At 35.8% G+C, this 288358-nt stretch overlaps 1 long non-coding RNA gene across 4 annotated transcripts; it reads right to left on the bottom strand.

Annotated features, from left to right (window-relative positions):
* Positions 1-154935: 154935 nt before the first annotated feature.
* On the bottom strand, positions 154936-246449 carry LOC309844295. Of its 4 annotated transcripts, XR_014300586.1 has the most exons (6): positions 246332-246449; positions 197255-197359; positions 194120-194219; positions 158579-158662; positions 155952-156173; positions 154936-155486 (listed from the first exon to the last, which is right to left on the bottom strand). It is a non-coding gene; the product is annotated as an uncharacterized lncRNA (long non-coding RNA). The 4 variants fall into 4 exon arrangements; XR_014300588.1 differs by lacking the exons at positions 154936-155486; positions 155952-156173; positions 158579-158662 and adding exons at positions 188551-191215; positions 193676-193730; XR_014300587.1 differs by lacking the exons at positions 154936-155486; positions 155952-156173; positions 158579-158662 and adding an exon at positions 185464-185572.
* Between the last annotated feature and the right edge of the window lie 41909 nt (positions 246450-288358).

Genomic DNA, 288358 nt, shown 5'->3' with positions numbered 1-288358 from the left:
TGAATATTTGTTAAAACAGCACGTGAAATATGGCAAATGTTTGTTAAATGAAAAATCACCAACTAGAAGCTCAAGACTTCAGTTTCTAATCTGGCAAATTAGAAGCTAGGAGTCATCACTTGATTCTGACAAATAAAAAGCTGAATTTAAAAAAAAAAAACAACCTTAGATTTATTAGACAAGTGAGATCATAGGGCAAACCACTGCCTGCTCCCCAAATTGGAGAGACAGACAATCAAAAACAGAAAATCACAAGTTACCAGGACAGAAACTCAGCAACATACTACCCCAGAGAAACCAGTGCCAAAGCAGGAAAACATGAAGTATAATTAATGAATTGCTGGGGGCTCAGAATAGACAAGTCTGGGAGCTAAAAGCTCCAAGGGGACTCTATAATGGGGGATTCTCACACATTTGTAAATTTTACCTCTGGAAGTATGATCAAATTCTCACAGTATAGAGCATAAAAAAGTCCCTTCATGCTTCCTGTACGGGTGAGGTGAAAGGAGCCATTTTGAAATACTCCAGAGCATCTGTTCTTCTTAATAAGGTTTGCCTTCTGGAGAAACTAGTTAAATAGAGCCCAACATGCACCCTGCTAGAGTTTTATCAGAGCCTTAATTGATTGCAGGGAAGGGAAATACCCAACCTCAGCTCACTCCAGCCATCCTGCTCCACCTTGGGGGAGGAGGAGTCAACTCAGAAGCACATTCCAGAGGTACAGAGTCATTAAAAGACTGAAGCTACTCCTAGGACTATAGAATACTTCTCTCATCACATCATCACTGCATTACTAAAGGTCTATTTATAGTAGTTCCTTTTACCCAGTACATCATGTCTAGCTATTAAGAGAAAATTATAACACAAATCAAAAGACAAAAAAAAGAAGTTTTAAGAGACAGAGAAAGAGTTAGAACCAGACTGAAATATGGCAAAATTGTTAGAATTATCAGACGGTGATTGATTGATTGATTGATTGATTTTAAAGATTTTATTTATGTATTTATTTGACAGAGAGAGAGAGATCATAAGTAGGCAGAGAGGCAGGCAGAGAGAGAGGGGGGAAACGTGCTCCCCATTGACCAGAAAGCCCAATGCGGGGCTCGACCCCAGGACCCTGGGATCATGACCTGAGCCAAAGGCAGAGGCTTAACCCACTGAGGCACCCAGGCTCCCAGACTGTGAATTTTTTAAAAAGATGAAAGAATCATGATCAAGCCAATAACATTGTCAATCACTAGGAATATGAAGCGTGGTCTCTGTATCTGTGCATTTGTTATTCAGTTGGGAACATGGAACCCATTGGCACAGGTGAAAAGCTTGATTAAATAACTCAGCAACACAGGTACATAAATACTGAGAAAACAAAATCCATGAGACTCTAGACTAGAAGAGTTTTCAGTATGGGATGGTATCAGGAAGCAGTTATAGAAACCCAAGTTCTGGTGTGAGTCCAGAGAAGGCCTAGGAAAGTGAAAGTCAAAGATTGAAAAAGAGGTTGTCAATCTTTTTCACTAACTCAAATCCCTAGAATTACCCATAGTAAGCTAAAGAAACAATTTATATTCAGTCTCTTAGCCCGTGGAAGGAGTTTATGCAGCTTTCAAAAGTAAATAATTTAGACCCAAAGGAAAGCTTACACATTGAGAGGATCTGGTCTGATATTTGAGATGCTTCTGAGAACATCATTTTCTAAAATAGCAGAATACTAAGAAGTCAACTGTGAGAAAGTGAAAATTAACTTATAAGCAACACTGGAATTGTCAACTACTTTACTTCTTTTAATTTTTTTTTTTTTGTCTTCCTGAAAAAGATGAATTTGGTACATGGTAATTAGCTGCTCTGCTTTGCTTCCTCTTTGCAACCTGATGGGCCCTACCTTATGAAACAATTGGTGTTCTGCACTGTAGACATTTCTTAACAAATGGTGAAAGTGTGTGCTCACCCAGATAGATGAAAACACCACTTGAGATGACAGGAAGCTGTGTTAGAGGGCAAGATTGCTGTGGATGTGCAGTTCCTCCATCTCAGGTGTTGGGGACATTCATTCTTTTTCAAATCTTTTGGGAAGGTGGATACAGCAGTTCATGAAAAGAGATGCCACTATTCTGACAAGTTAATTAAGCTTTCACTTCTGAGTATTATATGTATAGCAAAGAAGAAAAACCTTAATTTTCTTTGTACTGTCTGACAAAAAAGAAACACAAGATAAATGCAGGCAGATTCTTTCAAAGTTGTTCTTATTACTGATTCCTAGTCTGCAGAACAGAGGTTTTAAAACCTAAATCAGAACAAATGAAATGTCTCAGCATCTTTTATCTTTTTGTAATTTACATATGTATGTACATATATCAATAGATATAAGGATGTTATTCACCAAAATGTGAAAGCTGAGGAACCCATACTTGGGTTCTTCCCTATGTGTGCTTCCTGCACTTTCACTTCTTTTCACTGGTGTGGAAAATGAAACATCCATCATGGGAAGCAGAATTTTGCACTCCCCACCATCTGATTTTTACTCCATGACGTTTCCTCTGGTTATGTTACCTGGCAAAAAGAAGTTTGCGAATGCAATTAAGTTTACTTTAAGGAAAGTAGCCTAAATTATCCACGTGGACCCAGTATAATCATGAGCCCTTAAGAGCAGGAAAAGAAGGCACAGTGATTCAAAGCATAAGATGAACTCAACATACCTCTGTTAGCTTCAAGATGAAAGAACACATGCAAGGAAATAGGAACCTCAGTCCTACAACAGAAAGGAACTGAATTCTGTCAACAAAGAATGAGCTTGAAAGAATATCCTAAATTCCAAATGAAAACAACCACCTTGACTGACACCTTAATTTTATGATGATGAGGTCCTAGATAATTCAACCAAGCTGTGCCAGAATTCGGACCTATTGACTATGAGCTAATAAGTGAGTATTATTCTAAGTTGCTAAGATCATCACGATTTGTTAAGGCAACAATAAAAAATATGATACATCCAGATTTTAACCAGTGTATTGTCTTACATTTAAACTGATCATATTATAATTTCTTATCCATTTTTAGATATTGTATACTACATTTTGATAAACATATCTGAATGTACCTGTTGTATATACACATATGAGTATGTAGGCAAATTAATTTCTAAAGAATTTTTACCCCTCAAAGGTGTGTCTTCCAGTGAGTCTTCAGGTGAGTTCCAAGCTATTTCTGAATTAGGCCAGTTTACATGAATTAAGGAGCTAACTAAATATAAGGTCTTATTAAATAAGGCTGTGGCTAGGTATTTGAGGTCAAGGACTAAGGATCTAGCAAAGAAGTGCTATAATAGACACCCCTGGTTTGCTGGCTGACATTGTTTCTCCTCTTTCCTGGTACAGAGACTATGTTTCTCTGAAAACCCCCACCCCCCGCCCACCCATAACACACATATGTACACATCTTACCCTCACTATTAGCCATCTTGTTTGGGTAGAACTAAACCCAATCCTACTTCCAGAGTTGGACCCTGATTGCATTAAGGTAATCTGAACACATCATCCTTATGACCATGGTCAATGGTTTAAGAATGGGTGCAGTACTCAGACATAATTCAATCAGCTCTTTGCATTACATGGCCCTCATCCAAGGATATTGGTTTGGTGGTCTAAGTTGGTCCAAACAGAATGAATGCAGAAGATTTTGCTAAGAATGCCAGGACATATACTCCTCCCTTTGTGAAAGACACAAACAAGGAAGCACAAAGCCCCAGTTGTTTCTGGAAGAAGTCTTAGATGTACAAAATGAGAACCTACTTGACATTAAAACCAACATCAAGGAAGTGGAATGCAGGTAACAAAATTACAGAAATAGCCTCATGAACACAGTTAGGCCCCAGTGAATTCTATTGTGCCCCCAGATTCTTGTTAGATGAGCCAGTAAATTTCCTTTTTTAAATAGAACCCATCTTGGTTGGATTTTGTCTTGCAATTAAAGCATCCCTAAATTGTAGGTGAAGGAAAAGACAAGACTAGAAAAGACAAACCTCACACTTCACAATGTTGCCCAGGGCTAGTTAGGCCTTCAGTTATCCCTGCCCAACTTACTTCCCCCAGGTATGAATATAAGTTATACTTTCCCCTGAGTGCATCTTTCCCAGAGTAAACAATGCTGCAAGAGAGTGAACATCTCACGGGGTTTTTTTGCTCATTCTTTCCAGTACCTGTCTTCACCTTTGATTGTGATTTTTGTCTCTAAGTAACATATCTTTCTCTTTACATGGGGCTTTTCATGTGATTATTTAGAAAGAGTCAATGAGAGATGAGAGTGAATAATCATTACAGGGGATGAACTATTGGGGAGGTTTCTTATTTGGGGGTTACATTTCTATTTGGGGATTTTTGTGTTCTAGACCATTTGATTCATCCATTGTCCTTGCATTTGTCTTGCATCCATCTTTCCATCAGATATATTTCTTTCTGTCACATTCTGAGCAGATTTTGAAAAAAAAAAAGTGAATGAAAAATCTCAAATATATTATTGCTAGCTTAAAGTAAAAACAAAACATAATCGTGGTCTCCTGTTGCACATCCACCTGACAATTTGCCCTGAGGCAATCCAGTGAAGCAAATTGAGAAATCTGTGTCACTCATACACAGATTTGAATAGAACTGCTGAAGCTTGCCGAGGCAAGTTTTCTCACTAGGCAAAATCTATTTATGTCAAAACCTTATTCATTTATTTTCAATATTACTTTATGATACTATATATATATTTACACAAATAAACTTTATACATTCAACACTGAAAATCCTTAATCATGGGATATATCTATTTCTTTTAGATTATAAATGATAAGAAATAAGATCTAGCTGAACTTCATATTAAGAGAAATTATAAAATAAAAGTAGATAAAATTAGTAGCAAACCCATATATGGTTTTTGGTTCTGTTTTTCATGTATTGGTCCAATTTTGGTATGGTTTAATATTTTTAGGTTTTATTTTAATTCCAATTAGCATACAGTGTTATATTCATTTAAGGTGTACAATATAGTAATTTAACACTTCCATACATCACCCTTGCCCATCACAAGTGTACTCCTTAATCCCCATCACCAACTTCACCCCTCCCCTACCCAGATCCCCTCTGGTAACTATCATTTTGTTTTTTATAGTTAAGAATCTGTTTCTTCCTTCTCTCTCTCTGCCTGCCTCTCTGCTTACTTGTGATCTCTATCTGTCAAATAAATAAATAAAATCCTAAAAAAAATAAAAATTAAAAAAGAATCTCTTTCTTCTGGGGCACCTGGGTGGCTTAGTCGGTTAGGTGTCTGTCTTTGGCTGTGGTCATGATCCCAGGGTCCTAAAGTTAAAGCCTCACATCGGGTTCTCTGCTCAGCAGGGAGCCCACTTCTCCCTCTCCCTCTGCCTGCCATTCCGCCTGCTTGTTCTCTCTCTGTGTGTCAAATAAATGAATAATAAATAAAACATTTAAAAAAGGAATCCATTTCTTGGTTTGCCTCTCTCTTTTTTTTTAATTTTTAATTTTTTATAAACATATATTTTTATCCCCAAGGGTACAGGTCTGTGAATCGCCAGGTTTACACACTTCACAGCACTCACCAAAGCACATATCCTCCCCAATGTCCGTAACCCCACCCCCCTTCACCCAACCCCCCTCCCCCCAGCAACCCTCAGTTTGTTTTGTGAGATTAAGAGTCACTTATGGTACCATAAGTGCCTCTCTCTTTTTCCCTTTGCTTCTCTGCTTTGTTTCTTAAATTCCACATATGAGGGAAATCATATGGTATTTGTCCTTCTCTGACTGACTTATTTCACTTTGGATAATAACTTGCTAGCTCCATCCACATCATTGTAGATGGCAAGATTCCATGCTTTTTCATGGCTGTGTGATATTCTATATATCTATATATCTATTCTATTCTATATGTAGAATATATATATATATCTTTATCTATTCATCAATAGATGGACACTTGTGTTGTTTCCATAATTTGCCTATTCCAGATAATGCTGCTATACACATTGGAGTACATATATCCCTTTGAATTAGTGTTTTTATATTCTTTGGGTAAATACCTAGTAGTGCAATCACTGAATTGTAGGGTAGTTCTATTTTTAACCTTTTGAGGAATCTCCATACCATTTTCCAGAGCAGCTGTACCAGTTAGCATTTCCACCAACAGTGTAATAGAGTTCCTTTTTCTCCACATCTTTGCCAATACCTTTTGTTTCTCGTGTTGTTGATTTTAGCTATTCTGACAGGTGTGATGTGATATCTCATTATAGTTTTATTTCCTATTTCCCTGATGATGAGTGATATTAGGCATCTTTCTGATGTGTCTGTTGGCCATCCGTATATATTTTTTTGGAAAAATGTCTATCCATGTTTTCTGTCTAGTTTTTAAAAATCATTTATTAACTTAGAAAGAGAGAGAGAGAGAGCACACATGAGAGAGAGCACATGAGTTGGGGGAGAGGGACAGAATCTTCAGACTCCCTGCTGAGCACAGAGCCCCATGTGGGGCTCAATTTCATGACACATGAGATCATGACCTGAGCTAAAACCAAGAGCCAGATGTTCAACCGAATGAGCTACCCAGGCACCCCCTTCTGCCTATTTTTAACTGGATTGGTTTTTAGGTATTGAGTTTTGTTGTTTTTTAAAGAGATAGAACTTTATTAAGTAACTGCCAGGGAGCAGAGGGCAGGAAAGCCAAGGAGAGACTGTCTGTGATAAGATAGTGATGAGGGGCCATAACTATAGAGAGGAGTGAGGGAGTATGGGGACATATGGAATTTCCCCTTTTTTGTTAATCTTCAGAAGTGCACCTGGTTGTAATTGGTTGGTTTGGGCCTATGGCTATTTCAAGGTGGTTGCTTAATGAGCCTGTTCGAATTCACCTCAGTGGTTGCTGAGGTGTTGCCTTGGGTGTTGAGTTTTATAAGTTCTTTGTATGTTTTGGATACTAACTCTTTATCAGATATGTCATTTGCAAATATCTTCTCCTGTTCTGTAGGTTACCTTTTAGTTTTGTTGATTGTTCCCTTCACTGTGCAGAACTTTTTTTTTTTTATTTTGATAAGTCCCAATAGTTTATTTTTGTTTCCCTTGTCTCAGGAGACATGTCTAGAAAAAAAAGTTGTTATGGCTGATGTCAAGAGGCTACTACCTGTGTTTTCTTCAAGGATTTTTATGTCTTCAGGTCTCATATTTACATTTTTAATCCATTTTAAATTTATTTTTATCTTTAGTGTAAGAAAGTGGTCCAGTTTCTTTCTTTTGCATGTAGCTGTCCAGTTTTTAACCTCACTATTTGTTAAAGAGACTGTCTTCTTCCAACTGGATATTCTTTCCAGCTTTGTCAAAGATTAATTGACCATATAGTTGTGGGTTCACGTCTGAGTTTTCTATTCTGCTCTGCTAATTTGTGTGTTTATTTTTGTGTCAGTACCATGCTGTTTTTATCACCACAGCTTTGTAACATAACTTGAAGTCCAAAGTTGTGATGCCTCTTTGCTTTTCTCTCTCAAGATTGCCTTGGCTATTTGGAGTCTTTTGTGGTTCCATATAAATTTGGGGATTGTTGGTTCTGTTTCTGTGAAAAATGCCATCGGTATTTTGCTATGGATTGCATTAAATGTCTAGATTGTTTTGCGTAAGTATAGACATTTTAATAATATTTCTTCTTCAAATCTATGAGCATGCAATGTCTCTCCATATCTTTATATCATCTTCAATTTCTTTCATCAGTGTTTTAGAGTTTTCAGAGTCCAGGTCTTTCACCCCTTCAGGTAGGTTAGTCCTTAGTATCTTAGTGGTGTTCTGAGGTATTATCCTAGATATCCTAGGTAACCTTATTGTTTTTGGTGCAGTTGTTAAAGGAATTGACTCCTTAATTTCTCTTTCTGTTACTTTATTATTGGTGTATGGAAATGCAACAGATTTCTGTAAGTTTATTTTGTATCCTGTGACTTTACTGAACTTAAATATCAGTTCTAACAGTTTTTGGTAGAGTCTTCTGGGTTTTCTATATATTATGTCATCTGCAAATAGTGAAAGTTCTACACTAATGAAACCCATGTATATCTTAATTTTCTACTTTAAGACCCTTCTTTAAGTTTTAATGGCTGCCAAAAATTCCTTTAATAGGGATAGATTTTTTTTTATTTTACAATAATTGGTGAAAGGCTTAATGTACAAGTATAAATTTTTTCACATTAAAGCTTAATGTCAGTTAAACCTTTCTTATGAAGAAGATTTAATAATGGATTAAATCTGTAGAGATGCATAGAAAGAAGTTTAAAAGCATAGAAAAGGGAGTTTAAGAAGTTGGAGATAAATTTCAGTTTTTATAATAAAATTATGTTTTGTACTTTAGCGTAGATAGCAAATTTACACGTGACTGTTTTTTTCTAAAATCATTTGTCAGGATCCTGAGAAAATAACCAAGTCAGTTTCCTCTTTTTTGTTTCAATTGTTATATCCTCTTAAGTATTGCCTATTGGAAGATTAGAACTCATGGAAAGAAAGTAGACTTTTCTTTAATCCTGTTTACATTTGGGGAGCTGAAAATCTTTTTTTGTATTATTAACTTTTAGTACTATCATTTTAACATCTTCTACATCCCCCTCAAGCCAGTTTGTTAAAAACTCATGTTACATAATGACATTGGTCAATTAAATTTTTTTAAAGGTTTTATTTATTTATTTGACAGAGATCACAAGTAGTTAGAAAGGCAGGCAGAGAGAGAGAGAGGGAGAGGGAAGCAGGCTCCCTGCTGAGCTGAGAGCTGGATGTGGACTTTATCCCAGGACCCTGAGATCATGACCTGAGCCAAAGGCAGCGGCTTAACCCACTGAGCCACCCAGGCACCCCTGGTCAATTAAATTTGAAAGTCTCATAACCAGGGCTCTTTGGAGCATCTTTCTCAGGATCTTTACTATGTTAAGTACATTGTGAATCTCCAAAAGGATAGTGTATCCAACGATTTTTGAACTCACAGTATCTTTTTATTTTTTTTTTTAAAGACTTTATTTATTTATTTGACAGAGAGAGAGAGTGAGAGAACAGGAATGCAAGCAGGGGGAGTGGGAGAGAAGCAGGTATCCCAACGAGCAGGGAGCCAAAGCAGGGCTCAATTCCAGGACTCCGGGATCACGACTTGTACTGAAGACAGATGCTTAATGAACAGGTACTTCTCAGGAAAAAAAAATAATAATAAAATAAATATAGATATATAAAAATATATATATATTTTATACACACACACACATACATATATATATACACATCTCAATATAGGTTAATAACAGTCCCTTTTAGATCTAAAAGACTTTCACTACTCAAGAGAAAGGTTAAGCTTTCTCTCAAATTTCTCATTCCACGGTTATATTCTCTACTCAGAATTTGCTAAAGAATTTAGAGTGGGAGATATAAAGTAATATTTGATTTTGTTGATCCAGTCAAATGTTCAGATTTGAACAAAGAATAACAAAATGACTAAAGGTGAAATTAGAGTGTTGATTCCAATTACCAAATAATCATTTAATTTAAAACTTTCCCATTCTTATCTTATTGTATTGGTATTCATGTGTCATTGCTTCTTGCTCATTTCTTTTAAAGTCAGCATTTTTATTTTTTGAAATATTGTCTTATTGTATTGGATTGATATTAATACTATTTTCATTACATCTTTTATTATTTATAAGTGAATGTGTTATTCAGATTTGCAAAAAAGTATGTGTTCAAAAGTACACAATTATAATGATCAAGCATTTAAGAAATAAAAAAATTAGGGGCATCTGGGTGGCTCAGTGGATTAAAGCCTCTGCCTTCAGCTCAGGTCATGATCCCAGGGTTCTGGGATGGAGCCCCACATTGGGCTGTCTGCTCGACAGTGAGCCTGCTTCCTCCTCTCTCTGCCTACCTCTCTGCCCACTTGTGATCTCTCTCTGTGTCAAATAAATAAAATCTTAAAAAAAAAAAAAAAAGGAAGGAAGGAAGAAAAAAATTAGAAGATCAAAGAATTTTAGAAAGAGGAATCCAGAATATCCATACTGTACAAGAGAAATGGGTTCTCAGAAAGCTTAGGATCTAAAGGGGTGTGTGTGTGTGTGTGTGTGTGTGTGTGTCTGTGTGTCTGTGTGTGTGTGTCTGTGTGTGTCTGTGTGTGTCTGTGTGTGTGATGGATCTAAAGGATTCAATATGACCAAAAAAATGCTGATTGCTTCCTAAGGGCATAAAAGACACCATACTGTGTGCCTGATCTTATAGCTGTACATGTGACTATAAACAGAACCAATAAAAGGAAGATTTATGAGATGAATTGTAACTCAGTATAAGTAAGAATGAAGTGCTCAAATTCTCCAGTGCTCAAGAAGAATGTCATAATGTTCTCATCCTTGTTTTTATGTTTAGTGTTAAGTTTTAGTTCTTTCACATTGGTCAGCTATGCTAATTGTGCCATGAACATCATCATTAAAAAGTCCTAATATTCACAGGTTTACACTAATAAAGACCTCATGAATTCATTCCTTCTATTTTTCCAGCTTTATGTGAGGCAGCTCAGTTAAGCTTGCAATCCTCTTATTTCTAATTGTTCTGTATCCAAGACATCCTCTGAAACAATGACTCATTGTTCATTGTACTATTTTTCCAAAGTGTGCAGATTTTACCTTGAGTCCTTAATTCACCTTAGAACCATTTCATTTCTGTTGAAATGGGACTACATATTATATAAATAATAACTTCACATTCTTCATCACTGACAAGCTGCACGGAGGATGGAAAGACCCAGAATGAAGAGTACCTTTCTGCTATTATTTCCTTATAATCTTTCTTTGCTTTCTGTGCTCCCTTCTCCACTGAGAGATGGTTGAAGCAGTCCAGTTTTTAGCACTATCACCATGTCTCTGTGTCCAGTTTGAGCTGTGATTTTTCAAGAGGGCCTGACTTAGAAACATCAATGTGTAGTCTGTTGAACGGAAGAGGATAATTGGAATGAGCCACTCAAGGAAGCAGTTGGACTAATTACAGCACATTAGATAACAAGGGCCATTTACCAATATTGTGTACTTTTACTAAAAGCTCAACAGATTTTGGTTCAAGTGTGCTGAGATCTCTTATCTCTTATCTCTTACCTGATCTGAAAAGTTTCTTCCTATTTATATAAAACACTGAGCTTGCATTTTGGCTAGAGTGTGAAGTCTTGTGGGGCTTCTCTAAGTCTTTCAACACATGCAAAATAAAGAATTAAAAATATGTAAGCCAGGTCAACAGACATCTTAGTACTTCAGGCTCAAATTCTTTCTCCCCATCCGCATATGGACCAAAATCAAGGCAGGGCTCAGTTGAATGTTTTAATGTCTAATGAAAATAACACGAGGTACTTTATTTTGAATTTTTAAAAAAATGCCTAAAGCCCTCCAGAACCCTAAGAAACCCTGATAATCACAAATGAAGGTGTGTAATGATCAGAATGACTGGCATTTAGAATAATAAGAACTTAGATATGACTAAGTTCGAGTTTATCCAAAATATTGAAAGCCATTTCCTAATCTAAATTATCAAAATGGAAAAAAAACAGTGTTAGTGGGAGTGAGAAGACTCAAAGGACATTTGGACAAAAATGACTATAAATGGAATGATAGCAACCTCTGATAATTTTACACAGCTGCTTAGTTTTAGAAATTTTGATTATTATGTCATGGGCTTTTTAGCTTTGACATTTGCTCCCTGTTATGTAAAATAATCCTTTTTTCCTCCCCCATATCTTTTGCAATACTTGGTATAACCGTTTTCCTCAAGTTTGATAAGGAATAGGCTATAAACCAAGGAAAAAGAGAGTTCACTTACAAAGGGAAAGGTCTTATATCTTACTAGTGTAGTTAGGAAAAAATGGTTTATAAGTTACAAAATAACTCCTCCCTAGAAATACTTTAAATTGGATTCTTGCTATATGCTGCAAAGATGTGGTGGAACTGAAATTGCTTGTGTTATCACCTAGCTGACAGTACACAGAACTCTTCAATGCTCCTGTTTGTTTGGGACCTCAAAAATCTTCTGCGCCATCTAATGGAAACAATGCAAACTGCAGCTCGCTTTGGTGGTCAATCCTCTCAAATTCTCCAGCACAGATCAATACAGAGTGGATGAAAGCTATAGAAACTTAATAGATCAAATACCAGCCGCTAACTGTAATGGCTTGGGGGAATTGGCCCTCAGTTTTATAGTGTGCACAATTCAAACATGCCCAGGGTAGTATGATTTCAACATGCAAAAGAATTAAAGTATAATGTATCCATTCATAGCAGCAGACAATGGAGTTAACTCACATGATTTGCCAAACCAAGATCCAGAATATTCCAGGTTTTATTTTTTTTAACATTGCAAGCTAGTGCTGTATTTCTTTTTCACATCTATGCTACAAGTACAATGTCATTTAATTTTCAAGGTGTTTATCACTTTCAAAATCCGTGAATTTCATGAATGTCATGTCAGAGTCTACACCTAGAATTATAAACTCAAATGCAAACAGAGATACGGAAGTAATTTAAATTAAAAGTGAAAACAGTAGAGGGTATGGTGCAGTTAGGTAGGGGCTCTTGGCAAAGTGAAATCACACTCCCTGTCTGAAAAGGAATGAGTGCTACTTAGCAACAGGTGATTGTTGTTCAGTGACAATGCCCAACAGAAGTCAGAAATCTGTACTTTTATGTATATTTCCTTAGTTTTTAAACACTTGTTCACAACAAATGCATCTGTGGTTCAGAGATGACCTCAACCTAAGACCCACCATTTGTGGTTGCTGGTTTACCATAATCCAAGGTAACGTAATGAGGATAGAGTTAGAAGTCCCAGTTACTGGAATCATTTGGGATACAAATCCTTTGAGAAATAAGCGCCCTTATACTTTAATTAATATGCATAGATTTGCCTTAACTCTACACAGTGATAGGGAGTATCGAATCACACATATTGTATGATCTTTCTATTATTCCTGGCCAAGTAGTTTAAGGCTAAACTGCGCTGCTCCCATAGCCAGACTGTCGCCTTCACAGCCCTGGGATAAAAGGCAGCTGTCCAATTTTGTCAAACCACAGTTTCTATTACTCCCAGCCCTTGAGTTGGAGACAAGCACACACAAATGAATGAAAAGTGGATTTCAGCATTTGAAAGGTGTTTTCATGTAATTATAATTACACTTCTATATTTCTTGGGCAAAGAATGAAGAGGAAGTGACAATTAATTAAAATTCAAACATGTAGAAAATATAAAGACTGAGGAAAGATATGAGGTGTTGAATATGAATGAACCCAACCAAAGATGTGTTTTCCCCCTAAAAATGTTTTAGGTTTGAGGGGTTTTTTGGATCCTTCCCCTCTACTTTCTAGAGTGTTGCTTACTACCTCACTATTTTGAATTATTTCTGAAGACACAGAACCTTTAAATAGAATGTGTGTTTCTACGTCTCATAGACTAATAGGCCTGGAGGAACATCTTTCACCAGTCTTGAGACTGGTGAGTGCCCAATCCACACACTTTCTAATAGTACCTTTGACAGCAGATTAGCATCTTATAGATCAAAATATCCCATCTTAATAGTCAGTATTGACCTGCCTCTTCATTGACCAATTGTTCTGAACTGGATCCTGAGTTCAGGAAACACTCACGGTACAATGCACATTAAGTAATTAGCACATCACTGCGCATGCACAAATGTGAGTAATCATTATTTTCACTCAAGGACTGCCAGAAGAGCTGTTCCTTTTTACTTTATAAGAAGCAGGTAGGGATTCCAAGATGGCAAGCTAGCAAGGGTTGAATCTACTTCCTTCCTGTGTGCTCCCTTTTGCATAGTATACTTGGTGTTTGCGGGCTGGAGGAGGAGGGAGTACTTCATTCACAATGAAGAAGGAAAGCAATTCCAGCTGCAGTGACTAGTCCAACAATTACTATTCTCATCATTAAAATAGTTCAAAAAAGCTCATATTCATTTTTGTCCATCACGTTTCAAGTTTCTTAAAGTCAAGAACTATGTCTCTTTTCCTTTGCAATCTTTTCTACATCAACACCCAGTTATACATGTAATACGTTTTCAAAAAATGAGTGAAAATAAAAATACGAGTAAGACACCACTTATTTTTGTTTCATTATAAATACTGTCCTTGAGATCTCAGATGGTTAACAACTTAATTGCAAACAGCAGTTTAGATGTTGTACATTTATATTAATCCTCCTTTATAAAGGTTAGGTTTCACTGATAACACTGCATTACAACCTTAATAAGCTATAAAAATAAACGAGTTATTATTTACCAAATAAAATGATTTTTATACTTGTATTAACCATTCTGTGAGACTTAGCATTGCTTATTTGGTAATATACTGAATTAGTGACCAAAAACTTAAATAAAGTTAAATCATTAACTTTCTTCTTTTACACTTAAATGAGAAATTTGGGTAGATTTTAAAGCAAAATTAGTTATACTTAGAAATGGGTATCTTCAAGATACAAACTACTGAGAGATTCTCCAAATGGTCCATGAATGGCATATGGTACACTCCAGTCCTTTAATCTTATCTGACTTCTCACCTTTGCTATCTCGAATGAAGGCTAGCACACCAGATATATTTTTTTTAATATTTTATTTATTTATTTGACAGACAGAGATCACAAGTAGGCAGAGAGGCAGGCAGAGAGAGAGGAGGAAACAGGCTTCCTGCTGAGCAGAGAGCCCGATGCGGGGCTCGATCCCAGGACCCTGGGATCATGACCTGAGCCGAAAGCAGAGGCTTTAACCCACTGAGCCACCCAGGTGCCCCCACACCAGATATTTTTTAAACTATGACCCAGAAATGCTGATTCACTATTCCCTCTATGAAATATTTTTGCTTTAATCTCAATTTTACCTTGTTCTGTACTCTTCGATCTACTGACCCTGAATTCAGGTTCTGCTTTTAGCTTTTCCTGGTCTTGTTATTAAGTTCATCAACATTTGTGAATCTGAAATATTCATTTTATCCATACAAGCCTATCTCATTATATCCTAAATGTCCCCAGTTCTTTTCTACTTCTTTTATTATTATTATTATTACTATTATTATTAATATTCTCGGTTTTCTAAGTCACAGTCTATTCCCCTCCCCACCACCTTCAGCCCTGTGAAAACCCAGCTTCTATTCCTGGCCTAAGAAACAGTCACACAAAAGAGTTTTTCTGTTCTACCTTGTTAAATAGAATGAAAAAAAATTTTTTTAAGGCTTGAAAACTGTCATCTTGTTTTGTGCAAGGAACCCTAGACAGTTCAATGTTTGGAATTCAGTAAATTTTAGATTTATAAAATCCATTTACTCTAATATATTTTAAATGCCAAAATATTATGGGAAGATAGTTCCCAAGAGTTAGTGATCTGGTTTGAAGGCATAAGTGGCAGAGGTTGCTGGGAAGAGAACTAGAAAAGGCCATTTCTCTTAGCTGAATCATGAGCACTAGGGATTGGCTTAGAATATTTGAGCAGAATGAAGCAATTCCTGTGGAATGAGCCTTGGCCAGGAAAACACACTGCTGTTGGACAGAGGGAATGCAATATCTATGGCTTTAGCTTGTTGGAGCAAAATCTTAATTAACCTGATTCTCTCCCGTTGGCTTTCACTGTCATTTAGATTTGCAAGGAAAGGGGTTATGATATATGAGTACCTGAAAAACATTCTTTCCTCTTCAGGGTTTGACGGCATCTTCCTTTGCATAGAGGATTAAATAATAATTCACATTTATTCTCATGTTAACACTGTGTATTTTTTCAGTTTTAAAAATAATACAGACCCATTATACAAATTGGGAAATTTCAAAAATATAAAGGAGCTAATTATAATTCATAATCTAGATAAAACAATTTTTAATTTTTTGCTGTTTTCTTTTCAGTACTTTCTCCATGTATCTTTTAACTATTTATGAACATGCCATCTTGTCTCTTGTTATCAAAAAATTCATTTAAAATGCCTTTTGAGTATATTTTGAATATGCTTATATCTTTAGGATTTTGCTTATTTCAATAGATTGTATTTACTTCACCATCCTCCTTTATTAACCAATGTGGTTGTAATTATTTGCAGTTATGCTTTATTTTCTCTTCCTTATATAAATGAAGTGTAACTTTCAAGCTAAAGGTAGATTCTCCCATTCTGTGAGCTCATTAACTTGGAATGAAAATGATGTAAGGAGGATTGGGACAAAAAATTTTTGTCTGTCCATGATAAGAGTTCTAAGTTAGACAATGAACTGCTAGCTATTAAATCAGATATCTGTTGTCAAGTCTAATGTCTGACAAATCACTTCAAAATCATCTTTCTTTACATATTTTCAAAAGCATAAGTTCAGGAATTAGGGGGTTTATTATCTGAAATTAACCCCATATTTCATTTGTAGGGTCTATGTTAAGTGTTGTGTAATGGCTTCTTACAGAGTTTCATTAGACCAGAACTCTGGTGCTCTCCATTTACATGTATTTACATTTTTATTTTAAAATACTCTTAACAAGGGGTGCCTGGGTGGTTCAGTTGGTTAAGCAACTGCCTTCAGCTCTGGTCACAATCCTAGAGTCCCACAGCGGGCTCCCTGCTCAGCAGGGAGTCTGCTTCTCCCACTGACCTTTCTCCACTCATGTTCTCTCTCTTTCATTCTCTCTCTTTCTCTCTCTCAAATAAATAAAAAAAAAAATCTTTAAAAAAATACTTTTAATGAATAATCCTTTTATATTTACAATATTAATCCAATCCAATATTTATAAAGAAACAATAGGCATTTTTGTATTTTGTGTTCAATACATTGTTCATATTGAATTCTCCATAGACAGTAATAAGCAAACAATATAAACCCATCAATATTAAATACGAAATCTTAATCACAAATGAGTTGTAATTGGATTCAATTGCAAATGGGTTTTTTTCCCTCACAGCACAATTAAAATCTACTCACAGATTTTTTCATTAGAAAATAAAATCAGCTGCTTAGTTCTAAAAATGTACTGTGACAAGAGCAAGGACATTTTCTCTCTGCTGGTTTTGCTTTTTGGAGGCTATAATACTCTGGGTTTTAGTATGCAGTGTCCATAACCTATTCTGCAGGGTCAAGGACTCTTTTAAGATAAAACAGAGTATAAGACAATGTGAAGTAACAGCGTCATAAACTACTTAAACTTCAGTTGCCCAGAAGTCGAAGTCCGTTTACTCCGAATATATCCTGGGCTCATATATGTTAAGATTAAATCAAAAGCACATTTCTGTGAAAGTTCATGCCAGCCACAGTCCACTCTTCCTATGTGGATTTTGTCTTTGCCATGGACAGAAAAGTAAAAAAACAATGTATCCCTCTTCATTTCTACTCTCACACACACACAAAAAAAAAACAAAAATAAAAATAGAAAAATAAAACTTCATAATTAAACCAAGATCCACTACTCAAACAATCTGGTTGAAACCAGAATGGAGGCACATGATAGAGAAAGATTGAAGTTTGGCAAAAGTGAGACCAAAATTTTTTCACTTCTGGTAAGAAGAGGCCTCCTTTCCCTCTCTCTAAAGTAAAGGTTTTGTCTAGACACTGATAAATGTTGTCCTGGATGATTAACTGGTTAGAAATATTTCTGGGAGACACCCTGCCAGATTTGGGGCAACCAAGAAATTTGGCTAAGCTGAGCCATTCAAAATATGGCTACCAGGGCACCTGGGTGGCTAAGTCAGTTAAGCATCTGCCTTCAGCTCGGGTCGTGATCCCGGGGTCCTGGGATCGAGCCCTGCTCCCCAGCTCAGTGGGGAGCCTGCTTTTCCCTCTCTCTCTGCCTCTCTGTACTCTCTCTGTCTCTCAAATTAATAAATAAAAAAATTAAAAATAAAAAAACCCAAAATGTGGCTACCATTTTTATTCAAACCCACAGTTGCATGTACATCTTTATTTTTTCTTTAATATTTTATTTATTTATTTGGCAGACAGAGATCACAAGTAGGCAGAGAGGCAGGCAGAGAGAGAGAGAAGGAAGCAGGCTCCCTACTGAGCAGAGAGCCTGACGAGGGACTCGATCCCAGGACCCTGGGATCATGACCTGAGCTGAAGGCAGCGGCTTTAACCCATTGAGCCCCCCAGGTGCCCACATGTACATCTTTAAACTAGAGTTTATTAATTCACCTTTTTTGCAGTTACATCTTTCCATTTTGTCCTTTAGCTTCTGTCATTATGCCCTTCTCAATAGAATCCAGATACTGAGATTAAATCTTGAGCTCTGTAAATGTTGAATAAACTTCCATAGATTATGAATGTCAGGGACACAAAAGACAAAATACATGTATGTGTGCATATGTACACACTCATGTGTAGATCGCTGATCCCTTTTTAAGCAAGTATGAAAATGACGAAGGAAGAACGATGTCACTGTTTTGATATCCTTTTTTCTTCCCTTTTAACTACAAGTCTACATGCATTCCCCTATTTTTTTTAATGAAAAAGGCAAGATTCTAATAATAAATGTGAAATGAGATGAAGATTAGCTCTGAAATATAAGTATTATAAAGGTGAGCAATCAGGGCTCTAGGCCAATCTTTTGATCTGCTTTAAAAATATTATCCTCAAATAAAAAATAATTTTCTTGGGTTTTAAAATAGTTTTTGATATTTAAGGAGAATATTTAGTTCTTTAGTGCTATGTTTGAGGCAAAGTTCTCAAAAGCTTTAGAAGAAACTGGTGAATATCTTACTGAACTCTGAAAAGAGGAAAGAGTCTAAGCCTTAAAAGAGAAAAGAATAACTTTTCATCTTTCCCCAAAGATTATATTCTCTGTTGTAAATGAGAAAAGATTTGATTTCTAAGTATAATATTCCTCTCCTCACCATTCCCTTCTTTTCCCCTAGCCTTTCTTAGGTCTGCTTTCCAACTGAATCCTTTAGTGAAGGAAAGGTCAAAGATTAGAGTAGCCTAGGAAAAAAAATAGCTGGAACATCCTTTGGTCTCAAGAGTCAGCTGCAAGTCTTAAAACCCTGTGCCTGGTTACCAGCAAAAATTCCATTCCAGCTGCAGAAAAATCTGTCATGTCATATCAGTGAGAGCTCAGTGTCTTTCAGACCAGGTTTGAATGCATCTAATTGAGTGATTTATGGTAATTGTAGACTTCAGAATGCAAAGTGAGAGGTTGATGTTATGCTTAGTGGTCAAGCCATGTGGCTGCCTATACCTGGAGAAATCCACTCTCAGATCCTAATTGCATCAACAACTCATTTTTGCACCGAGAACTTTCATGGGTTTATTATCTCTAGAGAAAGCATTCAAGAGTTTTATTTTTTCAAACGAAGAATGAATTTATACTGATTCAGTCCAGTTTTGATTGGTTTCCCTTGGCTGGTGACTATTGGTATGCAGTTTGTGATGTCTGTTAAGAGACCCAGAAGAAATTTGTTGCTGTGGAACTCAAGGATATGCCATGACTGGGTTATATGATTACTATATGATACTCTTAGTAAAGACATAATCTGTCATATACACCTAGATGAGATCTAGTTAGGGTTAACAATGTGGATAGACAAGAGAAGATTCTGGCTAGCTGAACCGTAAGTGAGAAGAAGGACTCTCACACTGCTTTGGTCATGATTACAGCGGCATACCAGAACATTTGGGTGCTGATGTCAATGATATCGGATATATATCTGTATGGGAATATGGAACAAAGTAATATGACTCAGTTTCAAAGACGGGACATATCTAACAACTTTCTTTGTCTCTTGGTCCATCCAAAAGGATAAAGTGTTATAATAAAATCATTGCCTGGGGAAAAAACAAACTCAAAGGAGAACCGATAAAAATAGTTTAACTTAATCCCAATCTAAATTGGGTTGACCTTCCTCTTTGCCATTGTTTCTTATGATCAGAAGATGCTGCCTATTGAAAAGGACATTAGATAATGTGCTGGAATAGCTCCTTGGTGAATACATCTATTAAAACTTATCCTCTAAACTCATCTGCCACATGGTATCTGTTGCTGCACTGGCAATAAATCCTCAGGGATAGAGGATGAAAAACTCAGGGGGATCTGGCAAAGTCTGGAAATAGAAATAGACCATCTGCCTCATGGAGAAATTGACAAGAGACTCAGAACAGATGCAGGCACCCCTTCACCATGAGGCAGATGGATAAAGAGAGCAAATAGAACCCAAAGCTGATTCTGGGAGACAAATAAGTAAAAGGCACGGGAGAAGGCTGGTTCTGAAGGATAAAGTACAAATTTATCAGTCTGAGCTTAAAGCATAGTATGGCTCCACTCTGGTTTTCCACACCTATCCTTTACTACTCTCCCTAAACACATCTCTCCAGCCAGAAATACTAATTTGGCAACATGCAGACATGACTTTTGCATTCATGACACTCCTGCCTCCTTTTTGGCAATGCATATTTTACCCACACTTTCCGGCTCTTTCCTCTGCAAAATCTTCCCTAACACAACTCATAATGATCTCTTCCCTTCATAAATGTTCAGCATATATTGTTTATGCTTCCCGTTTTACAATGACATGGTATTGTGCTTTGGATAAAAATTCAAATTTTTTTCACAGCTGAACTATATAAGATTTTATCTAACTGAAGCCTATTTCTCTAATTTATCTTGTGTAAATCTCTGCATGGCCATACACAGCTACATTTGGCTTCATTGGTTTTGAGCACATTATTTTGCTTCCCATCTCAAAACTTTGGCATAAGACTCTACTCAGTTGAGTATCAGAAAGAGGGAAAAACCACTGGGATAGTAAGGTGAAGGAAGCAGAGAGAAGTTGGGGAGGGTTCCATCTCACAGTAAGAGCAAATGTGACTGAGGGATAAAGGGAATGTGGGAGGAATATCTTCAGAGACAAGTAAGCGAAGGACATGGTGGAGAGCCCAGAATTTCCAAAAGCTAAAGAGAGAGCATTCAGTAGAGATTCTGCCAGCTGATAATTGAATTGCTTGATCTTGAAGACCAGGCATAATGTTTGAAGAGAAACAGCTGGGAGCAACAGAGGAGAGAGGGAAAGGGAACCATATTGATAATGATGAACCTGGCATGTTTTGTTTCCTGATATTTAGGTCAGGCTGGGCAGGTTTTCTTCAGCCTTCATCTTCTGGACTTATTTTATTCTATAACTGAGGAATGGACAAGAGAGTGGCTCATGCACACACCTTGGGTATATTTGGTTTTCAAATAATAACTATTGATTTTCTCTATGCCACCAGATTTCACAGGCCTGTGGATAGGAGTAAAATTGCAAATGACATTTATACTACCTGGTACACCTGGAATTGGCATTCCAGTACCTTAACATGTTCTATTATTTCTGTGAGACCTTAGCTCCCTCGACATTTTCCCCTACACCTATGTTCTGGTGGTTCTCACAGTGCTTCCCATGTTTCCATGTAAGGATACTCGGCTGGCCGCAGCCACTTTCTTGTCCATTGTGGGTTGTACCTCTCTGGCACCTGCTGTCATGTTCTCCAGAGTTCTGTGGCCATGGCTTGTACAAACAACCTGGAGAGAATGTACAGATAACCTGGAGAAAAAGAAAACTAAGGTCCCCTCTACTCAGCTACATAATTTCAATTTAGTCTCAGTTACCTTTGTGATATATGTGTACCAGTAGACTTCAAAGAAGTAGGAGCATTGAGTAGGGAAGGACATTTCCTTGGAATATCCAAGATTGAGAGTTGTTTATAAGAATGCCACAGAATTATGTCCACCGTGCCTGCAGCTCAATTTCAAGAAGGCCAAGCTTTTTTTTTTTTTTTTTTTTTCTTCATTTCTAGAAGGCCAAGCTTTCTTTCGGACTCCATTAATAGAACATACGTTCCAAGAAATTGTGTGTAAACACAAGGCAGCAGAATTAGGGATCTACCCCATGTCTTTTCTACACAACCATTACTTTGCAAAAATTATACCACACGTTAATAGCACCTTAAAGGTTGAACAAAATAACTGTACTAGGAATTTAAGCAAAATCTTTTGACTCTATTATTTCTAATCAAGTGATCTAAAAGAATAAGAACAGTTCTATCATCTCTGTCAATGAAGAGAGAAAGAGCTTGATTATGTGCCACACTCTTGCATCATCTTGATTCCCCAGAATGGACTAAATCAATTGAAAGATAAACTCACTGTAGTCAGGCATATGCTGACATGTTGGCCCCTTCACAAAAGCTCATGGACAGATTTCCTCTAGACCCAAACAAACTATGTAAAGAGTCTGTTTTGATTCTTGTTAGCTTTGCACTCTCTCAGCAAGCTGCTAAGAAATTTCAAATATGGCTACTCTTTTGGAAAGAAATGGCATTCCAGAATCTTTCAGGTTTTTTTTTTTTTTTTAATATAAGACAAAGTTATTTTTACAGAACAGTGCTACTCTACAAAGCATTCTTAGGAAGGCATACAGTTCTGACAGTTCAGTTAATTTAGAATGTGAGCTTGATATATGGTTTGAAAGGCTTAAACTAATGAACATGGTATGTACAAACTGACCCTTGATGTCGTGATAGCATTGACCCACTCTGTATTTGAGGAGCCACAGCATGTCACCAATAATGTGGTCTATATGACTTAACTGCCACACTATTCTTAACATAAAATTCTCCCTGGTGATTAAGATTTAGAATTACACAGTTAGTTACATATTTGTTAAATGAAAGAAAAAACAAAATGTGTGTGTATGTGCATGTGTTAGAAAATCAAAGGACTAATTTAATAAAGTCAAGCTTCTCATTTTTCATATGAAAACATGTTTATATGTTCCAGCCTTGGTCAAAAAAACTGTGTGATAAAACTATACATGACTACTTTGTAAAGAAGTGTTTATCTCATTAATTCTTATAACTTTGAGGTATGTGTTAGCTTCCCCATCAGTAAAATCAGGATAATAAGACTTGTTTTAAATGAATTTTTAAGAACACAGGGTTAATAAATGGCAAAACAAAGGCTCAAAATGAGTTTTCTAAATTCAAGTCCCCCTGCCCCCAAATTCCATAGTGCTTTCTAGGTAAGGACTCTGAGTTTAAGAAAGGTAGAAAATTTTCTATTTCTGAGCCCCAATTTAAGGGTTTTAGCAGTATATTCTGCTCTGATTTAGGCAAAGCATTGGCTGTAAATACTCCCTATAATGAGCCCTTAAAACAGAACATAGCCTTTGAGAGAAGACTTTGTGCTGGCACAATGATATAAGAAATCAAGGTCTGGATTATGTCTGGACACACTTCACATTACAAGTTGTGAAATAATTCAAGTATCTTTCTGAAGTGTACAGAAACATCATTCATTCTTACTGTGGAGACAGTTTTTTATTTACCAAAGTTGTTTCAGAGTGATAATTTTCTATTCTAAAAGAGTAGGAAAAAAGAAATCCTACAATCTTTATGCTTACCTGCTTAGAAAGATCCCCACTTTGGAATAAATTTATAGAGCTTACACATCCTCCAAGTTCTCCTATAATAATCTCAGAACAAAAAAAGAAGGCAATAGCTGAGAGTCTACAGTTGTGGAAGCTGTGTAATTCTAAGGACTATACATTTTCCTAGTATTAAGAACAAATAAATCTGTAGAAATGAGTAGTGTTTTCTCAAAAGCATAAGATACAGATAATTTCCTTGACGCCAAGCAGTAAAACAATTATAGGTCACCTGAGTCCTGAATACTGGACATTAACTTCTCCAGTAGGCAATGTGCCCTTGAGGATCATTCTGGAAGATGTTATGGTTTAACATTTTGAGTTCTTTTGGAATCTAAGAATCTATTTCTCCAAGAGACTTTTTAATCATACAGATGACTCTTATTATCATCTTCTAATTATACTCATTAGTGGAGGTAGGAGATAGAAAGAACAGAATGGATAACCCAAGGCTGTATTTAATTTAGATATAACTTATCCTTGGCATCAGAATCTAATTTAATACTTATAATTTGAATAATCGAATTTGTAATATTTCAAGCAAAAGAGTAATGCTTTATAAAGAAAACAATCCATAAGAATTGGTAGTTTTTGCATTATGGCATACTACCCAAAACTGTTTGAAAATCAACTATCAAAAAAAATCCATCTTTATGCCTTCTTGTATCAGTTTAACAAAGTTGTTCTAGATGCCAGTGCTATCATCTGTCCCACATATTGAGCCAATTTTGTGCCCATAGCAATCTTTAAATTTAAGATACAAAGTATTAGCCCATGATTAAAATACCTTGTTTCTATCCAGCTCTGTTTTCCTCTTCACTGTCCTGTATGGTCTTGCTTCACAGGTTAGATTTGAAACTAAACATTTTTATCCAATATTCTCCACTTGAAACTCACCCTTCTAGAGAATAAGTCCATCATCCTCACTCTCTTTACTTTCACTAAGCTAACTCCTAATCATCCTAAAGATCACAAAATAGATCTATTTCTCCCAAAAAGTCTTTCCTGATATTTCAATGTAGGGTTAGGATAACCTCTTACGGTTTCATATGATTGCCTCTTTACTAGATTTAACTCTTATTAGGATGTCAGGTCACTTGAGGACAGAGACCAAATCGGTTTATCCTTATGGCTAGAATAACTATCACAGTGCATAAAAATGATTAATAAGTATTTGTTAAAGAAAATGTAAAGAAATAACAAATGCATATACTATTTCTAAGTCAAATAGAAGAGTCAGCAATCGAAACCTCTAAGGGGAGCATGTTCCTCTGGAATCCTCATTCAGTCAAATAATTTCAACTAGGGAGAAGAGAACAAATAGAAGACAAAAGATATCTGGCTCTATTGTTAAAGGAACACTTTTACTTCTTCAAAGTTTGCTCTCTGCGATGTCAATCCAAATTGCCTGGGATGTGAAGGTTTTCTGGTTTCATACTGGCCTTTGAGATACAGATTATTATACTATTGACCTTTTTCTTAATATTCATGGTTTGTATCCCAGGAGTCTGGAAGAAAATTTTGCAGTGTTCCAGAGTTTCAAAGCAAACTGTAGATGTGAATACTTGAGATGTTGGACTATGGACGATTTTCTTTTTTTTTTTTCTAGATTTTTCTATTGTTTTTTTTTTTTTTTTTCTTGAATAAGATCAATCTTTGCCTGATAGCCAATTAGAGAAAATTAGACTCAAGCAAAATCTCAGTCTTCACCTGAGGTTCATGAATCTAGGTTCCTTGAATTCTATCTCCCTCAAGAAGTGATATCATATTCAATTTTGGTTTTAAAGCTTCATATGCATGGAAATAGGACAAGGAAAACTATTGACATCTGGGAGTGTCAGAGTGTTTCTCCACTCCCAAAAGGGAATTAAGCATTTGCATGCTTGGATTCTTTCTCTCCTCTATTCTTTCAAGGGAGGTCTTTTTTACTCTTGTACTTAATCTTGGGATGCAGAATCAGAAAACTATAATGAAAAAGGCAAGGCTGAACAGATTAAAGGAAAAGAAGGAATGCTACTAGCTAAGTCAGTTGCTGGGCTTTTCATTGTTATGGAGAATCCAGGGGAAGGGTCACTTCAAGATGAGTATAGAAAACTCAAAAAATCTGAGCAGTGTGAGAAAGATGGGGAACTGGTGAGAGGCAGAGAAAGTTGGGGAGGCTGGGCACCATGAAGATCTTAGGAGGGTTCAAGGGAGAAGCTGTAGGTATGAGAGAGATACTGGAGAAGAGAAAGTGTTGGAGGAAATTACAAACTGAGATACTCTAGGGTTGCCTATTCATGTCCTTTTTCTAATGAGAATATCCGTATCTTTTATCACATTTTCAAAAGAGTCTAATGACCCAAAAGTGTTAAGAACTACCGATGTATATGCAGTTACATTAAACATTCTGATCTCGAAGAACTTCTCCTAGGAGATACAGCCTTTCCATAGAAACACTGCAGTGCAAATGGAGAAATTTTCAGGATACAAAAAAATAGGACCCATTTATAGAGAATAGTTATTTAAAAAGAAAAACTGTCTTGGACAGTGTATGATTTGTGTGACTCAGTCATATCATTCAGTCTTTGACCTTCCTTATAGCAGGGCATTGGCGTTACCTTCTAGTAGAAAGCAAGACTATTGATAGCTACTATGTTGTACATCTAAAAGTGCATGTTTTTTATGTCCAAAGGATGATGATGGCTGTCAGCCCTTACCTGAATTGTTAATAAGATTTCCAGTTCTTTTTGGTAATTTTTCCCTGAACATTTTTCAAAACCTCTAAGGCTTTGAACCTATGTCTACAAAATGGCTCTCCCTTTCTCACTTGTCTTTTCCCACTTGCTGGCAAGTGGAAGTAGAGCTATAGCCCTGAAGACTGAGTTGTAGCATGTTGATCTTTCTGATAGCTGCATGGAGATGCCAGAACCTTGAGCGCCCAAAACCTGTTAACATTGGTTGTTTCCTTAGAGTCTTCTGTTCTGCTCCTGGTAGGAGCCAAGTCTGCCTCTTCATGACAGCTCTACGAAATTGTAGTTCACTTAGGGTTATTTACTGCCATTCTGATACAAATTTTATGAGATATTCCAACAGTTTGCTGATTTTTGTAATGTTTTTACAAAGTAAGGGAATATTTTTATTTTTGCCTTTTTATTAAGGAGTATCCCACAGCAGCCCTCCCTGAAGTACATATGCTATAGAGCTTTTTAGTGACTCTGCGTTTCGGTTTGCTCTCTCTCTCTTTCATTCATTGTGATGCGTTCTTTTAGAGTCACATAGTGGGTTCAAAACCTGTACCCTTCCACCACCCTCATTCTGGGTTGTTATTTTTAATTCACTGGTTCCCATTTCTTCTCCTTTAAGGTTTGCTTATTTTTAGGAGTTCATCCCTTTTTTTCTGCAATCTAACCTTCATCGACAGCCTCTTCATCAGACATGTATTTCTGCACATACGTGTCTCCAAGGAGTTCTTTCTCCTTAGGAGGTTTTCTGAGTCTTCTGTGTAAATCAGTGGTTGAAAATCAATTCTCAGCAGGATGAGCTAAGGATCCAGCTACAGTGCAGACAGGGGGTGGCCTAATTCTACTAGCCAACAGTACTGGAACCTCGGATTCTTGATTGAACAATTTTACAAAAAAAACTTCCACCTAAGATATCAATTTGCATTAATAAAAATATTAGGTGTGTTTTATTTTTTTGGCTTCTCAGTCTGTTTGACTAATTTCTTATACTTTTATTATTTATATTTGGGGAATGAACCTTTCTCATAATTTTAATCTAAATCAATTGAAAATACGGCATTAAATAGAATTTTTATTTTCTAATGATTTTATTCAAAGTTCAAATATTTTTTCTTAAAATAAATAATTTCTTTTTTCTGGATTATCTAAAAACCAAAACCAAAGATCTTAATTCCCTATATGAGACAAAGAGGGAAAAAAAGATGAATTTGCAAAACTTTCAAAGTAAACTAATATCTGATATATTTTTTAAAGGTTTTATTTATTTATTTGACAGACAGAGATCACAATTAGGCAGAGAGGCAGAGAGAGAGAGAGGAGGAAGCAGGCTCCCCACTGAGCAGAGAGCCCGATGCAGGACTTGATCCCGGGACCCTGAGATCAGGACCCGAGCCAAAGGCAGCAGCTTAACCCACTGAGCCACCCAGGTGCCCCTAATATCTGATATTTTAAGAAACTAATACCTGAGACCTCTATGTCAGAAAATCTATCTTAGTAGCATGCAAGTCTTAACCCATTTCACACAATTCTGTTGTGGGTTGCCAAAAGGGGGGTTCATTTGGATATTTAAAATATGCAGAGATTATAGTAAGGACAATCCTGGAACTCAGAGAGACTGCTGTTCAAAGATCCCACTAAGAGGCTGAAAACTTTGAAAAACTCCATTGAAAGTAGTTTCACCTCTGGATTTCAACTTTGCAGAAGAGTAAAGACTCCTCCTGTAAGCTCTGGGCATTCGCTGTTTTGTAAAACAGGGAACTGCCTTGGTAGGTTATTCAGGAAGAATTTTCTGAGAATAATACTCATAAGTCAGCAACATCTGGTCTTCTGTGGTAGTTCTAGGAGCTTCCATGTAGAGGTTCTTAGATAGATAAGGCCATCCCATACCTTCACATAAACAACGTGAGGAAAATAGTGCGGGAGAACACCTATGGGTCTCGTCATCTGCCTCTATTTTTATCTGCCCCGGAACTTAAAAGATCTGGCTTTATGGATGAAAATGAGTTCTGGAACTTGCAGGTTCCTAGCCTCTCCACTGGTATTTCTGGACATGAGACTAGGCGCTTAGGTCAGAAGGTGGAGAGTGAGGATTCCCTCATGGTCCTCAGAGTTGTGAAGAGAGATGCTTGTCTTGGGATCATTCTCTTTCACCTTTTAAGCATCCTCTTACAGCCTTAGGCATTATTATTATTATGTTTTTGGTTGCTATTGTTTGTTTTTTTGTTTTTGTTCTTGTTGACTAATAAGACATTGGAAGGAATATTCTGATAAAAAGCATTGATACAGCGTGTTATCCTTCCAGGGGAGGGGCCTTCAAATTTTAAAAGAAGGTGGGGGGGGGGACTAACACAAAGCAATGCATTTCTAAGTATATAGTCCTTTAGTCGTCGGTAATAGAGGTATTTCAATCAGCATGACTTTCTAATTATCCACCTACTAAAATGATACCCTGTACTTGCTTTAAAAAGATATTAGTCTTAATACACAGATCCATAGAAAAGTAAATGTCCTCTAACAACATCATTAAGCTCTGTTTAAAAACATGGTGAATTTCTTTCCTGGAATTGCCATGTACAAGTTCTGTGATGTTGAAAAAGGCACTTAGTCACCCTGAACTCCGGTTTCCTGATCTTCAAATGAGAATCATTTTAACCCCACCGAGTTATTCTGAGGATCAAATGACATACTGGTTTGCAAAGTTTTACATTGCCAAAGAAGGCTTGGTTGTGAGGAATATGGGCATTTAGCAATGGAAAGGTTGCTATAGGGATGGAGCCATGAAAATTAACATTCTCAGAACAGCAGGACTACTGTACTCAATATTGAGTTTATAACTTATAATTCACAAACTGCCACAACGTGGATTAATTATAGAATTCAGTTGTGTGTTCTTATTTTGGGGAGCTGAGTTATGGATTTTTAGAGTCAATATGACTATGGTAATTTCCCACGACAGTGTTCACTGGATCGTGTTGTGAATGATGCTTAGAAAGTAGTAGTGGGATTGACTTTGGATCTGTTTCAGTCTCTATCCCTGTAGATCTGTGAGGATTTTGGTCACCCTAGGAATCTTGAGACTATCCACATATCAAAGAAAATAAGGAATAGTATAACAAGGTATTGAATGAGCTACCTGCAATAACCCCAAAGGCTTACTTGGAGCCACAGAGAGAAGGGGCTCCTAAGATTTTCACATTAATATCATCAGCATAGACCTCTTGTGCACACATGACAATTAGCCCATATTCTTTTAGGTTCAATGGGACATTTGAAAGGGCTCTGTCCTGCCCATTTATTTTCCCTTGTTAACCCTAGATAGACTTTTTTAAAATAGTGCTTTGGGATGTGATTCATTTTTTATCCAAGTTCTTCCAAATATTTCTCAGTAGAAGTTTTGATTTTATATCTCCTAGGCATCTTTTTCACCATGAACATCCATTCCAGTGTGTAATAATCATGATTCTTGTTGCAAATTCTGGTTAAGAGAGTTATTGGACTGGTATCATTCAGAAAGCTATAGAGTCAGGATTGGCAGGAGCCAAAGGAGGTAGTTATCGGTATATATCTATCACAAAGCTTGTGTGTTAAGGGATACCACCAATGGTTCCATTGCCCTTGGGAAATGCATTACCTTAAAACTACTGTGAGTAATCTCTCACTGATTCCACTCATTTTTGTCACTCCCTAAAGGTCTGAAGTCCTGCAAGTGCTTCTGACTAGCAATGCAGAGGTCATGTGCCATGCTCTAGCAGGCAGAGGAAGGGATAATCACCCTCACTTCTGACCTAAGATGAGATTTCCCTGAAACAGAAAGGATGTGTGTATGTTCACTAAGCAGGATCAACAAGTAAGAGGTGGTCTTCTCTTTAGTAGATTGATTGTGTTTAGAAGGTTTATTGTCCCATCTTCTCAGAGCTTACTGTTCTCCTCAGATCCTCACCATCCTTCTCAATACTGAATCCTTCTCCTTTCCTTTCACTCTCTCTGGGCCTTGACTTTTCACTCAGAGTCAGAAAATAAGCATCTCTCCCACAGCCTTGGTTACTTAGATTCTTTCACTCTTTTCTCATGCAATGAAAACTTGGGCTCCTTAACCTATTTATAAGGACAGAGAATCCCCTCCCTCCCCTCCCCCTCCAAAGATGACTCTTCATGAAAGATACATGATTATTTTCTTTTCCCCAGATGTCTTCATATCTCTCATTCAATTCTTACCGTTACCTCTAACTGCCTTGTTACTACCAAATACCTTGGAAAGAGCTTCACTTTGTATATTTTACTATGTCAAGAAGCAATTTTATACTACAGATGGAAGGAGAATGTTAGTGCAATGTTACATCTCTTCACATGCTTAAACTCCCTCCTCTTTTTTTCTTTTTCCTGGAAATGCCCAGATTTATGACAGACATATGGGACAAAGTACATATATTATTGTAGTAGTTCTTGGGTTTTCAATAATTTAAAAAATTGTCAGTAAACACAATTTAATTTTAAAGAACAGAAGATTTGGAATGAGATAAATCTACCTTTAAAAACTGGCATCACCATTTCCAAGCTTTGTGACCTTTAATAAACCATTAATCTCTCAAAAATCTTAGCTTCTAATCCCACTGGATTATTATGAAGATTTAATGAGAAAATTAATTGAAGCACCTAGTACAAAGCCTCACACATAGTAGGTGCTCCACACTAGGATTCTTGCTATTAGCTCTGAAAGTGAGGTATTTTCAGAGATCTATATGGGTTCCCAAATCCTCATGTTAAGTGTGTTTCCACAGAAACCTGTGTTTCTCCAGAATATAATTTCCACAAAAAGTACAAGTTTCCTATAGGTATCTATCAGTAGATTCTATTTCTCATTAGGTGGTGGTTTCTCAAAATAAAATTAGAGTTACTCTGATTAAAATGGTGAAAAGAAAGCAACAATTCCACCTGGTGTTAAGCAGACTTGGCAGGTCAAATAAGGGGTCTCTTACTCAGCCCCATAGACTCAGTGTTTTAAATACAGTCCTCGGCCAAGTTTCAAATTATTTTACATTTATATTAGAACATTTATATTTTACAAAGTTTTTTATATCGCAATTATTTTAAATACCTTGGTTTATAATAAATTGTCAAAATCATGTCATTTACATTTGTGAATTCCATGAGCATAATCTACACTGAGTATAGAACACACATATGACAATTTCAAACACTCTAACCTGTAACTACACCAATCTGTCACTTTAGGCTTCATTTAAATGCTGGATTCAGAATTTCATTGTTTACCCCCGAATACATATGGATAGTTCTAAAGCAAGCTGAATATTTCAAAATATCATGGCAAGGAATAAGCTATTCTGATGAGATTTCTTTATCAGTGAGGTAAGTGAGTGATGATATTGATTGGATTTCTCAATAATTCTGAGATAAGAAAACTAAAGCCCTGTGGAATCAAGGAAAATACATATTGAGGCTCACCTCAGACCTTTGTTGAAACTTTTGCCCATGAAACTTGACTTTTTCATTACTTTCATCTATGTTACTTTATAATCCTATGAGTTGTCAACCTGTTGACATTATTTGTTCTTGATGACAAAACTCCTCTTTCCTGAACACTTTTAGGAATGGATGATACTAAAAATGGAACTGAGGACAAGTCATACGATGATGAAGAAAGACTCTAAGAAGAGTGTACCAGTGCATGCAGCAATAGTTTCACTTGCTTTGTTTATCTGCCAATTAACCAATTATTCAAATATGATTTATTGATTACCCAATATGATTTATTGGCCTCCGGGTCACCCAGGGCTTGTTCCAGTAAGGCAGTAGTTTGCCAATGTTTTAGTCATGTACTTATTTCAGTCGCAATATTTTTTGCAAGGGTACCTTGGTGGCTCAGTTGGTTAAATACCTGACTTGGCTCAGGTCATGATCCTGCTGTCCTGGGATCCAGCCCCACATCAGACTCCCTGTTAAGCAGGGAGCATGCTTCTCCCTCCCCCTCTACCCCTTATCTCTGCTTGTGTTCTCTCTTTCTCTCAAAAAAATAAAATCTTCAAAAAAATTTTTGTCTTTATATCTAGCATATGCTATTTATTTATAAATTATACACTAATACTACTATAGTAATAATATATTATGTACATTGTTTGCAAAAGTATAAAATTTAAAAGGAGACATAAAAATAGATACAAATGACAGTCTTGATATTTCTTTCCACATCTGGGTCAATGGATCAGCTTTCACACCTGATGTGGTATTTGCACTTCATTTTGAAGACCATTAGTCTAAAGGTATTGGATGGCTCTCAACAAGTTAAAAAAGCTATAGTTATGTACAATGTTCACCTTTTCCAAAAGAGTTATGATATTCATTTCTTTCGTTTTTTAAGTGATCTTCATTTCTGAAGAGCATAAGCCACATCTGGACAAGCTGCAGTTAAGCTAGTTTCCCATTCTCAAACTCTCACCAGGTGTTAACACATTGGCTCCCAGCATGCTGAGTATGAAAGATAATGGAGAAAGGAGTTTTGGGTAAAAGTGGACAGGAGAACAGTTTTAAGGGCAGTTTGACAACTGGAACTCAAATCCAAACAAAGAATGACATTCTAGGACAAGAATGACTTTAGGACAAGTAGGAGCTGAACAACAGAAGTGCATGAAGTCAGAGTCATCATAAATGCTAGTCTCCAGGGTGATATAGACCTGAGAGGATAGGATGTTACAAGAAGGATGTTAAAAAAGAGCTATAGCAGAAAACAAGTCTCAGCATATCTAGAGAGAAAGACAGGGCTTCCCTTAATTCCAGATGCTAGAGTATCAGGCACCTAAGTAGCAATAAGGTGTTCCAGGTTCCCAGTACCCTTGGTCATAAGAGAAGAGACAGACTGCCAAACATGTCTATCTAAGCTCTGCTGCTTCGACTACAACGCCTGAGTGTTTTATTAAGATGTGATTGCTATTTTGCCTCAAGCAAGTTGACCTTTGAAGTTCCTGACAGTTCTTTACATTTTTCTTGGAACCATATTTCTGGATTTGGGGTATGGGGGCTATGTATAACCAGACGATGTTTATTAAGAAAAGCTGGACAAGAGGTAGGGACTGACATGGAACTCTGGAGACTGACCAACATCTTCCTCACAAGGAGAAAAGAAATGAGAAAAACAGTACTTTCATTTTTGTCTGTCTTATTATTTTAATGCCTGCTCTCAGTTTCTGATATACATCTGGACCTCTATTTTCTGATCCATGTGGTCATTCAATTTTTATAAACCTAGTGGTTACTGGATCTGTTTTACCCCTTTACCTCCCCCCAAAGAGTTCCTGTGTTCATTTGACCAAATCCTGAAACTAAAAGTTGTCCAAAATGATGTTAATCTATTGACATTTTGAACTGCCATATCATGATACTAATTGGTAGAGTCACATTTAAATTAAATAATTGAAATACATCATACAACTACCTCCTTTCTCATTTGCCCATTAGGGAGACAGGTAACCATAGCTAAGTGATTAATCATATTAGATACAGAATGATGGTTGTACCTCGGAAAATAGAGTTAAAATTAGTTATGGCACCTAATTAAACTGTGTATCAATTACCATGGTATGAGTGTCAAGATGTCACAATGAAAATAGTATAGGAGAGAAAGTCAGGAGACCTGAGTTCCAGTCTCATTCTTCGTTAAGCCATAAATATTGTTTTTTTGTGTTTGTTTTTTCAAATTAGACAAATAGACTAGCACATCAGAGATTTCTTCAGGTATTAATATTCTGTGATTCTACATTATAATAAATAGTGTGGCTTATCTAATCTTGATATAAAATATTGTCATTCCCAGTTTTCTGGGGAGGGGAGATGGAGATAAAGGAACTGTGTCCCAGTTGGAAATTAATATTCAAAAAACAGAATATCCTAAGGCCAACTGCAATAGTTCCCTACCATCCCACCCTTGGATTAATAACAGCTTTCTTTCCTTGCATTGAGTCTGCCGAACCACCAATTCTATGGGAAGGGTAATTAGAAGGAGATATGTTTGCAAGAGAGTGCTGGGAAACATCCAGGATATATTTATTCCAAAGGGAAAAAGAAACTAATGCAAATTAACAAGACTGTTGACTTTGAAAATAGCATATTATTAATTCAGAGAATATTTACTTAGCTTATAATAACTTAATAGTTTCAGAAAAGGGAAGGATGGCGCTTGCTAAAATATGTCATTATATTTGAAGGTATGTTTTCAGAAATGCTCACAAGAAGAACGAGTTGAAACGAGTCTACCTGTTTGTTTGAGCCCAGAAGACTATTTGGATAAACCCTGAAATCAACAGGTTCTTACATGTCACCTGAAAAATATTTGTTGTTTAGGTAGATTTGAAATAACTTTCAAAAGACCACAGTGTAAGCATTTTTATTATTTTCCTCCTAGTTAAAGTCAATTGTAAGAACTCTTTCACTCCTTTCTCCTGCCTTTGGTTTTAGAGCATACTTCAAACAGTTCTTGGCTCAATAAAAAACAAACAAACAAACAAACAAAACAACAACAACAAAACCATGAAATTTTTGGCTTATTCTCAAATATATGAGCCCCAGGTTGGAAAAAAAAAAAAAAAACTCCCTTGTTTAGAAAAGTAGATGCTATAGTTTCTAAATGATCTCTTTTTACTGAGAGAACAGAATGTAAAGAATGACTTTTTCTACTAGTAAGTTACATGGAAATAAGACCTGAATTCATCATTTTTCAAATATGATTTTCACAGAATGACATATAACATTTTAAGGGCAGCAAAATATTTAACCTTTAGAACAAATAAAACAACATGAGCAATAAGTACGTAATTTCAGAAGGGAACACATTGCTTTCTGGCAACCCTGTTAACAATTGGCTACTGTAGATTGTGCAATTCTTCCAGTAATAAGATTTCTCTTATGCGGGGTCTATTATAATTAAAGGCTATAATCCGGGAATGCAAGATATCTTCTGGTAATTTTTCACTATTGCCCATCTTTTGGGGGAACCAGATTAAAAAAAGATTTTTAAAATATTTATGTTGATATTTTACAAGTAATTGAACAGCCTATAAAATTGATTAACATACTTGGAATGATTCAAGTAGAAGTGGTCAATTTTTAGAAAAGGCAAGCAGGGAAGGCAATTTCTTAAGTTTTTAACCGGAAAGGAGAACCTAGAATGTGTCAGAGGAGGGAAAGTGTAGAATCCATAGATTAACTTAGTTTTAGAGATTCCAAACAGACTCCTCAGATAATGTAGGTAGAATCCACATTTGGTGATTTTTCTCTCACAATTTGTGTACACAGGAGCAGGGATACCATTTGTTGACTTTTTATATTACAGTGGAAAAAAAAAAAGCAAACCTGATTTGATCTACAATGGAAGCAAATCCAAGGTATTTTTATGTTTTCATAGATTATAAATTAATAAGTAAAATATTACATAGCAATAATAATAAGCGAAAGACTGTTCGGAATTCTTTATATATTAACATATTCAACACAGTACATCCGTAAGATAGGTACTAGTGTATTTTGCAACGTAAAGACTAATCCCACAAGTGGGATCACTTGCCTGAGTTCACACAGCTTAAGGGGTACCTTTGGATTCAAGCTCAGGCAGTTCAGCTTCAGAGTCCCAGCCCTTCAAACAGCCGCTCTTGAGTCATAGTACCTAAAAGGTGTGTTAAGCATCAAGTAGTCCAGCCCCTCTACCTGAAGCTCAGAGATGAAAGTTGTTTGTATACCACAGTAAGTTAGCCACAAAGGCAGAAACAAAACCCTGATTTCATTAGCCCCACTGAAGAACTCTCAATTCCATTTATTTTCTTGGAAAAGTCAAGTACTTAATAATGACTTTAAACATTTATAATTAGATCATTCTGTCTCTTCTTTGGTCTAAACATGAAGAAAAACTAACTAGGATTGTCATTGCCTACTTAGTGGGAGATGAGGTATATGCCATTAGCCAAATGACCCAGAAGCAGCTGGAGGCTCAGACAAGGAGACAGTTTACAATACATTTCAAACAAAGCACTCTTTTCCTCCAAATTCGTTTTCCCTCCAGGCTACATTTCCTATAGGAAGCATAGCTTCCAGTATTTGTTTTGGATTAAAGAACACAACTTTGTTTTATCCTTTCTCCCTCTGTTTCTGTGTTTCTTTGGGAAAATGGAGAAGGATGAGATTATGGAGCCCTAGAATAGCTTCTTCCTCTTATCCTTAGGGTGACGTCTTAACCTTTTTTTCTTCCTTGATAACATTTCTATCAGGTGGTAGCAAGGAAAAGAAATGAAAACTTCTGTGTTTCCATGAAGGCCTTGAAACAACAGAATGCTGAAACTATTGGCTAGAATCAAAGTGCTTTTACAGCATTCGTGACATTTCTGGATTCTTCACTGCAGTAGGAGAAAAAGCTGATGTTCATGTGCACAGTTCACTGCCAGAGCCACAAGAGTTTTATAAAAAACTAAAGTTTCATGAATAATTTGCAATCACCACAACTATTAGAAGTTGTTCCTTATAGACTGTATGATAGATGGGCTAAGATTTGGTATTATGTGCACCCCACTTCTATAGATATCTGCAAACTCACCCTTTATCTCCCACTCAAATGAACATACTGAAGTGCAAATGACTGATAGTCATGTTACTATAGGGATCACCTTGCATGTGTTTTGCTTTTTTTTTTTTTTTTTAAGTAATAATTAGCATATTTTAGTTCTTTTCTTAACATTCCATTTTAATGCATCTCACAACGCACTGGGTAACCAACTTGTGTCTCAAAACTACAATTTCTTTAAACAATCAAAGAATTTATAGAGCGGGGTCAAGCATAGACTCATGCATTTATTCAACCATGTTTGGAGCTCCTGTTATGTGTTAGGCTCTGTGTTGCAGACTGTGAGATACTGAGATGAGTAAGCAAAGTCTTGGATCTCAAATCTTACATTTTCGCAAGAGTGACAGAAAAATCTGCTGTGTAACAAGGGTGGAGATTGGAAGGTTTATAGGATTGCTCAGGACATTTGCCTTATCTAGGGTCTGGGGAGGATCTGCAAAGCTTTTTTGACTTTTTGAAGGAGACAATCGCTTAAAGGATAGGTTGTAAGTGATCAGGTGTAGTGAACCATATAGGATTTAGGCACTCTTTCCCTTAGATGTTAAATGCCTTAGAAGGAATTGTCTGCCTTGGTGAAGGTCAGGCCCCCTTGAGGAGACATTGGTATCCAATGACTTGTTAATGGGGAAGGGGGTAATTAAAAGTCCAGCTCTCTAGCCTCAAGATAGGAAAATTTTGAGGGTCCATTCTAGCTGCTGAGCTCCCCCTGGGGATCATCTGAGCCTTCTGTTGTGCATCTCTATTCCTCTCTGCCCATCTCCACTGTTTCAACCTTCCTGCAGGGACATTTCCCGTAAATGTCTTTTCTCACAACGCTCTATCTCATAATCTGTTTTCAGGCCACATTACTGAAGATAAAGAATGTAAAAGCAAACAGAACAAAGAACTTTCTGACAAAAAAATAAAAAAGAACAGATTAACTGAGAGAAGAGTAATCTTGTTAACAGTTGTTCAGTGGAGACTGGGATTTCAGATGGTGAGCCACTGTTCAACAACAGACTACAGGGGAATTGAAATAGAAAGAATAATTACTCTTAGGTGCAGGAGGAAGTACACAGTCACTACAGGGATGTCAAGGCACGGTGCAGGTAGAGAGAGCAGCAAGCCTTGGGGCTCATATATTTATTAGGGTCCATGGATGAGGTGTTTTGGGTTCCCATACTAAAACAGATTGATCAATTTAAAACAAAACAAGTGGGGTTTTGGTAAGCTCCACAGGGATCTTAACCAAGCGGTGCACAAGGGAAAGATCCTGGGAGGTAGAGGAAGATGTTTATCACAAGGGAAGCCCTATTAAGAACACACATTTAATTGTCACTCTGTAAGCTGTTTAGGGCACTTGTGTGAGGGGCTTTGAGCTTCACTACCCCCTTCTTCACTGGCCACTTGACCAAACAATTGGATATCAGGTGACAATATCATAGAATACTTTAGCTAAACTCTGAACAGAGAGACAAGAAACAGTGTGGTATGTGTAAGCATCTCAAAGATCTCCCATGTTCTAGAACTTAAACAGAAGATGAAGTCTATGGTGAGATGGACATACTTCAGAGCTTCAGGAGGCTTATAGTCAAACTTGAGGGACTTAAAACATCATCTTACAGCTGGTAAGCTACTGAAGATTTTACACCAGGGGAGTAAGCTGGTAGTGGTTTCTGTTTTTAATGGAGCATGCTGTTGACTGTGAGAAGGCACCTCAGGGGCAAAATGTCAGAGGTAAGGAAATCCATTAGAAGTTTTTGTAGTAGTCTCAGAAAAAAAAAAAAAATGAGAATCTCAACCAGCTAGTCGTAGAGATTAATGACTCTAGGCAGAAAGAAGGGTCCAGATGACCTTCAGATTTCTAACAAAACTGAATGGATGGTGGTATCATTTACTGAATGAGAGCATACTGGAAAAGTTGACGTAGTGTAGTGGCAATTGTGAGTTCCTTGTTAAGCTGAAGTTTTGAGGTGCTTATAAATATATCCAGGTTGCCATGCTTTGATAGGTACTGAGACAGAAGTTCTCAGTGAGGTCTCTAGTGGAGATAAAAATGGGAATATCCCTGCTATGAGGCTGATAGTTGAGGTCCAAGTGGGAGGGATATGCCTGGAGAAACATACAGAAATAAAAGAATTGGTATCCAAGAAAAAAAAGAAAAAACCTTGGTAAGACCAATATTTAATGGGTAACCGAAGAAAGAGGAATCTGCTCCACAGACACCTTTACCTCCAGCTAGAAAAAAAGAACAAAATCCAAAGCCTTCTCTAGTAGGGCTTATTGTTGTGGAACATCAACTCTAAGCAAAGATACTTTTCTATCAGCGATTTTTCCAAAAACTGTGTTGTACATCACATTGAGAATTCTAAAATGACTTCTTTCCCTTAGTTGTCTGCCTCATCACTCATTCATTACAGATTGCATCTCCTCACCCCTCTGCATTTCTGTACTTGTGGGTACACGAAATGGTATTATTTCCACACTCCGTGTAAGGATACTATGTGTTGTATACAAAACAAAACAAAACAAAAAACAAAAACAAAAAGCACCATTAACAGATATTCTGAGAGAATGTTGTACAGGAGCTTCGAGGTACCACTTCTAAATAAATGCTGGGTGCGGTTTGAATATTTTATGGAATGCTGCCAGTCCTCATTTCAGAGCTTTTATTTAGATTGATAGATTGTGACTAAAGAGGCCTCCATCAAAGTAGATTCATAAGCAAACTGTCTCTATGGCAAGTTTTACCATGTTGTTACTCTACGAAGCCTCTTTTTAGTTCTTGCCATCATAATGCTTTTGAGATTATGATTTAAGTAGCTAATATCACACAACACAAATCGTGTTAGATATTTGACATATCTGAGAGGAAGTGAATACTTAAAATACGAATTTTGACACAACTGTGGTCACTGGGAGATAATGTTCTTGAGCTTCTAGGTGCCGAGAGTTTTCCTGAAATCCTCCTATCTTGTTTTTGCCACCTGTTCTATATCAAATTTGAGGTTCTTGCAAAAGACATGAGATATTTCTGGTAGGAATGAAGAGATATAAATATTTATAAAAATACCATGTAAAGTTCATTTCTTATTTTCTCTATCATCCATTATGCTGTCATCAAACATGCCCACTTTATTAGAAAAAGAACTCAGAAGAATAAAAATGGAGATAGGTCTCCTAGCCCAGAAAATCCAGAAATACAGTTAGGTCAAGGTTTCACAAACAGTGTTGCCTAGTTAAGTGTCATTCTATCTTTGGTTTTGCTCTTAAATATAAAGGTTCCTCTGAAACACTGGAGGAATGAAAACACTGTCCAGTTTCCATAATTTTCAAGTTTTCTATTTCCAACTCATACACAACTTTTGGATGATGTCTGTGGCCATTGAGTGGATCCTTCTATCTATGAATTTACATGAATAAATGTGATATTGTAGCTGAGAGCTAGACACTTAGCTTCTGTATATCTCAGTTTCCTTGATTGCAAAAGTGAAAAATAACATTTGATGTGATAATTCATGTGAAACCACTTTGGAAGGGTAGAAAGCAGGCCAGAAATGTCAGTGGTTCTATTCTGTGTTCATTACATTGTTGCTGGTGTCTCCAAGTTATCTATGGCATGGTGCTCCTTGGACCTGCCTTAATAAAGCCAAAGAGAAGGAGTGATGAGAAAAGCTGTTTTCATTTCCAAGCAGAGTTAAGGAGCTGGGAATGCATTATTGTAGTTTTTGATGGACCTGGATGTTAAATTTGAGGTTCATTCCCCCACTTTTGCTTCTTACCCAGTTGCAATAATTTATTGATACCAATGCTCTCAACTCCAATGCTACTTCATGTAGGAAAATCTCCTTGGACATAGTGCAAAGACAGGAAAATAGAAGTTCTCTTATATTTTTTAGAAAATAAATGTCATTTGAATTGAAGGTGGCATTGTGGATATATGAAGAGAAATCCTCAGATGAAAGCATTCATTCAGAAAGACAGGGTCCCATTTCTGTTCAAAGCACTTCAGGTGATCTTACCTGTCAAAATGATAAAGTTATTTATTGCCTTTAAGGACACAAATTTGAGTCAGCCCAAATTGTTCCTTCAAGTACTCATATTACCGTTGTAGTTTTGTCAGTAATATTAAATTGACCCAGAGGCTTTGTTTTCACAGGGGAATACTTATTTGAGCTTTTAAAAGGCGCATTTTTATTCTTGATTGAAGAACATACTGTAGGGAGTTAACACTTTTTATTTCCAAAGTGCTATACACACATTATCCTACCACTCATACTATCCCTGCAAACTGGCTTGATATTCTTGTCAGCACCATCAAATTTATATAGCCAAAAGACCTCAAGGGGTAAATTCAGTGAATTTTTTTTAAAGGCAAGAAAATATAGTTTCAGAGTGCCTTCTCTGTCTTCCGTTCAGCCCAATGCCCCATGGTGGATTTTGCCTTTCTGCATGCAGAAACACCTGCTCACTTGCTCAGAGACACTTCAGGGCTTCCCTTCTTTAGGCAAGTTCATGATCTGATTTCAAATCAATGTATTGCTATCGCTGGTTGAGAGAAGGCTATTTATTCAATGGTTGGCACTCCATTTATTCTGAAATCATTTGAAATTTTGCATTTTCATATGTCAGTTGAGAAATTATGCATAATTAATATATTTGTGAAGCATTTAGAGAGGACTTCAGACATATAAGATGTAAGAAAAACCAATTTGTGAAACAGAAATTGTCACCAATCTCAATAGCGATTATAAATACTTAAAATATGTCTTACAAAGAAAAGAGGGGTGGAAAGGATGTGTAATGGTAAGTCTTTTAATAAGCTTCATGAAGAGACACTGTGCTTTGGGTTTTATAGGTTTGTTAGGGAATGTAGCAAAGGATGAAAAACTAACTGAGCACCTACATATTCTGGGCATCTTACAAAGTGCTTTGTGTAAGCTGATGATACCATTTGTTCTTCACAACTCCTGGATATTTGGATTATTTTTAAAATGGGGTAACTGAAGTTCAAAGAGGTTAGATGACAGTAAGGCTAGGCTTTGCCACCAGACATCCTTTGATTTGAATCTGTTAAAAAAGAGATAACAGGCCCCAAATAGAGTCATTCATGCTAAGCGATGCTACCAAACCAAGTCTTAATACCTAACTTAAATAGAGTTTCAATCTCTCCCATGAGTCAAATCTTAGCCCAGTTAGTCTGGAATTATCTGCTCAGCACTAATGAGGTATCCTGTTTGACAGACTCCTGCTGTTGCCCAAAAGAAGATAACTTTACCTGCAACTATCCCCTTTTTGCTAGTAACTTCCTTGTCCTGCCATCTTCAGCTTATAAAAGTCTTTCATTGTTGTACAGTTCTTCAGAGATACTTTCTATTTGCCAGATGGGATGCTGACTGATTCATGAAATGATATAAATAATAAATGAATAATAAATGAATAAAGAATCTTTAAAATCTACTCAGTTGATTTTTGTTTTTTAAAAACCTTAAATCTGGGGCACCTGGGTGGCCCAGTGATTAAGCCTCTGCCTTCAGCTCAGGTCATGATCCCAGGGTCCTGGGATCAAGCCCCACATCGGGCTCTCTGCTTAGCAGGGAGCCTGCTTCCCCCCCGCCCCCCCCCCCCCGCCTACTTCTCTGCCTACTTGTGATCTCTGTCAAATAAAGAAATAAAAATATAAAATAAATAAATAAATAAATAAACAAAACAAAACAAAAACCCTAGCTCTATGCTCCTAACCTATAGACAACCCCACTTCTAGAGTCAGGAGGCAGAAGGGGAAAGAAATAGAAAGAGGCTGGGGCACCTGGGTGGCTCAGTGGGTTAAGCCTCTTCCTTCAGCTCAGGTCATGATCTCAGGATCCTGGGATTGAGCCCTGCATCTGGCTCTCTGCTCAGCAGGGAGCCTGCTTCCCCCTCTATCTCTGCCTCTCTGCCTACTTGTGATCTCTCTCTCTCTCAAATAAATAAATAAAATCTTAAAAAAAAAAAAAAAAGAACTAGAAAGAGGCTAATTCCTCTCCAAGGAGTGCCAGTAAAAGATGAATATTCTAAATTTATCTAATCCAAGCCTGTTGTATTGCTAGTTCCCAAACAAAACTTTAAGCACTAGAGAAAGGGTTAGAATTAAACCAGATTAAAAATCTGTTCCACAGTCAATAATTGGGAAGTTTTAATTTGTGAATGTGATTGGGTATGACTGGGCATGGTTGGTAATCTTTAGATTCAATCACACTTATCTGCAGCTTCTATGTTCTCCTCTTGTAGAGAAATCACATGGTTCCCTGGGCATGCAAGTCAGAAAGGAGTGAGGACAGGAATCTTGTGTTGTGTCCAGAGGTTTCATTTACAGCTCTGTTGATCAGCAGTTTAGATGGGACCCCACTGGCTCCTGGCACTTGAAACAACAACGATTTCTAGAAATCTTTTCTAGGAATCCTTCTAGATTCCACCCCACAGAGCAAGGTTTATAGATGTTTCTCTTTTTTTAGATGTTTCCCTAAGCCTGCCACAGACTTCAGCTTTGGCCTATGCTGCCCTTACTGCTTTCAGTTATCAATTGCTAGATGATGTTTTTCCTCATCATTTCTCTTTCCACTGTGCTTGGCCTTGCCTCCACTCATGTACTCCCTGGGTGACCCTGTATCACTCCACCTCACTGCCTTCAGTTTGGATCCACAACTTCCCTTTTCCAGTCGAAAGGCCTTTGGAGCATTTTGGGGTTTGGTTTTTGGGTGTTTGTTTTGTTTTGTTTTGGTTTGGTTTTGTGTTTTTTTGTTTTGTTTTTTGCTTTTTTTAATGAACAGCTCCTTGCTGCCCCCTTCTGGCTGAAATTACAATTGACCCTTCAGTTTGTAGACCAAGAGCTGAGAGTCAAACCTAGGCATTAGATCATTCTGTGTCAATCCTATATCCTTGCTACTGGGATGGAAGGAAAGATAATTCTTTTTTTTTCTCTCTTCTCTCTCCTATATATCTCTCCACATGCTTTTTTATTACTTTTTTCTACTATTCTTTGACTAATAAGTATTTTTTTGTATTTATCAAATCACTAAAATTGATTATATATGTGTTCATCTTTGATTTGTAACAATGAGAGCATTTATTTCCCTTTAATATTATTTATTTTTTTAAAGATGTTATTTATTTATTTATTTGAGAGAGATACAGAGCACAAGTAAGGGGAACAACAGAGCTAGAAGGACAAGCAGACTCCACTGAGCTAGGAACCTGATGTGGGGCTCAATCCCAAGACCCTGAGATCATGACCTGAGCTGAAGGCAGATGCTTAACTGAATGAGCCACCCAGGCTTCCCCCTCTATCTAATTTTAAACATGGTCTCTGTCTTCCTTATTCATGCAGAGTACATGCTCAATATTGAAAACTTGGAAAACACTGAAAGGTATCTAAAGAGTAAACATCACTCATAATTTAACCATGACAGATAGTTACTATTAACATAATGGTGTTATTAGTGCGTGTTACTTATATAATTCTATAAGCATGGTTCCATAGCTTGCTCTTCCCCTTAGCAATATGTCATTAGCTATTTTGGCCCTTTTCAATATTGGCAACGTCCTTTTGGAGGCTATCATACTCACAACCTTGTTGGGGTCTCAAATCATTATAAGATTATAAGCATCTGCAAAGCAGATTTTGGATACACGAACAGAAGTTCCTTCTGTATTCCCTCTGCACTGTAAAATGCTAGGCTATTTATGCTGTGATACTCAATAAATGAGGTTGACTATCTGTTTTGAGTTCATGATGTGTTTTCCAAAATGGCAATAAAAATGGTAATAAAATGTTAAGTTATTCTCAGCTACTAAATTCTAGTAGCAGGGATATCATAAATTGTCTTTTTGACGATCAAAACTATTTGACCATAAATTTCAACTAAGTCACAATCACCTCTGAATTTCTCTCCAGTCCCTTTTACCCCATATGTTTCCATCATGAGTGAATTATTTTACAACTAATTAGAATGTAAGAGAAAATACAGTATAGGTTGAGGTGGTTTTGAGAAGTAATTACATTTATTAAAAAATTATTCTATTGTAAAAGGTATTTGGGGGAACATTTTATTTCAAATGCCCTTTTTTGTCAATAATTCATCTGTCCATCTTGCCTCCTTTCTGGCCATGGTGAAGTCAATTCATGTATATACTTTTTTGTGAGCTTTCTAGCTCCTTGAATGTATAGACTCAAAATCAAAACTGCATGCCAAAGGAGCACTCAGAATCATCAGTCCTGATGTTACAGCTAATTCTTGTAGCTTATAGAAGCTGGTGAAGTTGAATAAACCCCAAGCCTGAAGGAGAATCTGTGGACAGGTCTGTTTTTAGCTACTGCAATGGGTCAGCCCTGATATGGGAGGGGTCTCCCCACTCCTCTTCTGTCTTAATAGTAAGAAACAAAATGTCACAAAATCAAGACTGATTTGAAGAAATGAACTTGTTTACATTTAAAGAAGACAATAAAAAGAGAAGAGAATATGACCATACTTTTTTTTCCAACTAATAAACTGTGTTTTAGAGAAGTTTTAAATTCACAGCAAAAATGAGAAAGAAGTACAAAGAGTTCCCATATACTCTTGCCCTCACACCCCCCATAGCCTCTTATACTATCTACACCCCAAACCAGAGAAGTATGTTTGTTGCACTGGATGACCCTTCACTGACACATCATTTCTGCCCCAAGTCAGTAGTTTACATCACAGTTCACTCCAGGTGTTGCATTTTGCAGGGATTTAGGCAAGTTTATCTATACTCACCATTATCGTATTGTACAGAACAGTTTCACTGTGCTAAAAATCTTCTGTGCTCCATAGAGTCATCCCTCCCTCCCTCCCCCACCAACCCTCATCAAGCTCTAATCCTCTTACTTTCTGTGTAGTTTTTCCTCTTCCAGAATGTTTGAATCATCATACAGCATGTAGCCTTTTCAGGTTGGCTTCTTTCACTTAAGTAATATGCATCTGAGTTTCCTCTATGTCTTTTCATGTCTTGATAGCTCATATCTTTTTAGAATTGAATAACGTTCCATTGTCTGGTTGTACCACAGTTTATCCATCTAACTACTGAAGGACACCTTGGTTGTTTTCAAGTTTGGGCAATTAAAAACAAAGTTGCGGGGCTCCTGGGTGGCTCAGTGGGTTAAGCCTTTGACTTAGGCTCAGGTCATGGTCTCGGGGTCCTGGGATAGAGCCCTGCGTCAGGCTCTCTGCTCAGCAGGGAGCCTGCTTCCTCCTCTCTCTCTGCCTGCCTCTCTGCCTACTTGTGATCTCTGTCTGTCGAATGGATGAATAAAATCTTTAAAAAAAAAAGTTGCTATACATATTTGTATGCAAGTTTATATTTGGTCATAAGTTTTCAGCTCCTTTGAGTAAATCAAAGAGTGGCATTGCTAGATTGCACTGTTAGAGTATGCTCAATTTCATCTTTCCAAAGTGGCCATACCATTTTGCATTCACACCAGCAATGAATGAGAGTTCCTGTTGTTCTACATTCTTTTCAGTAGCTGGTGTTGTCAGTGTTTTGGATTTTGGCCATTCTACTAGATATGTAGTAATATTTCATCATTAATTTGCAATTATGTATGATACTGAAATTCTTTTCATGTGCTTACTTTGGTGATACGTATCTTTGATGAACTGTCTGTTGAGATCCTTGCCCATTTTTTAAACTGGGTTGTTTGTTTTCTTATTGTTCATTTCTTTATTATTATTATTATTATTATTATGTTCAATTACCCAACATATAGTTATTGTTGACTTCTAGAGTTCTTTATATATTTTGGATAACAGTTGTATATGAGATGTGTCCTTTGCAAAAATTTTCTCCCAGCCTATGGCTTGTCTTCTCATTTTCTTGAAGAACATGCTTTTTAAAAACAGCTTCTTTTTACTTTGTTCTATGGATAACCAACACACAGAGTTCTTCTTAACATACTTAGAAAATAATTGTTTAACCAGAGAAATTGAATAAATTGTATTTGCCTGACTGTTCTTGAGTCTAATTCAGGAAACTTAAAATGCATGATCTATTATCTATGGATGCTCAGTATCTAGCTCTCCCTACTCTAAATGTTAAGTGGATGTGACCTTGCAAGAAAGAATATAGCAAACACTATGTTTAATGTCCCTGAAGGCATTGCTTTTCTGGCATATTATTTCCTGTTCAGGAATATTTCTGCCAAGGAGATTCAGGACTCTTTCTTTCTTTCTTTCTTTCTTTCTTTCTTTCTTTCTTTCTTTCTTTCTTTCTTTATCTCTCTCTCTTTTCTTTTCTTTTTGTATCCTAGAGAGGACTACCATGACCAAGCCCAAGAAAATGAGATTAATGATAAAAAATGGTAATATGTTAATATATTTCAAATATCTTACAAACACTGGTGAAAAAAAGATATTATGTGATATTTTCCTTAGGGCAAACATTAAAAAAGAAATGTTTGCTCTCTGTTTGTGTTCTGGTACATACAGTATATTCTCAAAGAAGAAATAGCTTAATAAATTCCTTTACGAATGCTGTTTTCACTAAATTCCTTTCCTTTTTCTCTTTTCTACCATTTCTTAAAAATTTTCTGAATGTAACTGAAATTATCTGCAGTTTTAATTCCACATAATTCTTTGTTTATTCTCTACTTGGTCATGAAAGGGAATGATGAGGATGATAAAGTTATAAATTTATAAAAGCTTTATGCAAAATTTAATTATAGCTATGGGGTACATTGTGCTGTTAGGTAATCTCCCATTTATGCTTATATAGGCATACTTAGAATTTCAGAAGTGTTCATACAACAATTTTAGATGAAATAAATCAAGTACTTAAGCAGAGTTAGATTATTCGAGTAAATACACACCCATACACAAAATTAGTTTTGATTCTCCATGTTCTATCACTATACACATAAACATAGTTTCTTTCTCTCAACCCTTTCCCTCTTCTCTTGATACCCCTAACATTTGAAACATTAATGTAATGCTAAGAACTTCATGACAAAAGATTCAAGAGAAACATTAGCTTTCTCAGTAAAGGCAACACTCAAGAAAGCTGTCTATATTTCCATTTCATCTTTTATATGATAAACACAACAATCTTCCCTCTTTCAATAGGAAGAGACACTGCAGCAGTTAACAGGCTAATAATGGAAATGGACTGTGTTTCTCCCAAGGAAAGTATCAGAAAGGTTCAGAACTCTTCAGGATTACAATAATTTGAGAAGAGCTGCTCTACCCACTTTATTTAAGGGCATGTTAGAACTCATTCTTCAAGCTCTTCAATCTGTCAATAGACAATTAGATGTGCTACAAAACACCTCTCCTCTACAACTAGTGTCTTCAGTGTGTTTAAATTGGGTGAAGTCACAGTTATTAGCCTGATAAGCAGTGATGTCATTAACACTTTGGACTACATTTCTCCCTATTAAACATGGCTGCACAAGAGCATAATTTTTGGACAGCTGCATCAGATAGATGTTGTTGTGTCTTAGAGATCTAGCTAACATGGAGTTCTCCTCTCTATTGAACTTGATATCTGCACTGGAATAAATTCCCAGAAATCCTTAATAAAGTAATTTTTAAAAAATGCTTCTGCTATTTCTGTGAGCTCAGATTATAGCAAGTTACAGTAATTACTGTTAGTGATAGGCAATATACCTGGAGCCTATTAAGGAGACTTTTATGGGCCTCTTCTCTGCAATCTTTGCACCTAAAAGGTTATAAAGGGAAAAGGGTGCTAACAATGGCAAACTTAACACTGCTATCACCTGACTGTTTATGATGTTTATAAGCATATTTACCAATTCTGGTAAATATAGGTCATTGATAGAATTACCATCTTTAGGCAGTTTGCATGTTTAAATTAGGGTTCCTTTAAAATTTACTTGGAGGACAAACTACAAGTCTTACAGTAGGTAGGACAATTACAAAGACTCATCATTTGCCATCTGTACTGTTTGCCAATAGGCCAGTGGAAAATCATTTTCTTGGAGTATCCATAGTCATTTATATCTGAGGCCCTTAGGGAACTGATTTCCCATAGGGCCCTTCTAAGGAAACAGCATCTGGCTCTGGTTTTTTGCTTCCTTCTTGAATATAGCCAAGAAACAGGATTGTCTCTCTCTCTCTCCCTTTTTTTTTTTTAAGATTTTATTTATTTATTTGACAGAGATCACAAGTAGGCAGAGAGGCAGTCAGAGAGAAAGAGAGAAGCAGGCTCCCCACTGAGCAGCGTGGGGCTCCATCCCAGGACCCTGGGATCAGGACCTGAACTGAAGGCAGAGTCTTTAACCCACTGAGCCACCCAGGCGCCCCCCAGAATTGTCTCACTTTGAGAGCTCCATGAATAAGAATCCTATTCAGGCTTTCTAACAGGCCTGAGGCTGGTTCTAGGAACAGATTGAATCTTTTAATCTCCTGGTTATTTCGCCATTTTCCCACAGTCTTTATAGGTAGGTGGACATTTCCTCCTCCCTTGCTCCTCTCTTTCCTTCCTTTTCTTTTCCCTTCTTCCCTCCCTTTCTTCCTTCATCTATCACACTTACTATATGTAGCTTTTTTCTGGGCAAGGAGCCTGGCATGACTTGTGGTTTATTTATAATGCACTGCCTCCCTGTCTTCTGTTTGGAGGTAGGCATATCATCCAGAGATGATTAAACATTGTGTAGGACCTTTAATATCAACACAGATTGTTAGAGTCTTAACGAAACAAACTCAGGGATGACCACTACAAAAACAAGTTTACTATTAAGTTTTATTTATTCAAGAAGAGGCAGTGTTGTCTCTTCAGTCTTGGACTTCAGAATTAGTGGTGGGTGAGAGAGGGCATAATAACCACATGAAGAAGGGAGGAGTGGAGAGTGTTCCTTTCAAGTCACCGAGTACTCTACTTACAGATTTTCATTTCATAGATATCTTTAGCAGTGCCAGAATAATATTCTGCATAAGCCGGGGAGAGGGTTGCTTTTTAAAGCAACTGTCAAAGTTACCTACATCCCCTTAAGAATGAAACTTATTCACATATGAGGGAGAGGATAGTGTAGTGATTAAGACATACTCTTGGAAGCCAGGTTACCTGACTGCACATTTTGGCTCTGTATTGTGACCTTCTAACCTACCTAGGGCTTAGTTTCCTTATGTGTATAAAGGGTATAAAAACACCATCTAGGTTCTTAAGGGGATTAAAAACCTGTATTTATAAAGCAATCAGAATAGTGTCTGCCATATACAAGCACCTTGAAAGTGTTTTACAAATAAATAAAAGTTCAACCCCCTCCAATAAGATGGAAATTTCTAACATTAATAGGGAATGGAGGAGGGGCAGTGATGGTAGCTTATATAGCATTATGTCAATGCAAGAAGACATAGCTTATGATTTATTTTCCATGAACCAGGTTTAGATACACATTGGGTAGATCGCCTATAAATTTTATTGAGTGATTGAACACTCTGCTCAGTATTTGGTCCACATTGCAATTTTTCATATAGATTCTATTTTACTAAACCTTCTCATTAGATTTGAACAAAATTATGGTCACAGGGTTTCCCAGGATCTTTCACCCTAAAGTATTGCTATAGGAAGCACTTAGATAAAGGCATTAAATTATCCTTTATTGATAAGAAGATACACGGGGTGAATTAATTTTTTATTTATACTTTAACCTTAATAGTCATTTAACTTTAGAAAAAGTCATAGACATATGGTCTTTCAATATCTTCCAGCTAAAATGTTCTAAAATCAATCTTTTCACTTCCAGAAATCAATCTAATTTGATCACAGCATTTCCCTGATTAGAGGTATTTAGTGTGTCTCCATCATCCACACAAGGTAAAATACAAGTGCCTTAGATGGTGTGCATGGCTTTTCATGATCTGGTTATATATTTTTTGCCTAATCTCTTATCATTTCTTCCATTTCCTTTCACTTTAACTCTAGAAATAAAACTTAACATAGAGTTAATATCTTTTACCTTTGCATCTGGCAAAAGCTGTTCTCAGCACCTGTCATATCCTTTCTGACTCCTCACTGTCCACTTTCTACCTTTCTTCTTAGCCCATGTCAAACTGTGACTTGGCCTTTTTACTTTAGCTCTATTTAACTAAACTTCTAGGATATATAAGCTCTCTCCTCCATGTTGCTACTGTAATAAAAATAATCCTACTGTGTGACGTTCTATCCCAATATCTTTGCATGCATTAACTCATTTAATCTTCATAATTAATTTGAGTGGCAAATGTTCCCCCATTGTTTTCAGAGTAGGAAACTAAGTCACTGAATAAGTTAAGTAAGTTTCCCAAGGTCATACTGGTTGATTACGAATCTAGTATTTGAAGTGTATTGCACTACACTGAAGCTTGTATATTTTTATATTTCTCCACTTATTAGATCTTAGTAAGTATTTATACATATGACTCTTTGTTCTAGTAAATACCTCCATGGCCTAATAAGATCCCCAACATTATAGATGCTCAATAAATGTTTGCAAAACAATTACTCATTTGTTACAAAAATTTGAAAACTAAAGGTGCCTGGGTGGCTCAGTCAGTTGAGTGTCTGACTCTTGATCTCAACTCAGATTTTGATCTCAGGGTTGTGATTTAAGCCCCATGTTGGGCTCCATGCTGGATGTGGAACTTACTAAAAAATTTTTTTTTGAAAATCAGTAAGTATGATTATTAAATCCAAAGAAACTTGTATTATTTCTCAGATCTTTATTGTTCCTTCACATCTTCTATGTTTTCTGATAAATAAAAACCACAGTAATGATCTTGCTACTGTTCTCTTTTCAATGTATATAAACTCTTACAGTTGAATTAGAGACTGGATCTCCTCTAATTTCTTTTAGCTAAACATTACCAATCACTGATTTAGTCCTCTTTTCATTCTGACTACAGTAGACCTAGATACTGAATTTACATGTGATTATAATACATCCTCTCAACCTTGAAGACATAACAAGCTCTGTTTTTAAAGCTTCTAGGCAAAGAAGGAGGAATTGAAATAAAAATGAAGTCCAGAATCTTACCACACTAAAATAAAGTATTTTAATAACACAGTACCAAGATATTCTGCTTTCGAAATAACAGTTAAAATTTTCATTTTTCAGTAGATAAGGAAAATCATGTATGAGATCACAGTAAATACCAGCACATTGTAGAAGGATGGCTTGATTTTTTGTTCTTGCCTTTAATTCCCGCATTTCTATATTATGTTATCTATAGGTCTGATTGATTTTCTTTTAGGCTTTTAATAGTTTACTCCATGTTCCTTTGTAGAAATATCATAGGCCATTATGTCACTACCCACCTCTACTTTTTTAAAAACAATACTTCATAGCACTTTATCTGGATCACATAGAAAACGTGACATCTTCGTCAAAAAAAAAAAAAAATCTGTAGCTATCTTCATATTGACAACAAACCTGGTCGACTCAATTTAAATGTGGAACAAACTGATTGGTTACTGACAGGAGACCACTTAAAGTCACCCACATTTTTATGCTTAATTTCATGCAACATTTTTCACCTGGTTGTTTTAGCCCCAAGAAGACACATCTTTGGGACAACTTAATAAATTAAGCATGGCCAAATTTCTATTTCTTTGAAAAATTCCTAGTATTTGTAATTCCTCTTTGTAATAGCCATAGAAAAACAACTCAGGAATTTACCACTGGAAGTCTGGGTTTTTAAAATTAGAATGGTGGAGTCTTTCTTTCTTACTGAATTTGACCGCAAATGTGCAGGCAATGTGTCCGTGCAGAATGCATTGCTAGAATCACCTTGTGTCCTCACCAGTCTAGAGTCTAATGTCCATCCCTTACTACTATATTGCTTTCCTAGAAATATATGCTATGTAATTTCCTATTGCGTCAATGTAGTTTTTTCCCATTTTAAGTTCTGTTGAGTCTCACAGATTTGGTTCTGAAGATTTCAAACTTCATATTCTTGCAAAAAACATTTTCTCTCAAAATTATTAGTTCCACTCCTTCAGGAATAAAATAGAAAAGAAAAAAATAGGAATATCTTTAATAGGCAGATACAAACTCATAAAACATAACCGTGATCTTAAAAGAGCATATTACTTTTGCTTATGATTTCCGTCAGCCAAATCAAACTACAAAACTTATCTAAATGTTAAACAGTAAGAAACAGAAGAAGGTAGCCAGTGTAGTTCAAATACAAAGAAAGTAAGTCATATTATTTATTTTGTCACAGTTTCTGCAGTGTGTTGCTTAGCATGGTAAAAATTTTTTGCAAAATTTTGAGACAGGACTTAAGTATGATGATACCCATTTCCAGCACTGTCAGAATGAATTCCAATTGAACAGCTCAGTTTTTATCTGTATGTTGGAAACCAGGCTTATAAACATAGGTAATGTCTTTCTACTCCCTTCTAACATTATTTCCGAACAAAAAGCAAGCAGTGCTATTTTACTATTTTAAACTTAAAAACAAAAGTTCCCACCTACCTGTGTATTAAAATCCTGCTTATCAATTTGGCTAATTTTGTTAATTTATCTCTGCATACCACTAAGTGAATTGCTTATTTCTTGCTTCTCCTCCTCTAATGCCAGCTCTTGAATTCCCTGCCTTTGAGACCCTGAATGAACTATAAATCAAAGGAGACACTCATGAAGATCTTAGAATATTGTTATCTATACTTTATACTAAAAAAAAAAAAAATCTTAAAATACATTTTATGGCGGTTAGAGTAACATTTATAAACAACAATATCTTAGTTTCATTTGTATGGATATATTTATAGGCAAGTGGTTGTTGTTGCTATTGTTGTCATTGTTTTAATTTTTATTTATTTTTTTAAATTTTTTTCCAGTGTTCCAGAATTCATTGTTTATGCACAACACCCAGTGCTCCATGCAATACGTGTCCTCCATAATACCCACTACCAGGCTCACCCAGCCTCCCACCGCCCACCCCTCCAAAACCCTCAGTTTGTTTCTCAGGGTCCACAGTCAGTCAAGTAGTTTTTGATTCTACCTTACCTCTCCCCCTCCTTGGGCAAGCACAGTATCCCTGTAAATGCTAAAGAGTCATATAGTTCCACAATTCTACAAACTCAAGAATTGTTGCTGTGTTCTGCCTAGTCACCTCTTGGTCCACAGGCTGGGAAAGTAAGAGAGTGATAAAAGTAACTTTTATAACTTCCCCATCCTTAATACTTTTATTTTCCTCAGAGTAGAGTGAAGATTTAAGCAGATAATAAGTCATTAATTAACTTGCCAACAGAAGAGGGTCTGGTAGAAAATGCTCTCAGATGCCAGAGCTCCTTCCCCTTTTGTTTAATGTTTAGGGCCCACAGAAAGGGGCCTTAAGACCAAGAATGTGTCAAGTTCTCTGGATATATCTTAGCAGCTTTTTCCAGGGTGGCCCTTGCCCTATGTAGTCTACTTCTCTTTCCCTAGGGGTGCAATTTGAATTCAACAATCCTCACTTGTTGAAGACTCCAAAAAGTTATATGACCACTTAATCTTTTTACAGATCAAAATGTGTGGTGTTTTAATCTGGATAGCTCTGAAATGTAGACTAAGACATTTCCTGGTTTGTAGGAATTTTATATCAGATGAGTGCCCCTAACTTAATATGTTAAATTGATTTTCTTAAGGATTTCAAAGCAAATGAGAAAATTTATAATGGAAAATCTATAGAAACTTCATATGGAACCATAAAACCATCATGGTGATTCAGCAACTGAACATGTGAGCAAATGTTCAGACAGATTAGGTAGAAATCCTGATTCCAAGGCTTTGGGTAAGACTCTGAGAAATATTCAAGGACACAGATGACTGATTTAGAAGTAAGGCTAATGGATTTTAGAAGAAATACCAGAATGGAAGTGAAGAATGAGGTATCTTGATTTCTTTGAGGGATATTGTCAATCAGGCCCAGAAACTGCACTAACTACAACAACAACAAATCATAAATTAGTCAGAGAAAGAAACAATGCAAAGAATTTTAGTGACAAAATAACATAAAAAAATAAGAAAGTGCACATAAGGAAATTCTATATAGATTAAAAGGCAATATGATCAAAATTAAATTCATAACAAATTAAGGAAGTAATTAAAAATGTACCATAGAACTGTACCATTAAGAAAATCCTCCAAGAGAGGATAGGCACTCTTGGAGGAAGATATGTTTGTAGACAGACTGGAAAGTACTCGGTCAAACCTGGGTCTAGCCCACAACTCTAACTCAACTGGTCCCAACCCAAATTGTGTGTTTATCATACTCAAGGTCTGAGCAATAGGTTTAATTTGAAATTTACATAGATTAATATAATTAGATAAACGATGAGATGCTATCCTAAGGTCAGTATGGATAAGAACATACAATTTTGAACAACATAGTACTATTTCTCTGGGATAAAAAGGAGATGAGTATTTATATTATTGAAAGTGTGTGTTGGGATGCCTGGATGGCTCAGTTGGTAAAGAGTCTGCCTCAGGCTCGAGTCGTGATCCCAGGTTCTGGGATCAAGTCCTTCATTGGGCTCCTTGCTCAGCAGGGAGATGCTTCTGTCTCTGCCTGCTGTTTCCCATGCTTGTGCGCTCGCTCGCTCTCTCTCTCTGACAAATGAATAAGTAAAATCTTAAAAAAATAAAAAAGTTATGTGTTGAACTGTGGTCAGTATGGAGATAGCAGATAGCATCCATCACCAGCTACTGGTGAGAAAAATTTTTTCCTCTCCCTTCCTAGGTTCTTTGGCTGGTCTAATAATCAAATTGACATAAGACAGGTTAACAGGGAAAAAAGAAAAGTATGAATAAATAGGGGCCCAAAAGAATATGAGACCCAAGGACAAATGGGGCTATTGAGGTTTATATGCCATCCTGAGCTAAGGAATAGAATAAGGCTCTAAGCATCAAAACAGAGGAGAATAATTCACAGATAAAAAGAACAGCAGATGTTTGGTAGTTAAGTGTTTGCCTTGCCTTACAGATAGGTCACTCAAATAAGTTATCTCTGGTAACAACTCTCATTGGGCTAGGTCTCCTACTTAAATACTTCAAAGTAGGTAAGGGAGAGATTCAAGTTTTCTTAAGTCTGCTGAGTGTTGATTGCCTTCAACTCAAAATAATTCACAAGCTGAAGTGTCAGATTTGGGGTCCACGTATTCTATTCCTCTTCACTGCCCAGTGTAACATGTTCTTTTAATAATTGTCAGGAATCTGGGGTGCCTGGGTGGCTTAGTGGGTTAAAGCCTCTGCCTTTGGCTCAGGTCATGATCTCAGGATCCTGGGATTGAGCCCTGCATTGGGCTCTCTGCTCAGTGGGGAGCCTTCTCCCCCTCACCCCTCACCCTGCCTGCCTACTTGTGATCTCTGTCTGTCAAATGAATAAATAAAATCTTAAAAAAAATAATTGAGAGGAATTTAATTCTCTAGTACCTATAGAAACTGTATTTTGAGCTGCTTTGTTTCGTCTTAAAGTTACAGTCCCAGTTTTTTGATGCATTACAAAGAGACTTCTCTGGACCCAAAAAGTGATCTGAAACAGTGGGGATCCAAAAATCTTGCTCAGCGTGCAGCATACATAAATCTAGTTCTCCATAGAACTATGCCACAAGAGGGACGAGTGTGACTTTTCCACATTCAATTTTAAGTCTCTACATAGAGGTAGCTGTGAAGGATTCAGTTACTTCGTGGAGTGGAAAGGTATGCCAACGGAATGCATTTTCGTAATTCTAGATAACTTTGTTTACTCACCCTGTAATAACAAGATCTTTGGTACCTCTTTGCTATCCTTGTTATCTGGGTTGCTCATTTGAGCAGTTATTTATTCTTTGTTTACTCATTCAACAAATATTTTTTAAGTTATGTTTGCCAATTCATATTAGTCTATTTTAGCAAATGATTTGCTTAGTCTCTGTCTGGTCATTCCAAATATAAGCTTCATAGATGGGCTTGTATTTTCTTTATATTTCCTACTCTCCCAAATCAGTTCTTGGCATGTAGTAAAGAGTTAACGTCTACCTAATTAATTTAGTTTAATTGAGGTAAAATTCAGAAGGTGTGTGGATTTCAACTGAATAAATGAACAACTTATTTCCACAATAACCTGTCAAACACTAGAATTCTGAAAAAAACGAGGCCTGGTGTATGAAAGTTTTCATTCTAATGGCAATAATAGAGAGATATTAACAGTTGCCGCATCAGTGTCCTGTTTAAAAGAGAAAGCTTATTTTTGAAAAGAAGAGTCCTGGACATAAATGGAAACCCCAAAGTCTTTCCTGAATTATTATTAAAATTATAATCCAGGTAAGAGTTGAAGCTAGTAAACAAAGAATTCAGTCAAGTGTCAGTTTCAGGAATAAGAGTTCACTCACAGGACAATTGTAAAACTTTGTCTGATAACCTCTTCAGTCAGCTCTTTCAGTACATTGCCCATATTTGACTCTACATGGCAAGTTTTACCCAAATATAGGCAAGTGTTGCCGTGAAGAACCTCAGATAACCTGAGGTATCTAACTGAGCCCTTCACAATTAAGTTAGAGAAGGAGTTAGTGTTGCTGTGATAGGCTCAGAAAATACAGGATGGCAGTAGAAAGAAGTGTTGGAGAAGCAGAATTTCATGACTTTGCTGAGGGCCAGCCCTGCCTTTGTTTTATATGAGCCAGTACTTAGAAACACGATGAATTCTTGATTTGAGAGACTCTCTCAAAGGAGTATGTTTTCCACTTCAAGATTTGAGATCCTGGGGCGCCTGGGTGGCTCAGTGGTTAAGCCGCTGCCTTTGGTTCAGGTCATGATCTCAGGGTCCTGGGATCGAGCCCCGCATCGGGCTCCCTGCTGCTCTGCAGGAAGCCTGCTTCCCTCTCTCTCTCTCTCTGCCTGCCTCTCTGCCTGCCTCTCTGCCTACTTGTGATCTCCGTCTTTCAAATAAATAAATAAAATGTTTAAAAAAAAAAAAAGATTTGAGATCCTGCCAATAAGGAGATGAGGTCCTTACTCTTTTTGCAACAAAATTAGAACAGTGGGATGGGGTTGAAAGTTTTGAAAAAGGGAATTCTCATGTCGACTCTGCCATCTCCTGCAGCATTCCTCTATGTTTTGTCTGGATTTGACTTTAGTCATAGAAAGCAACTCTTGTTGATGAGTCTGGATGGAGGAGGCCATAGAAGAGGAAGGATTTTCCAGTTGCTTTAATGTGCAGCATTCTTACTTCTCAAGAGCCAGTTATCAACATGTCACCTCAGGATGTGAAAATTGCTTGACTCCTAGAAACTCCCAAAGAACGTTTACACTATATTCTGCCTTTCTTGGCAGCTTCTTAGAGAAATTCTGGCATGGTTTTTCTTCTCTTAAAGGATAAGCTCTTTCTCCTCCATCAGATATTTACTAGGCATCATCAATTGATTTCTTTGCTAACCTACATAACTTTCCAATCTATGCCACAGGACTTTATCCTCAAGATGCCTTTTCCTAGAACTTAAGTTTTAAAATACATTCAACTAAATGAAATCAGGTTAAAAAAATATCCCAGGGACAACCTAAAGAAGGGGAAAAAAATCAAACTTTAAAAATGGCATCCAAAAAGATTTGCAGTGAAGACAGCATTTGTCTTGGTGATGGCAAGGAAGTAGATGAATTGATTTCATGCAAAAGCAATCTCAAATTTTATGAACAGGTTGTATTCCAGAACTGTTTGTTTGGAATTTGGAAAGTATTCTCTCATAAAAACAATATGTCGACTAGGGATTAGAATGTCAGGCTAACCCACAAAAGCTTACTTAATTCATGTAGTAGAATTGCAGCATGCTTTGTCAGACTACCTGAGAATAGGAATCAGGCAGCCTTGAGAGTTAGATGGAAGAATGGCTCTTCTTATATCCTAGTGTTACCTCTAAGCAAAAATTTGCCCCTCTGCAACCCTCTCTGATCTTTCTTCCTCTGCTCAGTACCACTCTGGCAGTCCTGGCACACCCTTAACCTGCTTGAAGGCACTCATACTCAGGCACCTAACCCATCGTTTCATTGAGATTTTAAAGGATCTCTCTCCTTTCATCCCCCATGTCTAATTTTCTCAGCATTGTTATACTTAGGTATAAAAATAAATCAATCCAAATCAACTGAATCACGCAATGGTATGGAAAACCAACAACTTCTTGCAAGTATTTTTTTTTTTCTTAAGACTTGTTGACCCAAATATATAAATTCAGATAAAATGGTGCAATTATGGCAACTGGAGAGGTATTGGTTTATAAGGTCACAGGAAGCATCCTAGAAGCAGGCCAACTTGAAATTCATACCATGTAACTAAGCATATTATATATATAAAGCATTCTGACTTTAAAAATTTTTTTAAGATTCTACTTATTTATTTTAGAGAGAAAGAGAGAGAGAGAGAGAGAGAGAGAGTGTGTGTGTGTGTGTGTGTGTGTGTGTGTCTGTGTGTGTGTGTGGAGGGAGGAAGGGCAAAAGGAGAGGGAGAAAGAAAGAATACCAAGCAGAGTCCACACTCAGCAAGAACTGCTCTGGGCCTGCTCCCATAACCCTGAGGTCAGGATTTGAGCCAAAATCAAGTTGAATGCTTAAGATCAGGACCTGAGCTGAAACCAGGTTAGATGCTTAACCTACTACACCACCCAGGCATCCCCTGACTTCTTGTTTGAGTTTGCACTACAGATTGACACTCTTGGCTCTAGAGACCTCAAGACCACATATAAATCGGACACATCAAGACCACATGTAATTTGTCATAGTAAGTATTTTGTCCCAGGTTAATTAACATCACCTACTGAAACAAAGAGGCCCCAAATCTCAATGGATTTACATAGTAAAAGTTTCTTTCTGTTCACACAAAGACCTGTTGAATCTGGGCAACTCTTCTCTAATAGGGCAATCAGATGGCTCTGTCATTTAAGTTCTTCAATCTAACTGCTAAAGAAAGAACACGGAAGACCAAACATATGGCACATAGCTTTTCTGCTTATTTTTGCATTGGCCACAATCTACCACATGGTCCAATTCAACTGCTGGGAAGCCTAGAAATATGGAGCAGCTCACAAATAGGGAGAATATTAATTCTCTCTGCCAGTATTTTTGTCTTCAGAGTAAGGTGCTCATCTTTCTCATGATTCCTTTCTATCTAAAAACAAAACCTCATCGAATCTCCAAAGTTCCTTTTCTTTGCTTCTGAATACTGTGATGTCAGGTCTGTGTGTGTGCGTGCACACACTCACATGCACCTGGCTAACGTCTGATATAACTTATGGCAGTAAAATGAGCAAGAAGGCAGGTGGAGGAGGCTAGAGGAGTAGAGTGAGAAATCAAAAGAAAAGAGAAACATAGGTAGAGACAGGAAAGTCTATTTGTATATCATGTTCCTAAATCAGGGACTCTCTTTCTCTAGTCTTTGTTTTTTGTTGGTTTGTTGGTTTGTTTGTTTGTTTGTTTGTTTTAATAACGGCTAGCAAATCAGTCCTTTTTCTTCTGCTAGTAACATCTTCACATAATTGTTTAGATACAGTCAGTCTAAAGGGGCAGGGTCCAAGATGATTATCTCCAGCACTTTAAATTTTAGAATGACTATACTGACAAAGTCCAAATATGTAGGCAATTCTTTATATAATGTACATCCTAAGAGGAAGTGTACATCATTGAGAATTATGGAGAAGGAAGTTACCCACTTGATTTCACAATTGTGTTGGTGTGGACCTCCTGGGAATTGTTGTGAATATCAGTTACTTGTGAAATGGAAAGTGAACCGTATCTGATACTTTAATGGGTTTACGCAGTAGCCTCTGAGTTTGGTTTTGTAAATCAGGAAGCACTCAGATTCCTGCTTGTGTGGACATTCCTCTGAACTGTCTAATGTGTTCTCCCTGTGGAATTTCCTAACCCCATTGTTCTTTGAGTGTGGAGGCTGCAATTCCTCTGACTCAAACTTCTAACTTTCAAAGCTCAAACATTGGGTGCCTGGGTGGCTCAGTGTGTTAAGCTTCTGCCTTCAGCTCAGGTCATGATCTTGGGGTCCCAGGATCGAGTCCTGCATCAGGCTCTCTGCCCACCAGGGAGCCTGCTTCCTCCTCTCTGTCTCTGTCTCTCTCTGCCTACTTGTGATCTCTCTCTGTCAAATAAATAAATAAAATCTTCTTTTAAAAAAAGGCTCAAACATTTTATTTCATTTATTTTGTCTTCCTTTTCATTGTAATTTTCATGATGTATTTTAAATTTCCCAACCATAGTTTTCATGTAAGCAAAAATAGTCACATGCTACAAAAAAGATATGGCCAGCAGAGCTGATATTACAACACAGAGGAATTGACCTGTCTTGGAAACGAAGGGAAAGCCGCATGTGCATGGAAAAGCATGTATGGATGGAGGTTTGGGGATTTTGTTTTTGTTTTTGTTTTCCTGTAACGGAAAGGGAAGTCTTTCAGCATGCTCACAAGTCCCAATGGCAAGTGTATGAAAACTCAGATTATGAAATTTATGTAACAAAAGCTAACTTCACTATTAACAATACATACTAAATCAGGGAAGAAAGAATTCTTATGTACTTAAGTATCTTAAGATACTTTTATCTATCTCATTTAATCCTCAAAACAACCTAATGAGTATGTAGGACATGAATCCCTTTGCCCATTTCATTATTAAAGTAAATGAAGATAGAGGGCTTAGGCATCTTTCTGGGGTCACAATTTCCTTCAGTGGCTGAATCAGAAACACAGCCCACTTTTCTTGCCAGTCCAATTTTCCTTATACTACAAGGAAAACTATGAAGTTTTCTTACCACAATGCTAAAATCCAACTAGGAAAGCTAGTTGTGCGTTGGTTTCTCCAGAGGCAGTAGTTTGCTCATCTCTGGGGTGGGTCTTTTTCTGGATTCTCATTCCCTTTTCCTGGAAGGTAGAAATAATAATATCCACTCTTTGGTGAGCACATGGAGGAGGTATACTATGATAGTTAAAAAGCCTCATTGTCATCCTTGACTCACACTCATACACAATCTTAAAGCAAATCCTATGGCTCTATAGTCAAAGTACATCCTCAATTCAACTATATCTCACTTCTGTCTGCCATATTCCTAGCTTGCACTGGGGCTACAGTCTCCTGACTCATCTCCTTGCTTCCCTTCTTACTGAGCCCGCTCCCAAGTCTGGTCTCCCTACAGCTAGCAAATCATCCCCCCTCCCCCTCCCCCAGTCCTGCTCAAAACCTTCCAAGGCTCCCTATCAGCCTCACAATAAAATCTTCCAAATGTCCTGCAAGATATGCCCCTGGGAACATTTCTTACTGCATTTTCTTCTAGTCCCCACCCCCTCTTAGCTTACCTTCTTTAGTCCCATTCGCTTCCTCCCTAACCCTTTAATGGGACAATCATTCACTAGAAGCATTTGTCACTCCTTGGGGTTCTTTCCCTGAAAATGTGTGGCTTTCTGTCTTCTTACCTTTCCATGGGTCTCATTACAAAGATGCCTCTGCAAAGAGCTTTTGAGGGTATGTGCTTTGGTGAGTGCTGTGAAGTGTGTAAACCTGGTGATTCACAGACTTGTACCCCTGGGGATAAAAATATATGTTTATAAAAAATAAAAAATTAAAAAAAAAAAAGACCATCTTATTTAGCTAAGCTGCACCAAAGACACCATCTTTTGTGTGTGTGTGTGTGTGTGTGTGTGAATTAGGATTTTCTTTTCTTTTCCTTTCTTTTTATTTTATTTTATTTTATTTATTTTATTTTATCTGGTTTTATCTTAATTCCAGTGTAGTTAACATCCAGTGTTATATTAGTTTCAGGACATGACATCACCTGTATCCCTTATCACAGTTTTTATATCAGAAACATTTTTATTCATTCATTTTCTGTCTTCTCCATTGCAGTGTGAGCTCGATGAGGGTAGGGACTTTGATTTATCATTGTATTTTCAGTGCTAAGAGTACTGTCTGCCTTAGAGTAGATGTTTAATATATTTACTCAGTGAGTGAATTTCTTCAAGAAATGAGTGACTGATGGGGTTAAGACACCTGCATCTTAATATCTAGCTAAGATGACATAAAGTCTTTATTTAACTTCCTTAACCTCAGTTTTCACATCTATAAAATAGCATTTATGATAATCACTGCCTCATAGTTAGTTTGCAATGAATATTACGTGAGATGATTCACATGCATTGTTTCATAGGGGCCTAACCTATAACGGGCAGTCAAAACTTTTTGACTACTACTTTTTGCCTTGTCTATCCATGGATAAAATGCAATTTTGTTATTCTCAGTAGAACTGAGCCCATCCATTTAGAACATGCAATCAGTGGAATGAATGACTCAGCTCTTAATTCAAGCTGTGCAGAAGCTTGGACCTCAATTTTTTGAGATTGCACAATGCCTTTCACTAGAAAATGTGACAAAACCATGTTCAGGTTTGGTAGGCTGCCTTTGTTTTCACAGTCTCTGCCTATAATGTGGCTTTCTTTTCAGAGATCTGGCTAGAGGCTGCTGAATCCTACATTTCACCTAGTTTAACATCTGGTGCCAGGAGGGACTTGTGTTAGATTTGGGGAAAGGGTTTTGTGAAAGCAGGATTACACCCATTTGCTTGAGTGGAGGGCTGTGTCTGGGCTTGAAGCCAGGCATCCTGGGAATAATGGTACAATTTGCTTTCCTAAGCTTCTGGCCTTATGGGCTTTGTTAGAAAAGCCCAGAATTACTTCATACTTCTGTAGCCTAGGCCTGGCCCTGGACTGCCCTCTGGATGCTCATCTTGGTGGTGCTGCTGACTCTTTCTGAGGCCAAAGGTGGATGGCCCCTGATGCTTCCCTGCTGATGCAAGTTCTCCTGTCACGGGTGCTCAGATATTTCATGGGTTGGGGCTGCTCCGAGGGCAGTTCTGTAAGGACCATCTGCATGGCTGAGGATGTTAACAGAGAGAAAATTTCCCCAGAAACCTAATCACAACATTTTGGGATGTTAAGAAAAGTTTATCAGAGAGAACCTGAGGTTGAACTTTTTATTTAATAGGTATGCAATCGGACCCACACACCTGCTATTGCTATTATCTTCCTCTACCACCTCCTCTTTCCTCTTCATCTCCTCCTTATTCTTCCTTTTAATATAGCTTATTGACATACAGTTAGTATAAATGAAATACATATATCTTGAATTTAGTTTAATGAGTTATAATAATTGCGTACATCCATACAACTACTTTCCAAAACAAGATATAAAATATTTTTATCACCACAGGGAGTTCCCTTGTGTTTCTTTCTAGAAAATTCCTTCTTCCTTAATCTTTTCTTCCCTGATATCTGGTTCTAATTGCTGATTTCCTCAGTCTCTTCTTGGATTTTATATAAATGGGATCCTAGGTTAAGTACAGTTTTGTGTCTGGCTTATTTTGTTCGACATAATATTTTGGGAAGGATTCACGCACATTGTATGTGGCAATAGGTGGTTTATTTTTTAATTGTTGTCTAATACCTGTTGCTTAAACCACAGATTTTTAATTTGCGTTGATATTTAAACTGCCTTCAACTTTTTGCTATTATGAATAAGTCTGCTATAAACATTATTACACATTTTTTCGTGAGCATAAGTTTTTTTTTTCTCTTTGACAAATGCCTAAAAAGGAAATGTCTGACTCAGAATTGATATGTATTCAAATTTATTTTAAAAAAATCACAAAATCACAAAATAAAAAAATAAGTTGATAAAAAAATCACTAGATACTTCTCCAAAATGAGTGCATCATTTCATACTCCCCGCAGTAATGCAAAAAAGTTCCAGTTGCTCCATATTCTCAACATTTGGTGTTGTTAAATTTGTTCAACCTGATTAAAAGTGTTGAGGATCTTTTTGTCTATCCCTTTGTCATTTATAATATCTTATTCCCTGAAGTGTCTGTTCAAATCATTTGTATTTTTTAATATTCATTTTCATGAGTTCTTGTATTCTAGGTAGAAGTTTTTGTCAGATATATGTTACAAATACTTTTCCCAGGCTGTAGTTTTTCATTTTTTTAAAAGATTTTATTTATTTCTTTATTTGACAGAGAGAGACATCACAAGTAGACAGAGAGGCAGGCAGAGAGAGAGGGGAAAGCAGGCTCCCTGCTGAGCAGAGAGTCCAATGTGGGGCTCAATCCCACAACCCTGGCATCATGACCCAAGCTGAAGGCAGAGGTCTTAACCTACTAAGCCACCCAGGCACCCCAGTTTTTCATTTCCTAAAGATTCTTTTTGATGAGTAGACACTTAAAATCTTGATTGTTTAATCTATCAATTTTTCTTTTATGTTAGTGATTTTAGGGGATTGTTTTAAGAGACCTTTTCTTTCCATGAAGTTGTAAAGATATTCACCTATTATTCCCCACCCCCCACAGGGGTTTCACAGTTTAGGATTCTGATCCGTTTGAGTGTGTGTGTGTGTGTGTGTGTGTGTGTGTGTGAGAGAGAGAGAGAGAGAGAGAGAGAGAAAGAGAGAGAGAGAAATGAGGTAGGAGGTTGAGATTCAGATATTTGTATGAAAAGTAGCAATTGCTAAAGACTTGAGTGAATCTGATGCCTTGGTTTGCTTCATTTTTAATAAGCACTTTAGATCATTCTGATACAGAACATTCAAGGATTATTTAATATTCAAGGAAAAGTGAATGAATATCAATTTTGCTGTTTTTTATGGAGAAAATTCCTAGCTGTGGAATAATAATAGTATTATCAATAATCACAGGGGAGATTAAATTTTACTAAGCTTTTGCTGTTTTACCTCAATTATAATGAACATTATATATCTGATTTAATCTTTGTAACAGTCATATGTAGTAAATATTATTATTTATATATAAAGACATAGAGGTTCAGAGAGCTTAATTAATTTGTCCAAAGATCCCCTTTAGTAAATATTGAAGCCAAAATCTAAACTCTGGTTTTCTTACTCTAGAGCCTTTCCCTTAATTACCATGCTCTCTGCCTTCTTTATGGTGTACTGACATTGTTTCATTACTTATGACACATGTAATGATTCCTTGATGCAATGGTCCTCAAATATTTTTCTCTCAGGTCTAATTTGTACTCTTAAATTTTATTTAGGATTTCAGAGGTCTTTTACTATATGAATAATATTCATTTACATTTGTTGTATTAGAAATTAAAACTGAGAAACTTAAAAATGTTGATCTATTTATTTATCTATAGGGAGGTCAATTTATTTAAAAAACAACAGTAGCAACTCTATCATAGTGTAGCATACATAACTTTTTTTTTTTTTTTTTAGATTTCATTTATTTGTTTGATAGAGAGAGACATAGCAAGAGAGGGAACACAAGGAGAGGGAGTGGGAGAGGGAGAAGCAGGATTCCCACTGAGCAAGGAGCCTGATTCAGGGCTCAGTCCCAGGATCCTGGCATCATGACCTGAGCTGAAGGCAGACACTTAGCAACTGAGTCCCCCAGGTGCCCAGGCATACATAACATTTCAATGAAAAGTATTTCCCAAGAAAGTAACAATGAGAAGGTTGGTGTTTTACATTTTTTCAAATTTCTTTAATATCTGACTTAACATATCTGCTTCTCATCTAGTCTGTTGAGATATGTTCTTTTTATTGTAGTACATGAAGAAAATCTGATGACACATACAAACATGGTTAGAAAAAGGACAAATATTTAACAGCCTTTTCAGATAATTGTGGCTATTCTTCGACGTTATATCAAATCCCAACAAATGGTGGTTTCTTAAGTATTAAAGAATACTTAAATTTGTTGCATTGTGGAATCTGAAACCATAGTTCATATCAGTGAGCTTTTTGTACTCCATTTGGGTGAATATTTTATCCATGAATGACTGTGTAACATCTGCATTGGTCGTTCAGAAAATATCAGTTTACTGAGTTATAAGGATTCTGGTGGGCATGAAAATGCACTGCCGAGCTCTCCTACTGGAATGAATATAATTGACTCACAGCATCTGCTTCTGCCTTTCTGGATCCACCATTACATTTGAACAAATGTCAAGCTTCCCATGGCTGCTCCCAGCCAAAGAATAAGAATAGTAGATACACCAATGCAGTACCATACCTGTGAGATGCGGACTGGGGTAAGCTGATGACATTGACTCCAGAATTTCCATTAGCTGTCAGAAAGATTGGTGAAACAGCACTGCAGTTTGAAGAGTCTGACAGAAGAGTCTGAAACTCTTCTTAGCCCAACCACTTTGCTCCCTTCCTTCCCTCTTCACAGATGTCAGACCTATACTGTGGTCTGAATGCTTTCTGTGCCTTTTTTGGCTCTTTCTCCTCATCCTCAGAGGCATTTCCATCAATAACTCTCTCTCTCTCTCTCTCTTTTTTTTTTTAAATCAATTACTCTCTTGAATGTCTAATCCCATTTTAGCATCTGCTTTTCAGGGGACTAGAACTAATTCACAGATCTCTAAATGTTGACACATTTTTTCACATAGTATCAAAACTAAAATTTGTAAATATCGCCACTGATCTCATCAGGAAAGTCTTTAAGTATTAGGAAGCTCTCAAGTACAACATGGAAGTTATAAGTTTTTTTGCAAGATTCTAATTTTTTCCTTGAAAACTTGAATTTTATCATTGGCAACATATACTGTCAATTGTTCTCCTTGAAGTAGCAAGTTTACTCTATTTAATTATATGAAAATTTCTGCCAAATTTCTAAGTCTAAATAGCTATACTATACCTGTCAGGGGTTCTTTCTAGGAAAAAAAGTGGCTAGTTCAGCTCAGAATTCAGATAATTAAACAAGAGATTTTCCTTGAGAAAATCACCAGTCTGCAGAATGTAATAGAGGGGCTTTAAATCCCTCCATACCATTTCATCACTCAGAATATTAGGAAGACATGTCTTAAAGGTCACGATTTAATAAAATTAATACTTTTACTGCTTCCTCAAAGACATTCCTAAGTGGAACTGACACTATATTTCCTGCAAGTGCATGGCAGTGAAGAATGCAATGACCACTAATAGTGTTTGTTGCCACTGACTTGATTTAGTTCTGACCCTAGTCATTTTACTCATCATTGTTTTTGCTCTATCAATGGGAAAGTCAACACAGTAAGAAAGGCAAATGACACCGTTAAACCAATATAAAAATAGTTTTGACCTTACAGATCATCCAGAAGTTCTATGGAGCCCCTATGTCTTCAAAGGCTTGTCTCTGATAACCATTTAATGGAAACATCAAACATTTATTGATCTCAGTAAGTACAGTACATCTTTCTAGACCCTGAGGATGCACAGGTGGACAGCACCAAATGCCTGCCCTCAAAGAGCTTTCTGGCTTTTTAAAAAAGGACATGGGTTATTAAATAAGTAGATTAGAATTAGAATGCTATGGAACACGGACAAAGGATATTTTGGTTCTGTCTGTAAAGGTCAGAGGAGTTCATACTGGGAATATGATTCTTGAGCAAGACTTGAAGAATAAGAAGCCATTTATTCAAAAAACAAAGGAAGTAGGCATTCTGGGAGGAGAGAACAACATAATGCAAAGACAGAAAGGCATGGTGGAATGTGATGTTTTTGCAACCATTGTGATCTTAAAAAAACAGTAAAAATATTATTATAATCTACTTCCAAGATCCCAGACAGTTTCGTATCTATTTTGCTAGAGTTTTTGTTTCTGTATTACTACTCAGCTACATAGACCACTGGATGATGACCCTCCTTCATGTCAGGTACAGTGGTGAACACAGCTTTATATTGTAACACTTACATTTTCCTTCATGGTGGTTATTTCTCAATCATTTCTTGGAATATTGGTTTTTGTTTTGTTTTTAAATAGGATCTACTGTTATGCTGAAAATAAAAAATAAATTAAAAAAAAAATAGGATCCCCAAATAAGACACATTTGAATATTTCCCTAACCATTCAAATGAAACTGAATTGTATTGTCCCTACATACATGAAGCACAAATGTCTACATTCTCCATCGTCAAATCTGGTTCATTTAATATGTGTAAAACCATGAATCTTAAAGTCCAAGCACTTATTTTTCTAAACATACTTATGATTTGCCAAACCATAAAAAAATGAATACTTTAGATCAGAAACCCAAAGTGCAAATAAATGTATTAGTGTGATGTGTATTGAATGTTTATTTATGTAAACTCAAGATTGCTAGGGAGAGTTCACCAAACAAATCACTATGATTCAGATGTTTCCTAACAACCACCTAGGGGAGGAAAGTGATCTTCTCATTTAAACATAATCACTGGCAATCAGGGACATTTGACAACTGGGAAATATCACACAAATTATTAGAAGAGCAATCATAAAATATAATAAAGGATAGAAAGAAATATAGTCTTCCCTTGCCAGGGATTTATGTACAATTGCTTAAAATGTTTGAAGATCTTTTCACATCCCCTCCCAAGCCATCAGTTTCAAATCCAAACTGTATTATTATTATTAATTATTTATTTATATTCATTTATTTATTTTTAAGAGAGGAAGAGAGAGAAAGAGAAAAAGAGTGAGGCAGGGCTGGAGGGGAAAAGAGAGAGGGAGAGAGAGAATCTCAGGCAGGTTTCATGACCAATGCAGAGCCGGACGTGGGGCTTGATCTCACAACTGAATCGTGACCTGAGCCAAAATCAAGTGTTGGAAGCTTAACTGACTGAGCCACCCAGGCACCCACAACTTGTATTTTTAACTAAAATCCTGTCTAAAGGAACCACAGCTCTTATAGACTAAATCTTTTAATATGTACACACAAAAAAATGAATGGGTATGAATACTGAGATCCATACTTTCAATTTTGTGTATCTCCACAGTATCTTGTGACTAGGTGGGAGCTTTGCAGTCTCTCTTTACAAACCTATCAATATTTCTTGACCAAGGATTTTCCAAGTGTTAAGTCACCTTAGCGATTAAGTGAGACTAGAAATCAAGTAAGTAGGACTTGTTTCAGGAGCTCCCATCCCCAAATCTTTGAGGGTTAGGATGTTCTTTTTGCTCTCCTCCCAGTTCTAAATATTTATACACAAGTGGGATTTTATTAAACAATAACAACATTTTATTAATTTATTTATTAATAACAATAGAGAATTATTGGGGGAAACAAATCACATGAAGACAGTCTGAGAGTGTTTGAAGGAGTATATGAAAAAGAGAAGAGTATGCAAATTGCTCTAACAATGCCTCCAAAATTCTTAGTGGTATTTTTTGGATGTAACACCAAAAGCAAAGGCAACAAAAGCAAAATAAACAAGTGGATTATATCAGACTAAGAAAATTACTGCACAGCAAAGGAAACAATCAGCAAAGCAAAAAGGAAGCCAACAGAATGGCAGAAAATATTTACGTACTATACATCTGATAAGGGGTTCATATCCAAAATATATAAGAAATGTATAAAACTCAATACTAAAGTACTAAGTAACTCAATTTAAAAATAGGCAAAAGACCTGAATAGACATTTTTCCAAAGAAGACAAACGAATGAACAACAGGTATATGAAAATGTGCTTCACATCACCTTGGGTAATTGGAAATGCAAATCAAAATGACAACAAAATATCACCCCACACTTTTTAAGATGGCTATTATCAAAACGTTAAAAGATGTGTTAAGGAGGATATGGAGAAAGAGAAGTATTACACACTGTCAGTGGGCATATGAATTGGTACAGCCAGTGTGGAAAACAGTATAGGGCTTCCACCAAAGGTTAAAAATAGAACTACCATATGATCAGGAATCCTGCTTCTGGCTATGTATCCACAGGAAATGAAATCAATATTTCAAAGAGATATTTGCACTCCTAGGTTCTTTGCAGCATTATTCAATAGAACCAAGATGTGAAAACAACCTAAGTGTCTACCAGATCAATGGTTAAAGAAAATATGATATATAGAGATATAGATACAGATACAGAAATATATTATTCAGCCTTAAAAAGGAAGGAAATCCTGACGTTTGTGACAATATGAGATGAACCTGGGAGACATTATTCTAAGTGAAATAAGCCAGACAAGGACAAATACTGCATGATCTCACTTATATGTGGAATCTACAAGAGTCGAACTTCTAAAAGCAGAGAGTGGTTGGAGGGGCTGGAATGTGGGGGAAACAAGGGTGATGCTGGTCAAAGGGGACAAACTTTCATTTAAACATGAATAAGTTCTGGGGATCTGCGTACAGCATGAAGAATATAGTTAATAATACTGTATTGTGTACTTGAAATTTGCTAGGAGTAGACACTAAGTCTTCTCACCACACACACACAAAGGTATCTATATAAGGTGCTATATGTGTTAATTAACTTGGTTATGATAATTAGTCCACAATGTATACATATATCAATACATCAGGTTGTACACCTTAAACATATACAATTTGTATTTGTCAATCGTGCCTCAATAAAGCTGGGGGAGGGAAATCTCAGTGACTTAATAAATTGAAAGTTCGTTTCTCACGCTGTCTGGAGTCCAATGTGAGTTGGTGGTGGAAATGTCAGGAGTATCCTACAGAGTCCTTCCACCTAGTGACGTCACCATATATCCTACTGCTCTGGATTCCACTACTGGATTCTCTGCCTTCAGTTGGCAGAAAGGGTAAGAGGGTTAGAGAATAACTTGCAAGGTTTTGGAGGCCAGGCCTGGAGATGGTGCAGTTCACTTTTGTTCCTACTTCATTGACTGGATCTAAGTTGTAAGACCCCACTCAACTATTGAAAAGGTTGGAACATATGGTCTGGTTGTATGCCCTGGAAGAAACAGACCCAGAGTTTGTGACCACCTGGCATTGTCCCAGCCACATTCATCAATTTGTTCTTAGTGATAGTCGTAAGCATTTGGGTAGGTTGCATGTCTAAAAGTTTCAAATCTACCACAGTAGGTACTTATAATTTTATTTATTCAAAAAATATAATCAAACATCATCCTGAGCAAGACACTGGGTGAAGCACTCAGTATGCAACACTAAGCACAACATATAACACAGAGATAGATCACAGTCCTTGCCTTCAGGAGTGTAAGGTCTTCTACCAGCAAACACATTTACTTTTTCATCAACTTCATTCATCCCTAAGCTGCTGACAGTGTAGGAATAAGAAGGAAAGGACGGTAAGTGCTTATTCTAATTTACTATGCCAGACGTTGTTTTAGACATATGCACTGTGTCAGTTTATCCACTATAGTCATCTTAGGGACAATCCAGAAAAATATGTGATTTGTGTATTATGGTCCTTCATTTTTTATAAACTGCTTTCATATACAGGTGAATAGGACTTAGAATTAGTTATTCCATCTTGGGCAAATGACTTAAGCAATCAAGATTAATTTCTGATCTATAAAATGGGAATAAAAATAGTACCTACTTCTTAGGGTAATTGAGAATGAAAGGAAATTACACTGGTGAAGTGATTAGCAGAATTCCCAACCCTCTGTAATAAAAAAAGAAAAAATGTGTTATTAACTATTGTTGTCAATTTTATTGGACTTAAAAAACAACCCAGCAAACCAATTCTATTTTATAGATGAGAAAAACTACAGTTCAGAGATGTTAAATATCTAGAATGAGGTTTCACGGTTCAGTAATCACAGGGTCGGGATTGATTCTTAGGTTAGTGACTTTTCATTGATCCAGGATTCCTTTCGAGGTTTATAAGTTATAGCATACTTTTAAGGACGATTTACTTTCTTCTATATTAAAAAGAATCTGGGCTAACCCCTGTAGTATAATGGAAAGACAAGTACTATTTCCTCTGGGCAAACCTGCCATGACAGCTTTTATAAGCACGAAATTTTAGTTTACAGACAGCTTATTATCAAAACATCTGTACCTTGCTGCTTTGGGGTAAAGAATGTTGTAGGGTTTTTGTTGTTGTTCGTTTTGTTTTGTTTTTAAGATTTTATTTGACCGAGAGAGACACAGCAAGAGAGGGAACACAAGCAGGGAGAGTGGGAGAAGCAGGCTTCCTGCTGAGTAGAGAGCTCGATGCTGATGCAGGGCTTGATCCCAGGACCCTGGGATCATACCTGAGCCAAACGCAGATACTTAATGACTGAGCCACTCCGTCACCCAAGGATGTTTTGTTTATAGATATTATGGAAAGAAAGGAATTCAAATAAGATTTGGAAGGCCTGAGTTCTAATATTTGTTCTATAGGTTCTATCGGCTGTAGGACTTAAGTCACCTCATTTGTTCTTGGTTTTTTATTTATAAAATAGGCTTCTGGAACATCATGTAGTTACTAAGCACCCTGCCAAGGTAGCATAAAGCAGATTAGCTGATGAGTCAGAAGACAATTAAAACATGGCATTTTGGAATTAGAAGTGAAGTCAAGTCATCTTTAGATTCAGACTGCCGAATCTAAGTCCCCTGATGCTAAGCCACTTTGCTGTTCGGAGAGTTAAAATCTGTCAGCATTCCTAGCAAGGAGGAAGAATCTGAATCGTCTCTGTTGCCACGGTAGAGAATATTCTGAAGATGTAAGTTGTTCTATGTTGAGGGTCCAATTATGAACACACCAAGATTCATCTCCTATAACTATCTCCATGTCCCCAGAGAAACAGACACAGTGTTGGCAAATTTGTAAATGAATTTTATAACTTGTTACCCTCTAACAATGTCTTTGTGGTCATCATAGAGACTCCTACTTTATTTACTATAAAGACCAGAGAATAATATTCTTTTAATTCTCCCCAACGCTTCATTAGTATATATTTTAAAAGAAAAAAGAATCTTACTGATTCTGAGTAGGGTGGAGATTCTGCTGCTGAAATTATATAGTCAACATTTTAATCAGAATGCTATAATTCATAATTATATGAATAATTCAATGCTAATATTTCATAACATCTTTTATTTTGCAAAATCAAGTTGGCAAAAAAAAATTGCTGAGGAATCTAAAGACCTGAAATAAAAAATAATTAAAAATGCCACTATTAGATTTGTTTAGAGAATTTTTTAAAGGTCAGATATTTATCTCATGGTTAATATTTCAACCAATTTATTTTTACCTATGAAGAAGGGGGTACACAAAAGTCCATGAGGAGGAATTTGTAATGAAGAAGGGTAAAGACCTAGGTCTGCCAGATTCCTGACATGACCCTCTTTTCACCAACTGCATTTGGTACATGCATCTTGAATTTGCTTTGGTTTGGAAAAAAATCTCTGTGAAGGATTTTATTGTCAGAGTTTCAATAGAGAGACATTGAGCAATTAATACAGATTATAACCAGCTACACAAATAATTTCATCTTTTTTTAAAAATTTTAATTTATTTATTTGACAGAGAGAGATCACAAGTAGGCAGAGAGGCAGGCAGAGAGAGAGGAAGGGAAGCAGGCTCCCCACTGAGCAGAGAGCCCGATGTGGGGCTCGATCCCAGGACCCTGAGATCATGACCTGAGCTAAAGGCAGAGGCTTAACCCACTGAGCCACCCAATAATTTCATCTTAATCTGGATCTCAGTTGCCTAATTTGTAAAATGACTAGAACAGAAATAGTTGCCTCTCAGGGTCGTCATGGGACTTCAGTGAGAAAGGAGCTGAAAAGTGCCAGGGACTTAGCTGGACTCAATCATCATCAGTTCCTTCCTTTCCTGTTAATATTAGCTTCTATTGCAAACGTTCTGGGCCATCAACTGTGCTTGAACACTTCCCATGAATCATCTCATCAGTTGCTCAAAACATGAGGAAGCTAAAGCTTCTGGAAATTAAATCCAGTTTCAAGGTCACCAGGTCAGTATCAGAGTCGGTTTTCTAATTCAGATATCCCTGACTCTGGAGGCCATGCTCCTGACCACCATGTGTATTTACTTCCTGTTGCTGCTGTAACAAATGACTACAGACTTAGTGCTTCAATAGCACAAATTTATTCTCCTATGGTTCTGAATGTCAGAAATCCAAAGTCAGTTTCAGTGGACTAAGTCAAGGCATTAAGCAAAGCTGGTTCCTTTTGGAGCCTCCAGGACAAAATCCATGACTTAACTCATCTAGCTCTTGAAAGATGTCTGCATCCTTCTTCTGGCCCCTCGTCTATCCTTAAAGCCAGGGATGTATCTTTCTTCCATTATCACATTGCCTTCTGTGGTCAAATCTCCTTATGCTTCCCTCCTTTAGGATACTTGTGATTACATTTGGGGGCCATCTTGATAATCCAGGATATTCTCAGCTCAAGATCCTTAATTTAATTATCCCCAAAGTTCCTTTCCCATATGAAGTAACATTCACAAGTTCCAAGGATCAGCACCTGGATACCTAACACATCGTGTTACCTTCTTTCCTTCTTGTTCCCATTATATGGTAACCAAGCTTTAGTTTTATCTCCTAACTGTGAAATCCTCTTTCATTTAAAGTCCATTGCTTGATAGGTTTGTTAAAAAACGAAGAAATTTGGCTTGGTGGGATGCTAAGATCCCCACACTGGAAGAATTTAGATAGGACAGGTGGGTTCTCGGTGTCTGGTAGGGTTAAATGCTTCCTGTGCAGCAAACAACCTTGCTCATAGCTCAGCAGGTAAGAGCACCAGATTTGACTCAGCTCAACCTAAAAAAGCTGAATGTCTGACTCCTCCCTGACTCATGATATAAATGGGCCGAGGTGAATTTGAACATATGGAGACATGGCAAGTACAGGCTCCAAAGGTTCCTTCTTTTCCTGAAACTTTTACATTTTCCTCCTTTATTCTAGGATCTCTGTTCACATTTCTGGAAAGCTTTGTTAATGGCAGAGACAGGGTATTGAAGTTCTTTTGTGATTCACTTCAGACGCATCATTCTATAATTTTTGTATCTATGTTTCATCATATATTTATCCATCTTTGTATTTATTCATAGTTGAACATAAACACAGAGTCTCACATAATTTCCACTTCTTTTAATTTTTTTTTTTTTACAGCTGGGCTTTCTTTCTCTACAATCAATCCCCAGAAATGTACTAGTTAGCTAGTTAAAAGCTAACTAGCTTTTTTGTGTGTGTCTGTGATATTTAAAAGCTTTTTTGTGTGTGTGTGTGTGATATTTAAAAGCTTTTGATAGACATTGCCAATTAGTCCTCTGCAAAGGTTTTGCAAGTCTGTGGTACTTCTAGCAGTGTACATCCATTATATGTTTTCTTTTAATTATTACCAATTTTTCTTAAATTAAGAGGATCATGTTTGTTGGGGGAGAAAATTAAGCAGTACAGAAGACTATAAATACTTATTCCCACTTTCCAGAAGTTTTGCTAATAGACCTTTTATCTTTCAGTCAAAAGCTTGTGCATGTGTGTATATAAGTATAAACTGAGATCCTACTAGACGTATATTTGGTCACTTGAACTTATGTGTTTAACAGTATACACAAGTCACTGTCCTACTCTAGTACATGCTCTACTCATTCTTTATATGGCTGCCAAGTTTGTATTGTATGACTGTACCTTAATTTTGTAAACAAATTTCCTACCACCCATTATATTTCAATCTCACCTTCCATGCAACAAACTTTCTGCATATGTTCCCATATTTCAGGGGCCCCCATACTGTAATTTCTGATTCTGTAGATTACCTTGAAATTTATATAACCCCTGCCCCATGTGAGGTGGGATATTTTTTTTAATTGCAATGTTAGGAGATAAAGGTCCGGTGGGGGAAAGGAGGATGTCATTTCAGAGGCTATCCCAGTACAACATTTTTTTAACCGAGGTACAGTTGAAAAACAGAGTTATATTAGCTTTAGCTGTACCAGTGATTCAACAATTCTATACATTACTCAGTGCCCATCATAGTAAGTGTAGTTACCATCTATCACCATACAACATTATTACAATATTTTTTTTTCTTTCTTTAAGATTTTATTTATTTATTTGATAGTGAGAGAGAGAATGACAGGGGAGAGCAGACTCCTCGTGGAGCTGGGAGCCCGATGCGGGACTCTATCCCAAAATTCCGGGATCATGACCTGAGCCGAAGGCAGTTGCTTAACCAACTGAGCCGCCCAGGTGCCCCACATTATTACAATATTATTGACTGTGTCCCCCGTGCTGTATTTTTCATCCTTGTGATCTATTTGTTTTATAACTGGAAGTTTGTACTTTTTAATCCGCATCACCTATTTCACCCAACCCTTTAATACCCTCCACCCCCCACAACCACCAGTTTGTTCTTTATATTACTGATTCTGTTTCTGTTTTTTTGTTTGTTTGTTCACTTCTTTTGATTTTTTAGATTCCACATACAAATGAAGTCATATGGTAATCTTTCTGTCTGAATTACTTCACTTAGTTCCATCCATGTTGTTGCAAATGGCAAGCTCTTATTCTTTTTATGTGGCTGAGTAATATTCTTGTGTGTGTGTGTGTGTTTATCACACTTTCTTTATCCATTCATCTATCTACATACACTCAGCTTGCTGAAATTTCTTGTTCTTGATGCCCAGAGAATGCAAGGCAAACTACTTATCCTTTAAATATTTCATATAATATAATAACCTCACTACTATACACTCTTGTTAATTTTTATTGTGAGTGGTAATCTGAAGGGTTTTTAGAGTTATTTTTAAAATAATAATTAAAATATCTTAAAAAATATATATCTGTAAGCCTGCCATTCCATAAAAGAAGTCAATAGACTTTGTTCTTTCTCTTGTCTTGCTGGTACATCAACAATCTCTGACCCATTCCTGTTTATTCATTTCCAAGACCCATATTGCTGACTGCCAAAATGTAATTAATTTCCTTCCAGGTAACTTCCTAAAACCTTGGATTTACTGAAGCTCTACATTTTGCCGAAACATAGTTGAAAGAAACAATATTTATGATGGAATTGCAGAAAGGTATTCATTTCATATATTCCTCCAGTTATTTTAAAATCAATTTTCAAATTATGCAGTGTAATAGAGGAGGGTATATGAATAAATGTGATCCTTTTCCTCTCTACAGAATTACTTGAACAGGATTGTGCTTCAATATTAGGCCACTGGTCTGTGTTGAAGGGTAGTGTGGGAAACAGACCAGGGAGAGTGGCCCAGGCCAAGTGTCAGTATTATCTTTTACTTGAATAAGGAATATACTCTTTCTTCCCTCTTCAGTGTCAGGTCAGTCAGAAATCTAGATTCATGCTTTTTCTCTGTTTTGAGGACTCAATTCTCTACTTAGAAGATGTTGTCTTTCAGAGCCTATGGTTGCTATAGAATGACAAAATCTTACTTTTTCTCCTCAGAACAGAGTAGCATGTGTTGTGAGAGTCGGTCACAGCATATTCATCACATTTGCAATCTTTACATCGGCTCTGTTTCATAGCCAGAACTGGTTCTTGAATTCATTTTTCTGATTTCTTAAAGGCTTTTGGCACTGACTTTGTCCATCCAACATACCTGGTTTTGCCTCCATCACATCTGTAGCATGATCACATGCATTTCTTTAACATTAAGTGGGCTTGAGAATCTTGAAATGGTGATCAGAATTTGGCAATCATGCTCAATTTAATTTTGTTTATAATTTTATTCAGTGTATTCAAGAGATTATTGTCTTTTTAGTTTTTTTCCCTGTATTTCTTTCTTACTTTCTTTTCTGTGCCTTTTTTTTTTAAACTCCATATGATTTAGAGTATAGAGATTCAGTCTATAGTTTACTGATTTTTATGGGTGATTTTAGACTCTCCACCATTTTCCTATTGATTAAGGGCCTGTAAACCTTGTAGCTACTAGAAGCTGCTAGAAAGCAGGGCTTCAGAAGTATGTTATTAATAGAATATAAAAATTTGGATAGACATGATAAAATAACTTACCATAAAACCTACAAAATCTGAGGATAAAAGCTCACAAGGGATGCCAAGGAGTTGATTATCCATTCTTGAGAATAGTCACACATTATGGTCTACCTTTCCTGAGAGGAAGACAAGATGAAGATGATGCAGGGGCAGATTTCATCCAAGTAAAATTTCAAAGTCCTGAGGTATATTACTTCACAAGGTTGATTAGAATCTACCTGTTCATAATAGGCTTGATTTCTATCAGTCTAGAAGCATGGTTGCATCTGAAGAGAAGACAGGGGAATGTTCCTCATTCATTTCCAATTCTATCAAGTTCTATGGTCTAATCAAATTCACGACACCAATAAATTTCAACTTGATATGTTTAAAGCTATGAATCATAACGGTTGTGTGATAAAGGATAGTTTTTGAATCCTTTGAGGATATGTTTATTTGAATAAATATCATTCACATCTACTATCATGACATCAAAGCAACACCAGAACAAAGAGCATTTACCTATACTTTAATGGTAACTTAAAAGTAGCTATACTTTCTGGGAAGAATTTATTATCACTTGTTCAGTTTACTAAAAAACTGCAAGTCAGCTGAATTTTTGTCTTCTTTGGGGGAAACACAGAAAAAAGAAAGAAGAGCTGGAAAAGAAGGAAATGTCTGAATTATGTGGTTCCATAAGATGTTGGTTTACAATTTTCTGCCTCAATCAAACTTTTTTTTTTTAATTTATAAATTTTCTGTTCATTTTTAGTAAAAAGAGACATATAATCTGTAAGTTTCTGTCAATAACAGCCAGAAAAGAAAATTCCTAGTTTTAGGAGATGTGCTTAAAGGAAGCAAACTTGGGGAAAATAAAACATGAGCAAGTTAAAGAATTCTAATAAGGAAGTGTGGGAAAGACCAGGCTGTGAGAGATGCTGCTAGGAGAGAGAAAAGCTTTGGGGTATTCAAGAACAGGGAACAGGGTGGGGTTGGGTGGAGACCTATGAAGCATGGATTATAATGAGCTTTATGTCCTCTGTTCAAGAATAGCTACAAGATCTTAAGTTATCCTAAGAGGCAGAAGTTCCTTAAAATGGTTAGGTATAATTATTACAGTAATTACTGATTTTTCCCTTCTTAAAGATGTTCCATCACAGCCTTGATTTCCCATCACTTTGTGAACAAGCTGTGATCCAGGTATAGGACACGAGATGGATAAAATGGTACTTTAAATCTAAAGACCATATAAAGCAGCAATTAGGAACAGAGCTTTTGGTGTCAGAGAACGCTGTCTCTTTCACTTCCCTTGGGAAATTTGCTGAAACACTCTGAGACTGTTTATTCTTCTGTAAAATCAGTTTTAATAATCCCTGCCTCATAATGTGTCTTAAAGGGATATTCTAAGGATTAAATGACAAAGTGTGCAAGAGTATAAGTTGCCTGACACATAATAAATGCTCCAAATATTGTAGTTGATACTAGTTTTTCTTGTTGTTGTCTCTAATTATTATTCTGTGTAATGTCTGAGTGGTATATGGTGTGGTGACACAATGAAGGTGTTAAATGAATGTTAAGTCATGATTAAAAGTGGTGTGGGTGAACAAAAGGTCTGGAGGAAAAGTGTGGCTCAAAGACAAACCTTTCCAGAATGCTGGCCAGACAAGCACATTTTTGGCTCCAGCAAACAAAGCAAATATGCCCAAGATCAGAGGCCTTCAACAGGTCCATGGAGCCAAAGCTCTGGGAACCAACCATCTCTACCACCCAGGTCACATAACCCATCCCAGCTGGTGCTCTTCATGTCAGGAAATGTGAATCAGAAAGAGGATGTGATCCCGGCAGAAAAAAGCACTCATTAAGGTGATCATTTACAGTGTTTGTTTTGAACAGGAAGAAGCTTGGTATCTGCTCATAGATGACGATGCACCTGAAGCCATGAGAAGGAATAGTTCTGGGCAAGCAGAGCCCCGATCTGGTTTTATTTTGCCACAAAATACTACAAAACCATTGGTAGGACATATCCCTTGAACTCTTAGAGTCTTCGTTTCCTTTTCTGAACAAGAGGATTGGACAAATGACCAATAAGGTGTTTTTCAACTTTTTGTCAACTTTACTAGTCTATATTAATTTCTTTCAATTTATTAGTCTATAGTCTATTTAGTCTATTAAGATTCTAATTAGTCAACTTATTAGTCTTTGCACATTTACAGTTCACAAATTTTTCATTAGAGATTTATATCTTAGTAATGTAAAATAAATCACAATTCCCACTCTTTACTTTTTGTCTGTTCAGTGGTTGGCCTACATGAATGTTGAAAGTATGAATAGGAGACTTCCTATTTATTCTATTTATTCCTATCCTTTCTGAATTAACTAAATAATGGCTGGTAAGTTAACAGAGTTCAAAAAGTTAAAACTTACAATCTCATTCACATTTACACTAGGAATATTTTCCAAAAAGTTAGATATTTATGGTGAGTAAGGCAGAGTGAACATACTTACATGTAGCTGTCTCTGGGCAGCTAGGGAAAGATTAAAATTTTAAAACCAAGGGCCAAAGTGATTAGTTAATTTTGCCCCAGTTTGTTTACTAAAGAAATGAGACTTTTTTCTTTAATAGAATTTTTTTGTTATTTTTAATCAAAAGTTGGGTAAATTTTGAATTTACAAATTCAAGTACAATTAGTTGACTTGCTCTCAAATTTTTGAATGGAACATGTACTTTTTTAAATGGATTATAGAAATGTCCTGGGATAGGTCTTAGTTGCATTCCCCATTCCCCACACTGAATTGCTAAATAATATCATTGACTACTTTTTATTTTGCAATGCCTTTCAAAAACTTTGGAGAACATCTCTAAGGGAGACATTTTCAATACTTTGTGCATTTCATTTATTTCTCATTGGAAGAATCAAAGGTTTCCAAGAACTTGTGAGAGCTGCATTCCATCCTTCCTCAGTATTAGATATAATACCTGATTTTTTAAAAAAAAAATTCATCTAGGGAATATCAAGCTTGTATGCATATTTTCTTGTGTCACCCATAAAATCAGTGGCACAGTAATAGTCAAGTCACCTGCTAGAGCAGTAGAAAACATCCAGAGAGACATATTTTTATTTTTTACTTATCTCAAAGATCTTTCACTTTATCTTAAGAAATGGAGCACAATGATGAAAGTAATCTCTTGTTCAGATTTTCTTTGGTTATATACTCTCTACAGTATTAAGAAAATAAAGATCTATGTTCACCTCCTCCTTGTCTCTCCAATTTCTCCAGACTGTGGAATGTTGGGATTCATACTGTGAATGCTCTGAAAATCAATTATTGTCAGATTCTGTTTTCAGGGCTGCCAGACAATATTTTGGCTCTACTTCAGTCCATTTGGAACACAGCTGTTAAGTTGTTGACAAAAACTAAGGAAATATGAACATGTTCCACCCTTTAAAAAAAATTCCATTTGTTGGCAACCATCTCGATGGATTTGAAATTTTCTTATTGGAGAGCAAGTTAGTACCACTTTCTGGCATCCTTTTGAGCTGAACCGGTCGTCTCTGTGTTCCAACACACATGGCACCCTTCATTCACCACTTGGAATATTCAGAATTTATTTTTGATCATTAAGTTGAGCTTTAAATTATTCTGTTAAAAACTGCCCCATAACTTTAAGTTTTCCTTAGATCTAATGTCTCACTGGTCTCACCACTTCTCTAGGTGCATTTTTAAAAAAAGACTACTGAGGCAAGTTAGCATTGATTTACTTATAAAGGGTTAGTGGTTTTATTAATCTGTATGCTTTTTATTGCAAGTAATAGAAAATACTACTCAATTAAACAATGCTTAAGATTTAACTACTTATCTAAGAAAATAGGGTAATTATAATTATATATAATCTATGTGTATATGTCTTTGTTTATATTAAAAAGAAAACCAATGGAAAGATAAACCATATTTTTTTGGAAAAAATTAAAACACAAAAGATCATAAATGAATTTAACCATGTACCTAGCTATCAGTGGTACCCAATTGAACTTTCTGTGATGATGAAAATGTTCGCCATCTGCACTGTTCAGTATGATAGCCTCTAGCTACATATGACTATCGAACACTTGAAATGTGTTTAGTGTTACTAAAAACTAATTTTAAATCATATCTAATTAATTTAAAGTGTATGTTTAATAGCCACAATTGTCTAGTGACTACCATACTGGACAGCTCAGAAACAGAATAATCACACAAAGAGGAAGTACTGCAAGTGATTTTAAAATGCAATAATTTGGTTGCATATCCCTAGTGAAGTAATACCCTAAAGCCAGACGAACTTAAAAATAATATTAAGCATTTTCAGTATGACATCTTTATATTAATATTGGTGTTATTCTGAGCCTTTTAGGTGTACATTGTGAATAAATGAAACGAGTAATTTTATTGATATTTTTGAGAACTAAATTATTTGGCATGATTGGAAGGAGATAAGACTGAAGGTTAATTAGGTTAAGTCAAAAAATTTCAAAACATCTTTATAAAATCATGACGTATGTTCACTTTAGAAAATATTTCCTAACTGTTCACCAAAAAGGCCTAGGTGGAAACAATGACCAACCTAGTGTAGTAACACCACCTCTAGTGCTCAGATTATGGTCTTTAATGGCCTTTTCCCACTATAAAGAACCAGGACACTTGAAGAAGTAGGTCATTCAAAGTTTGGGTCCAGGAACTTATAAGATAAAGCTGGAATATCTTGCTGTCTTAAAAAACAGCAAATACATTCAAAGATGGATAGAATTAAGTCAAAAAGACTCAGGGCCAAGTTGGAAAGCTCCCACTGACCAAAAAATGGAAAATTGGTGCAACAGAATGAATAAGAGCTGCAATGGGTTGAAAAACTTCAAATACGTAGGGGGGACACCTGAGTAGCTCAATCAGTTTTTTTAAAAAAAACTTCATATATATATATACATATATATATGTATATATATATATATGTCAGGCGCCCCTATAATCTGAATTCTTTACAGAAGAAATAACACATTGTCTAGGATTTGCTTCAAAATAATCCAGGTGTAGAAAATGAGTGGGTATAAAGATGAGACAAGAGTGGCCATTCAGTGGGATCTATTGAACATGGTGATGGATAATTTGTGTTAATTATACTATTTTCTCTACTTTCCTATAAGTTTGAAGATTTCCATTGTAAGTGTTTATTGCCCCTTTTCACGAGAGTTGCATTCTAATGGAGGAAGAGATGATCATTAAGATAAATATATATTGTAAGTTAGAAGGTAAAGTGAGTTTAGTAGAAAAAAACGGTAAGATTTTGAGGGGGAAATGATATGAAATGTTGATAGGATGCTATTGAAATTTTTGAGAAGTTCAATTGGACTATGCATTATATAAACCACCTATCCCACCCCTAGGTCTGGGAACAAAGTTGACTTCAGCCCTTGGGGAAAACTGCCTAAAGAGGTACTTGCAAGCACGCACTCTGGAACTCAACTCCCTGGGTCCAAATCCCAACGCTGGTGCTTACTGGCTGTGTGAACTCAGGCAAATTCCTCAGCCTTTCTGTTCTTCGGGTTCCTCACATTGCATGTCTTTGGTAAATGTCAAAACATCACTGATATGGAAATTGATGCTGAAAGTCTTTTAAAAAATTAACAGGCTTCTTGGGGTGCCTGGGTGGCTCAGTGGGTTAAAGCCTCTTCCTTTGGCTCAGGTCATGGTCCCATGGCCCTGGAATCAAGCACCTCATCGAGCCCCTCATCAAGCCCCACATCGGGCTCACTGCTCAGCAGGGAACCTGCTTCCTCCTCTCTCTCGGCCTGCCTCTTTGACTGCTTGTGATCTCTGTCTGTCAAATAAATAAATGAAATCTTTAAAAAAATATATTAACAGGCTTCTTAATCAGCACACAGTTGTTCTCAAGTTTATGTACATCAGAATCAGCTAGAGGGCTTGTGAAAATACACAGTGCTGAGACCCACCTCCTTCTCCACCCCCAGAGTTTTTAATTTATTCGGTCTGCTGTGGAGCTTGAGATGTGTCTCTGACAGATTCCCAGGTAAGAGTAATGGTGCTGGTCTGGGCATCCTTAAAAAAACCTTGCTCAAAGAATTCCCTTATTCTGCTCTCCATTTCAAAGGACCAAAGGATGAATAAACACACATGACTTTAATAAAACATTTTTTAAAAGAACTCATTTGCTACCCTAACTTCATATAACAGAGGAAACGATATTCTTAGTTTTGCACCAAACTGGGAGTGTGAGTTTTCTTTTGGTTTTTATGACTGAAATGAAGGAAAACTGTACTTATAGGGTAAAAATGACATACCAGCTGCAGATTATTTTTCCCATTCTTTTTTTTGTAATAAAAAAATTCAACGTAGCCAGACAATTTCTCACCTACTCATCTCCATCTAAAACAAGACACCATCTGTTATGTATCCACTTAATCAGCACCGTGACAAATTGGAGCACACTCAGGCCTCTGATACCATATACCACTCACCAGGAGTTTCTGACTAGACCTTTGGAAGGTCCTGATCAGAGGCTGTGAGGACAGCTGGCCATTAGACTGCAGCTGGATACAATCAGAGAAGATGCCCCCAAGGACTCCCACCAAATAAGTAGGGTCAAACAGCCTGGCCAGGATAACGCTTGGAAAATGAGTTACCTGGGGTCTGGGAGGATTCTGAGTTTGATTTACTTTTCAAGAAGGTTAAGTTATCTTTCAAAAGCAAGTCTCTTTTCTCTTTGTGCCCATCAAACATGAAGTGCGGATGTTGAGAGCTTTCAGCATGTCCCCAATCTGTGCCTGGGCTATCACTGCAGTGCTGGCTCGCAGACAAAAATGCCTCTATGCATGGGATGGAGGGTCTAATTTTTGTTCCTGCTGGTCTGAGGTGACCTGTCAACTGAAGCTAGACAATCCACACCACTTCAGAACTCCCTCCAGCAGCTACAAAGGGCTCTCATCTTTTTGCTTGCTAACAATCCATTTGAGTTCAAGAGCAGAGAAAGCAGGTGGGCATTTGAAATGAAGGGGAAAAAAATCAGCTAGAGGAAAGGAAATAGATAAAAAGCAATGGTATATGAAGGGGAAAAGTGGAGTTGAAATTTGGAGACAGCAGTCAGGGGCAATGAGGTTAGCAACCGAAGTTTCAAGAAATATTGTAGGTGATTTTAAAAACATATATATATATGGTAAAGGGGATGAGGAAAGAATATAATGATACTGAACAACAAAAGCTATGCAGATGATAACTGTAGCCTTAAAAAGGATGATCTATTTCCATGTCACCAAGTATTTAGCCTTAATAGCAAAAATCATGTATGTAGTTTGAACTGGTTTCATGAAGGCATTTTCCACAATTTCCTTAGTAATCCATAGGTAATATTGGGAAAAGAGGAAAAAATAGTTAGGTCTGTAACAAATAAAGTACACAGACAAAATAAGCCCATAGGAGTATAATTCTTGAATGCAAAATAGGAATTGTTTATTTAAGGAATAAAGAGGAGATAAGAAATATTTGAAATGTTCTTAGCTCTTTACTTTTTCTTTCTTTCATCTGGTAAAAGTTTATGAGAACTGGCTATGTGCCAGGCACTCTTTCAAGGAATGAGGGATTCAGCAATGAGCAAAGAAAATAAAAATCTCTGCTATCAACTTTTAGTAAGCAAGAGAATACGTTGAAAATTTTGTTGAACTGCAGATTCTTGGGCCCGAACTCAAGATTCTGCAGTAAATTTATGAAAGAGCCTGAGAATATATATTTTAAATACAAATTTAGGTGATTCTGATAGAAATATTCCCAATAGGTATTTCATTCACTCTTAAAGACATCAACTGTCTCTCTCATGTGAGCACTGAGTCTATGTTCTCAGCTCAACCTCTGAGCTCTAGACCAAATTGTCTCATGGGCATTTGCAGCCTGGTCTTACGAAGGCAAATGCTACAAAGAGAAAAAAAAAAAAAAGGAAGAAGAAAGAAAGAAAGAAGGGAGGGAAGGAGGGAAGGAAATGACCTCTAAGTCCAAACCTACACTTCTTTCTGCATTTCCATCTCCGTGAGAACCATCACCCTCTAGTTACTAATGAATGAATTAGCAGTTCATCTTAAAATCATACCCTTCTCGTCTACAAATCTAGTCACCCAAAGCTTTAGGGACTATTTCCTTGATATCTAGTATTTTCTGTTTTAGGTCAGCCTCATTAACCGCCACCTTGACTATTTCCAGAGTCTTCCAACTGTTCTCAGAATCTGTTCGTCTGTTGATCTTTCTAAAATAAAAAATCAATTATGTAACTCCCCTATTGGTAGCCCATTACCAACTCAAAATCGCCTACTGAACAAAAACCAAGTTTTTTAAAGATTCTTTATTTATTCATTTATTTGAGAGAAAGAGAGTTTGTGCAAGTGGAGAAGAAGAAGAGGAGGAGGAGGAGAGAGAGAGAGGGAGCGAATCTGAAACAGACCTGAGCTGAGTGTATAACTTAATGTAGAGGGGCTTGATCTCATGACCATTTGATCATGACTGACACAAAACCAAGAGCTGGATGTATAACCAACTGAGCCACCCAGGTACCCCTAAATATTCATGTTTTATGAAAAGGTTAAGTTAATCCATGATGTGGTGGCCTCTCCAGCATTTTCCTCTTGGAGAACCTCTTCCAACCTTCCAAAGCCCTACAATTCAGCCATTACTCAATCATACTTTTCCATCCGTGATGTCTTTGCACATTCTTGTGCCTTTTGTGGCCTTTTTCATGCTCATGGCCACATGATAAATGCCTATTCATCTGTCAACACTCACTTCACTATAAAATTGCCTTAAATTTTTAAAGTTCTGAAATCACTTTCTCACTTCCCAAAGAATTGATTTCTTTTCTTTGTGCCTCTAGTGTTACCATCTACTTTTAATACAGCATCTATAACCCCACTGGATACAAATTTCATCACTTGTGTGTCTCACTTAGGTGTGTCTGCAAGCCTCTTAAAGATATGAAGCTTATTTTGTTCTATATGGGACCTTTTTTCACAGTGTCTTGGATGAATGAATGAATGAATATAATGATTCATCAAGAAATAGAACTGAAAGTTTTGTGAAATAGATTTTTAAATATCCTGTATTTTGCTCTAGTAAACTATTTTCATTTACATGTTCTGTCATATTTAATCTGAATCAAGTAAAGCATAGTGCTTCCTTTAGTTAGATGACAGTTTACCTTCCTCTTTAACAGTTAAATCTCAAATTCAGTTCTTTAGTGGGCCCTTCATCCAAGATCGTAGATTTTTGTTTTTGAGCAGAAAAAAGCTGAGCTTCTCAGCTTCCTTCTTGCATATAAATTTGTTTTTATAAGCTTTGTTTGTACGTAAGGAAGCTTTGTTTATACCTAAGGAAAGAAATTGATTACTGGTCATATGTTCTAATAGGAGAAGAAGGACTCAGATTTACTGGCCTAAACTATTTTTACAACATCTGAATTAGGAGGGAATAAAGCCCGTTTTCTTTTACAGTAGCAGACTCCAGCTACTTTCCTACTATGGCCGAGTGGCTCAGGTATCTTTCTCTAGGTTTCAGGTATTATTTTTTAACCCAACATCAAATGAGCTTTATTATATAACCCAGGTCTTATTAATTGCTCAAGGGATGCAGAAATAAGTCCGCCGCTGATCTTGTTTATGAACTAGAAGGGGATAGTAATGTGTTTATTTGTTGCTACGATTTATTTTTTAAACAAGTGTGTCTTTGCTTATTTAGTGTCCTGATGTACTTTGAGTTGTTCTTCAATCGGTAGCAATAGGTTCAAAATTTTCCATCTGCACTCAACCCAGCTTCCATGAAGTTAATAGGGGGTATTTGGTAGATGATGATAACCCCACTTTTCTGCAGCCTTTTATATTTACAATGCACTTTGCCAGGCATAATCATCCTTATTTGATGCCTGGCAGTTTTATGAGAATAGAGTGAAATTTACTGGCTAGTAAATGCTAGCAGACTCTTGTGCGTGCCCTTGTAAGGATCACTTCCTTACAAACTGGGATAAGTGACACCCTTATACCTTCTGACCAAATAAATTTCTAGACTAGCATGCAAGAAAATATTTAAAGGAGAAAAAAATGTAGATTATTTCCCTGCGCTCCTTTTCCCGGTATGTATTACTTTGTTGTAGCTGAAAAATAATAATGAGAAAAGCAAAGCTTTACCTTCAGGTAAAAGTGTCTTTGAATGAATCTTTTAAAGATTCCAGATGCTTAAATGCACATTTACAGCAGTAGTTAGAAAAAATCATTTTCAAACAGAGCTGTTTGTCCCTGATTTATTCCTCTAAATAATTCCTACACTAAAAAAAAAGAAATCCTGACAATTACCTGAATAATAAGAGAAATCTTCCTGTGGTTAATTGTCAGTTGAGAGAAATATAATGGTGTAAATAGCACTTTAAAAAGGTATTTGTCTTTTCTGTATCTTACAGTTCAAAATTATGTCTCCTGATTTTTGAAGCACCAATCTTGAGTTGTTTAAATTCAAGGACTTCATCTGTATAGAACTGGGAATTGCCAAGATATTAATACCTGCATTTTTATGACACATTCTAAAGTCAATAGGAAAGAGGTTTCTGAATAAAAGCCTTAAAATTACCTTATGAATTATTAATTACAGGGCATATTACCTTTGAATTATAAAAGCCCAGAAAAATGGGAAGGAGAATTGAAAAACATCAATCTCAGGTTCTTTAAAAATGTAATACCAATCATTTGAGCAGTGTACAAATCTTTTATTAAAGATAAAAAGGAGGTGATACGTTTTTTATTAACTGGAGGATATGTTCAATCCACATGATTAAAAATCTCATTACTAACTCAAGTCAGGAAAGTGATTTATTACTGAAACAGAATGGGAGGCATTCGGTTGTCCATAGCAGCGTTTATCAGGAGTAGAACTATCAGTTTGTATCTATTTTAGCATGCTTAATATTTTTTAAAGGTGGCCTTGCCATCTGTTTGAAGAATTGAAGATATTTTTCTAAAGTTGGCAAGCTGAAAGCAAAACATTAAAGCAAAAACATTAGCTGTTTTTCATTTAGCTTAAAGTTTTAAGTTTTAAAAGTAAAGATTCCATTTGTACTTTAATGAAGGTAAAGTTTTCCAGTATAAAGGAAAAAAAAATACATAGCCTATTATGGTTCCTGGTTTATATATATATATATATATATATTTTAAAGTTCTAGTTTGTAAATATTTATTATAGGAAGATAATCATGGGGGCTATGGAGGAGAGATAATGTTATGTGTATTTGGTATTTGCAATGAAAAAATTATTATTATTATTATTAATATTAATATTATCATCTTTTAGATACATTGGTACCTAGGCTGTTATCACTTTGTATTTAAGAGTAATTGTGATAATTGCTTTCTGAGTGATTTCATAATCCCTCAGGTCCCAATTCAATATCTAAGGTATGATATTTAGAAATCAGTCCTTTGTTATTAACCTAATTATTTACTACTGAATTTCATTTGTTCTTGTCCATATTATAACAAAATATCCCTCCAGATGTCAGGGAAATAAATGAGGGTTGATGCTGTCAAGCTGTGTTTCATGGACATTGAATGGAACCTGAAAGCTGGGCCTAATTTGGCTTGATGTGGGGGAGACAGGGTTTTGTACAGAGAAAATGTGACCATTTTCCTGATCTACTCAGCTGAGGATGAGCTTGCTATGTTGGGAAAATAGTGAGAAAATGGCTTGGGGAGAAATGGTGAGGAAACAAGCTTTGGTTGTTCATCAAGAGCTCGAAGGGATGAGTTTGGAGAGCTAAAACAGGACCCAGTTATGGAAAATTTAGGACCAGACTGCAGTTATAGGAAAAAGTAGAAGCTTTTATAAAAAAGAACCAGTGGAAAGAGAAAATAAAGAGTCATTCATTGGGCTGGGACATTTAATTCGGGGAGACCAGCCAGAATGCTAGAAGGAAATGGTCCCATGAGCAGTAGGTGATGAGGCCCAAGGCAGGAGGAACTGAAAAATTAAGTTGGTAAAAAAAAGCTCTTAAAAAAAAAAAATGATCTTGAGAGTAAAATTTGCTAGACAACTCTGCTTTTCATATCATGTGCTTATAGTTTGTTTTAAATAATTCAATAGGTTTTTTTTAAAGACAGAATTCTTGATGTTTTCCTTCATATCTCTGTCCTCTGTCATAGCTGAAGGCCATCCCTGTTCTCAGGTGATTATGTCAGTGCCACAGATCTTAGGAAGCATGTAAGAGGCTCTCCAGAGTCTTTCTTTTCATGTATTCCTTCCTGCACAATCAGACATTAAATTTCTCCTCGCAGAGATCATTTGACTCTTCCTGTCCAGGCTAGTGATGGCTGAGATTGCATCGGTGTGCCCATTTTGAAAAGGTGCCTCTGTGGATGGCTTATTTTAACTAGGTACCTTGGTTTGAAGGGTGTTTTGGAATTCGGGTTTCTAACTCTGTAAATACTAAATAATAACTACTGTACTATAGGTTGTCAGTATTATAATGGACAAGAAAGACTGAGAACCTACCAATACTTTTCTCTCTCATTTAAAAAGAAAAATTTTACTTAAGAATGGTTGCCATAGATATGCTCACATTGTCTAGTTTCTTGGCGTTGGTATGTGTGTATATCTTCTCTGACTTATATAGTGCTTTCTGAAAAAGAAAGTCTACAGAGTCTCATGTCCATCTATCTATATTTATCCATTTGTGAGTGTACATATGTACTTTAAAGAAAAGAAAAACTGCTTTGAATACAAAATGCCTATTACAAAGCATAATATTTCTTCAGGCTCTTTGGTCCCTGTGAGTATTTGAGTTTAGACAAATGCCTTTTCCCTGTCCCTTATTTATTTATTTATTTATTTAAAGCTGGCACATTCTTGTTCAATGAAAACAAGGGAGCAAGGGATTATTCTAGCCATTGAAATAGAAATGGTGTGTGAATCTGACAGCTGGAGCTTGGGTGTGAGATATTGCAATTTTTGCTGTAGGGAAAGGAAATAAAATGAGGGTTTGAATTTCATAGCATAAGGGGCTACCTAAATAGCAGCTGTGAGGTATGAGATCCCTGCTGAAGATTAGAGAATGATGGGCGTTAGGTGTTCCTAAGCTCAAGGAGCTGGAGGTGGAAATGGGTGAAACACATAGCTTTCTTTGAAGTGATTTTTCCCCCCTTTTCTAACTCATGGCAATTGCTTTCTGGGTGTAGAGCTGCACATTCATAAATTCTCCTCACTTGCCTAGACTAAAAATACCTGCAGCCTTAGAGTTTTCATTTTAGAGGAGCTGAATAATATCCATAGACTACATGAAAGAATACATATTTTGAAATAGCAGAAATTGCTAATAACATTTCAGTGGGTTTAGTTCTGCATTTCAAGAGGGAATGTTGTAATGAGTTTGACTTCTAGATGACAATAAAGTGATAGCTCTCTCTCTTTCAATAACACATAGTTGATAACTCTTTAATGCATTTATTACTCCCTCATATTAAAGATTTTTGAATATGTTCTATCTTTCCTAAAAGACAGATGCTCACAGCACACCTCTCCTTTCTCATTTCCCCTCTTCCATCATCACCCATCCTCTCCAGGCTCCAGGCTCAATGTATTACTTTAATTCCTTAAATATAAGTTGATATCTTGCACTTCTGTGACTTCAGAGCACTATAAAATGTAGAAAATAATTTAGCTTCTTCCCCCATAGTAACCACTACAAATAGTTGCTTACATGTTGTGGTATAATGGTTTTTATGGTGGAATACTAAACGAATCTTCCCAAATTACTAGTCTAAATCAGTGGTTCTCAAACTTTTTGCTAACAGAACCCTCCTTAAAATTATTGAGAACTCCTAAAGAACTTTTACTTAAGTTATTATATCTATCAATATTTTTAATGTTAGAAATTAAAATGGAGATGAATTTTAAATTTTGGTTTATTAATTCATTTAAAATTAACATTAATAAATCCACTATACAGTAACATAAATAATATATTGTGACAAATAAACATTCTAAAATTTAAAAATTGCCATTTTCCTCAAATGACAATTCTCCACATTTCTTTCTGTTAGGTTTATTTTATTTTCTAGATCTGACCTGGAGAATATTCCATTCGCATTAAGAGTATCTATTCCTTCTGCTGTTAGGTGGAATGTCTATACCATACTATCAATGTCGACTAGGTCCAATTGGTTTGTAAGTGTTATTCAAGACTATTTCCTTATTGATTTTCTCTAGTATTACTATCCATTATTAAAAATAGGGTAATGAGGTTTCCATCTATCACTGTTGAACTGTGTATTTATTCCTTCATATCTGTCCATTTTGCTTCATATATTTTGGAACACTGTTGTTAGGTGCATATGTTTTGAAAATGTTATGTCTTCCTGATAGATTGACCCTTTTATAACTACAAAATTTCCTTCTTTTTCTCTACTAACATTTTTTTGCCTTAAAGTCTATTTTATCTAATATTAGTATAATCACTCCCGCTTTCTTTTGGGTACCATTTGCATGGTATATTATTTTCTTTCCATTTACTTTCAATCTATTTGTGTCACCGAATCTAAATGCGTCTTTTTCAGACAGTCTGGAATTGTCTTCCCATGGCGCATTCCCTCACTTCATTAGAACCTCTATGCAAATGTCACTTCCTCATCCCTGCCAGATCTCCAGTGCCTGGAATAGTGACTGATACAAGGCAGTGACTCAAAACATATTTGTTGAATAAATAAAAGTTAACCTAATCTTTTATAGAAAAGTAAATTTCATGGTTTAATGTTAAACAGAATACAAAAATTCTACTGTTACAGTTTCAGAAATAACATACAACTAATTGTTAACAACCTACCACTTGTCAAGTTTTAGTGAATTTTAAAGAAGAATATTCAGAATGGCATTTCCAGAATGGCAAAGTAAGGACTTCCCAAAAAAAACACTCTTCCATAAAGCAACAAGAACACTGGCACAAATGATCAAAATCAACTTTTTTTTCAGAACTCTGGAAATTAACTGCAGTCATGCAACAATCTAAGCATGGTTCATTCAAGAAAAATGGAAGACTCTTGGTAAGACTAGAGATTGATGGTGTTTTAACTTGACCTGTTCTAATCTTCCTTTCCCCCAAATCCAACTGTAGCACTGAAAACCAAAGCAAGGGCCCTAAGGCAAAACCCTGCTTGGCATGTTAAAAGCATAGCAAAAAGGCTTGTGCAGTAAGTGAATGCAACATGCAGTGAGACCGCAGTGGCAGCTAGATGCCAGATTGTGTAGTGTCTTGTGGTTCCTGGTAAATTTGGATTTTATTCTGAAGGCGATGGGAAGCTATTAGAAGCTACTGAGTAGACAGCTGACATGATCTGGTTTGTGTATTACTGGGCTTACTTTATGCTCTCTTTGAGTAGTTCACAGCTTTCACATTTATCAATTTCTCATTTTTTTTTCCCTTGAAGAAAGTTTTTTTTGTTGTTTTTTATTTTTGCATGTTAAGATGTTCAAGAATTGCCAACTCTGGATCTAATCTGAACAACTAGGAACCCCATACCTGTGTGGGGCATGAAAAGATTTTAGTTAAGGGCTACAGAAGATTTTACTGTGCTTCTCAGAATCAATAAAGGAAATCTTTAAAAAAAAAAAAAAAACTTTGAAAAAAAGCCATAGTGCTAGACTATCTTATCGCACAGAAATAATTATTTACCAAGTAGCAGTTTAATTTATGAAAGACAGGAAGAAGACTACTTCTCTCCCCTTCTGTTGTTTACATTTAATAGTAAGAAGAAAGAACCAGTCCTGAAATATTTTACTGGTAATTAGAAATTAAATGCCATTGCTTTTTAGCTGTAGTAATAATAATTTCCAGTATATTTTTGTTAAAATATAGATTAAAAAGCAACTCCTTCTCTATAGCTTATGACTACTTTTTTTAGAGCAAACAATCTTGAAGAACTGAAGTTGAACATGGCTATGAAGAATGTGGTAAACAGGCAACCTCATGCTAGTCTTTAATGAATAATGTCGCGTATATCATCTATATGTTTTCAACCTGGGATTATTTCATCAACAGTTTGTTGAATGTTTTTAGTTAATTTTTGGAAATATCCTAGTTTTATCTAATATATAACTTTTACCTATTTTCTGTAAAGAGTTCTGGAGTGATGCCATTGCTGTATCTGGTAAGCCTACCTCTTGTGGTAGCCTTGGATCTTGTATTTGAATACAATTAGATTAGAGAGCACAGATTAATTTGTTTTACATATTCAGAGCTAGTTTTTTGGGAAAATGCTATGCAAATTTATGTAAATTGGAATACATGTTTATGTAAAACAACATGTGATTATGCATCCCTAAATTTACAAGAAAAATTCTGCTAGTCTTCTCTTAAAGTAGAGAAAATACAAATATACTCACAATCCCAGTTTGGACTAGGATTCTTGCTAGAATGGTTTGTCTGGCATGTGGAAAGGCTCTCATGTGCCATGGCATTGGGTAAGGATTCTGTGTTTCCTTTGCTGAAACATGGTTTTCGGCTTGAGTTTCAGAGGATGTTGCCAATTTTATCTCCCCTTCTCTGCTTTCCTTTATTTCTGTGATGAAAGATCCTGATTTCCACTAAGTAATTCAAAACAGTTTTGTGGGTTGGTACTCATTTTATAAATAAATGTATATTGGTCGAGGCCACCGCATTTGCCTTTTTGTAATGAACTGTCATGTCATAAACAGAATGGCACGTCCCAGTTTTCAGAGATACTCCCTTTGTTCTTTTCCTGGTTGCCATGCATAGGAATAAGATTGCTTCATCCTCTTTGGCTACAGTGACATTTATAATATTTGGTCTGAACAAGGACACCTTTGAGAGTAAACAGGGTACAATTATTAATTTTGCCAGTTTTAAGGTTTGAACTAAGACTGATCCAGGAAAACTGAGACATGTAATCACCCTAACTACGGTTAATTCTAAGGGTTTTTTTTCTCTCCCTCTGGTAAGTTTATGTGACTGCTCCATTGTCATGTTTAATCCTAATTTTTTTATTTTTCCAAGCCTCACAATTTTTATCAGTTAGAGGTTCTCTAGCATTCTCAGACAAGAATGTTATGTTTACCTATCAGTCTTTTAAACTATTAGTTGTCAAATTCCTTTTCCCAAATGACACTCTTCACTGTTGTTTTGTGTAAGAGGTGGAAATTCCTCGATTAGGTTTTATGTTTATCTTTCTCAGAAAGAGAGTAGAGTAACTGAGACATGAGCTCCCATCCTTAAGCAACCTCAGGCACTGCTTCTTTTCTTCACAAATTCTGTCAGTTGCCTTCTTTTTGAAGTCTGTAGGTTGCCAACCTGAGGGGGGAAAAAAAAAGATTTTACCTTCCAGGAAAGGCTGTGGTAGGCAAAAAGCACTGAATGTTGTAATAACTAAAAAGTGAACTATTTTCCTTGCTGGAGGTGATTGCATTCTACCAAGCTTGATGGTAATTGGAGTGATACATCTTGCAAAAGGAGGAGGGTCATGCAAAATTTATACAAAATTTCTTGTAACAGGACATTGTCCCAGCAACCCAAGGGTTTAAGTGACAGAGAATTGAACAAATGTCAACTACCTTTTTATTTTAATAATCTTTAAATTCTTTTCCACTGTTGATCAAATATGATAGGATACACACACACAAACACACACACACACACACACACACACACACAGTTTTATAAAACTGGAGACTGAGTGGAGTTGAGGCAGTTCCTGCCCCTTTTTAGAACATGTGACAAGGAAAGAGAAAGACAACTGGACTATTTGTCAGGACACAGTGATTTCATAGTCAAGTGTTCAAAAATATTTGAGGCTTGGTTTTTGCTAATATTAAGTAGAGGGTGATAATTATCTCCAGATGATGTACTTAAAGTTTGGAAGAACAAATGAGACACTGAATGTTGAAATATGTTAAACATCACACGACTATAAGTAATAATATAATGCCATGTGTCTACACAATAGGAATTGAACAAAAGTTAACTGGGTGCTTGTTAAGTGACCTCAAGTGATAGTATCAACATACAATTCCAAATTCTTCATACTCTTTTAGCAGATGAACAGTTTTTCATTCCTAATGTTCTAAAATACATTTTTGTAAAAGAGAAAGGAAAATTTATCAATTTTAGGACAAGCAACTTCCTCTCAGATAATTAGTCATGATATTCTGTTGTTTCATATCCTTTTTTAGAATAAGGCAAAGTATGAATAAATGAATATATAAAAAATCATGGTTCTTGAAGGAAAGCCTCATGAGTCAATGGTTATATCCACATGAAGCTAGAACAATGGATGAAAACTGAATAAATATTTGAGAACATCCAGATTGCTTAAGTTTTTCACAATGTGTTATCCAGAACTAGAGTTGTAATTTCTGAACTGCTTACATGGTCACAAGTTAAATGCAAAACCTAAAAAGTGGATGGTCACCAAACAACCATCACTTAATACCCAGGTATTTTTGCTTGGTTACCCTTAGTTTCTATATCAAATCACTTTAATTGATCTATAGTTAATTTCAGTTACTGATTAACATTCATTATTATACATATTTCTACAACTCTTGCATTCTATTAATTGTGTGGTTCAGCTATAATCTGTATCATCACATTTTTTGAAGACTTTCTAGCTAACTTCACCCATGTTAAGGGATTAAGGTGAACTTTATCCTAACCCTACTATTCATGATGTTTCTCTTGGATTCTTTGTGAAGGAAACTGCATACTTAAAGGATAACAGTCACATGGAAAACAAATTATTGTTTCAACAATAGCTGAACAAGTGCACACACTCCTCCCTTCTCCAAACTTAACTCCCCTACCTCCCTCTTCATTTGTTCTGAAGGTAAGATGTTCTGGTAAGTTTAAGAGGATATAGCTTAGGTTCAAAAACCTGGTAGCAGCTATTGCTTGTCCCTGGGACAAGCAATAGCTACCCTTATATTCTGGGATGCCTGTAGAGGGAAAGAGACCTCTACTTACCAGTTCTAAGATGGACAGATAGTTTTCCTGCCCCTACAACTGTCCACTTGTTCATTTTCACTGCACAGGACACAGCAATCAAAAGACAGCAAGAGGAATGTGGATTATTGCCATTAAGGCACAGTAATATTACATATTAGTAAAGTGTAACGCAAGAAATGCTTCAGGTACCTACCAGTCAGATGATCAGATCCTCTTTGGAGGGGAGCCAGTGATAGAAGTGGGTAGAATAGGAGCTCCCCAGAACTCTATAGAGGAAAAAGAAGCAGTAATTCCCTCTTCTTTACCAATAATTTGTCTTATACTAATAGGTTTAAGGGATCATATTGGTCAGTGTTACTTGCTCTTCAAAGTAAAAACGAATCTTTAAAAATTCTGATGTCACATATGAGCAATGCTACAGATACGGGTCCTTGAGAGTGTGATGAGCTTAAGTTTTGCATCTTGCTGGCAAAATATTAAAGAAAATTCACCCCACCTTGAAAGTCTTGAAAAATGGAACATGTCCAGAGAAGAGCAGCTGCTTTGTTTTTTCACTTCTCTTAGCTAATCACCATCTTCTAATTTTTTTTTTTTTTTTTTTTGGTATCTTCTTTCAGTACAAGAAACCAACTAAATGGTATACACTGGGTCATCAAGTATATTAGATGTTCAAGCCATTGTTAATTATCAAACACATTATAGGATTGTAGGTCCATAAAAAAGTCGAACAATGAGCATGACTCCTTGTATGCCTCCCCTGACTTTATCACATGCACATATGTGTGTGTGAACATACACAGACATTCACAGTCACAGAGAAAATGCTTTCTGCACAAGGGTATTTCTCTTTTATATAGCATGACTAGTGTATGTCAGAGATAACATCCTATCTGGTTTGTCCAAGCTCATGGAAGTTCTCAAGTATACAACAAACCTAGCTAAGAGGAAAAATGAGTAACTTACAAACTATAGACCAAATAATGATTGACATTGAATAAAGAGCTCTGTAGTATGGATAAAGAGCTCCATAGTAATCTATGTTTGAATTTCTCACATATGGTCTAATTTAAATATTCAAATTCTAAAACCAAGTAGTGCTATAACCCTGCTTGGACCATTGTAAAAACTAACATTTATTGTGTATTTAGTAATTGCTGTCATTTGTCAAACATTTTGAGAATCTCAGTTTATCTAATTCTCACACTAGCTCTAGGATGACACTTCTGTTATCATCACAGTTTTGCATTTAAAAAGATAAATTCTCCATCTAAAGGCTAGAGAAGTTAAATACGTATTTTTATATGGCAGCGGTCCCTCGGAATCCAAAGCTAAGCTCTTACCAATTTATTATTCTGTTTCTCCTACGTCAGTTTTTTGTTATGTATACTCAATACAGATCTGTGAAATCTGGTTATTCTGAGACATGGTTTTCTACGTATGGGTTAGCTAGCTAATTAGATCTAAAAAGTGACATTTGATTTTTCATATAATTTTTCATATATCTCTGTGTGTAAATATATATATAATTTACTCATCAATTTATAATTCATCTCAAGATCTATTTTTAAGAAACAATGCCGAGTGCTAAATGAAACAAACATTACATTGTTAGATTCTAAGAGAGAACATAATGTTTAACAGTTGCTAGGCACAATGGGGCAGTCTTTGTCTTTCCCAAATTATTAAAGTAATGCCACTTATTGTTTGACGGTGCCAACTATTTCAGATGGCTTTGAATACTGACTTAGTAAATGCTTTACTGAAGCAGTCATTAAGTTCTCCCACTCCTGAGGCTACCAAATTTTTATTTCTCAAGATGGAATAAAAGTGCCCATATCAGCATCTGAGAGGGAGGAGAAAGGTCACTCATGAATGGAATCAAGTTCTGACTACTTTGCAAAAAAGGAAGCAAGTCAAATCCTAAGTCATGCACTGCTGATTTAATGTGTGGGAACAAGAAAGACCGGAAGAAGCTTAGAATACTGGAGAAAGCTATGTGCCTGCCAGTGTCATAAAATTCTTTTTGTAATTCAAGAAAAAAAAAAAAAAAAAGTTGTACTGTTGGAAATAATCCAAATTTGGTTGCAATAACTTTTTTCCCCCCATACATCTTAAAGGGTTATCAGTGGCTCTTTTTGGATTTGAGTGATTTCATAGCACCAATTTTTTTTTTTTTCAGGAAGTATAAACTGATCACATCTGAACTAGACACTTAGCCTAACTCTTCAGTTTGAAAATCTTTGGCCCCAGGTGGTGAGGAGAGGGTGGTGGAATGGATTAAATTTTATGGGTGGTCTGGCCTGGAAGAAAGAGGAAAAGATGTTGCCAAGGCAGTTGTCCTTGGCATGTAACTGTTTACCCATCCTCCTCTTTTCCTGGCCACTGTCAATGTCCTGTCACTTACTCTTTCACACTCAAGATTACCCTCTCTCTACTTCATCCCTCCCTTCTGTCCACTGGTGAAGTTGTTTTTAAACAGATTTCACGAATGCATGATAACAAAGGGATGAGCTTCTTGGTGTGCTCAGAAAAGACCTCCACGTCTGACAACAACACAATTTTGCAACATAACATTTGAGATTGAAAAAGTCACTGTCATGGGAATGTAATCCTGGGTCCTCAGAGAGGATTAATTCTAAAACCTCAAGCCACTCAAAGTCTTACTCTAACTCCCTCACCTCATTTCCTGATTTGTGCTTATTGGCTCTGTGACTCTGGAATAATCCAAGACCGTAAGTACTTGTTTTGTTCAAACCGTGAAGAACTTCTCATAACGACTATTTAAGCATCTCAATCAGGCATGACCCTTCATCTATTTTAGTCTAGAAACTAATGCTGTTAACCTGTTCCTACTCTTAACTCTTTGACCCCTTAATCCACTCCTATTTTGGGTTTTTGAAGTTATCTTTTAGTACAGAAAACTTCTATCTGTGTTGTCTTATCACACAACTATGACAGAGCATTGATTATACTTCTAGAGTCTATAAAAAATATTTTATACCTTAGGTTTTTTGAAAGAGTTAAATGAAAATCTCTGAAAATGAAGAAGAGTAACTCCATGCTTATTTTAAAATTGGGTAAAAATGAAAGAATTTTGTTATTTTTTCATATGGTGAGAAAACAGGAAGAAATAAGCTTTTGCCCATTCATATACATATCTCCATTGATCACCTATGTTTATGTTTCAGGCACTATGTTCAAATAAGATTTTTGACATTTTTTAAGTAAGAGTTCATTGACTACCAATGTGATAAAACATTAAAATTAAGAAGAGAAAGGAAATAATGTCCAAGTTATGGTGATTTTAAAAAAAATTATCATAAACTAGAAACAAGTTGAAAGATTAATTAAATATATTTTGGCACAACCATATATTGGAATATAATGTATTAACATTATACTAAACGAGCAAGACTCCAAAAGGATTAAGAAAAAGCACATTTTTCCTTTTTCTCTGTGTAAGCTAGTTTTTCCCCCTCCCTTGGATGAAATCAGGGGCAGTCCATGATTTTTATGGTCACATTCTGAAAATAAAAATTCCTTTAGTCACTTTTAGTTCCACTCTAAGTTTAATAACTGGAGTGACCATTTCCACACTCAAAACTCTGAACTACATTTAGACTTAAAGATGCTTCTCTTCCCCTAATGAGTCTAGGACTTTTGATGGGAATAAGTGCCCTCAGCTGTCCTCTCCTCCAACATTCTCTTCTCCTTCTCCGCCCATTTCCTTAGACTCAGCTTTTCAAACTCTTCCAGGAGAGTGAGGCAGGCAGGAATAAGGAGCGGGGGAAGTTGTTACTCTGCAGTGATTTTTTTGACTTGGCATTGACATGATCTGGGATTAGTGGATATTTTACGTAGTCTCTTTTTTTAAAGGTTGTTTGGTGTTATTTTGATGTTAACCCTGAGGATCTCTGGGTAGTGTGGTTCTTTCACATGGGCACAGCACTATCCACCCAGCTCCTGCCCCTGATGGTACATCCCACAGCCTCTTATTTCTTGGAGAGATTTCTAACCCGATTCCCTTCTCTGCTAACCAGTTAGGCTGCAGAAGACGCCATGCATTTTTGTCACACTAAATAGAAGAGTATAGTTGCTTTCAGTTCTGCCCTTTTTACTTCCTACCACAGACTTCGGCATTTATTCTTCTCAGGTGGGCTTCAAACACCAGTTTCTGAGCAAATTCATACCCCAAGAAATACACAACAAGATGGAATTGGGAGGGAGACAAACCATAAGTGCCTCTTAATCTCACAAAACAAACAGGGTTGCTGGGGGGAGGGGGGTTGGGAGAAGGGGGTGAGATTATGGACATTGGGGAGGGTATGTGCTTTGGTGAGTGCTGTGAAGTGTGTAAACCTGGTGATTCACAGACCTGTACCCCTGGGGATAAAAATATATGTTTATAAAAAATAAAAAATTAAAAAAAAAAAGAAAAAAAAATACACAACAAATTCTATAAGGTCCTTTCAAAGCTCTCTCACTTCTTGAGATAGAAGGGAGCATCTCTTTTCCTTTCCCCCTGCAAGTAAATAACCTGGAATTCAGCAACTTTCTCCAATGAAATATTGTCTTCTGGAATCTTTAACATAATTCTTTTTATATCCTTATATAAAGGGCATGTTACTCTCTGAGTGGAGTTAATGGATAGTGTATATTTTTCCTCCCTGTGGTTTTCTATATTTTCTAAGTTTTCTGCAATCAAATAGTCTATCTTTAAATGTCCCCCAAATAAAGATTGATTATCATGGGTGCTGCATATTTTAACCATGCATCTGCACAAAGGCAGATCATAGTAGTTTCTCACTACACATCCATTCAACACAATTGTATGAATTATATAGTGGTTTTTTTTTTGAAAGTTTCAATATGATCCCAACTTAGCATCTTATTTGATCAATGATACCCTGAAGAAGTGGTAAATAACTGGAAAATGGAATGAGATGTTTCCTTCATCCATTTTATGGCATAATGAAAGTCATTTTAGTTGAAATTTCCCTTTTGCCAGTAGCTGCTCTCACCAAAAGTTAAATTATGTAAAGCTCTAATTCTACTTCCCTTTGGTCGAGGGAGGGGAATCTTTGCAGCAATTACCTCATGAGTCTGAGGATCACATTTGGGAGGCATGATGTTATGAAAACTGAGATAAGAATTTTGCAAAACATCAAGAAGGTATTGAGTTGATAAGTAGAAGAAAGAACAGCCTTTTGAGAGATGTGTGAGAAGAAAATGTCTGGATGGACAAATTCAGAGTAGGATGGAGTGTACAGGGATGAATAACGGATTGCCCAATTGCCTTCAGTCTCTTTCCCTTTTAGGAGCCTGTGTTATCTTAAGAGTATTATAGCTGACAGCTAGGATAAAAACAGGTCATCATTTCCAAATGACTGTGCAATCACCCATGTAACTGAATTCTTTATAATGTTTAAAAAAAAAAAAGCTTACATTGACAAATTCAAACAAAACACAAGGCATTTGAAAATAAAATATTCACCTTATAGAGAGTACCCTAAAGAACGATATGAAGAAATGTCTAGTGGTTTTCTTGTGAACTCATGTGCAGAGATTTAAGACTACCCAAAAAAAAATGTATAATTGATAATTTTAGTTAAGGAGGACATTTAAATCTAATATGTGGTCTATGTTTGTCAGTCAAGTAAATCACTAAGCTATGTAAAATTTATCATGTTTGTTGGAATTTGTGCATATCAAATACAATACCACTAAATTCTTTGCTCTTAAACCCTCTGTTGCTTACATCCTCAACCAGTGACTCACAAATTTTGAATCTTAAACCAGCATCATCATCACTGAAAATTTGCTAGAACTGTAAATTCTGGGGTCCTACCCGAGACCTCCTGAATTAGAACCACTAGGAATAGAACCCCAAATTGTGTGTGTGTGTGTGTGTTTTAAGATTATTTATTTATTTGACAGACAAAGATCACAAGTAGGCAGAGAAGCAGGCAGAGAGAGAGGAGGAAGCAGGCTCCCTGCAGAGCAGAGAGCCCGATGTGGGGCTCGATCCCAGGACCCTGGGATCATGACTCGAGCCAAAGGCAGAGCTTTTAACTCACTGAGCCACCCAGGCGCCCCCCCCCTCAAATTTTGTGTTTTAACAAGCTGTCCAGGTGATTCTGATAAATACTTAATTTGAGTACCACTGAATTAGAGGAAACAGAATTTGAAATACGTAAGCAATTCAGTCTGTCCTAGTTAAAGGGCGATGTTCGAAGGTAAGTGAATTGCAGTTTATAACTATTTTAGCAATTAACCCAAGCGGTGACAATTCTTCCCATGGAAATAGAAGAAACTTATGGAAGATAAAAACAAATATGCATCAGTTATGCATTAGACCAAGCAATCAGTGGATTTTTAAATTGTATGATCCAAAGTTCTAAGAAACAACTATAACTTTCTCCAGTATTCAACCTTTGTAATAGATACTGGTATTCACTTCAAAGATCTACTTCTTTAAGGAACTTTTTGCTGGAGCTAGGTATACCTTAACTAGGCACTTAGTTAAAGACACTTGGGCACTTTGAGTGAGAAAAATATGTTTGGAAAAATGAGTTGGTGTATTGACCTTATGATCACAATATGAGAATGGGACATCATTATAGGTAAATATTAAAAGTTACAGAGGAAAATGTCTAGAATTTGTCTTCTTTGGAGCCTCCTAATGAATGGAAGGACACAAAAAGAATGTGGCCATAGCATATTGTGACATGATTCATATGCTGTAATGCGTATCTCAACATAAATTCCAAACACAGCATTAAATAACAGAATATGGAGAAAAAAGTGAACTGATGACATAAAATAGGAAATATAAAAAGAATATGAAATTCTTTATATAAAGTATGCAACATTCTGGTTGTTTTGTGACAGTGTAAAAATCACAATTTTGTTCAGATCAGCTCAAAAAGCACAGGTAAACCATAAAGACAAATCCAAGGAGAAATCATGCCAAAACAGGCCATATTCTCCAACCATTTTTCTTTTTTTATGCCCCATGACTTCTGGTGTCCTGATGTTCAAGTTGATGTCGATGTGAAATGTATAGGTATAAGCTATGCATAGTACATTATCAATGGCTACATGAGCTCCTTGGGAGGATGGAAGTCCTTGAGTTCCCAAGTTCATGTCTAAGCTCGGCCCCCATAAACTAAAGATAAAGGAGATGCATGTTTTAAAAATGGGTGTGCTAGGTCCTTTTCATATCCCATTAGCCTTTTGTGAGGCTACTTAGCAAGGCAGAACATTGCAAAATGGTCACATTGGTCAAATCCAAGAGAGGTTTATAAGAGTTGCCCTCATTAGCCCATGTTAGTAGACGAATGGTGAAAGAGAACATATAAGAAATGGAATCCTGAGAGTTTTGTAGGATTCTCAGTGGTTCAGGGGGTAGTATTATTGTTGAACTCAGAAAAGTTCTTTTTGTTCAGGAGCCTATAGCACCACATGTCAGACACTCTCCAATTTATTTGTTCAACTTTAGAGGCTCTTGGCCAGCAGAGAGGTAACAGACTGTTAATAGTGAACAGGAGAGAGTTAGGCAACACAGGAATTCTGCACACAAGATAATTTGGAATGTAGGGGAAAAATGTGAAGTTTATTTGCAAAGAGGAAGTTCAGAGTTCAATGATGGAAGCTTTGGTGGTTTTTTTTTTTTTTTAAACTTTATTTCACAGACAGATCACAGGCAGAGAGACGGGCAGAGAGCAGACTCTCTGCTAAGCAGAGCACCCGATGTGGGGCTCGATCTCAGGCCTGAAATTATGACCTGAGCCAAAGGTAGGGACTTCACCCACTGAGCCACCCAGGCGCCCCAGCTTTGGTGGGTTTAATGAGGATCACACATCTAAAAGTTTTTAGAAAAATGCAAGAAGCTGGATGAGGTAACAATGACATTTTTAATTCACAGTAAGTCAGATTCAGGTATTTGAGACCATAATCTGGTTTGGAGAAGGAGGTAAATATATTGAGTCCTCGTGTAACTTGCTAAATTCTGCCACCTGTACAAATAGTGGATTTTCTTCAGGATGGCTAAAAATTGCTGCTTGGCACAGCTATTCTGTGGAGCCAAGAGGAAAAAAAGAATCTCTTTTGTTATTATTATTATTTTTGCTTTCCTACATAGAATCAATTTGTGGATTACATTAACCACAAGATATAATTCTATTATTTCAAGTAGAAACTTTCCCATCTGACCAAGACAATTGCAAATATGCTAAACTTGCTTTAATGAAAAGTCATTCTTTACATAGCTTACATCGACATAAGATGACAAGTCACTCACCAGATAAAAGGTTCTTTGTCTGAATCAAACAATAAGCCAGCTCTTCCACAAAAAAAGTCATTCTATTCTGAACTGAATGCATTTTCAACTAATGTTGTATTCAGGACCAAAACCAAAGGAGGCCCATCTGCTAGGAAGGCCAAAATCCCATTGTGTGGTGTGTCGGTCCAGTCTGTTATGGAAATGGTCACTCTAAAACTGTTTGCAATTTAAAAGTGCATACTGAGAATTATGTTAACCTCTATTGACTGACTTCTGTTAAATGCGCCATTAAGAATCCAATTTACCCTGGCTTCCTCTAAAATGTTGTGCTCAGGGCATTCTGATAGGTACATTATGATGGTCAATTGTCATAGGCTAAAAGTCAGTACCTCATTAGCTCAAACACACCGAGCAGTGTGCCCCCAGTTTTGATAGGGACTCTCTTGCCTGGGGATTATGGGAGTACTGATGGAATATAAACTCATATGATGATTTGAGAGGTGTCAGGCTGAGTCCAGGGGTAAATGCTGATTGAACAAGGCTGAGAGACACAAGATGGTGAACTCTGACAACACTCCTTACAAATCTGGCTCTGCATCTTCTGCTTAGAGTGAAAATTTACAGAGGTTAGAACCTGAGTGTCAAGTCAGAATGGGATGATGAATTAGGTCAATTACTACATGGTAGACATGCAAGTCACGCTGGTGCTTGGTAAATATAACATATTTTTAATTACTTTTACTGACACATTTATTTTCTTTTGTCATTTAAATCATTGCAGAATTGTTAATGGAGTATCAACTTAAAAACAAAAAAAAACACTTCAAGAGGCAAAATGTTTGTCTGGGATCAAAGAATCGCAATTTGGGGTATATGAATTTGGGTAGAAACCTGAATAGTGTTCCAATTACAGGAGATAGACTCGGGGTTTTTATGGCAAAATGAAAGGAAAATTAGGTAAGTCATTTTTAAGAAAAGTTCATTGGTACTGCAAGGGCTTGTGGTTTACAAATCATTGATTGGTCTGGCAAAATGGTCACTAAGCAGAAGTTCATTTTTTTTTTTTTTTAAAGATTTTATTTATTTATTTGAAAGACGGAGATCACAAGTAGGCAGAGAGGCAGGCAGAGAGAGTGAGAGAGGGAAGCAGGCTTCCTGCGGAGCAGGGAGCCCAATGCGGGGCTCGATCCCAGGACCCTGAGATCATGACCCAAGCCAAAGGCAGCAGCCCAAACCACTGAGCCACCCAGGCGCCCCGCAGAAGTTTATTTTTATCAGTCCTCCCAAAGAGGACATTCTTGTTCTTGCTGACTTCTTGGAATGTCGGCAGTTTGACCCAGTTCAGATATTCAGAAAACAGCGCAGGCGAGGAGTTACTCTGAAAAGGCTACTCAAGCTCCATTTTAAAATGGCTCCACTTACATTTTTCACAAAAGTTACCAATTCACTGGTTAACTGCAACTTTATTTTCTTTCTTTTTACGTGTTTCTTTAGCATATTTTTAAAAAAGATTTTATTTATTTATTAGAGAGATGGAGAGAGAACACAAGTAGGCAGAGCAGCAGGCAGGAGAGGGAGAAGCAGGCTTTCCGTTGATCCTGGGATCATGACCTGAGCCGGAAGCAGCCACTTAACCAACTGAGCCACCCAGGCACCCTCTTTAGCATATTATTGAAAAAATATTCCAAAAACTTCTTTGCTAATATTTTCAGGTCCTTTTTCCTAATCTTGTCTTTTCAATGATTATAACGATGAGATGAAACTGCCCCTTCTAATATTGCTCCTTAGGTTAATTTCAGCTAACTCATTTTTTTGAAAAGCAGATTTTGAAAACCATTTTCAGTGCAGATCTACATAAACAAGTCAGTTTGGTTACTCATCATATTCTGTGAAGTGAAAATCTGTCTTCTTACTGAGTTACTTGAACCACTATTAAAACTCTCATTAGAATTTTCTTGCTTTTTTTTCCAAAGCAGAACTGGAAAATTATTGATCACACCTTCAACCACTTTCAGATACTCAACTGTTTGTCTTCCTTAGGGGCGATTGCAATTTATTTGGTGGTTTTCATAAAACCACCATATGTTTTTAATTTAACTACCATTTATATTTCAAAGACAGAAGAACTGATGTATGACAAAGATCACAGAGATTGTCCTTACTCAGAAAGCAAATACTCAAAGCAGTAGCAAAAATGACTTACAAGACAAATTTAAAAATAATTAAACCTAATTACAGTATGTAGGATAGAGCTACATGCTGATAAACTAAGACCACTTATTTTTAAAAAGCATGGACTGAGCAGGAATTAGTTTGCTTTTGGGGTTTTTTTGGAATTTTTTTTTTTTATAAACATATAATGTATTTTTATCCCCAGGGATACAGGTCTGTGAATCGCCAGGTTTAGACACTTCACAGCACTCACCATAGCACATACCCTCCCCAATTAGAAAAGTAGGGTAAGGGAATAGTATTTTATACTTTAATCAGAAAGACTTTATGACTAATTTATTTACTAAATAATTCATACATTTAGGACTCAGATAAAACATACAAATTTTTAAATCCATATAACTGTTCTTTAAATTTTAATGATTTATGATTGTGGGTGAATTTCAGCTGGCAGAATAATAACAGATTCATTCATCAAATGGCCCTAGCTACATTCAGAGTGGATCTGTATAGCAATAAAATAGCTCTGGTAAATAATAACACTGATGATTGTGCTACCTTTTAAAATTTAGATGACCTTTCCATGGGCACCTGGGTGGCTCAGTGGTTAAGCCTCTGCCTTTGGCTCAGGTCATGATCTCAGGGTCCTGGGATTGAGCCCCGCATCGGGCTCTCTGCTCAGCAGGGAGCCTGCTCCCCTCCTCCTGCCTGCCTCTCTGCCTACTTGTGACCTCTGTCAAATAAATAAATAAAATCTTTAAAAAAAAATTTAGATGCCCTTTCCAAAACGATATCCAAATTAGTTCTTAATTATTTTAATAATTATCAATGAATGAAAAAATACTCAAAATTTGTTGGGATTCTTATTTATAGTTCAATAACCAAGATTTCAGAAGGTCTATTGATGTTCCATAATGGTTTCAATCAAAGATAAGGTAATGTAGGGGGCTTATTGTATCTAAGTCCAATTAAGAAATAGAAATCACACAGCAGTTTCAACAGGGAAATATTTTTTAAAGATTTATTTATTGACTGATTTGAGAGAGAGAGGGATAGAGAAAGCACAAGCAGGAGGAGGAGCAAAGGGAAGGGAAAAGGAAGAGGGAGAAGCAGACTCCCTGCTAAACCGGGAACCTGACATGGAGCTCAATCCCAGGTCCCTGAGATCATGACCTGACCTAAAGACAGACACTTAACAGACTGAGCCACCTAAGCACCCCTCAACAGGGAAATTTAAAATAAAGAATTAATAACAGGAGAGTAGGGTAGAATAATAAGGAATTGACTAGGGATAGTTAAAGTATAAGAAGTAGAAGAATAACGGATGTAGTGAGAAGCTACTACCCATAATGCTGAGATAGAATGTGCAAGGAAGGGCTAATCACCCTATGCTTGCCAGATCAGGACTAAGATACAGACTCATTAGAATGGGCTCAGCCAGAGCCCTCTGGATGGTGGGAAATTTGCTGAGGAGCCCACCTGGTGGGCTGTGCTGGAAATCTGCCCTATGAATGGTCAGGGAAGGGAAGCTATGGTCAGAGAGGTGTTGCACCTCAGAATTGATGTGAAGTCACCTGAGTGGCACTGGGAGAGGTCATCCAAGTGGAGGTGCTTCAACAGCAGCACTCCATCATGGATGCACTGGAGAAAGATCTAGAGAAACCTGTTGGGTGCTAAGCCCTGCTGGTCACCCCATGCTGCAGGGACCAAGATCTGGAAAAGCCACAATCTACAAGAGCCAGCACTCAAGAAACTGTGCTCTACATGTTGGAGAAAGCCACACTTTGCAGGAGGCTAACACTAGAGAAATTGCATTCTGAAGCAGTAGAACATTGTGTAAAGTTGAATGCTGCAAGGAGCTGACCAACAAGAAACATTGGAACCAAAAAAGAAACAAAACAAAACCCCCAAACCAAAAGCCAAACCCTTCCCCCTCCATGGCCCCTTAGCCCCTCTAAATGGCAAGGCTTAATATCATGGCATCTGGTGGGAAAAATATTTAAAAAGACTACCTCTATGATCACGTAGCAGTAGAAGAGGGATAGATTTGGGGCTGAGAGATAGTAATTTGAAACCTGGCATATTTGTTTCCATAACCTAATTAATTTTTTTCTTTTATGCTTTAATACCAAAACCAAGACTTATTTCATTATCTGATTAATAATGGAATCTATGAAAAGTGGTATTTTTTTTTTCCTCCAGAGATTTTCTTATTCCTTCTTGATTGGTTAGTGTTCTTGCAGAAGAACTAAGCTACTTGCCATGCATTTTGAGGTGATACAGGGTGTAACCAATTTCTAAAGAACAGAACTCCTGCCACAGTTCAGCCCCATTATTTGCATAATGAGCACTGAATGACCAGAGGCATTCCAACTAGGTTTATTTGCCCATCCTTCTCCAGGTTTTCTAGGTATTGAGTACTCAGTAGTCACTACTAATAGAATTGCTCTCTACTGGATAAAAAATATTTTCACTTAGAACAATATTGTTGTTATTATTGTTATTTTCTCAAATCCAACTGTAAACACTGTAGTTTAATGCCTCCATGGAAGTAACAAAGCCAATAAGAGCCAGAGTTGAAATTCAAAACAAAGTTGTATATTTTAAAAATTAGTACTTTTTCTAAGACACTAGTTTGCCTTCAAATTAGTACCTCCAGGTAATAAAGAAACAAAGAAACTAAAATGACTAAAAATTTGTGAAATCAGGTCTATCAGAAGTTTCCAAATAAATTGCAATCGCCCCTAAGGAAGACAAACAGTTGAGTATCTGAAAGTGGTTGAAGGTGTGATCAATAATTTTCCAGTTCTGCTTTGGAAAAAAAAGCAAGAAAATTCTAGTTGCTACTGTTTGAGTATTTGCTTTCTGAGTAAGGACAATCTCTGTGATCTTTGTCATACATCAGTTCTTCTGTCTTTGAAATATAAATGGTAGTTAAATTAAAAACATATGGTGGTTTTATGAAAAATAGCTGAAGTGAATTTTGGAATGAAAAACCTTTAAGTGATTGAGAAAAGAAGTAAATCTTAGTCTGTGATGCTGTACATAGTAACAATCAGCTCTATAATTTCTGACTCAATACTTGGTGTACACAATGAAGTTACTGAGCCAATAGAAACTTTGACATTTTGACAATTTTTAATAAACAGTTGACCCTTGAACATCATGGGGGACACCATCCCCACCCCCAGGACCTCTATGGTTGAAAATTCACATGTAACTTGAGACTCATCAAAAACTTAACTACAAACAGCTTACTGTTGACTATAAGCCTTACCAATAATGTACACAGTCAATTAACACATATTTCACATGCTATATGTATTATGTATTGTATTTTTACAATAAAGTAAACTAAAGTCTCTGCCTTCGGCTCAGGTCATAATCCCGGGGTCCTGGAATTGAGCTCTGCATTGGGCTTTCTGCTCAGCGGGGAGCCTGCTTCCCCTTCTCTCTGCCTGCCTTTCTGCCTACTTGTGATCTCTGTCTGTCAAATAAATAAATAAATAAATAAATAAATAAAGTCTTTTAAAAAATTGCAAGGAAGAGAAAATACTGTACTATAATTACCGAAAACATCCATATATTACTAGACCCATACAATTCAAACCTATGTTGTTCAAGGGCCAAGTGTAGTTTTAGCATTTGCATTTACTTTAATTCTTTCATCACTAATGATCATCAAAATATGTATGATGTGTGTTAGATGTTGGTTGAAATATTAACTATTCTATTCCTCTCACTATCTTTCATAGTATTATATTCTAACTAAACAACTAGCTTAGTCTTGTGCAATAAATGAGAATTTTATAAATAAGTTTATTCTTTCAAAATATCTTTTTTATGTTATTATAATATTATTGACTATATCCCTTATGCTGTACCTTTCATCTATGTGACTTATTTATTTTATAACTGGAAGTTTATACCTCTTAATCCTTTTAGGTCTCTCAAAATATCCTTAATATGTTATTATCTTTCGATATGAAAAAAATAAAAAGGAAATGGTAGAGCTGTATTTGCTTAAACCACCAAATAAGATTTTCATTACAATTGAAAATGTCAGCTACATAAATATGAAGCATAGATCTCTAGCTATTTTATCTCCACTGGCCACCTTCCCATAAAATATTTTTCATTAATATAAAGGTGAGGTCAATAAGTGTGAATTCTTCCACAATTGCTGGATGAGAAAACCCTGGTCCATTAAAACAGTGATAAAGGACAATGAGAGTTTCCTCTTCACTGATAATTTCTTCATAATGCCACTCACAGCACTGTAAGAACTTTGCTTTTTCTGATCTAAATTTTGGGTAATATAACTCACTGAATTTCTTTGTTCATACTGTTGCTTTCTAGCAGCTGACAAATAAAAGGAGCGTTTGTTTCTTTGTTGGAGTCCAAGTAATGGACACCACATTTATGCTCAGTTGTGGCTACTGCATTTCAGAAGTGTGTTTATGTGTAAGAGATGCATAGGAGAGTGTTATAGGTGGAGGTTTCTGCAATTTCTTCTCTAAGTTTTTAATTAAGGTAATTATATAATTCTGCTTTCATTTACTGTATAGGACTCTTTTAGGAAAGAAGGCAATATTTAATTCATTACAATCTAATTTCTTATTTTTCCATGCCATGAAATTCCTCTCAATAAATTGAGCCTCTCTGGAATCATATATTGCCTATTCCAAAGGGAACTTTTTAGTCCTTATCTCAATTATACTCTCCCTCCTTTGATACTTTGCCTGTTTAACCACTGTTCCTCTGAATATATATATATATATATATATATATATATATATATATATATATATAATTACTGTTATTACAGTATATATATATATTTACTGTTGGATTTCAGAAATTGAACTATTATGTGTTTTTGGAGATTTTCTTCAAATTTATTATCTTTGGCTTTGGAATCTGTAAGTTTCACTTTTCCAACAAGTTTAAGAAGTTTGGGACCTTTGTTTCTTCAAATATCTCTTTTTTGAGAACTCCGGTTACCTGTATGTCAGACTGTTTGATTTTGTCCTATTGGTAACTAATTCTGTTCATTGAAAAAAAAACTAAAGCAAAAGTAAAACCTTTTTTGTCTCTTCTTCAGATCGTGTAACTATTAATCTCATCTAATTCAGATTAATTGATTCTTTTCTCTGTTGTCTCTAATCTGTTAATTAACCATTGATTTAATTTTTTTATTTCAGGTATTTTCTTTTTAGCTCTAAGTTTTCCATTTCATCCTTTCATATATATTATTTTATATGAAGATATTTCTTATCTCTTTACTCATTATAGGTGTATTTTCCTTTACTTCAATGAGCATGATTATAATAGTCACTTTAAGTTCTTTATTGGATAATTTCAATACTTGGATGTCATTTTAGGGTAAATTCAACTGTTTTCTTCTTCAGGAAACCTTCATTAACCCCAGCTGGATTGATGTAAATTCCTTTCTGCTCTCCAAGAGTTCAGAATACACTTTTTTCTTATTTTTCATTATATAAAATTAAAATAATGTGTTTACATGCCCATGTTCCCAACTAGATTGTAAAGTTTTCAAGAAATTTTCATCTCTATATTTTTCCTCTATGCTTATCCTGATTTCTAGCATAGTAATTGGAAAATAGTATATATTAAATAGATGTTTGCTTAATTAAATGGAATTTATGGAGATAGTGTGGCTCATTTTTAAGATAGAACATACTGGAAAGCAAGAACTGGAGTTTGGGTCTCAATTTTGTACACCAGAAACTAAATTTGGTTATTATATCTAAAGTTAGTCAAATTTTGGGAACTGATTCATACTATCCAATATTATAATGAATTGGTGCATAAATTAGTATCTGTTGGTAAAAGACAATGTGACATATCACCAAAATCAAACAAAGCAAGGGCAAAAATGAACTTTTGGGACTTCATAAAGAAAAATATTTTTATACAGCAAAGGAAACAGTCAACAAAACCAAAAGACAATCGACAGAATGGGAGAAAATATTTGTAAATAACATATCGGAGAAAGGACTAGTATCCAATATCTGTAAAGAACTTATGAAACTCAACACTCAAGAAACAAATAATCCAATCAAGAAATAGGCAGAAAACACGAACAGACATTTCTGCAAAGAAGACATCCAAATGGCCAACAGACACATAAAAAACTGTTCAACATCACTCGGCATCAGGGAAATACAAATCAAAAACATAATGAGATACAACCCCACACCAGTCAGAATGGCTAAAATTAACAAGTCAGGAAACGACAGATGTTAGCGAGGATGCAGAGAAAGGGGAACCCTCCTACACTGTTGGGAATGAAAGCTGGTGCAGCCACTCTGGAAAACAGCATGGAGGTTCCCCAAAAAGTTGATAATAGAGCTACCCTACAACCCAGCAATCACACTACTGGATATTTACCTTAAAGATACAGATGTAGTGATCTGAACGGGCACCTGCGCCCCAATATTGATAAAAGCAATGTCTACAATAGCCAAACTATGGAAATAGCCCTGATGTCCTTTGACAGATGAATGGGTAAAGAAGATGTTACACACACACACACACACACACACACACACACTGGAATATTATGCAGCCATCAAAAAATTCTTACCATTTGCAATTGACATGGATGGAACAGGAGGGTAGTATGCTGAGTGAAATAAGTCAATCAGAGAAAGACAATTTTCATATGATCTCACTGTTATGTGGAATTTGAGAAACAAGGCAGAAGATCATAGGGAAATAGAGGAAAAATGAAACAAGAAGAAACCAGAGAGGGAGACAAACCATAAGAGACTCTTAATCTCTGGAACCAAACTGAGAGTTGTTAGAGTGGAGGGGGCTGGGAGGAATGGAGCAGCTGGGTGATGGACACTGGGGAAGGTTTGTGTTGTGGTGAGTGCTGTGTATTTTGTAAAATTGATGAATCACAGACCAGTACCCCTGAAACAAATAGCACATTATATGTTAATAATAAAAAAAGACAATAATAAATATGCCTTTCTAATGATTAATTCATGTCTTCTTTGCAGAATATAGTATTTCTGGTGTTGTGGGTCTGGGAAATGAACTTTGTAATCAAAATATTGTTACCTGTAGTAAAATAAATGTAGTTATATTAAAGGATAATTCATTTAAAGTAAAAGCTTTGTAAACCATCCTTACCCCTTGAGCTGGTAAAATCTGAGCATGAACCTGCTTTCTACATGTTCTCCCTTGGATAGTTCTGGGTAAATACAGAATACAGGTATCTTTCTTTTTAAACTCACATATTCCCCCCCCCTCTCACATCCTTGGAGATCATCTTTTAAACTTACATTCATTCTTTCTTCAGATAGATTATAGGTTTAAAAAAATGTTTCTGAGTTTCTCTACTCATTAGTCACTTTGTTTGAATTTTAATAAAACTCAGCTTTTAACAAGGTTCCCCTTTCCCTGAGTTGATTTCAAGACAATTATCCTCATCCATTTATATGTAATTTATTATAATTAGTTTAGCTCTAAAGCTAACATTATTTCATAGTACTGAAGACATTTTTCTTTAGTCCTTAAACAACTATGTAAGTTCTTAACTAAATGATAAACAACTTAAAGGTATGTATTCATCCATCCATCCATCCTTCTACCTATAACCCACCCCCCTTATAGACTGAGAGCCAGGCAATTTTCTAGCTGAATCAGAGAGATACAGCCACTGTGGTCATAGTGCTTCTTATGGTCTACTAACCAAAAAAAAAAAAGTGTTAAATGGTAGAAAACAGAAGTGTAGTGAGTGTTACAAGAAAGGAATTCAGGGAGCTTTGAAGAAATACAACAACCTAACTAGAAACAACCTAAACTAGAAATCATAAAAGGTATTTCTGAGAAAGTGGTACAACTTGAAAGCTGGAGGAGGATGAGCCAAAGTTAGCTGAAGAGGAGACCGGTGGGAGGAGAGAGAGGCATGTTTTAGAAACTGAAAGAAGTTCCATTTCATTGGAGGAGAATACAAAAAGGAGAGTTAATGGAGATGAAATGAGAAAACAGAAAATAAAGGCATTTCTTTGAAAGATTCTTAAAGTATGTTTTTAGAACTGAAACCTCATTGTGTTTGAAGAATAGTTATTAATTTTTAATACAGATTATTTGAAAGAAAATTTAAAAAGGAATATAATCCTATTATCCAAGTAACTTCTGTTAGTATTAAAACAAACAAAGCTACGTGTTCAAATAAATATTCTAAGTATCAGGCTTATTTATTTATACTTAACATTTATGATACCTCATTTTAGACAGTCGACATTGCTTTTTAATTTTCTTGTCTTCCTAAGTAGAGTAGAATCCTAAGAGCAAAGATCTTGGTTTTTGCATGCATGCACACACTTTTTCTCTCATTATATATATATAATGCAGGAAAGGATCAGTGAACTTTTAATTGAGCCATGTTTCTTAAGTTTTCAAGTTTGAAAACCACTGATTCATTTCGATATCTAGCAGGTTAACACCTTTCTTTCTTTCTTTCTTTCTTTCTTTTTTTTTTAAATTTACTTATTTATTTGACAGACAGAGATCACAAGCAGGCAGAGAGAGAAGAAGGGGAAGCAGTCGCCATACCAAGCACCGAGCCCGATGTGGGGCTCGATCCCAGAACCCTGGGATCATGACCTGAGCAGAAGACAGAGGCTTTAACCCACTGAGCCACCCAGGTACCACCACATATTTCTTATGTATAACTCTGGTTACGGAATTTAGCCAAAAAGTAAATACAATACTTCTGAAAAAATGTAGCTCTTTCTATCACATCAGAGGATGATTTATTTATTTATTTTCAGATTTTAAAAAGCAGTTCGATTGTTTTTAGGTAGTGACCATCTATGTTGCTCAGGGATAGTTCATAATTGAGATTTGTTTGCCTTGACTTCTCAACAGAGACCAGTCTTCATAGCAGTTGAGACCTTGGGTGTAGAAGCTCATGCATTTCAATGTTTGTTCCTGCTTTGTGATCATGTTCATGTTACCTAAATGGTCTGATCCCTAGTCTTGCCATCTGTAAAGTAAGGATATTATTATCTGCCACTACTGTTGCTGGAAGAATTAAAAGAGAAAACATTTACTGAATCCTCAACACAGAAAGATTAAGACAGTAGATATTATTATCATTTATACTGCTTTCCTTACTTAGAAGTTGGAGCATTGTTAGAGAGTCGTGGATTGGGAATTTATTCACTGACCTGTTGCTTCTCAAGGATGATGAGGTGTTATATATTTAGATTACCATAGAAAGTAAATCTGCATTGACTACAGTGGGTGGTCACAGTGTGAAAAAGAGACCAACCTATCAGTTGGTAAAGGAAGAGTTTAAGCTGTTGTATGTGTGTGCATACCAGCACTGGTGTATCTACATGCATTCTTACATATGTACCTACACAACCAGCCTATAAATCTCTTTAGGATAGCACTGTTGTTTCCCCCTCTAAATATTGCTAAAATGCTAGGGTTTTATTTTATTATTTCTTTACTCTTATAGAATACACCTCATATTCATTTTCATTTTATTAAATCTGTATTAAAAGATTTGTGAAATACAATACACAGAGACTGCACTTTGAGCCACCATAGGATTGATTCTGGCCAAGTGTAAAAATGAAAGCAGAATTCTTCATTGGTTCTAGTGATGCCTGATTATTCTAGAATCTGTCTGAAATGGAATGCTTTTTTTGTTTTGTTTTGTTTTTTTCTGGTCAGTTTTGTGGTTGAAAGAAGAGGCAGCTGCTTGAATGGTAAGATTTCAGAAGGTCCCAGTACTGTTTCTCACTATCTTTTCATCGTACTTGAAATTAAAGGACTATTTTCAATGGGTAGATCTTTGCATTTTTCATAGATGACTTAAAGAAATTTAAACATCATGGAAAGAATAAGCATTCTTTTTATTACCTTTTCAAAGTAGTTTCCAAGTAGTGGTTTTCTGATTACTTTCTAATGGCAAGGCTAGTCTGGATGCACCTGCTAAACAGATAGGTAAAGACCTGGTAACTTTTACAATCCCATCTTTAGTATTCTGGTAAAAAGACTGAAGAAAGTGAAGATATGCCTATATCTATATCTATATCCAAATCTATATCTGTATCTACATCTCTATCTATCTATATATGTATATTCAATCTCCTGCTTTAATTTTGAATCCACTGATCATACTGCTATTGCCTTGAAAGAAAAACATCTCTTATAGTGTGTGTCAATATATTTTTTCAAATCTAAAATGCATTTTATTCCACTTATGTTTGTTACTGTGATTATATCTCTGTTATATAATTATAAATAATTTTAACTTTTTCACTAAGCTTTATAAATTTTCTAAATTTCTAAAAATGCTAACTACATGTTTGTTTAATTAGAAATAAGTAAATTAAGAAAATGCCCATTGGAGTTCAACCCACACATGTAATTGACTTGTAGCTACCTAATTCCCCTGATCAATTATGGAACAACCTGTGCTTTAGAAAAACTGGAATGGAACAAAATAAAGCTATTCAAAGTTAATACGGGTGACTGGATATCAACCACAGCATCAACAAAGTCAGAAGGAGAATTGATAAAATGCAAAGTTGATGTTAGTTCTGATGATTTTAACTTTGCGAAATAAACCTTAAGGGAAAAATCAAGTAGTTTTCTAACTACAATTTTAAAGAGAGGAAAATAAAAACCTTTTACCAAACTTCATACAGAAATGAGTCAGAAATCTTTAATTCACTCCAACAAACATTTAATCTGTGTCTACCCTCTACACTTCCGATATAACAACATGCTTAGGATTCAAATAAGAAATCAAGTAGCATGGAGCAAGTGTTTTAAATAAACAGAACACGTCTGGAAGCATGTAAGCCAAAATTACTAGAGGTTTATGCTGCAGGGTAAGATTACAGATGATGGTTCTTCTCATTTTGCTTATTTGTCTATTCTCAAATTTGTACTGTGTTATGTACTTGTGTGTATGTTCCTGCGTGTGCCTGTCCCTTACAGGACTACCATCCACATTGATCCCCATTCTCCTTTGTAAACTTTATTTCTGCTTCCTCTTTCCACAATTTTTCTACCCTCTGAATAATAGCATATTTATGGGAATGAGCATTTTGTACATCAGTTTTTTACTCTATTTCTCACTCTTGCCAATGGCCTACTATTGCCAATCTAAATACCCTTGCTTCAAACAGCCCACAAGCTGTGTGAAGACCTCTCTGACACTGAATTTCTAAACACTTGTTTCTCTCAGTGATGGGCATTTTGTGATAAGGTGTCTTGTATTCCTATTTTATTTACCCTATATGGTACTTTACATTTCAAAGCAATTGTATATAAATTATTTTGTCAATCTGTAAAATAGGGTAGATATGATTTCTATTTTAATATGTGGGAAAACAGCAGGATTAAATGACTTGCTTACATTTTAAAGGAGCCAAGACCAAGAATATAGGGTCTGACTCTTGATATAAACTTATGTTCAGTTTATGGAGCTACACTAAGTTTACTTTTGCTCTTTGATGAAACTGTAAATTAACTCTATGACTGCAAGGACTCTTCAGACCTTAAGAATATAGTGAACACAATAGGTGCTCAATAAAATTATTGATTGTTGAATGTTTTGACAAAGTCTATAAAGCAAATAAACATAATCAAAGCAAATTTCCTAAGCCATTGTTAACAGATAAACTTTCAGTATTAAAATCTGTAGGTCTGTTCTTCTTCAAGATTTTATTTTAATATTTCATTTGTAGGTATTTGTATTTATTTAAGATATAGAGAAAAAAATCAGCATTTAGAGAAAGAAGGCAACACTTTTATTCACCTGAAGGGAGCATTTACTAGAGGAATGACTATTTGAGGGGAAAGGGGCAAAACTGGTAAAAACTCTTACTGGAATAGGAGAAAAGGAAGTCAGGGGAAGAGGAAAGCACCATGACATATTGTGATGTTGGATTTTGAATTTTTGTATATTTTGGAGTTTTGGATTTTGTACGTTTCTGACAAGGATGGAGAGAAAAGAATCTCATAGAGATAAGGCAAAATTTAATAAAGTTTGTAAGATACTGATGAGATCTTTGCCCACTGGTGGTTTCCAAAGTGAACAAAAATCTAGCTAAACAATTGAAGAATAGTAAAATTTCATGCTGAGTTCTAACACTTCTGTATGAGTTGGCTGGAGTGAGGAGCAGGGTGAACCAGGGAAGAATAAATATTTTTCGCATTGCAGCAAAAAATTAAATCTAGTTATGCAAACAATGATGACAGTAGAGCAAAGATATTGATGGATAAAAAAGCATATTGTACAACTCATTCAATCTTTGTAGATTATATAATCTTAAAATAATTTTATGTTATAGTGAGTAATTGAAATAGATATAATATTGTTTATGTTTTGTACAAAAATAATAGTAGGTCAAAACATGTGCTTCATCTCCCTCATTCCTTGGATAATATCTTTTGGAAAGTACTTTCATCCTTTCAGCACTTATGTATCAAGCACTGTATATACCGGCTCTAATACTAGGTCTTGGAGTTGTAATTGTGACATAAAGAGGCCTGAACTCAGGTCTGGAAGCTGGGCAAAATATCAGTCTTTTTATTAGAGTGACCTTCTCAACCTCTTGATTACCCATCCTTTATGCAAATGTTTGGAAGTTGCCCATCTCTCTGAGTCTTAGGTATGCTACATTCTACTAACTGTCTCTACAGTTTCTGCAGTGCAGGCATCCCTTCTTGCTGCTCAATATGATAATTAGGCCCACCATGCTTCTGAGCAGGAAGTACTGCCACATTTCCTCTAGCAATTCCTTTTTTCATTACTGCCATTGCTATCCTGTGTTGTATAGCAATATCTCTTACTGGCATGGCTGGCTAAAACCAGTCATCACTGTGCTTCTAAAAATGCTGACCCTTTCTTACCAATGCATTTTACACCTTGGTAGTAGGTGATTCCTACAGGTTCTCCCATGGAATAAAGTTAGCTGGAGGTGGCCTGCTTTATGTAGTATGTCCACACTAGCATGCCACTTTTTGAGCCTTTGGATTTCATCTTCCATAGCAGTTTCAGCATTTCACTTAGTATGGACCATTACTAATCTTGCAAACTCCTGGTTCAAGGTGTTTATAATGTCTTTTGTCTTTTTTGTGTTTGTTTGTTTGTTTGTTTGTTATGTGATGGCTTTATTGAAATATAATTCACATACCATACAATTTACCTATTAATTCATTATCTCATATAATCCTCACAATAACCATCACAAATATTATTATCACTTTTTACAGGTAAGGAGATAATGTCTTAATGAGGTTGAATAAGTTCAACTGGGAAGGTGAGTTGAATAAGGTCACCTGAATAAGGTCAGCTGGGAAGTACTGGAATCTAGATTTGAATCCAGTATTGTTTGATTCCAAAGACCTACTGTACTTTCCTTAAAATATCTACTTATATAAAAACTGCAAACTAGTGCCCTCATTTCATTTATTTATTTTTTTTAAAGATTTTATTTATTTATTCAACAGAGAGAGAGATCACAAGTAGGCAGAGAGGCAGGCAGAGAGAGAGGGGGGAAGCAGGGTCTCTGCCGAGCAGGCAGCCTATGCGGGGCTCGATTCCAGGACCCTGAGATCACGACCAGAGCCAAAGGCAGAGGCTTAACCCACTGAGCCACCCAGGGGCCCTGTGCCCTCATTTTAAACAAGCATTATTTTGGTTTCTCAGTCAACTCCCTCACATATGAAGTCATTATAATTATTAGTAATTCAAATATATATATATATATGATTTTTAATTTTTTATTAACATATAATGTATTATTAGCCCCAGGGGTACAGGTCTGTAAATTGTCAGGCTTACACACTTCACAGCATTCACTGTAGCACATACCCTCCCCAATGTCCATAACGCAACCACCCTCATATATATTTTTTTAAAGGTCATTTTTTGACAAAGAGAGAGATCATGAGTAGGCAGAGCAGCAAGCAGAGAAGGAGGGGGACCCTGAAATCATGACCCAAGCCAAAGGCAGAGGCTTAACCAACTGGGCCACCCAGGTGTCCCAGCAATTCATATTTATTTGTAGGAACATATAGTATTCAATAAATATGATTTACTTTTGTATTTTGTTCTCATAACATATTTGAAAAGTGACCAATTGGGAAATAAATTTTGGATGGGAAAAGTAAGATGTAAGATAGCCAACTGACCAGTTCAAGGTAAGAAAAAAATTAGCCAGTCTGGGACTAAGAAAGGAAGTATGTCACAAGCCTCTGACCAAGGACATTTTCTATGAGGGCCATATGCTGCCTGCATGGGAGATTCTTGATGGGAATATTGTCCCTTATAGATAACACTCTGGAGAAATGCTTTCCGGAATAGCAGAGGAAACTGGAGACCAGGCTAGACAGTTTCGGGGATACCACTGACTAAACTGGAACATATCCAGCAGGCTGGAAAGCTTGTGAACTCTTAAGCCAAGTGCAGTTTGAAGTGGCTGTGGTCTTTGTGCAGTTGAGGACATTAAAACCTGCCTCCTTGCAAAGGCTTGGTCTGGAAGCAAGAATTCATCCACACATTTAACGGAAGCTTTCATGACTAAACCTGAGTCACTGTTGTTACAAGAAGAATTCAGATAGATGAATTGACATCTTTCAGTGTCTTTTGTCTATTTGACAAAAATGGACCAAAAGTGCATGTAAGTAATTATAAATAAAATAAAAAGTCACAAGAGTTGCTAGTTAATATTTAATGACCAGTTCTCTGGCAGAAGTGCACATTCCAAAGATTTCCCAACCAGTCATGTTTATACTGCTATAAACTAAAACAGCCCAGCTTTTCTCTGAGGTTAGAGCACACTCCAAAAGCTAGTATTTCTCTACCCGAGAACTTTAAAAATGGTCTAAAAAGTCCATAGCTGAAGATGTGCTGGTTCCTTGTTGATGCTATTGTTAGCAAGGAGAAGTTAGTAGCAAAAACCACCTTCTTGTTTATTACAGAAGATAATGGGAATCTATTTCAGAGTAGATTATGAAAATACTTGTTTTTGCCAGTTTTGTCAAAGAAGGGAACATATGTCCCAAGAGGCCAAATCATTTCAAAATTTGGTATGCAAGCTCTTTGTTTCCCAAAAATTAAGAAAAGAACATGACCTTAAAGGAAATGAAAAAGCTCAACAGGAAATTGTGGATATTATATTATTCCAACATCACTTTTTAAAAAATTCAGATACTAAGAGTCATTAAAGAAATAAAACTAACATTTTTGTAGGTCTTAGTGTAAGGAATACTTTGCATATGTTATTGCATTTGACTCTGCTAAGTTTTGGAAGATTCGTGAAATGCTAGAGTAATAGGAAGTATCACTCTGAGGATGTCGGGAAGTGTGAAGCACTGGTGTATGTATGGAGCAATTAAACCACCGAATCCTTTCCCAAGGAAGTCATAGTCTTGCATTCTTTAACAGCCGAGTTGGCTAAAGGTTTCTTTATTTTAGCTTTATTAAATAGCACTGGGGCAAGGTTATCTATTTCTAAATGAATATGCTATATGTACACAAAACTATGCCATATATAGATCAAATTTTAATTAGTAATTAGCATAAAAACTATAAGGAAGTGATGAGGTTTATAGGAAAATACTTCCCAGTTACAAATCAAGAGATGAGAGTGCTATTGAGAGTAGCAATTAAAGCAACCTACATTTATTTAGTTTTTAGTTTGTGCCAAGAACTGTTTTAGGCTTTTTCTCTATTGCCCATTTAATCCTTTTAGCCACCCTCTGGAATAGATCCTGTTGTTATTCCTGTTACACAGAAGAGGACACCGAGGGACCGAAGAGTTAAGTAACTTGCTCAGGGGCATTGAACTTCAAAGTGTAGTTGCTGGGATTCAAAACGTAGAAATCTAACTCTGGAGCTCATGCTATTAACTGGTCTGCTAAATTGCCTTTTGATTAGCAGCTCTACCCTTGCTAAGTGAGCATGGTCAATGTTCTTTATTTTATTTTATTTTATTTTTTCAGTCTATTCAAATTATCTGATACCTGTTATTGCTATTCCCACAAAGTTGTTTTCAGGATTAACTGAAATAATATATTTAAAAGCACTTTAAAAGATAATGTGCTCTTCAAATGTGAGGTGATATTATTACATTGTATACAATGGTTAATTACTCAGAGCAATGGTCCATTAAATGGTCAGCAATGAGTGCATTTGGTATACTAATAAACTGAACCACCATAATGGGCTTCTTTCAGATGTACACACATTAGTTCTTCCCAGAACTCATGAGCGAGTTAAGACTCAAACTGCCTCTGCACACAGTTATTTGGAGATACATAGGCATATTTCTGGAAACAGGGAGGAACTGCTGTAATTGTTTGCACATGCAGACATTGTCTCAAATTATGATTTTGCTATTTCAGAGATTCCCTTGTCATAACTACCAAAATGACACAAGCAGTACTTTTTTGTAATCTCCATATTTGACGCATGAAAGAAGACTTAATTCCTGTTTGAATAAACAACATAATAAGGTTATTGAGATTAGAGACCATTACTATATAAAATTATGTCTAAGTGGCAGATATAATTAACATTGGATTGTAATTACACTAATTACAAGTCACATTAAGACACTCCAGTAATGACAAAGTGAGAACCCTATAATTGAATGGAATAAGTAGGGAAACATGCTGCTCACACTAATTACCTAAATGAGCTAATATGTCTTCAGAGTGACAGTTTTGCTCAATGTTATTACGCAGACAAGGCAGTTGAGTGAGGTATTATATATATATATATATATATATATATATATATATTCTCCCCCCTCCTCGATTTTCTTTCTTTATTCTCTCCAGGACCTATTTCAAGTCATCAGCAGCCTCAGAATTTTTCTCTTGAGTCACAGAAAATCAGAGCTTTTTTCTAGCCTTGTAAAAAAAAAAAAAAAAAAAAAAAAAAAAAAAAAAAGAGCACATACGATCAGTATACATAAACCCAGGTACGACTTTAATGTTAGTGTGTATGGACTGCACTTATCACCAACTGGTTCCTTGGACTTGTTAATGCTTTTCAATTTCCCCTCTGTCCTGTCTTTCCCAGTTGACCAAAATCAAGCAACTCCAGGTCACTGTGTAGTTTGCAGCATTGAGAACCATCATATGCAGGTTCTGAAGTACCAAACATGGCTTCCAGTAGCCTGGCTCCAGAGAGGCCCGGAGAGTGATAAAATCTGAATTATTCAAAGCAATTAGTACCAGAATAGCACGGGAACTCACATTTCAGCCTAAGCTGTTAAGTGAGAAGATAAAATAATACTAGAATATGAATTCATGGCAATGTAAAATTTTATTTTTTGTTGTTTCTTTTCCCTCCTCCAATACTTTTCCTCTCAATACCTCTGTCTGGGGCACTGCTTGGGTAAGGAAAAAAAAAGGAAACAAAGTGATGCTATTTAAAACCTGAAAAGAGGGGCGCCTGGGTGGCTCAGTGAGAAAGGCCTCTGCCTTTGGCTCAGGTCATGATACCAGGGTCCTGGAATTGAGCCCTGCATGGGCTCTCTGCTCAGCAGGGAGCCTGCTTCCCTTCATCTCTCTATGCCTGCCTCTCTACCTACTTGTGATCTCTGTCAAATAAATAAATAAAATCTTAAAAAAAAAAAAAAAGCCTGCCTCTCTGCCTGCTTGTGATCTCTGTCAAATAAATAAATAAAATCTTAATAAATAAATAAATAAATAAATAAATAAATAAAACCTGAAGAAGAGATTTTGTTTTTAAGGCGGGGCTATCACAATATGTAGGAAACAGAATTGATGTGCTTAAGTTGGTAAATTATGCTGGGTGCAGCTTTTCTTTCTTTTGTGGTGGTCAAGAAAGGAAATGGTGTCAGACATGCCTTTGTCAGCAGGGCTTTCACACTGTTTCTGTACATTCCTCTTTTTCTTGTATACTACAAGTGGGATTTCCTTCTCTTTGTCCAGAAACTCCAGTTTTTCCTCTAAAGGTTTATGGGTTTCTAATACAGAGTAGTAAGCCAAGTATGCAAGGTTCATTAGTCCAAAGGTGGCAATTTGGCCCTCCTACTCTGTTAATATTTGGCATGTAACTCAGAAATAATGACCCTATTCTCTTGAAAAACTCTACTTCCAGGGTTTTGCAATTCTTGCAATCAATCATATTTTATTTCAAAGTGAACTTTGTGTTGAATTTGAATTAGGGGTTATACTCAATTAATTCTGTACTTATACAAACCCATATAATCAAACATTAGGGGTTTACATAAGAGGATGTTGATTGAAATAAATAGTGTTGGAGTCTGGCCTTCTACTAATGGCCATGCAAGTCAGAGGTTAATGGATCTGGCAATTGTTCATCTAAGATGAGGAGTGGGGTGACTAAGATTTTATCCTTAGCACTGTCCTGTTCTCATTGATGATTTTGCAAGTTTCTTATATCTTTGTTTTCATAAGATGGCAATTCAATAGTTCTTTGCAACTTATTTTGAGTCCTTGTGGCCTAAAGCAGCTCAAGAACTTACTTCACTTTATGTCACTACCCCTCGGTAAAGAATTAACCAAGTTGGAAGAAGACTCAGATACCCCAGACTAGGATAGACAAACTTTCTTTAAAAACCCTGTAGGGGTGTGTGTGTGTGTGTGTGATTTTATTTTATTTATTTATTTTTTAACAACTCTTTAAAAATGTAAAAGCCATTCACCATTCTTAGCTTGCTGGACTATAATCTTTTTGTACTGTAAGAGGCTACAGGTAGAATTTGGGTCACAGTCAACCGCTGTCCCAGACTAATGTAATTGAATATCTATCACACTGAAGAATTGATATTTAATGGAAGCTAAATATAAAACTACTCAAATGAACTCTTCCTAACATATTGAAAAATAAAATGCAGATCACAGATATTTAAAGTTACAGACTTTTATTTTTTCTATTTATACTTGAGCAAGTTGCTCTACTGGGCAGATCAAAGCTTAAGAAAGGAGAGACAGCTCCTATACAGGCCATGGGAGCAGCCTTGCCTGGGTCAGAAGCACAGCGAGGTCAGGAGGGCATCTGTGCAAGATTGGAGATGAGGGGCTGCTTATACATAGAAGGTTGATCAAATAAGTAACTATGTTAAGGATGAGGTGACCCAGGTATCAGAAGACAGTTACAAATACAGAAAGGAATAAAACCAAAAGAACCTTTAGTTTTCAGTACATATAGATACATAAAGAAATATAGAATATACAGATATAAACATAGATGTAAATTATGTATACATACAAACATATATATATACACATATAAGTGTGTGTATATATATATATATATATATATATATATATATACATGCATATATATGCATGTATACACACACACATACACACACACACACAAACAGACCTAGTGCCCAGATTGTGGCTTCATAATATCATTTTCCACTGAAAGAAACCAATGCTCCTAGGAGAAGTCGTTGATTCTACCATAGCTGATTGAGGCAGGGCACATATCAGTATAGAAGGTCTGTCTTATTCCAGGAAAAAATAAAAAAGGTCACAGAATTATTGGGTAGATAATGTCAAACGATCCAGAAATCAGTTTGACCACTAGACAAACCAGGGATAATTTTAGTATCAGAATGAAAGTGACAGTAACAGAATATTACTTATTCAAAATGTTAGGAAACAGTTAATACATTAAAAGTTTGACAAAAGATGGGAAATACATGGTTTTAAAATATCTCCCCACAAAATACTCATTAATTAGAAAGGAGGCTAGGAAGAGTTATTTTATAGAGGAAAAGCCTGGCAGACCCCACCTTAATCACTGATCAAAGTGAGCATCATCAGTCATGGGACAAATCCAAATTGTCTGCCACCTAATAGGATGCAATTAGGAAAACATGGTATTACTCTTACAATAGTCTCATCAAAAACATAACTTGAATCTAATCATGAGGAAACGAGACAAACCTCAACTGAGCAATATTTTACAAAATAACTAGTCCCTAACTCTTCAAAAGCACAAGATCCTAAGCGTCAGGTAATGACTGAGAAGAATTCCTGTCTGACAAATAAAGAGATACGATAGCTAAATGCAACACATAATTCTCAACTAATTTTATTTTTTTTACAAAAAACATTGTGGGGACAATTAGCAAAACTTGAATGGGGTCTAAAGATTAAATGATAGTAATGTATCAAAGTTAATTTCCTTATTTTGATCGTTGGATTAATTATGTTGGAGAATATCCTTGTTTGTAGGAAAAGCACATGAAAGATGATGGGACATTAGTTTAACAGATTACTCTCAAATGGCTCAGAAAGCAGAAGTGTTTGTCCCCTACTTCCAATTTTTCTGTAAATTTGTTAATGTTTTAAAATAAAAATAGCTTTAAAATGAGTTGCCTTATAAATATATTGAAATAAAAGTATAATTAAAATAAACCTCCTAAGGTGTTTTCCTATAGGAAGACAACACTGTGGAGTACATAGAGTGTAAATTTTGAAATCTGTAAAATCTGGATTGGAATTTGGTTCAAAATTTAATAGCTGAATGATTTTGGCTAGGACACCTAAGTATCTTAAAAGTTAAATGCACCTGATATTATCTATAGTGTAGTGTTATTAATAAATGATAGAAAGTTTATTTTTTAGTGGGCCAAATATAGTGCTTGGAACATAGAAGGTGCTCAATAGAAGCTAATAATAGTAGAGATAAATTGTAGTAATAATAGTAACAGTAATAATAATAAGAATGGTAGCAAAGACAGTAGTATTGTCAATGATGTTAGCAGTAATAGTGATGGTAGCAATAGACTTTTTACTACCATGGTAATGGTAACTGTTGTTGTCACAGGCAACGTTATTATAATGATCATCATGGGTCCTCTCCAGTGGGGTTGACCTGGGTGGTCTGCAATATGAAAGAGCTTCGGTAATCATAATCCATCATGGGAAAAGAAGTATCAGGCAAGAGGATGGGAGGGGAACAACTATATAGATGGAAAACATCCTTATTATGGAAGATGAGTCAATACCTAGAAAGGATCCATGACATTTTCATCCAATGATCCCACTTGCTTACTAAACATTGTAGAAAAACACTGGTCTCCACTCTTGCTTTCTCCAACACCATATAATTGCAACTATAGAGGTGCAATTCCTATACCTCACTGAGGTATAGGAATAGTATAGTAATAGGTATAGTAATAGGTATAGTAGAGCACACTTCTGAAGCTTGCTCTGTCTTCAAGGTATTGTGTACATCAGAAGACATATCAGTGCTGAAGCCAGCTGAGTGTCTTGAAATTGCCAAAATAGATCAATGTATGATTCTCCATATTCCTGCTCTGATCTATATATATATATATATATATATATATATATATATATTAGGAGACATTACAGAGAGAGGAATTCACACAAATTTTTAGGCACTAGACAATATCTGAAGGAGAAAATTTATATATATATATATATATATATATATATATATTACTTTCGTGAGACAGAGAGAGTGTGTGTGCATGCACTCGAAGGAGTGGAGTAGGGCAGAGGGAGCAGGAAAGAAAGAAAGTTAAACAGGCTCTACATCCAGTGTGAAGCCTGACAAGGGGCTCAATCTCATGACCCTGGGATCATGACCTGAGCTGAAATGAAGAGTTGAATGCTTAACTGATTGAGCTTCACAGAAGCCCCTAGACTTTAAAGTCTAAACGGGAATTGTCTCACGTTCCTTTTTTACCCTCTAGGGTTCAATATGCTGTACTGCAGGGAATGGACCTCCAGCCAATATTTCTGTGTCTAACAATATTATGCTTACAGACCCTGCCAGAGATATCTCTCAACTTTGTTCTGGACCAATAATGATTTATAGTCCAGGTCCCTGTTTGAAAGTCCATTATAAATATAACCACTTAAGAGTAGGGAAAATGAGGCCTAAACTGGATGACCACTTGCTTCCTCATTTTTTTTTTTTAAGTTTCTTTTCAGCATAACAGTATTCATTGTTTTTGCACCACACCCAGTGCTCCATGCAATACATGCCCTCCTAATACTCACCACCTGGATCCCCCAACCTCCCACCCCCAGCCCCTTCAAGACCCTCAGGTTGTTTTTCAGAGTCCATAGTCTCTCATGGTTCACCTCCCCTTCCAATTTCCCTAAACTCCCTTCTCCTCTCCATCTCCCCATGTCCTCCATGCTATTTGTTATGCTCCACGTATTTTCCCCAACACTTCCAGATATGTGCAATCAAGTCTTCCAAATACAGACTCAATCTCCTGCCTGATTCTGAAGCATTTTTACTAAATCAGGAAATTACTCAATCCCTCCAATCTGATGGGGCTTGGAATTAAGACTGTGAGGTGAACATTTGCCTTCATTGTTCTGACTGGCCTTCCTTTTGCTCTACCAATGTCTTTGCTGCCAAGACACCTATAACAAGAGTCCCAGGAGCATTTCCTGTGAGGCTGTGCATCTTCATACCCCTTCTTTCCTCTTTCCTGTCCTCATGTTGGCTCAGTCCAAAGGCTTGGGTTTGCTATGGTTCCTGCTCTTTACTTTGGCTGGAGATCAATCTCACGGTTGGAGTACTAGAGTTTCTTTCTTGTGCAAGTGCTTCCCACCCAAAAGAAGAGTCCTGAGCTCTGTACAGTCAAGACTGGTGATTAGTGCAGTATCACCTTTGATGAATATTTTCAAATAAAAGTTCTTTCCATCATAAACTATAAAATATTTTTGAAATGTCTGAATTAGAGTCCTTCATTGATGTTTAGTGCATATGCATGCTCCTTTAGGATTCCTCTTACACCCACTAATCTTCTTTATCCTTCCTGCTCTTCCATTGTTTCTTAACCTCACTCCTGCCTGCGTGAGGACATTTACAGGCAAGCAGTGCTCCCATCCCTCAGTTTGCCACAGTTCTTGATTTTAAGATACATTCTGGCACTACATAGTATTCCACCTACTGAGTGTTACTTTAAATGGCCTTATGAACAATCTGAGGGGTTTGAAGTAGCGGTGTGTGTGTGTGTGAGGTTGGGGTACCAGGTGGTGGGTATTATAGAGGGCACGGATTGCATAGAGCACTGGGTGTGGTGAAAAAATAATGAATACTGTTATGCTGAAAATAAATAAAAAATAAAATAAAATAAATGGCCTTATGCCTGAGATACCACTTATGGAAACTAATAAGATGCTATTCCACATTTAAGTCCCTCCCAGGGCTCCAAACACAGTTAAGAACAGAGTTTTAAAGCTGACTCCTCATCTTGATTCTAATTATGGTAAAATTATTTATTTAACCTCTCTGAGCCTGGTGGGCATAAGAAGAAGGTAACATATAGGTAAAATCATGGCTAGTAGTTCATACATCACAGGTTGTTAAGTACTGATAGTCACAGCAGTGTATCAATTGCTACTATATGAGAGCACTGTGCTAAATGTTTTACATACATTATTTCTAATTCATAGAATTATACAACGATGTGTACTGTATTCTCATTTTATAGATGAGAAAATTAAGGTTCACTCAGTATGGTTAAGTAATTTACCTTAGGTCATCACACTAAGCAAGTGGCTGAGCTGGAATTCAATTCTAAGGTGTGGCTGACTCTTAAATTCTAGCATATTTCACCACTCTGCACCTCTGATGGGAAGGTTTCTCTCAAAAGAAACAAAGAGACACATTTCTTTGTGGCATTTCCTGTTTTCCTATTTCAAACATCTTTTTAGTTGCCTAAGAGTTGCCAGGATCAAAGGCATAATTTATGTATTGAAATGCTGCAGGCTGGAGAGAAAAATACATTTTTTTCATGTTTGATCCTTTAACTCATTCACTACGGGTATTTAAGCATTTCCAGTGAGTTGGTAATAGAAATATATAAATGAGAAATAATAAAGACTGGACTCTGGTCGGGCTGAGGAATGTGAGGCAGAAATGGTGAAGTCCTAAGGATCCCAGACTGTAACGTATCAGGTGCTGCAGAAAATGACAAGAACCATGAGAGACTATGGACTCTGAAAAACAATCTGAGGGCTTTGAAGGGGCGAGGGTGGGAGATTGGGGGATCCAGGTGGTGGGTATTGGCGAGGGCACGGATTGCATGGCTGTTGTGCAAAAATAATACTGTTATGCTGAAGAAAAAAAAAGAAAGAAAGAAAATGGCAAGAAAAACAATTTAAGTCTGAGATCTGGGGAAAAGAAGTCTTCCAATGTGCTAGTAACCTCTTCAAGATAGTGTTTCTGACTGTATTCTTTAAGCTGGTCCCCTAAGTATTTTTGCTCGAGACCTCTCTTTCTTTGGTTCCTTGATAGCACTTTTTATACCTGTAATTATTTTATTTTTGTTTTCTTTATTTTTTCAACTTCCTTCCCTGGAATGTAGATCCCATAAAGTCCAGAATTATGTTACAACGCGAATGGCATATAGTAAACGCTCAATAAATAATTTTTCAGTGGGAAATCCCTCGCCACCCACCCCCCCCAGCTCTGTGTGCTTGCTCTGCATTCCTGTTTCAGCCTGCAGCGGCACAGCCGCGCATGCCCAGCAGTGGCCAAGCCTCCTCCGAGCACGTGGTTTGACTTGGTCCTGAGCGGACCAGCCTCTTCCTGGGAAACTGGACGTGATAGAAAGGGTGCCACCCTCTCCTCCAGTGGCAAAGCTTTTTGGTTGGAACTGGTGCTAAGCCATTGGTAGTTGACGCGTACCCGGGCGCTTTGCGGCAACGTATGGAACAGCCTCTCAGGGGAGCCTTGTGGCCTGGGGGGACGGGCTGGGGGAGCCGCAAAAGTTAAAAAAAAAAAAAAAAAAAAGGAAAAGAAAAAGAAATTAAGTATGACAAAAGTACAAAGAAGACCCCCTTCCTTTGTGAGAAGATCTACCGCAGGTATTGCCAGACTAAAATCCACGTACCTATGGAAGGGTCACCATGGAAAATTATAGAGTGCACGGTGTTTGTTTTTTATTAACACTGCTTCTGTACCCTTATCATAGACACAGTTTCAGAAAGATCATGTGTTGGCATCACACCCACAGGGACAAGCAGGGAGGGGAACGGGATCAGGTGGAGCTGAAGAAACGGGGCTGCAGAAGTTGTTGACTTTGGCACAGGTGGCCATCCAGCAGTCCAGGGCGCCGCTCAATGGTTGTGGACTCTGCCGCAGATGTTTTTCCAGGTCAGTTCGGTGCCATAGGCGTGAGAGAATTGTAGGCTGTGTTCATACTGAGTCAGATGTTGGAGGAGTCATACCAGAGTTTCGGCCCAGTGGAGGCTCATCTCATCTGAGAACCAGGACTCAAGTCTTCCAATGTTCAAAAAAGACGCTGGTAAGAACTGGATGGTGTAAGTTTGCTTGTGAGTTCCCGAGTCATCAGCGCCCATTGGTGGCATACTATACACTGTACCTGACCCTGAGGCCTTTAGATCGAATTATAGAATTTGTGTGATTAGGAAAATATCCACAATGAACAGTTGACTGATGAAAAATGTTATAGGGCCATATGTACCATATGAGGCAAATATCTCTGTTTATGTATTTTTATAACTATATATGCTGAGGAAAAAACATATTGGGAAGAAATACGTGAAGAAGTTATTAGTGATTATCTCCAGGTGGTGGAATCTTAGGTGATGTATAGTTTCATCTGTGTATTTTCCAAGTATTCTCTAGCTAACATGAGTTACTTACAAAACAGAAAAAGCAAATATTGGAAAAAAAAAAAAAAAAAGAAGAAGAAGAACAAAGAAAGACTCCACTAGGCAGGATAAATCTAAATAAATCAGACCATGCAGGTAACCCTTTTCATGTGTCTGTTTCTGGTCCACTCAAGGAGACTTCCTCCATCCTCTCTGGACCTCAGACTACCCCCTGCTGACTCAGAACCCCCACCTTTATGCTCACGGGTCAAACCTCCTTGATCCTCTTACAATATGGAAAGATGAAGATGCTCCTCTCCTTCTTTTCTGTTTGCCTCAGTATTCAGTAGTGGTGGACAAATTGGCCTAGGCTTTAGCTTTGTTGCAAGACAAAGAATTTGGTAGGGAAACCGAGGCAGAATTGACACTTTGGCAATGTTCCTCTGATCTCTGCTACCCCAGAGGTCAGAGTCCTTGAAGTGGAAGCCTTTTAACTGGAAGTCCCCGTGGCAGCTTCTGTATCTTTAGTGGAGGGGATGCTGGGATTTGGTGAAAACTCAAGAAATCAAATATTGAATCTGTTAGTTTATTACAAAGATTACAATGGCTAGTGTAGAACCAAACATGAACCTAGTCCTGAAGTTTTTCATGAAGTGGGAAAAGGCAGAGACAGTCTATTCCGCTCATGTTTTTAGACCCTTTCTGTCAACCTTTGTTGCACTTCACTCTTGTTTTTCCAGTTGTGCCTACCCTTCCTATCTCATAAAAGAGCCTGTTTGTCACATTTTCCTCTTAATAAAAATATTTAAGTCCTGTATTTTTTTTTTACTAGGTCCCTGCCAGGTAACTGATTATATGAATCCAAGTGGAGGTGTTGATAGCTGATAAGGAAACTATGTTAGTTAGATGTGTTAATGTCTATGCTGATAACGTTGATGTTTCTTCAGTGACCTTCAGAATCTTAGGTCTAGCCAGCATTTAAGACACCACGAGGTGCTGTAAGATTAAAAAAAATATGGGGAGAAACAGGACTTTTATAACCCTGGGTAATGGGCTACTCTCTCTCTCTCTCTCTTTTTTTAATGTTTATTTATTTATTCGACAGAGAGAGATCACAAGTAGGTGGAGAGGCAGGTGGGGGTGGGGAGCAGGCTCCCAGCTGAGCAGAGAGCCCAATGTGGGGCTCCATCCCAGGACCCTGGAATCATGACCTGAGCCAAAGGCAGAGGCTTAACCCACTGAGCCACCCAGGTGCCGGAAAGATTTTGTTTGTTTGACAGAGACAGAGGCAGCGAGAGAGGGAATACAAGCAGAGGGAGTGAGAGAGCAAGTAGCAGGTTCCTTGCTGAACAGAGCCCAAAGCAGGGCTCGATTCCAAGACCCTGGGACCATGACCTGAGCTGAAGGCAGATGCTTAATGACTGAGCCACCCAGGCACCCTAATGGGCTACTCTTTAATTGAGCTCAACATTTGGCTAGTTCAGTGCAAGTTCTCTGGAATCAATGATGTTTGCCTCTGATTTGCTCTAATACCTAATACTTAAAACCTAAATCTAAAAAAAGTGTTACTAGTTATTTGAGAGGAGTTTTGGTGTTGAATTTCAGAGAAAGTCTGATTTTTCTAGTGTATATGCAGCTCCGTTAAGGTGAGTGTACTCTGTCCATCACAGCACTAGTATAAATGGAAGTAGTAGTAGGTCTGACATGGTATATTTAATAATATAACCTTCTGCAAGTTAGTCAAGGGTAGGGAATTAAAATTGGCTCGAAAACCCCCCCTGAAATTCAAGGATAAAGCCTCTGATCATCTTTTTTTTTTTTTTTTTTTTTTTTTTTTTTGCCTCTGATCATCTTTAAAAGGTCAATTGAAATAGGTTGATTATAGTTAGTAATTAAGTGGTCCTTAACCTATACTGTGCTGATCTTCCTTGGTGTAGCCTTGTTTTGCTGAAATTTCACGCTTGCATTTCTGATTAAGTCTTTATTTATTCGACAGAGAGAGATCACAAGAGATCTTTTTTCATATTAGGAAGAGAAAAACGGTCATATTGTTGTTTTGTTCTAGTCATTTATGCTTTTCTCTTCTTTTTTCTATGCTTTAACTTTAGTTTGGATAGATTGTCTCTGTCCTTTTATTTTAATGCATATTCAGTTCTTTGTTTTTTATTCTTTTAAGTTACAAGTTGGCGTCCATTTTTTATTTGGCTATCTCATTGTAATTCAATGTGTGTATGTGTATTTCAGTTTGATATACTGATGTGTATATCAGTTTGAAGTAAAAAAAAATAAAAAAAAAGATCAGTTTTAAGATTTGTGAAGATAATTTTTGTCTTCTTATCTAGAAGTTAAGAATAATAGTGTCTGTCTTCATATCTGAAAATGTAGTTATAAAGTTCACAATGAGATAATAAAACTGAAAGTGTTTTTAAAAGCATTAAATCCTGTTTAAATATAAGAAGCATATTACTTATGTTGCCTTGATATTTCATAGTTCTGCTTTTTATGTGATACAATTTGAATGATAGTATATTACTCAAACTGTCCATTTTCCATTCCTTTCATTAAAACAATATCTAAAATACTTATATATTTTAATAGAATGATATACAAACATATATACAAATATTTTCCTTTAATATTTTTCATTTAGTTTAAGATTTTCCTTTTAGTTTAAATTTTAAGATTCCTTGAATAATGATTCCAAATTTATCAATCTGATTAACATATATGTACTTTTTCTTCATAAAATTATGGTGAAGAATATTAGTTAAATTTCATTAAAATGAAATAATAAATACTCTGAATAGGTTTGTAACTAAATGTTTTGCCATGTGCTTAGAAGACAACAGAATTTGTGCTTTGGGGAGCTAAATAAGTAAAACAAATTATTTTGCCACTAGACAATTCTCTCTACTAAAATATGACCATTCTTCAAAGTACTGGGAAAATATTGAACGTGAATTTGCAGTCAACAAATTCAACAACAGTCAACAACAGTTTTAAGATTTTTTTCCCCCTTTTGATGCTATGCTTCATTGATCTCTTAAGCAGGTCAGTGAACATCCAATCCTTTTAAGTAAGACATCCTATGCTAGATAATCCCAGAACAATTCTTGAGGCCATTTAAAATGAAAGAATAAGCAAAGAATTAGAGATCTATAGGATTCTAGGGAAAGGTTGGGCAATTTTATGCCACAAATGTTACAAAAAATTCATATTGGTAAATACTGTATTAATATAAAAATGCTTTCACATTTTTTAAGAGACTTAAAATAATTAAATGAATTCTTTGGCTAATGCCTGCCCCTGTAATAAATCTGTCATTTTTCCTTGGAACTCTGCAGTTAAAGGAATTTCTACAGTCTCTGCAAATGCGACCTCATTTAGACAACTATTTTTAAATGTTTGCCAGAAAATAAACAGGAAGCAAATCTCAAAGTAATTTGAAAAAGTCAGAAAGATACTCTCCTTCCAAGAATCTAACTCAGTTACCTCTGCTCTCCCTGCCCCAACTTAATACTCACACAGGTTTTTGTTTAAAGAACCACATGACAACCATAAATTAAGTGGATTTTAGCACCTTCAGATACCTCAAAACAAAATCACCCGTATTCTTACCCCTCCTGCCACACCACCCTCCTCTTGATAAATGGAGAGTCGTATATGCTGCAAGAGACTATTTGATCATTGAAGAAAGACAAAATGTTCTGCTTTTCAGCACATTTTAATCCACAGCTGGTGCACAGATTGGCATAGAGTATATGTTAGTTTTAGCTGTGAATTTTTTCAAGTTGAGGTTGCCTATATTTAGATCTTTGGAGTTTAAGGATTGCTGAAAGTAAATGTTTGAATGAGAAAAATATTGACTGGAGGAAAATACTGTTTAATAGAGGTGTTGATTTTGACCAGCCTAAAACATGCTTATGTTGGGTGAACATTTGTAATAGGAGAGATGAAATTGTGGGTATTACTGGGAATACACATTTATTCTATTACCATGCATTAAAGATAAATCATAGTGTTTAATTCGATGTTTAAAGAATATTTAACTGCTTTGGAGAAAAAAATGCTTTTGTAGGTTCATTTTAGAAAGCAAGGTATTACACTGTTAGAGACAGAGAAACCAACACAAAGCCTAATTTAGACTTTTCAATTTTATTTCCAAAATCATCAAAACCCTAAGTAATTATTTTACTATTGATTCTTGGACTGCCTTGCAAAACAGGCTCTTCATCCACAGGAGGGAATGTAAGTTTGATCTGTTTTATTTCCTCCTGAGCTGGCTTTTATTTCATTCAACAAATATTTATTGAGTACCCATTTAATGTCAGGTAATATGAACTGATGATATTTGAATTTAACTTTGATTGTTATTGATTTGTGAGGTATAAAAAAAAAAAACCAAAGGATTTTTTTTTTACACTGATTATTTTATGTGCTTTTCTAGTTAGGATATTGTTTGAGTAGTTTTAATTGTAAGTTTACCTAGTAACTCAAATAATTCAGAATGTGTTGGTTTTGCTCAGAGCTCACCTTCCTTCACTAAGGGATGCATTGAATATGGACTCAAAATAATAGAGACTATGAGATTAAATGTTCATTTTCCTTCTAATATTTTTCCCACACATAAACTGAAAGAGTCCGGCTTTGTTGAGTATAAAAAAGAAGAATGTTTTAAGTAGGAATTGTTTGAAAATAAATATAAAGAAATGGATTGAGTTGTTTAAATTGAGACCTCCAATTTAACTTAAATAATTTTTATTTCATTTACATCTTATCACCAGATCAGGAATTATAATATATCCTAAATTAACCTGCATGGGAAAAGAAGAAATTGGCAATATGTATTCAAAGCCTATACAGTGTTCATTATCTTTGAAATAAAAATACCTCAGGTATGAATTTATTTAGGGAAATCATCAAAGATATAACTCTAGTTGCCTGAGGAGTTTCAAAATTACGTTATTTGTTATAGTGCAAAAATGAATGCCAACTATTTTATAAAGTATTTATTAGATAAATTATGGTTTGACATAGATTTAACATGATGGCTTGCTATTATTAGTATATTGGGAGTATGTTTCTGTTGAGTTCTACTGCAACCATTAATATCAAGACAACCAGTGAACTTTATAGAGCAAAATTCAGGAGTCTCCTTTTCTGAATATATTTTGCTTGACTTCTCTGTAGCAATCTTGTATTCAGGTGACCATACTCCCACCTTTTGAAATGCCTTCTTGGACTTGGAACACCATACTTTCCTAGTTCTTTCTCTGCTATAAATATTGGAGCACTCCTGGAATTGCCCTTCTCCATCCAAATGTTTTATCTAAGTGACCACATCCATCCATGTTGTTACATTGTTATAGGGCAGCAGCTGGCAAATATTTGTTCACAGACTTGACCTTTGCCTAAAACATATTCAGTGGTCTAGTTGATAGATCTATGTCCGTATCTGGAAGGAATTTAAAACTTACCCCCTGCTATAATTAAAACTTTGATTTTTCTACCCTCCAGTTTGTCCCTCAATGTCCTAAAGCTACTATATTCTATTATAATATGCCAGTTTTCTCAAGACAAAAATTCAGGATTGTCCTTGATTATTCCCTTCCCATCCACCCCCTGCCCGCCAGTCCACATCTCTTCCATCAGCATTCCTGTTCATGTAATATCACAAAATGGAAAATAGAAAGTCTGGTCATCCGTCCACTCAGCCATCTATCCATCCAGCCAGCACATGTTTTGAGAAACTTGCTAAAATATAGGCTGTCTCTGTTCTCTTTTCTAGTCCTTCTTTATTGATCCTTTTAATTGCAATAAAATTAAAGTTTCTTTAAAGACAAAGATCAGTCAATAGGATTTTCTACTGTCATCTTATTCTTTTTAATACTACACTGTTGAATATAATTTGGATATTGCCTACAGTGCTTTTCAGTTCTTTGTTAATGAGTCTTTTTCTTTTCCACGAAGATTCTAGTATTCTGAATTTTCCAAGATAAAGTGTGGGAAATAAAACATTCTGACTCTTATCAAAGACTTTTGGATAGGAGAATGTTTTCCTTCTATTTTCTATGGAAGCATTTAATAGAAAACAAAAATAGTTTCTGGATATGGGTAATGCTTTCCTAAGAATTTTGCAAACCAATTATATCCTTGTCCTTTTTTGTAGTATGTATATATTTTTATTTTGGTAAGGGAATATTGAAAGTCTTGCTTTCAACTGTTGTAAGAACCATAGTCACAACTTATTAATCTCATTTATATTTCCACTAAAGAAGGAAAAATTATAACATGGTCAATCTTAAAGCCTTTGAAAAATGTTTTAAGTCTAATGGAAATTTTTATCTCTGTCCTTCTTTCCGTGTGTCTTCTCTTTTTTTTATACACAACAGTCTCAATCTGTCATTCTCATCTACCTTCACTTTCTCTCTGCCTGTCTGTTTTGTCCTTTCCTCCCTCCTTCAACCAACTCTCTCTCCCTCCCTTCCTCCTCCCCTTCCTTCAACCCTTTATCCCTTTCTGTCATTCCTTGTATTTCTTTCATTCTCCATCATTCTTCAGTTCTCTCTAGAGTCTTTTCTGCATTCTTATTTTTACTGTCCTTTCTCTAATTCTCTTTCTCCTTCTCTCTCATCAATCTACGATTATGGAGACATGGCATGGTTATATTCACCCTTAAAATTCATTCGCCAGAGTTGATGTACATGGGAGATTTCAGTTAAATATGAAGGAAGATGAAAGAGGCTAGTGCCCAAGACTTTGGAGGAGAGGAAGGAGGGTGAAGGTGATATATAAGGAACACTATGTCCTCTCTATCCCAAGGGACTACATATCTAAAAAATAGGGATGATAAACATTAACTTTATTGGATTAAATATATTCTGAGTCTTGAGGGATATATGGCATTATTTTGGGGCCACAGAACAATGTCCTAGCAGGGATGGGCAACAATTTTCTCAACTGCACCACAGGTCACTGGGCAGTTCTGGCAAATTGAAAGCTCAAAAAAGAGTGGGAAGAGTTCCATGTTAGAGTGATAGGGAATGCTATAGCAAAAGAAAGCAGAGTAGAAGAAGATAAACAGACTGGACTTAAACACATGTGACACAATCCCAGCAGTCACTGGGAAAAATGTGAGGTCCAGATTTTCTGTATGTAGGAAGTCAGAAGCATTGAGATTCAGATATTAGACTTATTCATGTCATTTGTGTCTGAAGGGTACTGGCATGAGAAATTATGAATGACTATTATTTTAGACATTTATTCATATCAAGTTTTATCTAGTAAACATCTACTGACTTTATGATCAGAATGGATATTGGTTACAGTCCCAGTTTTATTTTGAGGAATATACTTAACCTCTCCATTCCTTCTTTCAACATCACCAAAATGAAGTGTGAAGTTTAAAGGAAAAGAGTCAATATCTGCAAAGTACCTAGGATAGTGTCTGACATATAGTCAGTGCTGTGTAAGTGTTTACTATTATTAATACTTAGTTTGGCTCAGAGTCTCACATAGAAAAGAGTGATGATACACTTAGGATAGATTGAGGGCCAAACGTCTTCTTCTTTTTTTTTTTTTTTTTTTTTTTTAAGAAAATCTTTCTAAGTGATATATTTTCTTTTTCTAAGTGACTCCTTAGTTTTCCTAAGAAGACAACTTAATTCCAACTATAAATAACATTACTCATTTTATTCTTTTCAGATCCCCACTGCATCACTGAGAGCCCCAAGATAAATGTCATCAGGTTCATGGAAAATATTCTTCACTTTAATGGGAATGTTTTCCATGTTTGTCCATTAAATATGAAGTTGGTTTTTAACTTCACGTATGAATTTTATCACTTCAAGAATATATATTTCTATTTATTTACTTTACCTTTTAAAAATAACGTGACACCAGTTTTCTAGGCACAGGGCATTAGGGGATGAAGGGCAGTATTCTCTAATGGTTGTCAAAAAGATGAGGTAAAACACATGATTGTCCCAGCTTACTTCCTTGAAAGAATTTCTAAGTAGAGATTTAGCCCATGCAATATAATTTGAAGTAGATGATTGGTAGTGGTGGTGAAGTGTCCATGGCTGAGGATATTAAATATCACAACAGACCTTCTAAAATCAGAGACAAAATCAAACTAAAAGTCAGCAATTAAAAACAGTATGTCAAAACATTATAGTTGGCAAAAACTTTATGTTCTTCTATAAGTAAAATATTTTATGTCAAATATGTGATTTCAAATTCTGTAAGTTGAAGAGATAGAGCTGTAAGTCTGGGAGACTTAAATAGTGAGAATTCTTTTTTTTTTCTCTCTCTTCTTTTTTTTTTTTTTTTTAAGATTTTATTTATTTGACAGAGAGATCACAAGTAGGCAGAGCAGCAGGCAGAGAGAGAGGAAGAAGCAGGCTCCCTGCTGAAGGATGAGCCCGATGTGGGGCTTGATCCCAGGACCCCGAGATCAGGACCCAAGCTGATGGCAGAGGCTCAACACACTGAGCCACCCAGGCCCCCCCTTTTTTTCTGTTTTTTAAAGATTTTATTTATTTGACAGAGATAACAAGTAGGCAGAGAGGCAGGCAGAGAGAGAGGGAAGCAGGCTCCCTGTCGAGCAGAGAGCCTGATACGGGGCTCCGATCCCACAATCCTGGGACTGTGACCTGCGCTGAAAGCAGAGTCTTTAACCCACTGAGCCAGCCAGGTGTCCCAGTAGTGAGATATCTTAGGGTCACATACTTTCAGAGGAAAACAATTCTCAGAAAGAGAATCCGGTGGATCTGGGGTGTCTCTTGATTATTCAGCATGGTGCTGATTGGTACATGAATGTGAAGAAACTCTCCAAGGCTAGGGAAAGATGCATGAGGAAGAATTAAATCCAATAATGCCTGATACTTACACAGTACATGGAGAGTGCCTGTTACCACCAGCTAGACTAGGAAACCTCATTACTAATGGACGTTGGCTAGAATATGTAGACTACTCTTACCTCAGTATTGGAAATAATTAGTCCTAGTATGAATCCTTCCCTGGTTATATCTTAAATGTATTAAAAGCAAGATCCAAAAGGATTAAAATTATTTTAAGTAACTGTTTTAAGTGACTATTTTAAGTAACTGTTCCAGAACTAAGTTCAAGAATATTTTTAGGAATACAAAATATCAAGCACCTAGAAAGGTGGGTCAAGTACAAAGATGTAAGACCTATTAATGAGGAGAATAAACACATAGAAATGAACCCAGAAGTGACACCGATGTTAGAATTAGCAGAAAAGAACACTAAACATTGTTACAACTTAGTCCATATATTATAAAATGTTAGATGGAGATATGGTAGGTATGAAAAAGATATAAATCAAACATCTAGAGATGGAAAAATACAATGTGTGAGATGAAAAACATACTGAGTGGGATTAACAGTTGATTCGACATTGTGAAAGAAAAGATTAGTGAATCTGAAGTCATGGCAATAGAAATTATTCACAAAGGAACACACAGATTAAAAAAAAAAATACAACTGCAACAAATACACCAACAGAACCTCAGTGAGCGTGGGAACCCTTCAGGTAGCTTAGTATACATGTAATCATTCTCTGAAGGAGAGAGGGAGGCAAAGAATACATTTGAGAATATAATGAAAAAAATTTTTTTTATTTGTAGAAAACTATAAACTTGCAGATCCAAAAGCTCAACAAATTCTGAGGGCAAGAAACATGTAGATAACCAAACAAAGGCACATGATAATGAAGTATATGAATCCAGTGATTAAAGACAAAATCTTAAAAGCAAGCAGAGAAGGGAAAAACTATTTTATTTATAGAAGAACATAAAGCTTTGCTACCTATAAAGTTCTTGACAGATGATATTTTATTTTTGACTTACAGTTTGATTTGCTCTTTGACTTCAGAAGACTTACAGTCTTGTATCATCAGCCATGGACACTTCACCACTTCTACCAGTCATTTATTTCCCATTTTATTACATAGACTAAGTCTAAAATAAACATATACCTTCAGTAATCTCATTAATTTGTGTTTCATGTTTGTAAACATAATGGATGACTATTTAGTGTGTCCTCATAAAGACTGCTTATGTAATGCATCAGGCACTGGATTATAGAGTGTCAGGTGGACATTTATATAGTTGGTCATGTTTAAGCCTCTTATTAGCCAGAAAATATGAACTTAGCCAAACCACCAAAGTGAAAAGGTTAGTATGAAATCATTTCCTAATGCAGTAGCTCAGTATCCACTATATAATAATATATAAATAAATGTTTAATCAAAAAATGATAAATCAAGCTAACAAGAAATGTTTTTAAATTAAAAAAAGTAGAACCTCCACGTTTTCTGTCTGCTAATATTCACTGCCATCAGCTCTTGTCAACAGATACTTTGCTATGATTGAACACATCAAAAAGGGAGATGATATTTAACATTTCTGAAGTTGATAAATTTATTTTTTAACCTATCTTTAGAACACTGGCCTTTTCACTAGAGAGACTCCAACAGATTTATTTTTTGTGATTCAGACTCTGCGTGTGCTATTGGAACATTATTAATTTTTAAATTTCAAATAGAACCAAGAAGTCAGTCACTACAAAAGAATGGACTAATTTATAGGCCACTGAGGTAGATTTCTTCATTTCTTATATATTATTATTTAAAAATAAAACCAAAGCACAAATCATTTTCCCATGTAGAGCTTATGTGAGGGATGTTCAAGCTAAAAGTAGCATCTGAATGATCTTTTCTTCCTCCTAGAGCTGTGGGAAAACAACAACAGGAATGACAACATTAATGGAAGCCCTGGTTGCTGATCTATATCGTTTTATACCTTACTTTTCTCTCTTGAATCTCCAGCCTTTATAATGATATCCAAATACTCATATTCAGGCTTTATTTCTCCTGGTGAATCTTGATTCTTTCTTCAAGATTCAAAGTTAGCTCTGCAGTGAAGATTGTCCTTTAAACTCACAGAGTTAACAGTTGACAGTTGTTTCACAACTACTTTGCAACTACCTTATTCTGTATGAGTCTTCAACTATAGTCTTTCATGTGTGTTAAATTATAATTATAGTGAATATGATCTGGCCCATTCATTCTTGCATGTAATTTGGTCACATACTCTGCAAGCATGAAATGATTCAGTATATGGAATATTAACAAGCTTTATTATGAGAGAGAAGCCCCATGTTTGGATTTATTAAAGCTTCAATTCAGAAGTCTGGTATGGTTTATTTATTCATATTATCAGCTATTTCAATTTAGCCACTGACTTTTGAAAAGCCATGTGTATATTCACTTATATATCATCATCATCAGCCACCTAGAATAATTGTCAATTTGTGGATCCTATTTATATTTCTGTCACAAATAGTATCCTTTTGTAGATTGCCTTTTGAACTTAAACCTTCATATAGTTGTAGTGTGAAGGGTTTATTTCTATTTTATAATTTCATAAGGTTGTTAGGAAAATCTAGGTAGATGAGTTACATCTCATCTTTGTGATGAGTGCTTTGTGACTTTTAAGAAACTATTCAATTATAAGGTATTTTATTTATTAGAATGCCTATGTGTGCTAGGCTTGTAATCAGTGTGATTTAAATTGACACTAGAAAATCCCAAATGACATTATACGTTTATTATTTTAACCATCCAAGCATGATCGCACACTTTAGAAATGGAAAAGCTCTTTTCATTCACTGATGGAGATTCATTAGAAGGAAAAACAATTTAAATCCAACAGATTTTATCATTTGATATTATCTAATGGAGAAATTAGTCTGTCTTTGGTTTTAGTCACAGTGTATTGTCAGTGTTCTTCTTTAATCTAGCTTCACGGTGATTGTGGAAATAAGTAATAATAATAAAAAATTTTATTCTTAAGTAGACTGTAAGTCATTTTAATATCAATTATGAATGCATAAAGTTTATGTTTATTGTCTAGCTCCATGCTATTGTACAGATAGTCAGGCAAATACATTTCTTTGTTAGTCTTTCCTGTGGCAAGCCAACATGTTTAATACACTGGGTATTTATGTGATGGTGCAAATATGTTACATATTGGACAGAATTGATTACTTTGTAACCAGCAAATAGAACAACAGCAATGGTTCTACTTGCCCGATTCTCAGGATTAGATTTATTCCCTGATTCTAGTTGGGAAAACCAGTCTCAAACCATGCACCACAATTTTTTCTTTCTTTCTTTCTTGCTTTCTTTCTTTCTTGCTTTCTTCCTTCCTTTCTTTCTTCCTTCCTTCCTTTCTTTCTTCCTTTCTTTATTTCTTTATTTCTTTCTTCCTTTTTTTTTTTTTTTTTTAGAATCCCAGCGTGGTTAACATACACTGTTACATTAGTTTCAGGTGTACACTATGGTGATTCAACAGTTCCATATTTTACTCAGCACAATTTTGATGTCTATACCCACATTTATCACCATTGAAAATAATGAGAAGTGTTGTTAATATGAGTTATCTTTCACCTTTACTCTAGCTTTTTCTTATTTTCACTTTCCACAGACTGGTTAGCAAATCCTCAGTCTTTTCAACAATGCCAGATAACCCTTTTCCAGTGAGTGTTTGCCTATAGAGAACAATTTTGTAGTCTAAGAAGAAAGGATTTGTTTGTGTAAGAACTTTTGTTCCTAGGAGTCTCTGAAATTAAAAAGGAAATTTTATTTCATAGGAATTTTTGTAGTCATGAATTTGAGGGGCAGATCCTAATTGAAGAAAGTCCTACTGAAGACTGTTTTTGTGTCTCATGTACTATAATTTTGGTTCAGGCAATGCTCCCAGGATCACTACTTGGTGAAGTTGACCCACTTAGGAACCAAGGGCAGCTGGGAAGAGCCAAACCTCAGGAGCATCTTCCTGACCTCACTGGGGAACCTAGCTCACAGTGCTGTATGTGCACTGAAGTTGTTACAGGACAGCCTGCAAATAGGCCTCTTCCTGGAGTCAAAAGGGAGAACTGGATGGAGTAAGCCTCTAGTGTTCTTGGTGTTGACCTGGCTTATCTAACTAACCTCCTCTATAGACTAAAGCCAAGAAAGGGGAATATTAACACAAGAGCCCATTCAATTGGAGCCTTTTTTTTTTTTTTTTTTTTAAGTAAATTCTTGGTTTCCTTTTCTGGGACTGTGGAGAATATAACTTTAATTTTTCTCATTGTACATTTGCCTTCCCACTTCCTGACTCTATCAGATCTTAATGATAGAAACAAATAACTTCTATTATTTCAGGTGAACTCCTTGAACTAGTTTCTGCAAGCTAAATTGTTAAATTGTTGAGGGGTCAGGAAGCTTGCAGCAGGGATAAAATAATAGAGATGATAAAATGACACTTATCCAAGATAGCCAGCAGAGCCTGAAGGTTGATTTTTTGGATACAACCAGGGAAGGGTCTTATATTCAGAAAAGCCAAAGAGAAGGTTAAAATAAGCATATTTATTTGTTTGCATATTGTTTTTTCTCTTGCTAGTATGTCCTGTGTGTAGTCATGTAAATATTGCAGTAGGAGATTCCTTATTGTAATGGCAGCTCACAAGAGATTCCAAGAACATGTTTATCTTGTGAATGAAAGAATGATTTATAATGTATATTAAAATATTAACACCATTATTAACTTTTAGGCTCATTGTATTGTGTTGAGAACACAAAATGTATTATTCCATTTTCTTAGAAGACATTGCTATCTTCTCTATACTTCATGCTTCAGAAAATAATTGTGATTATTCTTTGATGCTAGCAAAAATGTACATTCTTTTTGGGTGAAGTCTTATTTAATTATTCAACTTTATTAATTACATAAATTATCCCTTTCCCCCTCTTTGCTATTAGTATTTATCTCTTTCTGCTTCTTGGGTGATATGAAGGTTGAGATATATTAGACTTCCATGATTATTGTACTTTTCAAATGTTTTCATTCTTTGCCCTTCTCACTCTTCCTATCCTTCTATCCTTTCCCTTATTTATTTCTTTCATTTTCCTTCTGTTTTCCTTATTTCCATTACCTTCTTTATTCTTCTTCTTTCTGCTTTTCTTCCCACTCTCCTTTTCCCTTCTATAATCATTTTACATGCTTTTGCAGCTTGTTCTGTGGTATCTGATGTTTAACACTTGGGTACTGATTTTCCTTGATGTTTGTTATAAACTTTATGAAAAAAACAACCATATTTATATATTTATTTCCATTTTCTAATTGATTATAATTTTATATAATAAAATTTCACCTTCTTTTTCATTGCATGTGAATTAGATATCTTTTAGCTCTTTAAAATAATCTGAGTGGTACCTATCTGGCTTAGTCAGTATAGCATGTGACTCTTGGTTTCAGGGTCAGGAGTTCAAGCCCCACGTTGGGCATGTAGCCTACTTAAAAAATAAGTAAGTGAAACCATATGATGATTGACTCTCTCTGCTTGACTTATTTCACTCAGCACAATCTCTTCCAGTCCCGTCCATGTTGCTACACAGGGGCGGGGGGTGGGAGGTTGGAGGAACCAGGTGGTGGGTATTGGAGAGGGCACGGATTGCATGGAGCACTGGGTGTGGTGCAAAAATAATTAATACTGTTACGCTGAAAAAATAAAAAAATGTAAAACAATATAAAAAATTTTAAAAAAATGCAAGAAGCTGTACAAACAAACAAACAAAATAAATAAATAAATAAATAAAATTGTCTTTAAAGAAAATCTGAACTATTTTAGGTATATTAAATTGCATATTTTATTTCTGTTTTCTTGGTTTATGATGTTATCGTTCTTATACTTATTCTTTTTTTCTTACTTTCTTTCCCTATACTGACCATGCATTCTTTCATTCTTTTTCTCTGTTTTTGCCAAAACTATGAGTATTTTTTTTTTTTTTAAGTAGGCTCTATGCCCAGCATGGGGCCCAGCACAGAGCTTGAACTCACAACCCTGAGATCAAGACCTGAGCTGAGATCCAGAGTCAGACAGTTAACTGAATTAGCTACCCAGGAACCCCATGAGTATTTAATTTTAATTGCAGTTTAATTTCTATGCTCAAGGAAAACATTATATTTTCAAAGAATACATTTGAAACAATATTTCTTTTTGCATATATAATTCAAAATTGACAGTGTGGTCATTTTTTTGTAAATGATCATCAGCTGAGATTTTTTTGTTTGGATTTTTTTCATAATTAGATGGGGGTTATGAATTTTTGGGAGAGGGACCATGAATTATCTTTAAAGAGATTTAAATAATGAAATAAAAATCTAATATATTACCTAAGGAATATATGCTGTTTCTGTTGCTTTTCATCCATTTGCGTGGATTCATATTTCCATTTGTGTCATTTTCTTTATGCCTGAAAGAATTCCTTTATCCTTTCTTATGGTGCAAGACTACTGGTGATTAATTCTTTCAGCCTCTGTGTCGGAGAAGTTGTTCTTTTACCATTTTTTCTGGAAAGATATGTTCTAAGGGTATAGAATTCACCCAGATTCGTTTTATTTCTTTTTTTTTAAAATTTTTTTATTATTAAATTTATTTATTTTCAGCATAACAGTATTCATTATTTTTTCACCACACCCAGTGCTCCATGCAATCCGTGCCCTCTATAATACCCACCACCTGGTACCCCAACCTCCCACCCACCCCCGCCACTTCAAACCCCTCAGGTTGTTTTTCAGAGTCCATAGTCTCTCATGATTCACCTCCCCTTCCAATTTACCCCAACTCCCTTCTCCTCTCTAACTCCCCATGTCCTCCATGCTATTGGTTATGCTCCACATATAAGTGAAACATATGATAATTGACTCTCTCTGCTTGACTTATTTCACTCAGCATAATATCTTCCAGTCCCATCCATGTTGCTACAAAAGTTGGGTATCCAACCTTTCTGATGGAGGCATAATAAATACTCCATAGTGTATATGAACCACATTTTCCTTATCCATTCTTTTTATTTCTTAATTTAAAGCTATTGTACCATATCTTCTTGTTTGCATTGTTTCTGTTTTAAAAAAAACCTCCTGCTGTTTCCTTTATCATTGTCCTTTCATATAATATGTCTTTATTCTAGCTACCTTTAAGGTGTTCTTTCTATTACTGTTTTTGAGCAGTTTTATTATGATGTAATGAGGTACAGTTATCTTCATATTTCTTATTCATGGATTTTTTGAGTTTCTTTAATCTGGAAGATTAAATCTGGAAGATTTGGAAGTTCTGGGCATTATTTCTGCAAACACTTTCTCTGTCCTCCTTCTTAAGGTCTTTTACCTTTTAAGACTCTAATTATACATCTATTAAATAAACTAAAGTTGTGTGTGTGTGTTTTTTAAAGATTTTATTTATTTATTTGACAGACGGAGATCACAAGAAGGCAGAGAGTCAGGCAGAGAGAGAGGGGGAAGCAGGCTCCCTGGATGCTCGATGCTCGATACCAGGACCCTGGGATCATGACCTGAGCCGAAGGCAGAGGCTTTAACCCACTGAAACACCCAGGCGCCTCTAAATAAACTAAAGTTGTCTTGCAGCTCACTGATGTTCTGCTAATTTAAAAAATCTCTTTTCTGTGTTTCATTTCTGTCTTTAAATTCACTAATCTTTCCTTCTGCAATATCTAATTTGCTGTTAATCCCAATCCAGTGTTTTTTGATCTCATATAGTTTAGTTTTTATCTCTAAAAGTTCATTTTTGGCACATCTATGCATATGCACATGCATATGTGTATTCTAGGTCTCTACTCTCAACAAATTGAATGTAGTTATAATAATTTTTAAATTATCCTTGTATGCTAACTCTAATATCTGTGTCAATTCTGGATTGTTCTTGATTTTTCTTTTTATTATGAGTTATATTTCTCTGCTTGTTTTTATGCCAATTTTTTTTGTTTGGGTGGCAGACATTGTGAATTTCACTTTGTTGAGTGTCTATATTTTTGTATTCCTATAAATATTCTTGAGCTCTGTTTTTAGATACAGTTAAGTTACTTAAAAATATTTTTATCCTTTCCAGTCTTGCTTTTTAACATTATTTAGGTGGCTTCAGAGCAGTATTATTCTAATCCCCATTATTGAGATAAGATCTTTCTGAGTATGTGACCAGGTATTCGTGAATCATGAATTTTTCCAGATTGATTGATAAAAGACTCAGTTCCTGGTCACGTTTTATTTCCTTCAGTAGTTTCAGGTGGTTTTGCCCCCAACCCATGATAGTTTCCTCCCATGCTTATGTTGAGCAGGATTCTGTTGAGTACTACAAGGACACCTCTAAGTCTCTGGAGTTGTCTCCATCTGCAGTTTTCTCCTGTTGAATGCTCAGTTTTGTGAGCTCTACCCACCTTGGTTTCCTTAGCTCCATCTCCTCAACTCAGGGAATCTGCTGGGCTCTCCCTAGATCTCCCCCAACCCTCTCCAACGCCTTGCTAGTGCTACAGTCTGCAAGCTTTCTCAGGACAATAAACTCATCTCTGAGAGAGTCACATTTCTCAGACATCACACCCTCTTTATTCCTAATGTGAAGGGCAAACCACTGTGCCATGTATTTTGTCTGGCTTTTTCATTATTGTTGTTTTATGGGAAAGGGTAAATCTAGTCTCTATTGCTTCATCTTGATAAAAAACCCCTCTCATCTCTATTAATTCTTTTTATTGTCTTTACAGTGTGAGTCTTTGCATCACAATTTTCATTAGGATGTTATATATTTCTGAGAAAATTTATGCATGCCTGTGCCTGATTTTAGTTCTTGATGGTCCATTTTAAATAATAATTTTTTTCTTTCAGTTAGATTTTTAATTCATACTTTGCCTTTATTTATCCTAATGTTCAGTTACCTCTTTATTTATAATATTTTATATTATTTTTATTTCCTGTTTCATATAATCTACATTCTTAAAAAGATTTTTTGTGAATACAATGTAGATGCTTTATAGAATTTTACTTTCTTTTGAAACTGCTCTGTTAGAGACTTCTGATAATTGCTAAAAGTGGTACCAGATATTTTTCTGGTGTGGGGCAGATGGTGAAGTTTACTTTCTTTTTGTTTACTGTAGTTTCTAACTTTTTTTCATTGAATTTATACTTTTGTAATATGAAAGTTCATCTTATAAGAAAAATGTTTTTTCCATTCTCTCTGATTTGTTGATTTTTTAGAGATTTATATTACTGTGGTTCATGTTTTTCTGTTTACCCATCCTTGAAAGAAAAGAGCTTTACTCAAATCAAATATTCCCCCAAATCTGGGTGGATACAACCTCCTTGGATCTTCCTACTCACCTCCTGGATATTTAGGAAAACAAAAATTTCCTTTTAGATGTTAAACTGGAAGTCTTTTTGTTGTGAATTCGTATTATCATTAAAACTCCAGAAACTTTGGACCCAGATGAAAGGGAAAGGCTGTATAGGGGGAACTTCAGTCCCTCATAGTTTAATTTTTGTGTTTGGAAATACCTGTTTTCTTAGAGTTCAGTCCAGTCATCTTACTCTTGCCTCCAGTTAGCTTGTGTGAATAGTTCCTTTAAAACTGTGGCCCACTGCATCAGGATGACTTCAGCTGTACTGGAGCAGCTGGGTTCTGCCAGGTTCTGATTAGTACAGATATATTTAGAAATGCTTTAATGAACATTTTTTTTCTCCTTCGTATTGATTCTCAGAAGCATTATCACTTGCCGAGAGTTATAGACATGTTAAGGAATCTTTTCAGATTGTTTGCTTTTCAGAAGTGTTGAGCCCTATATGCTCACCTTATCATTATCTATTTATTTACTTACTATTTTATTATTTTATTAGCATACAGTATTATATTAGTTTCAGGTCTACAACAATGATTTGATTATTCTCTGCATTACACAGTACTCACAATGATAAATGTCACCGTCTGTCACCAGTGTTTTTGCAATTTTATTGACTCTATTCCCTACACTATACTTTTCATCTCTATGACTTGTTTATTTTGTAACTGGAAGTTTGTATCTCTTAATCCCCTTTATCTATTTCTTTCATTTCTCTATCCAACTCCCCTCTAGCAACCACCAGTTTATTCTCTATATTTCAGAGTCTGTTCTTATTTGTCTCTTTTTTCTTTGTTCATTTATTTCCTAAATTTCTCATATGAGAAAAATTATGATATTGGTTTTTCTCAGTCTGACTTATTTCACGTAGTCTTTTACCTCCTAGGTCCACTTATATTATTGCAGATGGCATGATCTCATTCTTTTTTTTTTTTTTTTAATGATAAGTAGTATTCCATTGTGTATTTATAGTACATCATCTTTATCCATTTAATAATGGGCACTTGGGTTGCTTACATAAATTGGCTTTTATAAATAAAGCTGCGATAAACATAGAGGTGCATATATCTTTTGGAAATAGCATTTTTGTTTTCTTTGGGTAAATATCTAGTGGGGAAATACTCGATCATTTGGTATTTCTGTTTTTTTTTTTTTTTTTTTTTTTTTTTTAATGGAACCTCCAGACTCTTCCACAGCGGTGGCACCAATTTACATTCCCACTAGCTATGCACAAGGGTTCCTTTTACTCTACATCCTTGTCAACTCTTGTTATTTCTATTTGATTCTAGCCATCCTGACAAATGTAAGATGGTAGATCCTTTTGGTTTTGATTATCAGAAGACCTGATACTATATATAGAAGACCCTAAAGATTCCATCAAAATATTAGAACTGATGCATGAATTCAGGAAGTTGTAGGATGTGAAATTAATATACATAAATCTGTTACACTCTACATGCTGAAAATGAAGTAGCAGAAATGGAAATTAAGAAAACAATCTCATTTGTAATTGCACCAAAAAGAGTAAAATACCTAGGAATAGCTTAACCAAGGAGGTAAAAGAACTGTACTCCAAAAAGTATAAAATACTGATGAAAGAAATTGAGGGCAACACAAACAAATAGAAAGATATTCCATGTTTATGCATTAGAAGAATCAATATTATTAAAATGTCCACACTACCCAAAGTAATCTGCAGATTAATGTGGTATCTATCAAAAAGCCAACAGCATTTTTCATAGAACTAGAACAAATAACTCAAATATAAAATGGGAAAATCGGACAGCTACCTTCAAAAGAATGAAACTGGACTCCTTTCTTACACCATACGCAAAAATAAATTCAAAATGTATTAAAGACTTAAATGTAAGAAGTAAAACCATAAAACTCTTAGAAGAAGATGTAGGCAGTAATTTCTGCCTACTGTAGAAATATTTAATGTAGAAATATTTTTCTAGATAATGTCTTCCCAGGCAAGCAAAACAAAATAAAAAATAAACTAATGGGGTTATACCAAAATAAAAGATTTATCACAGCAAAGAACACATCAACAAAATGAAAAGGCATCTTACTGAGTGGGAGAAGATATTTGCAAATGCTATATCTAATTAAGGATTAAGATCCAAAATATAGGGCGCCTGGGTGGCTCAGTGGGTTAAGCCGTTGCCTTCGGCTCAGGTCATGATCTCAGGGTCCTGGGATCGAGTCCCGCATCGGGCTCTCTGCTCAGCAGGGATCCTGCTTCCCTCTCTCTCTCTGCCTGCCTCTCTCTCTACTTGTGATCTCTCTCTGTCAAATAAAAAAAAAATAAAAAAAAAGATCCAAAATATATATAAAGAACTTAACACAACACATGCACACACACACAAAATAATAAAAATGGACAGAGGAGCTGAATAGGCATTTTTTCCAAAGAAGACATACAGATAGCCACTTGAAAAGATGCTTTATCTCACAAATCCCCCCACCATTTTTATGAGAGAGAGCTATCCCATTGCTATATTATTCTCTTCGGTACAAATTTTTCCCCCAATTACTAAAATTTGCCTTTATTAGTGAGGATAAGTGTTTGTGTGTGTTATTGTTATTTGGAATAATTTACTGTTCATATCCTTTAGCCATTTTTCTTTAACATTTTTAATTCTATGGAATTCCTGTGTTGTCTTTTGTATATTAAAGTTATTAACCTCTTCATGCTTTTTAAAGATTTACTTACTTATTAGAGAAAGTGAGGCATGGAAGGACAAAGGGAGAGAGAAACTTCAGCAGACTCTGTGCTCAAACCAGAGCCTGACGTGGGACTCAGTCTCACGACCCTGAGATCACAACCTGAGCCAAAATCAGAGTTGGCTGCTTAATCAACTGTGCCATGCAGGAACCCCAACCTCTTCAAGTTTTTTATAAATATATTCCCTAGCTTTATCTCCCATATAAATTCTCTCTGTCCCTCTATCCATCCTTCCCTCCCTCTCTATAATATATAAATATATAATGTAAATAATATAAGTAAATCTACATAAATATATGTAATATAAATTTATGGAGTTTAACATGTTAACTACTTCCAGGTCTCATTTTGTTAACATTACTAATATATTACATCTTAGGATGCAGTGTTAACTCTTTTTAATGCCTACCATTACACCATTTTATAATTCCATTCAATCCCATTTCTGGTGTCTCTTGATTGGCCAGAGAGAATTCAGTTCAGTGGTACTGAAATTGAGGTATTACAGCTATATAAAACATTACATCAGAACTTTGTGGTGTAAACCAACCACTCATTATGCCGTAGATTGTGTTGGTCAGAATATGCACAGGACACAATGGGTAACTCTTTTCTTTGTTCTGCCATGTCAGGAGTTTTAGTTGGACGCAAAGTCTGGGCGCTGGAATTATCTGAAGGCTGCCCCCACACAGGGCTGTTTGCTGATCCTGGCTGTCATTTGAGTCTTAAGCTACAGCTGATGTCTGGAACATTTGTCACTTTTCCATGTTACCTGGGTCCACTTACCATTGTAGCAGGATTACAATGAAGAATGTCTTGAAAGAAAGAAAGAAAGCCAGGCAGAAAATGCATTGCCTTCATGACATAGTCTTGAGAGTCACGTTGCATTTTTTCTGCCACATTCTATTTGTTAGAAATTAGTCATCAAGTTTGGTTCATCTTCAAAGAGAGGGAACAAAGTTCTGTGCCTTTCAATGGAGGAGTGTTATGTCATGCTAAGAAGAATGTGAGAGATGGACTATATTGGCATAGTCATCTTTAGAGAACAGAACCTGCCAAACTCTCTTTGAGCAGTAGATATAATGCCCTCCTCAAGGTTTATAAATTTAAGTTGCATGTATTCTCCTAACCACATCTATTTCCAGTTTCTTCTCCTGCTAAACTTTCATTATTTCTTGCTTTTCACTTTCAGTAGCTGCTCTTTTCTCCATGCCAATTAAAATGTGAAATGTTGACACTTTTCCTTAACTTTCTGAGAAGAACATTTATACAAGATATTTATATATGTAGTAGATTTTACTGAATATTTAGTGGTTATATGCAATGGAGAATAGAGATCATGGGGTGGAGGAAATAACATCATAGCCACTATGGAGCAAATAATTTCAAATCTAAATATAAATAACCATGATAGAAAAGACCCCTTTAGATGTCTCTGTCACCAAAAAGTTCTGGCTTACCTATATTTCTTTACTGGGCATTACTTTTCTGACATGTGACATGATTTCCTCTGCCTTATCTCATCCATTATTCTCTTTTTCTGATTTTTCATATTCCCGTTTTCTACTTGTGTCATATCCAGAAATATTTAGATGTAGCATTTCTCTGCTAGCTTTCATTTTATGTCCCGATGTCCTCTTCTATTATACCGAAGCAAGGAGAACCAAATGTTGGCACCTGAGCTGAAGATGAAGTATGGAAATCTTTTAAAGGCAGGATCTAAGCTTGTTTGTAATTTTAAAAGCAAATTTGCCTTACCCACAAAACTATTAAATAAGTAAAGAAACATAAGCACATAGTTTTCTTCAAGCACATTGATAATACCTTTTTTGAACATTGAAAATGTCCTTTATAGTAGAGAGGTTAGATTGTGATAGTTGGGTGGAAAGCTTAGATTTATCTTTCTTTTTCTTTTTTATCAACCTATGTTTTGCCAATTTATCCATAAAAATATGTTAATCTAAGCTGAACCCTTAAGATTTGGCAGAGTTTCATGTATTCATGTGAAGTGTGAATTAATTGTTTTATGTGTAAATGGAATTTGTAATAGGATTGACTGGATGTTTGAAACATCTCAAAGTGGTGGGTTCTAAAGGAAATATTTCTTTAGTACCTAAAAACACCTCAAACCATTATAGCATAATATGGCAAAATATTATTGGTTCATTTCCAAAGTTCCAGTTTTCTATGACTCGAATTTAGGATAACATTTTGCATTTTTGGCCTTCATAGAAATTAGAAGTTGAAATGTACCTGAAAGGCCTGAGTTGGGAAGAAGATATTTAAGTTAAAACACTCTGTATCATTAATACACAAGATATTTTGTTTTAGTTGAGAAATTCATCAGTTTTTAGAGACTTTAAAACTTTAGTTTTATTTTATCTTATTTTATTATTTTTTAAAAAGATTTTATTTATTTATTTGACCAGCAGAGTTCACAAGCAGGCAGAGAGGCAGGCAGAGAGAGAGAGAGGGAAGCAGGCTCCCCGCCAAGCAGAGAGCCTGATGCGGGGCTCGATCCCAGGTCCCTGAGATCATGACTGAAGCCGAAGGCAGGGGCCCAACCCACTGAGCACCCCTAGAGAGTTTTAAAGACAATAATTCTGGTGTAAAAACCACCCCTGTTAGAGTGGGCCATAGCAAGACAATTCATGCCTTCGATTTTTTCTTATTGGGAAGACCATGTTTGAAACAACAGTGTACATTCTAAGACTGTAATGCTTGTAAATGATAACAGTAAGTGTTATGAACTTATGAGAACTATAAATTTTGAGAGAGGGGAACATTGAAAAATAATGTGTTAGGTTAAGCTTCATAGAACAGATAGTAGAATCTTAATGGTAGAATTTGGATGAACCATTTCTGACTAACTCATGCTGTATGATAAGGATATCTGGTCATTTAGGAACAGTGATAAATTTACTGCTAAGTTAATGAGGTTGATGCTTCAGGCCTTGGTCCTTGCACTGCAGAGATTTTTAGAGTATGGGTATTGAGGGGAGTGATTTGGGAAGCAAGGTTGCAAACCAAAGACATGTGCATTAAGCATTGCTGGTAACTTACCTAGAGAGATCTTAAAGGACTTTGGTTATTTACTCTGTTTTCTTTTTTCATTTACAGTAAATATTCATATTTGTACTTACTGTTATACTTGTAATTTTATACTCTTTCTTAAAAGACCTCCCAGTTTATATAAACGACACTCCATAAAACCTCTATCCACCTTTATTTGGGAAATAATGATGGAAACCACATGTCTGAGGTTAATTTAGGGTAGTTGCCTCTGATTTCAAAAGGGCAACTCTTAGCTAGTATCAGAGCTAAGAACAAAACTTAGATCTATTCATTTCTCTTTCTGTGCACTTTCCTTTACACAGCGAGGTCTTGTATCCTTCCATCTTCAAGGGCTCTTCATTTGGTTTATTGAAGTTATCCAGATCTGATCTAATAGAATGTGACAACAAATGATGTCACTTATAAAGTGAAACACTAAAATCTGCTGTATGAAATAGCTCTGGCAGCATCTACCTTTCCTCTGTGGATGTTATAGTTTTTTAATTACCACCACAGCTGAAATGCCTAGTGTTTAGAAATTGGAATGAGTTCATGTAAGCACTTACATTATCAGGAAATATAAATAGCTCATTTATTCATGGTAGCATTACTGTGTTCCTAATATAGTTTTTATTGATGGACACTTGAACTGTATCAATCCACTTAAAATTCAGAATGGTTCTTTTGTGCATGCCTTTATGGCAAGAGCAGTATAATTTAATTTAATATAATCTTTTAAAAACAATGATGTTTGTTTCATAAATGAATATTTTATATGTTGTGTTTAATTAAAATAAAACTATGCTACTGATCTAGAAAACACAAAACAGACTTGAGTTCATATTTATGAAGTGTAGCAATATTGGCAAGGCACAACTTATCTTGTTTATGAGACATGCTTGCTATTACTTGTACAGATTGCAGTCATTTTATTGCTGAGCTTTACATGGTTTACAACCCAACAAATGCAATGAAACTGTCATGAGGAAAATAAGCCTATAAAATTTTTTTAAAAAAAGAAGGTGGCACTCACAGATCAAAATGCAGTTTTTGCTGAAGCACTGGTAGGTTTTGAACTGTTACATCCTTTTAGGCAGCAGGTTTTCTGGATAGATCTCTAAATGAAAGGGAAAAGGCTGAGATAAGACACAAGGTTATTTTTAGCATCTCTGCATTGAGTATACAGTTCCCTTGAGACCTTGCTTTTGCTTTTACTCTCTTGATAAGTTCCAGAAAGTCAGGTAAACATAGAGGTGTTTTTGACACAGGAGTTGTTTGGAAGCCAGGAAATAGTGTTTATATGTAAAAAAAATAAATAAATAAAAAGAGGATATGTAGATGAAGAGGTCTCTATCTCTTTATTTCAGAGTGTTCAACCTGAGTATTGAATTTGTGTCTGCGGATGTGGAACAAGAAAGTGTAGGTTTCAGGTGGTGGTGGGCAGGTGGGTTTGGGTGTCTCTGTGGCTTTGCATATAATTTGCCTTCCAGGGCATTAAGCTGGAATTTTAATTTGCTTTCTAGGTTCTTTTCCCTTTTCTGTGAAAAATCATTTCATTCCTTAGCCATTCATTAAATATTAGTGACGTTAAATCTTGTATTTCTGAGGTATATTCATGCATGACCTTTGAAGGTTTAGAAAAAGTGACACGAAAACAATCTTTTTTTATTTTTAAGATTTTATTTATTTATTCGACAGAGAGAGAGAGAGAGTGCAAGAAGGGGGAGCAGCAGGCAGAGGGAGAGGGAGAAGAAGGCTTCCGTTGAACAGGGAGCCTGATGTGGGGCTGGATCCAGGACCCTTGTGATCACGACCTGAGCCAAAGGCAGACACTTAACCAACTGAGCTACGCAGGCACCCTGAGGAAGACAATCTTAAATGAACTTCAGAATTGTTTACAGAAAGGACTTAGAAGAAAAATAATGCAGTACATCTACTTGTTGCATATCCTTCCCTGCGTCTAGTTTTATCATAATTGCAACAGTTACTTCACTTCCTGCTGCAAGAATAATGAAGTTTTATTCTTAAACCTGTCTGATGAACTAGGCCCTTAATGATATCCAAGGGGTAGAAGAACAAAAGTATATAAAAGATATTCAGGGAAGAGAAAGGAATAGTTTCCAAAAAATAGGAATATAAACTTTTTGCTATATATAAAGTAGCTTTTTCAGATCAGTTAGCAATGATACAGATGCTACTTGTTGGGCCTGCACAATGTCCTACTTGTCTTCCCCTATCTGAATTTTACCCATATCCTGCAGGTGCAGCTCACATCTTCTCCATTCTTATCTGCAGATACATTTCATAGGCTTTGGTGTCCTACAATCCATTTCTGGAATTATGGATGGATCCCACCTCTAGATCCAGGACCACTGCAGTTTTTCTTACTTGTCTAGTTACCCTTTTCTCAGCCAGCCTATTTTCTCTGCTTCCTCTGTGAAACAATCACTGCATAAAGTGGCCTGCTGTGTGGTCTCTCTGCCATTAGAGGGTGTGCCCGTTGACCTGAATGTCTATCTACCCACTTCAGTAAGCCCTTGCTCTGGTTCTCTGCTAAGTAAATGCCCTCCCGGAATGTCACTCTGCTCAACTCTGGGACTCTACCACATTGCTGTATTCATGCCAGCCTCCTTTTGCTGGGAAAACTGATCCTCTTCTTGTTACTGTTCAACGTTCATATCTGTTCTACTTTCCCAGCTCATTCAGTTCCTGTTACCAGCTGGTGTCCTGTCTTGAATGGGTGGTATTTCCCAGACTGTGCTGTAACCACCATCTTCCATTCTTCAGAGATTTCCTGATGCAGTGTCCAATCTATTTTCTGTTCTTTCTTTCTTACCTTACCCCTGACTCCCACATAGAATCAGTGAGGCACTGAGTTATATTTAAAATTTTATAATACACATGTTAGAAAATGGGCATTGTACAACCAAGCTGTGCTCAGAGCAGTCAGCCCCATGACAGCATTCATTTCCATGATCCATCACAAGTAGTCAACTTCAACCCCTCATCTATAGAGGCACATATTTTTGAAGCCTCAGCCTTTCTCTTATAAAACAACCTTAAAAAACCAGTTTAGTAGTTATTATCTGTGACACTTCCCACACCACCCAGCCATTCAGTTTCCTTTCTAAACAGTGATCTGTTAATAGTCACTTTATCACCCTTTTGGAGATAATTGTGTGTGCGTGTGTATGTATAGTATACACAAACATGTGAGTATGGTGGCTGTGTATATATAGGTTCACACACATGAACACACACGTTTTACACAAATGGAAGCATAATACAACATTGTGCTACACTTTTTTTTCTTTAACGTTATATCTTGAAGATTATTTCATGTCATGTTTAAAGAGTTGTCTCATTCTTTTAGTGGCTGCACAATATTCTATTTGGTACTCTGTCCTTTTGATGTATTTAGAGTGTTTAGAGTGTTTCTAGTATTTCATATTACAAGCAAAGCTATGGGGAACACTTATCATTCTACATTGTGGTGATATATATCATAAATGTACAATGATTATCTGGATATGGAAATGCTGGGTCATTAGGTCTATACATTTGTTTTTTTGATAGAAATCACTTAATTTTCATCAATTGAAGTTGTACTATTTAACTACAAGTAGAAATTGAGGCTATCATTATATCCTTAGGGATTCTAGGTAATTCAAAGAGGATTAAATAAATGAATTGTTTACAAAATATGGGCAGGATCTAGAGAAACCCCAAGCATGCTGTAATATCTCAGGGCTACTAAGGGATTGGGTTATGTCCACTAGACCTGAAAGAGCAAGAGGAGGGACCACCTACTGTTGCCTAAAGACAGGAAGGATGTATGGAAAGGGCCAATTTAAAGGAACTATGATCTTTGGTCAAGGAGGCAGCCAGATAGAAACAAACCCTCAGAGAAGAACCCAGAGGGGTAAATATTCAGGTTGCACTCTCCTCTCTACCTTTGATGTCTGGCTGGTATTACCATTGGCCAACCATGACAGAAGGCCAAAGGGCAAATGAGACCCTTGATGCTGTTCACACAGGTAATCCGGCGGAGTATAGAGCCGGTAGAGAAGTGTGGCTAGAGGCATAAACAGAAGATATTCAATCCATTCTACCTCCTCACCCTTCCACCAACATGCTATTAAACAGGATTTTGTTATCCCTATTTACTTGAGAGATGAGATATTGATTATGAATTTTTCTTAATATGAGTGAGGCTACAATATTTTGGAATAAGTAAGAGATGAGTTTATTTCTTTATCTGTTGTATCTATTCCTAACCTTTCCCTGTGACATATATATTTTTATTCTAAAATGATTTCAAATTTATAGAAAACTTTGCAAAAGCAGTATGAAAAGTAGAGTTCCTATTTATCTTTCATCCATATTTTCAAATTGTGAATATTTTAGCATACTTCCCTTTTCATTCCCATTCTTCCTTCTCTCTCCACGTATGTGTGCAAATATCAATTAATCAATCTAATATATGTATAAATGTGCACAAACACATATCGTTATATATGGTAAACTCTTTGAGCATGAGATACAAACAGGATAACTTAACTATGTATTTTCTGAAAACAGAAGCATTTAGAGAAAATCAGGAAATTAGTGTCATTCCATTATAATCATTTAATCCTCAGGCTCTATTCAGATTTTTCCTGTTGTCCATACATTGTCATGTCTTTTTAGTCTCCTTCAAACTGGACAGTTCCTCAGTCTTCCCTTGTCCTTCATAACTTGGAAGTCGCAGACCAGTTATTTGTAAAATGTCCCTTAACTTATTTTTGTCTGATATTTTTCTCATCTTCAGCAGTTTTACCTCAGAAATTATGGTGGGGGCGCCTGGATGGCTCAGTGGGTTGAGCCACTGCCTTCGGCTCGGGTCATAATCTTGGGGTCCTGGGATCAAGTCCTGTATCAGGCTCTCTGCTCCGCGGGGAGTCTGCTTCCCTCTCTCTCTCTGCCTGCCTCTCTGTCTACTTGTGATCTCTCTTTGTCAAATTAAAAAAAAAAAAAAGGAATTATGGTGAATTCATCTCATCATACCAGGTAGTATGCAGTGTCAATTTGTTCCTCTACTGGTGATGTTAAATTTCATCACTTGGTTAACACAGTTTCTGCCAGTCGTCTTCACTGTAAAGCTCATTAGTAAGGATTTGTTATGATTAATTACTACACAATTAAGTATCTTAAGTGGAGATTCTTTGATATTTATACTAAACCATAAAGCTCTCCTCATTTTCACTCATTCACTATGAATATCAATACTACTTGTATTTATATCAATCAGAGTAGAGAAGAGAGTAGAGAGTAGAGAAGCCCAAAGGTTTTATTATTGGGGTATCATTTACTGCAGTTGTGGGAGCTAACTACACAATCTTGTGAGCCTTTGTTTCTGTGCCTGGAGCTGGGCTGAATCTCAGTGGGCAGGCAGGCAGGCAGAAAGAGCCAATGGACATGAAGTAGGGGAAGCGAGCAGAACTGGCACTAGTGAGGATAGAATAGAATCCACTTTGGTTTCTCATCACCTCCAGGCCTCGAACTTAGGCTACAGAATATTCTGCAGGAGAAGCCAGCGCCCTTCATGGGATAAACTTGCATCTGGCTAGACACCAGAGGAACTGAGGCCAGAGATACAGTAATTGCTTGTGAACCTGCTGTCCTCTTTACTCCATCCTGATAAGAGAATCAACAGTATAAGTGGGAATGCAACAGCGTCCAGCAAATTGTTCATTGCACTGACGTGAGTATAAAGTAACCCTGCTGCTCATTTACTTCTGTTTTGCAAATCCAGTGCAGAATATCATTTCTGATTCCTGCTAACTCAGAATTTTGAATGGAAGGAAATTCTGGGAAATGTAGTCACAGATTAGCCAGGTTGATATAATATAAATCTAGAATAGTATTTATAGCAGTATGAATGCGTGAATTCTTATTTTACTTGAAAGATAACTATTGCAATTTTTATTTTGATGTTGAAATTTTTCAATATTCATCCAATGGAAGCCTTTTGCGATGACTCTTTTATATGTCTTCTATCATTTTTCCATCATTCTTTGAGTATTTACTTAATTTCTGACTGAAAAGATGTTTTATGATCTTTTATTTTCTCTCTAATATCCCAGAGTCAGTCTTTTTTCCAAAGCGCTTTGGTTCTTTCAGAGTAGAATGGTATTTAGAAGCCAGGATCTGAAAACTACTTGTTCTGTTTGAGATCACTGCTTCTAGGTGATAGACAAATCTGGGAAATGTAGAAGAAAGGAAGAAGAAGAAAGATTTTTTTCCTATTATGGTATTAGTCCTATTTTACATTGTATTTGGGGAGTTCTTTATGTATTAGGGAAACTAACCTTTTGTGAAGTGAGTTATGAATATCTTCCCTAGACTATCACTTGTGTATAATGTTCTATGGCAATTGGCCTGTTTTGATTTCTCTCTTGGAAAGTTTTGGTAAGACACATGCAATGCAAACTGGATATGTATAGAGCAGGTTTTTCATTCTCATGGTCATGTAGAAAGAAGATGACATCTAAACAGGGTTAAAGTAGGTAAGATTATCCTTGAAAATGCATGTAGGGAAGTCTTTGTGACTGCTCTGCTTTTCTGAAAATAGTATCTTTAAGGCAAAGTTCATAATGTGCAGGAAGAAAAATTTTCAAGACTATTTTCAAGGAGGATAAATTGCAGGTGTTTAGAGGTTTTTATTATATATTATATATATATTTATATTTATGTATTATATATTGCATATGTATTTATTTTATTGTATATTGTATATATATATGAATAAAAATAAATTTTATTTATTTATATTTACCCTTTTCAGAAAGGAGCTGTCCTCAATCTCTTCCCTTCATTTCAACTTTGATTTTTTTCCCCCCATATATTTCTTGGTCCTCTGCAAGGCTAATTTACTATAGGACAGGCATTATATCTTACTCATCTTTATGTCTCCACTTCTAAGTACAGTGCCTGGCAAGTAATAGGTTTGTAGGAGGAGTGAATGAATGAATATATTGGTCTCCCATCTGAAATATTATTGGCCTTTGAGTAGTAAAAGGAGAAAAAAATTCCAGTCTAATTATTTTACCTAACTTGATCTTCTTATCCCAACTGTTAATGCCATGGTAGGCCTGTCATCCCGGTCTTGTTAATCTAGTTCATTTGTTGGCATGGAAAGTTTGGAGAGATGAGTTTCAGATGCTGTTTTTATGCCGTCCGTCAGACGTCTTCTGTCCCATGCCATGTACAGACACATTTTGTTCACCAGCTGCTGATTTCTGTTTGTTCTCATCATGTTGTTTCCTGGGCCAATAGTAGTGCTGCTGCTACTGGCCCCTTTTCTGCAGCAATGTCCCCTAGTACATCACATGAATATAAAATGCATTATCTGTCTTCTCTCTATTCTCCTCTGTCCTCCCTCCCCCCCACACCCCAAGAAATAAAAAGGAAATGCTTGCCAATGCATATTTTGTGAATTTTCCCAGTCCCTGTGGTTTAAACCCCCGGTCCCTCTTCTAAAGAGTTTAAGTACTCCTCAGAGATAACACCAGAATTTGAAATTGTAGCAGATGCTTGGAGCAGATCAAAAAAGCAGTCTGGGGATTAAAATTTCCATAGATTTGAATATTAGGGTCAAAGGGTTTTGGATCTAAGGCTGTAAAGGTGAGTGTGATACTATTAATTAATTGTTACAGTAACTAGATTCACATTCTAATTTGCCAATAATGAAAGGCAAAAATATAGTGTGAAACTTAGAAATTACATCTGTCATGTTATTCATACCCTGGCTTGTAAATGGTGACCCTATGAGATTTTCTTTACATTACTTTTCTCCCTTAGTATTATTAAGATTCTTGGTCCACAAAGTCTACCTGAAATGTCTACTACCTAGACTGGTATAAACCTTGAGTAAACATGTCCTCTGTCAGCATTTATGGACCTTCTCTAACCTAGACTGACTCCTCATTCAAATACTAATAATTTCTGGGAAAGGGTTGAAGAAAGGGTTCATTTCTACTTTCTGTTTCTATTTTAAGGTTAAAATTACCATTGTCATCTGTTCTCTGACCACATATACATCCAATAAGTTAAAAACTTAACTAGTTTTACTAAGAACTTAGCATTCAGTAGGCACTGATGCTATTCAGAAGGATAAGGTGCCTACCCTGATGACCTTGAGACTCTATGGAGAGGCATACATGTAAAACAAATTTTGATTGTTTTCCATGGAGTTCAGATTTTGAATGTTCTATACAGAGCAAGCTTGTGAGAGTACAAGTAGGCAGCTCTTTTCGCTTCAAGGGACATCAAAGAAATTTTTCTCAAGAAGACGAATCCTAGATTAAATATTAAAATGTACTAGTAAGGCAGAGGACATGTAAGTGTTTAGATATGAGTATGGTGTTAGTGTATGGATTTGTCAACAGTTACAGATCTTGTATGGATGCTGGTTAGCAAGCACAACAACTGCCATCTATTAAACATTTAGTATTAGATTTTTCGTTATCCTTAATTCTCCTCCCAGAACATGTATGGTTGGCATTATCATCACATTCAATGCATTTTTAAAGGTAAGGAATCACATCTCAGGGTGGGTTCTGTAACTTGTTTCAAGTTAAATACAATATGGGAAAACCAGGATTTGGATCTAAAACATTTTTACTACAAATTCTCTAGTGTAACAAATATGTGTTAGAAAAATAGTATAAGAAGAGATTGGAGATGTAGTTTAGATGAAGTTTAAAAGAGGCAGGTACCATATCATGAAGAGTTTTGTGGGCCACATTAAGAATCATAGCTTTGGTCCTGAGACTGATAAAGTAGCCCTAAGGGGCTCTAAGCAAGGAAGTGGCATGATCAGATTTGCATTTAGAAAGATGCCTCTGGCTGTAGGTTCAAAAGAGCCAAGATCACAGACCAGGAGACTGGTTGAATTGATCCAGCAGAGACTAACAGATGCGTTTATATCTTCATTAGTAGCAGATGAGCCACACCATAAAGTCATCTGCAGAATCATCTTGAATCCTCTTCCTATTCAAGTCTTTGGTATCAGCTGGTTCCCTAATTCCACCCCAAACTGTTCCTTCCACTTTTCAATGGATTTCCTTTCAACCTGTGGAACAGCTCTTGCTTCTGGAGCCTTACACTGAACTTCCTGTTAATTTGGCATTGCAAAACCAGTAGTTGTCATTTGATAATTTAATATTTATCTCACTTAAGTGACCTAACATTTATGGTCTAGCCTGAATTTATTCCTTTTAATTTAAATTGCATATTAATAATAGATTTGGAAAGTGTGCTTGGATAATTCCTGTCTTGTACAAAATACACTGCTTATTTCCATATGTAATTGCATCTAGTACTTGTGTAACAGAATTTTCAGATTCTATTAGATCAATTTTTTTTTTCAAAAGAATGATAGTAAACTGCCATTTTGAAGATGGGAAATAAAGGAAGCTATCACACAGCTTAGTTGGCCAAGGGTAAGATCTAGAAATCTCAGCCAGTCAGTGGAAGGAAGCTGGCAGGAAGTGGGTGAGTCAGACTAGATCCAAAGAGTTAGGGGTTCTGTCAAGGAAATGGTGGCTGTGAGTGTTCAGGCAGGCAGTAAATCCAACACATGAATTCTGTGGAGTTTGGAAAGCTTAGTAAGACTTTGGAGAATCACAGGATCTGTTAAGGCAGCTGCCAGATGCACAGAAAACCTAGAAATTTGAACTGAGAGGGGGTGCTTCGTTTATTTTCTCTTTTACGTTGCCTCTTAGTTAAGAATGTCTGAGTCCCCTGTTGTGTTTCATGGACAGAGGACAGGTCATGGTCTTCTTAGTGTAGTTTAATCCTCACTGCATGAGTTCTTGAGTTGAGAAGACAGCTGAGCTTATTTCCACTTGCCAGACCAAGGTGAAATGATCTCGTTTGAAAATCCATATCATAATTGGGCAGCCCAAATCAGTCTACTACAGCTCATACAGACCTTTCTATAGGGTTTTGCAACTTTGTAAAACTCTTTTTAGAAATTTTTATCACAACTATGAAAATTCATTTTTTTTTTAAAGATTTTATTTATTTTTTTGTCAGAGAGAGAGGGAGAAAGAGAGTTCATAAGTGGGCAGAGTGGCAGGCAGAAGCAGAGAGAGAAGCAGGCTCCCTCCCGAGGAAGAAAGCCTGTTGCAGGACTCGATCACAGGACCCTAGGATCATGACCTGAGCCGAAGGCAGTGGCTTAACCAACTAAGTCACCCTGGTGTCCCATGAAAATTCATTTTTATTATTAATGCCATTGCACTAGTCGAAGGACTTGGAATCAAATCCTGTCATTCCTTGAAGAACACTAAGCCTGTAGTTATAGGAATGATACGGAAATGCTGATTGAATCCCTGGAAATGGCTGTTTGTCTTTTGATTCTGTTTCTGTTTGCCCCTTACCTGTTTAGGTTTATTCTCTCTCCTATTGAAGAACCATCCCAAGTACTAACTGCTTTATATTCCCTGACAAATCTCTAGTCAGAAGTGGTTTTTCTCCTCCTTAGCCTTCCCATGGCATACTTCTTTTATATCCTTTTACAGCAGCTATTTTAACTTGCTATGTGTTACTGTTTTTGCATAATATATCTACCCATAAACTCTCCCCCTTCTCTTCTACCCAGACTTAGTAACATACTTAATACTATGAATATACACCATGTGTATCCAGTAAATGTGTGAGTGTGTCAGAAAATTCCAGTTGTGTTTGATTCTTTTAGTGTTAAGTTTGGGGATTAGAGTACGGAAAAGAATTAAAATAATAGTGCAAAAATTATTTACCAACGAAGAGAGAGCTAAATATGTATTGATAAAAGTTTACCTTTGTCTTTCCCATTTCCATACCTGAGAAGTTTGATACTTGCCTTTTAAAATTTTATATGCTTACATCACACTTGTACATGCAGACTCATTCAGACACACAGATTTTATTTCAAATAAATTCTCATGACACTGAATAATATGGTAACTTTCTTTAGGTTGGCAGAGGAATCAAAAGAGATGGATATACAAAGTGAGAGTAAGATAGAGGCTAGTGACAGGTGGGAGGGAGGTCTTGATAAAAATTTTTATTTAAGGGATCACAGGAGAAACTAACACTCGGAAAGGGGCTGAACATTGTAGGAGAACAGCCAGCCATAAAAAGCTTGGCAGGGCCTTTGGATATGGTCTTCCTATCTGGCAACTCTGTGCCATAAGTAGAAAATGATCAAATTGGCCAAGATTTAGTAAAAAACAGTATACTACCAGCTCCTATCACAGGTCATTAAAGTCATCTGAATTGCTTCTCTGGAAAGTCGGATGGGAATTTCTGTCCTTAGCAATAATTCTCAAAGTGTGTGGTATTGGGACCAACAGCTTCAGCTTCACATGGAACTTGTTAGAAATGTAAATGCTCTGGTTTCACACCAGACCTACTGAACTAAAAGTTCTTGGGTTGGGCCCAGCAATCTGTGTTTATGTAGCCCTTAGTGGTAATTCTTATGCTCACTAAAGTTTGAAAACTACTGAACTAGAGAAAGAGTTAGAAAAGTAGATTGGGGTGAGTTGGGGAAGGAGATAAGAGTTTAGTTAGAGATTCATGGGGAAAGAGTTTTTAAAAAAATGAATTATTCTAAGTAGAAGATCACTTAAAGTTCTTGGATAATTTGTTCATCAGAAAACCAGCATTAAATTCTATAAATTACCTGACCCTACTTCTACAGTTAGAAATCTTGAAACTCTTGTTAATTTTCTTACTCTTGGCCTTGGTGCCAAGTCACTGGACAATGTTTGATTTTGTATACCTTCTAAAACCCTGTGGTCACAGATTTCATTAAAACCTAAATTTGGATGAGACAGCTTTTCATAAAATAATACTAATAGGTATAAAATCATCCTTCTTGGTATTAACTTTTCAAGACCGGATCTCCATATTGTAGATGATAAGGTCAATGACAGACGGCATCCTGCCTTAGGGAATGGGGGTAAAAGCATGGCATGGAGAGAAAAGTCTCTCTCCTCATTTGGAAATATAATAGCAACAATAAGAATGTTGGAAACTTCTTTGAAATTTAGTTTGATGGAGTGTCAAGCAGAGCTGCATGGGTTCAGAAATATTTACATTTGAAAACCAGAAAGTAATTGGAACAGAAATTCCTCTGCCCCTCTTACCTTTCCTGTCAGCTGCTCAGTCATTCTGAGTGGCCTGAAGTTTCTGTACAGACAATCATCTTGCTAATGACTGTAATTCATCACAGGAGGTGTTTAGTTTTGAAAATGAAATATGACTGTATATTTTGGAGATTGATAGTGAGGGCTTGTTTATTGATTATACTCCCAGGGAAAAATAGAAAGGAAAAGAAATATAACAGAGAAAAATGCATTTTTGAAGTTCCATCATAATAGCTAAAGTAACTAGACATGTTAAACTTCTTAAAAAAAAATCCTACCTGTAACTTTACATAAAAGATATAAAAAATGCTGATTTTGCCATACTGTGTGCTCTCCTTTCTCAAAACAATTTTGAGAAGACTTAAAGACATATATGCCAAAGGTAAGTAACAATAATTATTAAGTCAGCATCAGGGACATAAATAGGTACTCTCACCATAAGGTCTCATACATGCTATCAAGTGAACATTAGCTTTGCCTCTGAGTTTCCTAGTGACTGTGGCAAAAAGAGAAAAATATGGAAGACTCAAATTCCTCAATGAAGAATTAATGTCATCTTAGATTCCACGTAGGAGGTACAGAGTAATGTAATGGATAGTGCTGTCTATGGTAGTTTTCAAATAAATATAGAAGTGGTTGTCATATGGGTAAATTCAAGATCAGAGCATTTAAGAGTACAGTTTAGGCAAGGTGAATTATTATATGAAAAATTAAGCCAACGGAGTTCATAAAAGTAGGCTTCTTTTGCTTCTTAAGATAGAAGATTAGAGTTGAGGATAAGTATGTCCCTTAGACTCTCTTCTCTCTGGAAGGTTTTAGTTGGAAGTTAATGGGGTAGAGGCTCCTGGGTGGCCCACTCAGTTAAGCAGTTAAGTGTCTGACTCTGATTTTCTGCTGGGGTCTTGATCTCCAGGTCCTGAGATTGAGCTCGCCTGGAGCTCTGTATTCAACAGAGCGTCTGCCTGGGGCTGTCTCTCTCCCTTTGCCCCTGCCCCCCCACTATGCATGTGCACACTGTCCCTCTCAAATAAATAAGTGAATCTTTAAAAAGCAAGGAAGTTAATGGGGTATTAGTTGGAAACCATTCTAGTTTCTGCCTTGCTGCCTTTAAGTGATATTGGCTTAATAGAGCTCCCTGTACTTTGAAGGCCAAAAGAACATTAGGTAGAGTTGTCATTCTATTAATAAGAGGAAAGGCTATAGCAGTATTCTCACCTAGAAGGAAATCATCCCACTGCTAAAAGGAAGTAAAGTGAAAGGATGTCCAGATTTTCCTCAGGAAGGCATCTTTAGGTTTTCTATAGACCTTGAAAAAGTACTTTAATTGTAGAGGATAGCAGAGATAACTTGTACCAGAATTTTCCAGTCAGTGCTTCCTCCTTTTCAATTGAAACACCAAGCATTTATTTTCACATATATGACACCAAACAATTATTTAAGGCCATTAATCAAAAGATTAATTTACTTTATGTGGGACAGTGAGATAAATAAACAAACATGGTGGATTTGGAGACTTTCAGGGAAGCCTATCCAACTCTTATTTCTCTTTTTAAATCCCTTAGGAATCCCACATTCTCCAAATAAGCACAACTTCTCCACAAATGATTTTTCTCTCCCAAATGCATTGAACATCATCCAGTCTTAAAAAGTGTTCCAAGAAATTTAAGGAATTGTCAGCAGAATTCTTAACTTACTAATTAATTGTACTTTTTTTTTTTAAACTAACTGAAATATTTTGTCCCGATGATTGGAATGTTCACGTTTAATTTGCCAAACAAAAGTTTAAAAATACATTGTTAGAAATGCCACAGGCTTTGTAAAGTGGCTTTCCACTGCCTGAATGTTAGACCAAGACCAAATGTTTATTAATTCTCTCTGCCACAGAGCTAATAGAACTGTTCTTTTAATTCAACAAACAGAAGCCTGTGTTCTTTGGATGGTTATTTTATTTCCCATGGAGTCTACACGCTGTTGGCTGACAGTTACAATGGCTATGTATCTATTTGGCTCTAGATGGCTCTATTACAAAAACAACAACAACAACAACAACAACAAAAACCCAAAACAACAAAACAACAATAACAAAAACCAAAACCACTACAACAAAAACAAAACAAACCTATCTTTTAATTTGTGTTTGCAGTAGTTCTGAAAAATATATATTCAAAATTCTTGACAAAATTTCTGAAAATAATTTTGTGTTCCTTGGGAAACATTTTTAGTGTAGAACTGCAAAATTCATGAGATAAAGACTAATTGATTAATACAAAGTCTCACATTGTCTAAATATTTTTCCAGTTGCATTGAAGTTTCCCTCTTGAACTAATTGTGTCTTTTTTAGTATATTATATATATATTTTTAAACAGAAAACACTAACCAGCAGCTTCCTCTCCCTGCCTTGCCAACACACAGACCATACCCTGTGGTTACTGCTTTTTTCAGGAAGATGTGAGTAGTTAATAACAAAGCTGCTATGAAAGGATTAATTAATTAATTGTACTTAATTGTACAGGTGCAGAGGGGTGGCCAAAAACTAGACGGAGGCATAGCTCTCAAAACTCAGATATTTTCACTGCGCTTTTGTCCGTGTGATCTTGAACAAATTACTTCATCTCTCCATGATTTATTTTCCCATTTATAAAGGGAGCATAAAAATGATTGTGGCTCTTCTACTGGAGTGTTAAGATAATTAGACTAAGTTCATGGAAAAGCACCAGAGTAGCTCCTAATCAATGGTAAATAAAGTGAAGTGAGTTGTGTTTTTTCTCCTTGTCCTTGAGCTCTCATCTTTATGTTCCATCTTGCTGCTTACCTTTGCCTTGATGCACCTGTTTCTACTAGGAATTCAGTGTTACTTCTAGGGGAAATTCAAATGTGTCCTCAAGTTCTTCAGCTTAAAAATTCTTCTCTTTGCTTCTTATCATTTTTTCTGTCTCTATTTTTAAATTATTGGCTTTCATGTATTGCTTCCTTTATCAGTTGACCACTCTGCAAGTTTCTGATTTTAATCTGCCACAAACTGAGAAATCAGATTATTAACTCAATTAACTTGTAATAAATTAGGAGTAATTTGACTCAGGTTAAGCATCTGGATTGCTTTCCTCTGAGTCAAGCATATCCTCCTAACTGCATGGATTCTGTACTTGGTAGGATCTGTTTTGCTTTCCAAGGACCTCTTTTGCTTTTTAAAAGCGAATGTGCTAGATAAAGCACCTTGGAAAAAGTGAGGTGTTGTGATATTACATTGAATTTCCTCTTGATGTTAGTGTTTGCTGTGTTTACAGAAAGTCTGGATGAAGAATAAAAATATTATAGAGAAAGTAGTGAGGCACATGTAGCAATATTTGTTATAGGAGTAAGTGAGACAGCTCACGAATGTGGGAACTTATTACCCTGACTGCATTTCAAATCCACCGGCTCTGCGCTCACTACCTAGTGCTCTGCTTCAGGGAAACGGAATTGATTTGATAGTAGGGGTTACTACAGTGATTCTCAGATGGTGCTCCCAGAACCAATAGCAACAAAATATTTAGAAATCCAAATTCTCTGCTCAATACTAAACCTATTGACTCAGTACTGCTTGGGATGGGCTCAGCTGTCCATGTTGTACCACTTCCTCCAAGTGATTCTGATGTAGGCTGCTGTTGGAGAATCACCCCCTGCTCCTCCAGACAAGGCTGCTTGTATTCAAACTCAAATTATACATTAGATACACTGGGGAGCTCCTAATCTAGAATCTAGGGAGCTCCTAATCTAGAATCTAGGGAGCTCCTAATCTAGAAATTATTTTAAGGTCAAAACAAAAATGGAAACAAACAAAAGTACTTCAGATGATTTCATTTTAAACAAAGCATGAGACCTATTTCTCTAGAACTTGCTTTTAGGCTGAAAGCATAGTCACTATTGGTTAAGAACTGGAATTTGAACAGGACTCTGTGGTTCAACATAGCTCCCTTTTAGCATCTGTAGTCCTGGGACTTTTCCACACTAATTCTTACTGTTTGTATCAGTGTGGAAGGCCTCTGTTAAATTACAAATGTTATCTGTGAGATATGATATCATGAATTAATATACGTTGATATATTTTCTTCTGCTAACAAAAGATTTCCCTGCCTCACCTTCAGAATTTCTGATTCTGAAGATCTGCAGAGGACCCCAAGAATTTACATTTCTTTCTTTTTTTTTTTTTTTAAAGATTTATTTATTTGACAGAGAGAAATCACAAGTAGACAGAGAGGCAGCCAGAGAGAGAGAGAGAGAGAGAGAGAGAGAGAGAGGGAAGCAGGCTCTCTGCTGAGCAGAGAGTCCGATGCGGGACTCGACCCCAGGACCCTGAGATCATGACCTGAGCCTAAGGCAGCGGCTTAATCCACTGAGCCACCCAGGCGCCCCAAGAATTTACATTTCTAACATGTTCCAGGTAAACTGACAGCTGTTGGGCCTAAGACTATAAAAACTTGGAGGAAAGAAGGGTCCTGAGAAATGAAGTTCAGAACAAATAAGACTTGCTCCATGGGGAAGGAAAAAGTCATGCTGCTCTTCTCCAAATGGGGGACCAGAGCAACAGAGAGACCACTCTGTGGAAGGAAATAGAAGGGCAGCTGTAATGATGAATCCTAGTGACTTCAAAATCATGAGATTATTATTAGAATAGTTTGATATCACTAATTTCTAGTTTCCAGGTTTTTATTTCATGTTTTCCAAAACATACATTGCAGTAAATTGACTATATAATTTGTTAAAAATGCAGACACCTAGTATTCAACTTTGCAACTTCTAATCAGTAAAGCTAGGATGAAGGCCAGAATAAGTAAACTAGGTGAGTTTGCTGTAAGTAGTCTTTTAGATAACCTCTTTTTTTTTTTTTAAAGATTTATTTATTTATTTATTTGACAGACAGAGATCACAAGTAGGCAGAGAGGCAGGCAGAGAGAGAGAGACAGAGAGGGAAGCAGGCTTCCTGCGGAGCAGGGAGCCCGATGCGGGGCTCGATCCCAGGACCCTGAGATCATGACCCGAGCCGAAGGCAGCAGCCCAAACCACTGAGCCACCCAGGCGCCCCTGTAAGTAGTCTTTTATTTGTTTGTACATATGTAATCCTTTACTCAGAGAACAGAGGGCTTTCAGTATTATAATTATTATTACTAAACACTTCTGGAGGTTTAAGAGTAGAATAGAAATATTTTTCTGAGTGTACTTCAGATATACTTTGGCTTTGTTCACAGAATTACCTCTACCCCTTCAACTCCTAGGGAGCACTTAAAAATAAATTGAAGATAACATTTTCCTATATTAGGTATTTTTTTATATGAAATAACTCTCAGGTCCATCTAAACTCAGGAGAGATGAGACATCCATTAGTAGGACTATTCCCAATTATAGAAATCAATGTATATGAGAAAGAGCATGTGGGGATAATGTACAAACTTCATTCTAACCAATTCGAGTGACTTTTTGCTTTCAATGTGATGATGGCTACCATATTCCTGCCATATTGATGGAAATCTCTACAGATAGGGGTGTTGTCGGTAGACTATTGTGTTGAAAACCATGTGCACTTCTAAAAAAAATTATTAGCAGTTGTTGCTAGGTTACTTTTAATTTTCTTTTTTTTTTAAGATTTTATTTATTTATTTGACAGAGAGAGATCACAAGTAGGCAGAGAGGCAGGCAGAGAGAGAGAGGAGGAAGCAGGCTCCCTGATGAGCAGAGAGCCCGATGCGGGACTCGATCCCAGGACCCTGAGATCATGACCTGAGCCGAAGGCAGTGGCTTAACCCACTGAGCCACCTAGGCACCCTAATTTTCTTAACTCCTTTTGTAAACCCCAGTTTAGAACCTAGTGAAAAGTCAGGATAGTGGCATGCTTATAATGAACCTTGGATCTTACTGCACAAGAGAAAAGATTGCTATCCCAGCTACCTTCAAATAGTAGTTTGGTGAAGTTACTCTGACAGTTATGAATAGCAAGTGATCTTCTAGAAGATATAGCTGGCATACTTAAATCTTTAAGCAAATTATGAAAGCCATTATAAAATCTATTCACTGGGAAAGAAGGAGGGGTCTGCTTCTTCAAGATTTTTTTGCTTTTTAAAAAATAAATTTAGTGAATAAATCACTGTAACAGAATGCTGTCAAACGAAACACTTTGTCTTGAAATCTAATGGTGTCCACCAAGGAAACCATGAAATATATGAGCCAAATATATTTAGACAAAAATATTAAGAAATATTTGATATTTTAAAGATATGTGTACCTCTTGTTAAACTCAGAAATTTAACCTACATAAAATATGTTTCACTAAGAATTATTGATAATGCATAGAATGGCCTAAATTGCTTGGTGAGGTGTTCAGGAAATTTTCTTTTGAAAATGTTTTTTTATTCACTTAATCTATATTTGAATTGTATTAAAAGTTGAAGTTGTATGACTAGAATGGGCATGTGAAGAGTTTGTTTTAAAGGAAGACTGGATTGAGGTGTTTTAACTGCCTTAAGCCACACATCAGTTTGAACTGGACTGGCCCATGTATTGTTTGGCATTGAGACCTTGTTGTTTTATCCCTGTGAGAAAATAGTCACATTTATTCAACCTTGTCCCCATCTTTTGTTCCTGTATTCAGCAGAAAGACAGCATGGGAACAGAAGTAGCTGCCTATCAGAGAAAGTTGCCAAGTTTCAGGGTCCCCAGGGAAATGTCTTGGGTAGAACACTCCAGAATATTTCCCAATTTTGATGCTGTAAAACAGTTAGTATTCTGCTCAGGCTGATAGGCAATTCCTGTATTCACGCCATACTAGGTGTTATGCTATAGAAAGCATAAAAAAATTGCTTCAAGCAGTATGTTTTCCTTTCTGGCATTTAGGAGAAACTGAATGTGGAAAGTTGTGAATGTCCCTCCAGATTTGTTTGCTTTCTGTAGGAGAGGGTTATTTATTAAGATCATGGAGAAGCTTTTGTGAATGGTACCTTATAAAATAAAAGAATATTACTACCTCTCGTTTTATTACTGTTCTTCTCTTTCAGTAATACTATACTTCTGATCTTGGTGTAAATGTCATATTGTGTGAATATGCAAACATCACATCCGCCTACATATGTTCTGTTGCTTAGTAATTCTTGGCACTGGAGCACAGTGAATTCTGTGCCTAATAAATGAGATATCCATCAGAATGAAAAACGAATTATGCTGGTCTCTTGGATAAGATATTGTTATTTCAGATTTTAGTTGTGAAAAGTAGGTTGCATTCTTGTGCATGGTAGTTCTGAATTCAGAGCTAAATTTGTATACTTGTTCATCAAATAATGCCCACTATCCAAAGAATTTTTGAAGAAACAGACCAATATTTCAAAGCGTTTATTTAAAGATATACATATTTTTAGATATATAAATTTTTATTTGGAAAAATTTACTTTTTAAAAATCTGGAAAAATCTCCTTTCATAGTAAAAACCCTGTATTTAAGAGTAAGTTCTGGAATTATGCCTTGAAGATTGACCAATGAATTACCTTCATTTTAGTGTAATTTTTACAGCCATCTTTTGAATTCTGAGCCTGTACCTCCTTTTGTAATGTCCATTAATAAATCTCTGCAATTTGAGGTTTTTAGTAGGGGTCTATAATCAGCTTCAAATCACCGCAATAAAAGATCTCTCAAGGTGCCTGGGTGGTTCAAGAGTGACTCTTGATCTCAGCTGGGGTCTTGAACTCAAGGTTGTGGGTTCAGGCCCCATGTTCGGCTCCATGCTGGGCATGGAGCCTACTTAAAAGATCTGTCTTTTTCAATACATTTTAATTCTTTTTTAAATTTGAGAGACACTGTCTGTCTCTGCCCCCAAGTAATTAAATATGCTTTTTTCTAATGGTGACTTCAAATCCACCAAACAGTGTTACCAGATATCGTATTCTGGAAGGTCATTCCTTCACTTCTAAATGTTCATTTCAGTACTAGGATTTTCTTATTCTTGTGCTAAAGACAGGGAATACAAAGATAAAAGATGTCATACTTTTTATTTAGGGGGAGACAGACGTGTTCTTTGATGTTAAATTAGAAATTACAACAGAGGCCCCAAGTGACAATAGATATCCGATAATAAAGTTCATACTGAATCAGTTCCAAAGGAGGACAGGGATTACAGAGTAACTGTTAAAGCCATAGCCATGTTGAGGGAATTAAAGAAAGTGTTAACATAGTGGAGATTGAGGAAAAAGTTTGGAGACAGCAGTTAATACGCTTTGAGTCACAACTTCTTCCAAAGAGATGAGTGTAGGATGTTCCCACTCTACTTCAAATCAAGAGAAGGGGGCTTTACTGAGATCACTAAGAATTTGAGACATGGACTTCAAAGTTTTAGGGATGAGTACAGAGGGTACTGCCAGCAAAATGGAAATGATAAGAAGGATACCTCAACTTCTTGTGTTTTCAGGGACCTTAGTGGATCAGCTGTCTACCACATTATGGAATAAAGCCAATCTAGGGCCACCTTAATTAATTAACTATGCATTTGATATCCCTTACATCAGGAAAATGTGGACTAAAAATACAAGTGATGTTGTATAGCCAAGGTATTTTTACTTCAGCGGAAACACTGTGCTTCCATGCCCTTGTAGGACCTCTAAATGCTGACACTCCTTTTACTTCACACATGGTCTCTTCTCTCATAGTTAGATAACTACTAGGGGATGATGGCTTTCAAGTTTTTATAAATATTCTCTGGACTTCTATCAAATTACATATGTGACCTTTTCAACTGTCTGTCTCTGGGTACTTTAGATGTCCAGAGAAACAGTACTCTTTCTAACTACTCTTTAATATGCTCTTCCTTTTATGTTAATTATGTCCTCTCAAGTAGATGACACAGTTATCTAGATCTACAACTAAATCTAGAAAGGTGAGTCACCCTTGATACTGTAGTTATACCTTTAACCTCATGTCCTATAAATTACTATATAATGTTAGTTTTACTATCATTCCTCCCTCTTTACCTTTATTACAACTAGTATAATTCAGACTTTTCACTTACTCATAGTCTTAGTTAACAACTTTCTTGCCTCCATTCATCCCCCACTAAAATTTATCTTCAGTAACATAACCAGTTATTTTTTTCCTAAAACATAAGTATGAACATGTCACTCACTCCCTTGATTAAAAATCCTTCAGCATCTTATTAAAACCCAAGCTTGGAAATGCAATAAAAAAATTGGTTCCTTGAACTTTTTCCTGTTTATACTCTGGCCATATTTTTTGTTGCCCTCTACCTGTGACTTTATGTTCATTTAACATATGATCTATACTTTCCACTTATGTAATGGTGTTTCTCCCTTCTCTGTCCCTGTTTTCTCTGCTTTGAATACCTTCTCTACTTCTACTCATATTTTAGGATTAAGCATAGCCATTAATGCTATGACTCTTTCACTGAATGCCCATTGTAAGGTGGTAAAATTTACTCTGAATGTTTTTATCTTTGAACTGTCACTGTATTTGTAATACTTATTTGTTTGGGTCCCCTGCCAGATTGTGTTTCTTTTGAATCTTCAGTACATAAAAAAATATTTGGTGTAATGGAAATGTTAGATGGATGGATGGATGGATGGATGGATGGATGGATGGATGGATGGATGAATAAATGGCCACTAGTCTTGCTTGATAGTTTATGCTGTACATATACACTTTCTGTGAAGGGAGAGGCAAATGATATTTGAAGTAGTAGACCATAAAGCCACTCTAGATTGTTGATCAGACTGAATATGCCAGTGCTATCATGAAAGTGGTTTTTGAAGAATAACACCTGAAATTACTTGTGAAAAAGAAAGGGATGTGAGTCAAGAATAATAAGATATTTTGGCAGTTGCCCAAGATGAATGCATTTAAGGTGTAAGTGGAAAAGGAAATGAGTAGGTTTGAAAGACACCATCAAGAAAAAATAAGCCAGGAAAATCAAGTATATCAGCTGTAAGTAAGAGTGAGGAAAAAAGTCTTAAGTGTTGAGAGGGTTTAACCATACAATTTGTGATATTTTGGACAGGGCTGAGTAATTACAGATAGACTTATAATCTGCTTGGAATTGGAAATATCCTAGTTTATGTAGAACTGACATTATTATACACATTTAAATTTATAGAGTTTTGTACTCCTGCCATGATGGAGTATCTGGTATTAGTCCTGCCCTACCACTGTAAACAAATAGAAAATTGAATGAAATATATAAGAACTGACTTCAGATATTGGACAACAGACAATACAGAACTCTGAACTCTAAGAGGAGAAAAAAGTGAGGTGTGCGCCAAACTGTGGGAAGAACCAAGATGCCCTTCAACGGAGGAATGGATAAAGAAGATGTGGTCCATATACACTATGGAGTATTGTGCCTCCATCAGAAAGGATGAATACCCAACTTTTGTATCAACATGGATGGGACTGGAAGAGATTATGCTGAGTGAAATAAGTCAAGCAGAGAGAGTCAATTATCATATGGTTTCACTTATTTGTGGAGCATAACATATAGCATGGAGGACATGGGGAGATAGAGAGGAGAAGGGAGTTGGGGGAAATTGGAAGGGGAGGTGAATCATGAGAGACTATGGACTCTGAAAAACAATCTGAGGGTTTTGAAGGGGCGGGGGGTGGGAGGTTGGGGTACCAGGTGGTGGGTATTATAGAGGGCATGGATTGCATGGAGCACTGGGTGTGGTGCAAAAATAATGAATACTGTTATGCTGAAAATAAAAAATAAATAAATAAAAATGTGAGATGTGCTCTGTAAATCCCTGGTTTTCTACAGGGAATCACTTTCTGAGTCCTAACACAGAGGTTCAGGGAAAGTTAAAGCTGCTTAAATTTGCAAAACAGAGCATTTAAGAGTTAGGGACAATGAAGAAAAAGAATTCCTGAAATATGCATAGGCTTGCCTTCGGTCTGTTGCTGAATTATAATGTATGTGTATGCAGAGTGAAACCTGATAAAACAATTATCAGGATGTTAGAAGTCAAATAATTTCCAGAGCTCACACAAAGTTGGAAGTTTCTGTCATGCAAAATAAAAAGATCTCTTTGGACAGTAGAGGCTTACTGTAGGACACCAGAAAGTAAGTCCAAACAACACTTGAGTAAAGATTATTCTAAACAGTCCAAAAGAAGTCTTAAAAACATGTCATGAATATATATATATATATATATATTTGACTAATCCATGAGTAATGGAGCTACTTCTCACAATAAAATTTAAAATTTTCTAAAGAAATACTATAAAATTCAGACACTCAGTAACATAGTTTTCACAAGGCCTCTTACCTACTCAATAGTTAATAGGCTTACAAAGAAGCACAAAAATATGATGCAGAAACAGCAAAAAATATCAGTTGTTAGAAAAGAGCCAGAGAGAAAATAGATGAATTTGGAAATGAGAGCTTTAAAAAAGTTATTAGAAATATACTTACTAATTAAATGAAAACATGACCATAATGCGAAGAGAAATTAAAACTATGAACTGGAAACTCTAGAAAATAGGATATCTATAATGAAAAACTCATTAGATAGGCTTACCACAGGATAGAGACTACAGAAGAAAAGACTAATGAGCTGAAAACATACATAGAACTACAATAGAATCTCTCCAAACTGAAGCAAAGGTCTCAGGGTGCGACAAGGACAATTGATCTAACATACATATAATTGGAGCCCCAGAAGACAAAGAATGAGCAAGACTGAAATATATTTAAAGAAATACTGGCCAGTATTTTCCAAATTCGACAAAAAAAATGAATTTCCAAATCCAGGATGCTGGTGACTCCAAGCAGAGCAAATAAAACAGAAACCACACCAAGAAATCATTATCAAATTGCTGAACCAATGATTAAAAAAAAAAAAAAATCTTAAGAACAGTAAGAGGAAGAACAGACATTAGATAATACAGAACAAAAATAAGAATAAAGACGTTGCATTAAAAACTATGCAAACAAACAAAACCCAAAAACAACAACAAAAAAACACAAAACAACTATGCAAACAGCCTGACTTTTTTCACTTAGCCTAATGCCCTCTGGGTCCATCCGTGTTGTCTCAAATGGCAAGATCTCAGCCTTTTTTATTGCCACATCATGCAACATTTATATGTTACCACATCTTCCTTATTCACTTATCTACTGATGGACACTTAGGTTGTTTCCATGTCTTGGCTATTGTAAATAATGTTGCAGTAATATAGGGGCGCATATATCTTTTCAAATTAGTGTTTTGTTTTCTTTTTCTTTTTTTAAAAATGATTATTTGAAAGAGAGAGAGTGTGTGCACATGCATGCGAGTGGAAGGAGGAGCAGAGGGAGAGAATCTTAAACAGACTCCCTGTTAAGTGGTGGGGTGGGAGGGAGGGTGGGAGTGAGGCCTAATCTTATGACCCATGAGATCATGACCTGAGCTGAAATGAAGAGTTGGGTGCTTAACCAACTGAGCCACCCAGGGGCACCAGTGTTTTCATTTTCTTTGGGTAAATACCCAATAATAGAGTTATTGGATCTTATGGCATTTCTGTTTTTAATTTTTTGAGGAGCCTCCATACTGTTTTCCATAGTGGCTGTATCAATTTACATTCCCATCACTGGTGTATAAGAGTTCCTTTTTCTTCACATCCTTACCAACACTTGTAATTTCTTGTCTTTTTTATTTTACCCATTCTGATAGGTGTACTACATGATTTCATTTGTAAGTGGGATCTAAACAAAACAAAAATGAATGAGCAAACGAAAAGTAGAATCAGACTTTTAAATACAGAGAACAAATTGATGGTTGCCAAAGGGGAGGAGGGTGGAGGTTGGGCAAAATGGGTAAAGGAGGGGGGCTTGGGTGGCTCAGTGGGTTAAAGCCTCTACCTTCAGCTCGGGTCATGATCCCACGGTCCTGGGATTGAGCCCTGCTTCAGGCTCCCTGCTCAGTGAGGAGCCTGCTTCCCCCTCTCTTTCTGCCTGCCTCTCTATTTGTGATCTCTCTCTCTCTGTCAAAGAAATAAATACAGTCTTTTGAAAAAAATGGGTAAAGGAAAGTGGGAGATACAAGCTTCCAGTTATGGAATGAATAAGTCATGGGGAATAAGTCATGGGGATAAAAGGCACAGCATAAAGCATATTGTCAATTATACTCTAATAGTGATGTATGGAGTCAGATGGTAGTAGCTACATTTGTGGTGAACACAGAATAATGTATAAACTTGTTGAATCCCTGTAGTGTACACCTGAAATTAATGTAGCATTGTGTGTTAACTATACTCAAATTTAAAAAATGGTAACAATGCAAACAGAAGACAATGAAATAGCACCTTCAAAGTGCTAAAGGAAAAAGTCAATAAATTTCTATAATGAGCAAAAATGTCCTTCCAAAAAAAAAGATTAAAACATTTTTTTAGACAATGAGAAAGATATATGTATATTTAGCATTCTTTAGAATGCTAAATATGGTTCTTCAGGCTGAAAACGTGTGATGCCAAACTGAATCTGAAGCCAAATAAAGGAACAAAAAGAGCAATAGAGTTAGAACATATATTGGTAATTATAAAAAAGCTTTTAATTTTTTTATTTCTTTAGAAGAAAATTGACCATTTAAAGCAAAATAGTAAAAATTAGTGGCTTAAATATACAAGGAAAAAGTGTAAGCTTAGAAACATAAATATACTATGAAAAATGTTACATTATAAATGACTATATATAATCTTATTGAAAGTAGATCCTGACAAGTTTATGAAACTTATTGTAAACATTGGATAAACTTCTAAAAGTAAAACACTGATGTACAACTAATAGCCCAATATCTGAAATGAACTATAAATACCCTAATTATAAGGAAGTTAAAGTAGTAATACTGGTATCAGAAAGGCACACTTGAAGACAACGAATATTACTAGAAATAAAAGGAATATTTATAATTTTAAGGAGTCAATACATCACGAAGACAGCACTCCCAAATGTATATACCTCTAATGACAAGACTTCAAAATACATGAAACAAAAACTGATAGGACAAATAGTTGAGGATTTAAACAATTTTAAAGGATTTGAATAGTTGAGGATTTAAACAAAGTCAAAGATTTGAAAGCTAAAGCCACACTATGAACCAAATTATTTTTATTTTTACAGAATACTTTATTCCAAAGCAGCAGAATATACATTGGGTACAAATGGAACATTTACAGAAATTGACCATATTCTTGGCCACATGGCAACTTTTAATGAATTTAAAAATTTTATAATTCCATAGAGTATGTTTTCTGACAAAATTGAATTAAATTAGAAATAAAAAAGATTATTTAGGTCCTTTCAAAAGATGGGAAATTGAACACTCTTCATAAATGCCTTTAGAGAGCAAAATGAATACTAAAAAAGATTTGAAGTGCATGAATTTTTTTATTAGATAATGATTTGAATACAACATAATAAGTGATTTTACTAAAGAAGTTGCTTAGAGAAAATGCTATTGGATTAAAGGCTTTATTAGAAAACAAGTCTAAAACTAATGATTTAAGCATCTTCCTGGAGAAGTTAGAAAAAGATACAAATTAAATATAAAAAAGTACAAAGGAGAATAAAACACAGCTGAAACTGGAAATTAAGTGAATATAAAGTGGACAAAAATAAAAAAAAATCAGTGAAAACAATTGGTTTTGAAAAAAATCAATAAATTTGATAATCTCCAGAGTGATCAGAGAAAATACAGAGAAAACGTATTATTTATAGAAGGAGTCAGAGAGAGGCATAGGTGAAGAACCTACATCCATTAACATTTTAATAAGTACATTTTATGAATTTTTATACCAGTATGTGAAACATAACTTAGATGAAAAGGAAAAATTCATTGAAAGGAACACAAAACCAAGATGGGCTAAAGAAAAAAAAAATAATGATAGTTTTATATCCAATAGTATTAAATTTGTAATTGAAAATATTCCCAGAAGAAAAATTTCAGTCTTAGCATCTCTGGTAAATTCTGTCAAAGGCTTAAGGAAGAAATAGTGCCAATATACACAAAATTTTTTTCAAAAACAGGATGGATGTGAATATTTGCCATGTCATTTTATGAAGGTAGTCTCATCTTGATACCCAAGCGAGGCAAAGAGGCATTACAATAAAAGTAACTTAGAATTTGATATCCGTATGAACTTAGGTGCATCATTTTTTAAATGTTAGGACATCAAATTCAACAGCATATCAAAAAGATAATAAATCATAACAATTGGAATTTATCCTAATAATATAAAATTGGTTTAACCTTCGAAGATCTAGTAATTTATCATATTAATTGGATGAAGGAGAAAAATCTGGATTCTTAATAGTTATAGAAACAATATTTGACAAAATTCAGTGAGCAACTATTTATGGAAAACTCTCAGCATTTTAATAATAGAAGCAATTTTGTTTACCCTAAGTAAAGGAAGTCTAAATAAATGGAAAAGTTTATCTTTTATGGATTAGAACACTTGATAAAGGAAATTATTATCTATCTAATCAAACAAAAACTATGGCTAACCTATTAATGGAAGAAAAACTAAGGATTTTTCTCTTCGGATTAGAAATAGGGAAGGATGCCCCCTCTCATCACTTCTATTTAGCATTTTCAAGAAGTCCTAGGTCAGGGGTCAGCAAACTCCAGCCTGTAGAACAGTCACTTGTTTTTGTAAGTAAAATTTTTTTAAACATTTAAAAAAAAATTTATTTGACAGAGAGAGAGAGACATTACAAGTAGGCAGAGAGGCAGGGGGAAGCAGGCTCCCTGCTGAGCAGAGAGCCTGATGCAGGGCTCAATCCCAGGACCCTGAGATCATGACATGAGCTGAAGGCAGAGACTTAACCCACTGAGCCACCCAGGTGCCCCTATAAGTAAAATTTTAATGGAACTTAGTGATACCAATTTGTTTATATATTGTTTATGGCTGCTCTTGCCTGCATGGTAGAGTTGAGGGTAGCAGAAACTATAACTAATTAGCTTAAAATATTTATTATATGATTCTTCAAGAATAAGTTTGTCAGTCCTTAATCTGAGTAGTGCAATGTGTGTGCGTGAGACAGAGAGAGAAAGAGAGATTATGTGGAAATTGGGAAGAAAATAAGGAAGTTGTCTTTATTTTCAGTTAGTGTATTCAAGTACAAGAAAAATCCTGCTTAATCTACAAAACTAATAAGACACCTAAGGTCACAGGTTAAAGGTTTAGTTTTACAAAACAGTTTCTCTTCAATATATTAGCTATAAGTATTTGAATATATAGAATTTAAAAATTAATAATATTTGTATTAGCATTGAAACACAAAAGACTTAAGGAAACAGTATTTAACTCAAATTTGAAAGCTTGAAATAAGTATTTTTTTGGCAAAATGTGTTTATTAAATACAAAAGTACAGGTTGGCCTATTTAAAAGGCCTGTAGGAAAAAATAATCAGACAATGCTACCAGAAATTAAATAAAATATAGTAGATGAAACAGTATACCATATTCATAGGTTTGAAGGCTTAGGAATTTGGAAAGTTGCCTTCCTGATTTCAGTACTTATAAAATTATACCAATGAGGTGATTGTGGCAGGCGTGTAAAAATCAATGAAATAGAATAGAGTGCCAGAAACCGTCCTCTTCCTACAGGAAGAGTTGCATCCTGCCTGGAGTCCAACTTATCAGGAAAAACTCAGCAGATACTACATTTTCTGTGCAATATCATAAATATCTGTCTAGTGAGAGCAAATGTGTATTAATTTAAACATAACACTATGCTAAGAATCCACTCTCTTGTGGATGGGTCCTAATGTGGGTTTGTGTCCATGGAGAACTTGGAATGAGTACCCCCCTTCACTTAATATATTAGAATTTTCTGTAATTCCAACTAGACATTGAGTTTGTAATTTGATTATATGCTGCTGATGGGCATCAGTGTTTCATATGGAAGCATATATGGTAAATATCTAAGATTTATACAACCAGCCATTCAGATAATTATACATTCTTGCAAAAAGTATATTGTTACTATGTTTATGATTTAAGTATAGAGCATATATTAAATGCTCTGTGATTTCCATTTGTGCATGACTTGGGAGATCATTAAAATTACTTTTTAAATATGAATCTAATACAAATATGGAATTCATATTAATGGATATAGAAATAGAAATATATAGAAATATCCCTGATTGAATATATTTACTCCAAGCTGCAAGATCAATTTACTTAACATATTGCCAAATGTGATTTAAATAGATTATCTTGAAAGCAGCCAGAGAACAATATATGCAGAGGAAAAGCAGTATGAATGGTAGTTGACAACTCTTCAGAAACAATGGAGATCAGAAGACAAACTAAAATTTTAAAGTATGGAAAGAAAATGTCAGCCCAGAATTCTATATTTAGTGAAAATGTTTTGCCAAAAAAACTCATCATTTCAAGCTTTCACATTTGAATTTGTTTCTTGTACTTGTGTTAATAAGAAATATGAGGACATTCTTAGCTATAGTGAGAATAAGTTCTGATTTTCCAGACTGGACAGGAGCTTAAAATACATACAGTCTGTAGGCTGGATCTAAACAGGACCCTCCTGACACAGAGTTTAATTGTAAAATCAAGCATAATGTATATAATTAACTCTAGGCAAAAAAAAAAAAATGCAGTTTAGAAATAAGATGCTTCTTGTTAAAAACAGTATTTGTGAAACTGATATTAGACTCTCAGTACCTGAACATTTAGCATCTGATACCCTTATCCAACTGTATCTGTTCTGAACCTGGCTCACAAAGCTGTCCTCTGATAATCAAGTGATTTTCCATCTACATCTGCCAAGAAGAAAAATGTAACAGCTATGCTCACACAAGTCTTAACTTCCCATTTAGCAGTATCATTTTTTGTTGTTGTTAAATTAATAAACTGGCATTCCACTTGATGTATCAGTTTCTTATGAGCTTAGTTAACATGAGTTAGCCTCCTTGAACATTATCATAATGGTACCCTGAATGATCAATTTTAAGACTTCTCTGAAATCTCATTTTTCTATCCATAGCAATCTGTAGAAGATGAATAAAACCCTTCATCCCTTAATTAAAAAAAAAACAAAACTTTTTATTTGATACAACTTCAAACTTAAAGTAGAATTGAAAGAAGAATCCAAGGAATTCCTATTATAGTCCTTATCCAGATTTAAGAATCCTTTACATTTTTCCTTATTTTCTCTGTATACACACATATATCTGTATATACATACATACGTATACATGCAGGGATATTTTTCTAATGATGTATTGGGGACATAATTTTATCTTTCCCCTAGATATTTCAGTATTTCTTAGGAAAATGGGTATTCTGTCATGTAACAACATATCATAAAAATCAGAAAAGTTAACATTATAATTTGATATAGTTTTGTGACATAACCCATAGTCCATGTTCAAATTGTTAATTGTTCCCCAAATGTCCGTTATAGACCATTCTCCCATCCCCTAGTTCAATGTCCAAACCATTGTATTTTTTTAAAATTTTGTTGTATTTAATATTTCCTTATCCAGTCTTTATCTTTTTTAGTTTGACATTTTTGCTGCAGACATTTTGTAACACATCCTTTAGAGTTCCTTTGATGTTTCCTTTTCATTAGATTTGGGAAACACATTTTTGGTGAAATACCCCAAATGATGTGTCTTTCTTAATGAGTCATATCAAGAGGCCTCATGACATTATTTTAGCTCAATTGAGGTTAAGTAAACTTTGATCTCCAATTAAGCTGGAGTTGAGAGGTTTCTCTTCTATAAAGTTATTGTTCTTTCCTTTGTTTGTTTGGGTTTTTTTTTAAGATTTTATTTATTTATTTGACAGTAGATGGAAAGGCAGGCAGAGTTAGAGAGAGAGAGAGGGAAGCAGGCTCCTTGTTGAGCAGAGAGCCCGATGTGGGACTCAATCCCAGGACCCTGAGATCATGACCTGAACCGAAGGCAGCGGCTTAACCCACTGAGCCACCCAGGCGCCCCTGTTCTTTCCTTTGTAATTATCCTTTCACTACCACCCCAGTGGCGGTGTACTGTCTTCCAGTATCACAGATTAGTTTTGCAGGTTTTTGATCTTTATAAATCTGGAATCCCATGGTATGTACTCTCCTTGTATATATTCTTTCAGTTTATGTTATGCTTGTGAGATTGATCCATATTGCTATGCAGTTGTTATATGTTTATTCTTATGACTATATTGTATTTCATTACATGAATATATCACCCTTTATGAGCAATTGAGCAGTTTTCCAGTTTGCAGTATGAAAAATGTGCTCTGTAAACATTATTGTAAATGTCATTTACAGAATCTGTTGGGTATATACAAAGGAAGAGTAGAATCGTTGAGTTGCATGTATCCAGTTATTCAGAGTTGGTGGAAATTTCCAAAGAGTTTTCCAAAGGGGTTGGTTGTACCAACTTTTGTTCTGTCTACAAGTGAATGAAGGTTCTGGTAGATCTGAAATAATACATTTTTTTTAAAAATTTTTTCTTTCCAATTATGTTTTTTTTTCTTTACTTATTGTACTTGCTATTACCTCCAAGAAATGTTGAGTAGCTTTTTTGTCATGAATGAGAGTTGAATTTTATCAAATGAATTTTTTTCATGTATTTGAGATTTTCATGTAATTTTCACTTTATTTTGTATGTGTTAAATCACATGGATTGATTTTTTAATGTTAAGCCAACCTAGAATTACTAGAGTGAAACTATTTGGAAATAAGTCATCATTTTTATATACATCTGGATTATGTTTGGTAATATTTTATTAAGGATTATTGTGTCTATGTCCAAGAGAGGAGTTGGTCTCTAACTTCTCTTTGTTATAATGTTCTTGTTCTCTTTTGGTATCAAACTTATGCTGGCCTTATAAAAAGAGACAAGTTCTCTTTCTATTTTCAGAAGAGTTTAAGTAAAAATAGGGTTAAGAAATAACCCTAAGATTTGAAAGAATTCTTTGTTGAAGTTTTTTAGGGTAGGGGTTTTATTTGTGAAATGTTTTTAAGTAATTGGCTCAATTTCTTCATTAGACATAAGAATATTGAGACTTTTAATGTCTCTGTCAATTTTAGTAAATTGTGTTTGTTAGGGACTTTTTATAGCTCATTGAAATTGTTAAATTTTTTGGCATAAATTTTCTTAATAATATCTTTTTTTAAAAGCATGTTGGTAGGATATCTGTTGATATCCTCATTTTCATTCCTGATATTACCAATTTCTTTTGTCAACTTTTTTTCCTTTTTTACTCATGCTACTTCATTATCAATTTTATTAGTCTTTTCAGAGAACCTGTCTTTAGTTTTGTTGATTATCTCTATAGTGGATTTATTTTCCCTTGAAGAATATCTGATTTTGCATTCTTTCTTTCCTTCTTTATGCTTAATGGGCTCATACTTTTCTGGACTTTACTCATTTATATTCTTCTGTAGTACTTCTTTAAGACTATGGTTTCCTTTGTTTAGCTCTATTCCTAAGCTTTGATAGGTCATATGCAATGGTTAGTATTCATATACCTTAAAATATTTTGACCATCAGTGTGATTTATTCTTAGACAAATAGTAGTTTAAAATATATATATTTTTTGGATTTCTAGCTTTAATTTCTCTGTGAAGATGGAAATGTTCAGTATCTGAGATACCCTGTATAGTTGTTAGTCATTTGTGGCTACTGAACACCAGATACATGGCTAGTGCAATTGAGGAACTGAATTTTATTTATCTTATTTATTTATCTTTAAGGAACTGGATTTTAAATTTTAGAATACATCTTATTTTTTAAAAATTTTTAAAGATTTTATTTATTTATTTGACAGACAAAGATCGCAAATAGGCAGAGAGGCAGGCAGAGAGAGGAGGAAGGAGGCTCCCTGCTGAGCAGAGAGCCCGATGCAGGGCTTGATCCCAGGACCCTGGGATTGTGACCTGAGCTGAAGGCAGAGGCTTTAAACCACTGAGCCACCAGACTCCCCTAGAATACATTTTAGAATAAAATTTATTTAATGTAAATAGTCACATATTGCTAGTGTCATCTCTAATAGCATAGTCAGGATCACCAACAATTTTCTACATTGACATACTGAAGAGTATAATACTAGATGAAGACTTAACTAATAAGTTACCAGTATTTTGAAATCTCTTGATCTGGGGTAGAATGCACAGTGTCCTCTAGAACCTAGATGTGTGTTTTAGATTTGGAATCCAAAGGGGAACTGATTGATCCTTGGTTAGCACTAATGATTCTCCTGACTATGAAGTTAATGATCTTGAGATCACTGATGATGTGCTAAAATAATATTCATTGTGTTAGACAGATCTGATTATGTAATTTAGAAGAGAATTGGAAGAATGTGAAGAAAGTCTAGTATGGCTCAAGAAGGGCCAGTGACAAATATTTTAAAACCTATTCTTCATTTGTGCGAGTCATTCCTTTCTGCCTTTCTAATTCAGCATTTATAAGAGGAATCTTCTTTCACTCTACTCCATAGTGGTATATTCCCATAATAACATCCTAGAAAAAAGATGGGAGAGTAAAAATACAAGATATGGTCAAAGTGGAGTGAAAGCTTGAATTCAGTAAATAATGGGATTTCTAATTCGAAACTATGACATCTGAAAAACTAAAAATCCAATTAGAATTCAGTTATCTATTGAGGAAAACATGATTACAACCCTTATACCTTATAATTACCATCATACTTTTCCTTATTATTTTTGTTAAATTTTTCATTGACTTACCTCACAAGCTCCTGTAATTTTGAGTAAATCAATGATATGTACTGATGTAGACCTTAGATAGCTAATATATTTATCTTTCATTGAATCAAAGGTGAATATAATTATTTTCAGAAAAACTCATGAAATTACCACCTGCTTGAAAAGAAACTCCAGCAAATCCTGAGTTTCAGGGACTAGAATCATATCCTGTAGTTATAAACAGGAGAAAAATAATCCTCTGGGGCCCTATGAACAATACTTTCCAAAAATAAAGCTCTTGTCTTTTAGTAACACATCAAAGTTGTACCATGGAATTGGTAACAGTGCAGAGAAAAGAAAGAAACAGTTTTAAGAATACTTTAGAGCTTGGGGACATTTCAGGATGAAAGTTCTTTAGGATTTTGCTACATTGGTAGAATACCAACATTATAGTTCCTTTATGAAATGTCACCATCAGAGAGATTAATTTTAGAAATATGGGATCACAGAAATGTTTCCATTGATGTAGGTTACTTTGTTGAACTCCAAAAATGTGTCAAGAGTAACAAATCTATCTGACATGTCCAGTCAAGGATCTGTTTTAAGCAGAAACCATGGCTTGCAGGACACTGTCTAATTTTAATTTTCTTTTTCAACCACAAAAAGGAGTCTTTGTTTGCAGTTAGGATGAACACCTGTGGAATCCTTAAACATTTACAGACTTGTCTTTAAAAGCTCTATAGTACAGTTAAGATTTAATCTATCAAAGTGGTATAAATAATGTAGACATAGCCTTAGGTGCCAGTTCTTCCCACAGCACATAGAAAAACATAACAGCAGTAAGAACTTCTTCGGTGATTTTCATATAGCTCAAATATAACACTGCCAAAAAGGCAGAGGGGAGCAGTGTAATCTGGAGATATATCCTTCTTGATGCTAGTAATAATGTGCTAAAGTTTAGAAACGGGAAATATCAGGGTTCTGGCAAAGCTAAAATTATTCAGAAGAAATAATATTCAGATGGTTTCTTGCTCAAAAGCTTGGATCTCATTCTGAAGTTCTTGTAATTGAAAGGAAAGTGACTATAAGAATGGCCAAGCAGTTCTGGGCCTAAGCATTGACCTTCCATATCCCTTTAATCAAATCTAATGGTATTTCCATGTTTATCCATGACATTAAAACATCTCTGCTGGACTTGAATGTGGAAGTTAAATCTAAATTTCAAACTGAGCATATATTAGACATAAAGTAAGATGTGCAAAACAGTGTATTGGCTACTAAAAGGGATAACAAGAAGTGTAAGATGTGGTTCTAATTCCAGAGATGATTAAAATCTAGTAATAAAGATGAGAAAATATTTGAGAGGTAACTAAGATTCATAGCATATATAGTTGAAAGGGGAAATTTGGGGAAGGTGTTTTCTGGAAAATCTTCTTGATAGAAGAGAAAATGAGATTTAATAATGGCAAAGCTCCACACAGGTAGATGTGATGAGGGCAGGATGTTCTTGACAGGAGTATTAATGTAGATCTGGAGAAATGGAGAGACAGGAAGTAACTTATTTAAGCTGGAGAGATAGGTTTATTAGAGGAATAGAGAAGTAAGTTTGGAGATACCTTCCTCCCCCCCAAAAAGTGAAGGGACTGGAGTTCCAAAGTGTAGTAATTTAAGAAAACAGGTCTTTGGAAAGCTTACCTAATGGATGGAAACCAGCATAATGTAGGTGTTCAGTAAATATTTGATGAGTTAATGAAATGGGAGATTATCACTGAACATTTTTATAGAAAAGCAGATACATTAGGAATGAACTCCTCACTCCCTAAGAATAGAATTAGAGTCATTAGATGATGTACTGAAAATGCAACTGCTCTTTCTGGAGCTACACATTAAGATTGGTACTAAGCTCACAATCTAACTTTCTTTTCACAACATAAAAGAACTCTAAACTTTGTGCTCCCCCTTTCAGTTAGTGCCTCCCAAACTCTGTCATCACATGATCTTTCTTTCCGAAAGGCTACTTTTTATCCTTCCTTCTCTTTTTTTCTAGAGGACATATTTCTCTGTTCCAAATCACCTTCTGGGTAATCAACCCCGATCCCTTTCAGGTAGTGTTAAGTACTTCCCCTTCTGTACAGAAGTGTGCACTACTCTTGTTTACTGTACATTGCAAGTACAAGTCCTTTCACACGTTTATATCCCATGCTTAAATCTGCCCCGTCAAACCATCTTTAGTGTACTATATGATCACTGAATATCTACTGAGTTAAATACATACTTTCCAGTGTCACAATGTTGATAGCAGAGTGAAAAATTTATAAAACAAGTTATTCCTGGAAATGAAGAAAAAAAAAAGGGTGAAGGATTGCTGTCCTCTTAGATGATGCTTCCTTAGTATCTGAAGGGAAGAAATAAGGAGGTGGTAATTCTAAGTTTCCTCGTGAATTCTAGGCTCAGCTTTTTACTAATATACTTTCTTTTTAGTTTTAGACATTTCATATATCTGTGTGTACATAAATATGCATATATACATACACATATGTTCATATATATGTATATTATATATAATCTTAATGATCTCTCTTTTTCTGCACACAAACATGTGCACTCATGCATTCTTAGTTGACAAGAGGATCTGCAAAAATGCCATGCTTCTGCCAGCGTGGCTTTCCAAACAGGTTTCATAGAAATAAATGAAATAATCAAAACAGATCTTACTTACTTTTTCTTCAGCCATACATGTACTTGGTTACTTGTTGAGTTATTTATTTTGCTAGGAATTTCTGAATTTAGTAATTAGATATGAGTAATGAGTAGATAGCCTATGGAACAAATCAAATAAATAAAGATGTAGGAATTCAAAAGAAGTTTCTGAAATGTTCCTACTTTAAGCTTCTCATATCTTTTGGGGATTTTGCCTTTTTTAAAAATTTCATTCCAGAAACCCACAGGTGGACTTCAGAGAGTTTGTGAGCTCCTTTAAATCAATATGCTACATTTTGTAATATGTTTATTTTTCTTGGGAAATTTTCTTTTCCCCCCTTGTTTTCTTTTTTGTAAAATCAGACTTCCACAATTAGCTCTGACTGTAAAAGAATTCTATTCTGTCTACTTTAATGTGTAAGACAATAGGTTATCTATTCAGTAATAGTAATTAGATTAATAACCACCAAATAATCTCAAACTGATTATATCTTTTAATCTTCTTAACTCTAAGAAGTAGTTTTTTTTTTTAGAACTTCAGTTTGCTGATGATTAAATTGAAATTCAGATCCCAAACATCCTGCATAAGCTAAACTCGTTATTCCATGGTAGGCAGTGGAGCCATGCCTCTCATCTCTCCAAATCTGCAATTCATTTCAATAGACTTGTTCCTTGCCCCATCAACCATATGTTCTCCAGGAATCTCTCTCCTTCCATCTGTTTTCCTCTGTGTACAAGCACGATTAGTCCTCGAACAGCTTGTCCAACTGTGCTCGATCTCACTTCCCACCCTGGTTTCAGGTCTTCTGAACAAGGAAGGTTTGAGGGCAGAGAAAACTGACACAGCAGAATTGGTATTTTTGAGTTGGCCATCAGGAAATCAGTTTGGTCATACGTCACTGCAGGGGTAAGAGTGCTGGTAAAGGGGAATAGAAACAAAATCAGCAGAAAGAGCTTTGTACCAGAAATTTGGAGGCAGATAAGGAAAGGAGTGAACTTGGAATAAAGCAGAGAGGAGACAGGCGGGGGGGGGGGGCAGTTGGTATCAAGGACCTCAGTTCAAGCAGGAAAGGCTTTGTATCTCATTCCTAGAGCTGCCAGACCTTCATAATGTCCTGGAGCCCTCAGTGACTCTGCCACAGTCTCTGACTATAGTCTTAAATAATCCTCTTTGGACAAAGGGAAACACTTTCAAGGAAGTTGAGGCCATATCCATGTATGTACCCAACTCTCATAGGGAAATTTAAAGCATCTTAACTCATCAGTGATGCCTTTATACTGCGTGAATTCTGAGACAGCTGGAACTTTGTGAGGCTAAACCATCTTTATTATTTTCTTATTCAAACCCGAGGTCCTGTATTACAGTGGGAGCATGAGTGTTTCTTCCTTCTTCCTCATCCTCTCCCTGGAGGCTTCCACCTGCCAAAACTGAGAGAAGATTTTGCAGTGGTTCTTAAACCTAAAGAGGAAACAATGCTGGATTATGGTTTCTGAGGAGCCTCAGCTCTATCTCATTTATTCTTTTTGTTTAAATTGAGGAATTGAGGTGCAGAAATGTCATACACCTAAAGGAGGTAGAAGCCTGGAGCCCTCAGATTTCTGACTCAGAACCATTCCTTTTATCCTGTGAAATGTTCAGTACACATTTTCTCAATAATACTACTCACTGACCAGAAAATAAGTTGGTTGCTACTGCTTATTTTTCTTGGTATTAGGTTTAATAACTATTCCATTAGTACAATAACTTATTGCCATATAAATCCATGGCTATTTGTATCAGCGCATGCACTGAACTAATCATGCCAATGTTTAGTCCTATTATGGGCCATTTAGCTCTCCTACTACATTTGATGCAAACCAGACATTGTGATTGGCCAAACTCTAGGACACAAACAGTTTCACAAAATGCACATGTTTTCCACCACTAAAGGAACAATATGCTTTGCAAATAAACGCTATTAACATTGAAGAGGCCATCCAAAACAATATAATAAAGGTGAGCAGGATATATCAACATTCCCGGCCTGCTTAGCCCTAGGACTTTGGGCAGTGGAGATGAAGAAAGGGTAGTGCTGAGAAAGGGAATGGGGTCCAGAGTTAAGTGATACTTGAATTGACCTTTTAGGTCACTGAAGCAGATTGTAAACAAATTCTCAAAGCTATTGAAGTTTTTCTTTGGACTTTCCCCTTATGGGATAGCTTATTTTAATTAGTAAGAAAACTTCTTCCCTGTCTGATGAAATCCTGGAGCCCTGATCCCAAAATGTCTTTGGCTGATCCAAACTTCACTTTTTGTGGCATGTAACATGGAGAATGAAAGAGCTAAAGTTTTGCAATCCTCTCTTTCCTCTGTTGAGATGGTTAGCACTATTCAGTGACTGGCCACTCAGCCTCCATCCTGTTGTAAACAAGTAAACTCTGAGCCACCGAAGTTTTGGTTTTGTAAGTTACCAGATCTAAAACAGAAGCTAGCCTGTCCTAGCTGGTATATTTCCCACTGTTTTCCCTAATGATAAAAAGTCTGTGGACTTCTGCACTGGAAATAGGAAGTTGAAAGAGTTATTTATATATTACCAATTTGGAATTTAAGCAGAATGGACACTGGTGTTCTAAGGCTAAGTTAGTTGAAGGGAAGAGTGCACTTCCCATTAAGAGCAAGCAAACCTGGTAAGATGAGAAAGGGAGTGGTTTTTCCATTTAAACGAGACTGTGAGACCCAAGTGTTTTAGAGGAGGACATTAAGTGACACTTTCTGGAATGGCATATCATCCCAGTCATTGCTAGAACAATTTTTTTAACTTTTCTTTTTCTCCCATTTGTTAAAAAAAAATATATATATATATTTATTACTGATATTTTTCTACTATTGTTACTAAGAAGATTAAATTAGTTACTGCATATAAAATACCTTGCATAATGCTTGGGTTTTAGTAATAAGTTACTAAATGGAAACAATTTTATTCCAACATTTTTTTTCCATTCCATCTGTCTGAGTATGGCCATGCTTTCTTCATTAGTGTAAGAATAATTATTTTCATTTATATGAACAGCTTACCATTTATGCCTAATGATGTGTAGCACAATAGCTGTTATACATATCATTAAATGTGTGTCTGATTAACCTTCTTGTAATTTTAATTGCAACACAAAATACCTCTTGTGCATACTCAGCCATCAGAGACTGGGCTCATGAAACATGGTTGACTGCTTTCAACCTGAAAGAATTATAGAGAACGTTGATCACACCAGCATCATACACCTGAGAACAGCAGAGCACAAAGAAAAGAACAGAGGGTTAGGAGTCATGAAACCTTTAGGTCCATCACTGTAATTTATTCAGTCTTCAGACAGCTTCTCTCAGTGAAACATGGCTAATGATACCTATCATGTAGTATTTGTGAAGAACAGAGATGCTGTACATACAATGTTCAACAAGGATCTTGGAACACAGTAAAAAGTTTATTAACTGTTACTATTTTTATAACTTTGGACTTTAATTAAATGGGACTTCTAGAAGCCCATTGTAGTTAGCTACCTCTGCTTTGCAGGTATGTTATCACATCCTCTGCTCTCATTCTCTGCAAATGCAGAATATGAGACACCAGCATGATTTGTCCAAGGTCATGTACCTTGTAAGGGAAGGAGAGAAGCTGAGCCAGCTGGGTGCCCCACCTCTTCCTTTACTTCCCTCTTTCACTCAGCCTGTGCCCACTGCTGGAAAAACAACCTGAGGCATACATTCTTCTGACATTTAGTCAGTGGCATCCTGTGCCTTCCCAAAGAGAGGAAGCACATTTGAGTCAGGAGGAAATACAACTGCCGAGTAGGAAAGATATCAAAGAACAGAGGACAGCTGACCTGTTCTGGGCTGCAAATATGGCAAAAAAGCCACATCAAAATGGTTCCTTGGACCCAAGAAACTTGAGAACATTAAAAATCTGTAAGTATGAGTCACACCCCCCTGTGGGAAGGAAACTAGAGCTATCTCCTATGAACCGGAACATGTCTTCATGGGGTCTGTGCCCCCAGTTTCCCCAGCCATGTCTTCTTTGGTTACCATCTCTAAATACTTTCTTCCTTGTTTAGAGTCTTGACCATGGCCGAGGTTAAGTATAGACTGAGTAATCTGAGCTGTCTTGGGTGAAAGCTGCACATTATCACAGTAGAGTAGCTGCTCTTCAGAGGACCCCATCTGCTGTATGTAGTGTAATACTTCCTCAGAAGATTTGTGTGAACCTTGACTCAGAGCTCCATGGGAGATGAATAGACAAGTCACACTTGACTACTCTATCTCTTTCTTGCCTGTTTTCATCTTGGCTAGGTCTTCCCTCTGAGGTCCTGGGAACAGTATATTACAGTTATTTGAGTTTTGACATAGTACTTCGCAAAGGAGAGGAATTACTTTACTTTTTAGGTGTTCCTACAAAAAAAGTTATTGCAAGGATGAAATAAGAGAATGTGGGTTAATTAGACATATATTAGTGTGTGTTTAGAAAATATACTGGATATATATTAGATATGTCTAGAAAATGATAGTTTCCCTTTTTCTCTTACAAAATAAAACCTAAATCTAGAGAAATAGAGTTATAATAAATATATTACTGATTACTTAAAAAACTGCAAGGATTAAAGATAGGAAAGGGTGTGAATTCCCCCATCATAATAAATATTTCATTTTCTACATTTATAATGTAAAATTTATAAGAAAAACAAACAAGAAAAATTCAAAATAAGTCCCTATGGATAAGCAGTGTACCATTAGTGTGTATTGTATGAATAGGGATATCATTCATTTTAAAATTAATTTAAATTACCTTTCAGACATCAGAAAACTTTCAATAAAGGAAGAAAAAGTAGTAGAAGTTTGACATGACTCTTTGTTAATGAATTCAGAGTACCATGAAGTTATTTGAGGGTAAATATTTTTCTGGTTATGATAAAATCTAGGTATGATTTCTGGTTATGAGCTTGTGGTTTAGAAGATTAAAGATGTTATAGCTGGAGGAGTTATTTTTCATCATGTTCTTAGGGAAGGTCCTGGGAAAAGACTATCCCATGATTAAAACTAAAAATCCCATGATGCCCAATGATTAAAAAAATTCCAAATAGATGTATTTTGTAATAACTAAACACTTTGTCTCTTAATGTCTTTCTTCATTGCAATTATTGAACAGTAGGGAAGGAATTTACTTCTTTTTCTATATTAAGTGAAGTGTCAAAGAGGGAAAAAGTATGCTTCTGTTTAGGTTCTACAAGCTTGAAGTTCTGAAATGTCATTTTCCTGGAAGCCATATCACTCATATTACTGGGTTTAATGTGAAATATTATATATAATTTATTTATATTAACAAGCCCATCTATCACACCACTGATCCCTCAACTAGTTTGAGAGGAATACTATGGAAATGTTGGTGTGTTCCAAGATTGCTTGTATGTGGTACTTGGTTATTCCAGGTCTGTCTGACACATAAACTGCATGGGCCATTTCTTGAACATGATTTTCTCTCGTGCTCCCATGTGCTGGTCAGGCTGGCTGATGCATTGAGGAGAAATCTGTAACTGTTACACGCTTATCTAGGTAACAGAATTGAGGCAGTTGCACATGAGTAACAGTGAATGTCGTCTACCTTGCAAGCTGCTGAGGATGATGAGATGGTCAGAGTGCCAACAAAATATTATATAGTGTAGAAAGGACTACTTTTGATTCTCTAGGTAACTTTAGAGGAATATGAGAATAATCTCCAAAGTCCTTCTAATTGCTGTCATTGCCATGGGTGTAGCTAAACTACTTAGTGTTAAGGGTCCTGCAAAAATTAAAAAAATAAAAGATGATGGTGGAGATAATGGCTGATATATATGTATATATATTAGTTATAGTATATTATTAGTTATATATCTATATATAAAATAACATATATGAATATATATGAATAAATATTGTACATCAGTACCTGAATATATATAGTGCATCTAGGTACAATTATTATTATTATTTTTTGTTTCCTTAAATTAAAACTTTTATAAACTCCTTCCCTTCCCCTATAACCCAGATTTCAGAAAGTATAGAATCATGCTCTTGTCTCATCTATCCTCATTTTATAGATGAGGAGACAGTTTCAGAAAAATGAAATAGTTTGCCAAAGCCTAAATTTTAATCAATATAATATATAGTGTGAGAGGAGTAACTACTGAATTAGGTTAGCAAAACATTATTACATACGAGAAAGCCCTTGGGAACAGTGACAGGACAGCTTTTCTTTCCCCAGGTCATTATTTTTTATTTTTTATTTTTTATAAAGGAAGGAATTTACTTCTTTTTCTATATTAAGTGAAGTGTCATAAACACAATCAACTGATTTTTTATAAACATATATTTTTATCCCAGGGGTACAGGTCTGTGAATCACCAGGTTTACACACTTCACAGCACTCACCAAAGCACATATCCTCCCCAATGTCCATAACCCCACCCCCTTCTCCCAAGCCCCCTCCCCCCAGCAACCCTCTGTTTTGTGAGATTAAGAGTCACTTATGGTTTGTCTCCCTCCCAATCCCATCTTGTTTCATTGATTCTTCTCCTACCCAGGTCATTATTCACTTTAAAAAGCAATAAATGTTCCTACCCCTCTTCATGTTTTTAAGGGCAAAAGAAGAGGTCTTCATACTTCAAAAATAAATTATTTAACCTGTACTGTGAGGCCTTGAACTTATGCTAAGAATATAGCTGTGAACAGGACAAGCATCATCCCTGCACTCAGAAGTGTAGCTGTGAAAAGATAAAGGATTCTGGGATGAGGACATCAGAACCTTTAGGAAGGGTGCCTATCAGAACATTAGAATGAAAATTATAAATATTTGAATTTATAATTGATCCAGGTTTTAACTATTTGAAGTAGATAAAATATATAGGGAAAGAGAAAATTTTAGATTGAATTGTGAGGAAATTCTCTCCAAACTCATTACTGTCAGGTTTGCAGCTTAGTTCATGTTCAGATTATGATTTGATTGTTAAACACTTAGGCCTTGCTTTTTATTCAATAGAATGACCTTAAGTTCAAGTGTTAACCCTTCAAATACCTTCAAAGAGCAATTTAAGCTAATTTTAAATCAGAACCACTTTTCTTTCTGGATGAATCAAATAAAAAATAGTGTGCTCGGGGCACCTGGGTGGCTTAGTCATTAAGCGCCTGTCTTCGGCTCAGGGCATGATCCCAGGTTCTGGGATCGAGCCCCACATCAGGCTTCCTGCTCAGCGGGAAGCCTGCTTCTTCCTCTCCCTCTCCCCTTGCTTTCCTCTCTTGCTGTGTCTCTCTTTGTCAAATAAATAAATAAAATCTTTAAAAAAAAAAATAGTGTGCTCACTCCATAATAGGGTATTACGTGCTTTTTAGCAAATAAGGACAGAACAACGGATTGTCTACTGTATGTCAGGCCTGTGACAGAAGAATAAGTAAAGGAGCATATATTCCAAAGTTATTGCCCCCCAAAACAAAGCAAATTAAAATCTAACATTGGATTTTGCAAATTTAAAACATATAAAATGTGGATGACAGATTTTATAATGTATATTATATCATTATTATGGTTTTCCAGAGAAACAACAGGAGATACGTATATGAGAGAAAGAGAGAAGGAGGGAAAAAAAGATACATATAGAAAGACTGACTCATTTTATGGAATTGGCTCATGCAGTTATGCAATTGTGGGGGCTGGCATATCTGAAATTTATAGGGCAGGGCAGCAGGCTGGAAATTCAGGCAAGGTTTCTATGATGCAGTCTTGAGGAATTCTCTTTCTATTTTGGGAGACGTATGTTTGCTTCTAAGTCCTTCTGCTTCTAAGGTCTTCAACGGATGGGATGAGGCCTACTCATTGAGAGTAATCTGCTTTACTTAAAATCAGTTGATTGTGTTAATTATATTTGCATTTGCTTTCACTGTGACATCTAGACTTTAAGCGATTGAGCACCATAGAGTATAGCCAAGTTGACACATAAAATTAACCATTGTAGTGTATGCCCAGGGTCAAGAGCAGTATTCTTGTTCTTCTGTTTGGAGGCAGAATTTTTTTTTAATAGAGTAGTCTTGAAAATTGTCAGCAATTCCCACTACTAAAGGTTATATTAGAACAGACCAGTATTTAAATTGAATAAAAGAAATAAAACGTTTTGGGGTGCCTGAGTGGCTCAGTGGTTTGGGCCGCTGCCTTCGGCTTGGGTCGTGATCTCGGGGTCCTGGGATTGAGTCCCACATTGGGCTCTCTGCTCTGTGGGGAGCCTGCTTCCCTCTCACGCTCTCTGCCTACTTGTGATCTCTGTCAAATAAATAAATAAAATCTTTTAAAAAAATTAAAAAAAAGAAATAAAATATTTTAAGAATTGAGAATTGGGAAAAATGGGGATTTGGTGTTTATTATTGTATATGATTCCTAGTAATGGCTACTTTCATAACACTTCACTGCATAGACATCAATCCATGTAGAAAGACGTGGACATAAATCCCTGTGTTGATGAATTATTTTGGGAGCCTGGAATCACCTTGAATTAATCAGCCAGGTTACTTTAGAATATGATGTACAAAATTATTTTTATTATATTATGACAAATAGGGAGAAAAGAACTGATTTGCAAATGGAAGACCTATCATATTGACGAATAGAAACTGCCCAAATGTAGAGAAAATGCTGATTTGGAGCAATTTACAGATATTGATGTTAATAAAAAATAGTTTTGTCATGTTAAATATAACTAGGCAAAAATTTGAAAGGATTGGGAGATTAAAATAATTAAATGAAACTTAGAACTTAATGAGATTTTTATTAACTTCCCTTTGAACTATTTTCACTGGAAAGAAAAGGCTTTTAAAAAGCATCAGCATATGCTGAAAATAAAAAATAAATTAAAAAAAAAAAAAAGCATCAGCATAATTTATTTTAAAAATACCATGTGATTCTTATATTTGTATTTGTTTAGGTAATATCTGCTGTCTTCTTTCAGAGTAGCCATTCCAGAGTCAGGGTTTCTATATGTAGCCTCTGTCATATACATGTACTTATCGCATAGAGAAATATTGGTGATCCAAAAAAAAAAAAAAAAAAACAACCCAAAAAACAAAAAACAAAAAAAATTTGGTTTCAAGATAACTGTGATTGAATTTGGGTTCCATATTTATGAGAGTTTTCCACAGAAACAAAACCAGCAGCACACACTGAAACATAAAATTAACCAGATTCTTAATTGATTCAAACTATGAGTTAGAATAACTTGTGTAATGGCAATACAAACAAGAAAAGAAGAGGCTACAAAATCAATATGAAGTATTTTGGGTCTAATATGCCTAAGTTTTATTCTTCAAGAGCTAGTCAGATCTAAGTACAAATAAAATTCTAATATTAACTGCAACAAAAAGGAAGATGTAAAAAGGAAAATGATGGTAGAGCAACAAAAGAAGAATGAAAGTGTCAGCTCAGGAGACAAAAGGTCATTTTATTTATTTATCTATCTATCTATCTATCTATTTATTTATTTATTTTTGCTGGTAACATGGTCCTATTCATTTCCTCCCTAATGGATGCTCTCTGCTACTTTTCTGCACCATTGAGAGTAGCTGCTGAATAGCATGCAAAGCTCAGCTTGTGACTTCTCTGGCACCCACATGATTTTCCTGAAAGCCCCAGGGGAGGTTAGTGAAGAGAAATTACCAGCACAAAACAGAGGCAGAGCTGAACTCATTATCTATAATACTGATTTGTAATCCAGTTAGCTTTGTAGGTAATCCTTCCTTACTCTCCACTGTGCCATCAAACTGGCTTCAGTGAGAGATGGAGATGTATGGATTTTTCTGCCTTTGACCTGTAATCAAAAGCTGTGACAATAGAGCATACTAATTCTAGTCAGCCAAGATGGTAGTTCTTTACTCGTCCTCCTTTTTCCTTCCAGAGGTTCGACATTTTATCTCCAGTCAGAGAGATGGATAACTGAGTAACTGCAGGCTTCTGTGCATTCTGGTCAGTTGCACTAGTCCGTTACTGGGTGGTTGTACTACTGCCTGCACACCCCTGTGTGCAGCGTGCTCCCATTTCCTTCACCAAGGCACTTCTCTCCTCCTGTCATGTCTAGTCCCCACAACCAGTCAGGTTGAAATAGGAATAGAAAACTTATCAACTTATTCTATCCTATTCTATTTTGATTTTTTATTTATTTTGATTTATTTTTCTATAGTTTTAAGTTGTTATTTAAATTCCAGGTAGTGGAATTATATTATAATAGTGTAGTTTTTATAGTGTAGTATTAGTTTCAGGGGTAGAATTTAGTGATTCATCACTTACATACCACCCCTAGTGCTCATCACAAGTGTCCTCCTTAAAGCCCATCACCCATCTAGCCCATCTCCCTGCCCACCTTCTTCCAACAACCCTCAGTTCTGAAGAAAAAAATAGGGGCTCCTGGGTGGCTCAGTCATTAAGTGTCTGTCTTCAGCTCAGGTCACGAGTCCAGAGTCCTGGGATTGAGTCTCACGTCAGACTCCCTGCTTGGTGGGGAGCCTGCTTCTCCCTCTCCCGCTTACCCTCTTTGTGTTCTCTCTAGCTCTCTCTGTCAAATAAATAAATAAAATCTTTGAAAAAAAAAAGAGTCTGTTTTATGGTTTGCATTTCTCTTTTTTTCTCCCATGTTCAACTGTTTCTTTTCTTAAATTCCACATATTAGTGAAATATATGTCATTTGTCTTTCTCTGACTGACTTATTTCATTAAGCATTATACTCTCTAGCTCCATTTACATCTTTGTAAATGGCAAGAATTCATTATTTTTATGGCTGATTAATACTTCATTATATATGTGTGTGTATGTACACACACACACACACCCCACATCTTCTCTATCTATTCATTAGTTGATGGACATTTGGCCTCTTTACATAATTTGGCTGTTGTTGGTAATGCTGCTATAAACATCAGAGTGAACATAACCCTTCAAATCAGTATTTTTTGTATCCCTTGAGTAAATACATAGTAATGTAATTGCTGAGCCACAGTTAGTTCTATTTTTTTTTTTTATTTTTTGAGGAACCTCCAGGCTGTTACCCAGAACAGCTATACCAGTTTGCATTCCCACCAACAGTGTAAGAGGGTTTCCCTGTGTCTGCATTCTCACCAACATCTTGTTTCTTATATTCATTTTAGCCATTCTGACAGGTGTGAGGTGACACCTCATTGTAGTTTTGATTTGTATTTCCCTGATAATGAGTGATATTGAGCATGTTTTCATGTGTCTGTTAACCATCTCTTTGTCTTTTTTGGAAAAATGTCTATTCATATCTTCCACCTATTTATTAACTGGATTATTTGTTTATTTGACTATTGAGTTTTATAAGTTCTTTATAGGTTTTGGATACTAACCTTTTATCAGATATGCCATTTGCAGATATCTTCTCCTATTGCAGAAGTTACCTTTTCTTTTTTTTTGTTTTTGTTTTTGTTTTTTAATTATTAATTTTTTATTTTTTATAAACATATATTTTTATCCCCAGGGGTACAAGTCTGTGAATCACCAGGTTTACACACTTCACAGCACTCACCCAAGCACATACCCTCCCCAATGTCCATAATCCCACCCCCTTCTCCCAAACCCCCTCCCCCCAGCACCCCTCAGCTTGTTTTGTGAGATTAAGAGTCACTTATGGTTTGTCTCCCTCCCAATCCCATCTTGTTTCATTGATTCTTCTCGTACCCACTTAAGCCCCCATGTTGCATCACCACTTCCTCATCTGTTCCCTTGTGCAGAAGCTTTTTATAAGTCCCAATATTTCATTTTTGGTTTTATTTCCTTTGCCTCCAGAGATATATCTAGTAAGGAATTGTTATGGTTGATGTCAAAGAGGTTATTGCCTCTGTTCTCCTCTAGGATTTAGATAGTTTTCTGTCTCACATTTAGGTCTTTTATCTATTTTGAATTTATTTTTGTGTATGGTGTAAGAAAGTGGTCCATTTTAATTTCTGCACATGTTACTGTCCACTTTTCCTAACCATTCGTTGAAGAAACTTTTTTCCACTGGATATTCTCTCTTGCTTTGTCAAAGGTTAGTCAACCATATCGTTGTAGGTCCATTTCTGGCTTTTTTTTTTTTTTTTTTTTCTGTTCATTGATCTCTGTGTCTGTTTTTGTGTCAGTACAATACTGTCTTGATCACTACAGCTTTGTAATATAGTCTGAAGTCTGGAATTGCGATGTCTTTAGCTTTGGTTTTCTTTTACAAGATTTCTTTGGCTTGAACAGACTGATAACTAATTAAAAAATAGAGTAAGTAATCAAAAATCTCCCAACAAACAAGTATACAAGGCCAGATGTCTTCCCAAAGGAATTCTACCAAACGTTTAAAGAAGAGTTAGTACCTGTTAATCTCAAACTATACCAAAAAATAGAAATGGAAGGAAAACCTTCAAACTCATTCTATGAGGCCAGCATTACCTTGATTCTAAAACCAAAGACCCCACTAAAGAAGAATCTCTGGCTGATATCCCTGATGAATGTAGATGCAAACATTCCTAACAAAATACGAGGAAGTTGAATCCAACAGTATATTAAAAGAATCATTCACCACAATCAAGTGAGATTTATTTCTGGGCTTTAAGGGTGGTTCAGTATTTGCAAATCAAACACGGTGATATACCATATTAATAAAAGAAAGGATAAGAACCATATGATCTACTCAATAGATGCAGAAAAATAATTTGACAAAGTACAGCATCCATTTTTGATAAAAACCCTCAACAGAGTAGAGATGGAGGAAACATACCTCAACATCATAAGGCTATTTCTTTTTATTTTTTGCCATTATAATAATAAAGTTTTATTTTTGTATCATGCATTAGAGTTTCAAATAAAATATATTATTTAATGATCATATCAATCTTGTGAGATCAGAATTAGGACCTCAGTTTTCTAAATGAAGCTAAGAAAGCTTAAGTGACTTGTTCCAGTTTTACATAGCCAATGTGTGGCTGAATTTAGGTCACATGGCTTATTTTTTTAATTAATCTTTTTATTAACATATGTTATTTGTTTCAGGAGTACAGGTCTGTGACTCATCAGTCTTACACAATTCACAGCACTCAGCATAGCACATACCCTCCCCAGTGTCCATCACCCAGCCACCCTCTCCCCTCCATCCCCACCTCCAGCAACCCTCAGTATGTGTTCTGAGATTAAGAGTCTCTTATCTTTTGTGTCCATCCCAGATCCATCCTGTTGTATGAAAGGGGAGAAGGTTATTCCTTTTTAATACAAAAGGAAGGAATTACAAATTTCAAAGATGTCCATAGAGAGAAAGTAAGCCATTAAATGCTATCAGTTTATATACTATGCATCTTGGGAAATGAACATGGAATTAGATACCATATGAAGATCCAGTAGCATTGAAGAACTTTGCAGGTTTTTGTTTTCTCACTTGGAAAGATGATTTGGTTATTTTTGAGTAAGGGGATGGATCAAATATATGTTAGCATAATTTCTAGCTGTACTCCCTCAATACTGTCTTGCAAAGACCTTGTACATTTTAAGTAACAGAGATAAACAGCAAGAACAAAAAATACACAGAATAGGCCTACATTCTATACTATATAAAATTAAAAAGTAGTTATTTTAACTAATGGGTTCTTTCTTAATTAATATGGCAAATCAGTCTTGTTTCATGTGTTTACATTTATTCTTCTCTTCCCTAGGCCGATTGTATTTTTAATCTCCTTTCTATCTTGCCAAATTCTATTAATGAGTATATTTAAGTACACAAAACATTAGGTTGGGAAAAATATTAACATACACACCAACTATTCACAATTATCTAGACGTGGTTTAGCTTTCTTCCCAATCCATATGTACTAAATTTGTTCTTTTATTAAATCACAGATATTTTGTTCTAGGTAAGCATTAAATTTCTTTCTTATCAGACTTATGTTTCTAAAAGATTTTCATTCACAAATTGTGTGTGTGTGTGTATGTGTATTAATGTTGCTAATTTTGAGGAAGATATTGCAGGTTAAATTCCCTAGGAAGTATATTCTGAAAGATAGGGATGCAGAAAGTTTATTAGGGAGTGTTCCTGAGATCAATACCTGTGGAAGAGAAGGGGGGGAATGAGGACTGGCTGAGTGAGAACTGCTATGAAAATTGTGGAGCTGGGATGGCCCTTTAGAGTTGTCCTCCTTTGGAGCAAAGGGGTAGGGTCTTTATACTTTCATTTGGACAAGTCATTGGATGGTGGCTGACCTTCTGAAGAGTGTATGACTTGAGCCAGACAGCTATATATAGCCAAGGACAATTTCTAGAGAGGGCTAATAGCTGAGAGATACTAGCCAGGAGTAGATTAATGAGATTGGGTTAGTCTTTGTTCTTAAAAACAAAGTATTAAAGGAGAATCTTTAAACTATGTTTCAATAATTTATTTTTATCTGTACTTTTTCTTATTTATTATGTAAATGCGATTCTGTTTAAATACTTAGCACTCTTCCCAGTGCTTCTCTGAAGGTAGTTAGATACTTTTCATCTTTTCATTTTTGGGCTACTGTCTTTACATAATATTAGCAGGAAGCTGATTTAAATATACTGCAACATCCAAGTTATTTAAGCAACTGGGAAAAAGAAAGAATAAAAGGTATATATATATATATATATATATATATAATATATATATCTTATATATATATATCACCATGTAATTTTACCCAGTTTTACACATATTTTTCTTTAAGATTTTACACATATTTCTCTTCCAACTAATCAAAACAAAATGCTAAAATAACCAAGTTAGTGTCAAGTGTTAGTTTTAAGCTATAATATTTTAGTATCTTTAAGTAATATCATAAATTAAAAATATGGTTTTATGTAACAATATATTAATACTAGTGAGGAATTTTTATGACAGAAAATTTGTTCAGTAAGTAAGAAAAACTGAATTTTTGCATCTGTTTAAAATGTAACTTTGTTAAGTTAAAATTTAATTGAGTCTAACACCCTGTTTCTTTTGGCTCATAACTTTGAAGTCAGTCACTCACTGTGGCCACATTTTATGATCACGCATCAGTATGGTGGTCAGCCCCAGGGAGTCACATAGACTACAGTGTTAATGCCTCTTGTCTAGTACTCAACCTGTACAACTGTGTGTGTGTGTGTGTGTGTGTGTGTATATATATATATATATATATATATATATATATATATATATATGTATATATATATAATGCTTCTGAGTACTTTACCTTATTTCTGCCCACTTATCATCATTTGAGATATTTCTTTTATTTAGAAAGTCCAACTTTTGTAGTATATAACACAGAATTAAGCACTTAATAGTGTATCAGTATATCATATTCAAGGTTCAGATTCTAAAGTTAGCACATAGGGTATAAATAATGTGTGGTTAAAACTACTCTTTAAACTGGTGCATAGGCTGTACTATTTCCTTATGTATACTAACATTTGAGAACTATGGATCCAGATGAAAGGAAGCTTCTAAATCAGATGTAGATCTTAGAATCTCTCTTCAAAACACTTATCTTATTCCTAGATAAAGAACTCTAAAATGTTTCTCTTTGCCTGCAGGATTTACTTTCTCAGTTTTAAAGTTGAGTCTCTAAACTGTTAATACATCTCAATAATAGTATTTTGTTTTCAATTTGGAAAGCACTTGGCATAGTCCTGGCACACAGTAGGTGCTCTGTAAATGTTGATGGATTTGAGTCCAAGTCATTCTAGTCTTTAAATAATAACAGAGAAGAAAAAGAACCCTTGAAGAAATGACCAGATTAGCTCAGATAATTTCTTAAAACAAGAAAAATTGACTTTCTGTATCTAAAAGCAAGACTTTGTGTTAGGCTGTAGTATTTGAAATTGTCTTATTTGTAGGTACATATATGTATTTAAGGTAGCAAAAATGAGGTATTTAATATTTATTTACATAATGATAATAGTAATAGAGAGTAATAGAAATATCATCCAAGCAGAAATTCAATAAAGAAACAAGAGCACTGAATGACACATTGGACCAGATGGACTTCATAGATATATACAGGACATTCTTCCCTAAAACAGCAGAATACTCATTCTTCTCAAGTGTACATGGAACTTTCTCCAGAATAGACCATATACTGGGTCACAAATCAGGGCTCAACTGATACCAAAAGATTGAGATTATTCCCTGAATATTCTCAGACCACAATGCTTTGAAACGGGAACTCAACAACAAGAAAAAGTTTGGAAGGAATTCAAACACTTGGAAGCTAAAGACCACCCTGCTTTAGAATGTTTGGATTAACCTGGAAATTGAAGACGAACTTAAACAATTCATGGAAACCAACGAGAATGAAGGCACTTCAGTCCAAAACCTATGGGATATGGCAAAGGTGGTCCTAAAAGGGAAATACATAGCCATGCAAGCTACTCTCAAAAAAAATTGAAAAATATATAATACATCAGCTCTCTTTATACCTTAAAGAACTGGAGAATCAACAACAAATTAAGCCAGCCCCCCATACAAGAAGAGAAATAATCAAGATCAGAGAAGAGATCAATGAGATAGAAACTAGGGATATAGTAGAACACCTCAATGAAACTAGAAGTTGTTTTTTTGAAAGAATCAATGAGATCAATAAATCATTTGCCAAACTAGTCCAAAAGAAAAGAGAGAGGACCCAAATCAATAAAATTATGGATGAAAAGGGAGAGATCATGACTAACACCAAGGAAATAGAAACAATCCTCAGAAATTATTTTCAATAGTTATATGCCAATGAGTTAAGCAACCTAGACAAAATGGATGCTTCCTGGAAACCTAAAACTCCACAACTGACTCAGGAAGAAATTGACAACATGAATAGACCGATATCTAGTAACGAGATTGAAGCAGTGATCAAAAACCTCCCAAAAAACAAGAGCCCAGGACCTGATGGATTCCCTGGAGAATTCTACCAAACATTTAAGGAAGAAATAACTCCTATTCTTCTGAAGATATTTCAAAAGATAGAAACAGAAGGAAAACCTCCAGACTCTTTTTATGAAGCAAGCATTACCCTGACCCCCAAACCAGGAAAAGACCCCACCAAAAAAGGAGAATTTCAGGTCAATATCCCTGATGAATATGGAGGCTAGGATTCTCAACAAGATCCTAGCTAGTAGGATCCAACAGTACATTTAAAAGGTCATCCACCATGACCAGGTGGGATTTATCCATGGGATGCCAGGGTAGTTCAACATTCACAAATTAACCAATGTGATAGAACAAATCAATAAGAGAAGACAGAAGAAACACATGGTCCTCTCAATTGATGCAGAAAAAGCATTTGACAAGATACAGCATCTGTTCCTGATTAAAATGATTCAAAGTATAGGGATAGAGGGAACATTCCTCAACTTCATAAAATCTATCTATGAAAAACCCACAGCAAATATTATCCTCAATGGGGAAAAGCTGACAGTCTTCCCTTTGAGATCAGGAACACAACAAGGATGTCCACTCTCTCTGCTGTTATTCAGCATAGTACTAGAAGCCCTAGAAACAGCAATCAGACAATAAAAAGAAATAAATGTATTCAGATTGGCAAAGAAGAAGTCAAACTCTCTCTCTTTGCAGATGATATGGTACTTTATATGGAAAACCCAAAAGACTCTACCCCCAAACTACTAGAATTGATACAACAATGCAGTAATGTGGCAGGATACACAATGTACTTATACACTTTCTTATACACTAACAATGAAAAAATAGAAAGGGAAATTAGAAAACCATTTCCATTTACTATAGCACCAAGAACCATAAGGTACCTGGCAATAAACCTAACCAAAGAGGTAAAGGATCTGCACTCGAAGAACTACAGAACACTCATAAGAGAAATTGAAGAAGACACAAAAAGATGGAAGAGCATTTCATGCTCATGGATTGGAAGAATAAACATTGTCAAAATGTCTGTACTGCCAAGAGCCATCTATACTTTGAGTGCCAGCCCGATCAAAATTCCACTGGCATTTTTCAAAGAGCTGGAACAAGCAATCCTAAAATTTGTGTAGAATCAGAAGAGACCCCGATTGTTAAGGAAATGTTGAACAAGAAAAACAAAACTAGGGGCATTGCGTTGCCTGATTTCAAGCTTTACTACAAAGCTGTGATCACCAATAGAGCATGGTACTGGCACAGAAACAGACACATGGACTAGTGGAACAGAGTAGAGAGCCCAGATATTGCCCCTCAACTCTATGGTCAATCTTTGACAAAGCAGGAAAAAATATACAGTGGAGAAAAGACAGTCTCTTCAGTAAATGGTGCTGGGAAAATTGGACAGCTATATATAAAGAATGAAACTTGACCATTTTCTTACACCACACACAAAGATAAACTCAAAATTGATAAAAGACCTCAATGTGAGGTAGGAATCTATAAAAATCCTAGAGGAGAACATAGGCAGTAATCTCTTTGGCACTGGCCACAGCAACTTCTTTCAAGGTATGTCTCCAAAGGCAAAGGAGGGGTCTTCATCAAGATCAAAAGCTTCTGCATAGCAAAGGAAACAGTCAACAACATGAATAGGTAACCCACGGAATGGGAGAAGATATTCGCAGATGACACTACAAAGAACTGATATCCAAGATCTATAAAGAACTTCTCAAACTCAACACACACAAAACAGATAATCATGTAAAAAATGGGCAGAAGACATGTACAGACACTTCTCCAAAGAAGACATACAAATGGCTAACAGACACATGAAAAGATGTTTATCACCATTAGCCATCAGGGAGATACAAATCAAAACCACATTGAGATACTACCTTACACCAGTTAGAATGGCCAAAATCAACAAGACAGTAAACAACAAGTGTTGGAGAGGATGTGGAGACAGGGGAACCCTCTTACACTATTGGTGGAAATGCAAGTTGGTGCAGCTTGCATTTGAAAAACAGTATGGAGATTCCTTAAGAAATTAAAAATAGAGTTACCTGATGACCCTGCAATTGCACCATTTACCCCAAAGATACAGATGTAGTGAAAAGAAGGGCCACTTGTTCCCCAATGTTCATAGCAGCAATAGCCATAGTCACCAAACTGTGGAAAGAACCAAGATGCCCTTCAACGGATGAATGGATAAAGAAGTTATGGTCTATATATACAAAGGAGTGTTATGCCTCCATCAGAAAGGATGAATACCCAACTTTTGTAGCAACATGGACGGGACTGGAAGAGATTATGCTGCATGAAATAAGTTAAGCAGAGAGAGTCAATTGTCATTTGGTTTCACTTACTTGTGGAGCATGAGGGATAACATGGAGTACCTTGGGAGATGGAGAGGAAGAATGAGTTGGGAGAAATCAGAGGGGGAGACAAACCACGAGAGACTGTGGACTCTGAGAGACAGACTGAGAGTTTTGGACAGGAGGGTGGACTCTGGTGGGTGGGTGAGCCTGATGGTCAATATTATGGAGGGCAGATATTGCATGGAGCATGGGTGAGGTGCATAAACAATGAATTTTGAAACACTGAAAAAATTAAATTAAAAAAATTTGTATTTTCAGCCTTTCAAATTTTTGCTTAGTGGTGGGAGAATGTACGCATTGTTATTTTAATTAGTAGTCCTTAAGTGGTAGTAAGATTGAATGTGTTTTTATGTATTAATGACTCACTTGATATTTCTCTTCTATAAATTTTTGGCTTATATTCGGTTAGTAAGTCTTATTTATTTGTAGGAGTTCTTTCTTGAAATTAAAACTATCAGTTACATGAGTTGAAACTATCTTTTCCCAAATGGTGGTTTGTTTCAAATTTTATTTAATGTGCCCTTTATCATACAGAAAATTTTAAGCTCAACATGGTCTAATTTATAATAATTTTAGGTTTCAATGTTAAAATATTGAATATTACATGGATATTTACTTCAAATTGTGAAGATTCATTATTTGCCAGTACCTATTGTGTTAATGGACTGAAATTATTAACAGTTCTCTATCATAATGGGTATGATGTTAAGCTTTTTCTGCAGAGCGGTCTTGAAGGACATTCCAGTAGGTATAGGACTTCTTTTTGCTGTTTCTGATGTGTTTCCTTCTGCTGCTTTTTTGCTTCTGCTACATGGCTGGTCAGTGGTGCAAGTGTGGGGAAAATCTGGCAGTGCTCAGTTGTATGTCCAGAATGCTCAGTCCTTTGGCAAATCCTCTGTCCTGGCCTGTATAGTGACTGTCTTTCCAGATCTTTCAGAGGCAGAGACCACATGTTGAGACCTGCTCCAGCCTAAAAAGTCCAGTGGACTTCATGACCTGAGCCGAAGGCAGAGGCTTAACCCACTGAGCCACCAAGGTGCCCTGTTCCTTGTCTTTAAAACTCATCTTGGCTTCTCCTTTTCCTTTATTCTTCACACTAATTTTAGAATTATCTTCTCAAATTCTTCAAAGGTTTCTATGAAGAATCAATTGGTTTTAATTAAATACAGATTCATTTAGGGAAAATTACCATAATTACAATACTGAGCCCTACCATTCATGAACATGGTATTTATCTCCATTTATCCATGGCTTCTTTTTTTGTCTTTTATTAAAAAGTAATTATTTTCACCAAAAATTAGTCTTTGGTACTTTATATATATTTTTTGTTATTCTAATGAATAAGTTTTTTTAAAAATATACTTCTGATGAAAAAAAAGTGTTTTCATGTGTTTATTTATCATGTAAAATTAAGAAAACTTACTGAATTTTCTCATTAAACCTAAATTTTGTTTAGATATTTTCTTGCATTTTGAAGTCACTTTCATATTATTTGTTAATGATGGCAATTTCCTCTTACCATTTCCATTTTTGAAATTCCTCAGTCATCTTTTTGTTTATATTCATCTTTTAATATAATCAATACAATGTTTAATAGAGGTGGTAATAAACACTGTTGCTAGGCTCCTGATTTAAAAGAAAGAAATCTAAGATTTGACTATTTAGTATGGTATTTACTATAATTTTTAGTTAATATCTAGGGGAACTCCCTAGTGTTACTAATTTGTTATCAGTTTTGAATCACAAAAGTTGAATTGTTTAAATGCTTTTTCTCTGTTGAGATAATTGTATGATCATATGACAGCTTGAAATGGAAAATTACGTTAATAGATTTTTCTAAAATTAAAACATCCTTTCATTACTGAATAAACCCTTCTCATCATAAAAGGCATTTTATAACTTGATTCACCAATCATTTAGTCTGGATTTTTCCATACAGGCTAAAAAGTTTAATTAGCTTGTAACTCTCCTTTATTATTGCCCATTTTAATATCAAAGTTTCTCTAGTATCACGAAATGAGCTGGGAGTACTTTTCCTTTTTTTCTTCATAATCTGGAACAATTTGCATAACAATGAATTGTTTATTAATTTAAGAGGGCTTTTCTGTGAATAGTTTTTTGACTATTAGTAATTCCATTTTCTTCACAGTTACACATTTTCTCAGTCTTTCTTTACCAGTGCAACTGAATTTTCATAATTTGTATTTTCCTGAAAGGATATACAATTTATCTACATGTTCATACATTTCTTCATAGTATTTCTAATCTGTTTTTACACATCTGTAAAATGTGTAAAACCCTCATAATTTTCGTTTGTATCTTTGCTTACCAGTCAATATTTCTAAATAAATTTTTTCTCAAAGATTTCTCTTGGTTTCACTGATACTTTCTACTCATTCTTTACTTTTTTCAGTTTTCTGCTTTTATCATGGTACCTTCCCTTGTTTTCTTTTTAGGTTAGCTGTCATTTCTTGTGTGTGTCAAATTTTTTTATCCAATTTTTAGGTCATAAGTATGGCTTTTAAAGACTTTATATTCTGTGCTGCACTAGCTATATCCTACAAATTTTGATGCATTGCAATTAAATTGTTCAGTTTTAAGTATTTTATTATTTTCTTTGTGATTCATTCTTATTTACAATAAGACATATTTATATGTAATATTTACATATTTACAAATGTAATTTAAATTTTCAAATGTATTTGTGCATCATAGGCTTTTTAATTCTAATTCCATTGCATTTTACAAGAGGATTTGTTTGATCATGGATTTGGGTTTGTTTAAACTTCTTTCATAGATAGTACATAGAAAATTTTTATAAATTATATGTGTGTTTGGAAACTGTACATTCTGTGGACATGGTCTCCTGTATATAAATGCACATCTATTAAATTATATTTTTATTCATGGGCTCTATATGGTTTCTGTCTTTTAGATAATTGAATTTTTATTATATATAATATATATATTGTATTATATATTATATGTATATGTTTATATATCCAAGTATATTTTAGATATTATATACTTAACTAATCATCTATATTATATAGTGGATAGTGAATTTACTAGGTTTTCATTATATTTCTGCAATGTTTTCTTTAAATATTTTGAGATTGTCTTGTTACATACATACAAGGATTATTGTATCTTCCTAGCAAATTGTTTCTTTTGTGAAAGAGTGATTTCTTTTAATGTAAAGTCCATTTCTAGGTATTAAATGAATACCCTGGCTTTCTTTCAGTTAGTGTTTGCAAGATGTAACTTGTTCTTAGCTTTATTTTCAGTATTTCTTCTTTTTAAATTATGTTATGTTATGTTATCTGAGTTACACTTAAAAATATGTGAAAGAGATAGTGTTCACCAAGTTATGGATGTCATCTCTGTTTATCCCCAGCCTTTTGTCAGTTGTGAGTAGACCTGGCCAACTAGTGTAGTGATCATGTTTCATAGATATCTAGCTGTAGATAACTTCAGGTTCATGGGAGAAAGAACTATTTGTTTCTTTAAGTCACTGTGCTTGTAGAGTTATCACAGTATAGAGTAGTCAATTCTGACTACTAATTTTATAAGCTGAATTTTAGTTTAACAACTGAATTCCTGTTGTGTTTAATCTGAAAATCTGTCCATTATATGAATTGAATCTGATAAGAATTTGCTGTGATTGCTGTTATGTTTGGCTTTCTATATTAGCTTAGGCTCTCTTTTTATCATGCTTTCCTTGTCTTTTATACCTTTCTCTCTTTCTTAAATTATTAATGGTTAATTTATTCCTTCAAACCTTTTCACATTCTATGGTACATATTTGAAATCAGTCATTCAGTTTTCATTATTTTAGTAATTGGCCTTAAAATTTTAACATACCAACTCATCTTGATATCTGTTTTTGTTTTTTGTTTTGTTTTTTTTTTTAATTTTTTATTTTTTATAAACATATATTTTTATCCCCAGGGGTACAGGTCTGTGAATCACCAGGTTTACACACTACACAGCACTCACCAAAGCACATACCCTCCCCAATGTCCATAATCCCACCCCCTTCTCCCAAACCCCATCCCCCCAGCAACCCTCAGTTTGCTTTGTGAGATTAAGAGTCACTTATGGTTTGTCTCCCTCCCAATCCCATCTTGTTTCATTGATTCTTCTCCTACCCACTTAAGCCCCCATGTTGCATCACCACTTCCTCATATCATGGAGATCATATGATAGTTGTCTTTCTCTGCTTGACTTATTTTGCTAAGCATGATATGCTCTAGTTCCATCCATGTTGTCGCAAATGGCAAGATTTCATTTCTTTTGATGGCTACATAGTATTCCATTGTGTATATATACCACATCTTTTTTTAATTGGTTTATTTCCACTTAGTCTAAAGAATTCAAAGGACCTTAGAGATGTTTTTTACTCTAAACATTCTCAAATTGTCTAGAATTTTTATTCTCATTTTAATTCCCCACTAAATTAGTAGTTGTGATTTTTTATTTAAATAATTTATCTAAAAGAAAAAATTACTTAATATCTAAATTTATCATATTCTAAACAATTTAGAAATTTATAAACAATTTTTTGCTTTCTTGATTCTTTGGGATTTTTTTAGTGAAGATCATATATTGATTGATCTTTCAATGAAAATCTGAATGATAAATATCTCATTTTTTTTAAATGCCTTAATTTTGTGTTAGTATTTGAAATTGTTTTACTGAAACTTTGGAATTTGAGGCTGATGTTATTTTTTCCTAGCCTTTTGAATATTATTTTATTGTTTTTACATTTTTGAGATGATATAAAATTTTAATTCTTTTAAAGATTTATTTTCTTTAAAATTTTACCCTTTTTTTATTTTTTAAGATTTTATTTATTTATTTGACAGGCAGAGATCACAAGTAGGCAGTAAGGCAGAGAGGTGGTGTGGGGGTGGGGCTGGGGGGTGGAGCAGGCTCCCTGTTGAGTAGAGAGCCTGATGTGGGGGGCTGGATCCCAGGACCCTGAGGTCATGACCTGAGCCAAAGGCAGAGGCTTAACCCACTGAGCCACCCAGGCACCCCAAAACTTTACCCTTTAAAAAAAATCCTTCATTTTCACCATAATGTCTACAAGTTTGGTTTGTATTTATTTATTGGAGTCAGGCTCATTTATATTTATTCAGTCCAAGGTTTGTTTTTTCACCTGTTCTGGACAATATTCAGCCATTGTTTCTTTGGAATTTGCCTATCCTACAACGAATTCTATTATTCGGATACTTTTTTTATGTGACGTAAGTTGGAGCCTCACATTGATGCCTTCATAATTCTGCTTTTGTACTGTCTAGCTTCATCTTTCTCTTTTGCTTCCTGGATAATATAATGATATTTAGTTCCCAGTATATATATTCTTCTTGAATTGAGCTCTCTTTGATGCTACACACTTTCAGCAAGTGTATATTTGATTTCTTTTTGAAACCCTCCTATTTTTCTTTATCTCTACCTATAGGACTCTACTCCTTCCTTTTTACTTTAAATAAATTTTAAAATACTTACTTTGTGGACACTTTAGATGGTTTTATTTCACAAGTCTTTTGGGGTACTAATTCTCCTATTCATTACATCTTCCTTCTCTCCCTCATGGTGGAAATCCCTTTTAGGACTTCCTTTTTTTATATTTTTAGTTTTTTTCCTGTGTGTGTGCTCTATGAGGCCCACATTGTGGAAGTAGTTTCCAGAGTGGTTTTTAGTTTACATTTGTCAGTGCCCTCAGAGATTAATTGGTCCAGTATCAATTTTTATGTATATTTCTGCACTACTGGCATACTGTAAATTAGAAATTTATATATGCAGAATAGTTCTGAGGTTTCAGTTTGTAAGCAGTTAAATATAAATAAATAAATACTAAATAAATAAATAAATAATCCTAGTCAGACATGGAACCTTACTGCTGACTTTTCTCGGCCCAAGGGCATAATATCTCTAATTCCATTTTCATTAAGAGGGAAGATACCTGGAGGTCCAAGTCTCATTCAGGTACTACAGTGCCAACCCTGTGGCCTTTCTGGAATAATACTCTAGTCTTTACATGTTGGGATAATTTTAGATTTCCTATTTCCCTTATCTCATATTTTACATCTTTTATTAGAATGTTACCTCATGTGCTTTGCTTTGCTGACTTCAAGTTCTTGACACCTGGACATTTTTCTTTTTTTAAGGTCAGCTATGTTTTTTCTTTATTTTACTTATTATATTTTACTCAGCATTTTTACATGTTTGAAATGAGGTAGAAGTCTGTAAAGTCTGTATTTTAGACCACCGTGTTGTAAAACTTGAATTTGGTCAATGTTTATATTCATATTTTACTATTTTAATTTTTTAACATAATTATAGACTTACATAGACTGAATTTATACTGCTTTTTCCAATTAGTGCAGTTCTTGCCATTATGAAAAATAATTCTTAACTATTTGTATTCTTTTAGATTTACACCATCATTACCTGAACAATATAGGTTTTTTTTTTTTTTCCTTTTTCTTCTTTTTTTTTTTTTTTAAATTTTTTATTTTTTATAAACCTATATTTTTATCCCCAGGGGTACAGGTCTGTGAATCACCAGGTTTACACACTTCACAGCACTCACCAAAGCACATACCCTCCCCAATGTCCATAATCCCACCCTCTTCTCCCAAACCCCCTCCCCCCAGCAGTTTTGTGAGATTAAGAGTCACTTATGGTTTGTCTCCCTCCCAATCCCATCTTGTTTCATTTATTCTTCTCATACCCACTTAAGCCTCCATGTTGCATCACCACTATATAGGTTTTTTAAAAAAATATTTTATTTATATATTTGTTTGAGAGAGAGAGCATGGGAGCAGGAGTGGGGAGGAGCAGAAGGGAGGGAGAAGGAGGGGGAACGAATTTCAAGTAGATTCTGCACTGAGTGGGGCTCTCAATCTCAGGACCCTGAGATCATGACCTGAGCTTAAACCAAGAGTCAGCCACTTAACTGACTGAGCCACCCAGGCACCCCTGGGTTTGTTGTTTTATTCTTAACTTTTGGCTTTGGGATATAAATATATATAATTTCTTTTTGCTACCTTGAATAGTAATGTAGAACATTGATTTACTATATATATTACATAGGTATTATAGTGATGATCTGCTACTAGGTTAATCTCTTGCATAAAGTTTGAATTGTATTAGAAAATCAAAAGAACAGGGTTTAAAGAGATTCACATATCAAAAACTAAAGTCAAATGCTGATAATGTTTGCAAAACAGTGTTTAAATTAATTCATTATAATCCACAGTCTGGCTTTATGGCTGATAAACTAATTCTTTTTCAGTGTTGAAGTCTTGATCAAATTCAGGTGCTGTTTATTGCTGTCATAGCTCACAGAGACTGAAGTAGAAATCCAGAATATTAGGTTGTTGACTCACAATGAGTAATGTGTCAGGCAGAATGAATGAATTCTCTTGTTACTTGATCATTACATTTTCTCTATATAGATAAAAACATGAAAAGAAAAATTATCAGGTAGTTGTTTGGCTATTTTGGAATCACAAGAACAGATGTTTAACAGTTTTTTGAGATTTAATATTATCAGGGCCTCATAACTTGATATATCAGTGCCCATAATAGGAACATTCCTGTCTGATGGACCTTTATTCCCATACATCTAACACAACCTTTCCTGCATTGATAATGATTGCATGATCAGTGGCTGTTTCCTCAGTGGCTCCTCTGTACTCTGTATTTATGCTTCTGTTGCTAAATAATCTTGCTTTGCGTTGATGTTGGCTATTTTGAATTATTTATTGTCTTCAATCAGTTTCCAGCTAAGTTTTTGTTAACCATGAAGGCTTTCTGTCTTCTTAATGTATTTGACTTTAGAATACCATTTCTATGTCTTATCTACCATTGTTATTACTAGAACTATCTGCTAAGATTAATTGAAATCTTCACATTACTTGGTTACCACGGTATATTCTTTTATGAGCATTCTGTCATTTAAACTTGTAACACAGCCTTGTGAAGGAGAAATTGTTGTTATACCTGTTTTGCTGATGCGTAAAGTTCTAAGTGACCAACTTATCCAGTGAGTTTGTGACAGGTTCATAATTTATATTTAGGGCTATTAACTTCAGAACACTTTTACCCACTTAAGTTTCACTGGTTCTTGGAATGAAGAGAGAGAAATACCTCTTTCACATTTCTTTGTAGCCAAATGATAGTATATTAGATTAGAATTATAATGATCATCCTCATTTTATATGTGAGGAAATAGATCTAGAAGCTCAGGGTTTTATCTAAGACCACAGCTGATTAGTTGCCAGTCAAGCCGAGACTGGAACGATAACCTGTTAGTCCTGGGATCTTTCCAGCGATTCCAGTGTTATCTCCTTCTTCTCATTTCCCTTCTACATCTTCCTGTTGTAATATGTACACATTTCATTTACAGGACTTCCTGAGAAAGACCAGTTATGAAGTGATTGTGGTTGTGTATTGAATTAATGGTATTTACATATCTGTACAGACACACAATCATAAAGATGAAGAAATGACTGCCATCATTACTAGGACATGGACACTAAGGTTTTTGGATGTGGTGGTCAATTTTCTTTTCTTTTTTTTTCTTTTTCTCCCCTAAACTATACATCTTTTTAAACTAACTGAGCAAGTATGGATATTTGTAACACAATAAGAATGAGGGATACAAAAATCGGAGTTTCAAATACAACCTTAAACAAACAAAATCTGTGTGAAAATTTCTATCTAGTACTCAGCAGGCTATAACTAGCTAAGTAACTAGTTCAGAGAGACATCCCACTGGGAGCAATCCCTTTTTCATATATTCTGAGTGGAAAGTTTTTGGCTTTGCAAAGAATGGCCTCTTTCTAGTTAACATTCAGAAACATTATCATTGTCCAGCTGAGCTGCTGTGTGGGGCAGCCATCCTAAGACTCTGTTCTCTTTCATTTCTAAAATGATTGAAATAACATGGTAAAGATTCAGTCCTTTGAAGCCAGTTGTATATAGGAATTATATGACAGTAATCCCAGATGGGTGCGGTTTTGTTTTTGTTTTCTAATTTTTAGGGACCATTATGCCTGTGCAGGATGTCAGCTTGGCAGATTTGAAGATCAAAGTTCTTTTTTTAGGTACAGCATATATGCCAAAGCTAAGACATCTCTCTAGGCTCACTGTGCCCATGTGTACTAACTCTTAATAATAGCTGCCAATTCCAGCAAGAAAGAAAGCAATTAAGTGCCCATACTCATCCCTCCTTTGTTGAGTCTGACAGGCAAGGTGACATTGTGATGATGCATTACTGGTGATGGAGTCACCAGGAATTGAACAAACCAAGCATTATTACCCCAAGTAGCCAAAAGAGCATTCTTTGAGAAAACAGTTAATTTGTGAGGCTATCTGAAATACTTGAGAATCCAACACTATAGATGTAAAGGTAGAATTGCAGACTTCAGAAGTAAATAATCAATATAAAATGTAAAGGACTAGGGTAGTTTTCCTATTAGTGTAGACTCTTTCCCCAGGGAGTGACTTTACATTGCTTTTCACTTTTAGGGGATTTATTTCAGCTTTATTATTTATATATGTTATATATATATAAATAATACTTAAATATAGTTTTCCATTAAAATTTAAATATAGTTTTCCATTAAAATTAGATATAGTCTAATATTATTTAAAATATAAACAATATATTTAAATAGTTGTATATTTAAAATATACAACTGACAAAGATAATGGCTTTGCATAGACATTGATCTCCTCATTTAAAAACCTGAAAGGCTGAAATTTTCCTAACATGTTAAAACTGGGGCTGAAAGGAAACAACATTCAACAGGAAAATATTGTTGTGAATAGAGTTCGGCAAATTGGGAAGATCCATTTTTTACCAATTTCAACTTGTATGAAGTGAGTTTTCACATGGTTAATTAGCAAACACTTATTCAGTGCCTATCTATGTGCAGTTCCTGTGTTAGGTATTGAGGTTAACAGAATGGTTCCTGCTACCCATTAATTTACTATTTAGGTGGAAAGGCAGATGAGTAGCTAGGGCAGTAGTACACTACAGACTGCATTTGGAAATGTGGGACATGCCCCAATCTGGAAGAGCAATCAGCTAAAACTACCCACCAGAGGTGACAGTGGAGGTGAATCTTACAAGAATCAAGTTAGGCAGTAGAAAGGGGACTCCGATCCTAAAGGAATTGTTAAGACCATGGGGCAAGCACTAATGGAAACAATCTCATCGAAATAAGACCATCTTACCCCACTTTCTTTTCAGACTGCAATCTGACTTGGAAAGAGCCCTTGTTTCCTATCCCTTAAAAATCTAAACTGACTTTGACCTGCAAATATTATATAATGATACAGTTTCTACTTGTGCACTAGTTACATAATTTTGTGTTTTCCTTGCTTTTTGGTATCATCTTCCTTGACAAGGAAGGAGTTAATTTTATCTTGTTCAACATTTTCTAGGCCCTATTGTATATTATGCCAAACCCAGTCATCTATTTTTTTCTTCTCTCTACTGATCTGAATCCAGGGATTTTTCCATTAATTTTGTTCTTAATTAACTCTTAAATGTTGCTTCAAGGCTAACTGCTTATATATTTAGATGTAGAATTTCATAATGTCAAGAATGATATTTTAGCCAAAATATTGTGAAGAAAAATATACCTATATTTTGAATGAAAAGAAATTAATTTATTGAAATCTTGCTGTCTTAATACACATGATTATAGCTCATGGTCACTTGTGTTTATAAGTAAAAGGAACCATTTACTATTTACTTTTCCTAGTTTTGTCTACCCTTTTTTCACAGCTCAGTTTAAACAACTACTTTCCTTTATACAAAATCCAGTTGCTTTCATCATTTAAAAAGTACATAGAACAGAATATCCTTTGTTTTTCAAACATAAATTGGAAAAAAATGAGAGAAGTTGGTCATACTTCAGATATCTGAAAATATTAACACTTAATGGTTTCCAAAGCCTATAAATACAAATGCTTTAAAATTATCCATATACAAATCACAGTGGTGTACCATATAAAACTTTAACAAATTGTCTGACTTTTCTTCTTCATCCTTTTTTTTTTCTCCTTATTAAACACAATAACATTCTAAGATAATGTGTGCTAGCTTCTTTGTTTGTGTAACAGTTCTTGACGTGAATCTTTCCAAGCATAGTAACGAGTATGAATTGTGCTCGCCTAAAGGCTATGAAACTCAGAAACTGTGAAATGGAGTTCAAGCACAGCCCTTTATAGCTTGGTGGAAGTTCAGCTGTAGTTTGGGATAATTTAGTCAGCAGTTTCAAAAAATGCTTTGAAAACTATCTGCACATAAGCATTCTTGTACTGGGCTGTTGGAAGTATTTTTCCACTCATTATAAATTTCCTACTTTGTAGGAATAAAGATCACCCATTGAATGTTTGCTAGTTGGACTGCTAATTGAAATGTTTGAATAATTGATATACAGTGCATTGAATATCCTTCATTGCAAATCCCTTTAACATGTTACCCCAGGATTTTGGTTTAGGAAATATGGTGGGTAGGAACCACATTTCAGAAGTTCAATCTTACTATCTATTGTTTCACATATTTCTGTTTAACATTTTCCCACCAAACTTAATTCAGTTACATAAATAAGATTTAAAAAAAAAATCTCAAACTACTATCTAAATGTATTTCGTCTAGTCTTTTGATTTTCTCTTCCAAAATGAAATTTCATGGTCATCTGTTGGTTGAGAAGATACAATGAAAACTATGGTAAAAACCCACTGGAATTCCTTGCATTCAACAAATCTTTATTGAATGTCTACTTTTGATCCAGAACCATTAGAATAAATGTAATCACTCAAGGAAATAGTATTAAGTATGTTTGACAGCCAAGGATTCTTTCTGATTTCTTTCTTGAAGGGAATTCTAAAAGTTGTCTTCAATATAAAATGTATTATAATACAGTAAGTATGATTACAGGCATTTTCACATATGACATTTATTTCATAATAAAGGAGTTGGAAAGGTCTGGATTCCAGTCTTAAATCTTCTGTTTACTGGCCATCTGGCCTCAAGAATATAACTATATTTGTCTCTTCTAACTTAAGCACTAACTTCAGCAGTGCCTGCATATTCTAGTGGCTTCAGTTTTCCTCTCAACATCTACCTGAGATAGCTGCCCCGCACAGCTCCAGGATGGCCCTGGTTCTGGGTTTCCTTCCTTTTGTCCTTAAACCCTAGGTAGGGAGGAAGTACATTCCCTGCTTTTGCTAATTCCTGGGTTCCCTCCTGAGAGCTCTTTCCACTTTTCCATCACCCTTGTAAACCGTCTTCCAGCTTACACTCCCTCTGTTTGAAATACCTGGAGTGGTATTTATCTTTCTGACTAGACCTTGATTGATATAAATCTGTATGTTCCCATTTCCTCCTCTGAAAATGGAGATAAAATTACCTACTTCAGAGGGCTATTTTGAGGTTACAGTTTTAAAATACCTGAGTAATACAGTCAGAGGGGGAATAACAGACAATCTAGCAGTGGAGGAAGGGTGCTCTAAAGAGGGAGGAGATAGGAAATGTTGACAAAAGGAAAATAACATTTATTTAGTGTTTCGTTTTTTCCCCAAAACCCTAACCCTGCAAGGTTATCATCATTATTTTCATTAAGATGAAGAAAATGAGACTTGTAGGTACATGGTTAACATAAAAATCAGAACTCAAGTCTTTCCATTCACTAAATTTATATCCTTTGTTTTGTTTTTCTGTCTACTATGATGACTCCTGTTAGAAAAATTTCAAATATAAACTGTGTACTAAACAGGATTGAATTAGGGATGGATCTTTAGTCATTTTCAAAAAGCAGAGCAAAAAAAAAAATTAAGATATATTAATTTATTAGAGAGAGAGAGGGCGGGAAGGAGGAACAGAGGAGAGGGGGGGAAGATTCTCCAGCAGACTCCCTGCTGAATGCTGAGCCTGATGCAGGGCTCCATCTCACAACCCTGAGGTCATGACCTGACCCCAAACTGAGAGTCACGTACTTAACACTAGGCAGGCACCCCTTAACGCAGGCACCCCTCAGAGCAAAATTTCTTAAACAATTCTGCTTTGTTTACATGAGTGAAGAAAAATACTGTTCATTTAAAACACACATATACTTTTTAGAAGGATGGAGTTCTAACCCTGTCTTAATTTAGCACTTGTATCTAGAACACCTCTTATCTAATGTTCAGTTATTTGCATTTTTTAGCCCTTTGTGCAGATGATCAGGATAAGTTATGAATCAAATGTTTTGCCTTTAATTGCCCATATTGTCCACGTGAATGCCACTTTTAATTACCATCTGTTTCCCTTTTTGCTGTTTTATCCACAGGGTCTAGTAAATCGTTTTCTATTATCAAAAATAAATCAGGTGACAAGGCTCAGAAATTGTTTGTGGAAGAATATAAATCTCTGATCTGAGTAAGAGAGGGATACCTTAAAATAAATATTCCAGGTGAGAAACTTAGGCACTGTAGCAGGTGCAAATTCCCACCTCACTTTTTAAGTTTGTGAACTTCAGAAGGACTTGAAGAAGTTTCTGTATGATAAAAATAAGGATCTTTGAATTTTGTTTAGACATTCCTTTGTGTTTTTGGCAGTTTTACAGACAAAACAGTATAGTTTACATAAGGAAAAATAACATGGAAAATGATATAATAGCATGACAGGATACATGAAGAGAACTTCAAAAGCTCCTGACAGCTGTGGAGGGTGAGCTCATATTTTGTGGAATGTAGCAGGGAAGACAGGTGAGCACAGACCTCAGATTTCCCATATGTGAGGTACCTGGGAGGTCTATGTACTACTGTGGGAAGCGATGATTTAAGGAAGTAAAACTTTAACTGGATACACATCAATGAGGAAACCAATATTGATAAAATAAAAAGGAATCTCAAGGAATGTGGATATCACTTCCAAGAATTTTGCTCACATTTACTTAATTGATTTTAACTTTGTTTCTCATTAGATGTTTTGTTTTTGCATTCATTTGCCTAGAGCCATACCACCCTGGATTGTGATCTCCTTAGATGTTATGAGACTGAGCAAAGTTTAGTCCAAAGTTAAGTTGTTGGGGAAAAAAGACCACCTAGGAGAGTTGTGCATGTGATCACTTAACTCTAGAGTTACTGATGCAATAAGAAATCCATGAAATATGGAGAGTTTTGCAAAGTCTGCCACAATGGACATTGTGAGCCTATAAAGTCATCTGCTAAGTCACTCTGATTAAAACATTATAACTGATCTCTGAAAATAATGGCTTTTTCTTCACTTCTGCCTTCCATAGTTCACACAGATTACTTGCATTGCAAATTCTAACCTACAGCCACTTAGGGAAGCTTTCAGAAATAGTAATTCTTATCCTTACCAAAATTTTCTGATAGAGACAAGTGATAAGAGATAATCTAGCACGGTTATGTTTTCTTTATATTTGATCAAATAAGCATTTTGCCTTATTTCTAGGAAAAATGATGCAGTATGTACTTATGAAAAATGAAATAAAAATAGTCAAATAATAAGTGATCAGAACTTTAATATGATACTGTGCTAGTAATTGCTTTCCAGGTTTTGCTCCTGTATTTGTATTTGTATCTTGGGTATAAAAGTCAGTCCAAGTTGCAAAAAAAAAAAAAAAAAAAAAAGAAAGAAAGAAATCCATGAAATAATATGGATTCTTAAACTGAACCTCCCCAAACAAAATCTGAAATTGATATGGGGAAGGTTGGAAAATAGTTTTATAACTTTTGATTGTTATTATGTTATTTATCTTAATCTTCATTTGATGTTTATGTTACTGGATATTGTTTGATTCAATACTATTTGATTGAGGAAATCAAGCAATAACATTTTTTGATAGCTATTAGATGCCTAGCACTGGAGGACTTACATAAGTACCTCATTTACACTCAAAATAACCCTCTTGAAGATGCACATTATTTACCCCTGTTTTGTACATAAGGAAATTGAGGCTCAGGGATGCCAAATCTATTAATAGAGAGCTTGGATAGGAAGAGAAAGGACAAAGTGTCAGACTGATGGGTAAGAGCCTTGAAAGAGTGCCAAGAGTTTTAAAATTTTTAAGGGTCTAATGATTTTAAAATGTCTTAAGTGTTAATTTTTAGGTTGTAGGGTTAGGCTAAAATGAAGCCTTTAATTGGACAAAATGTGCTTCAAATTGTTGGTACTCCTTGAAGGGACGTGGCAACTTTTTAATCATAAAGGGATAGAGACCCCAGGATTTATGCCAATCTCCAATTTATCTAAAAGTCCTCCCACAATTTCAACATGCTACCAGCACTGACTGTGAATGAGTATGGCTATGAAAATACATAAAGTATGGCTGTGCCATTAATCAGGTGCGATCTTTCAAAGCATCATAAATTACAGTGATCAATGCCAAGTCTCATCTTGATGACTTGGGGACTAAACCCATGGATCAGCCTGACAGAGACAAATAAGAAACTAAATAGGGACGTGATAGTCTGTTAGAGGTGAGAGCTACTTGTTAGATTTTCAGACATGTCATTTGTGAAAGATGGTGGATAATTTGAAACTCTGCGTGCCTCTCATCTATGATTCCTTATGCTTATAATTGGAGGGTTTTTTTTTGCCATTCTTTGCAGATTTTATTTTGGTTTGAAACAAAAAAAATCAATATCCAAGTTATTATCAAAACATATATTCTGCCCAAATTTTGAATGAATTTAAATTAAAAGCAAAAAAAATCTATATTTCCCTTTTTTGTGAGATTGTAGTTAGAGATTCAATGAGAAATTTTAGATTGATTTCTTAAAAAATACATTTTTTCTGACAATGCAATACCGTTGGTAACTGAAACTTGAAAAATTAGTAACAACATGAACAAAAATACATGCCTGCATTTTCATTGTCACTGTAATAATTGCAAGTGTTCTTATAGATATTCAAATATAAAATTTTTAAAAATCTACTTATTAAAAAGTAACTGAATATAATCTGTAGTTGTCAGACGTCTTCCCCATGATACTCAGTATTACTTGAAGCATCGGTGTTTAAGAAAACAGAAACCAGTGCATATGTCTTTGATAACAGAATGAGAGGCATCCATAATTGTGAGACACCAGGGAAGGAAAGACAGGAACTCACTTAGCTTACAGAATGGAATGGTCAATCTCAGAGCTCCTGCTGGAGCTTCTACAGAACTCTGGTGTGTCCAGGTGTCTAGCTTAGCCAGCTGCACTGAAGTGAGTGATTCCTAAGAAGACTCATCAGTTCTCACAGCTGCTTGGAATACTTAAGTGGATACTTTGCAGAACTTCACCCTGAAGTTCCTACAGATTTCACATCTGATATCTGTGCACATGTCAAACATTATCTGCTGCCAGTGAATAATAGTTTTATCTCTTTCATTTCCCAAAGCTCACATAAGTGACTGCCAATGGCAGAATCTAACCCTACAGGAAATCACGTAGGAAAAAGGATTCCAGGGAATGGGTTAGTAGTCTCTTCTGTGGTGCTGAGAAAGTTACTGAATGTAATGGCAGTGATGTTGACAACAATTAATCCAGCACAGTTCAGTCACCTCATCATCCTATGATATTCTTTTACCTGTATTTAAACTTTTGACTCCCACCCTCATCACAACCACCAAATCATCATTTTAACATTACATACATATGCATAACCCTCATATGACTGAAGCCATGATCAATTTCTCTAGAATAAGGAAGGATACAAAGTCCCATGTGTATGGTACCCATCTCTTGGTGATATTCAAACCTTTACTAGCCAAGTCAAATCCTTATTTTATTATATTATTTCATTTTATTTTATTTTATTCTATATTTAGACCACACTCACAAGCGGGGAGGTCAGGGAAGAGCAGAGGGAGAAGAAGAAAGAGAATCTTAAGTAGGTTTCATGCCCAAAGGGGAGTCCTGTGTGTGGCTTGATATCACAACCCCGAGATCTTGACCTGAGCCCAAATCAAAAGTCAGATGCCTAACTGACTGAACCATCCAGGTTCCTCTCTAATCCCTCTTTTACATCCTGTAGCCTAAAGACCAAATAACAGGGTTAGAAGAATGAACACACAATATGTTAGAAAGTAGGGTGGTAGACTTGTCTGTTTACTTCATATTGATTGAAAGGGTCCGTGAGTGGATCTGATGAAGAGACATCAACCATTATCCAGAGATTCTGAACTTAGAGTTTGAAATTGTGATCACATGGGTTATTTCCTTTGGGGTTGGTTAATGTATTTGCATGCAAGAAGGAGAGTGAACCATTTATTCTGTAACCATAAAACAGGCTTTTTAGTCATTAGAGCTTCTTATCAAATGTTTCTGGTCCACCTGAACAAGTAGTAAGATTGCTTTTTGCCCATGCTTTTATATATATATATATATATATAGAGAGAGAGAGAGAGAGAGAGAGAGAGCGCTCATGCGCATGTGCACACACACAATGGTCATGTGACTTATTTTGAAAATGAAATATGAGCAAAAATGACATAAGCTCTAAAGGTCATGCAAGATTTGCCATGCTGTCTCTCTCTCCCACAATTATGGGCAGTAATGCAAATACCAGCTCTTTCATGAAGATGATAAGTAACAGAACCTCTACCTAGGCTTTAAGGGCAAAAAATGCATGGGAAAGGGACACTTGTGTGACGCAGCCAGTCAAACATCTGACTCTTGGTTTCGGCTGGGGTTGTGCTCTCAGGGTCATGGGATCGAGCCCCATGTTGGACTTCACATTTGGTGTGGAGTTTGCTTTGAATTCTCTCTCCCTCTGCCCTTCCCACTCATTCTATCTCTCTAAAATGGATGAATGACTCTTTAAAAAAATATTTAGGAAAAAGCCAGGATAATAATTAGAGACCAGAATATTATAAGTATTAACTTTCCTGACAGTTTAGATCTTATTCTCACCAAAAAAATAATTATGTGACATGATAGAGGTGCTGGCTAATGCTATAATGGCAGTTGTGTTGCAATATATAAATATATCAAATCAATATTTTATACACCTTAAACTTGCACAATGAAAAATGTGTGGAAGAAACACAGAAACTTTTCAGTTGGTGTTAACCAACTGATACTTAGGGTTTTTTTTTTTTTTATTACTGCAGACTAACAAATCCTATTCTGAATAATATATCCACTATTAAATCTGAAAAGAAATGCAATATCAAGTTTTAAGGTTCAAAAGTTATCCAATATTTGGAAAGCAAAACATTTAATGCATCCTAGAAAATAGAAGGATATTGAGCAGGTTCAATGTGTTTCTGATTACATTAAGGTTTATTATATGCATATAACTTTTCATAAAATGTCATCACCATTGGGATTATGGAGGCATGAAGAGGTTATTAAATCCCAGTGGTGATGGTTTGTCTACATAATATTTGGGAGTGCCCATTTTCTTTCCTGAGGCTTACAGAGATGGTCTGAACTGGCCCATTGGTCAGCATATGCCTAACCCAGTTCCAGGTGCTTGTAGATATCTTATTCACCTCTCAAAATAAACTATATCTTTAAAAATTGACACCCTTTCAGAGAATCCAAAGGATTCTTGAGTCTTCAAAATGAGGGTGTATAGGTCAGATTAATGCAATGATTTACCTGGGAGAAGTATACTGCAATGAAATAAATGAGGAGGGTCAGTCTTAGTTCTTGATAGCTGTGTTACTTGGTTTAAGTACGTAAGTTTTGAATTCTAATTTTGTTTTATAAAAATTAAGGATAATAATAGCTACCCCATAAATTATTGTGAGGTTTGATCACTGTGTCAAACCATAGTGATTATTCAAGATATAAAGTGGGTTTTTAATATTTACCTTTCAAATTTTTATCCAGAATATGCATATGAGATGGTTTGGATCATAGATTTCTTAGTAACCATTTCACAGTAAATAATAAATATGTCCATCTCCCTTGCCACAGCTTATCAACAGGGTAACATGATGAGAGTAAATGGGAACTTCTCCCATATGAGTAGCTAGACAGTCTGTATGCAGGCAATGAGGAAGACATATTTTTCTCCGCTTATACAGGGAAAGGAGGTAGCTGCCCTGCTTTACTCTTGAAAAGATCTTCTTAGAAATGTAATGGTTCCTAATCCTTGCTTTCATTTGATATTATCATTGACCATATTCTTTGATATATTTGGTATATGCACATATTTGCATCAGTTGAAATTTGCAATATGTATATCAAGTTTTCAAGAAAATAATGGCTGATTTTCCCAGTGTTCTCTAGTAATAGGTAAAAAGCCTTCAGTCACCCAAATCCTGTCACCACCTTTTCCTTCTAACAATCCTGTTAACTCTGCTACTTGTTAGCATTTTAAAAAAATAATAAAAACAAAAAAGTTTTGGGCAGCTGACAATGTCCAGAAGGTACATGGCACAGGGCAGTAGCTGCAAGATGTTTTCTTCTGAAACTAGAAAGTCATGGAGCATGAAAAAACCCTTTCTAGACAATGTGAAGTGAAACAGGAAAATACACTCCAATTACTGTCCTACATAAATATCCAAGGGGAACAAAGAGCATCAGTCAGGAGGCTATTGTCTCCCTAATTATGTTCCAAATTGGAAATGGCAACTTGTTTTCTTCCTCACATAATAGTTCTCTAAATAAATTGTCTTCTCCCGCTGTCTGCTGCTCTCTTGAGGATTTGGTTATTTAGGGATAAAGAAGAATTCCTGGTTGTGAAAAACATGGGTTATGAGCCAGCTCCCTGCCTTAGAGAGAAAATGGAAATGAATACTAGGGTTATGACATGTTCAAAGTTAGATACATTTTAGCAATTCATTTGTTGTGATTTGGGTACTAGGGAAGGCTTTTATAAATTTTACGTATATATCTTTTGACTATTGGAATACTGGCTTACCACACAGTAATGAATGAAAATCACAAACAGAATATTTGATAATGTCTTTATCTTAAAGTATTGTGGTAGTTCTTCAAAATAAGAGTTTAACTGATGGGGATTTAAGAGAAAACTTTTCATTACTATTAGTTCATCTTTATCATCTACTTATGTTTTCTTTCTGTATATTCTTTAATAAATATGTATTGCCCTCAGAAAACTTTCAAAATCATCCTTAAAATTTAATGCTGAATTTTTTTCTTAGCGACTTTCTCTATGAAGTACTTATATAATTTTTCTTTTTTATTAATTTTTTATTTTTTATAAACATATATTTTTATCCCCAGGGGTACAGGTCTGTGAATCACCAGGTTTACACACTTCATAGCACTCACCAAAGCACATACCCTCCCCAGTGTCCATAATCCCACCCCCTTCTCCCAAACCCCCTCCCCCCAGCAACCCTCAGTTTGCTTTGTGAGATTAAGAGTCACTTATGGTTTGTCTCCCTCCCAATCCCATCTTGTTTCATTGATTCTTCTCCTACCCACTTAAGCCCCCATGTTGCATCACCACTTCCTCATATCAGGGGGATCATATGATAGTTGTCTTTCTCTGACTTATTTCGCTAAGCATGATATGCTCTAGTTCCATCCATGTTGTCGCAAATGGCAAGATTTCATTTCTTTTGATGGCTGCATAGTATTCCATTGTGTATATATACCACATCTTCTTGATCCATTCATCTGTTGATGGACATCTAGGTTCTTTCCATAGTTTGGTTATTGTGGACATTGCTGCTATAAACATTCGGGTGCACGTGCCCTTTTGGATCACTATGTTTGTATCTTTAGGGTAAATACCCAATAGTGCAATTGCTGGGTCATAGGGCAGTTCTATTTTCAACATTTTGAGCAACCTCCATGCTGTTTTCCAGAGTGGCTGCACCAGCTTGCATTCCCACCAACAGTGTAGGAGGGTTCCCCTTTCTCCGCATCCTCGCCAGCATCTGTCATTTCCTGGCTTGTTGATTTTAGCCATTCTGACTGGTGTGAGGTGATATCTCATTGTGGTTTTGATTTGTATTTCCTTGATGCTATAGACCAATATCCTTGATGAACACAGATGCGAAAATACTCAACAAAATATTAGCCAATAGGATTCAACAGTACATCAAAAAGATTATTCACCACGACCAAGTGGGATTTATTCCAGGGCTGCAAGGTTGGTTCAACATCCGCAAATCAGTATGTGTGATACAACACATCAAAAAAAGAAAGAACAAGAACCATATGATACTCTCAATAGTTGCTGAATAAGCATTTGACAAAGTACAGCATCCCTTCCTGATCAAAACTCTTCAAAGTGTAGGAATAGAGGGCACATACCTCAATATCATCAAAGCCATCTATGAAAAACCCACCACAAATATCATTCTCAATGGAGAAAAACTGAAAGCTTTTCCGCTAAGGTCAGGAACACGGCAGGTATTTCCATTATCACCACTGCTATTCAACATAGTACTAGAGGTCCTAGCCTCAGCAATCAGACAACAAAAGGAAATTAAAGGCATCCAAATCGGCAAAGAAGAAGTCAAATTATCACTCTTCGCAGATGATATGATACTATATGTGGAAAACCCAAAAGACTCCACTCCAAAACTGCTAGAACTTATACAGGAATTCAGTAAAGTGTCAGGATATAAAATCAATGCACAGAAATCAGTTGCATTTCTCTACACCAACAGCAAGACAGAAGAAAGAGAAATTAAGGAGTCAATCCCATTTACAATTGCATCCAAAACCATAAGATACCTAGGAATAAACCTAACCAAAGAGACACAGAATCTATACTCAGAAAACTATAAAGTACTCATGAAAGAAATTGAGGAAGACACAAAGAAATGGAAAAATGTTCCATGCTCCTGGATTGGAAGAATAAATATTGTGAAAATGTCTATGCTACCTAAAGCAATCTATACATTTAATGCAATTCCTATAATTTTTTTTTTTTAATGTTACTGTGTTTAAACTTTGTCAGTGAAGTATCATCTCAGTTGTAAGGTGAAAACTTCAGGGGTGGATACTGTGTGGATAACCTGCTCTGAGTTTACTTATTTGTTAGATTTTTGGTCCTTTATTCACAGAATCTATTTTTATTCTTAAAAATGGTTATCAACTATTATTATCTTCTGTGATTATAGCTAGGATATGAAATCTTTATTATGGTCCAAAGTTAATTTTTTCTCAGTTCAACTGAAAGTGTTTTTAATTTCCTACAAATGTAAACTGTTCATGGTTTTTGATGTATTGATATGTCTTTAGGAAGGTTTATTTATTTTGTGTTCTAAATCTTCTTTAAATCTTCTGTATCAAACGATTGGTAGATAGTCCTTGGTAGATTTTTATCTTCATAATATCCTGTCTTTCAGTATGACTGATAACATAATGTTTTGACAAAGTGAAATTACAAAAACTAAAGACATATCATAAAACACAAAGAAGGAAAAGCTCAAAACACCTTTAAAGGAAAGTTATAGAAGCTTCATTCTTCAGTGTCATTTTCCTGGGACAGATATAGCATGGAATATATCATGGTAAGAAATTTAGTAATTGATTTAATGTGGTACTGTCAAATAGAAGAATACAAATGATAATTTTGTAATCAATTAGAAACCTTTCTTAATTCTGATTTTTAGTGTGTTTTTCTTTTTTCTTTTTTCTTTTAAAGATTTTATTTATTTATTTGACAGACAGAGATCACAAGTAGGCAGAGAAGCAGGCAGAGAGAGAGAAGGAAGCAGGCTGCCCACTGAGCAGAGAGCCCAAGGCAGCGCCAATCACAGGACCCTGGGATCATGACATGAGCCAAAGGCAGAGACTTTAACCCATTGAGCCACCCAGACGCCCCTGCTTTTCTTTTTTTAAAGAATAGCTGACTTCCACCCTTGATCAATCACAAGGACAGTTGTCAGGGCTTTGTTTATGTTGAAACTTGTTTCCACGTGAAAGTATGAAAGCTACCTAATCCCTTTTTTGTGCTGGCAGAGAGTATTCTATGTGTTAAGGACACTTTGTGTGTGTGTGTGTGTGTGTGTGTGTGTGTATAATCTGAGAAGAAGAAGAGCTGCAACCAGTTTAATACTGTGACTCTATTCAATGGTTTTACCAGCAGGGGTCTGCAGAGAGGAAATAAGTTGAGAGAAATAATGTTAAACTCCAGCAGTCTTGTCATCTTTATACCTTTAAATTTTAGCCAAATTAGAGTGAAGAGTTCCAAGGGAGACAATGGGTCATCTCTTGTCGTGGCACAGATAGACTGTGTACCCAACAAAGAAGGAAAAAGAGCTCATCAAATGTTAACATAAATTAGGTTTAGAAGTTTAACAACTGGAAAAAAAAAGTCTAATCAACTTCACAGTTATTAAGAATTAGCAAAATCGGGGAGGAGTCAAGATGGCGGAGAAGTAGCAAGCTGAGACTGCTTCAGCTAGCCGGAGATCAGCTAGATAGCTTATCTAAAGATTGCAAACACCTGAAAATCCATCGGCAGACCGAAGAGAAGAAGAACAGCAATTCTGGAAACAGAAAAACAACCACTTTCTGAAAGGTAGGACCGGCGGAGAAGTGAATCCAAAGCGACGGGAAGATAGACCCCGGGGGGAGGGGCCGGCTCCCGGCAAGCGGCGGAGCAACCGCGCACAAAATCAGGACTTTTAAAAGTCTGTTCCGCTGAGGGACATCAGTCCAGAGGCTAAACCGGGGCGAAGCCCACGCGGGGTCAGCGTGGCCTCAGGTCCCGCAGGGTCACAGAAGGATCGGGGGTGTCTGAGTGTCGCAGAGCTTGCGGGTATTGAAACGGGAAAGCCGGCTACAGAGACAGAGCCGACAGTAAGCTCACAGCTCGGTGTTACCTTGAACCGATCGCAGGCTCGGTGAGCTCGGAGCGCGGCCGGAGGTCAGGCAGACGGGAGTAACTGGGCGCTGTTCTCTGAGGGCGCACTGAGGAGTGGGGCCCTGGGCTCTCGGCTCCTCCGGGCCGGAGACCAGGAGGCCGCCATTTGTATTCCCGTCCTCCGGAACTCTACGGAAAGCGCTCAGGGAACAAAAGCTCCTGAAAGCAAACCCGAGCAGATTACTCACCCCGGCCCCGGGTAAGGGCGGTGTAATTCCGCCTGGGGCAAAGACACTTGAGAATCACTACAACAGGCCCCTCCCCCAGAAGATCAACAAGAAATCCAGCCGAGACCAAGTTCACCTACCAAGAAGTGCGGTTTCAATACCAAGGAGAGCAGCAGAATTCCAGAGGAGGAGAAAGCCAAGCACGGAACTCATGGCTTTTTTCCTGTGATTTTTTTTTTTAGTCTTGCAGTTAATTTAATTTTTTCTTTTTCATTTTTTTTTCTTTTTTTCTTTTTCTTCTCGCCTTCGGGTAAAATTTTTTTTTTTAACTGTTACCTTTTTCTTTTTTAACGATTTTTTACTAGTTTATCTAATATATATATTTTTTCTTTTTTACATTTTTCTCAGGTGTTTTCTTTTTTTAAAAAAAATTTTTTTCTTTTCTTTTTTTTTCTTTCTTCCTTTTTGAACCTCTTTTTATCCCCTTTCTCCCCACTCACGATTTTGGATGTCTTCTAATTTAGTTAAAGCATATTTTCCTGGGCTTGTTGCCACCCTTTTAGTATTTTACTTGCCCCTTCATTTACTCTTATCTGGCCAAAATGACAAGACGTAAAAATTCAACGCAAAAAAAAGAACAAGAGGCAGTACCAAAGGCTAGGGACCTAATCAATACAGACATCGGTAATATGTCAGATCTAGAGTTCAGAATGACAATTCTCAAGGTTCTAGCCGGGCTCGAAAAAGGCATGGAAGATATTAGAGAAACCCTCTCGAGAGATATAAAAGCCCTTTCTGGAGAAATAAAAGAACTAAAATCTAACCAAGTTGAAATCAAAAAAGCTATTAATGAGGTGCAATCAAAAATGGAGGCTCTAACTGCTAGGATAAATGAGGCAGAAGAAAGAATTAGTGATATAGAAGACCAAATGACAGAGAATAAAGAAGCTGAGCAAAAGAGGGACAAACAGCTACTGGACCACGAGGGGAAAATTCGAGAATTAAGTGACACCATAAGACGAAACAACATTAGAATAATTGGGATTCCAGAAGAAGAAGAAAGAGAGAGGGGAGCAGAAGGTATACTGGAGAGAATTATTGGGGAGAATTTCCCCAATATGGCAAAGGGAACGAGCATCAAAATTCAGGAGGTTCAGAGAACACCCCTCAAAATCAATAAGAATAGGCCCACACCCCGTCACCTAATAGTAAAATTTACAAGTCTCAGTGACAAAGAGAAAATCCTGAAAGCAGCCCGGGAAAAGAAGTCTGTAACATACAATGGTAAAAATATTAGATTGGCAGCTGACTTATCCACAGAGACCTGGCAGGCCAGAAAGAGCTCGCATGATATTTTTAGAGCACTAAACGAGAAAAACATGCAGCCCAGAATACTATATCCAGCTAGGCTATCATTGAAAATAGAAGGAGAGATTAAAAGCTTCCAGGACAAACAACAACTGAAAGAATTTGCAAATACCAAACCAGCTCTACAGGAAATATTGAAAGGGGTCCTCTAAGCAAAGAGAGAGCCTACAAGTGGTAGATCAGAAAGGAACAGAGACCATATACAATAACAGTCACCTTACAGGCAATACAATGGCACTAAATTCATATCTCTCAATAGTTACCCTGAATGTGAATGGGCTAAATGCCCCTGTCAAAAGACACAGGGTATCAGAATGGATAAAAAAACAAAACCCATCTATATGTTGCCTCCAAGAAACTCATTTTAAGCCCGAAGACACCTCCAGATTTAAAGTGAGGGGGTGGAAAAGAATTTACCATGCTAATGGACATCAGAAGAAAGCAGGAGTGGCAATCCTTATATCAGATCAATTAGATTTTAAGCCAAAGACTATAATAAGAGATGAGGAAGGACACTATATCATACTCAAAGGGTCTGTCCAACAAGAAGATTTAACAATTTTAAATATCTATGCCCCCAACGTGGGAGCAGCCAACTATATAAACCAATTAATAACAAAATCAAAGAAACACATCAACAACAATACAATAATAGTAGGGGACTTTAACACTCCCCTCACTGAAATGGACAGGTCATCCAAGCAAAAGATCAGCAAGGAAATAAAGGCCTTAAATGACACACTGGACCAGATGGACATCACAGATATATTCAGAACATTTCATCCCAAAGCAACAGAATACACATTCTTCTCTAGTGCACATGGAACATTCTCCAGAATAGATCACATCCTCGGTCCTAAATCAGGACTCAACCGGTATCAAAAGATTGGGATCATTCCCTGCATATTTTCAGACCACAATGCTCTAAAGCTAGAACTCAACCACAAAAGGAAGTTTGGAAAGAACCCAAATACATGGAGACTAAACAGTATCCTTCTAAAGAATGAAAGGGTCAACCGGGAAATTAAAGAAGAATTGAAAAAAATCATGGAAACAAATGATAATGAAAATACAACGGTTCAAAATCTGTGGGACACAACAAAGGCAGTCCTGAGAGGAAAATATATAGCGGTACAAGCCTTTCTCAAGAAACAAGAAACGTCTCAGGTACACAACCTAACCCTACACCTAAAGGAGCTGCAGAAGGAACAAGAAAGAAACCCTAAGCCCAGCAGGAGAAGAGAAATCATAAAGATCAGAGCAGAAATCAATGAAATAGAAACCAAAAAAACAATAGAAAAAATCAACGAAAGTAGGAGCTGGTTCTTTGAAAGAATTAATAAAATTGATAAACCCCTGGCCCGACTTATCAAAAAGAAAAGAGAAAGGACCCAAATAAATAAAATCATGAATGAAAGAGGAGAGATCACAACTAACACCAAAGAAATACAAACTATTATAAGAACATACTATGAGCAACTCTACGGCAATAAATTTGACAATCTGGAAGAAATGGATGCATTCCTAGAAACATATAAACTACCACAACTGAACCAGGAAGAAATAGACAGCCTGAACAGACCCATAACCAGTAAGGAGATTGAAACAGTCATTAAAAATCTCCACACAAACAAAAGCCCAGGGCCAGATGGCTTCCCGGGGGAATTCTACCAAACATTTAAAGAAGAACTAATTCCTATTCTCCTGAAACTGTTCCAAAAAATAGAAATGGAAGGAAAACTTCCAAACTCATTTTATGAGGCCAGCATCACCTTGATCCCAAAACCAGACAAGGATCCCACCAAAAAAGAGAGCTATAGACCGATATCCTTGATGAACACAGATGCGAAAATACTCAACAAAATACTAGCCAACAGGATTCAACAGTACATTAAAAAGATTATTCACCACGACCAAGTGGGATTTATTCCAGGGCTGCAAGGTTGGTTCAACATCCGCAAATCAGTATGTGTGATACAACACATCAATAAAAGAAAGAACAAGAACCATATGATACTTTCAATAGATGCTGAAAAAGCATTTGACAAAGTACAGCATCCCTTCCTGATCAAAACTCTTCAAAGTGTAGGGATAGAGGGCACATACCTCAATATCATCAAAACCATCTATGAAAAACCCACCGCAAATATCATTCTCAATGGAGAAAAACTGAAAGCTTTTCCACTAAGGTCAGGAACACGGCAGGGATGTCCATTATCACCACTGCTATACAACATAGTACTAGAGGTCCTAGCCTCAGCAATCAGACAACAAAAGGAAATTAAAGGCATCCAAATCGGCAAAGAAGAAGTCAAATTATCACTCTTCGCAGATGATATGATACTATATGTGGAAAACCCAAAAGACTCCACTCCAAAACTGCTAGAACTTATACAGGAATTCAGTAAAGTGTCAGGATATAAAATCAATGCACAGAAATCAGTTGCATTTCTCTACACCAACAGCAAGACAGAAGAAAGAGATATTAAGGAGTCAATCCCATTTACAATTGCATCCAAAACCATAAGATACCTAGGAATAAACCTAACCAAAGAGACACAGAATCTATACTCAGAAAACTATAAAATACTCATGAAAGAAATTGAGGAAGACACAAAGAAATGGAAAAATGTTCCATGCTCCTGGATTGGAAGAATAAATATTGTGAAAATGTCTATGCTACCTAAAGCAATCTACACATTTAATGCAATTCCTATCAAAGTACCATCCATCTTTTTCAAAGAAATGGAACAAATAATGTTAAAATTTATATGGAACCAGAAAAGACCTCGAATAGCCAAAGGATATTGAAAAAGAAAGCCAACGTTGGTGGCATCACAATTCCGGACTTCAAGCTCTATTACAAAGCTGTCATCATCAAGACAGCATGGTACTGGCACAAAAACAGACACATAGATCAATGGAACAGAATAGAGAGCCCAGAAATAGACCCTCAAATCTATGGTCAACTCATCTTCGACAAAGCAGGAAAGAATGTCCAATGGAAAAAGGACAGCCTCTTCAATAAATGGTGTTGGGAAAATTGGACAGCCACATGCAGAAAAATGAAATTGGACCATTTCCTTACACCACATACAAAAATAGACTCAAAATGGATGAAGGACCTCAATGTGCAAAAGGAATCCATCAAAATCCTTGAGGAGAACACAGGCAGCAACCTCTTCGACCTCTGCCGCAGCAACATCTTCCTAGGAACAACGCAAAAGGCAAGGGAAGCAAGGGATAAAATGAACTATTGGGATTTCATCAAGATCAAAAGCTTTTGCACAGCAAAGGAAACAGTTAACAAAATCAAAAGACAACTGACAGAATGGGAGAAGATATTTGCAAACGACATATCAGATAAAGGACTAGTGTCCAGAATCTATAAAGAACTTAGCAAACTCAACACCCAAAGAACAAATAATCCAATCAAGAAATGGGCAGAGGACATGAACAGACATTTCTGCAAAGAAGACATCCAGATGGCCAACAGACACATGAAAAAGTGCTCCATATCACTCGGCATCAGGGAAATACAAATCAAAACCACAATGAGATATCACCTCACACCAGTCAGAATGGCTAAAATCAACAAGTCAGGAAATGACAGATGCTGGCGAGGATGTGGAGAAAGGGGAACCCTCCTACACTGTTGGTGGGAATGCAAGCTGGTGCAGCCACTCTGGAAAACAGCATGGAGGTTCCTCAGAATGTTGAAAATAGAACTGCCCTATGACCCAGCAATTGCACTATTGGGTATTTACCCTAAAGATACAAATGTAGTGATCCAAAGGGGCACATGCACCCGAATGTTTATAGCAGCAATGTCCACAATAGCCAAACTATGGAAAGAACCTAGATGTCCATCCACAGATGAATGGATCAAGAAGATGTGGTATATATACACAATGGAATACTATGCAGCCATCAAAAGAAATGAAATCTTGCCATTTGCGACAACATGGATGGAACTAGAGCGTATCATGCTTAGCGAAATAAGTCAAGCAGAGAAAGACAACTATCATATGATCTCCCTGATATGAGGAAGTGGTGATGCAACATGGAGGCTTAAGTGGGTAGGAGAAGAATAAATGAAACAAGATGGGATTGGGAGGGAGACAAACCATAAGTGACTCTTAATCTCACAAAACAAACTGAGGGTTGCTGGGGGGAGGGGGTTTGGGAGAAGGGGGTGGGATTATGGACATTGGGGAGGGTATGTGCTTTGGTGAGTGCTGTGAAGTGTGTAAACCTGGTGATTCACAGACCTGTACCCCTGGGGATAAAAATATATGTTTATTAAAAAAAAAAAAAAAAAAAAAAGAAAGGACAAATACCCAACTTTTGTAGCAGCATGGACGGGACTGGAAGAGATTATTATGCTGAGTGAAATAAGTCAAGCAGAGAGAGTCAATTATCATATGGTTTCACTTATTTTTGGAGCATAACAAATAGCATGGAAGACATGGGGAGTTAGAGAGGAGAAGGGAGTTGGGGGAAATTGGAAGGGGAGGTGAACCATGAGAGACTATGGACTCTGAAAAACAATCTGAGGATTTTGAAGGGGTGGGGGGTGGGAGTTTGGGGTACTAGGTGGTGGGTATTATAAAGGGCACGAATTGCATGGAGCACTGGGTGTGGTGAAAAATAATGAATACTGTTATGCTGAAAATAAAAATTAAATTAAAAAAAAAAAAAAAAGAATTAGCAAAATCGTGTTTATTTTCCCTCTCCTTCCCAGTTTCAGTTTTATCTTGGAATATAGACTCTTGCCACAATCTAGGCTTCTGTTTCTTTCTTTTCTTATCTTTTTTTTTTTTTTTTCTTCTGTGTCTAACAAAGTACCCATTTTTCAAGTCCAGAGTGTAAGATTTCGGTTTCTGGGCGATCTATAACACTTTAGGTAAAGTTGTCTAGTTTCAATACATGACTCGTAAAGGAGAGTGAGTTGTTAAATATAAATGAGAAGTATGGCTATGTGTTTGGAATTTGACATATTAAGCTGTACATGACCAGGTGGGAAGTAAGGGACAGTATTAAGAAACATCATTTTGCTCATAGGTGTTTTCAGTGCAGCAGAACAGTCATAATACATTTACATATAGGGTGAGATGCATGAGAAGCCCTCATGGAATATAGTTATGGACAGTAGAGATGAAATTCTCTTTCCATTTATTACTCCCCAGCTGAGGTATAACAGATTATTTTATTATCCAGTGAGTATGAATGACTAACTGTAGATAAGGCGTGATGTTTTCATATTGACATTTTTGATTGTCTTTACATCTGGTTAAACTTTTTTAGGTACTATGTCAGTTTCACCTGAATAACAACAAAAGAGATGAACATCATCTTTCCTGGTTAAGCCAGGTATAATGCAACTAATTTGCCTAACAAGTGGACCATGACTAAGTTTTGTGTTAGAAACTAGAGCACTATCTAAATCTTAATAACAATGGGTAAAATAACAGCAGGTCTAATAATTACTATAATGGCTATTGACAACTCTTGAATTTTCCTATAGTCTGATCTAATTCAGATAGGGTAATACATTAATTTTCTTTATTGTAGTGTATGTATACTTAAGGCCAAATATTCATGCAAACAATTTGACAATTCAGGATCATGTCTATATACACCTATATATCTATAAACACCATAATGCCTCCTAATGGAAATGCACCTTGAAGGTCACCGTAAATATTATACTATATGTAACTGAAAAAAAGTCTTTATATGAAATGAGACCAGTGAATTTTAATGCTAAATTTAGCTCTCATAGAATGTGTAAATTAAAATGAAGAGACCAGAGAGTTCAGTGTTCAGTTCTTTGCTAAAATATACTTTCTGGTAGCTTTTTTAAATCATGAAGACAAATTCGTGTGGAACTCTTTTCTGGTTTTCTTCACAGTGTATTGGTATAATAGATATGTGTACTTCTGATAAAAATGCAGAGACCTTAACCCTTTTGCTCACCAACCCTGACTATCAGTTGCTGTGCTATTTAGAAATCACAAACCTTGCCTGTGCTAGAGACTTTTGAGAAAGATCTATTCAGATGTACTTTGGACCAAGAATGTTTTGGTTGATGAATCTGCTGTTTGTGTTCAGAAAATGGTTATCTGTGTGAAGTTTTATTATAGCAACCAGGGGTGATAAGTCCACATCAGCTGATAAACATTTTTGCTATTAACAGGGTGGTTTTGATTTTTAGCTTTGTGTGAAATGGACCTTTTTCCAGATATGTCTCTTAATATAACTGTTTAATGTATGTACAGCTCTGTGTGTGTTGTGTTTGTGTATAAAAAATGAATTTTACAATAATTATCAAATTCATTCCATGTGCATAATATGAAAAAACATAGGGACATATCAAGCTACTGTTTATATACTGTCATATAAGCTATGGATTAACCTCTAACACAACTGACAACTGAAAAAAGTTTTTGTACTTGGTGTTATCTGGGTAGATCTTCATATTTTTTTTGGATGTATTCATTAGCTTCAGATTCACATTTTATTTCAGAAGAGAAAATTGCAAATTGGTCTTTGTTTTGTTTTTTGGTTTGTTTTGATTTCTTGGTCAAGTCTAGATTTGAAAGAAGTTTTTGTAGAACATAATCTGTAGTTGAACTGGAAAATATATTCCAGCTTTCAAATAAGTTACAATTTAACCAATATTTGAATAATTTCTGTTATTTTTAGTTTTTATAAACTATACTGGGAAATGATTCATAGTATCTAAAGCATGTTCTATATCACTTGTGATATAAAACTAATAGGATGGAAAATTACTTTGAGAAGAAAGTGAGTTCCACATTAGATAATTGGCTCTTTTTATATAAAATTATTGAATAACTGAATGACTTTGGGAAATTCAGCATTTATGATGCTGAAATAATATCTCTTTATATAAAAATCTTTGTATTTAAGGAAGTATATTTTTTACTATGTAAGTGGAATATTTACATGGTGGCAAGAAGCATAAATATATCCGAGGACTTTTTAAAAAATATTTTATTGAGCATCTCACATTTTATCAATGCACAGTATTTTAATTTTTATTGTCACTTTTCTTCCTGGTTTTATGAAAACTAAATTTTTCTCCAGTACTAACTTTATCCTGAAATGTTAATAAGTTCAAGGAAGACATTTTGAAATGTTTGGGCAAATATAACATTATTTTAGAAAATTTGGTGTTCCTTGATAATGTATTAATTGTGCACCTCCCTGAAACAACCGCTTTAAGTTAAATTCTTAATTGTATGAATTCTACACACATTGTATGTGTATTTATTATCTATACTGGAATTTTTATTCAGTGCAATTTTTTGGACAGTTAGTTGTCAATAAATTTCCTTGGAAAATAGGTTGCACTAAGATTATAGTGGAATCTGTCCAGGAAATTTGGTCACAAGTGTGAGAAGCTCCCCGTACTTTTCCTTTTAACCCTCCTTTCATTGCCTAGAGTTGGTTAAATAGTACTGAGTAACTGTCTTTAAGAGTAATCAACACAAAATCGACTCAGTCAGTCACCTAATGAAGTACTTTAACTGCTTTACCTACCCAGTCCAGCTTCTTCCTTTCACCTGGTTCCACTGGGAGTTGATGACAGCTTTCTGACCATCCTGCTATTAATTCCTTCTCTCTCTTCTTAGTTGAAGTCTGTTTTTCCTGGCCAACCTGCTGCTTCTTCTCTATTTCAGTCCTCTTCTCAACTCTCCTTTGATCTCTGTTAATTATTAATCCCTTAAATCCAACCCCACCATCAGAATTGACCTTGGTTTATTTTGTTGTAGTTATTGCTTCAGCCTGGAATATGAATGTGCAAGCCAGTGTTTTTTTTCCTCATCTTCCATCTTAAATCCACTTATCAGTCAATAACATTTTCCACTTATCTAGACCTAGGTATGAAGAATTTCACTGTCTTTCCCAATGCTGTGAGTGTTAGTATTCACAAATACCCCATAGGCTCTAGAGAAATGCTAACAATGATAATAATAAATGGTTAATTTATGTTTAGTGCTTACTTGTGCCAGGTAATTTACATGGATTTGCTCGTATGATTTCCCCATTCCACCCACACCATGAAGTAGCTGCTGCAATTATCTCCAATTTATAGCCAAGGAAATTAAGACTTACCACGATCACCCAGCTAGGAATTGGCAGTCAGTGTTTCAACCAAGATTATTGGTTTCCAGAAGCCACATAACCTATAGGTGGGACCTATGCTCTGCAGAGGCAGGGTATCTATTTAAAAAAGAGAGGGAGAGAGAGAGAGATAGATTTTCAAACTTTTATTGTTTTTAGGGGTCTTTACTACATGAACACATCCAAATTCACACTTCATTAAACAAGTAATTATTGATCACCTACTATGACTCAGGCACTATTCTTGATATTGAAGAAAGCAGTGAGTAAAACTGACAAATCCATGGATATCATGCTGTTTGCATTCTCATGGGAGAGGAACATGATAAAAATATGTTATCGTTGTGGAAGTAAGTTCTGTTAAAAAATAGAGCAGGGTAGAGGGAAAGAGTGTAATTGTGCAGGGAAGTAATATTCTTCCTATTTGTCCTTTTTGATAAGGTGACATTTGAATAGAGATAAAAATAAAATGAGGAGGTAAGCCATGAAAATATTTAGAGAGAGAGAATGCCAGATGGAAAAAGTAGTAGATGCAGAGATCCAAAGATCCAGATATAGATACACCCTGCTTTGTGTTTGTAAGGATAAATAAGCAAGGAGGACCTCCGGGACGGATTAAAATGAGCAAGGGGGGAGGAGTAACTGGAGAGGTTAGAGAAGGATAGGGGATATAGGTCATAGTAAGGTCTTCAGAATTTATTTGGGGTCTCAGGAAACTTCTGAATGTATTTGTTGAGTTGTTATACTGTTGTGGGGAGAATCAGTGATAGGAAGTTATTATAAAATACAAGTAAAAGATGCAGTGGCTTAGAATAAAGTGGTGATGATGTTGGTAGATAGATTGATTTATCTGTCTATTCTTTATAAACACAGAGATACTTTATACACACAGGTGTATGGTATATGCACACATTTATGTCCATATATACTTTTAATTGAAATGTAATATACATATAGAAAAGCACATACATCATAGGTGTACATTTGGGTGAATTTTTTCTGGACACACTACTATAACCAGCTCTCAGATTAAGAAACAGAATATTCAAATCCTAGAAGCCCTCTCATGCTACATTCTAGTAGCATGCATTCTTTTTTTTTTTTAAAGATTTTATTTATTTATTCGTCAGAGAGAGATCACAAGTAGGCAGAGAGGCAGGCAGAGAGAGAGAGGAGGAAGCAGGCTCCCTGCTGAGCAGAGAGCCCGATGTGGGACTCGATCCCAGGACCCTGAGATCATGACCTGAGCCGAAGGCAGCGGCTTAACCCACTGAGCCACCCAGGCGCCCCAAGTAGCATGCATTCTTATAAAGAATAAGCACTGTTCTTCTAAAATAAGAGTTGGCAAACTGTTTATGCAGAAGATCAGATAGTGAACATTTTAGGCTATAAGGACCACAGGTAGTTTTTTATACATATTATTTTCTCCAATTACTTTGATAATAAAACTCCATCATTCTGTGTTAGAAATAATCTATGCCATTACAATTTTGAAAGCCTTGCCCTTCAATTTTCTGCATTCCAGAATATACAATTTTGAGTCCATGGTCTTTTTTACCCCAATTTTCAGGTCCTCATCATGGCACTTTTTGATCCAAAAACTGGACTTTTTCCAAAAAGAAGTGTTTTCTGTTCTACTCCTCACTCCCACCTATCAAAATAATGAGTGATCAAATGTTTTACGATCCAAATGCCATTCAAATATTGCTCTCATTTGGGGGGAATAAAGCAGTAGTTTTACTCAGTTTAGGTTTCTCAGATTTCACAGCAATTATTGGAGAACCAGGTGTCTTTAATGACATGCCAGAGGCCATCCATTCCAGGACATTCTTGAATCCAGAAATATCCTTTACTAAGAACCAATATTTTAAAAGAAAAGGAGGGCCTGGCTACCAAGACTCTTTTGGGTACTTAGAGGGATTTCCTAGAGAAATGGCAATACCTTTGGAGAGACTAGTAGCCATATTTATGTGATATATTTGCTGCTTGCTCTTTCTTTCTTTCTCTCTCTCTCTATCTTTCTTTCTTTTTTTTTTTTTTTTCTTGGCAAATAATCTGAGTTCCAAGAATTTATGGGGACAATAACATCATTGGCATTGGTACCTATGACTCTGCAGGTTCAGTGATTTCCTATCTATCTATCTATCTATCTATCTGTCTCTATCATGTAAGCTCTACACCCAACATGGGGCTTGAACTCAAGACCCTGAGATCAAGGGTCATGTGCTCTACCAACTGAGCCAGCCAGGTGCCCTGTGATTTTCTAGAAGAGCTCATGAAACTCAGAAAATCTCTTATATTTCTGGTTATGGTTTATTACAGTGAAAGAATACAGATTAAAATCAGCAAAAATGAAAGGCGCATAAAGCAGAGTCCACGGTAGACTACATACAGGCTTCTAGGTGACCTTTCCCAGTGGAGTCTGACAACTGCACTTAATTCTTCCAGTTAAAATATATGACAACACATACAAGTATTGTCAACCAGGGAAGCTCACCTAAGACTTGGTGTTTAGGATTTTATTTGGAGTTAGTCATATAGGCACGGAGTGCCCATAAAGTTGATGTTAGTCTCCAGCCCCTCCAAAGAACAAGCCAGTACCATGAGACTCAAGACCCCACCATAGATTGCATTGTTAGCATAAACTATCTGGCATGGCCCAAGGGCCTGGATAAATGAAGACACTCTCAGGGCAGAAAATTCCAAAGACTGCATTATCTTTCAGGAGCCAGTCAAGGACCAAACCTTTCCTGACCAATGTGCAGGAGTTGAACACCCTAGTGCTGAAAAGTCCATCTCTCCCTGTGTGAAGTTTACATCTAAATTTCAAACAAGTTATCTATCCATATATTTACCGGGAAGAGTAGCTCAAATTTGAAACAATATTTTTTATCTCCTATTGTGAAAGTGCATTTTACTCCCTTCTGGTTGAAATTTACTTATCTTTTGTCTACATTTACCAGGTTATAGCCCACTTCATGTTTTTTAATTATTATTATTATTATTTTTATTAACATATAATTCATTATTAGCCCCAGGGGTACAGGTCTATAAATCACCAGATTTACACACTTCACAGCACTCGCCATAACACATACTTTCCCCAATGTCCATAACCCTACCACCCTCTCCCTAACTCCCTCCCCCTGGCAATCCTCAGTTTGTTTTGTGAGATTAAGAGTCTCTTATGGTTTGTCTCCCTCCTGGTACCATCTTGTTTCATTTATTCTTTTCTTACCCCCAAACCCCCCATGTTGCATCTTCATTTCTTCATATCAACTCATATGATAGTTGTCTTTCTCCCATTGACTTATTTTGCTAAGCATAATACCCTCTAGCTCCATCCACGTTATTGCAATTGGCAAGATTTCATTTCTTTTGATGGCTGCATAGTATTCCATTGTACATATATACCACCTCTTCTTTATCCATTCATCTGTTGATAGACATCTAGGTTTGTTCCAAGGTTTGGCTATTGTGGACATTGCTGCTATAAACATTCGGGTGCACATACCCCTTTGGATCACTACATTTGTATCTTTAGAGTAAATGCCCAGTAGTGCAATTGCTGGGTCATAGGGTAGCTCTATTTTCAACTTTTTGAGGAACCTCCATGCTGTTTTTCAGAGTGGTTGCACCAGCTTGTACTCCCACCAACATTGTAGGAGGGTTCCCCTTTCTCCACATCCTCTCCAGCATCTGTCATTTCCTGACTTGTTAATTTTAGCCATTCTGACTCGGGTGATGTAGTATCCCTTTGTAGTTTTGATTTGTATTTCCCTGATGCCCAGTGATGTGGAGCATTTTTTCATGTATCTGTTGGCCATCTGGATGTTTTTGCAGAAATGTCTGTTCATGTCTTCTGCCCATTTCTTGATTGGATTATTTGTTCTTTGGGTGTTGAGTTTGATAAGTTCTTTATAGATTTTGGATACTAGCCCTTTATCTGATATGTCATTTGCAAATATCTCCTCCCATTCTGTCAGTTGTGTTTTGGTTTTGTTAACTGTTTCTTTTGCTGTGCAAAAGCTTTTGAACTTGATGAAATCCCAATAGTTCATTTTTGCCCGTGCTTCACTTGCCTTTTAGCCCACTTTATGTTATCAAATATTTTGTTATTGCAACATTCAAAGACTGGAAAGCTGTATCAGTCACAATTGGCTAGGCAGTGCAACCACAAAATCTCTATGGCAAACAGAAAATACTGAACATTTATTTTCCTCTCATGAACATGTGAATTGGTTATAATTGTTCTGTGTCTGTGAGTCAGGGCAACTCTACTTCTTTTGTCTCATTTAAAGTACCCAACTTCAGGGGAAGAAACTAGCTGGGCTTTGATCTTCTTATGGTTATGACAAAAGCACAAGAGGACAAATATAAGTGCCTAGCCATATTTCAAGCCTCTACTCAGGTCACATATGTTAGTCATTGGCTAAAAGTATTTCACATGAGCAATACCACAGTCTAGGGCTAGGGAAGTACATGCCACTTATCATGAGGCTGTGGTAAACAAATGGAACAACTAATAATACTATAAGGGAGAGAACGGGACTACATTTAATTTACCAGAGAAGCTATGGTAGGGTTAAAAAATTCAGAATGACTTTCAAACCCTGGCTTATTGACTTAATTGTTTGGGCGTAGTTACTCAACATCATTGTTACTTGGTTTTCATATCTGTAAAAAAGAAAATAAATAATTATCTATAGTTTTTTTCTGAGGATTAAAGATAACATGAACGTACCAAGCATAGTGGCCTGCTAGTAAGTATTCAATAAATGGTAATATTTATCATAATATTGATGAAGACCCATTGTTTCCTGTAATAATAATAATAATAGCTTATAGTTAATAGTGTTTGTTGTATTCATGGTGTTATCCCAAATACTTATATAACAAGTATTCTTCTTGTCAACATTTTCTAGGTGAACAAGAGAAGCTGAGAAAATATGTCCAAAATATGTCCAAATATGTTACAAAATATGTCCAAAGTTAGCTTTCATTTTATTTCAAACCATTTCAAACCAAGTGGCTGAAAACAATAATTCTTTATTTAGATCATTATTTTATGAGCCAACTATTAGGAATGGGATCAGCTAAATGGTTTTTCTGGATGCATGCAGATTCAGCCATGTGTCTGTAGTTAGCTCTCTGGTTGGCTGGAACTACCTAGTCAAGAATAGACTTGGCTGTAAGGGCTCATCATTCTTCCATGAAGGCTCTTATCCTCCAGCATGAGAGCCTGGGCTTACCTGCTTCCTGGTCAGGGTTCCAAGAGAAGCAAAAATCTAAGCTGCTTGAGGCCACAGCTTCTAACTGGTGCATCATCCCTTTTACTTCGCTCAGTTGGCCAAAGCAAGTCATAGGCCAGCCCAGACTCAAAATAATTGGAAATAGAATGCATCTCTCAAAGAGAGAAGCTTTATAGACATATTGCAAAGAACATAGATACAAGGAAGAATGAAGGATTATGACCAATATTGGAATACACCATAGTCTGCCTTCTGTCTACAATTCTCACATTCTTCCCCATGGAAAATATTCTCTTTTTTATTCAAGAATCCCTAAATGTCACACCATGAACTATGACATCAGGTTTAAATCTAGAATATAATCACGGTATGTCCAAATGAAACTCATCATATATGGATTCCCTTGATCCTGAGACTCATGAAAAGTTATCCCACAAACATCCAGTATATGGCACTGACACAGAAATAGAATAACCTCAATAAATATAATTGTATGAGAAAAAATCAGAGATACATAGCAGTCTTTGGTCCATAGCAATTTTAAAATCCAAGTGGGATCGTAGAGTAGCAAATATTCTTTGATTAAGGTGAGGTTATATTCTTTGGAAGTGGTTCCCCAGTTTGTTTTTCATGGCTCTTGGTTCTACCTTCAGGGCTATTAGGGCTATTGACTACCCTCTAGGGCATGTTTCCTTTTTCAGTGTCCTTCCTTAGACCTTTAAATTATTTTGTCAGCCAGCCCTAGAAAGTTGGGAGCCCAGAGGCCTTTTTGTATCCTCTTTAGAAATAGCAATAAGGATACTAATAGCTTATAGCTCTGTGTGAGTAAAATCATTCTCTTTTAATACAGGTTGATGTCATTTTTACATATAAAATTTTTCTGAATTACTGTAGACTATGAGTTTGATTTTTTCCCTTTATTAAAAATGTACAGCCCTGATTGTTTTCAAGACATGCCTCTCTATAGATAGACTTATTTACTGTCACTTTGGAATTGGGCTTGTATGACACCATCTTCTGAAGAATCTAAGGAACAGTTTTGGGTATTTGAGAGTTTGTTTGACAACATATTAGTTCTTTCAGATTTCTTAAGAAAGGGTTTTGGAGTTATACTTTTGAATGGATGTTTTTCTTCAGTCCTCATTATATGTAGAAGATTTTTACTGACTGGGAAGACTGAAGATAAGAAACAATTTTTGCATCCCAGAAAATTATGTCCCCTCTGTATTCCCTCAAAATTCTTCTTGCAGACTGGCCAGTTCTTTATTTAGCCCATTTCCTTCTTCCTGTACCTATATGTAGCCAGGACCAACCAGCTGACATTTCTACATTTTGTGGAGATCTCTAGAGCCAAAATCCAAAGTTAATTATATACATTTGTCATCTTTCATGTTCTTGTAGGTAATACATTTGCATATTATTTTATTCTAAGAAACACAGATTGCCATTTTTTCTAACCTCCAATAACAATTTGCTTTATTTCCCCCAGCATTTGCTGAGAGTTTGTTTGCCATTTTTTCAGCCTCTACTTAGTACTCACTGCCAATGGCACTTATTTTAGATTTTTGTCATGGCAGCACCTCAATTCTAGGAACCAATTATTTCTGCATCAGTTAGTTTTTTGCTGTTTAAAAAAATTACAGAATTTAGTCGCTTAAAACAATAGTCTTTTTAAAAAAAAGTTTTTTAGCTCATAATCGTGCTGATCATTAAATTGGGCTGGACTCAGTTGAACTTGTGTCTGCAGTCAGCTGCCAGGTCAGCTGGGAGCTGCTTAGTATAGAATGGCCTCAGCTAAGGCTACTCATCTTGGACCATGTGTTCTCTCATCATCCAGCAGGATAGCCTGGGCTTGTTCTCATGGTGACTGCTTAGAGTTCCAAGAAATTGAACAGAGGCAAACAGTCTTTGAGACCTCGAATTTCAACCAGTTCACTTTTACTTCTGCTGTATTATGTTCACCGAAAGAAGCCATAGGACCAGCCAACGTTTAGAAGGAGGGAAAATAGACTCGGATCTTGATATTAAGGGGTGCGAAATAATGTATTAAGGGGCACAGATAGAGCAAAGAAGGATTTAAGACTCTTTTTGCAACATACCATGCTATACTGTATCTCACAATCAGTAAATCTTGTTACAATTACTGTTTTCTCAAGAAACATAAAAAAGCAATTATTATTCCTTCCAGAAAGAATGACTGTGGCCTCACCAAAACTTCTCTGCTTCCTTGGGGATTTACCCTGACTTTCTGACCATGTATTTCACCCCTGCATGTGTTTGAATACTTGTTTCAGTAGGTAGCTCCCAATCTGACTTTTGCCTACCTGCCCATCTCTAGCTTTGCACAACTCTGGATCTCTGGTTAGATCTAGACCTGTGGACTTGGTTCTGGAATTGCCTTTGATGCTTCATCTACCTCATAGTCATCATTACCATCTGTCAGCCTGTCATTGGAAGGGCTGCCCGCATACCTAACCTCTGCAAATCCTGTCTTAATGGTTGAAGACCTCTTTTCTCTTCATATACTTCCTTCTGATTAGCTTAGTGATTGGATTTTCCCCATGAATGACAAGTTATTTAAACAAATGTGTAACGTATTTAAAAAAAAATTTATAATCTAAAGGGGAAACAATTTTAACTTTGATTTTTGAGGTACTTGTATTTTGTCAAGGTGATTATCCTACCTCAAAATTTCCTTCATTTAACATTTTTGCTTAAAAGTACATGGGGGGATTGAATCAACATGAGGTAACAGGGCTTCAAAAAAAGTAGAAATTAACCTTATTTATGTATTTTGTGTAACAAATAAATAATTTATGTACAATATGGTTAATTAACAATTCATTGGTTAATAATTAATTGACCTAAAAGTGGTAAATTTTCTCAACACTCTACAAAAGAGAGAGTCATGTTGATTTCATGTAGTGGTAGGAGTATTTGCAAGAAGGATTATCTGCTCTACCAGCTACACAGTGATCCCAGTGGTGCAACCATTTATATAAAAACATCGTGAGAGTTGCTTCTCTTTGGAGAAGCACCCTGGACTGAGTCATTCACCTTGTATTTTAGCTCTATAAGAGGATTCAGTAGGATTGTCTTGGCACTCTTGATACTGAGCACCTCTACAGGGCAGAATTTATGAGCACTCTCACAGAAGGGACCTACATTCATATGTGCTTATTTATCCATGTAATTTCTTTGACATTTAAAAGTAGCTGTAGCAGTTATTTATATATAACTTTGAAAATAGTCTCGAGTCTAATCGTCTGTGGCCAAGGTAGCATCTAGTTTCATACCACATATATACCCAGTGGAGACAGTAATTAAAGTAGGCAAAACTTGTTGGAGATTGCTTTCTTCAAAAACTAGCCATATGGAGAAGAGGAATAGAGCCCCTGCCCTCTCCAGTGGTATTAACTCCATGAGTTTCAGTTAACAAGAAGAAAGAGTATACGGCATAGAAACATTCAAGTTATATAATACAAGCTGAGAATCCTGTTTTTACTCCTACAGTGAAAATAAAACTTTTTTGAGAAACTTTTCATGGGATATAGTTGCAGGCACTCAATATTTGTTGAATTATTGCTTAATAACTCTTCCTCTGATATTGTATGATAATTGACCTTATTTTAATGATTGTGAAAACTGCAGTTTTTTCTACAGTGATGAAAATGGTGAGGAGGATGAAACCGGGTTATGCCTATCTGACATGTTTGTGTTACCCACTTGTTAGCAGTGGGTTGTCTCTGAGCTCTCTGATAGCTGAAGCCATCTTATATTGTAACATTCATATAAAAATGGTCTGAGCCCTCACATAATATATATAAAAATCTCTTTAAATATTTACAGTATCTCCCATGATTTTTGAGGAGCTTTTTTTGATAGTGTTGTGAATGATGGTAGGAGAAAAGTTTTCAATAATGTCTATGAAAGGTAGAAAAGAGAGTTGACTGAAAAAACCAGAAGCATTTCAAGCAGGTGTGAAAGTCCCTATAGAGTTTATACACACTTGGATTAATCATTTATCTGTTGGCTTCACTTCTATCAGGCTACTGAAGAAATACACAATCTCACAAATTAATTCATCTTTAAAACTCACAGCCTGTAACTTCAACTGTGATTAATCCAAGTGTGTTTGTGTGTGTGTGTGTGTGTGCGCGCAAATTGGCCTTTACTTTAATTTAAATAAAAAATAGCTTGAATTTCTTGAATTTCTGATTGAGTCATGGATTTAAAGTATATTGTCATAAAGCAAAAAAATTATTAAGCAATGTTTTTGAGAATTGGTATTGTAACAGCAATATATTTTTCTTAAAGCCACCGATGCAATAGTTAGCAAATCAGTATTTATTTTGGTATAGTGATAAGACAATCAGTTATGCATTAGGAAAATAGAGGTATTTTAAAACAGATATTTAGTTATAGAAGTTGTTAATATACCCACTTCAATTTGAGCTCTACTGGAATGTCAATGCTTAGAAAATGCAAAAAGGAAACAATTACTTCAGCAATTATTTTCAATGTCTAAGACATTACATGGGTATATTTTTGAAACCAAAATGTATGTGGATAACTTCTTAACTTTTGTAGCAAAAGCTAGATATACTCCTAAAATAAAGTTGCATATGATTTACAAATATATCCTCATTCATCTGTGTTCTCTGGTCTTTTATTGATAGTTAGTAAAACATAAGATTTTGAAACTTAACACTGAAGAATAGTTCAGGCCTAAAGGAAAGGTACTTTAACATAAATTCCTTTCAGCTTGTGAAATATTTGTTTTGTTTTACACATATTAGTGTATTGGCTTCTCTCCTTCAGTCTCCAATATGAATTTTAACACAATTCAAACATTTCTTTTGCAGCATGAAATCTGAGGAGCAGAATAAGATGGTGGCATGAGCAGAGACTTTTAAGGTAGGCAGTCCTTCCTTACCACCTCAGCTCAGCCTGCTGATTGACATTCTCTTATATCAGACATCAGAGTGGTATCTGGTCGAAATCCTTATTTGTCCATGAAGTTCATCCAGTAAATAAATGTTTCTTCTTATCTATCAACTATAATGAAAATGTGCTACCAGAACATTTTCAAATTTACAAAATTTGACCAGAATGCCTAGAAGTATACAGTGGATCTTGTTTAAAGACGTTGCCAAAGGTGCATCAAGGTGAACATGACTCTTGTTTTTTGGTGGGGACACAACAGATGGCATCCTAAATGGGAAACAGTTGCCTACCTCTGGAGGTATGAAGGTGACTGTGTAGTGTTCATGAAGGTCATAAACAAGCTTAGGAAAAAAATAAGAAATTTGTGAAATTCCTTAAGACATGAAATAGTATTCTCTGTCCAAGAAGAAGCAACTGCTGTCAGGATTTGGTGTGGAATCAAGTCTTCTCTACTCAGATCAGGAGTGGGGGCAATTTGAATGGAGGCAATTCAGTTCAGATGGGAAAACAGTGATACACTTTAAAATAATAAACTTTCAGTTTTCCCTGCTAGGTACATTGTATATCCTCTTTGAATTTACAAGGTTCTATCTAGGAAAGATAGAATGTAGCATGTCATAAATGTGCCTGGAAGAATTGGTACATAATGTTGTCCTATATATTCAGCAATGGAATCTAGACTCTAATTCCATTGACCATCATGGCTTTCCAGTTAAATGTTATAGCTGGTTTTTATGTACCTGCATAGATGTGACTTAAGTCACTTAAGTCACAAATTGTTGTTTTGTCTCAATTTTATGATATGCCTTGATTATCAAGATGAAAGGGACATCAACCTCGAAACTGTCTTATAATTTATTGAGAGAATTGTTTTCTTATGGAATCACAGAGAAGGAAACCTTTTATAATTTGACCAATAATAACACTAACCTATCATTTTCAAAAAAAATGCCTTTGTCAGATATACTTTAATATACCTAATCCTCTCCCCCTAATTCCTAAAATAGGTAACATTTTATAATTTGATTCTTCTTGAATAAGGATCTGAAAAATGTTATAATGCATGTATTAGTTATATAGATAAAATATATTAGTATTTTCTTAATAAAGAGCAAATCCATTGTAATATTTACCAATACTTTGATAAGTTTATTTGTGAAAGCAAACAATCCCAAAATCTTAGGGATTTAAAACTGGAAAGACTACTTTTTACACTACATGGCTTTTTCAGATCAGTGGGGGAAGAGCATTCCTTCATGTTTTCCTCACTAAAGGAACATACTGATGGAGCAGCCACTATTTTAACACTGTCTTTCACTCTTGTGGGAGGAGGGCCAGTTACAGTGAAATATGTAGCACATTATTTCTGCTAACATTTTATTGGTCAAGTTAAATCATATAGTCATGCCTCACTGTAATGAGGGAGAAAAGTGCAGTCCAACCAGAACCCTGGTTTTGGTAAAATCTCCAATGACTGTCTCAGGGACAACTTGGCAAATGACTCAACAATGCATAGCTCTGACCTAGCATTTCCATTGCTAGGAATTAATACTATGATACAAGCATGTTCATTTCTGTGTTATTTGTAATATGAAAAAGTAAAATCCCCAGAAAGGTTTCTGGTTAAATACATTCATGTTAAACTCATCCATTGGGATACCTTACAGCCTTTGAAAAATGAGTAGGATGTATTTGAATTAACATGGAAATTTATTTTAAGAGAATATTGTTAATAAATTATTTGTGTGTGTGATGGTGGTAGTGGTAGTTGTGGTGTTTATGTGTGTGAGTGTGTGTGTGTGTGTGTGTGTGTGTGTGCTCATATGTGCAGATCACTTAGAACAGTGCTTGCCAAAAATAATAATAGTAACTAACACTTATGTGAAATATATGTAAGGCAGTCTTCTATATATTGTACACATCTTAAGTCATTTGATATAACAATCATTTGAAGTGATATTTATTATTCTCAATTTTCGAATGAGGAAACTTACAAAGAATATCTACTTGAACAATTTATAGAATGATACCTGAGATATTGTAATGAGTATCTTTGGGGAGTGGTTCTAAGAGACGTACTTTAAAAAAAAAATCATTGTATTGCTTTCTGTTGCTTTTAGAATTTTTACCATGATCACATGTTACTTTCATAGTTAAACTCTGGTAATATGAATAGATGCCATGACAATGAACCAAAAGGAAGTGACTCATTCCTGCTAGAATGCATGTATACCTCTGCACCCTGAAGTGAATTTTTTTCTATGTAGGGAAAATGTTTAAGATTGAAACTCTCAACTCCAGTTCTTCCCTTTGTCATGGTTAAGCAATGATTGAGCTAGCTGCTTGTTCTTGATACCATGCGATGTGCTTGTACGTGATGATCTGTGATAGGTTTGATTTTTGTCCCATATTTTCTCCTCTTTCTGAGTTCTGCATTCCGGAACTGTTGTCATCAGGCTTGGCTAAGTGGCTGGCTTTGAAAGTGGTGTGTACTGCCTTGAAACAGAGTTCTGAAGAATCACTTTGAGGTTGTACTCTTGGTCTTTTCTCTCTGCAGTGGGAAGGACAGTATCTAGACAGGGGATCCTTGAATCTTGGGGTGAAGAGAACATGAAAAATAGCTGTAGAAGGTATATCATGAGTGAGAAATTAGAAATAAACTTTGCTGGGGGTCCCTGGATGGCTCAGTTGGTTAAGTATCTGACTCTTGATTTCGGCTCAGATCATGATCTCAAGTTGTGAGATTGAATTCTGTGCTCAATGGGGAGCCTGTTTAAGATTCTTTCTCTCCCTCCCCTCCTTCTTCCCTCATCCCCACCCCTACTCTTTCTCTTACTCTCAAAAAATATAAATAAATAAATAAATAAATAAATAAATAAATAAATAAACTTTGTTGTGTCAAGGCATTGAGAATGAATCATTTGCTACCATGGCATAAACTAGTAAAAGTTAATACACAGGCCTTAGAAAAATTGCTAAGAAAGCAGAATTGGAGAAAGTATACTTTCTAACGATCCTCTGGGATAGAGATTCTGGGATATTTTAGCCTTTTGTGCTTTTTGTTATTTTTGTATTGCATTATTAGCTCTTGGAGCTGCTTTACTTGAAGCTCTCTATTGCTTATTCTCTTGGAAGAAGGAAAATGTGTATTGTTCCATGGCTTTCATCTTGGCAGGCTAGGAGTAGAAGACTTGTTACACAATTTCAGTTTGATTTTTATTTCTATTTGTGAAAGACTCCCTTGTTCTATACGTCCTGTCAGTTTTCAGAAGTGCCAGTATTACCGAGAGTATAAATAGTTAAGTTATATTTCCTTTCCAACAACTCATTTCTCTGAAGTTTTTCACTTAATCACAAAATGTTGTAATCATTTTAATTTTCAGGTTTTTTATTATCTACACTAAAACATAGAAAAAATATAAAATGTTTCCTGTAGGTGTTCTTTGTATCTCATTTGACATGAAATGCCTAATTCTGTTGTTTGGTCTTGATGCTTAAGAGTGTCCTGCTATAGTAATCAAGTTAAGTGCTATCAATTTCCCCAACAAGCCTAATTGCCAACTAATATAAAAAAAATATTTTCCCAATGATTTTAAAGGTATGGTCCCACTTTTATTCATTTAAAGAAAAAAAATAGATTTTTTTTTTCTAATAGAGTGAAATGGATTGCTTATATCTTACCAAAATAAAGAGAGTAACATATTTTATATCTCTGTTCCAAGGGTTGGAATGTCATCAATTTTTTAACTAAAGAAAAATAAACTGATTCTTTCTGTGTGTTCATTTCTGTATGTTGGACTACCCAGCGGAGCACTGCTAGATACCTCCTTAGGATACATGGTATTTGGAGGTTTGCCTTGGTTCATAATCATAGTGTACTGAAGCAGCATTTCAGGATTGTTGTCCAAGATGAACGAGGCAACACTGTGTCAGTATCAGAAATCAGTATCAGAAATATCTAGAGAAAAGATCTTTCTTTGCAGTCAGTAGATAAGTTATCCCTCTTCTACTTCATAACCTGGTGAAAGGGCTGCCCCTTTCTGTTCCATACTATATACAGGATTGAAGCTCTTCTGCGGTATTCGTTTAGATTGATCCTTTTATCCTGATTTCCAAATGTGACCTCTGAAGGAGGACTGAAGGAGAATACCAAGTGATTTATGCTGTACTTTTGAATGTCTAGAAGGTATCCTAATGACCATACATCAACCTGTATTGGAGCAATTTTGTAGATACAAAGATAATCCCACCTTCCGTCTTTTGCTCTCCAAAGCCACAAGGAAATATTCTGATAAATTCTAGATATAATTACTCTTCAAGACTTAAACAAGCTAGGGAAACATAAGTGGATTTCCAAAGATGATAGGGAATTATATAGCCAGTAAGAACGGTCTTCTTCTCCTTTTTTTTTTTAATGATTTATGCCCACAACCTCAATTTTATTTTAAACTGTATGTATTTTAGTTACTACTAAAAATATTCCATAGAGGGAAAATAAGTCCTCTGCTAGTTAACATACAAATGAATTATTCTATCAGCATTTGAGAAGTGTTTTTTTAAGGATATGGATCTAAGTGAACAGAAGAGTTCCCAACATGAAAATACATGCTGATTTAACATACTTTCAATCTCAATGACTAGAATATTTGTTTTAAGGAATGGGGCATTGGATTATGAGTCAGGTTTGTTATTGGTGAATGTGATTCTGAATGTGGTATTTCTGGATAACTTTTTTATATAATATAAACCTTAATAATAAATATTATCTTATCTTAATAAGGTGAAACCTTAATATCTTAATAATAAATCTTAGTAATAAATGTTTCTTAGTAATAAATATTCTTTTAATTCATGCAGTCATTTGCATGAGTATTGATCAATTACTAGTAATCGTAATTATACTTATTGGTAATACATTTAATACTAAGTAGATTATTCACCAAAGATACAGTGACAGCCTTGAATGATGCAGTATCTTGAGGGATAGCTTTCAAGTCTGAGTCTTAAGGGGGAATCTGAGTAGTAGGAAAGTAGTTGCTGGGTAAGCAGGAGGAGTCTTTTATCCTGGCATGAATTTTCCTAAAAGAACATATAAAGGCAGGAAGAAGAGGTGGTAATATAAGGAGTACTAATAAAATATGAAATAGGCAATTGGATTGTGACATTGTATTGAGTATTTTGAAGTCTGTAGTTAGCAGGCTCTCTGCTGGGGTCTCTAGTAATACCCACCTCTTAGTGTTTATACCCTTGTGTCATCAGTCATCTTTTTCAAATGGGTGCTGGCCCAGTGACTTGCTTCTAACCAGTAGAATGGAGCCAAGGTCATGGGATCTCACTTCTGTGTTTAGATTATAAAATACTAACTTCCAATTTGATATACCCAATAGCTTGAGAGTTTATAAGGAGATTCTTCCCCTTGCTGGTTTTGATAAAGCAACTTACCCCTGTGGGGAGGTCCACATGGCAAGAAAATGAGGCCCCTGGAATAGAGAAGGTGAGTTCTGCTAGGAACTGAGGACCTTAGCCCAAGAGCACTTGAGACACTGAAATTCTTCCAACCTCATGTAATTGATTTTAGAAGTAAATACTTCTCTAATTGAGCCTTCATATGAACCCCCAGCTCTGCTTGTTGCTCTGATTGTATCCTTGTGAGAAAGTCAGAAGCAGAGGAGCCATTTAAGTTGTGACCAAATTCCTAACCCACAGAATCTATCAGACAAATCTGTTGTTTTAAGCTGCTAAACTTGCGGTAATGTATTGTAAAGCAGAAGACAGTCAATACACGTTTCTTAATCATACTTATTTTGTTAATTTTGTGATTAACTTCTTGAGTATGACATTACTTGACATTAAAATGTATATTATATAATGTATATTTAGGAAAAGCTCAATATCTAAGAAAATGAATTGATATAGAGCAGTAGTTCTCAACATTTAGTGTCTATCAGAATCCCCTGGAGGACTTGTTAAAACAGCCGCCCTCCTCCCTCCAGGTTTTTGATTCAGCAAGTCTGGTTCTTTACAATTCACCTTTCTAAGAGTTTTCTAGGTATTATACTTTCCTATTGCCACTATGATAAATTACCATGAACTTCGTGGCTTAAAACAACACAAAAATATTACCTTACAGTTCTGGAGGTCAGAAGTCAGAAATAGGTTGGTGTGGATTAAAATCAAAGTGTCCCCTTTCTGGAAGCTGTAAGGGAAACTATATTTTCTTGCTTTTTCTAGCATCTAGAAGCTGCCTGCATTCCTTGGCTTGCAGCCTCTTACTCCATCTACAAAGCCATCAGGGTAGTATCTTCAAATCTTTCAAATTTGGACCACTGACTCTCCTGTCCCTCCCTTTTTTACTTATAAAGACTCTTATGATTATGTTGGCCCCAACTGGATAATCTTGGATAATCTTCTCATCTCAAGACCTTTAACTTAATCGTATCTGCAAAGTCTCTTTTTCCATGCAAGTTTTCAGGGATTAAGATATGAGCATTTTTGTGAGCCCATTATTCTGCCTATCACATAGGTGATGGGGACATGCTAGCCCAGGGATTACACTGTGAGCATCAATGACTGTAGATTACTTTAAGAACTGAGCGCCTTCTGCTTTGGAGTCTCTCTGACTTCATCATGCCCCCTTCTTAGCCTTGCTCTTCATAAGATTCCACAGCTTTTGTTTTGTCTGTGGACTAGAAACTTCTTACCTCGGTATTCATGTAAGCTTCCCAGACACTCACAAGAGTCTCACCTGAATGTAGGGAGAAGGTTGCTCTATTGATGACAGGTGAAATGACAGGTAGTTCTTTCTGATATTTAATTTTTATCTATGTTTTTAAGGTTTATGTTTTACCACAGCTAAAGTCTTTACTTTGGTGATACTGTATATATATGTGTGTGTATATATATATATATTTTTTTTTTCTAAGCCAGGCAATTACTAAATGGATTTTAAAGCTCTCTTTCCAAGATTAAATAAGAGAGTTCCAAAGATAACACAGTACTAATTAGGAATGATAACAGGCTAGAAATATTTCCTATAAATACTTTTTTTTAACATTTTCATCTTTATTTCATAAAATACTTTTCTTCTAATATGTAAGTGTATACACATGTATGTGGGTATAGATTCTGGCATTTAAAAATGCATCACTGGGCGCCTGGGTGGCTCAGTGGGTTGAGCCGCTGCCTTCGGCTCAGGTCATGATCTCAGGGTTCTGGGATTGAGTCCCGCATCGGGCTCTTTGCTCAGCGGGGAGCCTGTTTCCCTCGCGCTCTCTCTCTGCCTGCCTCTCCATCTACTTGTGATTTCTCTCTGTCAAATAAATAAATAAAATCTTAAAAATAAATAAGTAAATAAATAAAAATGCATCACTGATGGGGCGCCTGGGTGGCTCAGTGGATTAAGCCTCTGCCTTCAGCTCAGGTCATGATCTCAGGGTCCTGGGATCAAGCCCCGCATCGGGCTCTCTGCTCAGCAGGGAGCCTGCTTCTCCCTCTTTGTCTTCCTGCTTCTCTGCCCACTTGTGATCTCTCTCCATGAAATAAATAAATAAAACCTTTAAAAAATGCATCACTGAATAATTAAGATAACATCTTATTAATAATTCCCTCTAAGAGAAGCATAATTGTCAATCAATTCAATTACTAAGACTAAGACTGTGAAAGTTTAAAAAAAAAATATGTCATCTGCCCTTGTCTGTCACCTTATATAGACACACAATTTTAGAATTAGATGTGTGTGTCTTTGTCTATGTCACAAAACTCTCTTAAAGGACAGGGATATGTCTTTAGATTTAATGTCTATATATTTTCCTTCCTAGAATATTCAGGGACTATGGTGTTTTTTACCTCTTTGAGGGACTGTATCTTTCTCTGTTAACCCACGCTTTCATTCAAAATGCCAGGGGATTTATCAGATTTGATTTGAAGGACTAGGGATGTTAAGGGTCAAAAATTGCTTTTGTGTGCCCACAGACCAACTAATCCTGGACAATACCTAAGTATGGAGGGGAATAAATGCTAATGGACTCCTGTAGCTATTTAATTCCTCCCATACAGATAAACTTGAAAGGTAAGGAAAATCCCAGACTTTTGTTAACAAAACTACCATGGAGTGTTTTTTGGAGGATTTTAAGTTTGCCATGTCTAAATTAACTTTTAAATAAAAAAAAATTGTTAATAACTTTCTTTAAAGTGAAGTTTGTATAATAAACCTTCAAGCCCAATCATTAATAGTACAGTATTTGTCAGCGAAGAGAGGATGTTATCTATATGAAATGTTCCTTCTGAATTTTTGAACCAAATGTTTTTGCTTGGTTTGGCTATGTTGTTTATGTGAATTCACTGATTCTCTTGCTATTTTCCAAGTACTGTGATTTTAGATATTTTCAATATTTTATATATTTCATTCATATTAAAGATTCTTAGTTTGTGAAATAGTTGACTGTTTCAAGAGATAAAACTAATGCTTTCTGTAAATTTATGTTAAAAATCAATTATTTCATGAAACACAAGAATTACAGATATATTTATATATTGACACACCAGTGAAAGAGACCAGCTAATGTACATTTATTATCCTGTCTATATACCATTCAAAGTAGATATTTTCTGAGAATTTTTTAGATTTAAATAGATTTTCTCCTCCTAAATTATTTTAGTCCATCTCCAGGGAGTTCTGTTGCCGACTTATCGGATGTGAGACAATTTACACACTATAAAAATAAGTGAAAGTAATGTGATGTGCCAGTTTTCTAGTGGAGTATGAGTAATCATCCTGTTGGCATGGCAAAGAAATTCATAGAAAAACACTCTTTTGTCATTATTGCTGAAAATTAATTCTAATTGAAAGTCTTTATTTACAAAAGAAGGACTATAGTAGATTTGATTTCTAACTAAAAACAAATGAAAGCTTCTTTTGCCTCTTAGTACACTTCTAATTGAAAGAGTGTTTTCTTCCTCTACCACTTCTCTTTTAATAAATATTTGTTATTCACTTGCTATGGCTAAGATACTATGGTAGGTAAGGAGGGAAATATAAGGAGTAAAAGATGCTCAAGAATATGTAGGTTGTAACTGATCATTGACCAAAGAGTGATACACACACTATGAATGCTAAGGAAGTTGAGGGAAAAAGAGATGATTTCCAACTAGGGTGTAAAGGGAAAGCATAAAGATTCCAGCAAAGGAACCACAAATTGAATGTAATATAATAGGGCAAGCACGGATAAATGACAAGAAACTGGCGCAGCTGATATTTCTCCTACTTCTGATATGGTCGTTTAGCCACATTAGGAGGCTAAAAAATATAGTGCCAATTATACTGACACATTTTCTTGCAAAAAGTTGAAATTACCAAGAAGTGCATTTGAAATATGATTTTATATTTAATCAACTAATGATAAATCTTTACCTAAGTATATTTATGCCTTTTTGGTATGAAGATATGAGTGCCTGGGTGGCCCATTTGGCTCAGGTCATGATCCCAGGGTTCTGGGATTGAGTCCTGCAGAAGGCACCATGCTCAATGGCAAGTCTGCTTCTCCCTCTGGCTCTCCCCCTGATTGTGATCTCTCTCTCTCTCTTTTAGTTAAATAAAATCTTTTAAAAATATGAAGATATGATCAGTAAAACATTTAAACATGTTTATTTCCTCATTATCTCAAATTTCAAAAATATACTTTAGTCTGTGTTTTATAATATCTATAATAAGGTTAAAATGATAAGCATAAATACATTGAAATAAGTAAATATGCATATACTGAGTGTATGTGCTCAAAAATATTTTACTGGTAGATGGCATGATCAAAGTAATTTTTTTAAGAGGTTTTATTCACTTAATTGACATAGAGAGAGAGCACAAGCAGGGGCAGCAGCAGAGCAAGAGTGAGAAGCAGGTTCTCTGCCAAGCAGGGAGCCGGATGTTGGGATTATGACCCAAGCCAAAGGCAGATGCTTAACTAACTGAGCCACCCAAGTGCCCCTTGGTTCTTTTTCTAAAGCAGAAGACATCCTTTCCTGTATTAGTCAACTTTCTCTTATCATTCAGCTTATCCAGAAGGCTTTAAGTTCTTAATCCCTTTCTAGATCAGAAGAGAACACAATTGATAGTTCTCTGTCACCATTCCCTATTATATCTGAGGCATACTCTAAACAGTGACCCTTGAAAACCTTCTCCCTGAAATATTCATGCCTTTAACTGGCACATCTATCTGTTTTTATGTTTTATGATTTATTCTTACTTTTCTATAATCCTGTAAAGATTTTTCCACAGACCTACCAGTTCATTCCATAAAATATTAGAGATGAGGGATCACCAAGTCGCTGTAGCTTTGGGGGCAGTTATCGTTAATCATGAGAATTCATAAATACATGTATATATATTTTTAAATTTTTTATTTTTTATAAACATATATTTTTATCTTCAGGGGTACAGGTCTGTGAATCGCCAGGTTTACCCACTTCACAGCACTCACCATAGCACATACCTTCCCCAATGTCCATAACCCCACCCCCCTAATACATGTATATTTTAATACAAATGGAACTCTATTATGCTTTGTTTGTGCTTTCTCTTATACACATATGTGACTTTTGAAGAAAAAGGCGTAATTATGGGGGAGGTGATCGTCATGTGATTTGATGGAAACCACTATGCCACCATCTCTTAAATGTCATATTTCACTTAACAGATTGAATGATGTGAGTTGAACAATGAATATCTGTTTTTACAGTGTACAAGGATGGATTTTAGTGTCCATTTGCCATGCATCTTTATAAGGACATCTGAATGGCATTTCCCGAACTGAAGGCAGAAGCTATGCAGGATCACCTGGAACCTTGTTAGAAATGCAAAACCTCAGACCCCAGACAAGACCTGAATCAGAATCTCAAGAAGTAGGGTCCAGAAATCTACATTTAATAAGTTCTCAGATAATTCTTAAGCACACTAAAGTCTGAGAAGCTCTTCTAGGGGAAAAAAAAATGTAGTGATTTAGATTACCACGTCAGAATAGACTTGAAATCTTTCAAAATTAGAAAACTATGTCAGAAAGTTCTTATGAGCTGCCATGACCCACTGATGCATTATAACGCAGGAAATGAGTTAATCACATAATATTTCATAGCAGGGAAAATTACATTCTGATTTCTCAAATTTGTAGAGGATAAATCCAGATAAAACTGTATTTTATGGAATTGTATTTGATGAGCAAATAAGCTACAAACGTGGCAAATAAACTACAAACGTGGATAAAGGTAGCCCAGAAAGGAAAGCAGATTATCCCATGCACTAATTACCATAATTATGGTGAGGTGGGATGGACAGTAACACTTTAAAGCTACTTGTGCTTCTGTTTTTCCCTCGAAGAAGAAAACCACATCTCTTATGAGAAAGGTGAATCTAGATGTGATTTATAGGAGAGGTAAGAAGGCCTGAGTAATGAGGCAGGGAGAAAAAAATCAAGTCAATAGGAATTAAATATTCAAAAAAATATTTTTTCAGTATTTTCTCTGAAATACAAGCCCAAGCTTGTTTACATGTGAATCAGTTTTAGCTTGTTAATTGCTGCTTGCCATTTCTGTGTTCATGTAACAGTTCAGTGCCTAGATGATGCTCTATTAAAATAAATAAATAAATAAAATAAACAGCAGTACTTAACAGCTTACTCACACTGATCCTATTAACCATGTGTCAATTTGTCACTCTTGGTTGAACAAGGAAAATATGCCATAGAGAAACTGATAGCCTCTTTGCCTGAATTACACATGTTTGTGTATAATCATTTATAATTTCAGCAGGGAGTGGCAGAATTTATGCCACTTATCCATTGTGTCTAATTTGGATCCTAGCAATTTGAGGCCTGTTTACAGTTTCATTTAAATGAGCATTGCCCAGTATAAGAAATAAGGCCAGCTACCCTCCCATAGTACAGCTGCCTTAGTGGGCCACGTAGAAAGGCTTAATATATAGCATACCTCGTTCTATTGTGTTTGCTTTATTGCACTTCACAGATACTGTATGTTTTACAGTTTGAAGGTTTGTGGCAACCCTGTGTTGTGCAAGTCCATTGGCATCAGTTTTGCAACAGCATTGGCTCACTTCAGGTCTCTGCATCCCATTTTGGTAATTCTTGAAGTATTTCAAGGTTTTTCATTATTATATTTGTTATGATCATTAGTGGTCAGTGATTACGACTTCCTGAAAACTCAGATGATGGTTAACATTTTTTGGCAGTGAAGTACTTTTGAATTACAGTATGTACATTGTTTTTTAGATGTAATGCTGTCACACACTTAATAGACTGCAGTACAGTATAAACATAGCTTACATGTGCACTGAGGAATGAAAAAAAATTGACTTGCTTTATTGTGATATTTGCTTTATTTCAGTGGTCTGAAACAGAACCTGCAGTATCTCTGGGGTATTTCTGTATTAGACTGAGATATGGAAACTTTGGTCTTATCTCCCAGCTATATCTTTTTTTTTTTTTAAAGATTTTATTTATTTATTTGACAGAGAGAAATCACAAGTAGGCAGAGAGGCAGGCAGAGAGAGAGAGAGGGAAGCAGGCTCTCTGCTGAGCAGAGAGCCCGATGCGGGACTCGATCCCAGGACTCTGAGATCATGACCTGAGCCGAAGGCAGCGGCTTAACCCACTGAGCCACCCAGGCTCCCTCTCCCAGCTATATCTTTAACTTCTTGCATAACATCTCTGGGCTTTATTTTTCTATTTAAAGCAAGGGAGTTACATTAAATGATTGTAAAAATTTATAATAATTCTATAAACATGGAGAGTGATCATTTTTTGAGCATGGTTCAGGGAAGAACTGGCCAGGAAGTATCTGATTTGAAATTAAGTTTGAGGGAAATTCATAATCCAAAATTTACCCATCTATAAAATGAAAATTATTCAGGAATCTAATATTAAATTTTGCTTAGAAATAGAAAGTTCTTTGTTATCCTATGATGAAATATCTTGGAAGTGTTGGTAATAATTTAAACAACATTGAAAGCACAGCTCTCTTTCAGTGTGTTAGTTATCCTTCAGTGGTATGCTGCCTGAAATCTTCATCAAAGTTGCACTTGAGCTATCTTTAAAGCAATATCAATGGGTATTCCATAATGCAGTAGGAAACTGCCATGTATACTTAATATCTTTTTTTTCTGCTTAGTTGACATATGATGTTACACCAGTTTCAGGTCTATAACATAGTGATTCAGTAACTCCATACCTTGTGCCATGCCTACTACAAATGTAGCTTCTATCTATCACATGCAATGCTATTGCAATGCCATTGATTATATTCCCTATTGTGTACCTTTTATTCCAGTGATTTACTTATTCCATAACTGAACACCTATATCTCCCACTTCCCTTCACCTATTTTGCCCATCCCCCCACTCCTCTTCCCTCTGGCAATCATCATTTGCTTATTATTTATTTATTTGTTTTTTAGATTCCACATATAACTGAAATCATATAGTATTTGTCTTTGTCTGACTTATTTCATTTAGCATAATACCTTCTAAGCCCATTCATGTTGTCACAAATGGCAAGATCTCATTCTTTTTTATGGCTGAGTAATATTCCATTATTTTATATAGATATAGATATTTTACACACATACATATACACATGCTACAACTTTGTACATTCATCATCACTGGACACTTAAGCTACTTGCATATGTTGGCCATTGTAAACAATGCTGCAATAAACATAAGGGTGCATATATTTTTTTCAAATTAAGGTTTTCAGTTTTGGGGGGAAAATATCCAGTATTGCAATTATTGGATCATCTAGTTATTTCTCTTTTCAATTTTTAGATGAAGCTTAATGTCTTTTTTTTTTAAGATTTTATATATTTGACAGAGATCACAAGTAGGCAGAGAGGCAGGCAGACAGAGAGAGAGAGGAGGAAGCAGGCTCCCTGCTGAGCAGAGAGCCCAATGTGGGGCTCGATCCCAGGACCCTGAGCTGAGCTGAAGGCAGAAGCTTAACCCACTGAGCCACTCAGGCACCCAAGCTTAACGTCTTTTTAAAAGAAAACCAAAATTATCTCACTTGATTAACAGTCTTCTAATACTTATATTTAAATAGTTATTTCCATATTCAAATTAAGAAATAGAAAAGATGTCCACACCCAAGAGTGGACAGACCTTTCTAAGAGTCACTTTTATTTATGCCCTTACCATGTACATGGACAATGGAAAATTTTCCTAGGATCTCTAGTTGAAAAAGTCCCCCCCCCCGCTAGTAAATCTATCATTTTAAATCATTGATTTGGAAGTTTATGCCCTAGTCTGAGTCTGAGCATCAGTTTCTGCAGATGAAATTCAGTATGTTTATGTGTTTGCTCTTGGGACACATATATCCATGGGGAACTTGAAGATGACTGTAGTCTTTCTTACCCATTTTCTTCTCCAGAATAGGTGAGGTTTATTTTATTTTCACCTTTCAGTTTTAGAAGCATCAGTAAAAGTTTTATGATGAATTCAAGGACTTGGGAGTCAGGATAGCACAGGTGGAAATCCATGTATTGTAACTTAATACAAGACAGTGATGGATATAATACTTGTCATCTTTAATGTCAATAGAAATGTTTACTAATGAGTTAATTTGGGAAAATTGAACAACCTTTTTGAATCTCAGTTTCCTCATCTATAAAATGGGCTTGTTATGGCTTAAGTGGGTAGGAGAAGAATAAATGAAACAAGATGGGATTGGGAGGGAGACAAACCATAAGTGACTCTTAATCTCACAAAACAAACTGAGGGTTGCTGGGGGGAGGGGGTTTGGGAGAAGGGGGTGGGATTATGGACATTGGGGAGGGTATGTGCTTTGGTGAGTGCTGTGAAGTGTGTAAACCTGGTGATTCATAGACCTGTACCCCTGGGGATAGAAATATATGTTTATAAAAAATAAAAAATTTAAAAAATAATAATAATAATAAAATCTTAAAATAAAAAAAAATGGGCTTGTTATGATTTTTGAGTTGTTAAGGTTGTTAAACTAATGGCAAGTGATGACTTGGTAAGCAAACCTGCTGGTATTTAGCCATAACACAGCCAGCTTTTTCTTGATAGTGGCATGTAGACCCTTGAGCATCCATAGCCCCTCTTCAGCCTATGGTATAAAATGTCCTGTGGCCTTGTTCCTGAGTTGCTGAACTTCTCACTTTGCACTGATTGTATTCTCTACTGAATTCTGACCATATACCTGAAAGAAGAAGGCATCATTAAGGACAGAGTCAGTCACTTTATCCTTTTCTTGTGTATTTCCTTTGCACTAGATGTTTGCTAGTGTGATGGTGGAAGCACTTTAAACTAAATCTGAATCATCATTTTTCCTGCCTTATGAACATAGACTAGACCTTTGTTGATTAGCCTGGTAAAATGTGATAAAATGTCTTCAATAAGATGAATTTTTCTATCCAATTTGAGATGTATGAGTAATATTGCATGTCTTCTTCTTAACTAAAATCAAGTGAAATATGACTCTGTGCTTTCATCATGCTAGGTGTGCAGATAATTCAGTCATTGGGATGATTGGTTCTCGTCCTCTTCTGAAATAATTCCCAGGATTTGGGGTGGCACACAACACCATGGTAAAGCCTCCTGATTTCCATATTTCACTGGTCACCACTAATTTTTCCATTTCCTGGACTTGCAGAGTCCCTAAAATTAAATGATTTTTCTCTTATATCAAGTGCATTTAAGGGAATCTTTGATAGGGCCTAGTTGCCCAGGCCTGCCTCACTGCTTGCAAGACTTACTCATGTTCACTTAAGTCCTGCCTCTCTTTGGGCATATCAAAGGATTGAGGTTCAGAGTCATAATTCTTGCTTCCTTCTGCTCTCAGAAAGACTATCTTGTTTCCTCTGACCCTGAATACCTCTCCAGGATATCCACCTCTTTTCTGTTTCTTTTGGATATAATTTAGGGTGATCTTTATTCTTTAGACCTTGAAAAGCAAAATCCTGGAAAAGAATATTGTTTACAGGTACATCTGTTTTGAGACTTTCCATACAGATTCCTCTTCTGGGTAAAGAAAGGAGGATGCTTTGGTCACTACTTGCTCGGAAAGGAGAACAGAAAAATATATAAATTATTTAGAACAAAACACAGAAACCTTGGGAAATTTCCCACCATGTGTTTTCCAGCACTTTGGAATATATTATAAGCTCACAAAGTTTCCTTCTTCCTGTTCCCTTTTTCCCTTTTCCCCAAAACTGATGTATTGATTAGTTTAAAGAAAAAAGGCCTAAGTTTAGTTAATGCTGACTAATTTGGAATAAGAAGGTGATGTTGAAATTGCTTCTCTCTGTTTCCATTTTCACTTTCCCATTTGACTTCCAGACCTTTCCACACGTAATGTGCCAGTGTAAGGAGAAGGCTGAAGTCTTTCATTTAGTGTTTGTTAAAAGCTTTTAATCCCCTTGTCAGAGCCTCCAGTTTCCCCACATCTGGGCAAGCTGGTAAGAAAGCCTGGGTACCTTGCCTCATTTCTTTGCTCTCTCAAACTATTTTGGACCTGCTTGAGAGCTTTGATTTGCCTTTCCCAAGGTCCTCAATTATGTAAGCACTACACCTTTTTATACATTCTTGGTGTCTGTTTGTGTGTCCACACACATGTGATATTACCACTTTTGACTTAAGAACCAAATTTTGGGTGAGGGTTTATCTACATCTTCAGGTAAATGTAATACTCAGAGAGAAGGTACAACTTAAAGAGAGAGAGAGAGAGAGATCGCCAGTTTATTGAGTTTAAGTTACAAAATGTTCTTGAAATTTAAAGTACACAATAGTTATGAGTCCAAAACAAGCTTTATTTGCATGTCCAGTGCTGCTTGACTATAAGGCTTCAATATCTTGGCAACTTCTAAAATTTATCTTGATCTCTAGACTATGAAAGAGTACTAGATGGTATAAAAATGGGTTTTCTATCCCAGCCTGAATTCCATTCAGTAAATGGAATGAAGAGTTTTTAGAAATAAAATGAACCACATTTGCTTGGTCCTGGAGGTCGTATCCCAGGGGGTATTGATAGACTTATCCATTGGTCTAGAGGGGGGCTTCTGCCTCATTTTCCTAGGTGGAGCCCAAGGAGGCTATAACTATAAACCTCTTAAGAGAAGCCTCATCTAGCATGGCTCTGGGAAAACATGGTACCTGACCCTGGAACTCTTGTGTAGGTAGTATGGAGAAATAGCTGACCCGGGAAGGTAGATGAAAGGTAAGCAGGTAGAAAGTTGAAGGTCCAGAGAGGTCTGGGAGGAGGCCAAAGAAGATGTAAAGTGGAGCAAAGCTCACAATAGAGACCACGTCCAAAGCCTTAGATACCCAAAAGGATGACACTGTGTAGTTTTCAAAGACCAGGTACATTCCTACATCCAACTGTATAACCTTTTCCCCACTTGGGCGTCTAATAGACATGTCAAATTTAACATGTGCTAATTCCTGATCTTTCTCTTCTGTTAGTTTACTTTTACTGCATTCATGCTCTGTAATGGCATTAAGCCCTAAATATTAGTGGTTTACAGTAATGTTTATTTTTCACCCATGGATCTTCAGGTCAGCTTCTGTAGCTCTGCTCCAGGCTGAGAGTCAAGTTTAGGTTTGCTTTGCATGTTTTCTCAGTGTAAAAACTAAGATGAAGAGGGGTGCCTGGGTGGCTTAGCCAGTTAGGTGTTGACTTTTGGTTTCAACTCAGGTCATGATTTTAGAGTTCTGAGATGGAGCCTTGCATCAAGCTCTGCACTCAGTGCAGAGTCCGCTTGTCCCTCTGCTCCAGCTCCTGCTCATCTGCTCTCTCTCTCTCTTTCTGTGTGTGTCTCTAACATAACAAAAATAATATCTGAAAAAAAACAAACAAACCCTAAGTTGAAGCGACAGCTCCTAATTTGAGCATGCTGTCCTGCTGTCCTCATGGGGGAGAGCAAAAGTTCAAGAAAGATAGAAGGAATTTCCAAAGCTTCCATGTGGAACTAACACATGGTGAATTTTGTCCATGTTCTACTGGAGAGAGGAAGAATCATAAGCTCTTAAAAAATTAATCGTAAAAATTTAAATGTTTATGGTAGAATATCTGACAGCTACAGGAAAATCTCACAGTCCACTGATGATACTTTGATATATGTATTTATAGTAATTGAGATTATACTGCTTATGCAGTTGTGCTTTTTTTAGACTTTATTGCAAGGTATTATAAAACGTTATATAAACATTATTTTAAATACCAAATAGTATTTTATAGTATATATGAACTATATTTTCTTAACTATATACTTCCTAAAGGACATTAAAACTACTTCTAATTATTTAATTATATTTCTCTGTAATAACCATCTTTATGTATCAAACTATTTAAATCATAAATCTGTACTACAATTAAACTTAAAGAACCAGTTTCAAAAACTAAGACATTTTTTTTTTTGGAGGTCTAATTCTTTTTATTTAAAAAAAAAAAACAAAAAAAAAACTAAGACATTTGAATATAATTCGTTAAATTGAATTGAATCATATGATTATTATTGATATTTGATAATATTTTATCTTAAATATAGAGATCTCATACCTAAATAAAATTACAAATAAACCTCTCATTAAATCTAAGATAAATAAACTCTACTTCACAATCTCTTTTTTTTTTTTTTAAAGATTTTATTTATTTATTTGACAGACAGAGATCACAAGTAGGCAGAGAGGCAGGCAGAGAGAGAGGAAGGGAAGCAGGCTCCCTGCTGAGCAGAGAGCCCGATGCGGGGCTCCATCTCAGGACCCTGAGATCATGACCTGAGCTGAAGGCAGAGGCCTTAACCCTCTGAGCCACCCAGGCGCCCCTCACAATCTCTTTATGTCTTAATTTATCCTATCTCTTTAATTAAAGCTCTTTCCTTGTGTGTAAATGTTATAAGTTGAAATCAATTTCTTATTTCTATTTTGCTTTCCTGTTTTGCTTAATTGCTTGTATTCAATCATCATTTTTTATTAACCAAGTTTTATTATACATAAGCATGGTATCACCTACAATATTTTGCCAAGAGTTGGCAGGATTGAATGATCTTCAGAAATATAACCAATTTGTTACTTTTTCCTTTTTTTGCTACCGAGATTTTTATTTATTTATTTATTTATTTATTATTGCTTTTCAGTGTTCCAGAATTCATTGTTTATGCACCACACCTAGTGCTCCATGCAATACGTGCCCTCCATAATACTCACCACCAGGCTCACCCAAGCCCCCCATCCCCCATCCCTCCAAAACCCTCAGTTTGTTCTCAGGGTCCACAGTCTCTCATGGTTCATCTCCCCTTCCCATTTCTCCCAGTTCGCTTTTCCTTTCCTTGTCCTAATGTTCTCTGTGTTATTCTTTTATGATCCACAAATAAGCAAAACATATGATAATTGACTCTCTGCTTGACTTATTTCACTCAGCATAATCTCCTCCAGTCCCATCATGTTGATACAAAAGTTGGGTATTCATCCTTTCTGATGGAGGTGTAATATTCCATTGTATATATGGACCATATGTTCTTTTTTTTTTTAATTTTTTATTTTTTATAAACATATATTTTTATCCCCAGGGGTACAGGTCTGTGAATCACCAGGTTTACACACTTCACAGCACTCACCAAAGCACATACCCTCCCCAATGTCCATAATCCCACCCCCTTCTCTCAAACCCCCTCCCCCCAGAGGACATGAACAGACATTTCTGCAAAGAAGACATCCAGATGGCGAACAGACACATGAAAAAGTGCTCCATATCACTCGGCATCAGGGAAATACAAATCAAAACCACAATGAGATATCACCTCACACCAGTCAGAATGACTAAAATGGACCATATGTTCTTTATGGCATCTTGACTCTTTCCACAGTTTGGTGATTGTGGCCATTGCTGCTATGAGCATTTGGGTACAGATGGCCCTTCTTTTCACTGCATCTGTATCTTTGGGGTAAATACCTATAGTGCAATTGCAGGGTCATAGGGTAGCTCTACTTTTAATTTCTTAAGGAATCGCTACACTGTTTTCCAAAATGGCTGTACCATCTTGCATTCCCAACAGTATAAGAGGGTTCCCTTTTCTCCACATCCTCTCCAACACATGTTGTTTATTGTCTTGCTAATTTGGTAATTCTAACAGGTGTAAGGTGGTATCACAGTTTGGTTTTGATTTGAATCTCCCTGATGGCTAATGGTGATGAACATTTTTTCATGTGTCTGTTAGCCATTTGTATGTCTTCTTTGGAGAAGTATCTGTTCATGTCCTCTGCCCATTTTTTAACGTGATTATCTGTTGTGTGTGTGTTGAGTTTGAGGAGTTTGCAAACGATAGTACAAAGGGCTGATATCCAAGATCTATAAAGAACACCAATTTGTTACATTAGGAAAATTGGCATTTAAAATATTGATAAAACTGGCAGTTTTTTGAAAATTTACACGTGGGATAATTTTTTTAAGGATTCCATGACCAAAATAGATAAGGAATACTAATGTAGCTTTTAACTGTTTTTAATTTCAGTGTCTTAAATTTACTAAGCTGGTTATCTGTAGTTATCATTGTAGCATACAAAATACACACATAAATAAATACTTAATTTTATTAATTAATGTAAATACTGTCATTTTTTATTTCATTCGTTTAATATATTACTAATGTAGAAAGATGGAAAACATACAATTTAAAATTCACTCATTAAGCTTTAACTTAAATTGAGAAAAAACAATTCTACTGATATATTTACTTCAGAAATAGCTATATAATTATTATCAATTGTTAGAATATACCTCTTGACAAAAGTAACTATATATCAATTATTCAGGTATTATTATTTATTTATTTACCATGCTTTAATTATTCCTTGGAAATAGTTTTATAAGCAGCATATTTGTCCAATGCATACTTTACCTTGTGAATTATTACTGAATTTGAATGATGAATGTAGCTTACTCTTAAACTAAGTATGATTCTAAGAAAGAAATTTCAAAGACTACATTATAAATATCTATAGGCAATAAAAATACCATAAATTCAAAGATATCACTTATATTCACCTCTTCTGTGGCAAAATTTTGGGGGAACATCTTTAACAAAATTTAAATATATAAGAAAGTTTTGAATTGTTTCATATTAAGACATATAATTTTAAAAGATAGGCTGGCCTATCTTAGTACCATTACCAAATGGTATTAGTATCATTTGGTAAAGGTATTAGTACCATTACCAATATTTGTATAGTACCTTATAGCTTTTGAGATAGTTCATCATCTGACTTTTCATATGATCCCAGAAATGCTATGAAACTTCCTAAACATCAGTTTTAGAATAAAAGGACTTCGGATAGCCTTTTGTCTAGCTGCCTGATTTCATACCTGAGTAAACTGAGTTTCAGCATATTGACACTACATGGGTTTATGACTGTGGGAAAATTAAACTCACTGATAAATCTTCTCAACTGCTTTCCATAGTTTAGTTTTGGGGACATATGGAAGGAAAGTGGAAATCCTAGTAGAGTTGCAAGATAAAAAATAGGACACAAGTTAAATTTGCATTTCAGATAAACAATGATTTTTTTTGTAGAAATATGTCCCATATAATATTTGGGATATACTTATACTAAAAATATTATTTGCTTCATGGAATTCAAAATGAACTGGGTGTCTTGTATCTTTATTTGCTAAATATGGTGACCCTAAGAACTATCCTTCTTGATAGAATGTTAGAAAATAGTCTATACTTGGAACAATAAAACATTTCTGTTCAGAAAGTTGAGAAAAGGTCAGTTGACATCAAATATCTAACCCATTAGGTGAACCCACTTTTAATAATAATAAAAATACATTTGTAGAAGGAATAACCTGTTAGTTTTGAGATAACACCCTTGTGTATAAATAAATAATAAACACAAGTTAAGATAACACATCCAAACTGGGTACTCAGAAATGGGATCAAAAATAAAACACAAAAGTGCTAATCTTGCCTGTTGGTAGCTCTGATGAAATTGTGATGGAAAAGTACAACTTACTTGGTGCTTACTATACTCCATTCACAATATCTCTTTGAGAAAAGCATTAGGATTCTAATTTCGGAGATGGGAAAGCAGAGGTGTCTGGAAATGAAATAACTTGCCTTTTATTCTACTAAGTGGTAGATTTAGGTTTAAAAAACTGAATCTGTTTGGATTCCAAAGCTTATGGTCTTTCTACTCCATTATACTGTTTGATGAGAAATGAATGTGAAAAGGTTGCCTTGTCCATATTTATCCTCTTGTAGCACCACACTCCTATCCTCCCCTATCATCTCCGCTAACAGAATACTGGTTTATTCAGTTGCCTGACAGGAAAGGCCCTTATCCTAAACTCCAGGTTATATGCTCAGATAGTTTAAACCAATTATAGCCATTTTTCCTTTTCCATATTTGGTAGAAATAAGTAGATTGAACTTTTGAGTGTGTTTCAGAATCAGTTTGTTTATGCACAGATGTTTGGGCCATACCCCCAGAGTTTCTGATTCAGTAGGTCTTTTTTTTTTTTTTTTTTCTTATTTCTTTCTTTCTTTCTTTCTTTCTTTTTTTTTTTTAATAACTTTACTTTTTGATTCAGTAGGTCTTCTGTGAGTTTGGAGAACTTAACATTTCCAACAAGTTCCTACTGATGCTGACGATCTGACGATAACTACACTTTGAGAATGACAGTTTTAGGCATACCCTGCAATGTGGCCATGAGATGAGGGAAGGCCCCTGAAAAAAATGTTTTCTCATTCTTAAAGGATGATGCATTTTTTTTATTATTTGAAATAATTTGAATCATGTTCTTCTGTTACTTGCCACAAAAGTCCTCCTAAGTGGTACTGAAGAATTAGAAGTTATTATCTCCATTGTTTATAAATTTGAGTTGCTCAGGGTATGAAGTTATAGATTGGCAAATTAATACAGAAGTAGAAGCACTTACATTCATATGCTTTAATTTCTGTATACTTTATTAGAGGTATTCTTTATATTGAGTGACTGTCATGAAATTACCTATTAAAAGCATTAATAGACAATAGCATTTATGACTTTGTCACAACAAAAATTATACTAGTAAGATATGCAACACATTGGGCACATGCACTGAGATGTGTATTTGTAGACCTAGTTTGTTTTGAGTGCTATTAAAGGGTTTTGGCACTAGATGGCATACATATAACATTTAGTAGTTAAGGATATTGCCAACCATGGGTCTCCAGGCATTCTTCATATGCATTTGAAAACGTAAGCATTTGGTATGGTTGTTTTGAAATGATTTTAATGAAAATATTCTTTATTATTACATTAATTACATAACCCATTCTTAAAATACATTAGATGTGGTGCTGGCATTTGAGATAAGAATCAACATAAACCAAACCCACAGAGATGCTAGTCACTTCAACTGGATAAATGCTTGGTTTCAGATGCTACTGGCTCTGTTCCTCTATTTAGTTTCTGTGCAAGAAGTACTGACAAGTGCTGCTCTGTCTGACGTCACTAACAACAGTGTCAAGGTTTGCTTTGTAGTTCACTACAGAGCCACATTTTTTTTCCCCCAGTAACTAGTGTTCCATTTTAAAAGAGTCTGTTCTCTTCTTACTTGATACAATGGAAATTTTTTGTCTTTTATTATTCAACCTCCAAAACAAACTGTTCAAACTAAACTCAGTAGAAGAGTACATGGCATCCTTCTAGGCTACTTGTTCCATCATTATTTTCTACCCAATTGAATTTACTTCTGTTACCTTGGTAACCAAACTATAGCTCTCTGCCAACAAATTTCACCTCCCTTGTATTCCTTAGGATGTTTGCATTTTATAACTTCTCTATCAGGCTCTCAAGCCAAATTTTCATAAACTCAGACCTTTTTAGTTGAGCATAAATTATGCATCCCCTATTTCCACTTTTAAAAAAGAATGGTAAATCTCTTTTCAGAAACTACAACAACTTTTTATTAAATGAGTGTTTTTAATATTATTAATGTGGCCTTTCATTCTTTATTTTATAAATATTTAGTGATTATTATGTGCCAGGTAATATTATTTAAGTATTATTATTTAAATATTATTTAAATGTTATTATTCAAATATTATTTAAATTAAATATTATTTACAATGAAATAATTTTATATTATTTACTATTATTTAAATATACCATTATTTAAATATACTATTAAATTTATTATTATTTAAATATATTATTATTTAAACAAACTAAGTAATTTTCAAATAACAACTCATTTAATCATCATAACAGTCCTATTAAGTAATATTATTCACTCTAGTTTATATGTGAGGAAAATGAAGACTAGACATATTAAGTTACTTGTTAGAGTTCACACAGATAGTGATAGAAGCAAGATTTGAACCCAAACAGATTAGTTTTAAATATCTGAGTTTTTATCAATCTTATATAAATAGGAACTTTAAGTTCCCAAGTCACTGTTCTTAAGAAAACAATTTACTGGTATATCTAGATAAGAATCTTTTAACTAATGTTAACTGCAAAAGCCAATGTTAGATCATCTGAATCTATTCTGTTCCTGGAAAGGTGTTGAATCTTACATTTTTTTAAACAGCAAAACTATTTATTTTCAGCCCATCACAAAACTTTAAGCAGTTTCTCAAAGGTCACTAAGGTACACTAAAACACATATATAACATCTCCCAAAAATTTCTGCAAAATATATAAAGTATGAAAAACAATTACCTAATTATGTGTCATTTAATAAACTCATAAGTGGGTCTGTGTGTAGTTTGCAATAATACTGTATAATGTTGGATATGAAATGCTTTACTTCTGCATGGAAATTAATGAAGTATAATATAACTGCATATATTAAAGTTATATAATGAATGCAAATAACTCTTAGCAAAATAAATAAGCAATAAAGGAATTAGGATTAGTTACTTCCTGTTTGAAGAATTGCCTGAGTGACATTTGGTACAAGGAAAAAAGGCATCCTTATTCTAAGATGCTACTACATCCTACTACGCAGTGTATTTAAACACACAAGCACAGGATGTGATACTATCAGGAAAATGGCTAAGATATGACTATTGGCCATTAAGCATTCTCTCCCCTGGTCTCTGTGTGACTTCAGTATTTATCTGGTGCATCCATGCACATTCACCGTAATGTCTTTTCAATTATGGTAATAAAATTTCAGGATTACTTTTTTTTTCAATTCATCAGAATGAATATTTGCTTGATGGAATTTTAGATAGTTTTAGATGCTTGTATTAACTTCAGCCTGTTGGAATATGGGTTATAAGTAACTCCTTTCACTTGAAAACTAAGTGACTGAATCTTGACATTAAAATTTTGATGAATAGCGAAAGCTGTTGGTATGTGGATTTTTGATGTGATTTCTATACATTTTAGAAAGGAGGATGTCAAATCCTGTCTCATATTTAAAAGACAAATACCTTTGATCAAAGTTCATTTGTGAATTTGGGGATAATGCATTCTGCCAGTCACTGAACTGATGTTAAATCAAGTGTAAAAAATAGGCACTCTGTGGTTATTTGAACTGATTGCTTCAAAAGTCCAGTTTATTTTTAATTTTTTATTGGTGATGAGTAATACCACTCAAACAGTTTGGCTTAGTTTATATTTGTAGATAGTTTCTCTAAATGCAATGGAAGTACACCATAACAGAATGTTCTTTACTTAAGTGAGTACTGGGTGTTATACAACTAAGGAATCATTCAACACTACATCAAAAACTAATGATGTTTTATATGTTGGTTCATGGAATTTAAATTAAAAAAAAATAAAATAAAGGAGAACCGTTTAGGTCTACCTCTGGATTGATTTAAAGGAGGGATGGATTTTGCTGATTCTCCTAGGCTGTCTCAGTTGAACTCCCTTTTGACTCCCACAGTTTTCCTCAGGAGACAGTGGGGTTATTTGTCAGTCCTAGGAATGGACTGTGGCTTTCCTAATATGAACTTGGGCTCTTTAATAGTATTCTTAAAATACAGGCATTATGGCAAGTGTTAGAGACTAACAAGTGTTGAATAAATATAGTTTAAAATTGTCTAATTTAAATTTGGTGATTCTAAGAAGTAGATATTTTAGATTTTATGAATGATGAAACTAGGTGTTAGAGTTTTAAATCCAAGGTCACATGACCATTAAGCCTATGAATCAGATTGATTTCATATGAGAGTCTAAAATATGTAAAAGCTTTTTAGCAGGTTCTAAGTTGTTTTTTAATCCTGCAGGTAGGTTGGGGAAACCTCTAGGATTTTCATGTAAGAAAATTCAGAGTTCCTCTAGGTCAGTCTTAGAACATAGTCATGTGTCTTAGAAAAGAAACAATTATAGCTTTAGAGGATATATCCTAATCCACTCTTACTACATAGATGCCACCATATTAAAATAAACAAGGAATAAAATTAAAGCTTTAAATAGCCATGGTAGTGGCAAAGGAGGATATCATGGAAGCAAGTTTATATAATGCATATGTGAAGGGTGAGAATGGATATTTATGAAATGACAAGATAACCTTGCTCTTAAAATTCTCAGATTTTTATTAGCATCAGTTTTTCTGTGCTGCTTCCTTGACCCTCTCCTAATTCTAGCAACACAAAATACACACCATGGCAGGCTTACCTAGTGTATTCTGCTATTCTGTTTAAGGCTTGGATTTAAATATGATTTTAAATCTTACCTGGAAGAGATACAATATAGCCCTTTCATTTTCCATATGAAGACTAAATCTCAGACCAGTGGTATTACCTAGACTAGACCTTGCTTAAACCTAATTTCAGGGCTGGACCAGACTTCAGACTTCCACACACTCAATCCAGTCTTTCTTCCCAAGGAGGAGGGACTTTTGCTTCGCTGAAGATTCATCATGCCACTGTTCTTCAAAGGGCTTGTGGAAGCCTTTTACACTAGAGTCTGTAAGCATGCTTATCAAACTGCCTTTCTGAAATGGAGACTCAATCCTTAATCCAAGGAAATCCCTTTCTTGCTGCTGTGTGAAATACTGCATATGTGACTGCCTTATCCGGCAGTCTCTTTTAAGAGATTATCATACATTTAATTTATCTTGTAGGTTGCCTTAGAACTCTTTCAAAGCACCTCCTTGGATTCAACAGGGTTTTTTAGGTGCTTATTAAAATTTCTTGCATATTTCTATTTCTATTTATTTATTTATTTATTTATAGATCTTCATTGATTTTATTTTATTTTTTTAAAAAGATTTTACTTATTTATTCATCAGAGAGAGAGAGAGAGAGAAAGCACAAGCAGGGGGAGCAGCAGGCAGAGGGAGAAGCAGGCTTCCTGCTGAGCAAGGAGCCTGATGTGGGACTCAATCCCTGGGATCATGACCTGTGCTGAAGGCAGACGCCTAACTGACTGAGACATCTAGGCATCCCTTCTATATATAAATTTAAAATGAGGAGCAAACTTATAAACCATGAGAGACTGTGGAGTCTAAGAAACAAACTGAGGGTTTTGAAAGGGAGAGGGGGTGGGAGGTTGGGTGAGCCTGGTGGTGGGTATTAAGGAGGGCATGTATCGCATGCAGCACTGAGTGTGGCGCATAAACAATGAATCTTGGATCACTGAAAAAAATTAAATTAAATTTGAAATTTTAAAACAAAGGAGAAAACTTATATTTGGCCTAAAGGAGGAATAATTTCATCAAATTTGTGTGAGAATAGTCTTATACCTGCAATAAATATACATGCACACTCAGTTTCTCGAAGGAAGTGGCCTTTGTGCGGCCTGAAATGACACGGGTGCAGCTTCTGAGAAATGTGTGCCGTGAGGGCTGCAGTGAGGGCTGCTGCTAACTTAGTTTATTGATGGCATTTTATTGTATTGATTAGAAAACACGATTTAGCTGTTCCAAGTGCTCTGTGGTACTTTCCAGATTGATATAAACGCTTTATTTTTCTCCTGATTTCTCTTGTCATCATCCATCATTTTTTACTTTTGAGGCAGGCACAACACTTCCATGGTTTGATCTCATGCCCATGCTTTTTAGTTTAGACATATTACCCTAGGCTAGAAATGTTTCATCTTTTTAATGATCATCCTTATCTTCATTAGACTGAAAGCACATATTCCTAAATGCTCTGCTGTTTTTACTGGAACAACAGTGTGTCCTGATGAAGGGAGGCTACTGGAGTTGCTGAAAACAAGTTCTATCTCTTGGTGTTATTGATTAAAATAAGCTGACTTCCATCCAGTTAGTTATTGGTGATGGTAGAAAGTTAATTTGTCAGCCTTCTCAGTTAAAGGGGTTCTAGAGACTTGCCATACTTTTCCTTAGAATTTATCTCAAGGAGTTATTTTGCCTATAAAAAGATTGGAGAGTGTTTTGGTTAAAAAGGGAAAAAAGTCTGTGGAGTTTATAATATATCCATTAGACAGGACTGTAAGTATTCATTTAGAGCTCTTATCTGTGCCTAAAATAGTAGATTTAAAGAATCTGATGACTTGGATTTGGTTCTCTCCCTCCCTCTCCGATCAGGTTTTCCTTTCTTTAATTTTTTTTTTCTTACTTCCTCTCCTTTTATTCTTACTTCCTCTCCACTTCCTCTCAGCAATGTACTTTGAGCTGCAGCAGGTGTCAGTGAAGTCTCTTTGAAATATATATTACCTTCTGTAAATCTTGATGAGCTTATATTATACAGTAAAAGCAAAAAAAAAGGAATGTTTCTAAGAGGCAGTTTGGTGAATATTTCTAAAACAACCATTAGAGGCACCTGGGATGCCCTTTGCCTAAGGAACTCTGGCAGGGATTTTTTGCAGACCCTTTCAGTTATCTTTCCAGATGTTGGAAAACTCAGAGTGTTATTCATTTGCTAAGTATCTATTGAGTTCAGATTATACCTTTTGCCTAGCAGAAGTCCTCATGGACTAATTTTAAACCTACTTTTTTTTTTACTTAGTTTTCAATGAAGATGGAATATAAGAATCAGTGACCTTGCAATCATACTTCGAATACCTGTGAGACTTAACAAAATTTCATCAAACTTTATTCTAAATAATCTTGATTTTCTTTTATACTTGCATCAGAGGTTGGTCTCTTTTTCATTTATTTTTGTTTTCTTCTCAGCCTGTTTCTGGTTCTTCCCCTAAATTCTTGTTGCTTGATGAGATTCTTGACTTTTACAATAAAAGTTGGGTCTGAATAAGTAGTCATCATCTTATTTGAGAGAGAAGTTATACTGTAAGGAGACAATGATAAAAAAAAATTATTCAGTCATATGAGTGTCTGAAAAAAGAAAGGGAATTTTTAGGAATAGCCGCTCAGCATTGGGTTATGATTTATAAAGAGGTGTCATTGTGAATTTTGGCATTTGGCTTATTGTTCTCTCCTAGAAGATGAAGTAACATGTTGCCCAGGGATCATGATTTCTTAATGCCAGTAAAGACCTATACTTTAGGAACTAATAATCAATGAGTGGGCAGTGATTTGAACAGCGAGACAGTGTTTTGGCTTTTTCTTAAAGGGTAATTATTAAGTTTTAGCTGTTTCTCATATTTCACATAAAGTAGAGCATCTACTAGAAGTTTCTTTTTTCTTTTTTTGTATGATAATGATTTTTAATAAGTTTTTTGTTTTAATCCGATCTAGTTAATATACAGTGTTATATTAGTTTCAGGAATATTATGTAGTACAATATAGTGATTCAACAATTTTATATACATCATTACTCAGTGCTTATCCTGATAAGTGTACTCTCAATCCCCTTCATCTGTTTTACCCACCCTCCCACCTCTCTTCTGATATACTTTTATTTTATTTTATTAATTAAATTATTTTTTAAAAAAATTTTAAATTTATTTTCAGTGTAACAGTATTCATTTCTTTTGCACCACACCCAGTGCTCCATGCAATACGTGCCCTCTCCAATACCTACCACCTGGTTCCCCCAAACTCCCACCCCCCACCCCTTCAGATCACTCAGATTGTTTTTCAGAGTCTGTAGTCTCTCATGGTTCACCTCCCCTTCCAATTTCCCTCAACTCCCTTCTCCTCTCTAACTCCCCTTGTCCTCCATGTTATTTGTTATGCTCCACAAATAAGTGAAACCATATGATAATTGACTCTCTCTGCTTGACTTATTTCACTCAGCATAATCTCTTCCAGTCCCGTCCATGTTGCTACAAAAGTTGGGTATTCATCCTTTCTGATGGAGGCTTAATACTCCATAGTGTATATGGATCACATCTTCCTTATCCACTCATCCATTGAACGGCATCTTGGTTCTTTCCACAGTTTGGCAACCATGGCCATTGCTGCTATAAACATTGAGGTACAGATGGCCCTTCTTTTTACTACATCTGTTTCCTTGGGGTAAATACCCAGAAGTGCAATTTCAGGGTCATAGGGAAGTTCTATTTTTAATTTCTTGAGGAATCTCCACACTGTTCTCCAAAGTGGCTGCACCAACTTGCATTCCCACCAACAGTGTAAGAGGGTTCCCCTTTTCTTTTACACTGACATACTTTATTTTAAATGAGCACTTCAAGTTAACATTTTGGTGGTTTTTTTTTTTTTTCCCAACAAGGACATATTTTTTTTTAATTTTTTATTTTTTATAAACATATATTTTTATCCCCAGGGGTACAGGTCTGTGAATCACCAGGTTTACACACTTCACAGCACTCACCAAAGCACATACTCTCCCCAATATCCATAATCCCACCCCCTTCTCCCAACCTTCAACAAGGACATATTTTTAATTGAAACATACTTCAGAATACTTGGTTCTAAAAGATATATAAAAATAAATAAATAAATAAAAGATATATATAAAACATTCCATCCAAGAGAAATAGAATACACATTTTATTCAAGTACACACAGAAGAATCCCCTGGTTAAATTACATGAGAAGAGATGAAGGAGAGAGATGAATATCCTCCCTGTACTCTGGAAGAAGGAAGTTGGTCAAATAGTATACCTGAATATTTATGATTTAATCATCAAAACTTATTGAATTATTTGACATGACTGTTTGCTTAAGAAGAGTATTAACCACTTTGATTTGTAATTTTTTTTCCTGAGACTAGAGGAAAAGCAGAAGAAATACTATAAACTTAGTAAAAATAAAAATTATACATCTAGTCTGAGCCAAATTATTTTGTTTTGTAGCCTAAAACTACCAGATCATTATGACTCTTACCATTTATATTCAAATCCAGACTTACTATAATTACACAGGAAATATAAAATTAAGGATAAATTCA

The sequence above is a fragment of the Mustela nivalis genome, assembly GCF_964662115.1.
Source record: "Mustela nivalis genome assembly, chromosome: 11".
NCBI lineage: Eukaryota > Metazoa > Chordata > Mammalia > Carnivora > Mustelidae > Mustela > Mustela nivalis.
The sequence above is the reverse complement of the archived record's forward strand: the minus strand, read 5'-3'. Positions and strand labels throughout refer to the sequence as shown.